The following is a 282076-nucleotide window of genomic DNA, read 5'->3' on the forward strand; positions in this document are numbered from 1 at the left end:
AAAGGAGTAGAATAACATTTCTTCTTTTAGAGACGGAAATATATATAACGCAGAATAATAACGTACACATGCATGAAGTGAAATGTGCATGAGAGGCACATGGTGCTCGTTCAAGTTCACTTTTTTCACACAGGTAAGACAATGTAGTGTGCAAGCGTGTAACCAAAAGGACATGATCACATGGATTTGGATGAGAGAGATTGTAAAGTGAGAAAATTATTATGGGTTAATTACAACTTTAATTTTTTGGATTTGTAATTTCTATTGCAATGTTAACCGGTTAACCCCTTTTCATACGTTCACTTTACAACTTCAAATTAACTCTACTTTTATAGAACATACAGGCAGGGACGGACATACGGGGCGAGTGGAGGACTCAGCCCCAACTTTTTTAAAAAAAAAATAATAGTAGTAAATTATTAAGTATAATTTAATTATTTAAAAAATTTATTTAATATTTAGTCTAGTATAAATAAGGATAAAATATATTTTTTGTTTTTGAAGTTTAACAAAAATTTTAAAAATATTTTTAAATTTTATTTTGTTTTAATTTTGTCCTAAAAATTTTTGATTTGTATCAAAAATATATCTTTGACGGCTAATTTTTCAAAAAATTTAAGACCGATTGAACAACAATTTCATAAGAACAACCTCTCAACACACGCAAATCAAACATAATTTTCATGCATTATTGTTAGATTGGTCTTAAATTTTTTAAAAATTTAGTCGTCAAAGATATATTTGATGCAAATTGAAAACTTTTGGGACAAAATTAAAACAAAATAAAGCGTAGAAGTATTTTTGAAACTTTTGTCAAACTTCATGAACAAAAAGTATATTTTATCCTATAAATAATAGTCTAGTCCAACCTAAATATTAATGATTTCTAATATCTAAAAAGTAAGTAACAATATTAAAAAAATATTAAAAAGATATTATTACTAATATTTTTTAATTAAATAACATTTTTTAAATCCCACAAAGTATATTTTTTTTCTTGTGATCGTCTTTTTTTATTCTTTTGGTATTAATTCTCTCTGTTTCAACTACTATAACTGAAAGATCTTTTTTAGCTATGAATATTGTAAAGAATTACTCAGAAATTCTATTATCAATGAATTTTATAATGCCAAGAATCGACTACTTCATTAGTAAAAAGTATATACATATTTTTTCACTTTAAAATATATTCTCTATCGATATATTTTTGTAATATATCTTATATTATATAATTTTTTGTATAATTTTTTAATATTATATATGTCATTGCCTCCTATAATAATATTTCTGAATCCGTCCCTACATACAGGAAGGTAGAGCACTGCCAACAGTAGAAGGCACCATAAACAATTCTTAAACTTGCAAGCAGTAGAAATTAATCTTATCAATTTCTGATGAAGTGATGATTGTTATGTACAAGAAGATCACAACAGCAAAGATAAACGAACTAGAATAAAACTAGCATAATGAAGGGATCAAGTCATTTCAGCAATTATGGACTTCACTATACTTTTTATGCACATAACAATATACACTACCATACACTACATACAGGACTAAGGATATTTCCAGAAGATACACATTCAGGAAAGAAAATTACTCCGTAATTATCAAGAGTTTAAATACCATGCAATATACACTACTTTACAAAGAGCGCCCAAGAGTGGAATAAAGTAGACTAAGGATAAAAGGAGCAAAGATTCTATATATACGCCTGAGACATAACAATAAATTTTTAGAAAATAAAATAGAAGAAAAAGGGAGAGGAACATCACTCAATCTTCTCTAGTACTTGCAACCTGGTTTTCCGCTTCCAACCTTTCATAGAGGCGACCAGGTTGACCAGTCCAACAATCTGGCTTTTACTATATACCTGCAAAGGATGGAATTCTTTATTAAAGTTCGTGTGAGAACTTTTAATGAAGCCACATAAATGGAATGTCCTTACCGGGTGTGCATGTGCCCATTGCACATATTCTTTATCAGGAAGGTAGTAAGCCTGGTTTGGAAGTGAAAGTGTAGATGTCCGTAAGAAAATTATATTTTGGCTGCCCCATAATGGAAGCGTCAAACAAGAAATATGTGACATTATCAAATAGTAAATGATAGGCGAAAGGAAATTTATTTTGACCTTATGACCAAGAGTATTTTGTGTATGAAAACACAAGTGGAGTGTGTAATGTTACCAGGTTGATGAGATCCTTATTATTGGTTCCTTTCTTCCTTACCTTGATATAAGTTTCAACCATTTGTAGCTTGGACTTCACATTCAACGACAAAAGATGTTGTAGCCCATTGATTAAAACCTGAAAGGAGAGCAAAAAAAATCCTAATATAACATAGGGCAACTGAAAGCTACAACTACGACGGGAAGAAGGATTTATCAATATATTGGTTTTGACGTTTTGTCTGCAATTAAGACTTACTCCATAACAATAGATTTGATTGACACTAAGATGTAGAAAAAATTTGTTGTCTTAAAAGCTCAAACTTTGAAAGTATTTCAGACATTGGTAAATTTTTCAATAAAAAAAATTACATAATATTCAACAGTGAAATAGGATCAAATTACGATATATCGCAGGGCCACAATTATTAGTCCATGTTGACTTGAAATTCAATTTGTTCAAAGCACTAAAAAGATATTAAGATAGGTGAATACTATGCAACTTAAAAATTTGGTGTTTAAATGCTAAAAAAAATTATATTTAATTTAAAAGTATAAAAATTAGTAAATTTTAAATATTTAAAATTTATTATAAAAAATAAATTAAACAAAAATTAAACACCAAATAATACACATCTTAAAATTGACCTTAAACATGTCTGAAAAATAATTAACTTGCAGATCTAATGACATTAGAGCTCGTCCTTCATCACTACATCTCTTCACCCGTAAAAGTCCTTCGACAAGCGTTTCTGCTAGGATTTCAAGTCCATAGTCCAATAGTTTGTCTTGAATCTACACATTCAAAGATCACGTTTATACTTGAAAGACTAGAGTAATTACTTTGGTTTTTTGGTTTCAAAAATTAAACAATAGTATGAAATTGTAACCGATATTTACTAATTTTTGCTTTGGGTTATCAGAACTTGTAACTGAATTATATGTATACATGTATATGTCATATGCAACATCGAGCAAGACCAATACCTCTTTACGAATTCCACCATGAGCAAGTCGTGCTGCATAATGCTTAAATTCTCCCAGCAATAAATCAACATACCTATAACAACAATTTAAATCAGAACTTCATGCAGAATGCAGCTCATTTATTATTAAATATAATAAAATCGGAAAGAAGTTGCAGCTATATGTTCTCTTTAAATAGTATACATTTTTTATGGGAGTAGATCTTCTCCAGTGAAAAAAAACTGGATAGTATTCAGTGTTTAATCTAACCATTGATTGTTCTCTCTCTTATTTATTTTTGGTCCCACTTATAGAATCAAAGGTGAGAGATCACACTGCATTTTGTCTAATGTTAAAAAAACTGGAAAGGATCCATTTCTCATTTTTTACCTATATAGTTGTTGTTTCATAGCACCAAGAGAGCTAAATATTAAGTTGAAAAAGTATAGGTAATTAATAACATTTTTGAACAATGTGTAAACAATGTGAATTATAGGGTTAAAAGAGTAAATTTAATGAGTAGCATTAAATTAGGGTGTAATATACTTGTATTTGATTGGTGGTTGTTCATGTTGTTCAAGATAATCATTGTTCCCCTAACACTCTCCTATTAAGTTATACCACGTCGTCTCAGACACAAAGGCCAAGATGAACAATGAGGTAAAATACTGTAGGAACTAATATCAGGTATGGATAAAGTAATAGAAAATGCTAGTGATTTTCTAGGATTAAGGCAATACCAAAAAAGATATCACACTCCTCTCGGTGTGTGTATTATTTACTGATACTGAGAAACATGTATACTGCTGAATATTCGAGAGACTTAACCCTTTCCTAGGCTAGTTTTATTGCCATTGAATATATATTAAGATGATCCAGAAATACAAACCCATTATGCTCTAGACCTAACTCTTTCACTTCCCATTTAGAATTGGCGATGCGTTCGATGTACCTGTAAAATGTCGACAAAAAATATAGAAATTTGTAACTTTAAAAAAACCAAAACTATATAATAATAAATTTCTAAAGTCATACAATATATAAAATTGAAAGTTCTCAATGGTGAAGAGACCAAATTAATTAGGACCAGTGGGTATTTTAAGGAAACACAAGAACGACAATCTGCATTGAACACCAAACACAAGCCTTTGCTAAGAGAATTCTGTGCTCTTTAAACATCACAGAAGATTGCCATTGTGCATATGGTGTGTTTTGCACTTTGGCTGTGTTCTTGTTACTATCTCTTGGATAATAAGATTTCTAAACTGAGTAGGGCTAAACTGATTCGATATGAGTAGGAGTCATTTTAGTAATTTTAGCATTGTGGTATTGTCCCCTTCCTAATCTGACTTACGATTAAGAGACTTTCTAGTCAAACATTATAAGGATATCATTTTTCTTAAGGACGCAACTTATAAGCTAAATTCCTTAGGTGCTTGAATTGCTTTCTCTAATAATAATATAACCAGTTTATTAATTTTTAATCACCTCATCCTTTGTTTTCTCAAAAAATAGCAAAAGTCGTGTTTATTGGAGAACAACACCACATATATCCAAAGAACATCAAATTGATCCTTTTATTAAACAATAGTTTAAGCATCATATAACTTTTCTCTTCAACTGATATTTCTAACAGACTGCCCACATTGTTATCATGGAGATTAATTTGAAACTTAAGAAATATTGTTTGATTCATAGCCACAGCCAAGAGTTCAAGTCATATTTACCCATTAACATGAAGAAGGAGTCTTGCTGTTGTCCTATGAACATGCTCTATAAGATCTGGAACAGCATCCACCTAAGGAAATCCTTAGATATCATTATCATATATATTGAGCAATTTTATATTAAGTATTAAAGGATGAATCAACTAGAGTTAAACAGGTAGATAAAATAAAAATCCTAACGATCCAATCCAAGCATGCTTTTTCGCTGGAAGTAGAGACCTCAGTAAATATGTTTAGTGTGCCTTAAAATTTAAGGCTTCAACAAAAGTATTTTAATTTAGTCTAATCTCTCAGACCTCAGGGATGATATTCCACATACCAGATGCACATAGAAATCCTCAAGTACAGTTGTATTACTCTGCAAAAGCATTGATCGGAGATGAGCTCTGGATCTATTCAGTGTCCGAGCAACAAGAGACAGAGCGTCAACAGCTACACACCTTTCCTGCGACATAATAATCTAGTTGAAGAACTAGATTATTTATATGATACAAAATGATGAACTCAAATGCATACCGTGAGACCCAATGAATTCCCTGAAGAATGACCAAAATTCATGCCAGGAGGACTTGTAGGGGTCAACTCTGCATGTACAAATGGTGAACCTAGAGACGTGGGTGATGACTGGGGTTTCATCATCCACATGTCACAGTCTTGCTTTATTCTGGACAAGGCTGTCTTCAGCCGATCTGCAAGTCCCAGTTATATTCAACCACTAGAAATGAATAAATACAGGATTCTTCTATTGCCAATGTTTGAGAATGTAATACCCTACTGACTATATCACTTACGATTATGAGAACAGGGTGAACTTTTTCCACTTGAACTACTATTCAGCTGACCAAAAGTTTCATATATAAAATGGAAAAAAATCTCAAAGGACTGGCATATTCCCTGCAGCAGTATACTGAATCAGGAAAAAGAATTCAGAGGAAAAATTAAAACCATAATGATGGCTTATATTTGAAAATAGCAAATCTTGGCAGCGGTCCCGGCCTTTGGGCCCCAAGAAAGGGTAAACAAGTGCTTTGACGGTAGAATAGAGCTTACCTTAAAGAATTCAACATTTATTACTTCTATTTTCTGCATAAGCCTTGCATATTTATCCATACACCTAACATGTTTAAAGCATCAAATAACTCAATAAACCCATTCAAAAAGTGGCAGAGACAAAATATAGTACATGATAATAGCTGATTTTGTTCATGCAAAACGGAAAACAACTCACCTTAGCAAACATAGCGAAGATCCGGTGTGTGCTGTATTCTCATCATCATTACAATGGGAAGCATAACCTCTTTTAAGATTCAGTTTTGAAATTCGACTAGGTAGTTGGCTGTCTTCATCAATAAAGTCAGCAAGAAGATCCTCATTTTCATCTTCAGAAACAGAATCATCACCCTTCATTTGCACTGAATCATTTTTCTTAGGCTGGACTTTATCACCCCCGAAGTTGTTTCTTGAGCCCCCATCAATAATATCACCATGAATCATTCCATTGGGTTGGGAGTAACCATGACCTTCTTTAGGGGTTGATGATGTTAGCAAAAATGGGTTTCCCCTTCTAATCCAATCAGAAAACCCACTTTTCCTAGCTCTACTGTGTGTGAAGTTTACTGATTTATCCAAATCAATTGCACTGGTATTAGTTGATTTGGTATTAGTTAAAGAAATCAATGGTGCACCATCACCAGTAAGTCCAGCAAAACTGACAAGTTGCACTGTATCTGGAGGTAATTTTAACCAAGAATCTTTCTCCAAAACCACTTTAAGTGCCTAAAAATAGTAACAAACCTACAAAATTAATCATTATGTATGATTTTGGATTGCATATAGAGCCATGATTTGCAGATCTCAAACTAGTACCTAGTACTTATCTCTAATATCATACAAGGCTCAAAGGAAATCGCAATTAACCACTATGATAAGAAACAATTACGAAGAAGGAGAAGCGCTTAGTTCACTTACATGTACATTTTGTTTATGAAAAGTTATAAAATAGTTTTCACAGACAAGCTTCAACTTCTGCCTGAATTCAACTGCTTCAATTCCACAAAAGGCTTCCCCAGCCAATATGAAGACAGTGAGGTCTTCATAATTTTTCAGGAACTGATGAATACTAGCAGAAGCAGCAGCAGAAGAAGAAATCAATACTGACACACGACTAGTAGTAAGATGCCATAGATTCTTGCATCCTCTTTGAAGAGTTTGTGAAACAAATGCTGTTGCATCTTTGCGAAGATGATACCATGGGGAATCAATGCTTGATTCTATGTTGTCCTCCTTTCTAGAAGCCTCAGCAACTGGATCATGAGAACCACTTGATGGTGAACCATCATTTACATTATTTTCAGCTAGTGAGGTAACTGTTGCAGATTCCTCCCTATAAGACGAGCCACACATTACATCCCCAGGACTGAACACAGAATTGTTGCTGGCTCTTACATCTGAAACAACTTCCTGAGCCTCACCTGGACTGCTGGAAATGTCATTGTTGCACGTATTTGAAGTTTGGTCTACTGAATCCTGCAGGTAAAATTGACCAAACGTAATTAGAATGAATAGCATATATCAAAAAACTAAATTCTTGTTATACTGCACTCAGCGTGAATAGCTTTATTCCTAGTCTTAAGATTAGATGCATATTGGTGTTTAAATTCTAGTTATACATGTAATCTACCATTGAGTAGTACTTTGCTCGACCAAATGCAAATCAAACCTAGGTTTCCTCGAACTTCCTTATGATTGGGTTTCATTTCATAAGTAACATGTTCCTTTTATGCAGTAGCTATATGGGCATCAAATGGAACATATTCTGATTATAAAGAATTGAGGAATACTCTCGAACCATTTACAGGAAACTATTTTATAAAAGAGCTATTGAGCTTTTACTGAAAATTTTAAAATTTCCCCCCTGGTAGTGTCAAATAGTATAATTGATGCGCAAAGGCAATCCTACCTAATATGTATAAGACGTTATTGTCACTTTAATAGGGACATAAAGATTGAACTCCTAACTGCTTGGGTCATAGATGCTTTAATTCAATGTAAATAAATGATAACACACACACACACACGAAAAAAAAGAGCATCGGCTGCTGATAGGAGGCCAAGAATAAATACTGACCTAATTCCAGCCTATATGAATATATGTATGCAGAGAAGAAAGTAATATCTCGTTAGAAGAAACCCAAGTTTACCTTTCTTTCTAGCTGAAAATCCATAATTTCGTGGTATGAACACATAATTTCAAATAGAATAGCCAATGTTCTTAATAAGCACTGTCTAAACTTAGATTCAGGTATGTGAAGGCATAGATCGCTGTAAGTGAGCCTGGAATCAAATAACATTCATGAAGCACAACAAAAGTATTGTAATTGGTGACTACAAGATGGTAACTAAGCATGTGAAGGGAATTGAAAAGTACCTACTATTTTGTGAAGGAAACTCTTCCTCCTGCAAGAGAGACCAACATTATAATTAAACAAGTTCTCTGCCAATTTGGATGAAGGGAAAAGAAATTATAATCCTTTAAATCAAGCAGTAAAAACTTGTGCTTATCCATCTCTTTCAACAATACCGATTTCCGTTGTTTTCTTTTCACTCATTAAGAATATATTGTACTCTTAAGACTCATGAATCAGACTGCAATGTCACGGATTATTTACTGCAATTAACTGATAATAACATATACAAGAAACAGAGAGAATCAGGTAGACAGATCTTTAGCTAGTCGCTAACAAGAAAAGTTAAATAATTCAGAATTAAAATACATCAGGAGCCTCTTAGAGTTGCTTAACCCATCCATCCCAAAATATCACAAGCTAGTACCCATATTGCCCCTATCCCAAAAGGGAAAACAATAAATCATGTTTCCTGTTTTACTTTTGCCTTCGTAAAATTTCTAAAACAGAAAACATTAAAACTGAAAACACAAACCAAACAGGTAGAAACCCAGATGATCCTACAGAGGAAGTCAGGAAGAACATATTGTCATACCTCTTGCACAATAAATTTTAACACAGAGTTGGTTTCTGAAATAACTTCTTGCATGAAGAAACTTTGTATCTTTTCAGCAAGGCCAGTTGTATCTCCCATTAATGCATATGCATCGATTACCTGTATCAACTCAGCTTGTATTACATTCCGATTTGATAATATACCAGTAGTCCAATAGAAAATCTCAGCATACACAGCACATCCATTGGGGTCAAATGTTGATAGCGGTTTGTTATATATAAACGAGCCATGTTCTGACTTTAAATTGAACCAGAGATGGATATTATTGTCATAATGAAAACATGCTAATAAAAACATGCGTGAGCAAACATGTGATGATGAAACAAACAGATGTTTTTCAGAATGTCTTGCTAAATGAACCTGGGTAAGTCATAAAAACACGTTTTGGCAACCAATTCTTTTTTGAAAATATGATAATGTGATGATAGTTTATTTAGTCAAAGCTAGTCCAAATTAGAAGAACCTATTGGCGCGTGATTGACTACAGTAGTTCAACTGTATATGGATTTATGTTACAAAACTAACGTTCAACCTCCATACATAATTTTTAATGTTGCCAAATTTGCCATTGAAGGAAAAGTACAACAAAGCAAGTCCAAAGGCTCATCACAAAACTGTCTGCTTGCTACTAGCTCCATGAAAATAGAACAACAATCAATTTCCTGCGAAAGGAAATAAAAATACAAAACATAAAATCTGCACACTCACTGTTATATAACCATCTTGCTTGAACTCCTGGCATATTTCCAATAAAAGACCATCCAGCTTCTGTAGAGTTATTCCTAGCCAAACCTAAGTAATCATATGATTGAGGAAATCAAGCAGTTAAACATATCTTATATTGTCATCGGGGATTTGTGTTTTGACACAAGTGCAAAAGAATGGATTTTATTACATAAGTTACTCGGATGTAAAGAAAATATTAGAAGACAGCTGTATTCGTAAATAGTAATTTGTTATTCACCTCCACACCCTGACTCATCTCTTGTATTACTGAGAGCTCTGACAAGCTATCTAAGACTTGCAAATACTCAGAAAACACTTGAAATGCCTGCATAATTATCAATGTAAAAAAATTGTACGTTTTGGAACCTAGGTTTCATTCAAAATAAACAGCAAAAACAAATAGAACGCCATACACAGCAGCAAAACAAATAGAGAAGAACACCTTGCAGTAACTCCCTTCCTCAACGAGGGATTCAAGTGTTGATTTCATAACAAATGCACGATGAAGTTCAGTCAAGATTGGAAGCAGGTCCTGTGAATGTAGAAGCACGTATCATAAAGTTACTGCCAAATATCATTCAAAGTTTACACGATCATGAAGAAAGGGAAATCAAATCACAATGACACAAGAAAAAATTGGTAGCGTTTGGCGCTTATCTATGGAGAGCGAGAGAGAGAGAGAGAGACCAGAAGAGCTTGTTTCTTTTTTGAATAAGAATTCACAATCAGATCCCTTGAAACCTCATTGACAGATGATGTCAAGTGTCTTCTTCCATTCTAAAAAAAAAAAAAACTATTAAAAATAATCCAGTGAACCATAAAAATCTTGTAACAGTAGGAGTTGTCAAAAACCTTCTGAAGCTTATATTACCATGCTGATGACATTAGCAATCCTCAAGTCTCTTTCTAATTCCCTGACCAAATTCATCCCCTTCACTGGCCAAAAGTAAATATATGAACCTTTGGTAAACTAAATGAAATGAGTCAAATGACCCATAAAAGGCAGCTAGAAGGTTCCATATACAGAGCTTCCCAAATTTCTAAATAAACTTGGAACAAAGGGGTTCACTATTTTAGTATAACGTATTATTGTATTCTTCCAATATAGTGATTTATGAATATAGAACCATGAACTGTAGTTTTGGATTAGCAAATGGGTAATCACAATAATTGGAAACCATGAATTTTGATAGTAAAGAAGAGGTGGATGCTAAAGGCATAACATTATCTACTAGCACAAAATAGTTGGTGAGAACTAATCCTTGAACTTACCCATTACTTCATGATGCTCCATAACATGACGTGATAAATGCTCCGCTACTCTATCCAATTGTGTCAATCTAAGGGCAGCCTACATTAAAAATCACAGACTAAGGCATCTTATCAAAAGAGTTGATGCTGTGCACCAGAATTGATATTGCATACTATCATCAACTGTGGGTTTAAGAAGGACTGTTCAAAGTAGAAGTAATACAAAGGAGTGATTTCCTCAAAACAGTTAGAATGCATTCCACAAACAGTAAGTGTCAGTAGGAGGAACTATACCTGTTTTTCAAAATATATCTTCTCGTTTTCGTTTGCTGAAAGATGCTCCAAAACATGCCTAACTGGATCAAAGTCCTGCAGCAAGATATATTTATCAGAATTTTCTAGGATTTGCCAAGAATTCATTCACCTTACTAAAACAGTGATGAAATCCATATAATTTGTGTTCATTTCTATTAAAAATGAGAAGAAACTATTTGAAATGCTTGCATGTGGATGCAAGGAAGTACTGAGAAACTTAATATTTATTTACTTACAAGTTACAGACGTCGTTCATCTTCTTCTAATAATTATTAAGTATGTAAATAGATGTAAGTAAAAGCATAGCAATTTTAAATTTAAAATGCTCTACGTCCCTTCAACAGAAAGGAGGATGCAAGAAAATATCAGCACACAATCAAAACTAAAGAGACGCCATCACATAGCACCTCTTCATAGAATCCATCCTCCAGTTCCTCCACCACTTGATCATGAGGTCTTCTCCCATATATGGAACTCAACTCCTCGGAACTCGTTGAAAGACTATACCTCTGGTGAGGAGGCAATCTTGCAATAGCACGAGCAATTGCAGCTGCCGCAGCAGCTCGAGCAGGAATCTGCAGAACAACAAAGATTCATTTCACATTCATTAAAAGCACGAGCTAAAACTCCAAGTCGCACGGAGCAACAAATCAGAATATCAGATCACCGAAAATCATATAATCCGAAACTCGAAACGAACACGTCTCTAAAACGATTGAAAAACTCGCATCAATCGGACACATCACAAACAATGCATAACAGATTCAAACACGTTGTCTTAGCTAAACCGTAAAACAACAATCAACGATTCAACTCCATGGATTCAGATAGGAATTAACTGAAACTAGAAATGGCGCATTTGAATCTTCTTTCATTTTTATTTACCTCGGGGCGATCGGAGAGGGGAAGCAGCTGGCTGCGCGATGTGGTGGATATGACGGAGTTCAAGATCCTCTCTCCAACCTTGGACAAATCCATTGATGACGATGGTGCTAGTCCTTCCTGGAATAACGAGAAAGGAAGCAATAAGAAAACCCTAGAGGTCACGCTCAATTCGCCATTGGAGTGGTTGAAGATAAATAACGGATTTCCGAGAACGCTTTCAAATGGAAGAAACATCTATTTATACTCTCTCTTTGGCGCGCGCGATCGAGCGGGAGGCTCAACTCCAGTCACCTCGACTGACAGGTAACAGTTTCATTATTGATTTCAATTCAGAGTGAAGCTATGCAATTAGATCTGATTAGTGAGTGTTAATTAATTAATTTTGATTTGGTTGGAGGGTAATTGAAATTAGAGAATGAAAATTTTTTAAGCTGCAGTTCACGTTAGTTAGGATCGTCTCTTCTCTGCTCTGCTCTGCATGAAACAATACCGAAATTGATTATTGGTTACGATGTATCATGCATACAACATACAAGTCCCTTGCATAGAAATACAAATTGTGACGGTTAAACCAGCATAAAAAATTTGTTTAATTAGCAGAGTGCCACATCATCGATTTTGTACTTGTACTATTCTTATATAAGATATTTTATTGATTATTTAACTTTAACTTCACGGACATTGAAATTAAATAATTTTTTTATTCAAATATAATACTTTAAAATTTAAAGATCAAAATGAGATTACGCCTAAACGTAAGAATCAATTTAATAATTTATCCAAAATTAAATATGGAATTATATCAATAACATTTTTAGAATAATACTACATATTCAAATGTTTTTGACAATAGATAGTATTACTCTAAATCTTATTATTTAACTTAGTTAAACTTGATTTACAAAAAGATTTGGATATATAATATTATTCATATTTTTAATATAATTATATTAATTGTACATTAAAATAAATTATTAAAATTAGTCACTAATATAAAATATATATTAAAATACAAAATATACATTAAAAATAAGGTAAAGGTTTAATTACTCTGTTGATCCCTATAGTTTTGTGAAATTTTCAATTAGGTTCCTATATTTTTTTTTCTTTTAACTGGGTTCCTATACTAATTTTTTTTTTTCAATTAGGTCTCTTTTGGTAGTAATTGGCTTAATTGTATAAGGACCCTACTAAAAAAAATTGGTGTAGGGACTTAAATAAAAGGAAAAAAAAAAGTGTAGGGACTCAATTGAAAAAAAATTGGTGCAGGGACCCAATTAAAAAGAAAAAAAAGTATAAAGACTTAGTTAAAAATTTCGCAAAACTATAGGAACCAACAGAACAATTAAACCTAATAAACAACATATATATTTATAATGGCTGATTGTAGTGAACAAATATTATTTTTTATCAAAATATAAAGACGGTTTGGAGAAAATAAAATTGGAGATTCAATTTTAATTTAAAAATATTTTAAATTTTTTAAAAAATTTCAAAAACAAAAATTAAAAAGTTTGATTTTAATTTAAAAATATTTTAAATTTTGTTTAATTTATGAAAATAAAAAAAAGAGAATCTAATTTAATTTATTTTTTAAGATAAATCAAAAAGTTTGATTTCTAATTTTTTAAAAATTAATATATCATGTAAATTGATGGATATAATTTTTGCGCTCCATTATTTTCTCAAAAAAAATTAAAAACACTAATTTTTATATGACACATTCAAATGAAGATGTAAACATTTTTTATTAAAGATATTTATGTTAAAAGTATAATTTATTTGTTTAGTCACATCTAAAAAAAATATAATATTTTTTATAACATATAAAAAAGTTAAATTTTACAATTCATCAAATAATAATAATAAAACATCTTCACATATAAATAATTATAAAATCTTTATAGTAAGATCCACCTTTCTATATACTACATTTATGAATATGGTACAACTGAATCATCCTCTATTATCATACACACATGGACCATATTTAAAATAAAAATTGTCTACTATCTCTTTCCATCTATTTCACCACTAAGGCATATATTATTTGGAGTGATGTTAGGTAACTAAAGAATAATTATAATATAAAAATGTCATATAAATTTTTTTATTTTTTTGATAAATAAGTAATATATATCTTTTTATTACTTATCCTTTTTATCATTTATTATTTTGCTGTATGTTTGAAGTCATTAATGTTCTTTATAAAATCAATTTCAATTTCTCTCAAATCAAATTCCTAACATTTTTCAATCATATTATTATCCATTAAAATGCAATAATTCTCTACAAAAAATATGAAAATTAAATTAAAAATTTTTAACAACTTCTACTATATAATTTATATTTTACATATAGACTATTAAAAATAAAAAATAAAATATAAATATAAATAAAAATTAAAAAATAAATTTTTAAAAATAATTATTAACTCGTCATATTAAAATCAATAAATAAGCATACATATGAATATTAAATAAAAATATTAAAATAATTGAAATCATGACATATTAGTGCACATATGAGATAATTTGAAAAATATAATAAGACATATAGTTTAAAATTTGATAATATTAATTATAAAAATTTATTAATTATAGACATCATAGGTATGAAATTATGAATATTATGAGTAAAAATTATGGATGTTATTAACATTAAATAATTGATGTTATGTGTATAAATTTATGGATGTTATGAGTAAATTTATCAATTGAATAAATTAATTTAAAAATTTGATATTTTTTTAAATTCAATTATGATAAAATTTTAAAACATCTGTGTTAACTTTATAGTTACTTATATGCAATAACTGAAAAATGATATGTGTATGGGCATGCTACACATCCATGTAACCATATAACCAAGTTGGCCCAAGTCCAAATAGAGTCACGCGCATTAATAACGAGTGAAAACATGCGCTCGAAAATCCTTCATTACTTCGCACTCATTATGAAAAAACGTTACTTCTTACTCAACACGAAACTGTTCCTTTTCTTTAAATCTCTCTCAAAATCACTCAAACTTCAGTCACGTTCTCTGCGAAAACCACGACTGGAGAAGAATCACGAGAAGATTTGGCAAGGAACAACCATAAACAAACAAAAACAGCAACAGAGATTTGCCTTCCTCCTCCTCCTCATTCTCCTCCTTCTTTTCTGCGTTCCTTCTTCTTCACGTGTTTTCTCCTTATGTTCATTCTTTTGTTGTTATTGCTGCTGTATTTTTTTGTCTTTTCCTCTTTCTCTCCCTAGTGAAGAAGCAGTAGAAGGTGAGGAGGAAGAGTTTTAAATTGTGCAGAACAGAAATAAACTGAAATGGCCAACTCCACTGAACCGAACATCATTCATGTACTAAATAAAATGTCATAAACATTTAATCATAAAAGAAAAATATTTCTACATGCACAAGGACTCAATTGAGCACACTAACAATCAAGTAAATCAAAATGAGCAACTCCACTTAATTGAGCAACATTCATGTGCTGAATAAAACATTATAAACATTCAATCATCAAGAATAGCATTTTTTCATGCAAAAAAAGTCAACTGAATACATAATAATCAAGTGAACTGAAATGACCAACACCACTAAACCAAACAACAATCATGTGCTGAATAAAATGTGATAAACATTCAATCAGTAAGAAAAATATTTCTGGATGCACAAGGACTCAACTGAATACATTAACAATCAAGTGAATCAAAATGAGCAACTCTACTTAATTGAGCAAAATGTTGGTGTTGTTGGTGATGATTATAACGAAAGAAGAAGGAGGAGGAGGAGAAGAAGAATATGCGTGCGCGAAGAAGAAGAAGCAGAAGAAGAAGAACCTACGTGCGCGAATTTGAAAGAAGAAGGAGGAGGATGAAGAGGAGGAAAAATACTATTCTTGTTGATTGAAAGTTGATCACCTCATTCAATTGATTTGAAGTTGAATCATTCATTGTTTTCATTCAGAAGTGTAGATCAAAGAAGAAAACAAAGAAGAAGAAGAACGACGGAACTTATTACGTTGAATTCAATGCAGATCAATAATAAAGAATGCGAGCTAAGAAGAAAAATGCGAATAGAGGAGAACGACGAATTTTATTAGGTTGAAGAAGAAGAAAAACGAAAATGCGAGAAGAGAACAAGGTTTACGTCATATGAGACGCGTGTATAACAAATCCGTAAGGAAATTGGGGAGGCACGTCTGATTGAAGTTACTTGGATAGTTTGGATGAAAAAATTATATGGATGTAAAGCTTTTCCGATATTATTTAATATGTATTTTAGGATAATTTATAACTTATTATAACTAATCATATTAATGAATAATACTTTAAATCATTTTTAAAAATTTTTTATATAATTACATTAGAAGTGTCATAATATAATATTATTATAATTAATTTTAAGTTATAAAATATTTAAATTTTATCCCATTTAACCTACTTATATATCATACGACTATTATCATTATTACATAATGTTATAGTTCGTAATTCGCCTATAAAAAATATTTACACCAACAAATAAAGAGGAGTTTATCTATTTTAAAAAAAATTCTATTAGATAATTAGGTATAAAATAAAAATATTTATTATATTTTTAAAACAAATTTATGACAAAAATAATCTTATTACTTTTACTATTTATAGTTTTTTTTTAGTTTTTGTAATACTTTACATATAATTATTGTTACAATGGGTAACCGGAGATAGGTGGGTTGGACTTGTTAGATTGGCTCAATCGCTTGAAGGAGGGGACCCTCTGACTGGATTCACGTCTGGGCGCCTCCGTCCGACTTGTGTGTGTATGAGTGAATAGAGGGTGTTACCTGCAAAGATACTCCGATGCCTAAGTCAGCAAGTGTCTAAGCAAGTTTTTAGAGAGTATTGGAACTTTCTTTGATACCTAAGGGGTGTCAGTGTATTTATAGTGGTGAACCAATAACCACCGTTGAAGTAGTTTCACCTTTTAAGGAAGATAACCGTCTCTTTATCTTAGAGAAGTTGAGATATGACTCCTGGAAGTGAGTTGAGAGATTTTAGGGGCAATTACTTATTTAAATGGGTGTTATCTGCCAGCTAATCTTTACTTCCGACTTCCTTATAGCAAGTCGTGGTTAGATCCGACTTATTGAGAGAAGGTCGGTGTCGAATGGGGGCCAATTATTGGATTGGGCCTTTAGTTAATTCGGACCTGGGTCTTAGTGTTGGGGTAGGGTATGAACAGTGCCCCTATTCGAGTATAATCTATTTCCTTTAAGAGTTGGACTCGAGTATTTTAACTCAGGCTTGTAACCGACATGATGAGAAACCGATGAGATTCAAAATTTCTCAACAGTCGTGTCTAATCAAACGTCGCGTCCGTTAGGAGTTTGCGTATTTACACGCGGGAAGCAGTTACATTGGTAACGACGCACCTCTTTTAATGACCGCTTTGACTTTACCATTATGTCCCTGTCGTGTCTATAAATACTTTCCCTCTCTTTCTTTGTTTCGTTTTTGAAAACTTTTGCACCTACACTTTCCATTTGAAAGAATCTTCTTCTGTTCGAAAGAAACTTCCTATTTCTCCGAGTCACTGCTACCTCTACCCTTCTTCGTACAAATTTTATCAAATTATACTTATCATACAAAAAATTCTATCAAATTATAAATTACTAACTCAATAATTATTACATATTTAAAATTAAATTAAAGATTACAAATCAAGGTGCTACAACCATTTTTATACTATTTGTTAAAATAATAAAAAATATTGAGTATAACTGCCTTAAATATAATTACACTCCAAGTCAACAATGACACTAAAACACTATCTCAATTGAAGAATTTATATAGCCTCACATTTATATTAAAAGTCAAAGTAGATTATTTTAATCTTAAAAAAGACTCTTGACAATTACACTGCTACCAAGATATTTGTCTCAACAAAAAATAGTAAAACTCAACTCCTATTACAACAAATAAAACATATAATACTACAAAAATTTTATTTATGCAAACCATCATTTATATTCTTCAATTCATTGATTATAGGAACTAATTTTACCAACATTAATATCATCATATCTAAATGACATATCAATCAAGAGATTAAAGAAAAAGAAAAGTAAACTAATATCATCATATCTAAATGACATATCAATCAAGAGATTAAAGAAAAAGAAAAGTAAACGAATCTAAAATACATCTTCAGATGAAAAACATATTTACAAAAATAGAATAAAAAAAGATAATAGAAAATATATACAAGTTAATAATTCAAAAAAAAACATGTCTTTATAAGAACATATGAAAAAAAAAATAAGTCAAACAACCACTAAAACAAAAAAAAAAGACAAACACCATATAAAAAAATTATATCCGTCAATTAAAATAAATACAAAAATAAAAACAACAAATAAAAATGTAGCTTTATATATACAATTTTAATATAAATAATTTTTGTATTATAAAATATTTAAAAAAATACGTCTAATTTAATATAAATTTATATATATTTATATTATCATTAATTTAACAAGTCTCCCCCTGGTTATAATTTATTTAGAAAAGGTAGTATAGCCCTATATGAAGTCTTCAAGAAGTCACGTGTGTGGCGTGCATGCCAGTTACTTCATGAATAGCCCACTTCTATGCCTCTAAATGATAACAATGATGACGATGGACATCGAGGACGATCATTGTTGTTGTGATCATAATTTGACTAAGACAAAATAATGTAGGAATCAGAATCTAATTAAACAAGATAACAACACCTTTAAAAGGTATCGTGACCACGACCAGAAGAAATTTAATTGAGAATAAATAAGTACTCTATATATCCAAATCCATATTAAAAACCATAGTTCTATCTTGGAAGATATACAGGGAATGAAGCTCACGATTTATTACAAGATAGCATAATGCATTACATATATGGGGCATACTATGGAGTAGAAATGAAATTGTTTTTATATGTGTAGAAGGATAAATGTTAAAGCATCAGTAATTCACGCCGTTAGCTCTTGGATAAAAAAAATTAATTATAGCACACAATTATATATTGATTTCTTTTTTTTATGGAAATAATTATTGATTTCTTAGACTTACAATAAGTTAAGAAAGAGAGTCTGTGACTCTGCATCATAAAGACTATTTATTATTTGATTTATTGTTAATAATATGTGCATCACTAACTAAATTAGAATTAAGTCTACTAGATGAAACAAATTAAAAAAATAAATATTATTGTAGAGATTAACTTAAAAAGAAAAAAACAAAAAAAAAAGAAAGATATGAAAGACTAATTTATTTTTACTCTTTAAGTTATTACTATTAAAAAAGGAGAATGTATAGTTATAAGTAATTATTATATATTCGTTTACTGTGGTAAACAAATTTAATTTGTTTTTATAATTATATATTCTAAATACATTATTAATTATTTTATTATTTTACATGTTTTAAACTTTTAATTTACGATAGAATGGCTTTAATTTTGTCAACCAAAAATAAGAAAATAAAATTTGAATAAATACCAATACTTATTATAGATATAAAGATATATAAAAATCGAAATAAATAATTATTGCGGACCAGAATAAAAAAAAATATCGAAGGCTCATTAAAAAAATGGGTCCAGACTTCGTACAGGAATGATTTGAAAGATCCAAAACAAAAAATAATGGTATTTGTTAACAACAACATAATAAATAGGCAGTCAGTCAATATAGATTGATCCGAGTTTTTCTTTCTTTTACCACTTAGGAAGCCTGCAAGATGAAAGCCTTATACACGGTTTTAAATGAGAGAAAGAAGTGAGGAATCCTCTTTTCGACTGTCACTCTAAATTAAATAATTCTCTTTTCTTTTTGATAAATTACTATTATTAAAAATGTCTCTTTCTTTTTCTAAATATCAGTTTTTACTTTCTATCGTAGTTTTACCTATTTAATTAAGTAAATTAAGAATAATTTAATATATTTTTTAATTTATTATAATAAGTTAGGATCCTTTATATGAAATTTGATTTTAACAAAAAATTTAATTTATTTTTTAATAATGTTATTAAGGATAAAATATAGTTTTTATCCTAATATTTGTGATTTTTTTAAAAAATACTCTTATATTTAGTTGTATTTAATTTTGTTCTAAAATTTTTATTAAGGACAAAATTAAAAACTTTTAAGGATAGTGTTGACACAAATCGAAAACGTAGGGAATAAAATTGAACGAATCAAAAACGTTAAGAATAAAATTAAATAAAATAAAAAATTAGAGATAATTTAAAAAAATTATAGACATTAAGAATAAAAGTATATTTTATTCTAATATTAAATATTTGAAAATAAATAACAATTTACAATTAAAAAAGTATTGTTTGGTCCATAATATTTAAACTAAGTTCTAATTTTGTCCTTAATGTTTGAAATATTTTATTTTTGTTTAAAGCATTTTATGTCGTTCTAATTTAGTCTTTTGTTCAAAATTAAAAAATTTTCTTCAAAAAACAATGGAATACCTTTAATAATAGTAATTTATCAATTCAATTTATAAATTAAAACATGTAAAATATTAAAAGTATAAAAATAATTAGTAATATATTTAGAACATATATATAATTATAGAAACAAATTAAATTTGTTAACCACAATAAATGAATAGTAATTACCTATTACCTAAATTATACATTCTTTCGTTTTTAATAATAATGACTTTAAATTTTATAAAAAATATTTTGGTTAATATTAAAAAATATTATATTTATTTTATTTTTTTATTTTTTCATCTAATGAACTTAATCCTAATTTAATTAGTGATACACATATTTATTAACAAATAACAATAAATCAAATAATAAGTGGTCTCTATGACATAGAGTCACACACTCTCTCTCTTTTTGTGGGCCAACAAATTAACAATAGTGTACTGTAATTAATTCTTTCCCATTGAATTATTTATGCTTTGACACCTATCTTTTTATACATGTAAAAATAATTTTATTTTTACACCCTAGTATGCCCCTACATATATAGGTGCGTTTTATAGCTGTTTTTCTAAATATAAATATAGATGTATTTTGTAAAGTTGTGTATGAAATTTATGAAGAAAAGGAAATGAAGAACACTCGCAAAGCACGCTTGACAAGATCATCATGTGCATGCATTAAAAGGACTCAAAATTCTATATATTTGAAGGGAGAAAAAAAAAAACCTCAAAACCAAACCATATATGCGACCCTTTTTGTTGTTGTTGTAATTTGCAACTATGAAGCAAAAGCAGCACCCATTAATAATATTAGCTTTCAACATGCTTCTTTTCTTTATGATTTTTCTCGTATGCTCAACTTACTCGTTAACGATTCCAAGATTGAGTCCCATTGCTGAATGGGAAAAGACCACTGCTGATGATTATTCAGATGTGAAAACATTTTATTACAATCAAACTTTAGATCATTTCAACTATAATCCTCAAAGCTACCAAATATTTCAGCAAAGATATCTCATCAATTTCAGGTATTGGGGTGGGGCTAATTCTAATGCTCCAATATTTGCCTTGTTAGGTGCTGAAGAACCAATTGATAGTTCTCCCCGAGTCATTGGATTTTTAACAGATAATGCTGCTTCCTTTAGTGCTTTAATATTATACATAGAGGTATACTTTACTTTAATTTACAAATTCAATTTGCTTGGTTTAGTAAAGTTTTTTTTGTTCTGGAGAGATTAATTATGTGTATGTTTAGAGTTAAAAAAAAATGTATATATTTATTCTTGTAGTTTTTAAAAATTAAGGGTGCAAATAAAATATTTTTAAAATTAGTTTGCGATTATTAAAATTAAAAAATTTATTATTTATATTTATTATATTTTTTTAAATGTTAATAATTATTTACTAAATATTATAAAAAATTATTTTTAGATTAATTTAACGAATAATAAATTACTTTTTTACAAAACTGCATTTTCTTTAATTTAATTCATTCTTTAAATTTCTGTTCCATCACCAGCATCGATATTATGGAAAATCTATGCCATTTGGTTCTAGAAAAGAAGCAATGAAAAATGCAAGTACTATTGGATATTTCAATTCAGCTCAAGCACTAGCAGATTATGCACAAGTCATCATACATGTAAAAAAGACACTACACGCCAAAAATTCACCCGTCATCGTAATTGGAGGATCATACGGTGGAAGTGAGTTTAATTTCTCAATTATTCACTGGTTCTTTAATTATATAATATTTTGATAGAATTTAATTTGTTACTACGTAGTGCTTGCCACATGGTTTAGGCTCAAATATCCACACTTAGCCATTGGTGCCTTGGCTTCATCGGCTCCAATTCTCTACTTTGATCATATTACACCACAAGATGCCTACCACTCAATTGTGTCAAGGAATTTTCAAGTAATCTATATATATATATATATTATCGTTTTTTTTTTTGTATTTTTGAAAGAGTCATAAAAATAATGATTGACATGGATGCAGGAAGCTAGTAAGACATGCTATGAAACTATAAGAAAGTCTTGGGCTGAAATTAAAAGAGCAGCTTCTCAATCAAATGGTCTTTCCATTCTTAGTCAGAAATTCAACACTTGCGAGTATGAACTCTATTTTTATTTTGTATGCATTATCTTAATGGATTTTTAGTTTCTTTAATAAATTATAAAAAAATAGTTTTAATCTTTATCATCAATTTAATTTGTTAAATGCTAAATGTGATATGATTTTGAGCATTTAACCTGCTTATTAGGGTTAAACAAACTAACAATATAAATTTAAACAAAATATTATTATTATGTATTTGAATATTGACCGTAAAAAAATATTTTATAAAATCAATAATTAATATATGGTTACTGTTTCTAATTGCAGACCATTAAAGCAAATTGGTGGCTTAGTATACTATTTGGAACTAATGTATATATCTGCGGCACAATACGATCGTCCACCGGATTATCCAGTTAATGTGATTTGTGGCGGTATTGATGGAGCTTCTTCTAAAAGTTCAGATATTCTCAGCAAGATATATGCAGGTGTTGTGGCTTTGACCAAAAACAACACATGCAAAGTTTATGGCCCATTTCATGGATCTGAGACCAGTGATGGTTGGAGGTGGCAGGTAATAATAATTAATTGCAATTTAAACAAAGTTAAATTAAAGATGTTCGACTATTTTGTTTTGCTTGTACCTCTTAAATTATAACGTTTGAAGTTAGTCAAGCCAACTCATTAATCAATTTGAATTCAACTCGTTAATATTTTGATAAGTTGAACTCATAATGAGTTGGTAAGTCAAATTTAACTCTAAAATTAAGTTCATAAATTAAATGAGTCGAACTTATGTTTAAATAAACTCAACTTATTAGCTTATAAACTGATTCAATTATATATATTAATACTCATCTCTTATATGCATTTAATCTATATTTTTAATATTATATATACATATGAAATAGTAATATATATATATATATATATATATATATATTAATAATCTTAATTATTAAAATATTTATATTTATTTTTTATATAATTTTAATATAAAACATAAATAAAAAATTTATAATTATTGATAGATAAATAATATATAAAATCAATTTTTTAAAATATATGAGTTATAATTTATTGAGTATATCAAACTTAAATTTAAGAAATAAACTCAATTGTTAACGAATCAAGTCATGAGTTAAACTCAATTTCCGTGAGTTAAATCGACTTACTTTTAAGTTTTATCCCTATACCTTTAAACTAATTTTGTAATGGCATGTAATTAAGACTCATCACTCATAACAGACATGATGAATTATTGCAATAATATGTATACTGCGATAATATGGTATTTATTTTTCTAATAAATGTCATTTTAACAAGCACAAACTCCCGACCCTATTATTGATCTTAAAAAATGATATTTAATTAATATTTTGTTGTAAACTCAGACATGTAGTGAAATGGTGATACCCATCAGCATAGGAAACAATTCCTTATTAGAACCTTCCCCTTTTAATTATGAGAGCTTTGCGAGGGATTGCAAGAAAAAATTTGGTGTTGCCCCTCGACCCCATTGGGTCACTACTTATTATGGAGGCCATGTAAGTACATCTTTAATTTGTCACATCCATATTTATTTATATGTTATTTACTATCATATATTTCAAATTTAATATTTGTATGAACGTTAAAGATATAATAGATGTTACTAAGATGATGTATAGTAAAATCACTAAAGTGGTCTTAAAATCTTTTATATTAATAATGTTTTTAACATATATAGTGTATAATAGGGACCTAATAATAAGATTTTTTTTTGTGGCTAATTAATGACAGGATATCAAGTTAGTTCTTAAAAATTTTGGCAGCAACATCATTTTCTCAAATGGGTTAAGAGACCCTTATAGTAGTGGCGGGTAAGCATCTAAGCCATATAAATTACAAAATATTATTGATTATTCTAAAATATTAATAGTAAACATTTGTGTGAACATGTTATGTATTATTAATAATTTCAGGGTTCTTAACAACATATCAGATAGTCTTATTGCTGTCCACACAGCTAATGGTATGTTCCTACATTATATCAATAAAATAGTTTTTCATGGTCTTTTCGTTCTATGTCCCATCCTTTTATTTATTTGTCAATTTCAAATATTACCAATTTTTAGGATCTCATTGCTTGGATATGTTGGGTGCAAAGAAAACTGATCCAAACTGGTTGGTGGAACAACGGAAGACAGAGATTAAGATTATGAAAGGGTGGATCACTCAATACTATGCTGATCTTAAATAAGTGCATTCAAAGACATGAAAATTTCAAAGCAAACTATTAAAGTCATATATATGAATATGACTATATGAGGTCTTTATTTGTGAAACTCAAATAAAAGAGTTAGTTATACTCTACTGATTATCCATATTTTCGATAACACTTTTTGTCTACAGCTTTGGTTAGTTTTGGTTAATCCATTATTACTTTAGCTTTACGTTTGCTTTAATAATATTATTATTCTTATGAAATATTAATAATTATAAATTGGCAAGAACCATATACCAGAGAGATTCGTAAAAAGATTATCATTTAAGTTTAAATCACCATCAATTTTCTTTTTCTTACACCATATTTTGTGATAAATTCATCAATCAAATTAAAACTCTTACATCTAATAATATATTATCTCAAATAAAGAGAAAAAGACAATATAGTTCAAGAGTGATGTGTAATATCGGCAGGGATAACAATAATTTGAGTTTTTTTTGTGACTAAAGTAAACTAAACAAAGAAAAATAAAACAAACAAAATAAGGAACTGCTTAAATAGAGGGAGAGTCCGTTTAAGATTATTCTTAAACTCCTCTCAAGGTGAAAAAAACTCTACATGCGAAAGTTGTAATTTCATCGCCATCTTTGTTATAGTATCTGCCACCGTATTTGCATCTCTCATAATCAAACGAAAGTCAACACGTTAATTCCAATGCACGATATCTCTTATTTTGAGCACCAATGAATCAATAAACCCAAAACCATCTTGAGTAACAAGATTAAATGCTTCCACGCAATCCGTCTCACAGATAACATCTCGTTGACCCGCATCCCAAGCTAAGAGATATCCTCTCCAAATAGCAAACAATTCTCCTTGAAAAATACTATTACTCTCAATCATTCTCAAACACCTTCTTTGTCAACTCCCATTATAATCTCTAATAACACAAGCAAAACCAATACGATCACCCGAGCCAAAATAACTAGCATCACAATTAATCTTAAAAGTACCAATGGATGGGGATTCTAAACACCATTTAGAGTAGAGGGAAGGGACATACGTTGTAATTCAAAAATATTCATAAACTTCTTTTCTAAAATTAATGCCAGACAAATCACTTTTTCCGGTGGCCAAATTTCATGAGACAATAATTTGAGTTTAAGATTTAAGATTTGAAAAAAAGACAAAAATAAAATTATAACCTGAAATAAGGATAAAATTTATAAATATTAGTTAAACATTTCCTTTTTTTATAGTTTTGTGTTCTCCATTTGGAGTTAAAAAAAATAATATATTAACGAATTAAAAAATTAGGACGTTATACATTGAAGTATTTTTTCATTAAATTTAACACCAATAAAAACCACTCTCATTGAAAGAGTATCATTATATGCACTTTTTTTTCTTCTCCCCCGCACTTCTTCAAATACACGCATAAGTCATATTCTTTTTCTTTCAAATTTACGCATACCTCCTTCTCCTCCTCCTTCGCGCTCGCAGATTTTTCTTCTGCTCCTCCTCCTCCTCCTCCTCTTTCTTCTCTTCTTCTTCTCCTCTTTTGCTATCATCATCACCAACAACACAACATTTTGCTAATAGATTATTTTTTCAATCCAATTGAATGGAATGCAAGTGCTAAATTGAATGGACGCATATGTTCTGAATTGAATTGAATTGATAATCTCTAAATTGTAGGTATAGGTGTTTTAAATTTGATTTTATACAATGGATAATGTTTCGTTCATTTAGTATTATATAATTGTTTCACCTTAATAACGTGTTCGGTTTATTATGCAAAAAACTGTTTTAAATTTGATTTTATATAATGGATAATGTTCCTTTCATTTAGTACTATACAATCGTTTCACCTTAATAACGTGTTTGGTTCATTATGCAGAAAGCTGTTTTGAATTTGATTCGATATAATGAATAATATTTCATTCACTTAGTACTATACAATTGTTTTACCTTAATAACATGTTCGGTTCATTATGAATTGAATTGAATGGCGCACGTGTTCTGAATTGAATTGAATTGAATTGATAATTTCTAAATTGTAGACGCAAGTATTTTGAATTTGATTTTATATAACGATTAATGTTCCGTTCATTTAGTATTAATTTCACCTTATTAACGTGTTCGGTTCATTATGCAGAAAACTATTCTAAATTTGATTTTATATAATGGAAAATATTCCGTTCATTTAGTACTAATGGATAATATTATGTTCATTTAGTACTATACAATTGTTTCACCTTAATAACATGTTGAGTTCATTATGAATTGAACTGAATAGACGCATGTGTTCTGAATTGAATTGATAATCTCTAAGAGGAGGAGAAGAAAGAGAAAGAGAAGAAGAAGGAAAGAAGAAAAGCTTGCGTGTGCAAATTTGGAAGAAAAAGAATTTGCGTGAATTTGGAAGAAGAAGAAAAAGCGCCGTGATTTAAAAAGTTGTTACAACAACTTGGATAAGGATTTTACTTGGATATAGAGCTTTATTCTTAAAAAATTTTGTATAGTTATTTAGTTAAATTTATATTTTTAAATGAAATTTTAAATAATAAATTTAAAAATTAATTAGTTTTATTAATATGATAATAAATATCTATATAAAATCCTACTGCATGAAAATAAATTCAATCTATAATTAAAAATAACAAAACGAAAGAAAGAAGCAGTCACCAAAAAAAAAAACGAAAGAAAGAAGCGTGAATTATTTTTGGGCTCAGTAATAACAAGATGGATCCAATCCAAAAATCTAAAGCCCATAAGTAGCACTATAGCAGGTTATGTGGATATTTTTGGACATTTCTAGTGTTAAGCCCAAAACCTATCCGAACCCATAACCCAACCCGCCCAAACCCAAACCCATCTGATCGTCTCTCTCAAAGCGTTGAATTCTAGCACCAAGAGACAAGCTCCCATGGCCTCCAAAAGACGCAATTCACACTGATAAAAAAAAAAAAAAAGAGATGCTATACCAAACAAAAAATAACCCTAAAATCGTGTGAGTTGTTAGAATCAGATATAGAGAAGAAGCAAGGCCGAAAAAGAAAACAGAAGATTCATAGAAGGAGAGGAAGATCGGAGAGATGGAAAATCCATACTCGGTGAACAGCCCAAGGAGGACGCTGAGCTTCTCGAAGCAGCGCAGAGCAACCGTTTCCTTCTTTGATGACAAAGCCTGCGCCGGCGAGCATGGCCCTAAGCCTTCTGAAGTCTATGGCTTCGTCGGTTCCATCACCACCGTTGCCGCCGCAGGTTCCTCCAACCTTCTTCCCTTTTTGCCAATTTTGATTATTCAACTCTCTTTTTGTTATTTATGGTTGTTTTGTGAATAGTTATCTTCCTTGTGTGGGCTTATGTTCCTGAATCATGGCTACATTCTGTTGGCATTTATTACTATCCTAACAGGTTAGACAACTAGTCATTTTCATTACAAGAATTCTCAAGTCTTAATTTGAATTCTTGCATATTTATATTGAAATGTGTATTTGTATTCGCTAAGATAAAATGAGTACACACAACATTTACCAAAGCAAAAATGGCATTGGCTCTTGCTTTCTTAGATATTTGGGTAGAGAAATCAGCTCAAATATTTGTATTCACATTCTAAATTTATCTTGTATGACGTGATGATGAAATTGCTCATCAACTTATGCTATTTAGGTATTGGGCTCTGGCAGTACCAACTTACATGATGGTGACCATTGCACTGATGCTGTTATTCTACATTGGTCTTAACTTCATTTCAACACCTTCCCCTGCATCTATATACACAGTTTATGGTGAGTTTGATGCTGACTTATTTATGGTTGATTTTCCATAGGCATGTGATATTTATAGGTTACCTCCTAAGCTTCTTCAAAAGTGAAGGAACATTTTTAACAGTTTTCCTGCAATACATTTTTATTTTCAGCTAAAGCTTTAAATAATAAATTTGTTCAGATGAATGCAGTAGGGATCCTTTGAGTCCTGATTCTTCTATGGAAGGAGATGAGAAACCCATTGAACCTATATCAGATATCGGTTTGGACAAAATCAATGATATCATGTTCAATGCCACAACCTAACAACAAAACCTGTCAACAATCCAGTGCTGGCAATTCGATGTTATAGCTGTTAGTTTTGAAGATGATTGAGCTGATCTTGCAAAACAATGACTGGAATCAAGTTTAATATAGAGTTTATTCTTTTTTTTTTTTGTCTTATGCTTGCATTTTCTAAAGTTTTGATGTAAGCCTCGCTAACCGTCATCTGTGAGCGAATTGTAAGATGACCAAATTTTTTGTTGGGTGTTAATAATATATATACAGATTAAATTGAATTTCCATGAACTACAGAACTTATTTCATTCTCATAAAATTCATGCACTCCCATCACCTGATGAGTAATTCAGCAAACCATGAGAAAATTCAATCATTGTTAAACTTTATATAAAAGCAGTGAAGTTCCTAACTACAAAATGAAAAATGGCAAGCACCCAAGTGACACAACCTATGAAGAAGTATCGACAATGTAATGATCTCAGTTTATAAAAAGCAGCATTACAATCTAAGACCTATCCTTATAGGCTTAGAACAACACGAACTAGAAAATAGTAACAAAGTTTTGGGATAACTAATTGATAATTACTTCAAATTACGTAAGATGACCAAATTATTATGTACGGTTCAATGTGAAGCGAATCAAGGTACTGTAATTTTTTGGCATTCTGATTAATTCTCCAACTTACAAAAATGACATGTTGCATTTGTCACTATACAGAACTTAACAGATTTAATAATTTAAATAAAATTATTTTACGCTGTTATTTAATTAGATATTATTAATATCAAATAAAAAAAGAAAAAGAAAAAATAGATTGATTAATTTTTAAATAGTTACATGAATATAAGAATTTAAGAATTTTTTTTGAATAAATTAAAAAATATTATTTTCAAAAAAAAATATTTTAACTTTAAATAGAATGATATGTTTTTTTTATAATTTTAAACAAGTTTACTCCACTACACAGTGAACTTCACCTTGAATTTTTCTTACTCAAATTCTTAAATTTCACAAGGCAATAACAACTATTATTATCGGTCTCTAGAGTACATAAAAGTACACAAAGAATACATAAGAATAAATTGTTTTTTTTACATAATTATTTTTTTAATTTATAATAGAAAAGAATCATTGTTAAACATGATTTTCACCGAACTCATTCTTAAATAAAATACATTCGGAAAATTAAAGTTAATTTAATTTTATTTGGGAAATAATAAATTTTTTAATTTATAATAAAAAAACCAAAAATTTAATTATACACTTTCATTGAAATTAAACTCATTTTTTAGTAAAAACACAAAAAGGTGTGTTATAGTGAAATGAATCAAATGATTATTTCTGTACCAGTGAATTATTATTTTTTTTAAATAAATTGATAAAATAGTCTTAAAAATTCGACAATTTTCCCAATAATTTATCAGCCAAAAAAAATGCTAAATGATTGATTAGCATGAAATCTAATCTAACTGTGAATTTGTAATTGAACATATATTGTAATTTGGAATCTGTGTTAGAGAGGGAATTTAGCGAGTGAAAACTTTTGAGTCTACGAAAAAGAAACAAAGCTCCTCAAGAACAAAGTTACAAAGAGAGGCACAAGAAACAGAGAAGAAATATTGTAATTTGATATCGAAATCAAACAAGTTGGAAAGATGATAGGTTTGAAGCGATTGCTACCAAGATGTTCAACTCTCAGTCGCACTCTCACTCTCAATCTCAGAGATTCCGTCGTGGATTCCATTTCAGAGAAGAATCTCCATTACCCAATTCTTCTCCCTCGCCTCACCCCTAAACGATTCCTTGATATCCACCAGGTCATCCTTCATTCTATTTTTTCCTTTCTATCCTCATTGCAGCACCCTAAAAATGTGGCAAAAATCGTTTTTTCCTCCCTGGATTGAATTGCTTTATGTATTTGTGTGTAAAATTTTCCCCTTTTTGGCAGATGAGAAGTAAGGCAGCGCTTGAAAAGGAACGTGCTCGAATGTGAGTTCAATTTTTTATTTTTTGTGGGTGACATTTCACGGAGCGGATTTTAGTGTGATGAATTGTTAGTGATGATGCTGATGGGTTTTTTCTTGTGCAGTTTAGATGAAATGAGTAGGGGATATGTAGCTGATATGAATGAGTTCAAGCAACATGGTGGTAAGGTATTGCAATGATATTTATATATATATGATGTATGATGATAAGCTTGTTGCAATGTAATAATTTACAAAGAACTCTTTGATTTGCGCACTCCTTTGTTTTGATAGCATGTAGTGAGGTTCCACGCATCTGAAGTACAAACTCCTATCCCCCCCCATAGGTAAAGTTAGAATTTTCATTGCTTAGTTTGGGTTTGCAAATTCTTGTGTTCTGAAATCCAACTAAGGTTGCTTAGAAAGGGCACATGGGGCTCGCACTTGGCAGAGTCCAGTGAGGGTATATGTAGTTGGTGTTACCCTCCTTACTATTGTGCCAAAGCTAAATTCCTAAGTTGACATTGTCAGCTAACGTAAATCCTCGAAAGTGCATGTTGCTGAGTTTTTTCCATGTTGGTCCCTTGAACTTTGAAGTTCTAGCCAAAGTTTGAGATAGGTTAGAGATGAAGCATGTTTAGTGTCTATTAGATAAGAATAGGACAGATTCATCCATGGTTTGGGGTTTGTACAGATTGCTGTCGCTAATAAAGTGTTGATACCAGCAATGGTAGCTTTGAAGTTTCCTGATTTGGAAGTCAGCTTCTCAGATGGGAAAACAATGAAGCTTCCAATCCGTATTTCAGACAATGCAGATGCTGCTCACAAATCATCTGTCCCCAAGGCATCTTTGGTTTGTCTTTCATTCCGAGCAAGCTCCCAGGTAATGAATCATGGTAATAGCAATGATATGACTTCTATTATGGGGGGGCGTTTCCTTTTTTTTTTTTCCTGGGTTTGGTTTTGGCCTGATATTGCTGCAATTAAATTCCTTTATTCTTTTCAGGAAATGATCAATTCATGGAGTGCGCCCTTTGCAGAAGCATTTAGTAAATCAGAAGATGTTCATTTATATCAGGTAATTAACAGTTTGATTCAGGTTGTTTGCCATTGATCCTAACATATTAGGTATTTAGAAGGACACAGTTTAATATCCTCCTCCAAATGAACCTTTTTGTGGGGGTGGAAGTGGGGTGGGGTTTGGGGGGAGGAAGGGGAGTCCTAAGCCAGTGTTAGATTGGGCTTAGTTGGAATATAACATCATCTCATTACTCCCTTTGTTGGAAATCTTAATGGTTGCTCTTAGTATGGGATTTTTGAATGATCAAATACAATTTACAATTGAGGAATTGACAATTTTCTATCAGGTATCATTTATAGATTCGTGGCTATTATGCCGGAGTCCTATAAAGCGTTTCCTTCTCTGGACAATGAAAAAACCAAATCAGGAAAGCAATGATGCACTTCAGAAGCACATGGTCTTTAAATTTGGTGATCACTATTATTTCAGAAAAGAACTGCATATACTGAATCTTCTCACAGGGTACAGAGACTGAAACTTCTTTTCCGCATGTTCAATTCATGATTAGCCAATGAAATCACCACTTATGAATATTAATGTTATTGACATTTCAATTTTTGCCACCCAAAAAATAAAATAAAAATTACAGGTATATCTTTCTACTTGATAATTTTGGTAGAGTAAGGTGGCAAGGATTTGGATCAGCCACAAAGGATGAGTTGTCTTATCTTGTTTCTTGCACATCATCACTTCTTGAAGAGAAGTGAGGTATTAATATAAAGGCTATCCTCTTGCTGTTTCATTGCTTAGGCACTGCTGCAATAATGTCATAGTTTTTTTTTTTTTTTCATTGGTCTGAGATTAATCTTATATTATGTATTTGCAGTGTCCTTATGATATGATTAGCATGGCAATTTACATAGACTAGCTTTTCAGACATTTATGCAGCCATCACTGTTTTATGGGGGTAAACAAGAACACTGTAACCCAAGGAAGAAGCTGCATGAGAAATAACTTTTTCAATTTTGTTTTCTCTTTTGCTACATCTTAGAGTCTCAAATGTATCAGCATATTCAATAATAATACAGTTTTCCTTTGTATTGAACCAGTTTTGATCAGGTCATATATATCTATTGTGAGGCATAAATCTTTGGCTTTGTACTCTTATTAAGAGCAGCTTTTATCAAATTATACAACTTTAATTCAAAGAAGACACAATCATATTGTATAACTGTATCTGCGATTGAATAAGTAAAGTAATTCTGTCAATAAATTTACAATGTTGCAAAAAATAATACAAAAAATTTTAATGAACTGATTCTACATGTCTGATAGTATCCGACAGAATCACCTATAGCTAATTTGGACAAACCAACCTATAACAATGCATAAATGAAGCACAAAAAGCAACATTCAAAATAATAAATGTGGGTGTGGTTTTTGCCGATTGCCACAAATAAATATGTACCGGCAAGAGAATTTACATAGGAAAAAATACATCTTAATTCTATGCTCCCACAATATTTATATACGCTATAAGATCACTATGTAGCAAATCAGTGTTAAAGCTAAGAACCCTATGTTTATCAGCTTGTTAAGTCCTTCATGTGAAGAAGTGCTGCCACTTAGTTCTCCAGCATTCACATATTCACTTCTTCCAGTGCCAGTATTTGCAGACACATTAACTGACGAACCACCTATGTAAAAAAAAATTTAAGATTGAATATGCATTACAATAAGAAACAAGCTAACTTTATCATGGCATCCTATAATTCTCATTCTTTCCAGAAATTAATTAAAAGAAAAGTTTCAGGTAGTTAGCAATAAGGGTTTCATTTTAACTATAACCGCTAACAGATACATTATGCTTAGGCCTTGAGCTATGGCTACAAGACATTGTTGGCTTTAAGAACAATAAAATTTCTTGGTTGGAATGGAAAACGAACAACTTAGGAGCTTCAAGAAAAAATAATAAAAATAAAACATGAAATAAAATAAATTACAGTTATAGGGAGCCCATCCAAGGCGTTGACCAGCAAGATCATAAACAACGATTTTGTCTTTCAATACAAGGTCTGCAAAGAAAGGGAACCCAATGTTAAGCAATATTTTTTAAATTTGACATTTCGACAGGTTGATATTGCTGAACTCCAAAAGATACTGTAACTGAAACCCTAACCTTATACCAAAGAAAACACAAATATAATACATACCTCCTAGAATTGTAACATCTTGACCAGAGATTTTCTGAAAGCCAATACACCATACTGCTGCACCACCCTATAATATTCAAAGGTGTGAGTGAGATAACTATGAGTAGATAATAGAGAAAAAGAAGGACTATGAGTCAATGTCCTAAAATATTCTCTATATGCATATTTTAGTTGTAAAATGACATGTGATGAGAAGTAGAATGCCAAGTTTTCTCAAAATGCAGAAGGGAAGCAAAGGAAAGAAAAGAAACAAATTAATAGACCAGTCATGTAACTGATTCCTGCTTGAAATGGATGTATTTGAAAGTCAATTGAGACCTCAGGAAATCAAAAACTTAGAAATTTAAGGTTGAATACTCACACTAGAACTCTGCTGTATAAGATAGTCTTGTGGTTTTAAATCCATGGATGCACCTCCCGCAAAGTTCAGACTCACTTGAGGAAAAATATCAGACACACTAAACATAATATAAACAGAAAGAGTTAGAGAGAAAGAGCGCGGAGCTTATTTGTTTTCGAGTATTGAATATGCAACAGACATATAAGAAGAGAAAGAATATCTTTAAAATCCTAACCTGCCAGTGACTAAGTAACACTGGTTTCCCTTGGAATTAACACTGCTTACGGATTGTGGAATTGAAGACGTAATCTACATTAACAAAAATAGCATTTTTGCAATCAATGTTTATAAACCTCTAAGCAAGCAAATAAATGACAATATCTTCTATTGATCAATTAAAAGCTCTGTAATCTCCTTAACAAAACTCACCGCATTGACAAAGGGATCATAAGCTTCCTCAGCAAGATATGCCAAAGTTGTTCCAGAATCAACAATGGTACCTTTGTTGCTTGATGTTGCAAAAACTGATGAATCAATTTGTAACTTCTGGCCGTTGACAGAGATACTCTGCAGATTCAAATTGTAATGTGGCCTGAAATGTTTACAAAGGAAGCAATTAGTCCAAATGCTTTTCCCAAGGGACATTTTATCATGCCACTTTATTACAAATACCTTTCATCAATAACATGTTTAAATTATTCAATTTCATTCAAACTTTTGTATAGAATTTTGAAGACGCAATAATGGGTGCATATCATATTGTGTAGTTCATGGTAGAACACTAAATTGATGGGACAATTCATCTCCAACTTTTGGCATCCATTCCATGCTTGAAAGTATATATCTTTGCTTAGATGAACAATCAGAAGCCAAAACCAAAATATCAAAATAAATACTTGTTATCTCTTCAGTACAAGTTTTATTAAATTATCTTATTATCCCCCTAAGAAACAAAGCTTCATTGACTCACTAAATTTAATAAAGAATTTCACACCAGAAAATGTGTTTTTTACTTCACAACCTCTTATAAATAAAAATGTAGCATTTGTTTTTCTGTATAAAAGAACTTACTGTGATGCTACAAGTGAAGTATAAACAATGTTTGGCTCCACAATCTCACCAAGAACCAATATGCCGCCACCACTGCTATCTCCTTTCAGACAGTGAGAGAACACATTTGGAGCTACTCCTTGCGAGGAAAGTTGGGAGATAACAGACAAACCTTGTTGTCCGAATCCAAATATGCCAGCGACAGCTCTATCAGACTTTGTCAAGTCCCCGCTCTGCTCTGTGCTACATCTGCACCATAGAGACAACACAAGCAAAGTGGTTTCAAGGATTAAACCAATAAAGCATAGATAACACTAAATAGGGATGTCATACTGTTATTCAATTAATATTTCAAGTATTCAATCATCCCAGGGTTATGATATCTCACCCAAAAACAACAGATGCCGTGGAATTTGAAGATACAGATCCCTCAAAAATAGTGTTGAAATGCATCAAATCCGAAACATAGTAGCCCGATGTACCACTACCATCTCCATACTGGAAACTATAGGAGCACTGGTTACCCTGACTGGAACAGGTTGCATCTGATGATTGAACTCCAGTGTTGCACCTCTGATCCGAGCAAGAGATCATCGAAGACGTCGATGAACGCGATGCATCGAAGAAATTGAGTGGAATCTGCATCAAAACCCAGCAATCACACCACAATTTTAACAATTCCAGCACTATGCAAACATTTTAACATGATATTGAATTCAAAAATAGAGAACAATGAATTAATTACCTGAAGGCCACTTGTTTGGGGACAACCATTGCAAGAGGTGCAGCTAACCCAGAGAACATCACTGCCAGTGTCAATCTGCACATAGAAATCAACTGGAGGAGAACCCAACTGCACTTTTGTATAGTACAACCTGAAATTCAATGCCATTAATTTCAAAATTAGAAAAAACACGTAAAGTTTGATTCTTTGTTTGAACTACAGAATGAGAATTGCAGGAACCATAAAGAAGGGTATTAATTTATCAAAAAGGGGAAAGAACAGGGAACAAATTCCATTCTCCAAATCCCACAAAGCGTTTCAAAATTCAAACTGAATTGCAAAAAGAAATAAAAAGAGAAAAAAGTACCCGACTTGGAAGGGATCGAAGGTGCCTTGAACTTGGAAATCAATGACCCCATTATTAGTGGACTGAAGCATTCTTCTGTGCCTCAGCATGTCACGTGCTCTCAGCTGACTCAGCTCCACTCCATGATTCGTCGGAAACGCCCTCTCCAAGCTCAGCGTCGCCGGAGATCCACCAACCGCCGCCGTCGCCGCCCCTAACAAGAACACCACCACCCACGCCACAAAACCAGCCGCCATTCCTGTCGGTCCTTAGCTTGCTTTTGTTAGTTACTATATATAGCTATATACGTATGTGTATACGTGTACGTATCTATCTATATGTATAGCTATACATACATTCACAGCTATGTATATATAAGAATTTGAATGTAGAGACTAATGGGAGGGAGAGAAGAGCAGAAAAGGGTAAACGCTATGGATTAGGATCTTCTTGTTGGTGGTGTCGTCTTTTATCATCATCATATCATATCATATCATAATAATTCCAGAGAGAGAGAGAGGAAAGTTCCAAAGAGACAAGAAACAGCAGAAAAGGACAGAAGAAGAGAGGAGATGGAGGAGGAAGAAGAAGAAACAGAGAAATGAGTTTTGAGTTTTCAATTGTCAACAACGGATTACGTTAACACTTACCTTCCTCTGCTTCCCTCTCTTCTCTTTCATCACTTTTGTACTTTCGTTTCTCAATTATTACTTAATTTATATTAAATAAATTCAGTTTTATTAAATTTTTAATTATATTTTATATCTTTTAATTTATATTTTTATATTATTTTTAATATTATAATTAAGTCTTTTTTTTCATTAAAAACGTTAAAATTAACTAAATATTTTTTTAAAATACATGTGATCAAAGATCTAGTTAGATTTTTAATTATGAATAGTTTCAATTTTTTAAAAAATATTCAATTAACTCTAATATTTTTAGTTTTCTACACTAAAAATATCTAATTATAAAATTAAAAATAGTGTAAAAATTTAATTAAAAATTTGATAAAATAATTAAATCTAATTTAAATTTACTTTTTAATAAAAATTATAACACACATTAAATTAAAATATGTATAATTATACTATATAAATACAAAAAAACAATTATTACTTATTTGTATAAAAATATTTTTTTATTATTTTAATAATAAATTATTTTGTTAAAACTTAAAACATATATAAAAACTATTAAATACGGAATTTAATGACTAATTTTTAATACTTATAAATATTTTTTAATTTGTATTATTGTATCTATAAAAATAATTAATTACTTAAATATATAAATCTTATTTAATATGTAAAAAGTAGTTTTAAAGTTGAATTTTAAAAATAAAAAAATACAATAGATTCTATTTATTTTTATAATTTTTCAATTGAATCGGATTAACTTATTGATAATAATAAGATTTAAACGTGAATGAAATAAATTATTTGAATTAGCCATAATAATATGGCACAACTAGAATGTTACGTTTACTTTGATTATAATTTTTTCTTTTATTTATGTCCAAAAATAACAATATCGAGTACAAATAACTAAAATTGTTAGTAATTGTTAACGTAATTGTTAATTTGCACTCTTTTTTTTATTTGATTATTTTTAGGTGAAAACTCAGTTGATTTCATATGAAGTTGGTATTTGAAAATTGTTAGATAAAAATTTAATCAAATTAATTAAATTATCTAACGATTTTTAGATAGCAACTTCACATGAAATTGACTACACCTGAATTTTTACACTATTTTTAACATAGATTTAAATTTTCTAAAGTTTAAATTTTACTTTAGAGAATAAAATATGATTTTTACTATTTATTTCATAGATAAAACTAAAAATAAATATAAAAAAGTTATTTAAAAATAAAAAATCACACTTTATTCTCTAAAATAAAATTAAAACTTTATGATCTAAATCCTTTTATCATTGGGTTCGTTCGCATTTGGCGAACTACATGTTACGTAATCATGTGCGTTCTTCCCACGCGTTTTTCTCTCTCCTCTTTATTTTTATTTATTAATATCAATCAATAAAGAAAGATGAAAACAAAGATTGGTTGCCTTTATTCTTGTGGACTTTTCATTCTTTTGGTCAACAAACATTTAGTTATATGAATATTAACGTCAGGTTAAAAAAAAAAATTAAAAAATCCTCCCTAAATGCAAATCATGCATATGAATGTATATACGCTTTTTATTTTTGATACAGAGAAAAGAATGTAGTAATATAACATTATAGAAAAGAGAGATATTTTTTATATATGTAGTGTTAGCAGAAAATAGACCCTCTGATTTGAGTTTGAAAAAGAATAAAAAAATTAAAAATTTTAATCGGACAGTCTGATTTATAATTTCGAAAATAAAAAAATTAATGTTAAAATCGGATTGTTCGAGTTTCATTTTAACAAATTAAAAAAATAAAAATACAAATCGAACCCTCCGATTTGGTATTTATTTTCTTCTGCAAGCAAATTGGACATTCCAATTTGTAGTTTATTTTTTTCTTCAAACAAATCGGACCGTCCGATTTAAATAAAACACCATATAAAAAAAATCTAATCTTCCAATATCAATGTATTACACATATATTTAACTAATATAAAAAAAATTAGTTATATATATATATATATATATATATGATTATGAATGTCTACTAAGCAAAAAAAAAATTGGTAAAAATTTAAGTATAATTATTTTTATGTGTTTAACTAATAATTTTACATAAAAATAATTATGCAGCGAGGGTTTTTTTTAAAGCCAGGGATCTAATTTTTTATTAAAGAAATGAAATTATAATTATAATCCATGTAAAATATAATTGATATGTATGTTGACACTGTGATATATATGTATCTCTTTACACTTTTCTTTCTTTTTCTATTAAAAGCTTTTGTATTGAATAATATATATAATTCTATTTAATATTTATTAAGACGTGGAATTATATGTCACATTATTACTATCTGAGGGAGATCACATTAAACATGAATCGTTATTCCTTAACCATCACAATCTCTACCAAATTCAAGACTATGGATATTTATTCTGTTAAAGATATGAGGTAAAGACAAATTAACATAATTAATAAAATGAAAAATTATATAAGTATTTTTGTTAGTCTAAAATGAACCTAAATAATTTTGTGTAAATTAGTCATCAGATATGTCACTCTTCAATCATTCATAAAAATAACAAATAAAAAATATACGAATTGTTTGAGCTATTTTACACACACTCTTAATCTTCTATTACAATTTCTGTATACTACTTACACAAGAATAACTGTATGCTTGTTTTTACATTAATTATTATTATAAAAATTTATGTGAATACAAAAAAATTAGTCATTAATTCAGTTGTAATATATTTAGGTGTAAATATATTTATTGTTTAATTTATTTTAATATAAATAGAGAAGCTTATATTATGGTAGAAATTAAAATAAGCAAAAGCAGTACTTTGAGCTTTTTGCTTTGCTCCTCATCATGTCAATAGCTTTATCCAATTCCAATGCACAATTATTTCAAATTTCACCTTTAAAAAACTGTACTCCACCTAGAAGACCACCATATTTTGGCTTTTGCTTTCATTTTCAGACACATAATTAAAAACAGGAAGGAAAAAAGAAAAGAAAAGAAAAAAAAAACAGGATATAACAAATTGAATAATATCCATAAAGCCAATTTCTCTATTTACATAATTCCACTTGGCTAATAGACTTAGTTACCTTTTTTTTTCTCTTTTGCTTCATTATTGGCATAATGTTGAATGTGCTGAACTACCACATTTAATTTGTGGTTAGTAGGGATTCAATTGTCATTATTATTTTTTTTTTTTTTTGCAGAATAAGCTTTTTCTCTTTTTACTTTTTTTAAATGAAGAAACCTTAATTACCTAAGTCAGAGACAGAGAATTCATATCACAATTTGCACAAAGTACGGTTCCTACTTCATTTCCCATTGCATGCCTTTCATGTGATATTGCAATACAAATTTTCAATAGTAATATTAATCTTATATTTAAATGAATGTTTAATTGAAGCTTTAATGGTGAAAACTTAGGTGTAGTATTAAATAAAAATTTAATCAAATCAGTCAAATCATCTAATAACTTTTAATTATTAACTTCACTTAAAATCGATTGCACTTGATCAGTTTTCACCAACTTTAATACAATATTCAGAAAAGTCCTGTAGACTTTAATGTTATTTCAACTTTTAAATTAAAATAATATTTTATAGTAATTAAATAGTTTTAGCATATTATATTAATTATATATATAAGTTTTCTTCACAGTATCATCCAATTATCATAATAAATTATAACAAAAATAAAAATAAATATATTTCATAAAAATTTAGCTGACATATTTTTTTAAAGATATATATATTAAGAGTATAATATATTTTTATGTATTAATATGTTGAAAATGTTAAAAAAATTTTAAAAAAATTGTCACATATTTGTTTATATATAGTATTCTTCAAATATATGTTTGAGACTATTATTAACATCTAAAATAAAAACTAAGAGAGAAACTTCAGGTATTTTAAAGATACTAATATTTCAATAGTCTTAGTCATTAATTTTAATTATAAAAATATATATAATATATATTAATTAAAATAAATAATTAAAATTATTGAAACATCAGTAATTTTTTATAGTTGATTTGCTGTTTTTTAGAAATAATGTTGTTTAATTTTAGAATTATCAAACGGGTTAATCCAGTCTATTTAGATCCGATCTGTCCGAACTTATGCGCTAAATAAATTATTTGTTTAAATCTATTTTATTTATAGATTATAATTTTTCAGTTTAAATTGTTTATGATCAACACGATGCATTAAATAGATTGATCTGATTACTCTTTTATTTTAGTTTTTAAAAATATGCTGACAAAAAATATTATTTTAAGTTAAAAATCTTAAATGAATATTTTTTTAATTAAGAAATCAAATTTTTAGGTTAAAAAATATCTATAAAAAATAAATAATTTTTAATTCGTTATATTTTTTAAATTAATTGAACTCTTTAATTTAAAAATTAAATAAATTTAATTTTAAAGACAAAATTAATCCCATAAATTTAACCCATTTTAATGATCTACTCAATTTTTCGAACACTGAATTTGTAGGTTTGTACGAATATATCAATGGTTGTCTTAGGTTCAATCGGTCTGTTACTGTCTCCGGAAGAATGCTGTTGTTGTATTATCTGTCTTGGCATGAAACGCTATTAATATTAATTAATATTGTATTACTATTTGATTAATAGAAAAAAATATTCAACTTTCAAAAGGTTGATATTTTCTAGAAGATCAGATAGATGCATCATAGACCGGCATCAACTATTTTATTGTGTGTCAAAAGTCAAAACCATTGACGAAATAAATAAATTAAGTTTGATAAACTAATTAAAACTACCCTAAACATTTGACTTAGTGCAATTCATATCAAATTAAATCTACTTGTCAGAAACATAAAATTATTGATTTACGAAGATAGTGTGACAAAAAAAATGTAAAATTTGCACACACAAGTTATAAACAGAGACAAAAAAAATAGTGAATTTGTTGTCAAACTGAGGCAACATCCCTTATGATTTTATTTTAAACTCATAAGAATGTGAATCATCAGTCAAGTTATGTCGATGGTTCCAATTATTTTTTATTCAATAAATTAAGCAAGATCAGAGACCTTATAGTAATATAATGAATTGAATTGATGAGTGAGTTGGCAGCTTATTGAGTAAATAAAAATACATATATGACATAAACATATAAATTATAATAATTTCGACTACATTATTAACAATATTTTTGTCAATTTTTATTTATAATTATATTTAATAAAAATATTTTTATAAATATATCTAATAAAAATGTTTTTTTACGATTATATTTAATAAAAATATCTTTATAGATATATTTTTTAAATATATTTTTTTATACATATATTTAAAATATAATAATTAATTATTATTGTCATACAATAAATTAATATATTAATATCCCATACTTTTCTAAATTATAATAATTAAGTTGTGTTCCAGAAAATACCCAAGTCATCCCTCATACCAAGCTGATGTGTGGTTCGAATTCCATCCACACATTTGCATTCAATTCCTAATAATCGATTGACAAATAATGAATAAATTATCAATCTGACAAAGAATTATGTTAATCAAATATATTATGCATAGTTTGTCTAATGATTTTGCCAATTCAAAGTAGCTATTCTATCACAATAAACTAATAAAGTAATAAACACAGCATTTTAAGATCAAAATAAACAGAAAATAGAGTTTCATTAAGTAGTAATTTTAATTCATGAATTAAAATTTGTTTACTTTGCATTTTTATTTTTTATTTTTAAAACTTTGTGAAAGGAAAAGAAAATAAATCAACAAAATCTTATTTTTTATTTTTTTTAATATAAAAATTTTAAAATAGAAAATACTAAAAATACAAATAAAAATACAAACCAATTACAACTTTAATATTTTAAGTTCAATAAATATGTTAATAATTTTATAAGTTAGTTTTATAAAATTTAAATTAAAATTTGATAAACTTTATCATCTATATATTCATACACGTCTCTGTAACCATTGGAAATTAAAGTAAAGCACATTATTGATGAATCTTCAGCATTTCTTTGAACCTTTTGGGAATAGTAATTAAAGAAATAAACTCTATAGGAAGTTGGGTCTGTATAGACGGCTATATCTATATATCTATTAATATTTCTTTGTAAGACTCCAACACGTTTTTTGTTGTTGTTTTTATTCCCTATTTTCCTTGGTCCCTTCGAAAGTTTAAAGAATACAAATGTATATTCTTCGTTGCTTATACTATTAGTTTATGCTTTATATAGACATTGAAATCATCGTCAAGCTAAGGCATTACCGAATTTTTGGTCAACATGCACCATCTCAAAGGGAGCAAAACGCGCTTCATCCTATATATGTATTTATATGGATTTACTATCTTCATAATTTTCAAATATTACTGTTTTTGTGTAAATAACCTGAACGTAGTAGTAGTCTTGATTATAGGAGTTGACGTCAAATTTTAACCTTTAATATTGAGTTATAGGCTGAGATGATTCGAGTTCTTTGTCTAGAGAGATATCACGTCATGAAAAGTACGAACAAAAGAGGAATGTACCTGCAAAAGGTATTTCGATACTTAAGTTAGTACTGAAAAATCATTGTCCCGTTTGAGGATAAAATATCATATCTTTATAGGTGAGGTAAAAATGATCGATTACATTTTATTGATCATCTAAATTGAAGAGCAGTTATTAGGTTTTAATGAGTGATAATACCTGGTCGAACGTTTTTATTCTAGGATGTAGTCTGTTGAGTCTAAAACGTATAACGCCGAGTTATAATGTAAAGTGCCGAGTTATGACGTCGGATTTATAACGGCCGTATCACAGCCCCCAAGCTTAGTCTGAGAATACATTTTAATGAATCATAAGTCGGCCATTTAGTAAGATCATAACTCGGCCATTGGATTAGCCTTGGAACCCCCGATTTAAGATGCTTTATTAAAACAAGGAATAAAATCTTTTGAATTTCAGACATTATTTGAAGTTAACGTGTATTGGAAAGTGTAGTAGTATTTGTTATTGATTTTGCCTTTGAATTTTTTCAATGTAATTTTGAACCATTGATTTAATAGATGCAACAGTTAAGGTTTTTCATGGAACTGAATAGTTAATTTGAATAGTTGCTGAGATGATTTTGATAAAAATGAATTAGTTGGGAGAAAATATTGTGTTAGTTCACCTTTGTTTGGTGATTTGATTGAAGATTGAGTTTGATTACGCATGTGTAAACGATGCGACTTTGAATTGAAGAATGATCACGAATGAGCGTTAGTTCACCTTTGTTTGGTGAAATGATTGAACATTGAGTTTGTGCATGTGTAAACGATGCGGCTTTAAATTGAAGAATTATGGCGAATGAGATGTTTGGTGAATTGATTGAAGATTGAGTTTGATTGAGCATGTGTAAACGATGTGACTTTGAATTGAAGAATTATTGTAAATGAGCGTTAGTTCACCTTTTTTTGGTGAATTGATTAAACATTGAGTTTGATTGCGCATGTGTAAATGATGCGACTTTGAATTGAAGAATTATCGCGAATGAGCGTTAGTTCACCTTTGTTTGGTGAATTGATTGAACATTGAGTTTGCGCATGTGTAAACGATGCGACTTTGAATTGAAGAATTATGGCGAATGAGATGTTTGGTGAATTGATTGAAGATTGAGTTTGATTGCGCATGTGTAAACGATGCGCCTTTAAATTGAAGAATTATTGCGAATGAGTGTTAGTTCACCTTTTTTTGGTGAATTGATTGAAGATTGAGTTTGATTGCGCATGTGTAAACGATGCGACTTTGAATTGAAGAATTATCGCGAATGGATAAGTGTTTGTGCTTGTATGATATGTGATTGAATTTGTTGACTGTTGATAGTCATAGTTTGGAAGAAAGTTGATATAGATCTGATGATAGTTGATATAGATTTGACAATGACTGGTAATGATCGATATAAATCTGAAAACAGAGATAATAGATATATACTTGAAAATAGAAAAATAGATATAGATTAGCAAATAGAGATAACATATATAAATTGGCAAATAGAGATGATAGATATGGATAAGAAAATAGAGATGACATATATAGATCAGAAAAACAGATATAGATCGGTAAATAGATATAATAGATATAAATTGAAAAATAGAGATAACAGATATAGATCGGCAAATAGAGATAACAGATATAGATCGGCAAATAGACATAACAGATATAAATCGGCAAATAGATATAACAGATATAGATTGGCAAATAGGGATAACAAATTCAAATCGGAAAATAGAGATGATAGATATAGATTGAAAAAATAGAGATAACATATATAGATCGGCCAATAGACATAACAGATATAAATCGGAAAAATAAAGATAACAGATATAAATCAGAAAACAGAGATGACAGATATAGATCAGAAAAATAGATATAGATCGGCAAATAGATATAACAGATATAAATTGACAAATAGAGATAACAGATATAGATCGGCAAATAGATATAATAGATATAAATTGGCAAATAGAGATGATAGATATGGATCGAAAAATATATATAACAGATATAGATCGACAAATAGATATAACAGATATAGATCGACAAATAGAGGTAACAGATATAAATTGAAAAATAAAGATAACAAATATAAATCGGGAGATAGAGATAACAGATATAGATCGGCAAATAGAGGTAACAGATAAATTGAAAAGGTGTTTGCTACGGTACAATGATAAATTTATACGTACCGATACAATAAAAATAATAACAAATAACAAAACGCCATGTGGATTATATTATTTATATCAGCATTTATTGTTTTTTAAAAAAATATATATCATATCAATATTTTTACTCAAATATCCTTATAATTTAGGAAAAATAAAAAATACTTTTTTATTTAATTTTACAAAAAGACCCAAATACCCCTTTTTTTATGTTAGAACAAAATTTATCTCCTAAAATTAATCAAATCTTAAAATTGAGCTCATTTATATTTATAAATTTTAAACAATTTAAAAAATAAAACAATATCTGCTATCAATTTCGTGGATACTATTCCATAAACCCTAATTTCTACACATCTGAAAAACAAAAATTCAAAAGAACTGTTCTTCATCTTTCCTGGGTTTTCTTACATCTTTCTCAAAGAACGTCTCTCTCTCTCTTTCTCTCTCTCTCTCAATTCGCATACTGAAACTCTCTCTTCTCTCTCACACTAGCCCACTAGAGTCTCTCTCAGTCTCACTCGAGCCTCATCTCAGTCACACTCGCCGGCGTCTCCATGTGTTGCGGCCTTCCCTGGGCTCCTCGTTGCTGGCGACAGGAGCAACTCGTCGGATTGTCGTCGCTCGTCGTCTTCTGGTTTTGGACCTCGCCGTCGCCGTGGACCGTAGTCCGTTGGTGAGTCCCTGCATCGTCGCTTCCCCTATTCTGTCTTTTCCAGATTTCCCTTCTCCTTGTATTTTGAGATGATGTTGAATTGCTAATCAATTAATTTACTTTGTTTCTGATCTAAATGTTGCTGTAAATCATGAATGATGTAGGATTTTCTGAATTTGGTGCTAATAACATGAGCTAACTTTTGGGTTGATGAAAATCCTCACTGGGTTAAATTTGGAGCTAAATTTTTTGTTAATGAAAATTATCAATGAGTTGAATTTGTTGCTTTAATAATAAATTTGATTCTTAGTATTGATTGATTTGATTCTTACATAGGCAGTATTGGTCAAACTCCAAATTTGTCTGGAAAAGATATAGATGTTGACTTTGAGATCACTCCATGGACTAGATTTACTTGTTCGGTTATGTTTTGCTGTATGTTTCTATTCTGTTTTATCTTTTCATGTGCAATTGTGCATGCATTAGTTAATCTTTTTGCTGACTAGTATTCTAAGATTAGCTTTTAACAAATTAAGGTAGATAGCGCTAATGAGCCCTTATTTAATTGAGTGTTTTTAGAATACTTGCCAGTAAAATTATTGTAATAATTCTCTTAAAATTGTTCATTTTATAATAATCGAATCAAAGAAGTTGTACCAACTTGATCTTGAAGAAGAAACGAATTATCTTTTGGGAAAGAGGAAGAAGAAGAAGAAGAAGCCCTTTCCCAGTGGAGCCTCCACGGCACCTGCCAAATTTTCTGATGCTTTCACAGAATCCAATTGTAATACCGTATCTAATGCGTTTGTTTGTTGTGTTTCAGGTATTTTTAGGAATTCTTTGCACAAGAGGCGCACCACTGGTGGAAAGAAGAAGGTTTGAGGTTTGGAGGAAGAAGAGAAAGTCTGCTTTCACTCTCTTTTTCAATTCTCTGTGTTTTTCTTAATTTTTTTTCCGAAGTGCCTTAGTTTCTCTTAGTTTCAAAACCAAATCCCCCCAAATTTCTAGTTTCTCTTAGTTTCAAAACCAAATCCCCCCAAATTTCAACCCTTGTCTGAATTTCAACCCAAGTCCTTGGTCCATGTTCAATACCAAGATGATGGCACAGAACTTTGTAGTTGATTTGAATAAGCCCTTTGTTGATCGATGATTCTAATATTTACTTGGATCACTAATTTTACGTTATTGCTTTTGGATCATATTTACAGCTGTAGTAATTTTTGGAGACTGGTTTTGAATATTTTTTGACGTTATTACTTGAGATCCTATGTGTGTGGACATGCAGATGGCCTTCTATTTCTGTTGTGGTCAATGAGACTAAAGGCTATAACAAACAAATTAATAAAATTGTGTCAATTGCACATATATAAGAAATCATTGAAAATTTCCAAGCGCATATGATCTATTTTGGTTGCAGAGTTGGACGATGTCAGAATCTCTTTTATATCTAGGTCGAGCTAAGTTTGTGAAGTTTTCATTAGAAGTGCGAATTTCTCTTATACAAGTCTTTTTTTTCCCCTACAAAAATGCTTCCTAAATTGTATTTCTCTATTAAAAATTTTATGCCTGTTAATGAATGAAAGTCTTACTTTTGTGTCACTGAATGACAAGACCACCATTCCCAGGCACTACAAAAAACTCCTGGATTTACATCAACCTATAGTCAGATGGCGCATAACAGATGGCTCGAGTTAATTGTACCATTAAAGTAACGTAGATAATTATGGGATATAATTCCAGCATAATCTATCATATAGTTGTTTTAATCTGCTATCTGCATATAATACACGACATGTAAAATATTAATCTCAAAAGTTTGATGGCTGTGAGTTTGACTTATTTATATTTGGGAATAATTGTTGGCTCACATGCAATTTTTCAACAATAGGAGAAAAAAGATTATGTAGTAACTTACCGACTTCTTGGTATGCACATGGCACACATAGCTTTAACTTTGTATGTTTTTCAAAAGAGTACAAAAGCTCTATAGGCTAATTAGTTTTTTTTATCTACATGGGATCTCAAGTTGAGGTCTTAATTTATTCACATTTACTTTTTAGTTGTTTTTATGAAGGTTCATTCATTTGTGCTAAGTGATTTCAATTAGTTTATAGGTTTTTATTACCGCAGAACTAACTCTCAGTGCTTCTATTACACAAAAACAAAAATCACAAAATAGCAGGGAAACAAATTCAAAGAGCAAATGCAGAGGTAGTAATATATATTTATGGAAAACAATAATAAAAGACATACTTATCAATCACCATTAATTTACTTTGAATGCTTTTGTTTATAACTCTTTTTTTTAAATTTAATTTTGTAATTTACATTTTTGGATTAAATTCTTCTAAAATAAATTAAAATGTAAATTGAAAAATAAAAATTCAATCATCATTAAATTAAAATAGTAAAATTCATGCATGATATAAATTATAAAGCAGGACAAAGAATATTGATAGACTAAGAATAAATTCCAGAGAAAAATAAGGAGTACTTCAAGGATGTTCCAACATGAGTGTATCCAGTAACAATATTCTAGATGGCTGATCTATCATAAGAACAAGTCAAAGAAACTGGTTCGCATATATACATTCACAACAAACTGTTTTCTCCACATTCAACTAGTTGTTCCTTGTCGCTTCCTCCATTGATGATTGTTATGAAATATTGACGAATTTGGAGTCCCCAGCAGCAGATAAGTGAGCTGCTTCTTCACTTTTGTACACCAATTTTGTTGTTCTCTTAAATCAATTAGCTTTGTACACCTTAATATTGCCCTATGCAGTTGTTAGCAGTCCCAAACTTTGTGGCTAGGAACATATAAATAGCTATCAAATGGTTAATCTTTTTCTAGTTTCTCGTCCCAATCGCCCTTTGGACTCTCCAACAAATCACCTGAGTAAGACCCATCTGGTTGACCAATACATTCAAATTGCTGGATAGAAATTTCTCCTGGATGGTAAGAGAGAAACACTCAGAAAAGCCCTTGAAAAGATAAGAAAAAAGAAATAATTGATCAATTTATAAATTAAACCATATCTAGTTCTAAAGTCTTATGGACTTTTCAAAATCAAGTTTGCAAGATGTATGTACAAGATCAGGATCAATGTGTGCACAATGCATGTCACATTACAAATCCTTGCATCACAAACAATGCATACGAAAGTTAAGTATTTAACAGACAAATAGAAGGCCATGGCATAAATTTTAAACCTCATAGAATGAAATCATGTGTGAAGGAGACACCATATTGATGAAGGCATAACCCACATTACACTTGTTCTGCAAGAAGAAATAGACAATCAGCCAACCTGACCAAAAGACTCCATCATCTTTGGTTAAAAAAAGAAAAATTTGGATTCATATACCTTAAAATCAATTGGCAAGTGCATTAAGTCATAAGTGCCATGGTGATTCTCATCAATTGCAGCAAAAAGCATCTTTGATGTGTACCTTAAAGCAACCACAATGAGCAATTGTTAATAACTATTTGTATCAAATTATTAAAACAACAAAAACTTGACTAGGATAGGAAGCTTCTTTAATTGTTCTCACTTGTTAGGAATGCTTTTAATCATCAAAGTCGTCCTTGTATCTTCACCACAGAGGATTTCTTCAAGATCAAGTTGGCACAACTTCTTTGAATCAATTATTATAAAATGATTTTAAGAGAATTATTACAATGATTTTACCAACAAGTATTCTAAGAGCACTCATTTAAATAAGGTCTCATTAGCGCTATCTACCTTAATTTGTTAAAAGCTAATCTCAGAATACTAGTCAGCAAAAAGATTAACTAATGCATGCACAATAGCACATGAAAAGATAAAACAGAACAGAAACATACAGCAAAACATAACCAAATAAGTAAATCTAATCCAAGGAGTGATCTCAAAGTCAGCATCTATATCTTCACCAGACAAATTTGGAGCTTGACCAATACTGCCTATGTAAGAACAAATCAATCAATACTAAGAATCAAATTTATTATTAAAGCAACAAATTCAACTCATTGATAATTTTCATCAACAAAAAATTTAGCTCCAAATTTAACTCACTGATGATTTTCATCAACCCAAAAGTTAGCTCATGTTATTAGCACCAAATTCAGAAAATCCTACATCATTCATGATTTACAGCAACATTTAGATCAGAAACAAAGTAAATTAATTGATTAGCAATTCAACATCATCTCAAAATACAAGGAGAAGGGAAATCTGGAAAAGACAGAATAGGAGAAACGACGATGCAGGGACTCACCAACGGACTACGGTCCATGGCGACGGCGAGGTCCGAAACCAGAAGACGACGAGCGACGACTATCCGACGAGTTGCTCCTGTCGCCGGCAACGAGGAGCCCAGGGAAGGCCGCGACACATGGAGACGCCGGCGAGTGTGACTGAGATGAGGCTCGAGTGAGATTGAGAGAGACTCTAGTGGGCTAGTGTGAGAGAGAAGAGAGAGTTTCAGTATGCGAATTGAGAGAGAGAGAGAAAGAGAGAGAGAGACGTTCTTTGAGAAAGATGTAAGAAAATCCAGGGAAGATGAAGAACAGTTCTTTTGAATTTTTGTTTTTCAGATGTGTAGAAATTAGAGTTTATGGAATAATATCTACGAAATTGATAGCAGATGTTGTTTTATTTTTTAAATTATTTAAAATTAATATAAATTAGCTCAATTTTAAGATTTGATTAATTTTAGGAGATAAATTTTGTTCTAACATAAAAAAAGGGGTATTTGGGTCTTTTTGTAAAATTAAATAAAAAATTATTTTTTATTTTTGCTAAATTATAAGGATATTTTAGTAAAAATATTGATATAATATATATTTTTTTTTAAAAAAATAAATGCTGATGAGGATAATATAACCCACATGGCGTTTTATTATTTGTCTTTATTTTTATTGTATCGGTACGTATAAATTTATCATTGTACCGTAGCAAACACCAATTGAAAAATAGATATAATAGATATAAATAAGGAAATAGAGATAACAGATATAGATCGGCAAATAGAGATGACAGATATAGATTGAAAAAATAGAGATAACAGATATAGATCGGCCAATAGACATAACAGATATAAATCGGCAAATAGAGATAACTAATATAAATAAAAAAATAGAGATGATAGATATAGATCAGAAAAATATATACAGATCGGCAAATGGATATAACAGATATAGATTTGCAAATAGAGATAACAGATATAGATTGGCAGATAGAGATGATAGATATAGATCGGCCTTTTTCAGGCCTTAATGATCTATTATATGACCTTTGTTTACAAAGGTGCAAGTAAGTTTGAAGTTACTGGAAGGAAATACGGCCTATAGAAAGAAGGGTGTTTATTTCGAGACCTCGTGGTGGCGCCAATTGTTCTTGTGTGAATAACCTGGACGTAGCCTCGGCTACAGGAGTTGACGCCGAGTTTTAGCCTTTAATGCCGAGCTATAGGCTGAGATGATCTGAGCTCTTCGTCTAGAGAGATATCACGTCACGGAAAGTATGAACAAAGGAGGAGTGTACCTACAAAAGGCACTCTGATGCCTAAGTTAGTACTGAGAATTCAGTGTCCCGTCTGAGGATAAAATATCACACTTTTATAGGTGAGGTGAAGATGGTCGGTTACATTCTATTGATGATCTGAATTGAAGAGCAGTTATTAGGTTTTAATGAGTGATAATGCCTGGTCGGACATTTTTATTCTAAGATGTAGTCCGTTGAGTCTGAAACGTATAATGCCGAGTTATAACGTAAAGTACCAAGTTATTGTATATAATATCGAGTTATGACGTTAGATTTGTAATGGCTGTATCAATTGTCAATCCTAAAATTTTTTTATGGATGTATATTTTTCTTTTAATTCAATTTTTATCACTCGTTAATAAAGAGAATATTATTCTATCTCCAAAATAGTAGATAATATGGACATTTGTCTTCAATATGAAAAAAAAGTGCAACATATGGGATTGAAAAGATCAGAGATAGAATGTTAACACTGATGAGAGATTTTTTTGTTTTTCGGACAGGTGATGAGAGTTAAACTGTTTAGTTATAATAAACGTTCTTCACATATTTTTGTCAAATAGAGCAAGTCATAAAGCAAGAGGAGCCCAGGTAATTATAACTAGGTTTGTTAATGGGCTCATAACACAAGATGTCATTTTTTGGTACCAATATACATGTTCAAGTCCATCCAGCCTCATGACCTCCACATTTAAATGAAAACAAAAAACTGTCCAAAAATATATAAAAAAAAAAACAAAACGAAAGAAAATATATTGAGAATCGCTGGAGTAATTCAAGAGCAATTTAACCCTATAACATTGCATGGGTAAAAATAAAAAAACCTAGTTTCTTTAAAATCTATATTATTAAAAAAAAATTAAAATATCCTTATGTGCAAGATTGGTGTAAATAATAATATTTGAAAGGTTCAAGTAGCTTATTCTAGGGTGAGGCTAAAAAAGTAAAAGGTTAACTTTGTGTAAAATAATTTGACATGATAAAATTCTTCATTTTATAGAAAGATTATTATGAAAGCAAGGGTCCAACATTAGGACTTGCTTCATCTCTTCTAACTGTTTTAACTTTTATATTATAAAAGCCACCATTAAACTAGCTAGAAATCATTTCATCCTATAATAGAAGTATAGAACTACATCCAATAATTTTTGTTAAAGAAAATGTCAGGTCAATTCCTAAAAAACATATTTGTATTTCCTGGTCTTGTTAATAACAAGCATTTACCTTGACACAAATAATTAAGAACCCATTAAAAAAAATTTATAACCATAGAACACATGTATTTGTATTTATTATAATGATTCTTATTTTATTTTTAACAAATTAAGTTGTGAATTGTGATATAAGACTACACACCAATCACATTTCCTAACTTATTAATTACAAGGTTGATAGTCTAACAACCAGCAGGAGTTACCATCAAGTTACACAAATAAGTAAATAACAAATATTCAAATAATAATATAATTAGTTTATTTTAATTTTTTTTCTCTGACAAAAAATTCGTACATAATTTAATTGAATTCAATGCGAGTTAACCTTAGACCTAGAATATACTAGTCTATAGTGTTATAGTCTATGGTTGTCGCTATCACACATAACCCATTCATTTCACTTGGTTATTTTCCCGGCAACACCTCAGAAACCCTAATTTCCCAGTTTTGCACCGTTTCTCACTGAATTCAACGCTTTCCGTTCCCTCTAAAAATCAACTCTGACAATTCTCCACAAATCGAATCCTCCTTACTGAAAAGTTTCCTTTTTTCGTTTCCGGTGTAAGTTTTGCTGATATCGTCAGCTTGGGTGTGCGTGCGCTTTGTGGTTTTTTTTTTGGGTGTTTGTGGTTGAAGGTCCTTCAATGGCGGAGGACCGGAAGAATGAGGGAAGTGACTACAGTTCGGAGGAGGAAGGAACTGAGGATTACAGGCGCGGAGGGTACCATGCGGTTCGGATTGGGGATACATTCAAGAATGGATGTTATGTGGTTCAGAGCAAGCTTGGTTGGGGCCATTTTTCCACCGTGTGGCTCGCTTGGGACACTCAGAAATCGGTGCGTGCTTTTTTTTTTTTTTTTCATCAGGGAAAAAAGATAGATATAACAAGAAAAAAACAATTGATGGCTTGGAAGAAGCCGAGTTTTGTGTTTTAATTGGGTTATGGCTTTAAGAATGATTGGCATTGTTTCAACGGAAGAGGACTTTGTGGAAAGTTTAGGATTTCCTATTTTATCTGAATTTTTCTATGGGGAAAATTTTGCTAAAAGGATTTTATTCCAATTGTCATTGAAACAGTTTTCATCAGTGTTCTATGTTTGGCATTCTAAAGAAATATATAATTCTTAATTGTTAGATAAGATAGCTAGATTCTGCTTCTTAATGCTTTGTTTTGCTAGAGAAGTTGACAAAACTTTGTAATCAGTTGTTCATATTATATTGCCTTGTTGCTTTTTTTACTGCAATGTTGTTGATGTAGATTGTAATCTGTGGCTATGTTATTCTTCAATTTGGAACTATATGAATTGATGTGGGCGATTATTTGTCTTCAGAGATATGTCGCCCTAAAAATTCAGAAGAGTGCTCAGCACTACACTGAAGCAGCAATGGATGAAATAAAGATTCTCAAACAAATTGCAGATGGAGATCCACATGACAATAAATGTGTTGTGAAGCTTTTGGATCACTTCAAGCATTCAGGACCCAATGGCCAGCATGTCTGTATGGTTTTTGAATTCCTTGGGGACAATCTTCTCACTCTTATCAAGTATAGTGATTATCGAGGAGTTCCTCTTCCCATAGTTAAGGAAATCTGCTTCCATATTTTGGTGGGTTTGGATTACTTGCATCGTGAGCTTTCTATAATACACACTGATTTGAAGCCGGAGAATGTCTTGCTTCTGTCACCACTGGATCCATCTAAGGATCCTAGGAAATCAGGCATTCCACTTATTGCTCCAAATACGAAGGAGAAGATCAGCAATGGGACCATAAAAGACGAAAAAAGTTTGCATGCAGACTTGACCAAGAACCAGAAAAAGAAAATGCGGAAAAAGGCTAAAAAGGCAGCTCAAGCTTGTGTTGGGATGGAAAGTCCCGAGGAAGCCGAGGAGGATGGTAAAACACCTGAGCAAGATGAATGTAGTAAAGATGTGGAACTAAGTTTAGAATCCAGTGAAGTTAATGGTTCTGTGGGCAAAGATGAATCGACAAAGGCTTCTGAAACCAAGGATGATCCCCAAGGAAGCCGTGGTCAAAGGAAATCTGAAAGAAAGAAGTTACTTGCCTCTGCTGATCTTAAGTGCAAGCTGGTTGATTTTGGTAATGCGTGTTGGACTTATAAACAATTCACAAACGATATTCAGACGAGGCAGTATAGATGTCCTGAAGTTATTCTCGGATCAAAATACTCAACTCCAGCAGATCTATGGTCTTTTGCGTGCATTTGCTTTGAGCTTGCGACTGGTGATGTTCTTTTTGATCCTCACAGTGGTGACAACTATGACAGGGATGAGGTGATCATCTTTTTAGAATTGAATTTACTGATTGGCTTTTTTTCATATCATTAGCTTATGACTTTGAAAACTCTCTAACTTAAATCGATGGACTACTTTATTGATGTTTCAGAATTTTCTTTGCAGGATCATCTGGCCTTGATGATGGAGCTTCTCGGAATGATGCCTCGCAAGGTAAGCATGTCAACGTCCAAGTTGTTAATAATATAATTCAATTTGCATCATGACATAACCAAGAAAAAATATATATACAACATACCTAACTACCTACTATTGGTTGTTTCTACATGTCATTCAGTCATTTCATTATGGACACCACTTTCCTTGTCCTATTGCTGGTGGATATTTTTCTTTCTTAATGACATCTGATACCAGAGAATGAAACAATATGTTGGTTTATTGCATTTCTTTTTATATTTTAATTTTGATATTCTATAAGTGTGAAGCTATTTGTACCATCAACCAATTATACACACTACACACCTACAAACAATTTTTGTGATAATTATTGCAAGTGTGAAACCCTTTTAGTTATATGGCAATTTATGGTTGAGCTACATAGCAGAATATAAATGGAATTTTATTTTTAATTGTCAGTAAGTATCAATATTTTGTTTGTTCCCAACTGCTAAGAGCAAATATTTCCTTTAGATTGCATTAGGTGGTCGTTATTCGCGCGAGTTTTTCAATAGATATGGTGATTTGAGGCACATCCGTCAGTTGCGGTTCTGGCCTCTTAACAAAGTACTGATGGAGAAATATGATTTCAGCGAGCAAGATGCAAATGACATGGCTGGCTTCATTATTCCATTACTGGATTTTGTCCCTGACAAGAGGCCAACAGCAGCTCAGTGCCTTACTCATCCATGGTTGAGTACAAGACCTCAGACTCTCAAACCTTCGTCCACACCTGTGCAACCGGGGGAGAAAGATGGAGAGACATTGGAAAAGACAAAGGAAAAGGCTGAGCTGGAAGCTGTGGAAGTTGGCATTGGGAATATAGCTATTGATGGAGCTCCAAAGCCAGTTGAAATGTCCCAAACTATACAACAGTTGTCAAAATAAATAGAAATGCATCCTGTTTTTGTTTATTTGGAAATGCAATGAAGGGCCCTTTGATGAGTGATATTCATGGAACTGTTGTATTAGACCTTATATGAAGCAATGGGTCCCATATCAAATTTGGGGTGAGGTATTTTTTGAAGCTTTGAATTTCGGTAGCCCTTGATTGGATGAGGCATGGTGCATGGATGTCCTTTCTGATGTGCTGCAGTAATATTACCTTTTGAGGCCTTCCCTTATTCCAGAATGGCTCAGATAGCTTCCTTCACATTCAACATAAAATGTCTCGGGCTGTAAACACTAATGTCCTTTATTATTTATTTTTATTGAGTTCTCCCCAGAAACTTCTTCCTAGATTAGGTTTTTCTTTTTTCCTTTTGAAAATGTTACTTGTGAGGGGTTTGAATTGTATATCTGAATGAGTTATATCCGTTAATTCTTGATGTGTTCATATCAGAATTTGTTGATGAAGACTTTGCCCCCTAATACGTTTTTTTTTTGCCCCCTAATACGTTTTTTTTTTAACATTAAAATTCATACAAAAGCTTCATCGTATGCAGAGATATTATATATTTCGAAACTTTAGTTTCTTAGCTTGTTTTAAAGAGAACTCTGAAAAACTAACGGGTTGAGTTGTTTAGTGACTGCAATTATCCGAGTGACTTGGTGGATTTGAAAAACTAACGGGCTGGGTTCGGATTTGTTGGGGCTTCGTTCGAAATATCAGACTACCAGACTCGCAATTCCAAGATATTAGTTGGTTTTTCATTTTAAAAAAATATTATTTATACAAAAAAAATAATTAATAACTAAATTCATCTTTATTTGTGTATAAATATATTATTTAATTTATTTTTTATATGTATTTTATATTTCAATATATATTTTATACAAACAATTAATTTGATAAGTCCAATTAAATTAGTGTAATATAACAAAAATCAATTATAACTAGTATTATTTTAAATTTTATTATTTAACTTAGACTTGGTTCATAAAAAGATTTGGATGTGTAATATTACTCTCTTTTTTTGGAGTTAAACCCAGAGTGGTTCCTGAGATTCATAAAATGCACCGATTTAGTCCCTGACTTCTCAATTGCACTAATTACGTTCTCTAGATTGCAAAAAATGCATCAACATGGTCCCTGTCTAATTTTTCGTTTTCATAATTCTTGCCGGCGAGAGTGACATGGCGAATAATTGCCACACTGGAGGATGGAAAACGTCGTCGTATTGGGTTTTGGCGCTAAACCCATAACTAGACACTTCGTCTTCCTCATCTTCTGCGAACTGAAGGCGCCAAACCCTGGCATTCGAGAGTTCTGGCGAGGCTTTTCGGAGTGAAACAAGTTGGAGTTCAGAGGAACCTGGTCATCGTTGGCTTAAGATCGCTGAAGGAAGGAGCAAAGATTCTGCGTGAAATCCCATGTGACAGAGGTAGGCATGCAGTATATTAGATAGTGTTGTTTTGTTTTTCATAGTGGTAATGTATCCATCATTATGGATTTTACTTGGAAATTTGGTGTAGATTGATGAAAAACCATGGATGCTATGTTAGTAGTTAGGGTTTTTTGCACTTGGTGGTGTGGGTAGGGGTTATCGGAATGTTCTGTTTTCAAATTGAAAATATGGTCATTTCTATAATGACATAGTCACTGAAGTAGTTATTAGTAAGCAATTTTGGAATATAATCTGTTGTTGTTTGCTGATTTCATATGTTAGATAAAATGTATTTTTTCGTTACAGATAGAAAAGTTGCTGGATATCATGTTCTATCATGGTGGAACGTTTAAGAAGAATGTTGATGGAAGATTGGTTTATTTCGAACATGGAGTTTCGACGCCTAAACTGATGGAGGAGAAAGAAGCTGTTCTGTGTCTGGATTATGTTCCACAAGAGGAGTCTGGGGTTTAAACAACAAGAATACCCCTGAGAATACCTTAAATGAAATGCCAGATGACAAATCAATGTGAGATTCAATAATTTCTTTAGAATTTTCAGTTTCAAAATTCACTCACAATTTTATCCTTGCACTAAATATGGGTCAAATTTACCATATGAACAAAAGTAATGTTCAAACATTTTTTGATTAGGGTACCTGAAATTGCAATTGTGTTATATTCTTGTTGTACTGTTTGGAATTTGTGAAAATGAGTCTCAAAATCGCAATGAAGTGCGTGATAAATCAAGAAAATTTTTTAAACAAAATCTATTTGTTGATCTTCAATCAGGTCAAAGAGTTTCTCTCTGAAAGTGCTTGATTGAATATGAGTGATGAGAATGGAAGTGTAGAGAACGAAGTGTATAAGAAGTTGAAATCTCTAACTCTTGAGCCCATGAATAATACTCATTTGCGAATCGTACTGCTTGCATCTGGTGGACACTTTGCTAGTTGTGTCTTTGATGGTGATGCAGTTATGGCTCACACGACCTTTCACAGGTTAGGAAACAATCGGCTAAAATTTGAAGTAATAGTTTTTGCTTGACATGTTTGGCGGAGAAAATCTATTACAACAGACATGCACAATGCACATGCCATTTTAACTGTTCCCATACGCAATGTTGTACTTGGTTTTTATTTTTCCTGGATGTTGTGAATGAGTTATGCTTGAGTTAACTATCAGAAACCTAATGCTTCTTGCTAACCTGTGATGTTGGAAGCCAATATTTTAAAGCTTGCATTACCTTTCGTTTGTAGCACCCTCATTTATCACTCTTGGGAGACTTGATGCAATCTTAATTCCTTACCAAACACTAATGTTCATTTTGTGTTCTCAACTTCTAATGCATCAGTTATCAAATTGGAGTTTTCCAGATTTAATGCTCAATTATTGATTTATGATGTTGGCTTCTTGAAATTAGAATCTTTTAGAAGGATTTAGATGCATCATCCATTCTATATTTCCTTCTTGAGAACAAGAAAAATGTTTAAAGCTTTCCTTTAGGCATTGCGTTTCTCCAGTGCAAGGCATGGGAATGAATTCTTGTTTGGCTTAATTAGATGGAGGGTATCCGAAGATTTAGAGTTAAATTGAGTCCAAGAGAAAACTATTGGCAAACATTTAAAAAGATTTAGATTTTAATAATTTGATTTTGACATGATTTTCTATAGGCTCTTCACAAGACGTTTCCCACACCCACACCGATTTGGTACTTGCGAGCCTCTGTTCTGACTTGGCCTCCTTGTGGTTGATTGCATAGAACTTCTCTCTCCTTCATCTGCACGTCCAACCATCATCCAACCAGCAAAGCAACGGCTACGAGAATGAGCAGGGAAGAAGAAGAAGCAGATGATGAAGACCGAAGAAGTGGTGCGCTACTTCTGAGTTAGGGTTTAAAAAGGGATCAGGGACCAAATTGGGTCATAAACTTTCATTTGCCACATCATGCAACCGTTAGACACTCCAGCATGGCAATCATTCGCCACGTCACTCCTGCCAGCAAGAAATATGAACGGAAAATTCGAGAGGGACTACGTTGATGCATTTTTTGTAATTTGGAAGACGTAATTAGTGTTTGTTTGGGCGCCATTATTTTGATAAAAAAAGATCTTTTTCTATTGAAAAAAGATCTTTTTTTTTATTTTTTAGTGTGTTTGGCAAATTTCTAGTAGTAAAAGTAAAAGCACTAGAAAAATCAGAAAAACATCTTTTTTGAGAAGCTGTAATTTACATCTTTTTTTAAAAGATCTTTTTTCCTTAAAAAAAAAAAGATGTTTTTCATATAATAAATAAACAAAAAAGTACTTTTATATTGTTATACCCAAACATAATTGATAAATAAAAAGATCTTTTTACATGAGATACCCAAACATAAAATTACTTTTACTTTTTCATAAGATCTTTTAAAAAAAGATAACTCGAAAAAAGATCTTTTCTTAGAAGCTCACCCAAACAAACCCTTAGTGTAATTGGAAAGTCAGGGACTAACTCAGTGCATTTTGTGAATCTCAGGAACCACTTTGAAGTTTAACTCCTTTTTTGTGTACTAACAACATAATTATTCTATTTTCCCCAGATTTGGTTAGTAAATGATCACGATAATACACAGCATTCATTGTGAATATTAGTCGTACTTAATTTCCACATAAAAAAAAAAAGATTGGATCAATCCTGTACCGTGTTTGGACGTCATTTTTCTAATCTTGCCCAATCCAATATTCTACACACACCAGCACCCTAAAAAATTCCCAACTAAAATGCTTCTTGCTGGGGGAGTGTTCAACTTCCTGTCTTGATGCATATAGTGTGAATGTGTATTGTTTTAGCACGTACGGGCACGAGCAACAACCAGATGTAGGATCTCGATGGCTGATCGTCGATTATGACTATTATAACCACTCTGAAATCATTAAACAACAAAACAATGCTCGACTCCCTTCCTAAATAAGAATGGAAACGAATTCTTGCCGATTGATTGGTAATGACTAATGCCGATAATATTGCACACACTTTCCAATTCATTCTGGATGGTCCTCATGCACAATCACTGCATTCATTGAGTGCTTAGTTTTCTTCATGATCTGATATCACCTGAAAAAATAATTGCATTGGGAAGTCATTAGAAGCTTCATATATATGCAATATATTTGGGTTAAGGATGTTATATAGACAAATGGCTTAAATGTAACTTTTGGTCCATATAGATATACGTTGTTTTTATTTTAGAGTAGTACTACAGGGGCTAATAAGTTAAAAGGTAGTAGATATTATTACCTAATTTTTGAAGTTTCTTCCAATCAAAATATTTTCCTTGCCTTGAGGTAGAAATACATAAGGAAAAAAGCAACAACAGCACCGACAATTATTCCAGCTGTCGTCAGCCAAAATGCAAACTGCATACAAATTCAAAAATTTAGCTATGTTTGTAGGACTTTTTTGTTTCTTTGAGACCAAGTGACAATCATTTGCAAGAAGAATCAAGAAAAACATGCATGAAATATGATTTCGGAAAACAACATACCACATGCTCTTCAAGATATGACTTCAGGTTCATGCCAAATATACCTGAAATCATGAAAAATAATCAGTCTGATGCATTTGATATGTAATCTGCATGTTTATTTGTGATATTTCATTCAACCTCTAAATTGAGCAGCTGAAGATCCTAAATATTAACAGCCCTTGTCCTTGATAGGATAGAACATTAAAACAAAAGAATTTTGCTGTTATCATGGTAGTAAGTTATGAAGGCCAAATGCATGCTCATATGTTTTAGACTAACTTCAGAATTTTAACATAACAAAATTGTTAAACGATTTTATGAACAGTCTGCAACTGGATGTCAAGCTTTAATCAAACTGAAGTTTGCTGGAACTCTTGGTTAATTTTAATGCTTAATGTGAAATCATTTCAATTAACTGGTTTATGTGGTCTTGGGTGTGATTAGGTAAAATAAATGCTGGTTAGCACATGGACGGTTTTGGTAGAACTCACTGTACAAACTATATCAAACCATTGCCAAAAATCTGTACCTGCTACAAGTGCACCAACTGCCACACAGAATGTTCCTACTTGGAGAAGCAGTTCCACTCGGCTAACCTCAAGCCTTCGTGAGCTGTCAAATGCAATCAAATTTGTTGGAACAAATAGTGTCAGTAAAAGCAATGATTGCAAACTGCCTAATCCCCTGTGACAAGAGTGAATTGAGGGCCAAACCTCAAACTGACTGCTATAGAATCTTCCATTTCCCTTGCAGAATCAAGAAGCCTTTCAGCTTGACCATGACATGATTCACATCTGAAAGTACGGTTAGAAATAGAAATCAATATTTTCAATGAAATCAATAGTTATGAAGTAATTTGTTGAAATCATCAACTTTTAGGGAGTTTGAAAGCTTCATGAAACTTGTTTCCTAATGTAGATTCCTTTAAAATATTTGTAGCTAGATTACATAGTTTTATGGATATCCATGAGGTTGTAACATGCAATGGTAACCAACAGCTTAAGATATTGGTTTCAAATTGTTTACATGTAATGCACCAATTAGGATTGAGAATAACCTTTGAAGATAATTTTCAAGAAGCATCTCAATTTCCTCCTCCTCCTCTACATATCACAAAAAAAAAAAAAAAACAAGTAAATAAGAAGAAAGGCAAACGAGAAGTTATGTTATAGGTCAACAATAGAATGTAAGACCTATTTGAAGTCAGCAATAACAAAACTGCATCAAATAGCTTACCTTCGGCAATCTGCTTCTCTAAGGGTACAGAGCATTCGACCAAATTGTCTCCTTTTGTAACCGTGCAGTTTCTTCCCATAATACATATACGGCGTATTTCATGGGGATCTTCCAAAAGGTCGAGCAGCATCTGTCTAAGAGCGCCAGCCCGAGAACCTAACTCAACCTAGCAAATATGCATGAAGGAAATAAGCAACTATAGAGATGAAAAATGATAGCTTATTGGGGAGAAAAACTACAGATTAAATTTTACCAAAGTTTGTTTGCTAATACGAAGTTGCTCCAATATGTCACCCGTTAATCGATTTGGCAAGGCTTCAAGAAGAGCCTGCACCTGGAACAAGAGGGAGAGAAAGAAAGTTGAAAAAATATTATATTTCCAATCAAGGAGGGAATCCCGAGACTTAAAATGGTGGAAACTTATGGGTCTGCTATTAATCCCTACTACAGAAAACCAATATAATCGGAAAAGTATTTCAGTAAGACTTTCTAGCTTGAAGTATGCAATGCTGAACATATCATATAAAGCACCACAAAATGAGCTTTATATCACTTTTCAGATGTAGTGGAATGCATGCATGAAGTCGTTGGAACAGATCACACAAGAACTAATAGATAATGCAAGGAATTTATGCCAGTTCTGGTTCGGAAGTAGATTTTGAAATAACTCCCGTTAATGTATTTTATAAAAACAACCTATGATAATAAAACAGGAGGCAAAAGATAAGAAATATGATAATAATAAAAGCTGTAACCTAACAGACAAAAAGTACAAAATATACTCGAACATTTAAGTTTAGAAATACCAACTTATGATAATAAGAAGACAAGGAACAACAAAGAAACACATAAATGCAAGAACACATACACAAAACTCCAACATGAAAACTCAGTTACTCACTGTGTTCCCATACTCACTCGAGGTTCTAAGTCCATCAGTCTGCGCTCTAAACGCTGTATTCTTGAAAGCAATGCTGCTTCAACAGCCTGAAAGTTCCCCGGGTAGGGATTGGTCCAGATTCTTAAAATTAACATGTTTGAGAAAAATATGAATACAATTTATTAAATATCCCTCTGAAAAGGAAACTAAGAAATCTTCTAAGATTATAGGATATGAAATAGAGGATTTCCATCTATTTTGTAGTGGGTGTAAATTGCTTAGAGTTTAGTGGGAAGGCTCCATGTATGTGATTTGTCTAACAGTTTAGTGGATGGCATTTCACAGCCGCTTGTTTACAGTGCCACCACAAATGGATGCCTCAGTAACATAAAATAAATCAAAAGAAAACTCTTAGGAGACACAGTCACTGCTGAAGAGCCAAGAAATGGTTAGGTTCTCCTATCTGTATACTTCGTGTTTACAAACATCCACTACAGTACGAAACTTATTTTTACCTTTCCAAAAACTATGGCCATAAAGATCTACTGAGCTATAATTCTGAAATTTCTCCAACTGTTCAGTTTTGGTTTTTCTCCTTATCCTTTTCAGTACTATGTATGTAAGTATGTTAAATGAAAGTAGCAAATTTCAGACAAACCTCGAGTTCAAATGGCATTGATGGCCCTCCGTTACTGTTCTTGGGGTTCAACCTGGGCAACAATGACTCCAGAAAAGCTTGCCCTCCTTTACTGATAAATATCAGCAGAGGCAGAAGTTTGGTTTTAGTGCACTCAAATAACTTTATCCATGAAATGATGACAACGATGCAACCATAATATATTAATTTGGAATTAAGACATTACCGATTATAGTCAAATATAAGTACACAATCTTTCATTGCTATTGCTCGAAGGGAGCCCAGATTTAGAAGTATCGCATACTCACGAACCTAACACAAGACAAAGAACTGAAAATTAATTGATATAAAAGGCAACTTCAATAAGGCTACCATCCTGGATTATTTGATAGAAGCAGACAACGCGGCAAAGCCATGTAAACTTTACAAATTATAACATCATGGAGGACAGAGCACTCCATGACATCTTCATGAAACTTGAATGACTGCATAAACACACACCACGAAGTATTACTAAATAGCGAGGATGCAAACAAAAGAAACTGTACCAGCAAAGAGGGTACCGAATTCGTCAAAAACAAAGACGGATCCACACTTCGAATGTCCCGAGGACGAAGACCTGAACCATCATCAAACAGAACAAAGCGATCACAGCATCAGCGTGCAAATGCATCTTTGCAAAATAAGCAATGGGTGCAATGGTTGATTCAGAACAACTGTTATGCAAACTATAACTACGTTACAGAAAGAAGCTTAACATGAGTAAATGAACTGATATTTATTTTCCGCTAATTTCAGCCTTAGGCGTAAATTTATCCATTTAACTCACCACTTGACTTCAACAATTGTCTCCTATTGATTTTTCTTGTCGATACTGTTCCATCTGATCTCACTTCCACAACCTTCACAAAGCAACAAAACAGCAGAAGAATCACATGAGCAAAATGAAACCAAGAAAAAAATGAAAAAAAAGAGTAAAAAACTGCATAGAAGCTTCAACAAAATTCTAGAAGCTTCCAATAACGCCTGACATAGTAGTTTCAGAAGTTAACAGGGAGCTAATGATAAGAACGAACTTCGTAAACCGGTTCTCGAATTCCAAGCGAAAGAGAGTCGCCGGAGTAGCTAGTCGCGACTCTCGGAGACTCAAGACGGTCAGTTTCCGAAGCAGAGGTTTGGCTCCGGAGCTGACCGTTTCCGTCATCCTCAGAAGCAGCTTCGTCGGAATCAGTGACGACTGTTTCGGCGTCGCTCCATTGCTTCTCCTCTGTGGATCTGGCGAGGCATTTGACGACGTAAGGCGCCAGAACCTTCAGCTTCAGTGCCGGAGCCAAAACATTGCTCCGGTGCAGTAGATTCACGGAAGGAAGACACGGCGCGTCAAAAGCACGCGGGTCGGCGAGATCGGAGAAGGCGGCAAAGTTAGTTGGAGCGAGAAGAGGTTGTTGAGAACGGAACCGCAGTAGGAGCGGCCATCTCAAAGCCATGGTTTAGTTTAAGTGCGGTTATGGTTATGGCTATGGTTATAGTTATGGTGGTCGTGCATGCCGTGCAGGAACAGAGTAGTTGGAGCTTCTGCACTTCAATCGGAGTCTGTAACGATTAAAACGAAACGATGTAATAAATTATCTAGTCAGTTCTTTTCTTTTTATTATTTTAATATATTTCGAATTATATTTTATTCATATTCCAAATTTCAAAAACTGAAAAAGGACATAATTTATTTGTGGCTGGTATTTGCCGTTGGATTCAGGTGCAAGGTCCTTCTCGAGTTATCATTTTTATTTTTTTTCTGGAAAAAGAAAATAGCTGGGCCTTTTGGGCCAGAGGCCGGCCCAACAATGAACTTTAGAAGAATCATTGAAGAAGATACAAGCTGGTTTGGATGGTGGTATTGACGATGCTACTGAATTTCTGATTCGATTTGCCGGTAAATATTTGAAATTGGAGGGAACTGCAAGCAAGGGCGAAGCTGATGGCGGTTCCAACAGATCCTGCCATCGAAGAAGAGGAGGAGCACGGTGGTCCGACGCACCATCCTTCTGCTCCGCTGGATGAGGTTATCATCAACGCCTCTGATTGAGTTTTTATTTTTCTTCTCTTTTATTCCTCAATATTACAAAATATCATTCCAGTTACGTTTGAATCCATTCGATGAAATTAATTTTATTTCTTCAACTGTCTTGCACCAGTATACTGTGTTCTTGCTTTAGTTTGAAATGAAAATACAAAGAAGAAGGAGGAGTAGTAGTAGTAATACTGGAAATGAAACTAGGATTGTTGCAATAGCTGGTTAGGGTTCTTCATTTCTTACACGGCGATTGCTTTAAATTACTTTTGATGCAGTCTTTTGACATATCAACAACAGTTGATCCGAGTTATATAATCTCCTTGATAAGGAAGCTGCTGCCGTCGGGTTCTGCTTCTCAGAATGCACCTAAACGAAGTTTGAGTATTAGTAATGAAGAAGAAGGGGCTCCAGTGTCTGCTGCTAATGATAATGATCATGAGCACCTCAATTCATCCAGTTATAAATCTGAGAACATGGATGTTGATGATTCTGGTGAAGTGTTTTGCCAGCAAGGAGAATGTGATGGTACCAGTAATGCAGGTAAAGAGCAGGACTGGGAGGAATATGGTTGCGTTTTGTGGGATCTAGCTGCCAACACAACACATGCAGAACTTATGGTATGTATGCTGTCATCTATTGGTTTAATTCATGACATGTCCAAGTCTGGATTATGTTTATAATACTTTCTGCATTTCAACATTTTTTATGTTGTATGAATTGAGATGATGCAGTTTCTTTTATAATCTTATAGGTGGAGAATCTCATACTTGATGTGCTTTTAGCAAATCTCCTTGTTTGCAAGTCCCCACGTGTTACTGTAAGTGACTGTTAATATATGACATAATTAATGCATTTTTTTACATGGTTTGTGGAAAGTAAGATTATCAGGTAAGAAAGAATTATCTAATACATCTATCTATGGCTAATTTCATGTCACAGGAAATTAGCATAGGAATTATCGGAAACCTGGCCTGTCATGAAATTCCAATGAAGCGCATAGTTTCCACAAATGGATTGATTGAGATAATTGTGGACAAATTGTTTATGGATGATCCTCAATGCCTTTGTGAAATATGCCGGTATGTTGCAGTTTTACACAATTTGGTTTGACTTCAGCTTTGGTTGTCCAACTACTTTATAGTTTTATTTTCTTTTTGCTGATTAAATTTGCGTTATTTCTTTCTATTTCTGTATTGCCTTAGTTTTGTGGTTTTCATGTTATTTTCACTCTATGCTTTTACAGTGTATAACTTGTGTGTGAAAGAAACATGCTCCAAGTATATCAAATGTTTCTTTCCTATTCTTTTTTGATAAAAATACATATGTTTGTTCCGGCTGAACTAATTTTTCCTTGTTATTTTTAAGATAAACTCCGGCACAACAACCATGTGATTAGGTGGGAAATTACACTTTGATTTATTTTCTCGTGATTTGTTGCATACTTTAAATTAGGTATCATACTATAACTTTTATTTGTTCCAAAGCATGAAAAAGAAATCAATTTTTCAGTGAATTCTAATTCTTGATTTTCCAAACACTCAGGTTGTTGGCTGTGAGTCTTCAAAGTGGTGAATCTGTTGCATGGGCTGAGGCATTGCAATCTGAATATACACTGTGCCAAATATTATGGATTGCAGAAAATACGCTGAACCTTCAGCTTACAGAAAAGGTAATAAGCAGTCTGTATTAATACATGGTAATTTTGACTGATTTTTATGTTGTTTATGATTTTTGAGAGCATGTTATTGAGTACCTGCACAAGAAACTTAAAACATTTTGAGAGGAAACTATTTGTTTTATTCCTTTGCTTTTTTTAGCACTCTTTCTGAGTCAGAATGTAAGTTCATCTAATCAATAGCTAAAACTGTTCTACCGTTTGACAGAGCATTGGACTTATATTAGCAATATTAGAAAGTCAGCAGAAAGTTGTGGATGCTCTTCTTCCCCCTATTATGAAGCTTGGTTTGACAAGTATATTGATCAATCTCTTGGCCTTTGAGATGAGCAAACTAATGAATGAAAGAATACCTGAAAGGTACATCTATCCATAGCCCTTCATTCTGCAATGACAAAGCCATATGGTTCCTATTATCTTCTTATACTAACTATAAAAATAGCAGTGATAGGTGCTTAAAGTACTTTCACTTTTATTCTTCTCTCTTACATATTCAACATTATCCATCCAGCTATCTACTGGAAGTGATAGAACATTTCATTATCTTATGTTTCAGGTACACGATTCTTGATTTAATTCTTCGTGCACTCGAAGCACTTTCTGTTATAGATGATCATTCTCAGGAAATATGTTCAAGTAAAGAGCTTTTCCAGTTAATTTGTGATCTGATTAAGTTCCCAGATAAAGTGGAGGTATATTTTTTTGACTCGATTAAAACTTTCAGAACATTGCATTTTGCTCAACATACTTTATAACTGTTGATGGCTATAACCTGGTATTTGGTAGCCTATATATGTATGCATTTTTAATGGTCAGAATATGAATTTGTAGGTGATCCATGCTAGGGTGTGAGATATTGTTGGAGGAGTATGTTGGTCAGGAATAATCTTTTGTCCACAGAACTCATGTAAATACCTAGATTTTTTTTTTAATTTTCCAATACCTCACAAAGTTTTTCAAATAATCTTTTCTTGTTTCTGTTCCTTGTTTCCTTGATTACATCAGTTCATGGGTTTTCAAATATTAGCATGCTTAAAAAAAATTAAATAACACAATCCATGTACAAATACAAGCATATGAAAGGATTTAATAGTGGTATTGATGATAAATTAACAATTTTGTTCATATATGTCAGTCTAGATCAGTTGAGCAGAGGACTCAATAATGCAACCTACTTTTTTAAACAAACATCAATGTACCAAATTCACGTCAATGAATTTTGAGATATAGTGTCGCGGAAATCAAATTTCCTCTAAAGTGGTAACACCTGATTTTTTAAGTTAACATAGAATATCATCTAAATTGGCTGTAGCTGATGAAAGCAGAAGCCAATGTACTCTTGTCAGTTATAGCTCCTGCTGCTTTAATATGTGCAATCTATAGATTGCCAAGAAATGGAAATGATTTGGCTAACTTGAAATATATGGTGAATTGTTTATATCTTTTGTAGGTTGGGAACTGCTGCGTTACTGCTGCAATTCTTATTGCAAATATTTTGTCTGAAGTTGCTGATCATGCTTCTGAGATATCACAGGGTAAAACAGGTTTCCCTGTCTCATACTCATACATGAACTTCAACAATTTTTTTTTTCTTTCATGATTCTCAGTATTAATTATTAATGGCATTCTACTTTCCAGATTTTGGCCTATTGGCTGGTCTGCTTGACATATTTCCTTTTGCTTCGGATGATTTAGAAGCAAGAAATGCACTATGGAATGTAATTGCTAGAATAATGGTTAGAATTCAGGAAACTGAGATTAGTCCGTCAAGTTTATATCATTACGTTTCAGTTCTTGTGAACAAAACTGATATGATTGAAGACGAGCTTCTTAACCAACAATTGGTCAACTCTAGTCATGAACAGGAAGGCTTGTCTCCTGGCTCAACCGTGGATGCTAGAAACACATCGGTATCCTTCTCTTTTAGCTTGTTGAATTTATTATCTTTGATTAATGCTCCATTTGGATGACAAGAATCGGTTTGTAGGAAGTATCACAACTCTAGCATGTTCCATTTAATTCCATTGTATGTGATCATGATTATATAACTTGGAATCCATACTGTTCCTCCTGCACTAACTGGTTAGTATAAGCTAGTAATAGTTTATATTAAGTGATGACTTATGCAGTTTAAATGTTCGGTTGGAAGGTAAAAGTGAAGGGTAAAACTAGTGAGGGGTAAAATTTCATAGATGAATTTCGTGTATAATTTTAAAGAGTTGATACATGAAATTTACCAAATTTTCTACTCCTTGTACCAAAAAATGTCTTGGTTGAATCCTATGAAGTATGGACACTTCGCTGAGTTACCGTGTTCGTGTGTCGGATACATTTCGGACATGACACTCATCAGCGCTCGTCCGACACGCTTGTCTCAACCGTGTCTTAATAGAAAATAAAAAATTCTTTTCCAGACACATTTGGACACACCTAAATACCATCACGTGTGTTCAGCCTTATTTTTAATATATATTCTTGAAATGAGTTTAGAAATAGTATATATCATTATTTATTAAAATAAAAAAATATTTTAAATATTTTATATAATTAAAAGAGATATTAAATAAAAGTTAAAAAAATTAATTTATATTTTAATATTAATAAAATATTAAAATATTATTACAATTTATCTAATATATATATATATATATAGTGTTTCTATGTCTTATAAGAATTTCTTATAAGAATTTAAAATTTGTATATCTCCGTGTCCCGTGTCGTGTATGTACATCATAGGTTGAACCAATACTATGATCATTTAATTTGCAACCAGTGCCCCTTTTTTGTGCATGCATGTTTTGCCTTCATTAAGTTGTTTCTCTTTAACCTTTGCTATAGCTCAAGAAGATGATCAACATTTTGAATCAATGGACTGATGCTAAGGAGACTACTGAGAATAAGTTGGATGCGGATGATATTGTTGATGAAAAAGATGTGAAGAGATTGTTGGATTGTTGTCATAAATTCTACAAGTAGAATATTTTTATTTATTTATTTTTCATTTTACTCTTGTAAATTACTGTTGTCCAGAACCCAGACAGTTTTTGAAGAATATACATTTATCTGTGCTATTATACATGACAACGTGAGCAATCTTGACATTGTCGTCATCTACATTCTTATCTTCTCATAATGTTGTTTGTTGCCCAGTAGCATGATAACCGTATCTAAATCCTTTGAATAAAACAAGAGTTATGCTACCGTGAAGGTGTTTAATATAAAAGTTTTATTGACAACAAAAATGTTTGTAGTTTCCAAAAGCTTTTATAAGTTCTATTCTGGAACCCGTTAATTAAATAATTACTTGAATGATACCTGGCAAATTAAGCCCCACCAATATAGAAACTTGAAGCTTAAACGAATATAATACTTGATTGGTCTTATTAGATGAAAACGTAAGTTCAACTAACCTTCAACATATTAAACCACGTTTTACATGAGCCGAATACGTTCAACAACAGCAACCACTCTTAACTGGAGTTTTAAACGAAAGCCAAAAGTTCTCTTTTAGGATATGAGAGAGATCCCAGCAGCAATCAAATCATCAGCTAAAACCTTGTTTGCAGACTCCGATGGATGAAAACCATCCCAGAATACATACTCGGATGCATTGGCACATGTTCCTATGGAGTCCTTGTTGCACAGTATAGCTGTCTCTACCAACCCTGTTCCACAACAAGCCTTCCTTGCTTCAAAAAAACCTGTCAAATGTACGCAAGATATTCTGAGAATGCATTCAATTGTATGAAAAGTTCACATTATTTGATTATGTGTAAATACCATTTTCGGAAGGTTTAGTGACAAGTTCATAGAGAGGTTGGTAGATATCAAGGATGACCAATTTGAGGCCAGGAAGGTTTCTCAGCAAGCTCTCGGATGTGGAATTTAGCTTCGTGTTGAAGTTACGAGCATCGGTGTTCAGCCTCGCCACACATACATTGCTATCGGAGCCAAATAGAGTGATGGCGGCCGGCACGCAACCCATTGGAGGGAGTGTTGTCACACCTATCCTCCTTGCTCCAAGTGCATATAAATTCTGCCACAAGTAAGCATGGTTTGAAATTCATAAATAAGAACCAATTAAGTAAACTTGTTTAACATGTTGTAAGGTTGAGATATGAGGAAAACATGCCTGAATGAAATTGGCATAGTGTTGCATGAGAATTTCAGAGAACTGATCAGCAGTGTAAACCTTGTTAAGCAGAGGGTTTATGTAATAATTCTGAATGAAGTCACTGTTGCCAGCACTAACAAGATGTATAGCACCAGATATGGTTGATGAAGCATTTGATTGTCCTGCTACTTCCACCAATATATTCTGACATTCTTTGTAGTGTTCCAATTGCTGGCTCAATGGAATTGCATCCTGCATCCAAAGGGGGGAAAAAATACTAAATTTGAAACCACACACAGACACACACAAACGTAATAGGAGACTTATATGGAGTTTATAGGAGCCTATTTGCTTTCTCAAGTAAACGTTTTTTTTTTTTTCATGCTTCACATTAATATTAACAGCACAATAATAAAAAGTTGAGTTTGCAGTTAAAGAAACCTTAATGAAGTAAGAAATTCTTGTTCTGTAGAGAATGATAGAACTTCTTGTAGATAAAGTTGAAAATGATAAGTAGAAGTAAAGTAGAAAACTATAGTTATACAACATAATTATAGAATTACTTATTCTTAAAAACAAGCAAACTTGAAACTACTATTCTTTTTGCATGTTTTGTCTTTTAAAAACATCAATAAGCATCATGAACTTTATAAGTGTTTTTAAAGAAAAATTGGAAAAAAAAAAAAAGAGACCCTTTATCTTATGTCAAAGTATTTAAAGATACCCATAATTTGGCTGTGAAGTCATAGTAGCCAGAAGCAGCTGAGGCAAAGTTAGCACCATTCAAGATGTTATTTCCTTTGACCCTTAAGTTGAGGTAAGGGGGTGGATAAGATGTAAATCCAAGGTTTTCAGCTGCAATAATGAAATGGAACACAAAGATCAAATTCCATGTTGAAAAACAAGGTAATACTATATATTTTGATGTGTTAGATATAAATATATACCAGTGAAATCTGAGGCAAGTTTTCCATTGCAAAACCTGCCAGTTGACCTGTGATTCTTGAAGTCTCTTCCATAAGGTGGGAAGTTTGCTTTGACAATGGTGTGTAGTTGGTTGTTGTTTCCAACATCAACCACTGAGTCACCAAATATGAACAATGCTGGAACTAGAGGCTGTGCATTAGAGACATTCAGCACTACTACTACTAGTGCTAGAACAGGCAATAAGAAAGTCAAGTAATATCTTGAATGATGATTCTCCATGCAATCAATTTTCTCTTCAGCAATGAGCTTTTTCTTCTTCTTTTGAGAGAGTGAGAGAGAGGGATTGCAGTGTTGGGAACTGATGTTCTGTTGTGCTTTGAAGCTATAGGCTGCAGTTCCAAGAGTCTTATAAATGCTTCAACTTACTGAAATTTTGAGAGTTGCATTAGTTAAAAAATAAAATAAAAAGGTAAAATGTTTGTTAAACATTTATATTATCTTAATTTTGTGGAGATACCAACTATTTCATTTTATTATTTTTATATTGTGGTGTGGAGCTGAAAATTTAAAATATCACAGTTTAACCATGTATTTGTTAAAAAATGGAAAAGTTCTGCATCCATGTATTTTTTACATGGTTGTTAACCAAGTAATTTCCTCCACACGCGCGTCCCCTACCCCTCACTCGTTTGTCATACACGCGCTACAACCTAAAGCTTTACTCAACGTAAACATCCTCCTCTTTCTTCTTCTTTTTTGCTCACGTTCTTCCTTATTGATCTACATTGCCTTCGTCGTTCTCCTCTAGTCGCGTTCATCTTCTCGTTTTCTTATTTCGATCTAGTTACGTTGCATTTATCTTCTTCCTATTCTTCTTCATTTTCTTTTTCGATCTGCACTTCTGAATCAAAACAATAAATGACTCAATTTCAAATCAGGAGAGCGATTTGGATTACTCTTCTGAAACGAATCAAACTGACAAAGTTTGGATTATTCAATTTTGAATCGAATTGAATGGAATGCAATTGCTAATTTGAATTGAATTAAATGGACGGAGGTGTACTGAATTGAATTGAATTGAATTGATAATATGTAAATTGTAGGTAGAGTTATTTGAATTTGATTTTATATAATGGATTATGTTTCATTCACTCAGTACTATACAATTGTTTCACCATAAGTATTGTGTTCGATTCATTCTGCAAAAAGCTGTTTGAATTTGATTTTATATAATGGATTATGTTTCGTTCACTCAGTACTATACAATTGTATTGTGTTCGGTTCACCATGAGTACTGTATTCGGTTCACCATGAGTATTGTGTTCGGTTCATTCTGCACTATTCAAAACTCTTCTTCCTCACCTTCTACTGCTTCTTCACCAGAGAGAGAAAGAGAAAAAGACAAAAAAATACAACAGCAACAACAACAAAAGAATGACGATAAGGTTTCAGGGTTTAGGGTTTTAGGGTTTATGGGTTCTGGGTTCAGTGTACAAGGGTTCAGTGTATTTCAAACTTTTGGTTCGTCCCGTGTATTAATTTCGGTTCACCGTGTTCATGATTGAGGGTTTAGGGTTTAGGGGTCTAGGGTTTAGGGTTCAGGGTTCAGGGTTTTAGGGGTTTAGGGTTTACGATATGATTCAGGGTTTAGGGTTTAGCATTCAGGGTTCGTTCACTTAGTACTATACAATTGTATTGTGTTTGGTTCACCATGAGTACTATGTTCGGTTCATCATAAGTACTGTGTTCGGTTCACAATGAGTACTGTGTTCGGTTCATTCTGCACTATTTAAAACTCTTCTTTCTCACTTTTCTACTGCTTCTTCACCAGAGAAAGAAGGAGAAAAAGGCAAAAAAATACAACAGCAACAACAGCAAAAGAATGACGATAAGGAGAAAACACGTGAAGAAGAAAGAACGCGAAAAAAGAGGACAATGAGGAGAAGAAGGAACACAAAAAAAAGGCGAAAAAGAAGAAAACGCTCCGTGCGTAAACGAGTGTGAAAAGAAGAAGAAGCGCGGGAAAAGAAGAAAAAGCGTGGGAAGAAGAAGCGTTGGACAAGAACGATTTCGTGTGTGTTGGGCATGTGTATTTCACGTTTCATTTAATGTTATTCTGTTTTTTTAGTGTTTGGCCAACTTAGTTATATAATTACATAGATGTGTAACATCCCCGTTAAACAAAATAGTCATGATATGTGAACTGCAGGAATATGATAACACATCATTATGTTGTGTGAATGTCAATAGGAATTGAAATAGATCCACACCAAACTTCACTATTAACAGGCTAGGCCTGCAATAAAATTTATTGGTTTGAGTTTGTTATAGACTATTTGGCTTGTTGACAAACCTAAAACTTACTAAAACACCTAATAATTTTAAAAAGTTAAAAAATAATAAAATAATAAAATCAAAGATATTAAGTATATTTAAAAAATGTATATATGTAATTAAATAAATAAATAAGCTAGTAGATAAAAGTTTTTAAATAAAATAAATTATATAAATTTAAATTCTTATCATTATATTTTTTAATATAATAAAATTATATATTTATATATCTTAACAGGTTCAAACTTACTTGACAAGTCAAAAAATTATTTTATAAACCTAACCTATTATAAAATTTAAATTTTTAAAATAGTTTAAGTTTAAAGTTTAAACTTATTTTTTTGTTAGATCAGGATAAGTTAGGCCAAATATAGGCCAATTCACAGATTTCTAAGTTCTAACAGGCCGTCTAATCTTTTTTTCATTATTAATTGTCACTGCCTATATCTTTGTATTATATCTTTATTAATTGCTTTTTGTATTAAGATAAATTAAAATGAATGGTTATAAATACTTTTAAAATATGCAATATGTATTTAAGGAACTTACAATGATTTTTTCAAATTGAAAGAAAATGTGTTTATTGAAGATCTACGGTATTTTGTATTTTGTATTTAACACTAAGGCTGCGTTTGTTTCTGAGAACAGGACAGGACAAGACATTAAGAATAGGATAGAACAAGACACTGATGGACAGAGACACAAAATTTTGTGTTCTTGTATTCTGTTTGGTGATAAACTAGAACAAATTATGAGAATCTAATTTATTCTCATCTTTTTCATTCAAAAAATTTGAGATAAAAAATATAATAATAAAAAAATACAATTATGAAAAATTAACAAAAAATAATGAAAAAAGAATGAAAAATAAGTTGTGTCCCTTGTTAGTGTCTCTGTGTCCTTCCTGTCAGGATGGATACAAAATACACTAATTCAATGTCTCTGGACACACTGTCTCTGTCCATGTCTCCTCTGCCAAACATGATTTTGTGTCTCTGTGTCCATGTCTCAGTGTCCTGTCTCTGTAAACAAACGCAGCCTAACTTATTACTTTTAAATTCTGTTATAGTCTCATTACAGCATGCATGCTTGTAATTTGTTAACACGAAACTAAAGTTTACAAGTTGAGGTGACGGAAAAAATACATTAACAATGAGCTGTAGCCATTATGATGTCACTTTAGTTTATTTGAAAATTCATTCTCAAACGAAAGCATATAATAAGCATGTCTTGAACTACAAGGTATACCCATAATAATATGATCAAATAGAGCAATAAAAACTAAAAAGTAGCAACATATTTAGTATGGCTGAAAGTAATTTTCAATTTTTCATCAGCATGCTTTTTGTTCGGTTTTCTATATTTTCCAAAACCAAAATATTGAGTAAGTATTATATACTAGTAACAAAAGACGTTGGTTACTAACTAATAACTATAGTAAATTCTAAGTCCGTTGATGTCATGAGCTGTCCCAGCTTCTTATACAAGGTCCACTTTTGTGTACCATGCCAAATATACAAGTCTCTAAATACAACAAATTAAAATAACGTATAAAATATATAATAACTAATTTTTGTGTGTACAGAGTATTTGCTCTATCAGCGATATTAGATATATAGTAAAATTAGTTATTAATATAAAATATATATGTAAAATATAAAATATATATTAAAAATAAATTTTATATATATATATATATATATATATAATGTCTCAGTTTAATGGCTAATTTTAGTGAATATATAATAATTTTGTTGTGCTAGTATGTCTTAACTAAGGGTATACATGGTCCGATTCGAATCGAAGATCTGGTCCGGCTCCAAATACTTTAAGGACTAATTTAGTGTGATTTTATCGGGTGTAGGAACGGATAAGGGTCTCAAAAATAGACTCGATCATTATTTCGGGTCGGATCTGGGCCATAGCTCGAGTCACTCGAACTTGGCCCGGTGGCCTGGTCATCATACACAATTAATATTTTGTGTTATTAGTGATGGATGATGGCTATTCTTATGTGAAATTTAAATATTGTAAACATTAATATTTTGTGTTATTCGTCATTATAAGAGTATAAGTTAATGTTTTATGTTTAAAATGTATAAGACTTTAGACTAATGCATAATATTATGTTATTTGTATTGATTTAAATATTTGGTGTTATTAGACAATATTAATATGGAAAAGTATATAGAATTAACTCCTAATTATACAAAAATGGAACAACTTAATTAATTATAATTATATTAATTTTAAATTTTTTAAATTCAAAATTTAAAAAATTTAAAATTAATTAAGTAAACCTAATTAAAACCTATAAATATCTTTTTCTTTTCTCTTACATTAACCTACCTACCTCTAACAACTACACACAGATTCCTCTCCCTCACTGTCAGACCTTCTCCGTCTCTATCTTCATTTCTCACCCAAGACTCTACAACTTCTCAAACTAAAAATAACATAATAACACCACGTAAAAGAACTGTCACGGCATCAACGCGGTCAATTCCCATCATCGAAACCATGTGAAGGCGCTTATAAATACCAAAAATTGTACCAGTTGGAATTGATGCATCAATGTTTCGTGAACCATCAAGGGGATCTGTTACCACCACGTATATGGACCATTGTCACTTATCCAAATTGGTGCATCGCTTTCTTCCGAAGCCATAACAGCAACTTTTTCAGACTTTTGGAGTGATGACAAGATAATTTCATTCTGTAGTAATACATGATGAAAGTATTGATTAATAAACTAACTTCTTAATTCCTTGATACACTCTTAAAATCAGTCTCTGTCACTTGATATTGCTTCAGAAATTGTTTAAAAGAGTGGTAGAATACGGATTGTTATTCAATAATTACAAAAATATAAAAAAATATTTATTTAATATAAAAAAAATCTTAATTTTAAACAAAAGAAATATCCAATTATATTTTGCAAAAATAATTAGATATCTATAAAATTTAAAAAAAATTATAAAATTCTTAAAAAAATAGAGACATTCACATTTACAATACAAAAAAATTCAAAAAATATATAAAAGAACATCCATTTAGTATGAAAAAAAAAACATTCTAATACTTAGCAAAAGAAACATTCATATACATTAACTTATTTTTATTAAGATGAGTTTCGAAATCTAATCCATTAAAAAGTTGGTAGGAATTGGCTGAACCCTTCTTGGTTTTCTAGCGAACTTGTATTAGTATTGATTATGGTTATGTTTTAATTTTAGAGAATGGTTGGTTCTTGTTATATTTTTTTAAGTGAATTTTACTATGTGAATTGTGAAATAATTGTTGGAAATTATGTATTTTTACATGCTAAAGACCCGTTTTTACTCGATTTTCACCCGACTCGAAGGTGCGTAGATTTCATCGGGTTAGGATCTAAAAATTAGACCCGATCTATATTTCAAGTCAGATCTGAATTAAGTCAAACCTGATACGACCCGATCCATGTACACCCCTAATCTTAATTTTATTATCTATTCCGTACAAACAATTAAACCAACTGCTATTTTATAATCAACAATAATTTTAACATCAGCATTTTATATGTGAAGTTATTTAGTATTGTTAGTTGTCTGGTTGTATATAGTTGTTTTCATATATAGCTAGGTTCAGCAATTAAACTCTCTTAATTGCTTCGTTTGCTTATGGGCAACAGGTTATTGTTTCTTGTGACATAAGGTGATAAGCACATGACATCCAATATTTGGTGGATAAGTTAATTTTAATTTGTGAGTTTCTTTTTCAAATCTTTAAGCACCACTCTAAGTGTGTTGTTAGCCACTCTACAGTCTACACAGTAGCCCTCAAGTTTTTAGAACATTAGAGCTCATACTTGCAGGATGCAGTCCTAAATTTTGGGCAGCCACCTATGGGTGTGTTTGGCAAACACGTTGGAGAGGAGAGAAGTCCGTTTGAGCTTCTTGAAAGTTTTACTTTGATGTTTGGCAATTTTTATCTTTGTGAACGCAAAATTGATTCTGCCTCTGAATCCACGTTTAGGAGAAGCTCAAATTTGTAGCTTCTGCGTTTCACGTTTCACGTTTCATGTTTAGGAGAAGTTAAAATATTTCTTTTTTACCAACCCTACCTTTCATTTTCTTCTATAAGAATGATACTAGTAACTATTATCTTCACAGTCATTCTTTTGTAGTTCTTCCTACTTCTTCATAATTTTTTAGTTCCATTTTTTTCATCAAAATCGTTCAGATTTATTTCAATTACTAACAAATTGAATTTTTTTTATTTTTATTTGATTTTATTCATATGAATTTTATTTACGTTTTATGGTATTTTTTTGTTCATATGATATATGTTGTTGGTTTTATGGAATTTTTATTATTTCTTATCTGGTATAATTTTTTTCTATTCTTTGATGTACTCTATTTTTGTTTTGTATTAATTTCTTTTATTTTTTATTCTGAATTTGTAAAATTTGTAATTGTAATTGTAATTATTATATACTACGTTTATTATCAAAATTTTGAATAATATAAATTATGATCCTATAAAAAAAGGACAAAATAAATAAAAAATTAATTATAAGTAACAATAGAGTCATAAATAATAAAAATTTATAGTCTAAAATAATACTAAATTAAAGAGTTCTGACGATACTAAAAAAAATTATAGAATATTTTCTTTTTGTGTGACATTATAAATTTATAGTATTCTCTTTTATATTTTTATTTTTTATTGTATTTATTTTATTTATATGATAAATATTTTTTATATTATTTTTTATAGTATTCTGATTTTGCAGGTATATAAAATTGATGTCTAATCAATTTTGATATAAAAATTACCAAACATAAATCACGTTAACTCAAACTAACTTATCATCAAAATCAATTTTACAAAATCAATTTTATGCAAACTCTGATTTGCAAACTGTAATCCAAACACACACTACATCATTTAATTATGTCCATGCTTTCTATTTATTACCTCCCTTTTCTTATTGATAATGAATTAACGAGAGGCATTTGAAAAAATGTCGGTAAATAATTTCTAACAGTCAATTTTAAATAATTATTAATTTTATATTTTTTAAAAAATAAAATTTAAATAATTATTGATAAGTAATTAATATGAAATATGATAAAATTGTAAAAGAATAGAAAAAGAATAGATGAAAAAATTTTATTGATTGTTGATTGATTGAATTTGTACATTGAATTATGAAGGTAAAACTAAATATATATGTAAAAGTAAAAATAAGATAAGAAGATAACATAAAGTAAAGATAAGGTAAGATAAAAAAGATTAAAATTAGAACTGAATTTATGTATTCTGTTGAACTGAATTTGTGGGTCACAAGACTTCTTTATTGTTGTTATGGACTAATATAGAAGAACAATTTAAGTGTAATTCTCCACATACAAGTGATTTTCCATATAAGTCATACAAGTCATTTATAAACACGCCGTTTGACGTTTTTTTTTTGTCTCTTTTTCTTTTTCTTCTTTCTCCGTGCTTCCTCTTCCTCTTCCTCTTCTTCTTCTTCTTTCTCTGTGTCTCTTTTTCTTCTCTTCCTCCCTCTTTTTTTATTGACATTTCTTCTCCTCTTTTCGTTTTCTCTTTCTCCTTCATCAAAATCACCAGAAAAAACAAAAAAATATTATTCAAGGTACGTTTCTTGCCTTCTCTTTCTCCTTCTTCTTCTTCTTGCTACACGTTCTTCTTCCTCTCCCTGTTCTTCTTCTTCATTTACATGCTTTTCTCTTTGTTTTCTTTCTTCGTTATTCTCGGTTTCCATTATTTTTTGATATCAAGCTCTGAAATCGTTTTTGAAGAAGAAGAAGCAGCAGCAGAAGATGAGGAGAAAAAAGAGAAAGAGTTCTGAATTATGCATAAGGTGTACTTCAACGAATTTTGGGTGTATTTTTGTAATCCTTTGGGTGTATTAATTTCAAGAAGAAATATACTGTCTCTCCCTATATTGGGTGTATTTCTTAAATCTTTTGGGTGTATTTCTGTAATCGTTTGGTTTATTTCTGTAACTGTTTGGGTGTATTTCTGTAATCCTTTGGATGTATTTCTATAATCGTTTGGGTGTATTTTTGTAATCGTTCGGGTATATTTCTGAAGTTCCATCATCTTCAAAATAATTTCAAAGCTTGATTTTAGAAACCATGAAAATAAAAAAAAACAGAAGGAGATCGAAGGCAAAGAGAGAACGCTTTTCCATACAAATCATACAAGTCATTTATATTCACGCTTCTTCTTCTTCTTCTTCTCTTCTTCTTCTTCTTCTTCTTACGCGCGTGTTAGGCCCAACTTGTAAGACTTGTAAACAAAAATGACTTATATGTGTAGCACTCCTCAACAATTTAATAAAATACAATTTAAAAAGGTTTATTGATTTATTATTGACTAGATTTTTATTAATTACTTAATGGAATTATAGTCAAATTTTTTTTTTTTACATTCATAAATTAATATTTGTATTTACTTACATTAATTTATCATTATATAAAGAGGAATTAAAGCAACTATTTTGCATTATATATAGACAACTATTTCAATAAAAATGTTAAAAATATATTTTTATGATAATTTTTATTTAAAAAGTGTGATTTATTTGTTTAGCTACACTTTAAATAAAGATAACACTTTTATAATATATAAAAATCAAATCCTACAATTTATTATCTAATAATCAAAATAAAATATTTTCATATAATGACAATCATAAAATCTTCATTAGAGTAACTACCTTATATATATTAATCGTTTTTAAATATATCTAGAACGATTTGTAAGTAATTGAGCTTAGACAGCTTTACGTCAACTCTAAAAAAGGCAGGTAAGAAATATTTGTAAAGGACTTTAATATCAAAATCAGCAAAAAAATTTAAGTTATATGTAGAATATGTTAAAAAATATTCGAATTAAATTGGGTATTTATAGGAGACGGTGATAATTTGGTCATCACTCCTATAGATCACATTTGAAGTGAGTGAGTAATTTTTTTCCCCTTGTTGTATAGTTATTCCACAATGAGGTAGTTACTAATGTGAGAAAACTATCTAAAATAGTGGAATAACAAACCATTACTTAACGCACAAGTTGAGCACAAAGGTCGTGATACCCGTGTTTCAAGTAGGTTATGTAGGTTAACTCGTATAATTTTTTAGTTGATCTTTTTTGGTATGGATCGGTCTCATTAAGTCCATAGAAGAGGACTAGCCTATTTTAAACCATGATCTTGATTATTTGAGCTTTAGTATAAATATTACGTGTACATTAAAAATCAATTATTAAATTAATTATAATATAAAATATACATTAAAAATAAGTTATAAAATATTTATATTTATACACAAATAATACAGATTTAGTGGTTAATTTTCTATATGCACATAATATATACATATATATATATATATATATATATATATATATATATATATATATATATATATATATATATATATCTGGGTCGGGTCATATGGTTGGGGATGGGCTCTGATTTTTTCTGTGGTCTGCGCCATTCTGTTGGCCTGAATTCTGAACCAAAAAAAACTAAAGACTAGTGAGGTACAAGCCCAAAATAAATAAATAAATGAATTAGTTCTTTTTCTACTTCTTTGTACCGTTTGTGTTTGGGCTAGGCTCTTTTTATTTGCTTTTTGGATCTTTTTCTATACTCTTACAATGAAGTCTCCATGAACAAATCCAATTGGGTGAGTTTCGTTTTTTTTTTTGGGTCAGAAGTTGATTGTAATTAAACGAGCAAGAATTACTTTAATCAAACCCATTAGCATTTCCAACAATGCATGCAGGCCCTTCAAAATGAAGTATGAATCAATATTGGTGTGGCCCCAAGGAAACTGGGCTCCAGTACAATATACATAACAGACAAAATTTCCCATTCCCTTGCTGACCCAATTTTTACAATACTCTTCTCCATAGTTAGTTAGTTACTTTTCTTTTACCCAAACTAAGTTGACTTTAATTTTGATTAATTGATGGCATAAAAATTAAAGAATGTCATGATGGATGAACTCAAATTAAAATTAAAATTAATTGGTTAATTAACTTAGGTAATTATTAATTAATGGATGAGATTGAAAAAATATAATAAATATATTCAAATTATTAACTAATGGATGAGACTGAAAAAATGTAATGGATAGACACAAAAAAAAAAAAAATAATAAAAATAAATAAATAAATAAATAAAAGATAAAACAGAAAGAATGCGATAAATAAATAGATACAAATGAAGTTAATGGACGAGACTGAAAGAATACAAATGATCATGTGCGATGAGTGATATTTTAGAAATTAGTTATTAATTAATTACTGACGGATACTTTGCTTGAGTTATTGTGTTTGTATATTAAATACATTTTGGATACAATATTTATTGACACTCGTTCGACACGCGTATTTATTGTGTTCAACTGTGTCTTATTAAAAAATAAAAAATTTATTTCAGGACACACTTGGACACGCCTAAATATCATCACGTGTCAGCGTATTCAGTCTTATTCTTAACATATATTTTTGAAATAAATTTAGATATAGTATATATTATTATTTATTAAAATAAAAAATATTTTAAATACTTGATATAATTAAAATAAGACATTCAAGATAATTAAAAAAGTTCATTTATATTTTAATATCAATAAAATATCAAAATATCGTTACGATTTATTTAAAAAATTACTTTATATTTTATATGTATGCATGTCTCATGACTTATAAAATTTTAAAATTCGCGTGTTCCATGTCGTGTTGTGTCCCGTGTCCATGTCAGTATCCATGCATCATAGATTACTGTGCACAGAAATATATATATTTTTATATTTAATAAACTTTATTTATTATATTATTATAAACAAATTCAAATATTAATTTATTCAATAATTGACTTTTTTATTAGAATAAATTTAATTATTTTAATAACGGATTATTTAATTAAAAAATGGTTAAGTATGATTTTAGTCTCTATAATATAGGCAAAAAAATTTTTCGTCTTCAATCTTATTTTTGCATATAAAATTGTGCTTAAGATTCAGTTTAATTTAAAAAATTATCTTTCGAACCAAAATACCATTTCCCAACAAACCTTTTTTACGAAAATAATCAGTTTCGCTTCTTTTTTTTCTTCTTCATCACAACATTAGCAACAACAACAGTGAAATTAGAAGCAGAAACAATGTAATAAACAAAAAACACAAAAGTAGAAGAATCAACAATATAATTAATAAATCAATAAATATCAAAGAATCAGAAACAATAGAAGAATCAACAATGTAATAAAAAAATAATAACAGAAACCAATACTAAAGAATCAACAAATCTACATCTCAAATATTAAAGAATCAACAAAATAAACAAAAAATAATTGAAACTGTTACGTAGGTAACTTGAGGTAGGTGAATTGAGCTTGAAGGATTGGCCCAAACGATAGAGGAAGGTGGTCTCCGACTTGTTCGCGTTCGGGGGCGCCGACCGAGTTGTGTGTTTGAAGGAATGGGGGTGGTACCTACAAAGACACTTCGATGCCAAAGTTAGTAAGGGGTTAAGCAGGTTTACAGTGTATTAGAACTTGGTTTTACCTGAGTGTGTCAGTGTATTTATAGGTGATGATCCAATAACCACCGTTAGAGTAGTTTCACTTCTGAAGGTGGGAAACTGTCCCATTATCTTAGGATTGTTGAGATATCTCTTATAGAAATGGATGAGAGATTTTAGGAGGCAGTTACTTATTTGAAGAAGTGTTATCTGCCAGCTCATGCTGAACCCGACCTCTTTGGGGAGGGGATTATGTCAAATCTGACCTCTTCGAGGAGGTCGAGTACGTGGTAAAAGCCAACCTTTGGATTGGGCCTTTTTGGCTTACTTGAGCGTGTGCCATAATATTGGACCAGGACATGAACAGTGCCCCCTAATCGAGTCTGATCTCTTAGCCATGAGTTGGATTCGAGTATTTGATTGAACTCGGGTTTATCTAAGTCGGAAAACGACGTGATTTTAGTTTGAAACCGACGTGATTTTGAATTCCTCAACCGTTGCGTCTAATCAAATGTCGCGTCCGTTTAAGATTCTGTATTTACATGTGGGGGCAGTTACATTGGTAACGATGCGTTTCTTTAATGACCGCGTCGTTTTACTGTTATGCCCTTGGTCTGTTATAAATACTTTTTCCTCTTCTTTCTTTGCTTTCTTTTGTCTTCTCTTTGAAGTTTTCTCTCTGCTTTCTTACTTCTTTGTTCAAAAACTCCCTTTGGCCTTTCGTTCCCGGGTGCTTCACCGTTTTCTTTCGCCGAGACTACTTCTCTTTTGGTCCTACAAAGAAGGTTGGTTCTTCTTCATCTTCCTCTATCATTTGTTTAGTACTTTCTTTATTTCTGCTTGGTGTGCTTGTGTGTTTTGGGAAAATTTCATACTTTTACCGCTCCTTTGTTTGCAACGCGAGGCTTTAGGATTTTTGCATGTTCATTAGAAATCGTTTCTGTTGCCAACTGGTGATTATTTTTCTTATTTGCTTTCGGAAGAAACTGTATTATCTTTGGGAGCACTGTTTTTTGATGATTTTATTTTTATTTGTAGGTTTTTTTGCTTTTATATACACTCCCTTATTGCTGAAAAAATGTCTTCCCGTATCCCTGAGATCCTCTTGAGATGGGTAGATGATTCTGTGCACATGGTTTTGAAAACCGAATTGGACCGACCGGTTCAACTAGAAAAATTGGGAACCGGTCACTTAGCTGGTCCGGGTAACGTTAAAAACCATCTGGCAAAAAATCGGTAGAAGAACCGATCGAACCGACGGTTAACCAGTGAACCGGAATAATCGTCCAGTTTTTTTACGGTTTTTTTGTTTGAAATTAGAAAGGCTAAACGACGTTGTTTTGGCCTATTTAAAAAAAAAAGAAAACGGCAAAAGCAAAACGCGTAACCCTAAATCCCTAATAATCACAATCAGTTTCTAGTGGCAATTTCCCCTTTCCAGTTTCAGGAAACCATTCTTCACCCACAACAGTTCACCACCGAGCCACCCACAGCAGCGACGACGTTGAGGGCCGCAACCACCACCCCGTCCTGCATATGGCCGAGCCCTAAATCCCCTAATCAGTTTCCAGAAATCACCAAGCTCCAGAAATCACCCAAGCACAATTCACCACCCAGTCACACATAGCCATTAGCCCTCTTCGCAGTCGCATACCCACCAGCCCACCACCACCAATTGAGCAGCCACAGTAGTGACCACCGCAACCACCACCGTCGTTGCCTAGCTCGCCTCCTCCTTGGTCGTCGCCGACACCGCGTCCTCGCCGTTACTCGCATCTTCCTTGGTAATACTCTGTTCTTGATCTATTTGCTGCCTTTTGATTTTGATTTATGAGCTCGCCTCCTTCTGATTTTATGTGCTTGATTTTATGATTTCTTTGTCTGTGATTTTGATTTAGTTGCTGCCTTCTGATTTTATTTTCTGTGCTTGATTTTGTTTTTTTATTTGCTGCCTTCTGATTTTCATGTTCTGTGCTTGATTTTGTTGCTGCCTTCTAATTTTCATGTTCTGTTCATGATTTTGTTTACTGGCTTCATTATTTGTTTGTTTGCTGGCTTCATGATTCTGAGGTTATTTGTTCATGAATTTGTTTGCTGCTTTATTTGTTCAATTTTGATTTTGATTTTTCATTTTCTGAGGTTATTTGTTTGTTCGGTGGCTTCATGAATTTATAGTGAAGTATGACAATATTTTGCTCTCTGCTGGTCCATTTACCGTAATAAGATTGCAACATTTCCGTTTTGGATAGAAAAGGAATTTTATTAAAGAGAAGAGTAGATATCAATGAAATTAACGATTTGTTATAATGAATTCACAGCACAACTTACAGAAGTTGGAATTTTGGGCACTTTTGCAAATCTTCCAATTTTTTGTTGTTTAATTCAGTGTAGTTTTGGCCATCTAAATTAATGTTGCACACAGTTCTTCTAATTTAATCCTGCTTCCTGCATTTAGTAAAGAATGGCCTTCATTTCTGGACTACCAATGAGTTTGGTAGCTTCTTTTGTTTTTTTTTTTTGGAGTGTTTGTACATGTCAATGTAAGGTCTATTATAAGACTGAATATGATGGTATTTTAACACTTACTATTTTTTTTAAAAAAATTGCATGCAAGATAACGTTAGAGATATGGTTGATAATTTTCTTGAACTTGTTGTGAACAATCATCATGTCAACAGGGAGCGAGAACCAGTATCAATGTTACAGGCCTTTCAAATATCTTTGGTCAGAACAACCATTTCAAATATCTTTGCCTAATGTAGCTGATTCTTCAAATACAACTTCTTTTGATGGTACTTCTGATAATGGTGGCTTTGGATTACCTGTTTATGATGGAGATATTGAAACACTTAATGATAATTATGATTTTTGATGAGTTGCACCTTTGATTAGTTGAAAACTTGCTAGTAATTGTTTCTTTTGAATGTAGAACATTATGGGTTTGTCATTATGTGCGTTTTTTTTTTGTTTAGTTATAAACGTTGATGTTTGAAGTTGTTTGTGAACCTCTAATATTAAGTCATGGATAATTTATTATGTGAAATTTTAAATTTTATTAAGTTAGAAATTATTGAATTTATATATTTAAAATTATTTTCGGGTTTTTTAATAATTTTATTTAATATTTTATTAAACCGGTTGAACCCCGGTTGAACTCCGGTCGAACCAGTGAACCATTGAACCAGTAACCTCACTGATTTATTGACCAGTCCGGTTCTCGCAACCTTAGTGCTTATTGAGAAATCTTTAGTGGATATCGACTTCATAACCGAGCTTCGCACCTATCATAGGTTTTGTAGTCTTAAGGCTGATGAGCCCAAGTATGAATTAGTGGCCCCGGATCTTGAGGACCGGGTTTGCTGTGGGAGGGTTGTTGATTCTTATTCTCACTTTTTCTTCATGTACGACTGCCTTTTCATCCGTTTGGGGTTTTCCTTTCCTTTCTCTGATTTTAAAATGGACGTTTTGTCCTATTGCCGAGTTGTCCCTACCCAGTTTCATCCCAATTTTTGGGGTTTCATGAGGATCTACCAACTTGTCAGCCAAGAGCTTGGTTTCCCGACTTCTTAAAAAATCTTTTTCTATCTCTTCCACTTGACTAAACCTTTCAGTGCTTCCAATAAAGAAAACAAACAGCAGTGGGTGTCTTTCCGGGCTATTCAAGGTTGGAAAGTTTTTTGCATCTTTGATGAGTCCTTTCACGAATTCAAAAACTTTTTCTTCAAGGTCCAGGCCATAGAAGGCCATCATCCTTTTTTCTTGAATGAGAACAGCCAGCCCCAATTTCCTCTGTATTGGTCCGAGGTCTCCCCCGTAGATAAGTATGGCCTAGATGACTTGGATGAGGTAGAAGAAGCTGTTGTTGGGTTTTTTCGAGAGGCCTCGGGGGAGCTCCAAATCTGGACACTAAGAAATTTCTCATTAGCCCTCCGAGTTTCGTCCAAACTAAGCTAGGTAGCTTTTGTTTCTTTGTGGCTGCTCTTGTGATATCTTCTGATTAGTTTTTATCTGACCTGTATACTAATTGTTTTTGGTCTTCCTTCAAGAGATGGTGAAGAGTGGATCGAGTGCTACTTATCAAAAAGTCCAGGAAACAAAGAGGAAGGCTTGGACCCGAGCTGATGCCCAGAAGGTCGGAGCTTCAAAGTCTCTCCCCTCTCATGGATCTGGCTTGGGGACCTCCTCTTCGAGGCCGATCATGGTAAATCCTACTACTACCTCTTCTCTTCCTTCTCCTGCCTCTGTTCCCCCAGCTCATCCTTCTCTAGAACCTGAGAAGAAGAAGCGCAAGACCTCGGAATTCGGCTCCTCTATAGCTGGAGAGGCAGGGTTTGATGGTCACAAATTTGCAAAAAAACACATCATTTCCCATAATCAATTTTCTATGGATGATGCTTCCCTTCGAAATCATCTTCATGTTTTTATTCGAAGAGGGATTCGAGTTGCCGGGGTTTGTTCTTCTCTTCTTGATATTTTGGATAAGGCTCCCTTAAGTGCTTCTAGGAAATTCCTAGAGGATCTTGAGGGGAGGATTGTCTTATATCAGGAAGAGGAGAAGAGGCTATAGGGGGAGAATGCCTGGTTGCAGGAGGAACTTGCCCGACTCCAAGAGAGGGAGAAAAAAATTGATGGGCCAATGTGCCATGGCTGAGGGGTTGAAGGAGAAGGCGGACTAGAATTATGTTAGGATTTTTCTGAGAATCTTGATTTGCAGAAGCAGCTGGAGTTGAATCGGGAAACCTATCAGGATCTGGAGGATTCAATTGTTGAGAGTTCGGAGGAGGCCTTCACGATGTTCAAGGAACAAGTCGGGGTTATCGCTCCTGACTTGCACCTTTCACCCCTCCATCCTGACAAAATCGTCATTGATGGTGCAATTGTCTCTCCTCCTCGTCCTGAAACCGATTCAGAGATGAAGACTCGTGGGCAACGAATTGTTGAGTCTCCTCCCCTTGAGGTGGAGCAACAGGAAGGATTCTTGTCGAGCTCTTCTAAAGTTCCGACTTCTGCCGCCAAAAAGATCCCTTCAACCCTTCTGATTCCTGCAGCAGACCCGAGTTCCACTCCTCTCGATGACTCTAATCCTTTCCTTGGTTCCCAATGATTTTCAACTACTAGGGCCCGGCTTGTGGGCCCTTTTTAAACAATATATTTTTTTATATGTTTGTTTTGATGTGGTGATCCCTGACATTTGGCCCTAAATAGGGTCATTAACAACAACTGTTTGTTTTGCGGGTCCCTTTTTGGATAGACCCTTTAACAAAATATTTTTATTATGCATGCTTTGTTGGGTTTTTTATGCTTAAAAATAATTTTTGTTGGCTGATTTTTATAAGGCTTTTTGTGAAAAACCCTTTGTTGTTTTGATCTTTCTGATTTATTAAAACATTTTTTGTCATATGAAATGCTCTAAGTTAGAACTTTTCGAAAACTTTTTGTTGGGTAATTCTTCGTTTCTATCTTCGAGGGATTTTTGTATCTCTTTCTGTGTTCCATTATTTTGACTTTACATATTCAATTTTGCTTATTGAATTGTTTTCATAACTTAGGTTATTTTTGCGATGCATTTTTGTTTTTCTCGGGCTTTCCAACTTGTGAGTCGTTAGTGATATTATTCCCAAGTTATCATGACCATCTTTTGTAACCTCTTTACACTGACTTGTACCTTGTCATTTTATCTCACCGACCAGTCAGGTCGGTCATGGGTTTTTACGCTTTTTCGAGCTTAAATCGGTGCGTTTCGTAGAATAATTATACTAATGGAATTTATGAAAAGATAAAGTAAATGCTTATTAATTGATGGAGATAACTTTTACAAAAGTTGTTGTTAGCTACTAAGGGATTTAAAACTTTTAACCCTTAGTCCCCGCTTTGATGCCTTGTTAAAACCCCCTTCAGGAAAATCCTTTTTGGGAAAAAACCATGAAGTCGGAAAAAAGAGTACATCAGGGAGTTGAGTTCACTTCTAGCTATAATACCTCCTCATGTTGCAAGCATGCCTCGACCTGGGGAGCTCAGTACCCTCCAGGTCGGATACTTTGTAATACCCTTTTTCGAGTATTTCAATTTTCCTATATGGCCCCTTCCAATTGGCAGCGAGCTTTCCTTTACCTAACTTGTTTATGCCGATGTCATTCCTAATCAAGACCAAGTCGTCTGAGGTGAAGATTCTACGAATGACTTTCTTGTTGTATCTACTCGTCATTCTTTGCTTGAGCGCTGCTTCCCTTATCTGGGCCTGTTCTCAGACTTCAGGGAGTAGTTCGAGCTCTTTTTTATGTGCCATGAGATTGCCGACCTCATCATAGAATCTCACCATTGAACTTTGCTCGTTGTTTTCAACTGGTATCATGACTTCTATGTTATAAGCAAGTTGAAAGGGTGTTTCTCCAGTAGCTAATTGAGGTGTGGTTCGATAGGCTCACAACACTTGAGGGAGCTCCTCGACCCAAGCCCCCTTGCATCTTGAAGCCTTTTCTTCAACCCAGCTAGAATGACTTTATTGGCTGCCTCGACTTGCCCATTCGCTTGTGGGTGTTCAACCGAGGTGAAATGATGCTTGATCTTCGTACTGGCTACCAAGTTTCTAAATGTAGAGTCGGTGAACTGGGTTCCATTATCCATGGTGATGGAATGGGAAATTTCATACCTGGTAATGATATTTTTGTAGAGGAACTTCCGACTTCTCTGAGCTGTAATTGTGGCCAAGGGTTCTGCTTTAATCCACTTTGTGAAGTAGTCTACTCACACTATGAGGTATTTTACTTGTTCAGGCACTTGGGGAAAGGGTCCGAGTAGGTCCAATCCCCATTTCGCAAAAGGCCATGGAGAAGTTATGCTGATGAGCTCTTCGGGGGGAGCGACATGAAAGTTGGCATGGCTGACATTTTCTTACGAAGTCGGTAGCATCCTTTTGCAAGGTTAGCCAGTAAAACCTGGCTCGGATAACTTTTCTGGTTAGAGACCTTGCTCCGAGATTGTTTTCGCAAATGCCATTGTGTACCTCTTCCAGAACTTCTGTTGTCTTTGAGGTTGGGACGCACTTCGGCAATGGTGTGGATATTCCTCTTTTATAGAGGATATTTTTCACCAATATGTAACTTTGTGCTTCTTTCCGTATTTTCTTGGCTTCTTTTTCCTCCTTGGGTAGGATGTCGAATTTTATGTATTCAATTAATGGGGTCATCCACCTGAGGTCCAAGCCGGATACCTCTAAGACATCTTGCTTAGCCTCTATTTTCATGACGGGGGGCTCTTGGAGAATTTCTTGGATCAAGCTTCTGTTATTTCCTCCTGGCTTTGTACCTGCTAACTTGGAGAGGGCGTCTGCTCTGCTGTTAAGATCCTGAGTTATGTGTCTGACCTCGGTCTCCGAGAATCGCCTTAAGTACTCCAAAGTTTTGTCTAAGTACATTTTCATATTTGGATCTTTGGCCTATACTCTCCATTGATTTGAGAAGTCACCACTTGAGAGTCACTGAAGACCACTACTTTGGTTGCACTGACTTCTTCTGCTAGCTTCAACCCGGCAATCAAGGCTTCATATTCTGCTTGATTGTTGGAGGCTGGGAATTCAAATTTTAGGGAGACTTCTATTTGGGTTCCTTCTTGGTTGACCAGTATTATGCCTGCACCGCTTCCGACTTTATTGGAAGACCCGTCCACATACAACTCCCAAGTTGTGGAGGTCTCCTCTTGTTCTCCCGCCTATTCTACCATGAAGTCGGTCAGGCATTGGGTTTTAATTGCTATCCGAGTTTCATATTTTAAGTTGAACTCAGATAGTTCTATAGCCCATTGAACCATTCTATCCGCAATATCTATTTTGAGAATGATTTGCTTCATGGGCTGGTTCGTTCGAACTTTTATTGTATGAGCTTAAAATTAAGGCCGTAGCCTTCGAGATGCCACTATTAAGGCATACGCAAACTTCTCGAGTTTTTGATACCTTAACTCGGGGCCTTGTAGGACTTTACTAGTGAAGTATACAGGATGTTGTCTGACCTCATCCTCCTGTTTGAGTGCTGACGCTACAGCCTTTTCGGTTACAGACAAATACAGGACGAGTTCCTCCCCGATTTTAGGACAGGTCAGAATGGGAGGTTGGCTCAAGAACCTTTTGAACTCCTGGAAAGCTTCTTTGCATTCAGGAGTCCATTCGAACTAGCATCCTTTCCTTAGTAGAGAAAAAAGTGGTAGGGATCTCAACGCTGATCCTGCTAAAAATATGGAGAGAGTTGCGAGTCAGTCGTTTACCTGCTGGACCTCCCTTAAACAGGTCGGACTCTTCATTTTCAGGACTGCTCTACACTTATTGGGGTTAGCTTCAATCCCCTTTGTGTTAGCATAAACCCTAAAAATTTTCCGGCCTCTACTGTAAAGGTGCACTTTGCGGGATTCAATATTATCTCATACGCCCTTTTGGTGTTAAAGACTTGTGAGAGGTCGGTCAGGAGATCGGCCTCATCCTTAGTTTTTATTAACATGTCATCCACATATACTTCCATTAGACTCCCAAGGTGAGGTGCAAACACCTTGTCCATCAGCCTTTGATATGTAGCTCCTGCATTTTTCAACCCGAAGGGCATGACCACATAGCAATAATTTGCTCTAGGCGTGATGAAAGATGTCTTCTCCTGATCCGACTTGTACATCAGAATTTGATTATATCTTGAGTATGCATCCACAAACGAAAAGTATTGGTATTCCGAGCTAGAATCTACTAGGGTATCAATATTTGGAAGAAGATATGGGTTTTTTGGACACGCCTTATTCAAGTCGGTGTAGTCAACGCACATCCTCTACTTGCCGTTCTGCTTCTTGACTAGCACCATGTTTGCCAGCCAGGCGGGTACTTAACTTCTCTGATAAAGCCGGCCTCTAAAAGGGCTTGTATTTGTTCTTCGACCACTTGAGCCCATTTAGGACCGAGCTTCCGTCTTCTCTGTTGAACAGTGAGCTCGGGATCTATCCTGGGCATGTCGGAAGCTTTCCAAGCGAAGAGGTCGGAATTTTTTTGTAGGAGCCTTATCAGCTTCTGCTTCAAATCTCCTTTCAAGTTAGCTCCCATGTTAGTATTTTTTCCTTCCTCTTGCCCGATCTGAACTTCTTTGGTCTTCCCCCCGGGTTGTGGTTGCAACTCTTCTTAACTCGGATGCCTCCGAGCTCAATAGTGTTCACTTCCTTGCCTTCTGATCTCCCCTGATGGTTGCAATTTCCTCTGGTGTTGGAAATTTCATGCAAAGATGGGGGGTAGATACCACTGCTCTAAGCCGATTTAGGGTCGTTCTACCTATCAAGGCGTTATAGGCCGAGCCCACATCGACGACAATGAAATCGATGCTTAGAGTTTTGGATTTCATTCCCTTTCCAAAAGTTATATGCAAGGGTATAAAGCCTAGTGGTTTTATTGGTGCGTCCCCCAGTCCGAAGAGAGTGTCAGGGTATGCCCTTAACTCCTTTTCGTCCAATCCCAACTTGTCAAATGTTGGTTTGAATAGGATGTCTGCTGAGATCCCCTGATCCACCGTGATTCTGTGTAGATGAGCATTGGCGAGAATCATGGTAATTACCACCAGATCGTCATGTCCGAGGACAATACCTTGCTCGTCTTATTTGGTGAAACAGATGGTTGGGATGTCGGGTAGTTCGTTCCCGACCAAGTAAACTTCCTTCAGATGTCTTTTACGAGATGATTTTGTGAGTCCTCCTCCAACAAACCCTCCCGAGATCATATGTATATGTCATTCCGGGGTCCGTGGTGGAGGATCTCTCCGATCTTTCTCATCTCGTTTTCTTTTTCCATGATTGTCTGACCTTTTCATGAGATATCTGTCAAGCCGACATTCCCTGGCCAGCTTTTCTATCACATTCTTTAAGTCGTAACAATAATTGGTAAAGTTCCCATATAACTTATGATATTCACAATATTCGCTAGGACTCCTCCCTCTTTTTGTTCTTGATAGGCCGAGGAGGAGGCAGCTTTTCAATGTGGCAAATTTTCCTGTAAATATCTACTAGGAAAACTCGTAGAGGAGTGTAAGAATGATATCTTCTGAGCCTTTCCGACCCAATTTCTTCTTTCTTTTCTTGGGCTCCCTCTCCTTTTCCTTCAACGAGATAGGGTGCCCAAATTGCCAGCTCGGTTCTTGTAGTTTGGCGTTTTATTTCATATTGATGTACTTTTCTGCTCTTTCTTGTACATCGCTCAAAGAAGTCGAATGCTTTTTCGAGATAGACTGAGAGAAGGGGCCGTTTCGAAATCCATTTACTAGGCCCATGACCACTGCTTCTGTAGGCAGGTCTTGAATTTCTAGGCACGCCTTGTTGAACCTTTCCATGTAGTCTTTCAGCAGTTCTCCGATCTCCTGTTTTACTCCTAGGAGACTAGGCGCGTACTTGACTTTGTCCTTCTAGATTGAGAACCGCATAAGGAATTTACACGAGAGGTCGTCGAAGCTGGTGACCAACCTTGGGGGAAGGCTATCGAACCACTTCATCGCCACCTTTGTCAAAGTCATTGGAAAGGCTTTGCAGCGGGTAGCATCAGAGGCGTTGGCTAAATACATCCGACTTTTGAAGTTACTCAGGTTATGGTTTGGGTCGGTAGTCCCGTCGTACAGATCGATCCATGTCAGGGCTTTTGATGTTCCTTGGAACTTTTGCCCTCATGATGTCTTCACTGAACGGATCTTCTCCCCCCAATGGGGTATATTCTCGATCAATGCGAGAGCTCCTACCTCGGAGATTGGATTCTAATCTTACGAGCTTTTCTTCAAGCTCTTTTCGTCACTCGACTTCTTTCCTTAGGTTTCTCGCCGCTTCTCGATGTCGTTCCAGTTGTTCTAGCCGTCCTTGGTGGCCGTGGAGCAGCCCCATAAGATCGGCAGTGTGAGGCTGCCCCTCCTTCTCTGGATCGTGCACTTTAGAGGAGATTCTTCTTGAATCTTGAGCGCCTGAGGGGCCTTTTCTATGTTGTCTGTCCGCTCCTTGCAAAGAGATTATTGCTCTATCATTGTTAACCGCGTCTTGATGCTCTTACTCAAACTCTGATGCAGTATGTCCGTCCTCGTTCTGGTCGTCTGCCATTATGAGTTGATCTCCCAGGTCTCCGGCAACGGCGCCAATGTTAGTAGGTAATCTGAGGTGGGTGGATTGGGTTTGAAGGATTGGCCCAAACGTTAGAGGAAGGTGGTCTTCGACTTGTTCGCGTTCGAGAGCTATCGACCGAGTTGTGTGTTTGAAGGATTGGGGGTGGTACCTGCAAAGATACTTCGATGCCTATGTTAGCAAGGGGTTAAGCAGGTTTAGAGTGTATTGGAACTTGGTTTTACCTGAGTGTGTCAGTGTATTTATAGGTGATAATCCAATAACAACCGTTGGAGTTGTTCCACTTCTGAAGGTGGATAACTGTCCCTTTATCTTAGAATTGTTGAGATATCTCTTCTAGAAGTGGATGAGATATTTTAGGGGGCAGTTACTTATTTGAATAAGTATTATCTACAAGCTCATGCTGAACCCGACCTCTTTAGGGAGGGGATTATGTCGAACCCAACCTCTTCGAGGAGGTCGGGTAGGTGGTAAAGGCCAACCTTTGGATTGGGCTTTTTGGCTTACTTGGGCCTGTGTCATAATATTGGGTCAGGACATGAACAGAAAGCCTACGGAAAAATGGCAAGCATGCGAGGGAGCAGCAGCAAGCGGCAAGTGAGTAAGGAGCAGGAGCAGAAACGGCGACGCGACATGCAACATCCGTCTTCCCTTACCGACATGGTCGCCACCTTCTTCTTCCCCATTTTTCTTCTTCTTTTTCCCCTTCTTCTTCTCTGTGATTTTTCTTTCTCTCTCAACTTCAAACACTTTTTTGTCTTTTTTTTTCTTTTTTCATTTTATAATTTTTAAGGGTAATTTGATCTAAAATATTAAAATTTAAATAAAAGGACGATTTTAAAACCAAATTAAATCTTAAGGAATTAAGGACGATTTTGTATGTAAAAAAATTAAAAACGAAACTTTTTTTTCGATATATACTTTAGAAATCAAAATTGTGCTTTACCCTTAAAAAATATTTGAATTAATACGTGTATATATATATAATAATTATTATTATTATTATGTATATATGATTTTTAAAATATATAAAATTATTTTGTAACATTTTATAAAAATATATATTTTATTGATCCAACTATTAAATTCTAATAACCTGGCCTATAATAGAAATCATCTATATTAAATTTCACTAAAAATAATTTTTTGTTTATGTATATTTTATACAAATATTTTACGTTAATTTTCAGATATATAAAGGTAGAGTAAATAATTGGATTGACATGATTTTTTTAGAAAAAATATGTAAAATATACGCGAATTAAAATTTATTTAACTATATAACATTCATTGAATCTGAACACATATGAATTTAAACATATATAGTTAAGGAAATTATAGGGTACAGATCAAAGTTTGAAGATGTGTTTATGTGGTAACACTCAAATCACACATTCTAAAGTCACACTTTTTACTTAAAACCGTAACTCTTTACAGAGAAAAGCGTCACCTTATGGAAAAAAGTAAATTAGAAAATTTAAGAGAAGAAATAATTAAGTTATCAAAACTAATAGATCAAAAATTAATGATTTTAACTAATGTTAATTGTAATGACACCGAATTCCTAAAATCAATACAAAATGATTTTTCTCAAAATCTTTATTTTACTATAAGTTTTATTGAAGGAGTTCAAAAACCTGAAAAAACTTATTTTTCACACGGAATTTCTAAAAAATGTTACCATGGAAATGATTCTCCACATCTTTATCATACTTTTAACCCACAATTAAATTCTATAGTAGATATGCTTGAAGAAATATTAGTATCCATAAAATTTCAAAGAAATAAGGAAAAAGAGAATTCCAAAGAAGAAAAATTTCAAAATATAATCAACATAACAGATTTAAAAGTAAAACCACCATTGAAATTATGAATATTGAAGAAAAATTAGAAGAAGTAACAATGCTTTTTAAACAATTAAAAATGGCTCAAGAAAATAATATTATAGAACATGGATTTCAAATAGAAGAAGAATTAGTAAATTCCGAAAATATAGAAAATGAAGAACACATCCTAGATTATTCAAGTGACGAAGAATCAGCAATTCCAATACAAATAAAAAATGAAGTTGGAACATCTAAGGATAATCAATCTCAATTTAAATGGGAAACAGGTTTTGATAATTATGCTTTTAAAAAAGGATTTATAAATAAAGATTCAAAATATACAAAAATACCATCAAAATACGTTCCTAAAATCCAGGAAATGGAGGGAGAAAGAATGCTTGACTTAGACTGTAAAAAGAATGAAAAAGAAATTTTCGAAAATTGGTTGAATTCCTTTTTATTAGAAGCCTTTACTAATTCAAAACTTAGTGAATTGTCTGGAAGAGATATTTGGAATTACATAGGGTTTCATACTAAAGGAACCATAAGAGATTATATGACATCAATAGAAAATCAAATAATAGAAGAATTAGCAATAAAAACAACAGCTTATGATAAGATATTATATATAATGATGATTCTATATAAAGAATTTTTTGGAAAAAATATTATAGATCATAGACAAGAAGTCTATAATAAAGAATATCAAGAAGCAAAAAACCATTTAGCTAATATTCAGATATATGATCTATGTAATGTAGAGTCTTATATATGTGAATATAGAATACATTATTACAAATTAAAAGAAGAAGATAAAAATCATTATCTTAGTATGTATATAACAAAACTTCCATATCCTGCTAATGAATTTATAATGGGAAGATTTATAAGAGAAATAAATAGAGGGACAATTAAAAATAATTTTGGTGGAGCAACCGCTGCAATAAGAGAGGAAATGAAAGAACGTTGTATGCAAGAAGCAACTCAAAAAAGATTTGCAAATATAATTAGAATTTGCTGTCAGGATAATGAAGAGATACCCCAAAAATATGAGCTTAATAAAAATTCTCAGAGAAAAAGAAAATACCAATTTAGAAAAAGAAAATACTATCCAAACTGAAGAAAAAAGAGGTATTTTAGAACAAGAAATAATAATAAAAACAAAAGGCAAAAAAGTGACTATTGCCCAAATAAAAAAGAAAACTGTAAGTGTTGGTATTGCCAAGAAGAAGGACACTATGCAAATGAATGTCCGAAAAAGAAGGATAAAAAAGATCTTACTAAACAAATAGAAATTGCTAAGTCTTGTTTCATGGAACCTTTAGAGGAATCTGATGATAACTTAGACTATATTTTTGAATATGTCTCAGAAACAGACTCAGAGACTGAGTAATAATGCCACATTTATTACTATAAAAATAACAGAAAAATTTATAAATGCTTTTATAGATTCTGGAGCAACACAATGCTTTGCTAGTTCAAATATAAAACTTGATTGGAAAAATTAAAGAAACCATTAAGAGTTAGAATAGCTGACAAATCAATACATAAAATTGACTAAAAAGCAAAAATGGCTGAAATTTTTATTCAAAATTATAGGTTCATTATTCCATCTATATATATGTTAGATTCTGGAATGGATTTTATCGTAGGAAATAACTTTTTAAAGCTATATCATCCATTCATTCAAGAATTAACATATATAGTTTTAAAAGCTCCACACGATTCTTCAATAAATCAAAAATCAAAACGTATAAAAATACCAACTACTACTATAGATAAGATCTTAAAATTTAAAATATTTTCTATATTAGAAATATGTTATTTAAATTTATACTTTCAGACATTCCAAAAAATAATCTTGAAATAAAGATAGAGGAACTTTTGGAGGAAATTTGTGCTGAAAATCCTTTAGATATTAAAAATACAAATAACGAATTAGTAAGCATTAAATTAAAAGATCCTACAAAAGAGATAAATATTCCAAATAAAATTCCTTATTCTGCAAGAGATAGAGAAGAGTTCTCTTTAGAATGTAGAGATCTTTTGGAAAAAGGAATTATAAGATTAAGTAAAAGTCCTCATGCGGCTCCAGCCTTTTATGTCGAAAACAATAATGAAATTAAAAGTGGAAAACGAAGAATGGTTATTAACTATAAGAAGATGAATGAAGCAACTATTGGTGATGCTCATAAACTTCCAAGAAAAGATTCTATTTTAGAAAAAATCAAAGGAGCAACTTGGTTTTCATCTCTTGATGCAAAATCAGGATATTGGCAACTTCGTTTAGACGAAGAAACAAAGAAATTAACTGCTTTTACTTGCCCAACAAAAGAATCAACAAGTGTGTTACTCTATGAATGGAATGTATTACCATTCGGATTAAAACAAACCCCAGGTATTTATCAAAGATTTATGGAAGAAAATGTAAAAGAGTTAAATGAATTTGTTTTAGTATACATTGATGATATACTAATTTTTACAAAACAGGATAAAGAAGATCATCTTCAAAAATTATTAATAGTTTTAGAAAGATGTAATTAAAGAAAAAGGATTAGTTCTTAGCAAAAAGAAATCAAGAATAGCAAAACAAGAAATAGAGTTTCTTGGATTAATTCTATCCACTCAAGGAAAGCTAAAACTTCAACCAAATGTTCTAGAAAAGGTAAATTTATTTCCTAATAAAATAGAAGATAGAAAACAATTACAAAGATTTTTAGGGTGTATAAATTATATTTCTGATCAAGGATTCTTAAAGAATATAACAGAATACACTAAAAGCTTATTTCCAAAAATAAGTACTAAAAAAGTATGGAAATGGGATGAAAAAGATAGCATGCAAATTCAAAGAATCAAAGAATTATGTAAAAAACTTCCAGAACTTTATATTCTAGAAGAAAATGACTACTTAATAGTAGAAACAGATGCTTCAGACATAACCTGGTCAGGATGTCTAAAAGCTAAGAAAGCTATAAAAAGTTTGGGACAAGAAAAAGAATCACTAGATTCTAAATATTTCCCAAAGGAATTACTTTGCAGATATATTTCAGGGACTTTTACTCCAACAGAACAGAGATATACTACTCATGAAAAAGAAACTCTAGCAGCAATTAAATCTCTTAAGAAATGGAAAATTGATTTACTACCCAGAGAATTTACATTAAGGACAGATTCAAGCTACCTAACAGGTTTCATACGATATAATTTAAAAGTTGATTATAATCATAGACGATTGGTAAGATGGCAATTATTTTTGTTACAATATCCAATAAAAATTGAATATATTAAGGGTGACAAAAATGTTATTGTAGATACATTAACAAGAGAATGGAGTTCGTCTACAACGCATTAGATCAAGAAATTCAAAAATATGAACAAGAACTCGAAAAATGCAAGCATTGTCAGCAAATAAGGACACAAATCCAATCCCTCAAAAAGGCCATCGAAGCAATGAAATCAACACAACAACCAAAACCATCAGAGTTCAGCCAGCTAAGCGTGGTGGACAAATCAAGTGAAGAAAAAATTTCAGAAAATAAAACAATTGCTGAAATTATCAAAAAATCCACCCAAGATAAAAAATATTATGTAATTTATAATGGCCCCATGAAAGGAGTATATGATGCCTGGGAAAAAGCAGCACCATTTACACATCAATCAAGGATAATTCATAAAGGAGGGTTTTTAAGACTGGAAGAAGCAAAGGAATCCTTCAGGGAATATGAAGCTCTTCATCCAGAGCAAACCCTAAAAAGAGCAGATAAAGCTCCAATTCAAACCCAGAGAACAGGGATAATAAGAAACATTCCTACAAGGGCTGAAATCAAAGAAAAGAAAAGGGTCTGTAGATCAAATCTCAGAGAAACCCTTAACATAGTCCTGAATTGGACCGAAGAAAAAAGGGCAATCTTGGGATATTATCCTATTGCCAAAGAACAACTAACAAAGCTGGTTATATTTCCAGAGGCTTCCCCATCTGACACCTATCAGTTTTTTCAGTATGGATTGATTGATACAATTTTAATTTTTAATGATCTAAAAATTATCAGTGAATTTCCTGCAGGATTCGTTGATGCAGTAAAGAGATTTAAAAATATGATTGACAATGTAAATCCAAGGGATATATCCCTAGAATTTACAAACAGTAAACCTATTTTTAAAGAAGAAGAATGCTTGGTCCCAGCACACCAAGTAATATTCATGTCCGTCTTCCCAGAAAATTTTCAACCAATTGATCAGATTCAAGATTTAACAATTTACAGTCATGAAGGAAGGCTAGCCAGCACATTAGCAAGGGTCTTTGAAAGAACTCAAAAAATAACGAAGGAATCTCACACAAGGATTAATTATAAAAGTAGAAATACTCTGCTTGTGTCTAGTAAAAGAAATGAAATTGAAGAAAGAGAGATGAGACTCTTGGTGGAATTTGAATCAGCATTCTACAACTTATCTGGACTTTTAGAAAAACTCCCTGAAGGGATAAAGAGGAATCTCTGCTATTTAATAAAAGACAGAGAAGACCACAAGTGCCAGCTATGTGCCTCAGAGATATATGAAGAAAGCAATAATGAAACGGAATCAACCCACATGATAAAGGAAGAAGACAACGCATCTGAATGTCACATGATGAAAGAGGAGGACAGCACATCTGAAGCATCTCTTAACATTATTGCATAGTGACGTAAGCACTTAGGTCATAAAGCACCAACAATGTAGCTGGTGCAAGATAGCAAACAATGACGTAAGCAATGACGTCATAAGAAGGGTAAGGATGGGAATTGTCCATCAAACCCAACTATTATAAATAGGTTGCTTAGGCAATTGTAGAAGGCATCAAACAATAGAAAGCAGGAGGCTAAGAGTACTCATATGCTAGGAGAGCAAGGAGGAAGTGGCCGAGGCGATTCTATAGTTTGAAGAAGAATTCCCTTAGGAAAAACCAATTCTAAACTCCCCTCTGGAGTTAGTATCTACAATCTCCCCTCTGGAGATAAAAACATCTTATGTAAAATATACTAAATAAAGGAAGTTTTTCTCCAGAAAGGTACGCCTTTATCCTAATCTCTTAGTTATGAATTATTTAGAAAGTTTAGAATTAACAGAAGAATCTGATTATTATAGATTAACTGCTTTATTAGATAATGAAAAATAGGCTGTTCTAAAAACAGAATTAAATCTCAAATCAAATGAAAATTTTAATAAACAAAATCTTTTTAAAGAAGTTTTTAATAGAAAAAATATAATATACTATGGAAAAATTCAACTTGAAGCCCCTATAAAGATAAAATCCGCCAATGGAAAACTTGAAATAGCTTTGATAAATGATGAAAAATTGAGTAAACAGATTGAGAAAATTAAGGATCAACAAAAAAGATCTAAAATTGGATGGATTCATATTAGTACTATACAAGTCTTAATCAAATCTACATATATGAAAGGAATTAATTCACCAATAAGCTTAGCAATCTGTGACAAAAGAATTACTGATGACCCAATAGATCAAATAATTAGAATTGTTCATGGAAACTTGGCAAACGTAAATGTTAAATTTAATGCCCATCTTGGATATGCTATACCTTTATCAACTGAAAACCTTGGAAGATCTATAAGTTTGGCTTATAAATTTCATAGAAAGAATCTAATGGAACAAGATGATGAACCTTTTTCAATTACATATGCAATAAATTATGCTTTAACAAATAGCTATCATAGTATAATATTTAAAAACAGAAAAAGAATTTATGTTGATGAATTATTTCTGAAAATTGTAAAAACAGAAATACCAAAATATAAAGCTATTGAAAACCCAGTTCTATTATTAAAAGAACCATCAGAAAAATTAGTTTCATCGAATTTTCAAATAAGAGAATCTAAAATTAATAGCCCTTTAAGTTTATCCAAGTTAAAGATTAAAGAAGAAAATTCTGAAATAAAAGAATTAACAAAAAAGTCAAAAAATTAAATGAAACCCTAAACATTAAATTATGACAATAAATAAAGAAAAAATATATGTAACTTATCAAGACAAGAAACAAGAGCTCTTTGAAAGAGAAAATCAGTTGAATTATTTACAGTTTTCTGAAATAAATCAAAGAGCATTTGAAGCTCTAAAAATAATTTATGACAAGTTAAAAAGAGAAGTCGAAGAGCTAGAAAAATTAATAGAATCTCTAGAAAATAGTGATGAATCGATGATAGAATTTGCAGAAATTCTAAGATAAATAATGAAGCATACAAAGATTGAAAGACCAGAAAATAAAATAAAAAGGAAAGGGGCGAAAAAATTAAAAAGTAAAATAAAGGAGTATAAAAGGGAATTAAATAATCTTCAGATCGAAATTGAGGACCTTATAATAAAAATGATAGAAATAAGAATAAATATAAACAAGTTGGATTTAAACTTAAAAAATTTATAAATGCCTGGAAAACCATATTATGACTTAAAAGAATTAAAGCTGTTAAAAGAAAAAATAGAAAATGAAGTTGAAAAATTAAAAAGATATTTAGAAACAACAGAAAGTGTAGAAATAAAAGAAGTTTTTGAGGATTTAAGAAATTATATTAAAGAAAAAGACAAATAGATAAAAGATTTTATATACAATAATCCATGAAAAAAGAATATTATAAACTAAAACAAGATTGAAAAATCAGAATTATAAATACTAGTAATACGGTCAATACTTTTTATTATGAATTGGCAAATTATTCGAAGAGTTAATAGAAATTTCGAAAAAGAAATTAAAAGAAAAGACGACTTTAAAAATTGGTATCAGAACCAAGTTAACGATTAAGGGTAACACTTTTTCTTTAAGCAACACTTTTAATGACACGTTTTTTTAGCAAAAAAAGACAAAAATATGTACAGACACATCTGTACACTAAATGACCCCATATAGTTAGCTTATTAATTTTGGTCAAACCAAGTTGATCCCGACTAACTTGCAAATCTTTATTGCGAAAAATTAATTGAATATCTTTAAATTATAAATTTTATAACATTTCTTAATTACTATGGTCTTATATTTTATTTATTTATTTATTTATTTTTGCCTTTTTAGCATATGTATGTGGATATCTATATATTCTTATTTAAAACATTAAATGTAATTTGACTAAGAGACTAGTAATAATAATAATAATTTATCGATGATAGTAAATGCATATCAATCTTTCTAGAAAGGTGCGTGCAAACAACCATGTAATCACGAGTGAGGCAAATGTCCTCCATGCAAAATAGGAAAAAGAAAATTCAATAATAAATTGCTATAGCGACATGCATGATCCATATAACCTTTGACAAAAAACACAGCAAAACAAAACAAAAACAAAACCGGAGTGTGTGTTGTGTTGTGGCTTGTGACAGTTCAGAGAAACAGAAAAGAGAAGAAAGAAACAGGGAAAAAATATTTGAAAAAAAAAAAAGACAAAGAAAAAGAAAAAGAAAAGAGAATCACACAGCAAAGCAGGCAACCAAGTTAGCAGTTCAGCATTGCACTAGGAAACCAAAATCAAATTCTTTTTCCTTTTTTTTATTAATTTCACCGCCACAATAAATCATCAAAGAATAATAAATTATAATCACTTCATAAATAAACTAATTTGAGTAAAATACATCTTAAATATACAGTAAATTAATATTGTTTGGACAGATTATGAGTGTAATAAGAAATAAAAAACAAAATATTATTGATATATTAAAATTAATTATTAAAATAAATTATTATATATTTATAATTTAATTTATTTTTAATATATATTTTATTTTAATCAATTAATTTTTGATAATTAATTTTAATAAAATATAATTAAATAAAAAATTCCATAATAATAATAAAAATATACTTTTAATATATTAATAATATAAAAAAATGAGTAAAGTATCATTTTTGTCCCCAAAGTTTGGGGTAAATTCCAAAGTTGTCCCTAACATTTCAATCGTCCTATTTAAGTCCCTAACGTTTCAAAATTGACTTAATGCTGTCCTGCCGTTAAGGATCCGTTAACAGAATTGACGGCGGGACAAAATTGAGACGATTTTAAAACGTTTGGGACTTAGATAGGACAAAACATTAGGGATAAAAATAATACATAAAAATAAATTTTAATTTAATTTTATCTTTTAATAATATTATTTTTTTTACTGTATATAGTATTCAATTATTTTTTAATTACATTTAAATAAATTACACTTAATCACATTATTTTCATTTTAAATACATTTATATTTTTATAATTTTAAAGAATTTTGATGTATTAGATACAAAAGGTATAATTTATATTTTATTATATATATTATTTTTTTTCTACAAATTTATATACTAGTCATTCTACAAACATTTTATGATAACTAAAAATGTTTAAGAGTATAATTATAAAAAATTAATTTATTTAAATTAAAAATAATATAATTAAGTATAATTTACTTAGATAAAAAATAATTAAATCTTATGTATAGTAAAAAATTAATATTATTGAAGGATAAAATTAAAATTTATTTTTATGTATCATTTTTGTCCCCAACATTTTCGTCCTATTTAAATCTCTAACATTTCAAAATTACCTCAATTTTGTCCTGCTGTCAATTCTGTTAACAGATCTATTTAATTATAAATTTTTTTATAATTATTCATGTTATTAACATAAAAAAAATAATTACTTTGACTAAGGTGACAAGACCAAATTAAATGTACGTATTTAAATGTAAAAATTAAATTCTAATGATAATAACAAGACCAAATTGAATGCGTGTACTAAAACGCATTTAAACTAAATTCTAATGATGATAATAATAATAATAACAATAATGATAATCATTCAAATAACACACTATAAAAACACACAAGAACACCGATGACCGAACACAAATATAAACGAAAGACACTCTCTCACTAACACCATTTCCGACAGAACAAAAGAATCGTCGTTCTTCTTCTTCTTCTTGTTGTTGCTGCCGCTGCTGCCATGGCTTCCTCGAGAGTGGATCTAGATGGGAACCCAATAAAGCCCATAACGATTTGCATGATCGGTGCCGGAGGTTTCATAGGCTCCCACCTCTGCGAGAAGCTCATGACGGAGACGCCGCACACGGTGCTCGCTTTGGACGTTTACAACGACAAGATCAAGCACCTCTTGGAGCCTGAAACCAATCCATGGCATGGTAGAATCAACTTCCACCGCCTCAACATCAAGCACGATTCGAGGCTCGAAGGTCTTATCAAAATGGCAGATCTGGTTCGTTCTTATACCCATTTCATTTCTTCATTGAAGAAATATAGAAATAAACAAAAGCTTATTTTTTATGTATTGGGTATCTTTATTTGTTCTAAAAAATCCCTTTTTTTCCCCCCTTTTCAGACTATTAATTTGGCTGCTATATGCACTCCTGCGGATTACAACACGCGCCCTCTGGACACCATTTATAGCAACTTCATCGATGCACTACCAGTGGTACGTTTTTATGTGTTTTGATGTGATGTTTGAATCAAAGGTTGAATTTTTCTGGTTGTTACTTTGATGGGGTTGGGAGAGTTTGATTGATTGAAGTAAAGTGGTGATATGTGATGGGTTTGGGAGAATTTGACTGATTGATACGGATATGTTCATTGTTATAGTGTCAATCAAATGATTGATGTTTTTTATGTTTTGATTTTTCAGGTGAAGTACTGTTCTGAAAACAACAAGCGTCTCATTCATTTCTCGACTTGCGAAGTGTATGGGAAAACCATTGGGAGCTTTCTCCCTAAGGATAGCCCGCTTCGTAAGGTGAGCTCTCGTTTTCCTTTGGATTAAGTTGTTGTAGATCTTTGGATTAAGTTGTTGTAGATCTGTGCACGCAAATGATAGTTTCAATTTTTTTATTTTTACTTTTTTTTTTGAATTTTGTCGGTGCTTGTTCCATCCCACACGCCACCATGCATCTACTATATGAATCAGAATCACCATGTTTGATGAAGCTTCCTTTTCTATAGAAAGGATTTTGGTTGATGATTTAAGAGTTTTAAGCATGCATATGCACCGACATTTGTAAAGGAGTTTTACACGCAGTCATCATCATGTATTCTAGATAGTATACCAAAAACACATGCTTGCATTTTGTTATGACTTTTTTGTCTGTTTCTTTTCTGTTCTTGTGGCTACTTAATTTGCTTTAGAATTAGGAGCAAGGGGGAGATTTTGTTTGATAAGTTTCTTTCTTATAATGAGCTGTGCTAAGTTTTGTTATTTCCATTGTTTTGTTAGGATCCTGCATACTATGTACTTAAAGAAGATGAGTCTCCATGCATTTTTGGTTCCATTGAAAAACAGAGATGGTCTTATGCCTGTGCAAAGCAGTTGATTGAGAGGCTGATTTATGGTGAGTTGATCTCTTTTTTACCAAGCATGATTTATGAAACACTACGGCTTCTTATTATCCTTATGTTGGGATAGGGCTTGGTTGTTATTGTTGCATGCACGTTTATGCTGTTCTTATTTTTCAATCTTCTCTTTTGTGACATGCTTTCATTGACAGCTGAGGGTGCTGAAAATGGTTTGGAGTTCACAATTGTGCGACCCTTTAATTGGATTGGACCACGAATGGATTTCATTCCCGGCATTGATGGTCCAAGTGAAGGTGTTCCTCGTGTTCTGGCATGCTTTAGCAATGTATGAGTACTTCAATATGTACATAGAAATTTCACTAAGCTTATATACATGATTCAATTTTTTTATTTTGCTAATATCAATTTTCAATGTTGTGTTCATTCCTTTTGTGCAGAATCTCCTGAGGAAAGAGCCCCTAAAGCTTGTGGATGGTGGTCAATCCCAAAGGACCTTTGTTTATATTAAGGATGCTATTGAAGCTGTCTTGTTGATGATTGTACATTACCATATCCAATCTTTTATTTTTGGGACTCATCATTATTCATGTCACTTGGTCCACTAAATGTGAAATTCTTTTGAACAGGAAAATCCTGCTAGGGCTAATGGACACATCTTTAATGTTGGTAACCCAAACAATGAGGTTACAGTTAGGCAGCTTGGGGAAATGATGGTTAAGGTTAAAGGACTAAGTTTCATTGTTCAGTACTATTATTAGCGGTTTTCGGCATGTTTTCTTTGGAGTTCATTTTAGACTTCTTTTATCTGCAGGTTTACTCTAAGGTAAGTGGAGATCCACCTTTGGAAAATGCTACAGTTGATGTGAGCTCTAAAGAATTTTATGGTGAGGGATACGATGATAGCGACAAGCGAATTCCAGACATGACCATCATTAACAGACAGCTTGGTAGGCTTCCTAGTTTATTCACTTTGCTTCACTTTCAAGAGTTAATCAGTTTTAGGATCTATTTAATTTCAGAAAATGCTTTTGGGTTTTATGTCCTATTTTTAAAATCAAATACAAATTCCTAATTTTCAGTCTTTCGTGAAGAGAAAAGAGAAACAAGTGAAAACAATAAAGTTCTATTTTCACTCGGCTTAATTCACATAGTAGTGATAAACATAACTCTTTGCTAAACTAATCAAGCTCTTAATTACACTTTAATTTACCTTGTTATGTGCTGCTATTGCCTCTTTTTTTTAGGATGGAACCCAAAAACCTCACTTTGGGACTTGCTTGAATCCACACTGACCTATCAGCACAGGACCTATGCTGAAGCCATTAAGAAAGTCATTGCTAAACCTGTTGCAAGTTAAAGCTTTACAACATGTCATGGTTACATTGTGAAGAATGTTCAGTCCATCAGAGTGCCTTAACATCATCATATATATACATATAGTTTACAATTACATGGTGAATTTCCCCACTTTGGTTTTTTAGCCAACATAGTGCATGATAGCCCCATGTCCCCCTTTGTTGCATGTTTAGGAAATGTAGGAAGATATCAAGGACCAAGAACAAGAGCAAAGAGAGAGAGGAAAAGAGAAAAATCAAGAGGATATGTTGTTCTATGTAATTTGTGTTTTAGCCTTTTAGGGGTGTGTCAGTGTCTCTTATATATGTTTTCTTTGCAGATTCGGTTGTAATATTTGGTCATGTTTCTTTTAAGTTAAATCGTCATTAATTTAATTTATTTTTTCGATCACATTCTTGGCTAATCTTTCAAACATGCCTTTGAAGCATATCAAGATTTAAGTATATTGGACTAGCAAGTATTTGAAGTTTTAAACGCTGAAAACAAACTGTTTTAAGAAAGCTGAAAATTCAGTGAAGTTGATATTTGATAATCAGTAGATGATTTGGCATTTGACATGGTTGATTAAAATATTATTTAATAATTTTTAATTATTAATTTCATATGGATAATTTTTATAGAGTATATTGTGAGTTTTCACTTTTACAAAATTATTGGATAATTCTTATTAAATTTAGATAGTATATTGAACATACTTAAAAGTAAGGATAATTGTATAACGTGAGAGTGAAAAAGAATGTACAATCTATTTTAAAAAATTAATAAAAAATAAAATGATATATTCTTAAAATAAATATCTAATTATTCAATTTTTTTTATTATATTATATCCTTTTTTAAGTGTGATTTTTTATTTTTAATAATTTTTTTTCGTATTTATTTTTGGTCTCATCTATAAAATAAATAAATGATAAAAGAGAGTTTAGAGAATCTAAATCCAACATTGAAATATCATCTTTCTTTTAACACAAGATATCCAACATTGCAAAGTACTTTGGAATCATCATCACGGAGATGCTAAGGGTGTGTTTGTTTGAGAGGAATATGGGAGGAAGGAAATAGGAAAGAAAGAAATTGGAAGGAAAATAACTATTTTTCTTTGTTTGGTTGAATGGAAAAGTCAAAGGAAAAAAATGAATAGTGTAAAAAAATGGGTGGGACCCATTGAAAAAATTTTCCCTCCAATAATGGATGGAAAATGGAAGGAAAATATATTTTGTATCAATATTCTAATATTACCCTTTATTTTTTAATATATTTTAAAATATCTAAGGGTAAAATTGTCTTTTCATAATATTATATACTATTTCCTTCCTTCTCATTTTTCTTTCATCCAAACATATCTAAGAAAAATAAAATTCCACTCAATTTCTTTCCTTTCTCTTCTTTCCTTTCTATTTCTTTCCTTCCAACCAAACAAAGCCTAAAATAGTAAAATGTGTTGATAAATATTTTTTGTTGTAAGAAAATAAATAAGCAAAAGAAGAATTAAACACGCCTGTGGGACTCGAACCCACAATCGTCTGATTAGAAGTCAGACGCCTTATCCATTAGGCCACAGGCGCTTGGTGATGATATAAGGCAATTAATATTTTAATTTAATGTTTATTTAAAAAATTGCCATATATTTCTTTCCTCGTAAAATTTCAGCCATTCAACTTTGTCCCCACATTTATCCCCTTAATGAAATACTCTCTTAAAATAGTTAACGTGTCAATTTACTAGTAAATGAATGAGAGCCTATTTTGACAACCTTGTTTATATACTTGTATGGTATATCTATCTAACATAAAAGCATAAGTGATATTTATACAAACAAATGGAAAGAGACCTCTATCATTTTGCTATAATGGACACAAGCATTATCCAAAATGCAATTAATAACGGTGGGAGAGGAAGCTATTGAGGTATAATAGTGAAGAAGAGGTAAGATGAAGATATATATTATTATGTGTTGTGATGCCTTATAAATCACAATCTTGAATTCTTGATTCCTAACCACTTGGCTCCACCATTTCCAATTCAAAAATTTGTACTCATCCACGGAAATTGACTATGTAACTGCTCATCATGTTTGTATCTTCCCACTATGTATATTCCATTGCATTTGCATTTTTTGCATGCCTTGAATAGAATCAAACGTTGCCATTAGCCACTTGAAAGATGAAATTGACAAGCAAGCAATTATAATCCATTTCAACCGTATGAGCAATAATTAAATGGAATTCGTAGCTTCCAACTCATTATTGTAGCTATTTTAGAAAAGATGAACAAGGTGTGTCCATGTACTACATTTTGTAGCTAACTTTATTGTCATTCTAACATTAGAGGGGCATCCCATCTCTTCATTGTAGATATGCACTTTTGGAGAAGAGAAAGGACAACCAATTGAAACAAAAATTAAAATATAATATATCATATAATATTTTACATTTATATTTTTTATTTATTTTCTTTTAAAGTTTGAAAAATCTTGTATATATGTATATATTGAGTTCTTTGGTAACTTAAGAAAGAATGACTAAGGCGCAGTTTGGATAAACAACTTAATTAAGTTTTTTTTGAAAAAATAACTTAAACAATAAATGATTATATTAAAAGTAGCTTATAAATAAGTTATTTTGTGTTTGAATTTTTAGTTTTAAAAATGCTTATTTTATAAAAATATAGTAAAAAGTAGTAGTATTAGGAGAGAAATCAATTTTTTTAACTTTTCTATAAATTCATAAATAGTTTCTTAGAAAGCTGCAATTTGATTTTGAAAATTGCACCAGACATTAATACGACTACTTTTCATAAGTCAAAAACTAAAAAAAAAAAGTTACTTTTAAAGCTTCCCAAACAGGTCCTAAATGTGACTAAGTTTTGACTCTCCAATAGAATATTGACACATGACATATAGGGAATCTTTCAAAAGGAGTGCACGTGGGAGGAGAGAAATGGTGATGCGAGGTTTTATTTTTTGAACGAAAAAACTCAACACTACAGTGGAGCAAAGAATTCAAAACATGAAAAAAGGAAAAACAAATTCGATGTCATCTTCGACATAACTATCAACAACATGGATTATTTACCACACCATTCTGCAGCACAAGAGAAGGATTGAGCCATACAATCAATGCCTTCTGTAGTCTTGCTCTAAAATATAGCCTCATTCCATCGTAACCAAATATTCCATATAGTTGAGAATAACCCAATTAGCTAAAACTTACGCCTCTCTTTTCTCATCGACATTGATCTCCAATTCTCAAAGTGTTCTATGAAAGGAGGTTTTTTTATCGCAAATTTAAATTTTAAAAATTTTAAATTAGATTTTTTTAAAAAAATTTTGGTTGCATATGTAATTGGTCATCTATATATTTTTAAAATATTATGTGACAAAAAAAATTAGTCACTATATATTTATATAATTATATATAAATATATATTATGTCATTCAATTTATATATATATTTTATCATACTTTTAACATACATTTTATATGAATGATCAATTTTTTGTATGCAAGTAATATAATTAGGAAAAGTATGAGGAGCCAATGAAATATTTATACAATGTGTACAATGGAGGTTTATGGAGTATTAGAGATATAATTATTAGTATTACATTTTTCTATCAGTTGAAGCTTTTGGGATGAGTGGTATCATGACATGGTATTAAAACGCTAGATCTGAAAGGTCAAGAGTTCGATTAATTTTTCGAGAAGATGTTTATTATCCCTTGTACTCGGATGGTTATTCTAAATAGTATAAGAGATATTCATTTCATAACTCAATAACCATTGTACATATTGTACAAATAGTCCATTGTCTCCCTAGCGGAATCCAATTAATTAATGTTTTAATTGGACATATTTGTTCTAATTGAATTTCAAACTCAAACTTTTGTCACATGAAGGAAAGAATGACTGCTAATGTTAGATTCAATCCCTATTGGTATATTAAATGAATGAGCTGTCAACCCTTACTTGTTCACTTCAAGGAACATATTTTCTTCAATAAAAGTAGTAGCCCAAGAATTGAATGTGAAGATTGAAGAGTGATTAATTGGTGAAGTTGGATCTTAGGGTATACTCAAATGCATGATAATGAAGTGTCCTAACTCCTAACTCATATGCCACCTAAACATGGTAGCCACAAAAGAAGGCCCTCCTCACCATAGGCCATAGAATAGGATAATATTGTATATTAATCTTATTTTGTACCTTGAGTTAATACATATTCAATCTATTATCAAATAAAGCTTAGCTATCCACTAAAGATTACAAATAATACATCTATAACAAGAAAAAGAAGATAAAGGAATAAAAGATAGAAAGAAGAGCGGAGCATGAAAGGGATGGAGAGAGGGGGGCACTCACTCAAAATCAAATCAAATTACTACTATCAATGTGTCATTTATTGACAGCGTAATGTTCTTGTTGACCCCTTACTACGCTCCTCTCTACCCTCTCACATTTGTTCACTCATTCATATATCATCACTAGAATTAATTCTAGAAATTATTCACATTGATTTATTATGCACGAAAGTACATTTAATTTTAATATATCAAATATTTTTTTTGGATATTATTATCCCATAAGGTGTTGATATTCACGTTTAGAAAACGGTACTGATATTTGATTAAAATAATACTTATTAAATTTGAAATTATACATTGAATTTAACATGAATGCTTTGTTAATATAAACTTAATTAGGTGATTAATTAATTATATTTGACCACATTAAAGAACAAATTCTTATAAAACTTAAAAATTTATGCATATAACATGATTCACTAATAATATCCAATAAAAAATATTCTAAGACTTAAATTCAATATTCTTTAATTTTGCCAATTTGTTTATTTTTTAAAAAAGTCCACATTGGTTATTTGACATTAAATAGAGTCATGCAATTGTTATGACAATAATACTTAGTATTTTCATTTCTGTCTAATAAAAAATAGAAAAGGTATAAATAATAAATAAAAATATTAAATAATGTGAATAATTGATATGTAAAATATTTAATTTAATAAATATGCGGATAATTATGTTTATTATTTTTAATTAGATATTTTTTTTATTCGATTTATACATAATTAATAATGACTGAATATTTAATTCACTTGATGTAATTCTAATATTAAGATTTATAAAATAATTTAAAAATATAATATTTTTTATTTTTTTATTAGATCAATTTTAAAACCTATTGTTCACATTGTTTACAAAATTATTCTTTGCCTAACAAAATCCGTATAAAAGCCAAATAGTATTGGAACCTTAATTTACACACAAAACAACCGCTACTTGGTGTCGTGATCCCCGCGTCACTTTCAACTTCCACAAAAACTGTTTTGTTTATTCAAAGTTCGCTCCTTTCCTCAATTTCCTCCATTTCTATGAAGTACCCTCTCTTTGTACCATGGTGGGCATGCGGCATGCACTCTTAACACTTCTATGGGTTTTTTTTTGAGAGTTTTTATTTTTTCCCTGAGCTGTAAAGAGTAAAGACACATTGTTTGTGTTGTTGGCTTGTTGCCTTCACGTCCCTGTTTCTCTCTCTCTCTCTCTCTCTCTCTCTCTCTCTCTCTCTCTCTCTCTCTCTCTCTCTCCTGTTCTGTGGTGCTCTCTTCCTTCCTTGGCTACCAATATTCTTAACTTTTTGCTTTTTCCCTTTTTTTTTTTTATAATTTGGTACTTTGAAGTAAGAAGTAACGGTTAGGGGGAAAAATGTTGTTGGGTTGGTAGAGTTAGAAGAAGGAAAGGAAAAAAAAAAAAGAAAGGTTTTTGCTTCCTTCAGCCATGGCTCCAGCTGGGAAGCTTTCTGGGTTTCAAAGAGAAGGCGATGAATGGTATTGTTCCTCTCTAAAGTTTCTATTTTTTATTTTGAAGTTCATTTTTTAATAACTAGTACTACTGGAATTTATGGCCTTTATGAATTGCATGATCGTGTTGACAATCCTATCATGGGTTGAATTTGCTTTTTGATTTGGTTGTGCGGTGTGGAAATGATGAGTAAATGACATGTTCTGTTCACTACTGATTGTGGAGTCCATGTCATACATTCATTCCTTTTTGTGTGTGTAGTTTTCAAAATAGGTGTTTGATGTGATACTCTGTGGTTTTCTGGTTTTCTTAGGTTCTGCAATGCTGGACTTCCAAGTGATATTGCTGTTTCAATCGATGGAGTCACTTTCCATCTCCATAAGGTACATGCTTTCCTTTCTTTTCCTTTGAGAATTGATCTCTTCTATTCCATTAGTCTCTATCATAGATGAATTGTAACAGCTGTTGTTGTTGAGCCCCTCTTATTATTATTTTTTTTTTGTGGTTCTGGATTATCCTCATGTTTCTTCACTCTGGTCCAATTCCAATTCCAATCTAATTGGTGTGATCCTGCTTTGTGGCTCATGCTTTTTGCTGTTAATTCGTTCCACCTGTATTGTTTAAGTGCAAAATATGCGTCCCTCTTTAAGTAAAGGAGTCATATTAGGCTCACTAGGGAGATGCAACCTGTTGTGGAGAGCATACTTTTATGTCTTGAAATTTACTATGATATGACATTATGGATCTTCCTATACGAGAAAATAGAAAACCACTTGTGTGTTCCGAAAGTTTCTGGCTCTGTTGTGGTTGGTTTATTTGACATTCTAGGCCTTAGTATTGAGATTCATATAGCATAACTTGAGACAAGGCTTATTTTTATGCCATTTGTAATGTAAAGCAATTTCTTTTGTGCTGTTAAATTGGAGTTTGAGTAACATATACAATGGAACTGCAGTTTCCTCTTATATCGAAATGTGGCAAAATTGCTCGAGCGAATGAAGAGTCCCTGAACAAGGATGGGAAGACTATGAACATGGTGCTGGAAGAATTTCCTGGTGGTCCTGACACTTTCTTAATTGTAGCTAAATTCTGTTATGGCTTCCGTGTAGAACTGTCGGCCAGAAATGTAGTATTGGTCTATTGTGCTGCAGACTATCTTGAAATGACAGATGAATTCGGAGAAGATAACCTGTTGCCGAAATCAGAGTGTTTTTTCCATAAAAACATACTTCGCAACTGGAAAGATTGTATTTTGGCTCTTCAAAATTCCGAGCCTGCTCTACTAAGGGCTGAAAAGCTTCACTTAGTGAGTAAGTGTATGAATGCTCTATCTATGATGGTATGTACAGATCCAAGTTTGTTTGGTTGGCCTATGATGATGTATGGGAGTTTTCAGAGCCCCGGCGGAAGCATTCTGTGGAATGGTATAAATACTGGTGCTAGGATTCGGAGCTCAGAATCTGATTGGTGGTTTGAAGACATCTCTTATCTCAGTGTGAGTTTGTTTGAGAGGCTTATTAACACAATGCGGGCGAGAGGTATTAGGCCTGAAAACCTGGCAGGTGCCATAATGTACTATTCTAGAAAGTACTTGCCAGGGCTGGGTCGGTGGCGTGCCGGACAAGGTGGGAAAACTAGAAGCGTTGCGAGTTTTAGCTTGACACCTGCTACTGTTGATCAGAAGGCTTTGTTGGAAAGAATTGAGAAACTTCTTCCTGAAAAGAAGGGAAGATCCTTTTGTCAATTCCTACTGGGGCTTCTTCGCGTGGCTTTGATATTGAATGTTGATCAAGCATGCATAGATTCTTTAGAGAGGAGAATAGGGATGCAATTGGAACTGGCAACACTAGATAATCTTCTTATTCCTACGTACTCAGATTCTGATACATTATATAATACAGATTGTATTGATCGGATTGTCCACCATTTTGTGTCTAAAGAATCAAATTTAACTGGTTTTTCGCCTTCATCAACTGACCTACAAGAATCACCATCTGAATCGTTGAGGAAAGTTGCAAAGTTGATAGATAGCTATCTTGCAGAAATTGCTTCTGATGTTAACTTAAAACCTGGAAAGATACGCACTCTCGCAGAGGCCCTCCCCCAGCCATCAAGATCATTACATGATGGACTATACAGGGCACTCGACATTTATTTCAAGGTCTGATTCGCGAGCTGCACTTTTAACAAATATGCTTAATTGTAGCCGTAGATTATTAGTCCATCTTTGACAAATGCTTGTGATATTTTGCAGGCGCATCCTTGGCTATCCGATAAAGATAAGGAAGAACTATGCAACATCATTGACTACCAGAAACTCTCGATCCATGCTTGTGCTCATGCATCCCAAAATGATAGGTTACCCCTCAGAGTTGTTCTTCAAGTGTTGTTCTTTGAACAGCTGCATTTGCGAATGGCATTAGCCGGATGTCTCAGTACATTAGATGGTGAAAATCATGAAACTGCTCCGGCAGCTTGTGTTCCTGCAATTGCATTGGGAGAAATGGCAGGTGAAATAGTACAGAGGGATGGATGGGTGACTGTAGCGCGCGAAAACCAGGTTCTAAAGGTGGATATGGATAAGATGAGTTCTAGAGTTGGAGCGCTTGAGGAAGAATTCAGCAAAATAAAGCATGAAATGAAAACCACAGCAAAACCTCGCAATTCGCTTAGTTCTCCGCGATTCATTTCAAGAAAGCTTGGGTGTAAGCTTATTCCAAGACTCTCGGATGCTCAACCAGAATCCCTTAACCGGTGTAGATCCACTCCAAGAGCATCAACTGAAAAGGCACGTCTGTCTCATCGGTCGAGACATGCAGAAAGTGTTTCTTGAGCACCAAGAAACTGGATTTCCTATGTTTATAAATACAAAGATTGTGTTGTGTTGTGTTGTGTAGTGTGTGATATTTGACATTTTTTGTGCGAGGGAAAGGGAAGGAAAATGTTTTAACACATTGTGCATTGACAAAGTAGGGATATACATGAACATTTTCCATGTCTTTCCCTCGGGTAAAGTTGGTTGTACATTCATAGAAGCAATCTCACAAAGTTGTCTGGTTTGGTTTTTTGGTGGTATAGAAGAGAGTTCATGCATAATGTATTTATCCACACAGTGTGTTTCCTTTTCATTAAAAAAATAGAAAACATTTGTGAAGGTCATTAAAGAAAGAGTGACAGATTAGATATCAGAAATGGAATGAACATCATTTGAAACTTGAGAGTGACATTTAACAAGAGCTATTATTACTTGTGAATTGTCATGGTGGTTGTTGATACAGCATGGTTTCTTTCACAAATGACATAAGTTGTTGACATTTGTACTGTTTCACTTATTCAATATATGCTAATTCTTTATGATTTGTCAAGTCAAGACTTGTTGAAATTTGAAGCTCTCTGGTTGGTTGAATTGAAATTTATTGAATAGCAGGCAGTCCTTTAATATCCACTTTACTTTTTTCCTTATCTTCGATTTTATCTAAATGATAATATTTAAATTATTGTTTTAATCTCTAATATTTAGTTAAGTCTTAATCATTTAGTTAATGTCTAAAATATCATATTTTTGTTACAAAAGATTTCAAATGGGCTTAATATTATCATTTCGCTAAATCCTGGGAGACATATTTAACACCTTTAGTAACATGTATAATGACAATTCAATTAGTTAAACAATTATTGTCAATTTATTCATTATCAACTTACTTATTAAAGTCATTATCACTATGTTAGGCAGCCTCATCATCGACCTACTAGATTTTAATATCTTTTTAAATAAACAATATTAACTTTTTTTAATCTCTAAATTTAAATATTTTCATAGGCAAAATAATAGTAATATAATTTTACGAGAAGATTGATAGGCACCAACGTCGCTTTGGCCGAGTGGTTAAGGCGTGTGCCTGCTAAGTACATGGGGTTTCCCCGCGAGAGTTCGAATCTCTCAGGCGACGGTTCAATTTTTTCTTTCTCTTTATTTTATATTTTTCTTCCTGAATCTCTTGACTAGTTGACTCCTCCGTTGACTCATTGTTTTTTCTCAGCCCAATTTAAAAGCCCATTTCCGGTTTTTTCTTCCTTTCTCTTTCTTTCTGAAATCAACATTTCTTTCTCTGCTGCCGGGTGCCGGCCCTCACCTTCTTCGACCATGGCAGCACTTTCTTCAACCTTCGCCATCTCCAACAGCAACGACAACCAAACATGGCACCACTACATTCATTGCAACAAAATCCCTTCTTTCGAATGCAACAACACTCTTCCTATTCTCCGCAAAACCCTCTCTTTCAGGATCCACTGCACTGCCCCTGAGCCTCTCGGTTATTCAGTTGCTCCTTTGGAACGCACCACATTCGATGATCCTCCTAAGACCGAGATTGGCGGAGGTGATGGCGGTGATGGTGGAGGACGTGGCGGCGGCGGCGGCGGTGGTGATAGCGGTGGAGAAGCAGGAGGGAACGATGGAGATGAAGAGTTCGGGGCTCTGTTGAATTTCGAAGCGGTTATGAAGGAAGCGGAATCTCGTGGTGTGAAGCTTCCTTCGGATATGGTGGAGGCAGCGAAGACCACCGGCATTCGAGAAATGTTCCTCCAACGTTACTTGGATTTACAGGTAGGTTTCTTTCAAATTTTGAATTTTTAGGGAGGGAAATAAAAGAGTTGTTTCAGTGGCTAAGTTCGATTTTGGTGTTGTGTTGCAGGGTTCGGCTTGGCCACTATCGTTTATGATGAAGCACTGTTCTATTCTGAGAAACCGAATGCTTGCTGATCCTTCTTTTCTATTTAAAGTTGGAATAGAGGTTTGTTTCAAAATCAATGAAGTGTTACTTTTTCCCTCTTGATAATAGATGTAATGGGCTGGCTTACACAAAAGGAAAATGGTTATGATTATGATATGGAATTGAGAAATGGTGTTAGCTTTTATAAATTACAACTAATGTTGTTATTGATTTGTCAAGTGCAGGTTTTGATAGACACTTGTTGTGCAACCTATGCTGAGTATAAGCAAAGAGGCAAAGACTTTTGGGCTGAGAAAGAGTTGGTTGCTGCCGATGTTCTGGTTGGAGATGTTGTTGACATTGCTTTGGTGACTTTGTTAGCACCCTATGCTCGAATCGGGAAGCTTTCTGTGTCCAAAGGTTTGCTTGGACGCATTCAACATGCTTGTGCAGCTCTTCCCAGCAGGTTAGTGTCTGGTTGTGAGTATTTTAGTAAGCCTCAATTATTTTCCAGGCATCTCCACTATGGATTTATTGATATTTTCGTTGTGGTAACTGATTACTTTGGTATCAACTATGTGTACTACCTCTAAGAGCCAACTCGTTGGTGAATTTTCATATTTCTCTTGTACACTTTATTGCTAAACAACCAGATAAACAATTCTCAAAAGGAATGAAAAGTTGAAAATTTTGATTGATTCAATAGTGCTGTGATTTATGTTAGGTTTAGTTAACCATTTCTTCTGTGAAATATATATGGAGGCTGGTATGAATTAGTAAACAGTAATTCTAATTCAAGGTAAAAGTTGTCAATTCTGTTTTTTGGTAATCGATTTGTGACAATTGTAGTACAGCAAACAATGAATAAGGGTTTGTCCCTCCTTTATTCATGCCTAGCTTTTTCGTTTGGTTGACTTTTATAAACCTATGGAACTGAAATCTCATGCTTGCATGCAGTGTATTTGAAGCTCAAAGGCCGGGATGTAAATTCACTGTGATGCAGCGCGTTGCCACATACTTCTACAAGGTACCACATATTTGGAAGCTTTGCATGATAAATTACTCTTTAGTTGCATGAAAGAATCTAACCAGTAGAAGCAATCTTTGTTTGTATGTCATTTAATTCTTTGTTTCACTTAAGTTTAGTTTCTAGTAGCAGATCATTAGTTAATACTATGAGTTCCTGACATTCTGTATTCAGGGTGCATTGTACGGATCCGTTGGTTTTGGATGTGGTATTATCGGTCAAGGATTTGCAAATATGCTCATGAATGCTAAAAGGTATAAATGTCTACTCAGGATATTGTATAAAACATAAATGTTTTGTTGCATGCAGTTCACAAGTTCAATTCTTTTCTTTTGTAATTATAAAAAGCTTGAAATATGAATCTCTCTCTCTCTCTCTCTCTCTCTCTCTCTCTCTCTCTGAAATATCTGTTCCTGTAGATTATCAATGGGTTTTTCTTTATGTAAAACAGGAGCATTAGGAAATCTGAAGAGGACATACCTGTACCCCCACTTCTGCCAAGTGCTGCTCTTTGGGGTATGTCTTGTTCTATTTTTTCAGTTTCTCTGTCTATACTGTTTCACGTTTTCTTCCGAGGGTTCTGTTTTAGAATATGCATTCTGATTAATGCTCTTGATTAAGGATGGAGAATATAAGCAGTAGACTTTCTTGGTGTACATATAAGCAGAAGACTTAATTTCAAAATGGCAATGAAATTAGAGTTACACATTAAATGTTGTTTCAACATCTTTTATCTATTTAGCATTTGAATTTGGTAATTGTCTTGTTATTGTTGCATAAATTTCACATTTGAATCTAATGCATTTGCATTTGTTCATGGATGTGTCTTTGTTCTTAGTTTCTTACTATTGATGGAAGGGAGGAAAGCAAGGAAAGACAGGCTACCATTGCTTGTGCTAAATGACATAGAATGAAAAATTAAGAAAAAGGGTTGCTTGGGTGCACAATCATCCCTTGTCGGACAGGGTCTTGTAGAAAGACTACACCTAGATAGTGTAATGTCGGCAGCCTAACTGATCGATGCATCAGTAGCCGATTCTACAGCTTGACCTTGTGACCTTGAGGTCACACGGAGGCAATTCAACCTTTGCTTCAAGGTTTCCCTTCATATAGAATAAAAAAAATAGCCGAGAACAAAATACAATAGGCTCATAGTTATATTCCACACTACTATTATTTGTCATACTTATATAATTGCATTAGCTAGATAAGGTCAACATTAAGTTTTTACAAAACTAAGGCGTAGAGTTTAGCATAGTATTCTATAAATCCAATGATATCGAGTGTAATATTGCCTAATTTTTGGAGAGGTCATTGCAATTGTTACTTAACATTTGCTTAATTTGTTTCCCCTCTATCAGGTTTCTTCCTTGCCGTGTCATCCAACACGCGGTACCAAATCATTAATGGAATGGAGCAGCTTGTTGAAGCCTCTCCTTTGGCAAAGAAGGCCCCGGTAGTTGCAATGGCTTTCACGGTAGGTGTGAGATTTGGCAATAACATCTATGGCGGCATGCAGTTCGTAGATTGGGCCAAACGGAGTGGCATACAATGAGTGGCCCCTTAATTATCTCAAATTTCCACCCCATTTTTTTAAGGTTTTCTTGTCCGGCTGTCCCTGGCTGAAAGGATTCCCACTCAACTTGAGTAGTAATGAAGTTCCCTCAATGTTTTTCACTCTTGAATCTTTTGGGGCATCCCTTGATTGAAAGGGCAAGTCTTTCCCTAAAATCCAAACACTTAGAAAGTGTTTCTTGATGTCTTTCCCTAAAATCCAAACACTTAGAAAGTGTTTCTTGATTATCAAGAAACCAGAGTTCCTCTATGTAGAAATGCATAGCATATAGTTTTTAAGCTCTTTTGGTACACGGGGGAAAGGGAAGGAGAATGTTTATCAATAGTAGTAATACAGTGTATTTTTATTTCACAAGTTTGCATATGCGAACACTAGACTAGCATAATATAATATAACATTAGAGTGACAATGATTCATGGGTTTGTCTATGGTGGGGAAGCTAGTAGCTAAACCTTAAAAGACCAAATAAAAATATTCTATTGTAGTGCTCAAGATTAATTCCGTACACATAAATTTAATTTTTTTCTTAACAAATTATAATAATATATATTAATTGTTAATCATTTATAAAACTTTAATTTTACTTTTTTACCCTGAATTTTTTTTGTCAATATCTTTTTTGCTTATTCTATTATCCACTTTTACTCCCTTCTGTATAATGCAACTGGATAATAGAGAACTAAAGCTAGTGATTTTCTCCATTGAAACACACACACACAAAAAAATTAAAAAAATCAAGAACCAAAGCAAACAGTGGCTTTGATTCGTCAAAGTTGGTAGAATATTATGAAAATGGTTTGAATTGCTGTCTTGACGTGGGTACGAAGGAGTCAGTAAAAATCAAGACGTAGAGTTCATATACCTTGAGTAAGAGTTGCTGTGATGGCCATTATTGTTATCAAGAGACCTTTACTCCAATTGCTAAACTTAACTCTGTGAATTCTTTTATCTCTGGCTGTAAATTATAATTGATTTTTGTATTAATTAAATGTAAATAATGCTTTTTTGAATGGGGAGATTTACTCCAATTGCTAAACTTAACTCTGTGAATTCTTTTATCTCTGGCTGTAAATTATAATTGGTTTTTGTATTAATTAAATGTAAATAATGCTTTTTTGAATGGGGAGATAGAAGAAGTGTTTATAAAATTTTCATTTGAATTTGAGGTTGAATTAGGAAGGAATAAAGTATGCAAATTAAAAAAATTTCTCTATGGATTGAAACAATCTCCAAGAGCTTAATTTGAACGACTTAAAATGACAGTGAAGGAACTTGATTATACTCAAAGTCAGGCTGATTATACATTTTTCTGTAAACATACAGCAGCTAATAAAATTGTTATCTTAATTGTATATGTAGGTGATATTATTCTGATAGGTGATGATATTTTGGAACTAAAAGACTTAGTGCATGTTTGGGCGTCATTATTTTGTTAAAAAAAATCTTGTCAAATCATTTGAAATAAAAAAATTTGGCTCATTAAAATACTTCTTTAGAATTGAATCGCAAAGTCTAAGAAAGACATTTTTATGAACCAACGAAAGTATATCCTAAATCTTTTAAAAGATATGGGATTACTTAGTTGTAAAGTTGATGAAACATCTATACTAATTTAAACTTGAAGCCAGCTAAACTAAAAAATGTAATGGACAAAGGTAAATATCAGCGATTAGTGAAGAGGCTAATCTATTTATTCTATATATGCCCGGATATTGCCTTATGAGCATAATAAGTCAGTTTATACATTTATCTAGGCAAGAACACATAGACACTGTCTTTAGAATTCTAAGGTACTTGAAAGAGTCGTCTGAAAAAAGAATTAATCTACAAAAATCATAGAAATTTTCAGGTAGCAGTCTATACAGATGCAGATTGAGTTAGGAGTGTCATGGATAAAAAGTTAACATCTGACTACTGTACTTTTGTTAAAGAAAATCTAGTTAATTAAAAGAGTAAAAAATAAAATATTGTGACATGAATTAGTGCAGAAATTGAATTTAGAACAATTTATTAAATATATAAAGCACTATAGGTAGAAAAATTTTTACAAAAACTAAAGGTTCTCATTTCTCTACCAATAAAATTATATTGTGTCAATAAATCTGTCATTTTTATTATTCATAATCCAATTTTGTATGACAAAATTAAATATATTAAAGTTGATAAATATTTTATAAAAAAAAAGATTGAAAGAGAACAGATCTACTTCTCATATATTTTAATTACAGAATAATTAATTGATGTTCTAACTAAAAGATTATTTAAAAAAACCTTTGATAGCATAATAAATAAGTTTTTAATAAAAAATATCTTCAAATCAACTGGAAAAAAAATAGAGAAAAACCTAAATCAGCCCCTGACAATTACCTCGAAAGACAACGAGGTCCCTGACAAAAAAAATCCCAACTCGGCCCCTGGCAAAAAAAAACTCAACCCGGCCCCTGACAATTACCTCGAAAGGACAACGAGACCTCTGTGCCAAAAAAAAATTAATGTTATTTTTTTTAGCACAGAGACTAATCAGTCCCAAAAAAAGATTATCAGGAGCCGGATTGGGTGTTTTTTTTTGGAAACTTCGTTGTCCTTTCGAGATAATTGTCAGAGGCCGGATGGTATTCACTCAAAAAAATATGAGTAGATAAAATTAAAATCAAATTTTTTACTTCTTTCATGAATCTTTTCTCGGAATAGAATTAGCTATAATATTCTTTCCTCTTATTCTCTTTCACCGTTCTTCTTCACCTTTTAAGCCTCACATGGTGGTTAGAGCACTGAACTTCCTCTTCCATTCATGCCCTCCTTCTTTCCGCTTCTCCTCCTCCTTCTGTTGCTCCCCCGCCTTCCTTCCTCCGCAGCCTCTCTCCTTCGATTATGGCGGCCGCAGGATGCCGTTTTGCGTAGCACAAAAGGCGTCCGGGGACGTGTTTGGGAGCGTAATCGATGTGCCTCTTCATTTTCCGTCCATCCAAACACGCCCCATTTTGTTCATAATATGGTTGACCTTAACTCCGAACTGAAGCAACTTGTGAAACGTTGTCAACTGCATAAAGCAAGGCACATGTTTGATAAAATGCCTTACAGAGATGAGGTTTCATGGACCACGATAATAGCTGGTTATGTCAATTCTTCAGACCCGTTTGAAGCGTTGATCTTGTTCTTAAATTTATGGATCCAGCCTGGTCTTCAAAAAGACCAGTTTATGATTAGTGTTGCACTCAAGGCTTGTGCTCTTGGCATGAACATATATTTTGGAGAATCATTGCATGGATTTTCTGTGAAGTCAAGTTTGGTAGACTCGGTATTTGTCAGCAGTTCACTTGTGGACATGTACATGAAAGTAGGCAAAGTAGAGCAAGGTTGCAGAGTCTTCGAAGAAATGGAAACCCGAAACGTGGTATCGTGGACGTCCATTATTGCGGGGCTTGTTCATGGTGGTTATAGTATAGAGGGATTATTGTACTTCTCTGAAATGTGGAGATCAAAAGTGGGTTATGATTCATATGCATTCGCCATCGCTTTGAAAGCATCTGCTGATTCAAATTCCTTAGATTGTGGGAAAGCTATTCACACACAAACAATAAAACAAGGGTTTGATGAGAGCTTGTTTGTGATTAATACTCTTGCTTCCATGTATAATAAATGTGGAAAACCAGGTTATGTCATCAGATTGTTCAAAAAAATGAGGATGCCAGATGTAGTTTCATGGACAACCCTTATTACAACATATGTGCAGACGGGAGAAGAAGAGAATGCAGTGGATGCATTTAGAAGGATGAGAAAATCAGGGGTTAGTGCCAATCAATACACTTTTGCAGCAGTAATTTCTGCATGTGCGAATCTTGCTGTTAAAGAATGGGGCCAGCAGATACATGGCCATGTATTGCGTCTAGGTCTGGTGGATGCCTTGTCAGTGTCGAATTCTCTCATTACACTTTATTCGAAATGTGGGATGTTAACTTTGGCTTCAATGGTGTTTTGTAGTATGGCTAGAAAAGATATTATTTCTTGGAGCACTATAATTGCAGTTTATTCTCAAGCAGGTTATGCAAAAGAAGCTTTTGACTATCTATCATGGATGAGAAGGGAAGGGCCAAAACCGAATGAATTTGCTCTTGCTAGCTTGCTTAGTGTGAGTGGAAGCATGGCGCTTCTTGAGCCTGGGAAGCAGGTGCATGCTCGTGTCCTATGCATTGGCCTGGATCATGAAGCAATGGTTCATAGTGCACTAATTAGTATGTATTCAAAATGTGGGAGTCTAAAAGAAGCTTCTAAAGTATTTGATGGGACTAAAACTAATGACATTATATCATGGACAGCCATGATCAATGGGTATGCTGAACATGGATCCAGCCAAGAGGCAATTCGTTTATTCGAGAAGATTCCCAGTATTGGTTTAAAACCGGACTATGTGACTTTCATTGGGGTTTTGACAGCTTGTAGCCATGCTGGATCGGTTGATCAAGGTTTTCACTACTTTATGTCAATGACTGACGAGTACCGGATCAGTCCTTCAAAAGAGCACTATGGTTGCATGATTGATCTTCTATGCAGAGCGGGAAGATTGAGTGAAGCTGAGCTTATGATACGAAGCATGCCTTTTCATAGTGATGATGTTGTGTGGTCTACCTTACTTAGAGCATGTAGGGTTCATGGGGACGTTGACAGAGGAAGACGAACAGCAGAAAGAATACTTTCTTTGGATCCGAATTCTGCAGGAACTCACATCACCCTGGCTAACATATATGCTGCCAAGGGGAGATGGGAGGAAGTTGCACACATAAGGAAGCTAATGAAGTCAAAGGGGGTAATAAAAGAGCCTGGTTGGTCTTGGATAAATGTCAATGATCACTTGCATTCATTTGTTTCTGCGGATCAGTCTCATCCGCAGAGCGAAGATATCATAACCATTTTAAAACTACTAAGTTCAAGAAGAGGAGATTCTTTGCTGGAAACATGTTCAAGTGAAGATGTTGAAGATTAGCAACAGGCTAAATTATCTATCATTGTGCTTGTGCTACAATTACAATTTTTCCATTAGCATTCATTACATTACATAGATTTCAAATGATTGTTGGGAATTGGTTGCCTAACTGCAATCACTTGAACACTCAAAATCCAGCGTATACCAGGTTCGTATGGAATTTGAAACTGAGACATCATTTAAATGGCTTCAAAGATAATTTTTTAAGGGATGAAAGAAATTAATCAAGAGGTAATTTTTCATTGATGAAAACAGCATATGATTTCCATCTTCCTGTAAATATTAGTTTTGCTTCTTGTGAATTTATGCATTCTTTTTATTTGTACAGTACCCTTAGAGATCACTCGCTGTGAAATTTATTGTTGAATAACTTGGCTGGTGATTCATAATAAAAAAAATGTTCTATCCATGTGTTACCATTTGCAGGAACACGATCGATACTGGAATAAAGCTTTACTAGTTAACTTTGCCTCAAGACCCTTCTTTTTCTGGCACAGGTATGCATTCCCTCATGCATTATTGATAAAATTAGCTTTCTATTGTTGGCATGGAATAAGCTTATGCATATAACGTCAGAAGCCAATTTTTCTATTGATGCAATGAATCTAGAAATTAACTAACGTAATTCGAGATATGCAGGGGACTGAAGAGAATAGCAAAGTTGGCTTTTACACAAAACCACATTCACAATTTTGAACTAATATTCCAATTAAGAATTCTATGGTCTAAATTTTGTCTAATTTACTTTTTATAGTAAATTTTAAATATTTAAAAATTATTTACTTTTTAAATTAAATATTAATTTTTAACTTTTTTTTTTGGACAAATTAGATACCACCTTTTAGGTATCATAGCAATCACCTCCAATTTAATAAAAATTCTTTACGGAAACAGTGGGTTGCCTCTGGTATATATGAAGTTTGTGTGTTGTGGGTAAAAAACATAGTTCATCTAGGTTTATTTTGATGTGTACTAATTTTTTTGTTTTATTTTTTTCTTTTGCGGAAGGAGCTTTGGAGTAACGGTTGAGTTGTCTCTGTGTAACTTCAAGGTTACAGATTGATAATAGTGTTTTTCTGGATTATTTTTGTTTTGTATATTGGGTTGATAATAGTGTTTTTCCTGATTATGGATTGTTGGGATGTTAATCTCAAATACGGCACCGTTTAATTTGGGATACAGAAATTGGACTCTTCGATTTTTGAGAAGTATAAAAATCAGACTATTCGATTTTTAGAGTACAAAAATCGGACCCTCCGATTCTTCTTCAAAAAATTTAAAAATTTTGAGGTACAAAAATCAGACCCACTCGCTCATTGTCACTGCCTCATTGGCGCCGTGTCCTGCACCGTGCTCGTTCAATAGCGTCGCCACCTCCTGCTCCACCCTTGTTCATCATCGTCGTGACCTCCAAATCAGTCTTCTCATTTTTGCCGCCTCCAGTAGAATTGTCACCACCACCACCAGCATCGTCGCTGCCTCCAACAGCCTTTTCGCCGCTCATCGTTGCTGCTCCCGCAGCCTCGTCGCCACCGCCGCGTCATTCTTTTCTTCTGTTGTCACCACCTCTTGTTTGTCGCCACTTTCTGTACCAAATCCCTTTCTCGGATTAGTTTTTTGAGTTTCTTCAATATTTGAGGGTTTAGAGTTTGTTCATTTGTTTGAAATTACTAATCTTCTGAGTTTGTATTTCTGTTCAATTATTTGTGCAACTGTTGCTGAATTTTTATTTAAAAATTTAGGATTTGTTTGAATCCTCTAAAACTCTTTTTGGACTTTGAATTAAAATTCAATAATTTTTTTGTGCAACCAGGATTTAGATTTGAATTAGAAATTTAAAGATGGAATTTATTTAATTTTATGTCTTATTAAATAATTTAATAGATGAAATTATTATGGACTCTATTTTCAATTACCTGAGTAGTCATCAGCATTGCTAGAGGCTATACTGCTATTTTTAATTTTTCTGAGTTCTCTTTTTTGTTGTTAATTCTATATGTGTGAAATTGTTTGATATTAGGTGAAATAATTAATCTAGTATTAAATGTTTTTGCTGGACATGGCATGGGAACACAAGGTGATGTTATGATTAGGGGTGGCAAGCGGGGAAACCCGCCCCGCCCCGCCCCGCCCTGCCAGAAGCCCGTCCTTTGGCGGGCTGGCCCGCCCCACCCCGCCTAATTAGGCGGTCCTAGAATCCTAGCCCGTCCTGCCTAACTGCGGGCTGGTGGGCTGGCGGGCTAAGCCTGCCAAAGCTCCTCTTTTTTTTTTTTTTTTTTACTAATAACTACTAAGTAATATATATAATTTCACAACCATATTAATAAATTTATAATTTCTAATGGCATAAAAAATTATATTTTTTATATTCACAAACATTAAAGTCTTTGTAATTATAAATATCTAATAAATATAATTATAAACCAATTTTCATTCAAAATATAAGTATAAATATTCTCTCCAAAGCAAAATAAACATAATTCAAAACATAATTATAAATATTGTCTCCAAAATAACATAAACATAATTCAAAACACTCAATTTTTATCTTCATACTCTTGTAAGTTAGGTTGGGGGAAGTTAGGTTTTAGGAAAAAAATTGCAAAAATACTCTCTCACTAAAAAAAACCTTAGCCCGGCGGGGAAGCCGCCCCGCCCCGCCAAAGCCCGCCAAAACCCGCGGTTTAAGCGGTGCGGGTTAGGCGGGCTTTTGCTATTTGGCGGTCCCGATTTTCCAGCCCAGCCCGCCTTTTTTGGCGGGTTACGCGGGCCGGCCCGGCGGGTTTAGCCCGTTTGCCACCCCTAGTTATGATGCTTGGGGGAAAGGGCCAATAAAGAAGAACGAGAAAGGATGGGATGGATGGGATAGCTTTGTACCTTGTAACTATTTGGTTATATATATATATATATATATATATATATATATATATATATATATATATATATATATATATATATATATATATAAAAGCTCAAGTACAATTTTATTTTTTATGGTTTAGGTCGAAATTTTTTTATCTTTAACCTTTTTTTATATACAAAATTTGTCTCTATAGTTCAACATAATTTTTCACAGAATACTTCATTCATACATAATTGTAACTTAAATAAATTAGAAAATAAATAGTACTTATAATGTATTATACAAATAATAAAAATGTTAAAATAGTTTATCATTCAAATTTATTCTAAAATAAATATTATTGTAAAATAAATTAAACTATTTTTTATTTTATAATATTAAAAATTTATAATTATAATATATATATATATATATATATATTGTTTATAGTAACAATATTTGGATAAAATACTCTACATAAATTAAGGTACCAATTTGTCGCTTATTATTTTTTTTGTGAGAGAGGAGTGTATCTCACAATGATGTGAGAAGAGATGAGTTTTATTCTGCTATGGTTTGAACAAATTGGTGTCTCTGATTTGTTTCATTTTTTAAATCAACAATCATAAATCGGACGGTCCGATTTGTATTTTTGAAAATAAAAAAATTTTTAATGTTAAAATTGGACCGTCCAATTTTTATTTTAAAAAATAAAATAAATAAAAAATGTAAATCGGACCCTCCGATTTGTAGTTTTTTTTTTCTCCAAACAAATTGAACCCTCCGATTTGTAGTTTATTTTTTTCTTCAAACAAATCAGACCGTCCGATTTAAATAAAACACCATATAAAAAAAATACCTAATCTTCTAATATCAATGTATTACACATATATTTAATCAATATAAAAAAAATTAGCCCCAATTTGTAATTAGTGACATAAAATTACGATTAAATGATATCCATTCACATCATTTTTAGTTTCTTGGTATTGGTTCATTTGTGGCTTCATGCATCATGTCTCCATCAATCCCACATAAATAATCAACAACAACAAAGCCTTGTTTTATTATATAGGATTGGCTACATAAATCAAATAACATTATTGAGCTCTATCATATATCATGTTTATAGAGAGATCGTTTACTTGTAAATTTCGTTTGACCACCTCATGGATGGTCTTTTTAGATCTTCCTCTACCTTTCAACCCTTGACCATCTTCCATCTTATCTACCCTCCTGACTAGGTGTTCTGTCGGTTTTCTTCTCATATGTTCGAACCACCTGAGACGCGATTCTACCATCTTTTCCACAATAAATACTACTCTAACCCACTCTCTTATATCTTCATTCTTTATTCTATCCAACCGCATATAATCACTCATTCATCTCAACATCTTCATCTCTGCCACACTTAGTTTATGTTCGTGCTCCCCTTTGGCCGCCCAACACTCTGTACCATAAAGCATAGTCGGTCTGATAGTAGTGCGATAGAATTTACCTTTAAGTTTTAAAGACACTTTTTTGTCACATATAAAACCAGATGCACTCTGCCATTTTGACCAACCTGCTTAGATCTTATGATTTACATCATATTCAATCTCTTCATTATTCTATATGATGCACCCAAGATACTTAAAACTCTTAACTTTTTATAGGATGTTATCTCCAACTTCATCTATATATTAGAGTTTTCTCTTCGCAGGCCAAACTTACATTCTATATATTCCGTCTTGCTATGGTTTATGCACAGACCATATACTTCTAAAGCTTCTCTCCATAACTCCAACTTCTTATTTAGGTCTTCCTTTGACTCTTTCATAAGTACGATATCATCGGTAAAAAGCATGCATCATGATACATGCTCTTGGATATGTTCTGTGAGTACTTTCAAGACTAATGTGAAAAGGTATGGATTTAAGGATGATCTCTAGTGTAATCCTATACCAATAGAAAATTTTTCTGTCACACTACCTTGAGTCTTCACACTAGTTGTAGTCCTATCATACATGTCTTTAATTGCACGAATATATGTGATCCTTACTCTCTTCTTTTCTAAAACCTTTTATAAGACATCCTTTAGCATCCTATTGTACATTTTTTCCATATCAATAAACATCATATGTAAATCATTTTTATTACCACGATACCTTTTCATTATCCTTCTTAACAAGTATATTGTTTCAGTAGTAGATCTGTCTGATATAAAATAAAATTGGTTCTTGTTTCAGTTACTTGTGTCTTTCTACCAGAAATAATCAATAGAATAAATTATTTTTTTATTTAAGTTAAAAAAATTAAAATATATAGATAGATTTTCTTTTTGTAACAATATGATTTGATTTATTATTTGTTACAAATTGCATTAATTTGGAAAAATATTACAAATGGTTGAATACAATTATTTACTGCATCATTTTTATTTATTTATTTGATATTATCATTTTTATTATTTAATACCACTTTTTTCCTGTTATTGGCCAGCCTTTTTTTTATTTCCAGTCCCCCTTTTTTTTTTCAATCGCCTCCAATAGCCCATCTCACAAAAATTCCTTTTCTGGAGGCCAATTTTTATATGGGGCATCTAGTGTACAGATGCATTTGTAAAGATTTTTGTCTTTTATAGTTATTTGTTGATTTTAAAAGCATATCACTAAAAGTGTTGCTTAAAGAGAAAGTGTTACCCTTAATCGTTAACTTGGCTCTGATACCAATTTTTAAAATGTAATTTCTTTTTCAAAATTATTAACTCTTCATATTTTGCTTCGAATGAGTTTATAATTTGTATAGATTTGGTTGGTGGTACTTTATGATTTGTAATTTCATAATCAAAAGTATTGAGCATTTCTACTATTACTAATTCTGATTTCATTTTTACAGTTTTTCAATCTTGTTTTAGTTTATAATATTCTTTTTTGCTTTGATTATTGTATATAAAATCTTTTATCTGTTTGTCTTTTTCTTTAATATAATTTTTCAAATCCTCCAAAACTTCTTTTATTTCTACACTTTCTGTTGTTTCTAAATATCTTTTTAATTTTTCAACTTCATTTTTCATTTTTTCTTTCAACAGCTTTAATTCTTTTAAGTCATAATATGGTGTTCCAGGCATTTATAAATTTTTTAAGTTTAGCTCCAACTTGTTTATATTTGTTCTTATTTCTATCTTTTTATTATAAGGTCATTAATTTCGAACTGAAGATTATTTAATTCCCTTTTATACTCCTTTATTTTACTTTTTAATTTTTTCGCCCTTTTTCTTTTTATTTTGTTTTCTGGTCTTTCAATCTTTGTATACTTCATTATTTATCTTAGAATTTCTGCAAATTCTATCATCGATTCATCACTATTTTCTAGAGATTCTATTAATTTTTCTAACTCTTCAACTTCTCCTTTCAATTTGTCATAGATTATTTTTAGAGCTTTAAATGCTCTTTGATTTATTTCAGAAAACTGTAAATAATTCAATCGATTTTCTCTTTCAAAGAGCTCTTGTTTCTTAGCTTGATAGGTTACATATATTTTCTCTTTATTTATTGTCATAACTTAGTGTTTAGGGTTTCATTTAATTTTTCGACCTTTTTTGTTAATTCTTTTATTTCAGAATTTTCTTCTTTAATCTTTAACTTAGATAAACTTTTTTGGATTCTCTTATTTGGAAATTCGATGAAACTAATTTTCCTGATGGTTCTTTTAGTAAAAGAACTGGGTTTTCAATAGCTTTATATTTTGGTATTTCTGTTTTTACAATTTTCTGAAATAATTCATCGACATAAATTCTTTCTCTGTTTTTAAATATTATACTATGATGGCTATTTGTTAAAGCATAATTTATTGCATATGTAATTGAAAATAGTTCATCGTCTTGTTCCATTAGATTCTTTTTGTGAAATTTATAAGCCAAACTTATAGATCTTCCAAGATTTTCAGTTGATAAAGGTATAGCATATCCAAGATGGACATTGAATTTAACATTTACGTTTGCCAAGTTTCCATGAACAATTCTAATTATTTGATCTATTGGGTCATCAGTAATTCTTTTGTCACAGATTGCTAAGCTTATTGGTGAATTAATTCCTTTCATATATGTAGATTTGATTAAGTCTTGTATAGTACTAATATGAATCCATCCAATTTTAGATCTTTTTTGTTGATCCTTAATTTTCTCAATATGTTTACTCAATTCTTCATCATTTATCAAAGCTATTTCAAGTTCTCCATTAGCAGATTTTATCTTTATAGGGGTTTCAAGTTGAATTTTTCCATAGTATATTATATTTTTTCTATTAAAGACTTCTTTTAAAAGATTTTGTTTATTAAAATTTTCATTTGATTTGAGATTTAATTCCATTTTTAGAACAGCCTGTTTTTCATTATCTAATAAGGCAGATAATCTATAATAATCAAATTCTTCCGTTAATTCTAAACTTTCTAAATAATTCATAACTATGAGACTAAGATAAAGGCGTACCTTTCTGGAGAAAAACTTCCTTTATTTAGAATATTTTACATAAGATATTTTTATCTCCAGAGGGGAGATTGTAGATACTAACTCCAGAGGGGAGTTTAGAATTGGTTTTTCCTAAGGGAATTCTTCTTCAAACTATAGAATCGTCTCGGCCGCTTCCTACTTGCTCTCCTAGCATATGAGTACTCTTAGCCTTCTGCTTTCTATTGTTTGATGCCTTTTACAATTGCCTAAGCAACCTATTTATAATGGTTGGGTCTGATGGACAATTCCCATCCTTACCCTTCTTATGACGTCATTGCTTACGTCATTGTTTATTATCTTGCACCAACTACATTGTTGGTGCTCTATGATCTAAGCGCTTACGTTACTATGCAATAATGTTGAGAGATGCTTCAGATGTGCTGTCCTCCTCTTTCATTATGTGACCTTCAGATGCATTGTCTTCTTCCTTTATAATGTGGGTTGATTCCGTTTCATTATTGCTTTCTTCAGATAACTCTGAGACACATAGCTGGCACTTGTGGTCTTCTCTGTCTTTTATCAAATAGCAGAGATTCCTCTTTATCCCTTCGGGGAGCTTTTCTAAGAGTCCAGATAAGTTGTAGAATGCTGATTCAAAGTCTACTAAGAGTCTCATCTCTCTTTCTTCAATTTCATTTCTTTTACTGGACACAAGCAAAGTATTTCTGCTTTTGAGATTCTAGTGTGCTGGCTAGTCTTCCTTCATGAATGTAGATTGTTAAATCTTGAACTTGATCAATTGGTTGAAATTTTCCTGGGAAGACGGACATGAAGATTACTTGATGTGCTGGAACCAAGCATTCTTCTTCTTCATTAAAAATAGGTTGACTATTCGTAAATTTTAGGGATATATCCCTTGGATTTACATTGTCAATCATATTTTTAAATCTCTTTACTGCATCAACGAATCCTGCAGGAAACTCACTAATAATTTTTAAATCATTAAAAATTAAAATTGTATCAATTAATCCATACTAGAAAAACTGATAGGTGTCAGATGGGGAAGCATCTGGAAATATAACCAGCTTTGTTAGCTATTCTTTGGCAATAGGATAATATTCCAAGATTGCCCTTTTTTCTTCAGTCCAATTTAGGACTATGTTAAGGGTTTCTCTGAGATTTGATCTACAGACCCTTTTCTTTTCCTTGATTTCAAAGCCCTTGTAGGAATGTTTCTTATTATCCCTGTTCTCTGGGTTTGAATTGGAGCTTTATCTGCTCTTTTTAGGGTTTGCTCTGGATGAAGAGTTTCATATTTCCTGAAGGATTCTTTTGCTTCTTCCAGTGTTAAAAACCCTCCTTTATGAATTATCCTTGATTGATATGTAAATGGTGCTGCTTTTTTCCAGGCATCATATACTCCTTTCATGGGGCCATTATAAATTACATAATATTTTTTATCTTGGGTGGATTTTTTGATAATTTCAGCAATTGTTTTATTTTCTGGAATTTTTTCTTCACCTGATTTGTCCACCACGCTTAGCTGGCTGAACTCTGATGGTTTTGGTTGTTGTGTTGATTTCATTGCTTCGATGGCCTTCTTGAGGGATTGGATCTGTATCCTTATTTGCTGACAATGCTTGCACTTTTCGAGTTCTTGTTCGTATTTTTGAATTTCTTGATCTAATGCGTTGTAGACGAACTCCATTCTCTTGTTAATGTATCTGCAATAACATTTTTGTCACCCTTAATATATTCAATTTTTATTGGATATTGTAACAAAAATAATTGCCATCTTACCAATCGTCCATGATTATAATCAACTTTTAAATTATATCGTATAAAACCTGTTAGGTAACTTGAATCTGTCCTTAATGTAAATTCCTTGGGTAGTAAATCAATTTTCCATTTCTTTAAGAGATTTAATTGCTGCCAGAGTTTCCTTTTCATGAGTGGTATATCTCTGTTCTGTTGGAGTAAAAGTTCCTGAAATATACCTGCAAAGTAATTCCTTTGGGGGATATTTAGAATCTAGTGATTCTTTTTCTTGTTCCAAGCTTTTTATAGCTTTCTTAGCTTTTAGACATCCTGACCAGGTTATGTCTGAGGCATCTGTTTCTACTATTAAGTAGTCATTTTCTTCTGGAATATAAAGTTCTGGAAGTTTTTCACATAATTCTTTAATTTTTTGAATTTGCATACTATCTTTTTCATCCCATTTCCATTCTTTTTTAGTATTTATTTTTTGAAATAAGCTTTTAGTATATTCTGTTATATTCTTTAAGAATCCTTGATCAGAAATATAATTTATACACCCTAAAAATCTTTGTAATTGTTTTCTATCTTCTATTTTATTAGGAAATAAATTTACTTTTTCTAGAACATTTGGTTGAAGTTTTAGCTTTCCTTGAGTGGATAAAATTAATCCAAGAAACTCTATTTCTTGTTTTGCTATCCTTACTTTCTTTTTGCTAAGAACTAATCCTTTTTCTTTACATCTTTCTAAAACTATTAATAATTTTTGAAGATGATATTCTTTATCCTGTTTGGTAAAAATTAGTATATCATCAATGTACACTAAAACAAATTCATTTAACTCCTTTAGATTTTCTTCCATAAATCTTTGATAAATACCTGGGGCTTGTTTTAATCCGAATGGTAATACATTCCATTCATAGAGCAACACACTTGTTGATTCTTTTGTTGGGCAAGTAAAAGCAGTTAATTTCTTTGTTTCTTCGTCTAAACGAAGTTGCCAATATCCTGATTTTGCATCAAGAGATGAAAACCAAGTTGCTCCTTTGATTTTTTCTAAAATAGAATCTTTTCTTGGAAGTTTATGAGCATCACCAATAGTTGTTTCATTCATTTTCTTATAGTTTATTACCATTCTTCGTTTTCCCCTTTTAATTTCATTATTGTTTTCCACGTAAAAAGTTGGAGCCGCATGAAGACTTTTACTTAATCTTATAATTCCTTTTTCCAAAAGATCTTTACATTCTAGTGAGAACTCTTCTCTATCTCTTGCAGAATAAGGAATTTTATTTGGAACATTTATCTCTTTTGTGGGATCTTTTAATTTAATACTTACTAATTCGTTATTTGTATTTTTAATATCTAAAGGATTTTCAGCACAAATTTCATCCAAAAGTTCTTCTATCTTTATTTCAAGATTATTTTTTGGAATATTTATCTGAAAGTATAGATTTAAATAACATGTTTCTAATATAGAAAATATTTTAAATGTTAAGATCTTATCTATAGTAGTAGTTGGTATTTTTATACGTTTCAATTTTTGATTTATTGAAGAATCGTGTAGAGATTTTAAAACTATATATGTTAATTCTTGAATGAATGGATGATATAGTTTTAAAAAGTTATTTCCTATGATAAAATCCATTCCAGAATCTAACATATATATAGATGGAACAATGAACCTATAATTTTGAATAAAAATTTCAATCATCTCTGCTTTTTGGTCAATTTTATGTATTGATTTGTCAGCTATTCTAACTCTTAATGGTTTCTTTAATTTTTTCCAATTAAGTTTTATATTTGAACTAGCAAAGCATTGTGTTGCTCCAGAATCTATGAAAGCATTTATAAATTTTTCTGTTATTTTTATAGTAATAAATGTAGCATTATTACTCAGTCTCTGAGTCTGTTTCTGAGACATATTCAAAAATATGTCTAAGTTATCATCAGATTCTTCTAATGGTTCCATGAAACAAGACTTAGCAATTTCTATTTGTTTAGTAAGATCCTTTTTATCTTTCTTTTTCGGGCATTCATTTGCGTAGTGTCCTTCTTCTTGGCAATACCAACATTTACAATTTTCTTTTTTATTCGGGCAATAGTTATTTCTTTGTCTTTTGTTTTTATTGTTATTTTCTTTCCTAAAATATCTCTTTTTTCTCCAGTTTGGATAGTATTTTCTTCTTCTAAATTGATATTTTCTTTTTCTTTGAAAATTTTTATTAAGACCATATTTTTGAGGTATCTCTTCATTATCCTGACAGCAAATTCTAATTATATTTGCAAATCTTTTTTGAGTTGCTTCTTGCATACAACGTTCTTTTATTTCCTCTCTTATTGCAGAGGTTGCTCCACCAAAATTATTTTCAATTGTTCCTCTATTTATTTCTCTTATAAATCTTCCCATTATAAATTCATTAGCAGGATATGGAAGTTTTGTTATATACATACTGAGATAATGATTTTTGTCTTCTTCTTTTAATTTGTAATAATGTATTCTATATTCACATATATAAGACTCCACATTACATAAATCATATATCTGAATATTAGCTAAATGGTTTTTTGCTTCTTGATATTCTTTATTATGGACTTCTTGTCTATGATCTATAATATTTTTTCCAAAAAATTCTTTATATAGAATCATCATTATATATAATATCTTATCATAAGCTGTTGTTTTTGTTTCTAATTCTTCTATTATTTGGTTTTCTATTGATGTCATATAATCTCTTATAGTTCCTTTAGTATGAAATCCTATGTAATTCCAAATGTCTCTTCCAGACAATTCACTAAGTTTTGGATTAGTAAAGGCTTCTAATAAGAAGGAATTCAACTAGTTTTCAAAAATTTCTTTTTTGTTCTTTTTGCAGTCTAAATCGAGTATTCTTTCTCCTTTCATTTCCTGGATTTTAGGAACGTATTTTGATGGTATTTTTGTATATTTTGAATCTTTATTTATAAATCCTTTTTTAAAAGCATAATTATCAAAACCTGTTTCCCATTTAAATTGAGATTGATTATCCTTAGATGTTCCAGCTTCATTTTTTACTTGTATTGGAATTGCTGGTTCTTCGTCACTTGAATAATCTAGAATGTGTTCTTCATTTTCTATATTTTCAGCATTTACTAATTCTTCTTCTATTTGAAAGCCATGTTCCATAATATTATTTTATTGAGCCATTTTTAATTGTTTAAAAAGCATTGTGACTTCTTCTAATTTTTCTTCAATATTCATAATTTCAATGGTGGTTTTACTTTTAAGTCTGTTATGTTGATTATATTTTGAATTTTTTCTTCTTTGGGATTCTTTTTTTTCTTATTTCTTTGAAATTTTATAGATACTAATATTTCTTCAAGCATATCTACTATAGAATTTAATTGTGGGTTAAAAGTATGATGAAGATGTGGGGAATCATTTCCATGGTAGCATTTTTTAGAAATTCCATGTGAAAAATAAGTTTTTTCAGGTTTTTGAAGTCCTTCAATAAAACTTATAGTAAAATAAAGATTTTGAGAAAAATCATTTTGTATTGATTTTAAGAATTCAGTGTCATTACAATTAACATTGGTTAAAATTATTAATTTTTGATCTATTAGTTTTGATAATTTAATTATTTCTTCTCTTAAATCTTCTAATTTACTTTTTTCCATTAGGTGACACTTTTCTTTGTGAATAGTTACGGTTTTAAGTTAAAAGTGTGATTTTAGAATGTGTGGTTTATATTTTGCCACATAAACACATCTTTAAAACAACATCTTTACCATATATTTCTCCTTTTTATATTTGTCGCTGTAATTAATGTTGGTGTTTGCTACGGTACGATGATAAATTAATACGTACTGATACGTTTAAGATATGGACAAATAACAATAAGACATGTGGAATTTATTTTCCACATCAGCATTTAATTTTTTCTTTTTTAAATATATAGTATATCACCACTTTTACTAAAACACCCTTTTAATTAAATAAAAATAAAAAATATTTATTTATTTAATTTTATAAAAAGACTTAAACATCCTTTCTTTATTTGATTAGACAAAAATATCCTTTTAAATTAATCAAATTTTAGAATTTAATTAATCCTAATTTTATTGTTTCAAATAATTAAAACAATAAAACAAAAACATATTAAAAAAATAAAGAATCAAAATTATTCTTTTTCTGTGTTAAACATATTAAAAAAACAAAAAATTAAAATTGTTCTTCATCTGATTCAGAAACCTTCTCATTCCCGCCGCCGAAAGTTTCAATCTCCATCGTTTTGCTGGGATGCCCTAGCCAATTACCCAACCCAGCAACCTTGGCTCCACACGACGACTAAACGCGAACCCATCCCTCCCATCACCCTCGAGCTCCTCCTTCCTTTCTCCGTCATCGATCTCACTCCCTCACCTCCGTCCATCTCCCGCCGCCGTCGCCGAAACGAGCTTCGAAGCCACCGTCGGTATCGTGCAGCTCTGTTCCACCATCGTGCAGCTACTGTTTCAGCTTTGAAAGCACCATCGCGCAGCTCGGTTCCATCGTCGCCGGGCTCGCCTCCTTTTTCCGTCGAGCAGCTCTGTTCTATCGTCGCCCGCGCTATCTCTATTCCACCTGTCATCCCTTCGGTGTGCCCTTGTCCCCCTTTTGCTCAGGATCTAGGGCTTTGTTCTGTTCTAGGGCTTCTAGCTTCTAGTTATTTTTTTATAACAATTATTGAATAATTGTTGTTAGTTAATTTGTGAACTTGTTCTGGATTGAACATTCATATAGTACTACCTTCAACATTTCGCTCGGCTATGGCATTTTCTTGTATAGCTGTTATAAATTCAAACTTGAATCCTTCAATCAGGTACAAATATGAGAATAACATAGTGATGGATGTTTCCACTTCTGATGGGAGCTCTCCTTTACAGTATCAACTTTATGGCAATGGAAAGATTGGAGTTGATGTGCCTCCAGGAGGAAGTCAAAATCAGCTTCTTGAGAGACAGGTCTATATTCTGCCTTGAACTGCACAACTTAACTTCATAAGGGGAATTACTTAGCTAGTGTTCTATCTCTGTTTACAGAAAGCTCATGTTCAGCAATTTTTGGCTACCGAAGATGCATTAAACAAGGCTGCTGAGGCAAAGGACTTGTCCGAGAAACTTATGAAACGTCTGTATGGTGGCACTGATGTTCCATCACGCTCAATTGGTATTGGAAGCACGTCTCAGAATGTTGGAAGTCTTAGGCAACTTGAGGTCTTCTCTTCAAAACATAAAGTCCATTAGTTACATTTTTACCTAGATAGAAAGTGTTACAAAGTATCATGTGCGCGCACGCGCAAGACGCCCTCACACCCCCTCCTAAATATCTTTGTAATTAGGGAAGAATTGATTGCTTTTTAAGTTTTCAAGACATTTAACATATGTATTTTTACTTTAATTTATTATTTTGGAGAATGTTTAGGAATATTTTTTAGATACTACATCACTCATCTAGTATTTATTGTTGTGGTTATTATGACTTAAATTGGGTTTAGCAAAAATGTTCAATTCTATATTCTCCATTTAAAGCAGGAGAAATAAGAATTTACCACCTTATATGTTTCAGGTTTGATTGAATCCTTGGTTATTGCATTTTCATTTAAATTATTTAGGATCCCATTTTCATTAACTGATTAGATTTTCCTATTTAATTTAGGAATTTAAGCATTTAAATATTCCATTTCTTTATATGGTTCCTGTTTTCAGCTTGATGTTTGGGCCAAGGAAAGAGAAGTTGCTGGTTTAAAGGCAAGCCTAAATACCCTGACGTCTGAAATACAACGCCTGAATAAGTTGTGCGCTGAGAGGAAGGAAGCTGAAGATTCTCTGAAAAAAAAGTGGAAAAAGATTGAAGAGTTCGATGCTCGAAGATCAGAACTTGAGATTATATATACAGCATTACTTAATGCAAATAAGGTAAGATTCCACTATTTCCATCTTTCCTGTATAAGTGAAACTCTGGTATCTTTATTGTTCATCCTTGGGTGGTGCTGTTACCTTGTTAGAATCCTAAGATGATCACTTTTTCCAACTTAATTGGCCAATATTTGCATTGACTGTTGAGATGATCGATATTAGCGAAGTTTATGTACAGTGTTGGTACTTGGCATGGAATTCATATCCCTTGCTTCTGACACATTGTCTTTTTGCAGTGTATATTTTTCCCCGTTTCTATATTTTAGGGAAAGATAGTTCTTTGAATTTTTATTTTACCCCCTTGTTAATCACATATTGCAGGATGCTGCATTGTTTTGGGGTCAGCAACCATTAACTGCTAGGGAGTATGCTGCAAGCACTATGATTCCAGCATGTGCTGCTGTTGTTGAGACTTCAAATAGTGCAAAAGATCTTATCAAGAAGGAAGTGTCTACCTTTTGTCGGTGTCCTGATAATAGCCTCTACATGCTTCCTTCTTCCCCACAGGTTTATAATGTTTCAACAGAAATTTTTTCCCCCACTTGTTGGTTGATGCATGGTAATTTGATAGATGGAGTTTCTTTTTGATGTCCCATCTCGACATTTTGGTATTCAAAGTTCTGAGTTCATTGAAGTTTAAAACAAGGAACATGAATAAATAAAATCAAGAAAGCAACAAGAGTGATCAGATACACCTAACTTTTCTTAACACCTTTAGGAACATGACTCACTTAAAGATATGTTCATTATTCAGATAGGCTAAACTAGTTGAGGGGTAATTTTTAGGGTGGCCATACTAGAAGAGATAGAATTAGGTATGAGTGCACCTGAAAACACTTGCGGTTGCCCCTATTGTTGAGTAGATAGTGGAATCTCAGCTTGTAGATTCCTCTGTTGAACAAAGGAAACCGATAGAGGCCCTGGTAAGGAGAGTGAACCAGATAGATGAGAATAAAAAATTAGATGTAAAGGAAGACCTAGAAAAACTGTAAGTTGAATTATTAAAAAGAGCCTTTTGAAACAGTTTTGATAGGAAGAGAAGAGAAGAAGATGAAGAAGATCGAAACTTTTAGAGGCATGAACGATGAAGGTTTCTAATCTAGAACGACGAAGGTTTCTAAGCCTAGATGAAGAACAATTTTGATTTTTTATTTTTTTAATATGTTTAACACAGATGAAGAACAGTTTTGATTTTTGGTTTTTTTAATATGTTTTTGTTTTGCTGTTTTAATTATGTTGATGTAAGTTGAATTATTAAAAAGAGCCTTTTGAAATCACCCTAGGATGGAGCAGTTCTGAAATTCAAACAGTACAGGGAAAGGGAGGAGCTTTAAATCGCGACGGAGATGGCTGAATGGACAGAAAATGGCGGAACGATGGCTGAAAGGCCGCGGAACAGAGGCTGAACAGAGGCTCGAACACGCGGCGTAGAGGACTGAACAGAGGGCTAAGCAGCTCGAACAAGGGTTCGCCAAAAAGGGCAGAACAAGGGTTGGCCAAAAAACAGACGCAGAAGCTTGGCTAAAAAGGAGGCGGATGCGTGGCGAACAAGGGCGACGTTGCGCCGAAGCTGTTGCAGCGGCGGTGGCTGGACGTTGAGGAACGGCGACGAGAGATGGCTGTTTCGGTGCTTCCTCCAAGCTGCGTTCGAGTTCTCTTCTGTCTTCTCTGCGTTCTTTAGTGTGTTCGTTCAGAGGCCAGAGAGAGGGAAGAGAGGGAAGAGAGGGAAGTGAGGGAGTGAGGAGGAGCTCGGTGAGAGGAAGGAGGAGAGTGGCTGAGTGAGACTGTGAGAGAGGAGGGGCCAAGAAGGTGCTGCGCGTTTTGGTTACTGGTTAGGGTTCCTCTAACCAACGGCACCAATTTGAGCAAATTTTAGAAAACCGGTTGGGTCCCGGTTCGGTTCGACCGACCGGTTCTCGACCGGTTCGACGGTCCAACAACGGTTTCTGAATCTTTCGGTTTTGATATATGACCGATTCTTTTTTTATACCGGTACACGGTTCGACCAACCGGTTCGAACAGGTTTTCAGAATCTTGGTCCGAACTGCTTTTTCTTTCGGTTCATGATTTGATCGGTTCGACCAGTCAGTTCGAACTATTTTCAGAACTTGGCGTTTTTCCCTTATTCTAAAAATTCGGCCAGGTGACAGTTCGGTTCGACCGACCAGTTCTTGGCCGGTTCGACAGTTCAATTGCGGTTTTTGAGATTGGAGGTTTTAACATTTGTCTGAGTTGTTTTTTGTAGCGGTTCATGGTTCAATCGGTTCAACCGGCCGGTTCCAACCGATTTTCAGAAGATAGATTATAACAATTCTCTCATGTTGTTTTTATTTTAAAATGCTTAATATATTTTAGTATCAAATTTTCAATTAAGCTTACAACACAGAAGTGGTTCAAGGAATCAAAATGCTAGAGTGAAAATTAAGCTTCACCTAAATTCAACTATAATCGAACGAAAGACATAAATATTAATTTTCAACAAGAGTCCATAAAAAATATAGTGCATAATAATTTTTTAAGTAAAAGAGATGAAAATAACAAGTCTTAGTAGTTAATATAATCTAAACATGACTACATGACAATTACAATTATTTAATTTTTGTTTGACTCCTTTTGTTTATACTTATTGTAATTCCTGGTAGCAGATTCAATGAAATTACGCAGCATCAAGTTATGGGGCCTTAGAATCAAATCCAACGCAAGTCGCATCCTTGTACCATGATTAACCTGAAAAATATAAATATTTTAGGTTACCAACAAAACCATACACATTCGCAAATGAAATACCATTGTTTTTTTAGCAAAAAAAAAATTACATTTACTGTATAACTATACGTCTTCCTGTAGTTTGTCATCCAGGTTGCCACCCATACCCCACAATCATTACTATGTTAAATAAGACGCGGTTAGCTTATGCAGATAAAAATTTGAAAGAAAAAAACACAAATACAGATATTCCTTGCTTGTTCTCCTGTTTCTAGCATTTCCACAAATTCAAAATCAAGTATCCTTGGCCTGAATGGAGTGTTGTATTTATAGAACGAGTCATACTTGAGCATATCTTCCAGATATTTTGCCTATTCATATAGGAAAAAAATTAAATAAAGGACGATATTTGAAAAAAAAAGCAATAGTAATTAACTCAACAAAAACAACAATCAACAATTCTTCCTGTTAACAACAATCAACAATCAAAGAAATTAACCCAGAAAAACAAGAATACTCAAAGAAATTGAATGAAGGAGGAGGGGAAATAGTTGGATTGATGTATTTCTCATGCATTCCCTTGTTCTTCACTTGCTTTAGCACAGGGGGGCTAACAAGATTTGTAACGTGGGAGCCGCTAAATCTTGAAAGGGGCTGCTTCTTCTTATGGCTTGAAGATGATGTCTCAGTGCAACTTTGCAGCAACACTTGGTTTTTCTTTTGTTTCGTTGGAGTAGAAAGTGCTGCACTAGGCTGAGAAGCATTGGAAGAAAAATCAATGTTTGGTTCAAGAATGAAAATTGAATGAAGGAGGAGAGGAGCTTGAGTAGTGGGGATTGCGGCTGGCGGAGATGCGATGACGGCGCCGATAATGATGAGGATGCCTAGCTGCTATTCTGCTCTAATAGGGTTTTTACCTTTTAGGGTTGGGTTTGGTCCCCTTTTGGAGAAAGAAGGGAGAGGAAGTAGTAGCAGCATTTGGAGAAAGAAATAGGATGTCAAACACACTGGTATTTGCCAACTGTGTTTTCGGTACGAATTTGTTACCATTTTTATTTATTTTATCTTATTACTTAATTGGTGTCACTGACTTAGTCCCTAACTAAACCGATCAACCGAACCGAAAACTGAACAAACCGATAACCGAAAAACCGAAAAAAGCATATTTTGCTGTTTTTAGTTCGGTTAGGTTCGATTTTCGGTTCTGATAATAAAAACCCCAACCAAACCGGTCAGGTAAAAAACCAAAAAAAAAAAAAAACAAAACAACCCCCCCCCCCCCCCCCTCTCCCCCAAAAAATGAACGAAACCTAAACCTAAACCAGTAACCCCCATTCGGCCATTCCCCCAAGCCCCACTCCCAAACGAACCCTAGCCCCTCTCTCCCTACTCCCTAGGTCTCACAGCCTCGCTCTCTGCAACTCCCATCGCCGGTGAGAGACCTCCTCCCACCACCTCGCAGCCACCGCCACCTTCCTCCCAGCGCAGCCCTTCCACTGCTCCCACCCAGGACCTCCTCGCGGACAGAGCAGCCCAGCACTGCAGCACACAGCCAGCGCTCAGCAGGTCGGCACCACCCTTGCAAGTCGCACCCACCACCATCCTCAGTCCCTCGCAACTCGCAAATCGCACCCAGCAGGCCAGGACCAGCCACTCACCCAGGACCACCCAGCGGACACAGAGCACCGTATCAAGTCAGATATGGAGCCCGAGCCACCGAGTCAGGTATGTAACTTTACTGAAATTGCTGTTTTGTTTGTTTTGTTGAATTACTGAAACTGCTTCTGGTTTGTGTTGTTCTGTTGAATTGATGAAAGTTTGAGTCTTGTTTTGTTTTGCTGTTTTGTTGAATTACTGAATTACTAATTGCTGTCTTTTACTCATACTGTGTTTCTTTCATTATTAGAAAGTTGGGGAATAGATTCTGTATTCCAATGTCATTGCTGTTATTTTTTTCCCTTTGATTGCTTGTTATTCAGTAGTGGTTTAGAGAAGGAAGTTCATCCTCGAAGGTTACCTAATTCCTGACTTTAATCAAGAATTGATTCAGATATACCAAACCATTTCGTGGAATGCTTTCTTAATTTTTCCCTTTACCTCCTTGTTTAACTAAAAGGCTAATGTAATGATTGTTTTAAAAACTAAATGGCTGTTGATAAATCTTGAAAAAACCTTGATTTATGAAGAGTATTAGGAAGTTTAAAGTGACAGAAGATTGCTACTACCTAACATGAGTAATTTGCCGTGGTGGAGCTGGTGTTTCCATAAGTTCTTTTCTTATTGACTCGTTAGAATTTCCATTTCTGATAGTCAATAACAAAAGTAGAATTTCTATTCTGAAAATTTTGTCTCTGGTCTCAATTTTTCATATAGTTTCTTTTGGAATTTGTCTTCTCTCATATATCGTGCTAACTTAATTATACGTATTTAATGCTTTCATTGTAAAGATGTCATTATTAACTTGCTTGGGCATTTCTTGACAACCAATATGCGACTTGTGTAGATCTTTGGGATGATAAGCAGTTTTTTCAAGATCATCCTGGTGCAGTGCCTATCACCACAGTGCAGGTACTTCCTAGCTTTCATTGCTTCCATTACCAATATCCATTGCTATCGTTTTGTGTCTTATTTCATTGCCTTTTAGCCTTCAGTTGGTGTTCATAAGAGAGACCATGTGCTTACTTTATACATTAGTGATCTTATTTTCTCTCTTTGTTGAAGGGTGAGAAACTGAGAAAACTTATCGGTGCTCCAGTTTACATCGAATGTAGTTCAAAAACACAGCAGGTACATGTATGTTCTCTGCATCTATAAAAGTTCCAAAGGTTAGATAATATCACGTCCCTAACGATATCTGCCTTTGAATACAGAATGTGAAGGCTGTTTTTGATGCGGCCATCAAAGTAGTTCTCCAGCCTCCAAAGCAGAAGAAAAAGAAGAGAAAGGGTCAAAAAACCTGTTCCATATTGTGATCTTCTCAGTTCTAAATTGGTAGTTGGCAGAGGATGACATGACTGTAGCCATTTCTTGGTAGTCTTTGCCATTCTATATCTTTGCAGCATAACACATGATGGTGTTGGTGTTCCGGAAACATTACTGAACCAAATGTTCGGACGAGAGGGACAAGAATCCGAGGAGGGTATTAGTCTGCTCATCAGCAGAAAGTTGCTGAAGCTGATGTAATTAGGGTAATTTGGTTTGATGTATGTGATTTGATATTAGTTGTTGTTAATTTTGACGAATTGTTTAATTCTTAATGGAAGAAAAGAAACACAATTTGTTTAGAAGAGAAGGCAAGGGTGATGAGAAACCTGGATACCTCCCTGCTGATATAGTGTTCATAATTGAAGAAAAGAAACACAATTTGTTTAGAAGAGAAGGCAATAATGACTTAGAAATATGTATTGAGATTCCTCTAGTAGATGCACTCACAGGGTGCTCTTTACCAATTCCTATATTAGGGGGAGAACTTGACTTTGTCATTTGAGAATACTGTTGTATACCTTGGATATGTAAAGGTTATTGAAGGTCAAGGCATGCCAACCCTTAAAAACGATGGGAAAAGAGGTGACCTCCATGTCAAGTTTCTAGTTGACTTCCCCAAAGAATTGAGTGATGAACAACGGCAAGAAGCTTTTAGAATCCTAGAAAATTGTTGTTAATGATGACCATAGTTGTACATTTGTATATTTTGTATGCAGATATGAATGCATTTGCTATCAGTTAAAGACACAAATTTTCTGTTAATGATAGATATACAATTCATGACTCAATGTTGGCATTGGATTATTTCTCCATAAGAAATAGCTGATAATTACATATATTTGTGTATATAGTACCTATAACCAGTTAACCACTGTTTTATGAATATCTTACTAGACTTCGCTGTAAATTTCATTTTATTCTGCATTCAACTTCTAAAATAAAAAGTTGGTAAAATAAATAAAAAATCTAATTATTCTTGAATGAAAATGATAATTAATTTTTATTTTATTATTTTAAAAATTTTCCTTATATTAGAGAATCTTTTTCCTCCTACTTTATAAGTTCTTTATCTTTCTTGGGGGAACTATTCCATCCGCCTATAGCTTATTAGCTTTGAGGAAGACAGAACAGACATCAAACCTTCAATATTTAAGAAAGAAAAAAAAAGCTATAAAGAATATACATATACATTATATACACATTCTTTTTCGTTAGTTTTATTTTCATTTGGACCAAAGAGAGAGAAAGTTCAGTCACCTATATGATATGCCGTACAATATTCCTATATTAAGTATTAACAAGTACTTATGATCAAAATCTAATGTTCTACTGTCATTATCCTGATTCTCACGGTTTTCATCGTGAGGAGTTTCAGCGAAAACTTGTCCCTGGTCTCTAACATCTCTGAACATTGAAAAAAACGAGTTGAGACCCTCAGATGAAGCACCTCCTAAGATCCATAATAACATAGAACTGAATGAATTCATGGAACCGGGGTTCGGACCGCCTTCTGCTTGTCGAATATCAGCTTGCCCAGGAATCTGCACGGGGTTTAGGCTACAGAATAAAAGGCATTTCACAAGTTGAATTACATCAGTAGAATTTAAACCAGATTAGCTTCACCAAACTCTTATAAACTGATAAACAAAACCAGTCATTTACCATCCAAAGGAAATGCTCAAGAAGGGCTAGTTCGAATCTTAGAATGGAAATTAGTTTGACTTCATTATAATCTTTGTGATGTATAATAAGAAAAAAAGTTAAGTTCAATTCATTAACAATTAGCAATAATATCACTATATAAGTACATAGATCTATAAGAAAAATATCCAATCTCAGATCATTTGAACTCAATTAAAATCAGAATCAAAAGCAGAAATGCTATATAATACAAGTAGAAGCATATATCTTTGAACATGAATAAAAACAGAATCAATCAAAAAATTTCTAGTGCTGATGAATCTTTTTATAAGAAGGCTATTTTGAGTTATTACCATAACTAAGTAGAACTAAATGATAATACTGGCTAAAATCACATTCTATTGGTGAAAATTTTATAGTTCTTATACTGATTTGGCAAATCCTATAATAGATAAGGACTTAAGTGCAGCCACTACTACCGATATAATCCTACACAAGTTACAATGGGAACCAAGGAAAGTATTAATTAAATCAAAAGGGAGCTGCATACTTACACTGTCAACAACAATTACGTCAACTGAACCACTACGGATTAAGGTATCCACAAGACTAAGTGCTTGTTCACCACAATCTGGTTGTGAAAGCAACAAGTTTTCAGTATTCACACCAATGGATTCTGCAAGTGCCTTATTGAGAGCATGCTCAGCATCAACAAATACACAGTAGCCTGCATGAAATGAAGATATGAATGCAAGCATAAACTAACTACAAAATCCTTAACATAGATTCCTTACAAATACATCATAGTAGTAAACAGACAGCCCTTCTTACTTATCTTCGGTATTATGATGTTATTAATTGTGGTAACTTCATTTTTATGATCAAAATAGCATAAATTAAGCCTGAAATGTTGATATAGCCCACCAAGATACTTGTAGTACAAAATTTAAATTATACACATTATACCTCTTACTTCTCTCTCTGCCAAAAGGATAAGAGAAGTGGAAAACAGAACACAACCTGTTCACAGCTGGAAACTAGCTAGGTGCTAGCAACTACAAATTGTTGCTGCAGTGCAGAAACAGTGATTAATGAGGAAGTAGAGATATTTATCTAGTGATTTGCCACTTCCAAGTCATAATTGAGTTACAAGACACTGACACTGGGATAGGCATTCATTCGGTGTTACAACAGAGAAGAATACATCCACTGTATTATCACAATGTATACAGAAAATCAAAGGGAGGGAGATTAAAGCAAATGCCTCTTGTGATTGACAATAACATATTGACAAGTTGACAACTATAGGGGTTATGGTCACATTACAACCCCAAAAACAATATAGACATTATCATCAGGGGCAAAAATTAGCATCTATAGATAACCTCCTTGCTCCTGTGCCTCTGAAATCACATGTAAAGCAAGAGTTGTTTTCCCAGAAGCCTCTGGACCATATATTTCCATCATGTATCATCTACGTTTTGTACATTTTGTGACATATATTTAACGGCACCGGAGAGTTGGAAGTTGAAAACTGCAAGTAAACATCGTTAGCCACTCTGATCTGTTATTGACTTAATACAAATTTTGAACCTCTAATAAACCATTAGATATTTAAGCAAAATTCAAATATAGCATTAATATCCAGTTTAAGATAATTAGTAGTACAAGAATGGAACCAACTCTTTATTATATCCCCATTTACTAATTAAACCTGATGATGTTCACATTGAATAACACAGCCTATGGCCTTGCCTTGTTCTTTCTCCTGAGAAGAACAAACAGCACATCAAGTTTTAGTTTATCTGTGTTCATGATGTCTGGAAATTCTTTAACTTTCTCGGCAAAGCGTTCGAAAAGCTTATCAACTATTTTTGCTCCAAAGTGTTTCTCAATCGTCCCTTGCAGCGCAGCTCTGAACCATGAAACAAATATTTGCCCAATTGGCAATGACACCATGTTCTTGAATTCCAATATTTCCATCCACTCAATGCTGAAACATTCATCACATCCTCTAAGAATTTCCTTCACAGCCTTAACAGAAGGGTATATCAAAGGCACATTGAATGAATCCACTTTTTCTTCACTAATCACTCCCTGCATTAATGATAATTAATCAATCAATTTGTTTCACTCTTCATTAGTAATCAAATAATCATTCAATAAAAAATTAAAACACAAAACATTCAAATATTCAGTAATCAAATAATCATTGACCATGGCATAAATAAAAAACGCAGAAGAAGTTAGTAGTGAACTGACCGTCGAACTCTAAGGTTTTTTTCTTGGTTGAGCTTCTGCTCTTTGAACTCGAAGGAAGGAAACTGGAATGGAGATGGGTTTTTCTTCTGAGCAGTCTGAGAAGAGGGGGGCAGAATCGTGACGGAGACAGAGGCCAGGCGACGAACACAACTCAGAAGACGGTGGTGGGTTGGAAGAATTTGCGACGACCAGACGAAGACGATGGTGACTGAGCGCCCGACGGACGGCGGCAGGAGCGCGATGGAGCAGATGAATACCAGGAACTGACGCGCCGAGGTCGAGGAAGAAGAAGCTGCGATTCTTGAAGGAGGAAGAAACACGGACGACCAGACGACGATGGTAGTGCCTTAGAGCGACGGACGGCGGCAGTCCTTGCGGCGGTGGTGGAGAAGCTAGGGTTTCTGTTTCAATTTCCTTTATTGATTTGGGGAGTAGCTGTTAAGATAGAAGTATTCAAAGGGTATTTTTGTCTAATCAAATAAAGGAAGGATGTTTAAGTCTTTTTATAAAATTAAATAAATAAATATTTTTTATTTTTATTTAATTAAAAGGGTGTTTTAGTAAAAATGTGATATACTATATATTTAAAAAAGAAAAAATTAAATGCTGATGTGGAAAATAAATTCCACATGTTTTATTGTTATTTGTCCATATCTTAAACGTATCGACACGTATTAATTTATCATCATACCGTAGCAAACACCATTGATGTTTGTCGTGTTCCACATTCCTTCCTTAGTACACTGTTTTATAGGTTACCATACATGCCACATGTTAAAAGGTTATTTGCCAATCAACACATAATTATTCGTAGCCATTTAAAATCATACTACGAAAACGAAAGAACTCACCTAAATAAATACATTAAATGATTAAATACTTATTACAGTTTTTTTCTCCTGAAGCTTTGACCCAGCTTTGTGCAATGAACTTTCCTAATTTTCTGTTTATTCTGTTTATATTAAAGAATTCAGTTAAAAATAAAACATACAACGGTTGTTTATTTTTTGTAAGATTATGATATTGTTGAAAAAAATAAAAAGAATAGAAGGATTTTAATTAAAAAATATATATATTAAGGTATATATTATACAGTACAGAGGTTGAGATCATTTTGAAAGAAAAAAAATTATTAAAAAAAAAGGAAAGTAAGTTTGTGTGCGGTCGTCCCGTCCGTCAGCGTGACGGCAGCAACGACTCGAAAACATGGCAATGGCGGCACTTTCTTCACCCTTCGCTCTCTCCAACTCTCATTACTATAACAACAGGAACTACACATTCAAAGCCTCTTATTTGAAACAAAGAACTACATTACTCCCCGTTCTCCATCATCGTGATCGCACTTTCAGGATCCGATGCACCAGCGACACCGGCGCTGCATTGTTGTTGAATTTCGAAGCGGTTATGAAGGAATGCAATGCTCGTGGTGTCCAGCTTCCTCTGGATATGGTGGACGCCGCCAAGATCACCGGCATTCGCCAACTCTTCCTTCATCGTTACTTCCAACTACAGGTCATCATTCTTCGATCTTCTTTATTATTGTTATTCAAAATTCAATAATGGTTAAGCTGAAATCTCTTGTGCTATGGTTGCAGGATTCGAATCTGGTAATGTCGTTTCTTATGAAGCACATTCCTATGCTTAGAACCAGAATGTTAGCTGATCCTTCTTTTCTATTTAAACTTGGAACAGAGGTTTAATTTCCATTTCCATTTCCATTTTTATTTTTTCGCACGAAATAATTACTTCATATGTTCCTACCAATTTTTTTACCGGCTTTAATGATTTAGATCTTACTTTGAATCGTTCCGTGGTTGATTCTATATCTATGTGTTTTGAGGCGTTGAGAATTTCATTCTCATAAGATTTGAACTTAAGATCTTGTGTTGATAACTTCGGCTATATAGCATTTCTCATAAAATTTGAACTATAGACCTCTGTATTATGTTTTGAAGTGTCAAGAACTTGGCCATATAGCACTTCTTGTAAAATTTGAACTTAAGAACTCATGTTAATGTGTGCAGGTTTTTATAGACATCTTATGTACTTTGGTTGCGGAATATCTCCAAAGACGTGAGGATTTCTGGAATGAGATTCATCTGGTCATTGGTGATATTGTGGTTGGAATTATACCTCTGGTTATTGTGGTGACCAATTTATCACCCATAGCTAGATTTGGAAACTATTCTTATGACTCCCAAGGTTTGCTTGGAGGCATTCAGCATACTATTGCATCTCTTCCTGGCAGGTTATTATATTCTCTCTACTCAGAAGAGTGTCTACTTTATAAATATAAGATGATTGGTTTGTAAGTTTGTTTAAGAATTTTCTCTACTTCTATATATGCATGTGCAGTATTAATTAATCGTTTAAGATCATTAGATAAGTCAAAGTTATTTTCTACTAACTTGAACAGATTGATTTCGTGACATGTTTCTATTTTGTTAAATATTGTATAACATCACATGTCAAGGGATGATTAATAATGTGGTATCCCATGTGCTGTAAATCAATAACATAACACGCCATTAACACCACATATATTTCATGCTAAATGTTGATATGATTTAACGTGACATGACATACATTTGAATAACAGTAATTTCATGAACTAAATTCAAGTGTCTAATGTGCACCATTAATTTGTGTACTTGTTAGAGATCTAGCTGAATGTGAATCCCATTGTTGATAATGTTATGATACCAAATTTCTACTCGAATGCAGTGTATTCGAAGCTGAAAGGCCAGGATGTAAATTCACTCTGAAGCAGCGCATTGCCACATACTTCATCAAGGTGCCTTACATTTTTGGAGGGGAAAAAACTTTTTATACTGTAATTTTGTTTGTAGTAGCAGTTTATTTCTTTTGACACATTTTCTGTTCAGGGTGCATTGCAAGGAATCATGGCCTTTTTAAGTGCTCTTATTGGTCAAGGATTTTTAAATGTTATAATGATGAATTCCAAAAGGTATACATATGTAAATATGCTTACCCTGATATCTTATATATTAAATCTTTTGAATTCTTGTCACAGAATTTATAGAAATAATCAAATATGATTGCTTTTATTGTTGTATTATTATTATATTTTTGTTTCCGTTTACCTATATAAAGCAGTGATGTATTATTTTTATTTGCATTGGAACAGACACAAGCCCTGTCTCAAGAAAACTGCTGTTCTTTGGGGTATGTATTGCTCTCTCTTAATTTTGTGAATTTGAGTTTTTGATTGGTGTGTTTTATTCAGTTGATGAAGAGATGGAAAAGATAAGTACATATCATAATTCCAAAATGGCAATTGAAAAACTAAATAGAGCTTCATATTAGTGTTGTTTCCACTTTCCAACCTCTTTTATTCATTTATTATGAGAAGCTGTTGTTTCAGTTTTATTTTCATAGAAATATTTATATTTTGTTTAGCTTGCTAGTTGCTAGCAAGATGGTATGATTCAACATAACCTTTGGTTATTATCGATTTGGTAGACCAAGGGGATCATAAGCCAAATAAAACCATAATACTTTGACCCTTTTTTGTTTTGGTAAAGATTTTCCCATTTCTTGCATTTGTGTTCACCACCTTTGAATTAATTATTAACGATTTCATAACAAAAATATAAAAACACTCATAATACAAACTTATATTGAAAAAGAAAAAGAAAATCTTATATTGTGTTTGTGTGTTTTGTGTCTCTATTGCGTATAAAACACTTACAAAACACAACCTATATAATGTTATTTAGTCTGCTTAACTATTGGTTAGTTATTTTGCTCTCTTTTTACCAGGGATCTTTGCAGCTGTGTCATCTAACACTCGTTATCAAATCATTAATGGATTGGAACTCCTTTTTGAAGCATCTGTTATTGGAAAAAACCCAAACATTGCAAAGTTCTTCTCTTTCATTGTGAGATTTATTAACAACATCATTGGTGGTATGCAGTTTGTAGAATGGGCCAAATGGAGTGGTGTACATTGAGTGACCCCTTAACCATAATTATCTATACTTAACATTTGCACCTTTTTTTGCCTTTCATCTAAGGTTGGCTAAAAATTAAAAAGGATTAGCTAATTTGTGTCCTTAGTAATAGAAAATTTTATGCTTTACTTCAATAAATGCACAACAAATATATTGAGAATTTAAATTTTGCATAATTTTCTATAAAGATTTTTTTAATTTGTAAGGGCACATGTTAGCTAAACCCTTTTTTTGTTCACGTGCTTCATAGTTCACAAAATTGGGCATGGTCTAGGGTTATCAAATTCATATGTCTAGGTTATCAATCTAAGTATGGAAAATGTAAGATTGGTTTACAATCATTTAGGCCACTAAGTCCTTTTGTTTCTTTTTATTTTGTTAAGAATTCCATTTTGTTAGCTCAGTGCTCAGTTACATACTTTTAGGAGAAAACTAGTTGATGGTTAATAACAATATAACATTAATGCAGCATATATATAGTTTCATATGACCATTATTGTTCATATATATAGTGGAATCGTGTGCAGTATATATTGCGATTTTAGTGGACTGAAAGAATTTTGATCATAGAAGTTGCTTTCTTGTTCAATTCAATAATTGAACACACACACACAATCAAACACTGGTGTTTTCTAGTCCAAGTTTTAAAATTGCCCCCCCCCCCCCCCCTCCCTTTTTTTTTTTATCCAAACTATTTTTTTGGAGTTAAACCCTAAAATGGTCCCTTAGATTACCGTCATATACTAAAATCGTTTTTGAGATTCTAATTGCACCAATTACGTCCCTAAGATTGAAAAAAATGCACCATATTAGTCCCTGACCTATTTTCCATTAACGACGTGATGACATAGCATGATGACGTGGACTGTAAGTGACACGTGTCACTTCATGATTTGGCCACGTGTAATGGTATGATGATGTGGTGACCAGTGACATGTGTCGTGCTGACGTGGATGGTTGTGCCACGTGTCACAATGTTATTTGGCCACGTGTTTGTTTGTGCCACGTGTCACAATAGTATTCGTCCACGTGTTATTCATTATGTCATCATTGTATATGCACCAAATTAGTCCATCACTTTGCATTAAGTAACTCATTTTAGTCCTTGAAATTGAATGTCGTACATCAAACTAGTCCTTTTACCAATTTTTTTCTCATTTTTTTTAATTTAAAATTTTAATATCTTGGATACACTAATTTCAATTCTATTTTTTCATATATCGTTTAAATACAAGTGCTTTCATAAAAATGTTTAAGATTTTAGTTTTAATTATATAATTTTTTTAATAATTTAATATCGGTAAATTTTGTAATATATAAGTATGATATTATAAAAAAATAAGTATATGATTGATTAGACACATTTTTTCATAAAAAACATGTGTTTTTAACAAGAAATTAATAATTAAAATAAATATTTTTTTCTTATGAAATACATATTTTCGTTATGTGTAAATGAGTTAGATTGAAGGCACTTCAAGCACCCTCATTACCATCTTTGAACTCTGCAGTCTAGACGAAAGAGGTCGGAGATGGTAATGAGAGAAGCTTGAAATGCCTTCACGTCAACTCTAAGTCGGCAATTAGGATATTTGCAAGAGAAAAAATATTTTATAAAAATACTTTTATTTGAAGAACATGTGAAAAAATAGAATTGAAATTAATGTATTAAAAAATATTGAGAATTTTGAATTTAAAGAAAAAAATGAGAAAAAACTGGTTAAGGGATTAGTTTGATGTACAACATTCAATTTCAGGGACTAAAATTAGTTATTTAATGCAAAGTGAAGGACTAATTTGGTGCATATACAACGATGACATAATGGATGACACGTTAACGAATACTGTTGCGACACGTGACACAAATGGACACATGGCCAAATAACAGTGACACGTGGCTAAATAATGAAGTGACACGTGTCACTTACAGTCCACGTCATCATGCCATGTCATCATGTCGTTAATGGAAAATGAGTCCGGGATTAATATGTTGCACTTTTTTAAATTTCAGAGACGTAATTAAAATTTTAGGGACGATTTTAGTGCACGACGCTAATCTCAGAACCATTTTAGGGTTAACTCCCTTTTTTGGGTATTTTATTGCCCTTTATGTTGCTTAATTTATTTTATTTATATATACTATTGGCACTTAATTAAGGACTAATTAAAGTCAAGACATGGCTTTACATCATAAGGTAACAACATAATAAATAAAGACATAGCGGGAGGGGCCAGCATAGCTGTGAACAAAAATTTTATTAAGCTTGACAGCTCTGAAATTCTATTAATAACCTGTCGAATGTTGTTACGCGCACTAATGGAACGGTACGAGCGAGCTATGCTAATTGGAACAAATTCTTATAGAGAGCGAGGAGGATTAGTAAAATAATAAAATAAGACATTTATCAAATTTATACTTTTTATCGAATGAAATTTTATTATCTTGATTTAAAGATGAACACATTTTTACTTTTTTATTTTATTAATTTTTTTATTTCCGAAGAATTTAATCTATGCTAAGTGTTAAACGTTTTGATTTTTTTTATTAGTATTTTAAAAATTTCATGCTGCTACATAGGAACAAAATCTTTGTTTGAAAAGCTATTCACATTAGTCTTTCAATCAGAAGAAGTTTTCATTTACATTTCACACATATCGAAGTTTGGATAGTTGAATATTCTAAGTTGTTGTATGAGTTTTCTTTTTTTTTTTAAAAGAAAGAGGTATACCAAAACTAATAGATTATTTATTAAAGAAAATCTACTATTCCAATTATCTCAATTTTATTATTATCACAGAAATTTAACTAATAAAATGATAAATTAATGAACACATTTAAAAAATAAATATAATCAATTTATTCTATTACTTAAATTTTATCCCTTTAACTTCAAATTATTCTTAAATATTTTTCTTTAATTAAAAAGTGTTATTCTCTTTGTTAAATAAACAAATATCAACTCTTTAATTATAATATTTTTATTGAGTTTAATTTTGATGTATTGATAGTGTAATCATTTTATTGGATAACTATTTACATGGTTTAATATGAAAAATAGTTATTTTTACTGATATAATATTATGTAATAGGATACACTTATAAAACTATTTTATACTATTAATATGTCAAAATTAAATTTATAAATAATAATTTATAATTAAAATTTATGATGTTTTATTTTATTTTTGTTTTTTATTTTTAATAACAAATTAATTTTTAAAAAATATTGTATTTTTTACTTTTTGAAACACATTAACATACGCCTGTACTTATATTAACTAAATTGAGGCTTTAAATAGTAATTAATGAATTAATCATAGATTAGTAGTTACCAATTGGAGGTCCAAGCCCGGTGAAAGGTGAAAATTAACAGTAATATATGAGAAGGGAAAAACAATGGAGAAAAAGAACTAGAATGACGCAGTGGAACTGAAAATGGTAAATGGCAAAAAAATAAAGGCAAAATTTCCAGCAATGTGAAGACGGCTTTTAAATTTTTTTAATTATTATTTTTCTTGTGTCTTGAATTTTCTTCAGTCCACCTTCTCTCTCCCTCCTTCGTCTACTCCCTCCAAGTTTCTCTTTCTAGATCAAAAAACGTTTCGCTCCGTTCCGTTTCGTATCAGAGTTTACTCTCTTTCTCTCTCCTCTGCGCCTTTCTGCAATTCGATTGTGCTTTTTCTTTCTTTCTTGTGGAATTGAGGGATTCGGAGCTGGTCAATTCGACGAAGAAAGAAGCGGAATTATCAGAATCAGAATCTGAATCTGAGGGTGGATCTGAAGGGAAGAAGAGTGGGATCTGCGGTGGAAGATGGCGTTGTCGGGGATGAGAGGGCTTTCGGTTTTTATCAGCGACATCCGCAACTGCCAGAACAAGGAGCAGGAGCGCCTCCGCGTCGATAAGGAGCTCGGCAACATCCGAACCCGCTTCAAGAACGAGAAGGTTAGTTAGTTAGTTAGTTAGTTAGTTGGGCAGTTAGTTAGTTAGGGTTTCCCGTTTTCCAATCAAACCTAGTTTAGTTGCTGCCTTTGCTTCAATTGCCACTTTGCATTGCGAAGGCGAAATTCCGATTTTATTTATTTTCTTGTTTATTGTTGTCGCTATTGTTAATTTTAGCTGAGGATTCTTCTTTTCGTGGAGAGTTTGAGTATCTTGTGTTTCTTCTGTGGTTTTGATTCTAGTATTGGTTCTGAGGCAATGGCTACCTGGAAGTAGAAATGATGAGATTAATTGCTTGGTTGTAGCAGTGGTCAGTTATTCAGGGGTTTGTGCTTGAATGTGTCATGACTCATGAGTCATCAAGCTCAGAATTGATACATGTAGATATTAAGCGTGCTTTGGATTTTTCCAATATTCAAATGAATGTGATTTGGATGGAATAGGTCTGATGGTTTAGTGGGATTGAAAGAATTAAGGTTCTCAGTGTAGCTTGTCTTGTGGCTGACTGGTGAGTCTTTGAATAGAGCAGAGCAATTAGCCAATAATCTAAGACAAAATCCCAGGAGCCTGCAGAGTGTACAGTTAGAACTGTTCTTAATTGATCTTTCCTTTGGCTGCCTAATTCAGGTTTGGCATAGAAATGGCTGGGACCGTTTATTTTAATAGCTAGTGCATGGATACTAATTTTCCATGGTATTGAGCTAATTAATTTTTGGTGAGTCCATAACTAATATTTTATGTGTTGTTTGTTATCTATAACCATGAAAGCTAGTCTTGGTCTACCATGTATGTTTTCATTTTATTAATATGGGAGACTTTTATTTAAGCCAAATGGTAAATTGGATATCCTGCTTCTTTGAAATACTATATGCCACTTTCACTCTAATAGAAAGTCAATGCTTTTTAATGTTATCAATGGTGGATGGTGCGCATGGCACCGATGGCAGTAAGCTGCTTGTCAAGATTCCTTCATGGAATTATGGCAAATGGCATTGCTGCAAATAGAGGACATGTTGAAAAATGATCAAATATACTAAAATACCTGCCGAAGATAAGTAAAAAATTCCATGCCTGAGCTTGAACTTGCAAAATGTATAACAGCCTATCGACCCTACTATAAATGCTAGAGAAAAGGAGAGAGGGAGAGGGGAGGAGAAGAGAAAAAAGAAAAAAGGGGGGGGGGGGGGGAGGCAAGCATGAAAGCATGGCTTTAATTATTGTCATGATGTCCAAAGGTTATTACATGGATTATAGTTGGTTGTCCAAGGGTTTGATGATTGCTTGTAAGTTATGGTGGATTTAGTTACATCTTTGTGATGGTTTGGGAGACAATGGCGAGTATAAACATGATAAAGAAGAAAGGGTTATTAGTAATAAAGCATTGCACAACACTTTAGACATCAAGTTACCTGAGTAGCATTGGAGAAAAGACAAACATAGAGAACTGGAGAGAGGTGAGTATTTCATGACTTTGAGGTGTGAGGCATGGATTTGGATTTTTTTTTTTCCAAAAAACAAATTTTAGAGGGGCTCCCAAATGGGTTATATGCGTTATTCTCTACAATACTTGCATAATACAAATATAATATCTCTAATGCCTCTCCTGCATGAACTGACAAAAAGTATTCAGCCACTCAGCCTTTCCAACTCTAATACAAATGCAAAAAAAGGGGGTCGGGGTGCAAAATATAAATTGTTTTTGACATTTAAAAGGTCTTTTTTTTTTCAGGTAATGTTACTTATCACCTTATTTTTCTTGGCTTTTTTATTATAAAAGAAAACCTTCTTTGATAGTGTTAATATTACTATTGGCCCTTGTTGCTTCTCTAATCCACCCTATTTAAGGTCAATAGTAACACATCTGTTTAATTTTTAATCTTTTGGTTCTTTCTTTAGGCTTTGACTCCATATGAGAAAAAGAAATATGTTTGGAAAATGCTTTACATATACATGCTTGGCTATGATGTGGATTTTGGTCACATGGAAGCTGTTTCTCTCATATCTGCTCCAAAGTATCCCGAGAAGCAGGTATTTTATTCCTACCTTTATATGGCACTTTGCATTTCATAATGAGTAATCATATATTCGTTCTTTTTTTTCCCATTCTTTTGAAGCATCATTTCAGTTCATCATACATGTAGCTAGCAGAAAAAATATGTGGACAGTAATGAATGAATTCTAATGTTGTCACAACTAACTGCAGGTTGGGTACATTGTAACATCAAGTTTGCTGAATGAAAATCATGACTTTCTCAGGTTGGCAATAAATACCGTTCGCAATGATATTATTGGCCGCAATGAAACCTTCCAGTGCCTAGCATTGACTATGGTATGGTAATGGAAAAAACAGACAGCATTTCCTAGGATTTCTTTTTATGTACTCTTAGAATCAGGGTTTTGAAAACCAAATAGGTTATTGAATTGGTGAGGCCAAAAGTTTAAAGGTTCAACCTAGGTTAAACTTAATATAATAAAATAATATATATTTTTGGTATGGAAATGCTTTTTTTCAAAAAAAAAAATTGGGCTTTTTTTTAAAAAACTAATTAACTGTTAAAAAAACCGGACTGGTTTGCTGGTTTTTTTATTGCATTGCTCGCAACTCAGTTTTTTGCCTTGAACTGGACCACCGGTTCCCTATTGAATCGGCCAGTTCTATCTAGTTCTCAGAACCATGCTTAGAATATTTGCTTCGTTGCTTATTTCCAAATTTATCACATTTCCTTGTTCTAAATGCTGTTGGAGTATTCATTTTAGTTTTTTATTTTTTATATATAAATAAATCACATTCTTTGGAGTCTTTTCTATGTAACCATACTTAATAGTTATAGTATGTTATTTACTTTACATTTATAACATTTTTTCCCCATCTTGAGTCATTGCTACTATGCTACTTCCTGTCTTGTAGGTTGGAAATATTGGTGGGAGAGAGTTCGCTGAGTCCTTAGCACCTGACGTGCAGAAGTTGTTGGTAAGGCATTATGCATTATTGCATTGTTATCAAATACATGGCATGATGGGTAAAGATTGATTTGTACTGCAATTTGTGGTCTAGATATCTAGTAGCTGCAGACCGCTTGTGAGAAAGAAAGCTGCATTGTGTTTGTTACGCTTATACAGGAAAAATCCTGATGTTGTCAATGTTGATGGATGGTAAATCTGAATATTCACTTTGCTTATCACTTCCTTTTGTAGCTTCTATCCAAGCGTATCTTATTAGTCCCTATTGTCTTTTCTTTAAGGGCGGATCGGATGGCACAACTGTTGGATGAACGAGATCTTGGCGTTTTGACATCGTCTATGAGTCTTCTTGTTGCGTTAGTATCAAACAACCACGAGGCATATTGGAATTGTCTTCCCAAGTGCGTCAAAATTTTAGAGCGCCTTGCTAGGAACCAGGATATCCCACAAGAATACACTTATTATGGTATTCCATCTCCCTGGCTTCAGGTCTGTAAATTTCTTTCATCTATAATATTTGTGTCTTGGCTTTCGTTTTTGGAAGATTTTTGTGCTTTATTATTGTTATTTGGGATTAGGGCTAAAATTGTGTGCTATTCTTACAATTTGTCTTTATTGGCTATATTAAACTAAATGTTTATATCTTATTCAGAAAGTTTTCCTTCATTGTTGCCAAATGTTGCTTAATGTCAGGTAAAAACAATGAGGGCTCTTCAATACTTTCCAACAGTTGAAGATCCAAATACCAGAAGATCATTGTTTGAGGTTTGTCATATTTTGATAATTTATACAAACCTGTTATTTAGTTAATGAAGTTTAGTGAGCCTTGAATTCATATTTCAGGTGTTACAAAGGATACTAATGGGCACTGATGTTGTAAAAAATGTGAACAAAAATAATGCATCCCATGCTGTTCTTTTTGAAGCCCTTGCTCTGGTATGTTAATTGCATGTCACTATATATTGGAGATTTGTACAATGAATTTGGTGGCTAAACTTCAATTACTGGGGAATTTTCTCAGTGTTTTTTATATTCAAATTGCTTTGCTCAGGTGATGCACCTTGATGCTGAAAAGGAGATGATGACTCAATGTGTGTCTCTTCTTGGAAAATTTATTTCTGTCCGTGAACCAAACATTCGATATCTTGGCTTGGTAAGTTAGGGGACACTTGATTCATCCGCATTTTTATATATTTTGTTTTTAGTGTGGTGGTTGCTGCGATGATGTAGTGTCTCATTTCATGATATATATATGCTACTGTGGTGCAGGAGAATATGACCAGAATGTTGATGGTTACAGATGTGCAAGATATCATAAAAAAACATCAAGCTCAGATTATTACTTCTCTGAAGGATCCTGACATCAGGTTACATTTTATATCCTATGTGTTGAAATAATTAATCTTGTATCTCATTACTGGAACAATTTAGGTGCTGAATCCAGCCTGCACATTTCTGTTCTTGGGTGTCGCTATTAAGTTAGGTTATAAATTGTTTTTCCTGTCTTGCTAAATACAATTTAGTTGGGAAAGGCAATACTAACTAAACTTGCTTCTCTCTGAAAATTTAGAAGTGCCTTAAAATTCGAATTCGATTAGTTCTGCTGCCCTCAATGTCTAGTTTTGTTAACTCTAGTGTTTCTAACTACATTGATTTGCACACAGTATTCGGAGGCGTGCTCTCGATTTGCTATATGGCATGTGTGATATTTCAAATGCAAAGGATATAGTTGAAGAACTACTACAGGTATGGAGAGCTAGGTCCAGACTAATTCCTGCAATTTGGAAATATCATCATAGCCTTCCCCCTTCCCAACTCAGAGAAGGAGAAAAAAGAAAGGGTGGTGGGAGGACAGGAGGCAACTTTTCTATATGAAGCATAAAATGATCAATCTATTTTATATCTTTGCAGTATCTAAAAACAGCAGAGTTTGCAATGCGCGAGGAATTGTCACTTAAAGCAGCTATTCTTGCTGAGAAGTTTGCCCCAGATCTTTCATGGTATTTTTTTCAAGCCTGCTACAAGAGTGTGTTGCCAAAAAACTTGTATAATATGTACTCATGTCCTGCATCCCCTGTTACAGGTACGTAGATGTGATCCTTCAGTTAATTGACAAGGCCGGTGATTTTGTTAGTGACGACATTTGGTTCCGTGTCGTACAGTTTGTTACAAACAATGAAGACCTACAGGTGAGTTTGAATCTTCTATTAATATCGACTCTATATCTGCTTGTTAGTCAGCACATCATTCACAGGGAATGTTATGTCTTTGATCAGCCATATGCTGCAGCAAAAGCTCGAGAGTATCTTGACAAACCTGCCATACATGAAACAATGGTTAAGGTTTGTGTTCTTTACTACCATGATGATGTTTATTTGTTAATATATCATTCACTGACTGTGGTTTCTAATCTGTAGATTACAAACCTGACATCTGTCCATTTTAGAGGAAACAGTTGCATCTTTGTGAAATTAGTCCAATTTTGGTTGAATTTCATTCTGTTATGTAGTATGCATAATATCAATATGCATTTTTTTCTTCTGTCAACTCCTATATGTATACAAACATATGCAGGCATGTACATAAACAACTCTTAATTGCTTGAATCACTGTGAAATGACAAAAGTGTCTGATTTTATTCAGTTTCTTAATATCTGTTTTACATCTGGATACACTTCAACAGGTCAGCGCATATATACTTGGAGAGTTTGGGCACCTTATAGCTAGACGGCCTGGGTGCAGCCCAAAGGAATTGTTTAACCTTATACATGAGAAGCTTCCTACTGTATCGTAAGGGGAATCACAACTTACCTCTTAACTTATTACCTCTTATTAGCCTGGGTATCTTATGAGATGTACTTTATTTTCAGGACTTCTACTGTTTCTATCCTTCTATCAACATATGCTAAAATTTTGATGCACAGTCACCCACCAGACCCTGAACTACAGAATCAGATTTGGTCAATATTTAAGAAGTGAGAGTTACCTCTGCATTGTATTATTTTTTTTAATTGTCACTGTTCTATGGTTTTTCGTGATGCTATAGACTCGTCTAACCCATTTTCCTTCTTTTTAGATATGAAAGTTCAATTGAGGTCGAAATACAGCAACGAGCTGTGGAATATTATGCGTTGAGTAGAAAAGGTGAAGCCTTAATGGACATTTTGGCTGAAATGCCTAAATTCCCTGAACGACAGGTAGTTTTGCAATCTTGATTGAGAGAAATCTTGTTTGATTAGTGTAATACTTGCCTGATTAATACTCTTCGTAAAATTCAGTCTGCATTAATTAAAAAAGCGGAAGATACTGAGGTTGATACGGCAGAGCAAAGTGCCATAAAGTTGAGAGCCCAGCAGCAGGCTCAAACATCAAATGCTTTGGTTGTACAAGACCAACGTCCAGCTAATGGAGCTCCACCTCTGTCTGTTGGCCAACTTAATCTTGTAAAGATGCCCAGCATGAGCAGTAATGTGGTTAGTTTATTATCTCTTTCCACCAACATCCCTTTTTTGTGTATTTTCTAAAATACCACCATGACTTAATTAAATGGTTTATAGCATCATCCTTCTTATCCATAAAATGGTTTGTCGAATGACTTCTTAGTTTGACACTGAGGTCCTTTCTAAACAGGATGATTATCCAGCAGATCCAAGATTATCACAGGAAAATGGGGCTTTGGCTACAGTAAATTCTCAACCTCCCCCTGCAGATATTCTTAGTGATCTCTTGGGTCCGTTGGCCATCGAAGGCCCCCCAAGTAGCAGTGTACATCCTCAACCAAGCCCAACTTCAGAATTGGAAGGAACTGCGGTTGAATCCACAGCAATAGTACCTGCAGGGGTGCAGGCCAATTCAGTGCAGGTAACTTGCATTGTGATTTGAATACCAGAATAACTAATGAAGTCTTTTGCTTTACCCAATGTGTTATTGAAAAATTAATAATCCTTTGTACTTTTTTTATTTATCTTGTATTTTCTTTCACATATAGTGAGGATCATGATGAAGTACATCGTTAGACCAAAACTATTTTTTTATTAACACCAAGTTCACAAATGATAGACCTTATATCATGTCAGTTTTTAACTATATCATTGTCCATTTTCCAACATTAGTGAGATATTACTGCAAGACAGTATATGTGCCATGTAAAGTAATTTCGGAATTTCCACCTTTTTTGTCTGCAGCCAATTGGAAATATTTCTGAAAGATTTCAAGCTTTGTGCGTGAAGGATAGTGGTGTTCTATACGAGGATCCTTATATTCAGGTTCATATTTATTTTTTTGGCAATTTTGTTCTTTTCCTTTTTTTCTACGAAAAAAGAAAGACTATGTATACTTCCAGTTTACTTACGAATACCTGTATAGTACAAGCTCATATTCTTAGTGCCTTTAAATATGTATTTTCACAGATTGGTGTTAAGGCAGAATGGAGAGCTCATCATGGGCATATGGTTCTTTTCTTGGGAAACAAGAATACTGCTCCCCTTGTCTCTGTTCAAGCTATAATGTTACCTCCCACCCATTTGAAGATGGAGCTCTCACTAGTACCGGAAACTATACCTCCCCGGGCACAGGTGAGAAACTGTTATGTTATTGTTATCCTTTTGCTTTATTTCCCTTTTTTTAAAGTTAAATATAATTTTGTTTAATTTCTTACTCTGATGGTTGTATAGGTTCAATGCCCACTTGAAGTTATTAATCTCCGTCCAAGCAGAGATGTTTCTGTTCTCGACTTCTCCTACAAGTTTGGAAACGATATGGTACTCAACTCTAAACTTGTGTTCTATATTCCTGATTTTACAATCCATGATTTTCCGTTTCTGGAATTGATCTTGTTTGTAGGGTAAATAGAGTATTTAATGCTATTTCTAACATGCAACATTCATAAACCTTTATTATTCATTTATATGTCATTTTATAGGTCAACGTCAAACTTCGCCTTCCAGCTGTTCTGAATAAGTTTCTTCAGCCAATATCTATATCTGCTGAAGAGTTTTTCCCTCAATGGAGATCACTTCCTGGACCACCTTTGAAGCTTCAAGAAGTGGTATGTTATGCTGGGCTATAATTATATATGTGAAGTTTATATTTGCCAACTTGATTGTATTTTGGGGATGTGCAATTCCCAGTTGGATATCATTGGTATAGCTGCTTTATTCTTCTGGTCCATATGTTTACTTTTCATGTTGGTTTTGCAGGTCAGAGGTGTTAGACCACTTCCACTGATCGAGATGGCAAATTTATTCAATAGTTTCCATGTGACAGTTTGCCCAGGGCTTGTATGATTGTGAAGTCCCTCTTGTTACTCCTTTTTCCATTTTTTGTTTCCCAGAAATACTTTAACGTTACTAATTTATTTATAATTGTTTCTCCTATCTGTCTGCTTTAGGATCCAAATCCAAACAATCTTGTTGCGAGCACTACATTCTACTCAGAAAGTACAAGGGCAATGCTCTGTCTAGTAAGATGTTGAACCTTATATCTTGCATGCGAACTGTGAAGTCCCTGACAGTATATTCATGAATTTTAAATAACCTAAAATAAGGAGGGAAATGGTGGAAGCATTTTTCACCCACTTGAAGCTTACATGTTTCATTTATCAATCGTCTTATATTGGTTTTTAATAGATAATACCCATGCGGAGGGTATAAGGGACTTATATTTTGCCCCTTTCCCCCGTGAGCATATGGGCTTCTATTTTATTAAACGATGCTCAATTTTTGATTGGTTGTGCTATTTGAACACCAGTCATCAGTGATTAAATTTCAAGTAAACCAGTTTTAGTTGAAACTCTAGGAAGATAGTTGTTTTAACATTGCACGTAAATGACATGCAGATAAGAATCGAAACAGATCCTGCAGATAGAACCCAGCTGCGAATGACAGTTGCTTCCGGGGACCCTACAGTAACATTTGAGTATGTGATTCAGTTTCTTACTCACCGATGCTGTCAATAAACTCGATAGCTTTTACTTATCATTTCCATATTGGCTTGCAGGTTGAAGGAATTCATCAAGGAACAATTAATCATCATACCCACTGCAACACGAGTACTGACACAACCACCCCCTCCAACTCCTCCAGTGGTTCAACCCACCAGTGCTCCTGCCGCTCCAACAGATCCTGGGGCATTGCTGGCTGCTCTTCTATGACAACATAAATGCGATTCATTCATGAGATGTTCAGTACACAGTTGTAAACTAATTCTATACACAGCCTAACCCACCCACTCAGCGTCTCCTCAAGCCAGTGTGGGTTGGATAAACAATCATGATGCAAGGGCTGGCGGAATTGAGATTGAGCTTGTTTAACAGCGGAGTGTTGGAGCAGGGATTTCTATGTTGTTGGGCATTTTTGAGATTCTTTCTGCACAGAAGTGATTGTCCTTTTAAGTGAGATTTTATATATCATTTGGGCGAGGGTGTTTTTGTTTATTTTTCTCATTATATTTTTTCCCTTCCCAGTTTCCCTGGATTGTTGTGGTTTCACCTGATAGCTTGTAAGATATTGCCTCGGATTAGAACCACTTGTAACAGTTTGAATTTGTTATTCCAAAATCATAGTTGCAATAATAGCATGATGTGATTTAAGTAGCTTACTGTTGCTGAAGTGGGCGTGTATACTGTTTGAATCTTTTATCACGCGAGAAATTTGGTAAAATAAAAAAGTAATTATAATTACGTTTATATTAATATAGTAAGATATACATATAATATAAATTATAATTTTAATGGTGATTAAATTTTCATCTTATCAATTTTCACTATAAAAGATTTTTTTTTTGAAACCTTTTTGTATAGTTTCCCCAAAGCTTATAAAGAGCTCGTATATTTAAAAATGCTACAGTGCTGACAAAAATTGAATTGTGACAGATGTGATAGTAAGGTTGTTAAGTTCTGATGTGGTAATTAGTGTGACGTTAGTTGTAGGTAATGATGATTAAGCATTTGGGCTGGGTTTTTAATTGAAAAACATCGGGGTTGTTCGGAAGCGCGGGTTTGAGTTCTTTGAATGGGTATTTGGGCCGTGTGTTCCTTCATAAGTTCATATAAGAAGTAGCGTCCATGTTGTAACCAAGTTGGGTTGGTCTAATAGTTAGTTCACTAGTCTGCTTAAGCAAGTGTCGGGAGTTCGAATCCCGCCTTGTGCATGCAGTAACCCATTGGCCAGCGGCAAACCCTTAAATGGAGCTCAGTACTAAGGTTCAACTCAACGTATTACCCTTGGCCAAAAAAGAACCCATACGAATACCTATAAGCCAACACAAACTCCACAAAATGAGTTTTTCATAAATTACCTCAACCAGCCCAAGCCAACTGTCCAGTGTCGGCCCGGGGCACTGTAGTGATGGAAACCCCCTAGAGGCCTTTTTGAATCCAAAACCCCCTGACTCGGAAAATCCAATCTTCTCTGGCTCAGAATTGGATGTCATTATAGCTGAAGAAACAGCAGCGGTGCTAGAATGGGAGAAGAAAGAAGCTCCTGAAGGGGAAGCCATGAATATGGCTTAATGGGCCTTGATGCCTTAGATCCCTCCTTTTCCCGTTTAGTCGGGCATTAGGCCTTTTATCCTTAGTCCACCCAAATATGATCATTTTCTGTTGGAATGCCAGAGGGGCTGCTAGCCCAAAATTTTTTGGAGCTCTGAAGAATTATGTATATCAGTACAAGCCCGATATGGTTGCTATCTTAGAAACTAGATGTGAAGGAGTGGTGGCAGATAAATCAATTAAGCAAGCCGGGTTCAATGTCAAGATGGTGGTCGATACTCAAGGGTTTTCCGGGGGCATTTGATTGTTATGGAAAAACCCCAATCTTCAGGTCCAAGAGATAAGCAGGCATAATCAAGCATGTCCTAGTTCTGGAGGACGGGAAGAGGTGGGAGCTCACTATAGTATATGCGAATCCCCAAATCAATCTCTGTAGGGAGGTGCAGAGTTATATAAAAGATTTAACCTCCACAATCCAAAGCCCATGGCTAATCTGTGGTGATTTCAATAACATAAGTGATCCCAGTGAAAAAAGGGGGGAGCCTCGGCTAATATGAACCAAATTTGTCGCTTCAAAGAATGGGTGGATGCTTGTAACCTTGTTGACTTAGGTTATCATGTAACTCGATTCACTTGGAAAGGACCGATTTGACAAAAAGGATATAGAATCTTCAAGCGCCTGGACAGAGCTTACTGCAATGTGGAATGGAATCTCACCTACCATAATACTACAGTGGAAATCCTTCCTAGGATGAAGTCGGGCCACCATCCGATTTTAATCAGAACTTCTGCTACATCGCATACCCCCAAGGTTCAACCTTTTCGCTTTGAATTCATGTGGATGCAGCATGAGGATTTTAACTCCTTCTTGAGAGAGAATTGGCTATCGGATCTTCCCCTTAACCATTATATCCAATCCTTTGTTAGTAAAATAAAAAAATAGAATCACCAGGTGTTTGGACATATCTTCCAGCAAAAGAGCAAATTCTTGCCAGACTCAAGGGCATTCAAAATCCTCTCAGATATGGTAAAAGTGACTACCTTGATAATCTGGAAGCGAAGTTGAGTGAAGAACTGGAAACTATCCTGGAGAAAGAGCATGCTTTTTGGTTGCAAAAATCCAGGAAAAACTGGATAGTGGAAGGGGATCGCAACACTCGTTACTTCCATATGTGAACTATGATAAGAAGGCGCAGAAATAGAATCCTCAAGCTCAGGGGTTCTAATGGGGAGTGGATAGAAGATTATGATAACTTGAGGTCTCATGTTTGTCAGTATTTTCGCAATCTTTTCACTGAATCGATGATGTATAGAAGTGGTACCATCAATACAGATCATTTCTTTTCAGAATTGGAAGATAGAGACATCAGTAATTTGAGGGCCTTTGTAACTGAAGAAGAAATTGAAACGGCTCTCTTCTCAATGGGCTCTCTCAAAGCCCCTGAGGATGATGGCCTTCCAGCTGGTTTTTACAAGGAGAATTGGTTCATAGTAGGGAGAAGCCTCAAGGAGTTTGTTCGGAAGTGTTAGCATAGCCCGGAGTAGATTCAAGATATAAACAACACTCTGCTGGCCCTTATTCCAAAAATTGAACACCCTGAATTTGTATCCCAGTGCAGACCCATAGCCTTGTGCAATGTCTCTTACAAGGTCATAACAAAAATCATAGCAAACAGAATAAAGCCCCTACTTGATGGTCGGATATCCCCTGCCCAGACTAGCTTCATACCAGGGAGAAGGATTCAACATAATATAATAGTGGCGCAAGAAATTGTTCACTCTATAAGAAAAATCAAAGCCAGAAACGGGTACATGGCTATCAAAATTGATCTCGAAAAGGCCTACGATAAATTAAGTTGGTCCTTTATTGAAAAATCTCTCCAAGACTTTTCGTTGCCGCCTGAATCACTGACATCATTATGAGGTGTGTAAACACCTCTAGTTTTCAAATTTTGTGGAATGGTGAGCTCACAGAAAAGTTCCTCCCTTCTTGTGGTATTCGCCAAGGGAACCCTTTATCCCCTTATATTTTTGTTATCTATCTGGATTGGCTGTCTCATATGATTGAGGATATGGTCATGAATGGATATTGAAAACCGTTCAAAGTTGGGAGGAAAGGCCCAACAGTATCGCATCTCATGTTCGCTGATGACATAATGCTGTTTGTGGAAGCCTCTAATCAGCAGATGAAAAACATAATAAAATGCTTGAATACATTTAGTGAGGTCTCTGGATAGATTATAAATACTCAAAAGACTCAACTCTACTTCTTGAAGAAAGTGGGAGAAAGCATTAGAAAGGAAATCACTTCTTACTTGGAGTTTAGAGAAACCAGAGAAATTGGTAAATATCTTGGGGCTTATATCATAGATGGTCGTGGCAGGAGGAGAGGTTATAACCACATTTTAGAGAAAGTCAAAAGCAAACTCCAGGGCTGAAAACAGAAATGTCTGTCTATGGCTGGTAGGGTGGTGTTGGCACAGTCAACAATCAGTCCAGTGGCTTACTTCTCGATGCAGCACAACAGAATCCCCATATCTATCTGCAATGAAATAGAAAAGGCTCAACGAGATTTTATCTGGGGATCAGATGACTCTAATAAGAAGGCTCATCTTATAGGCAGGCAGACATTGTGCTTCCCAAAATCTATGGGTGGACTTGGAATGAAAAATTTAAATATCATGAATAGGGCTTTCTTAGATAAGATCTACTGGGAGCTAATCGAAAAGCTGAATGATCTTTGGGCATCCATAATCTGGGCCAAATATAACCCCAACAAAAACCCGCATCTAATTTCACGAGCGGCGAACTGCTCTAGTCTTTGGAAGAACCTTGCTCCAATGTGGTCGTTCATCAGAGAGAACACTATACACATAATTGGCAATTGTTTAAATACGCTATTTTGGAGGGATGTTTGGCTTGACATGGATCGGCCTCTCATGGAGCTTGTTCTGCCCAATAAGAATGTTGGAAACACTGAAGCTAAAGCTTGGGAATTTACCAATGATCATGGAGACTGGAACATTGGAAAACTCAAGTGCCTATTGCCTAATGATTGCATATTTCATATAGAATCTGCTCCCCCTCCTAGGAGTTCAGATCCTCCGGACACTCTGGCTTAGAAGGCGATGCCAAATGGAAGATTTTCTGTGAAATCAGCCTATCAACTCATATCCAAGACTTCCTAGTAGCAGGCTTCCCCGGAGCAGGCCTTGGTTTGGGACAAGATTTGGGCTTGGAAGGCCCTCAGCGCATTAAAATGTTTCTTTGGCAAGCAACCCACAATAGAATTATCACCAAGGAGAAGAGACATAAATGGTATGGATCAGACCCAAAGTGCCACCTCTGTTGTCACAGAATGGATGATACTTTACATGTTCTGAGGGATTGCGATGGAGCTCTGCCTATCTGGAAATAATTGATCAAACCAGGGAAACTACAGGCCTTTCTTCAACTCTCCTTGGTAGAGTGGATCAATGTCTGTCTATCCTCAAATTGGGGAATGCATTTGAACACTCAGTGGAGTGATGTCTTCCCAATAACATGTTGGAAGCTTTGGAATTGGCGGAACATGGAGATTTTTTCAACCCCCCTTCAAGAGACCTCCTTCGGGCATCTCATCATTCAAGATTATATGGTTTCTTTCCGTAAAGCCTTTGACAAAGGCAATCTAGGAATTCGAAGAAGAGGCAGTAGTGAGGGTCAGTTTAAATGGCAGGCTCCCATGAGGAATTTGATCAAGGTGAATACAGATGGTGTTGTCAAGAGTACCAATGACAAACCGGAATGTGGAGGATTACTTAGAAATAGCGATGGTTGCTGGATCATGGGATTTACCAGAAGTCTTGGCAATTACATAGCGTATCTAGCCGAGCTCTGGAGGCTGTACATTAGCATGGAAATGGCGTGGGCATTGGGGTTCAGGAAAGTGTGTTTTAAATGCGACTCCAAGGCAGTTATCATAGCCATCCAAGGTCATAAAGAGTGGCGAAATTCTAGCTCTGTTTTATACTCCCGCATCCATGAGTATATGAACAGGGATTGGGATATCCGAATTTCCCATATATATAGGGAAGCAAATGATTGTGCGGACTAGCTGGCTAATTTCAGCTTAGATCAGGAGGCCTACACCCAAGTGTGGAACACCCCCTACTGCTCTTGTGAGTATGCTGTCTTATGATGTTTCAGGTGTCCTTCAACCTAACTCTTTAGTTTCTTCTTAGTTTTTTTCTTGAGCCTTAGGTCCCGTTGTATAACAAAAAAAAAAAGAAGACATAGAGAATTGTAAATGTGGAAATTGAGCCCTGGAATTAAAAAAAAAATAATGGAAAGAAGGTATAATAAGAAGAATTGTAAATGTGTATAAGTGTGTGATGTAATATTCAGAATGAAAATTGTCCAATCTATCCAAATAAAAAAATAAGAATTAGGTCAAATTTGTAAAAATAGAATTATAGTAAATTTAATCTTGAAGTATAAACTGATAGAGCAATATAAACTCAGAAAAAAAAATGTTACTACCGTTGAAAGATAACAATGACTATACAGTTAAAAAACGTTTAATTTATTAAGAGTAAAGATTGAGACATAATTGTCATGGTATTCTTCATGGAATAGAAAATATGAAGGAAGCATGTAGGGACGAAAATGGATCGAGTTGGGCTGAACTTTAGCTTAGACGAATCTAACTCACGTTGTAAATAGAGGGTCTAAGCTTAAGATAGTTACCTCTCATATGTTTTTTCTTTTAGGGTCGAGCTCGGCTTAATTAAAATCTTTACTCCACGAGCCTATATCAAAAGCCTATTTGGTGAATTATAGCTCAAAATTATAAATTAAAAAAAATTTAAGTTAACATTAAATGCATTTTAAAATTTATAATTCATAATTTGTAAAGTATAATTTATTTATATATCATTAGTCATATATTATAAGTTCATAACCATATTTACAATTTATAATCATAAATATTTTATTTAAACAAAATAAAACTACAACGTAAGTTGTCTATCGTGGTTCCACCGTCAATCTTTCGTGCTCCAACAATAAAGTAACCCTAAAGATATACCTCCTCCTTCTTTAGTATCTTAATCCTTCAATGTTGACAACATTTTTACAACTCTTACAATAATAATAATAACAATAATAATAATAATAATAATAATAATAATAATAATAATTTATTATTATTATTATTATTATTATTATTATTATTGTTATTATTATTATATATTTGATAGTTTCTGGTTTAGATTTAAAAGGTTAAGGATTTAAATTTAGAATTAGGGATTAAAATTTATGAACAAATTAAAAGGTTTAGAGTTAGATTTTAAGGTTTAGTATTTTTTAAAAACACTAAATTAGTAGTCATGATTAAGTTCTTGGGATTTGTTGGTGTTGACTCGCAAGTTTTGGTAAAGGAATGGGTTTGGGTTGTTAATAGAACTTATGAGTTCATGGAATAATATAAAGAAAAGAGTTGGATTTAGTGAAAGTGTTATTTAGCCTCGGAAATAATTTCCTAAGCCAAATAACACCTTCTAAATTCAACTTTTTTTTTTATGTTATTCTAAGGACGACTCGTAAGGTTCATTAACAACCTAAACTCATTCTTTTATCAAAACTTGTGAGTTAACACCAAAAAAGTCCAAAAACTTAATCATAACCACTAATTTTACATAATTAAGAACCAAACAATCAACAAGACCTGCAGCATCTAAACCTAATGCAGTAGCTGTCTTATTCAATGGAACAATTTTTATATAAATTGTTGTCTGTCATTAGCCACGTCTCCTCAGCACATGCTGGAAAAAAAAATAAGCATCCGCATCGTAGTAATGTCCATAAAAAAATATTATACAACATAATGAAAGCATATTTAAAATTTAAGGTTTTGAGTTTAGGGTCATTCTTTATCTTTATTAGAGTCTAGACAAAGGTGATAGTTCTCCTGAAAATAGTGGTCAATTATTATTATTATTATTATTATTATTATTATTATTATTATTATTATTATTATTATTATTAGAGAAATGCTAAAAGACAATTAGATGTTATTGTTTTGGTCTATTAATTAGTTATTAATGTTTAAAAATATGGAATAAAATATGTTGTTGAATTATTAAACTAAAATAATTAAATTAAAAAATTGAATTGATGATTAAATGATTGTCAAAAATAATAATTTCTGATAACCTTTTTACATTATTATTATTGTTATTATTATTATTATGCATGGATCAATACTAGCTAAAAGATCCAATTGCAACAAAAAGATTAATAAAAAACTCTCAAATTAATACACTAGGTCACATAATTACTTTCCTACATTTTAATAAACATTCTGCCCACTCGATTTAGCAGATGTTTTTCCTATCACAACAAAATTAATAGACTCTTGTACTATTGTACAGTGTCTAACTCATTTCAGTAGCTGCTGACAAAAAATCATTCTGATACAGGGAAGCCAATAGATGGAGAAAGTGTAGTGTGGTATTAAGAATAAGTATGTATATCAGTAAGCAATTCACAGTATAGAAGTATGAGTAGGAAGGAATTGAAGAATATGACTAGCAGAAAGAAGAAAGGGTTAAGAAGGTGCAAAAATCCCTAGCCTTAGGACGCAACCAGCAACCAGTAGTAACCTAAGACAGGAATAAAGAGTGTACTGAGAATTTGAGAAGAATTAGAAAAGGGATAGAGTAGGGGAAAAGAGAACAGCTCTAGAAGAAGAAGAATTCATACCACAATTCCCTAATGATCATAATCCTCTAACCACTTGCTATTTGTTTTCTCCCTGGTGCTCTTCCTGCTGCCTAGAATAGGTGGACCAGCTGCCACCTGTCCATGGTTTGTTACAAAACTTCCTTCCAACCGTACCTGACTTTTGTTTATGTACTCCTTGGTTTTATTTATGTACTCCTCATTTGCTATGTTCGTATCATTACCCTCCCCATCAGCAACAACCTTGTCCTCAAGGTTGAATTCTGGAAATAACTTGTGAAAGTGATGAACATCTTCCCATGTTGTCTCTGTTAAATTGCCCTGTCCCCATTGCACCTGACATTGTGGTACTAGTCTATCACCCCTCATAATAGAACGTGTAGAAAGTATCCTGGAAGGCTCTAACACTGGCCCCACATTAGTAATGGTCAATGGGAGAGGGAAGTACTGGGAAGTACCCTCTCCCCGAAATCGTTTGAGAGCTGAAACATGGAAGACATTATGGATACGCGCTTCCGGAGGTAACTCCACTCTATAGGCCACATCATTGAGTTTCTTGCTGATCGGAAAAGGACCAAAATAACGCAACCCCAACTTCTGATGTTTACACAGTGCCACAGAGTGCTGGCGATACGGCTGTAACTTCACAAGCACCAAATCGCCCTCCTAAAATTCAATTTGTCTGTGATGTTTATTAGTAACATGTTTCATATACTGCTGGGAGCGTTCCAAATTAAACTTCAGCTGATCGAGTAAGTGATCACGGTCTTGAAGCCACTCTTGCAAGGAAGAATTATCAGTACTAGAGAGTTCATAACGAGCTAAAGTAGGAGGGTCCCTACCATAAAGAGCTTTGAAGGGAGTCATCTTGATACTGCTGTGCCACGAGGAGTTATACCAAAACTCGGCCCACGGCAAAAACTCCAACCAGCGCTTAGGATTCTCGAAACAAAAACAACGTAAATACATCTCCAGGGTTCGATTACAAACTTCACTCTGACCGTCAGTTTGGGGATGATAAGCTGAGCTCAATGCTAATTTAGTACCTTGGATACGAAATAGGTGCTGCCAAAATTTGCTGATAAATACCCGATCCCTATCCGATACAATAGATTTTGGGAAACCATGCAACTTAACCACATTGTTGATAAAAGTTTCTGCAACTGTCCTGCTATTAAAATCTTGTTTCAAGGGAAGGAAATGGGCGTACTTAGTCAAACGGTCGACCACCACCATGATAACTGAATAGCCAGATGAAACTGGCAGAGATACAATGAAATCCATTGCAATATCTTCCCATACCTGTGAAGGGATAGGTAATGGCTTGAGCAAACCGGCTGGTGCCTTGTTCTCTACCTTTGCTCGTTGACAAATGCAGCAAGATAAGACATACTACCTGATGTCCTTTTGCATATGAGGCCAATAGAAAATGGAACAAATGCATTCCACAGTCTTAGCAATTCTCGCATGACCACCAATCACACTATCGTGGTATTCATGGAGGATTTGCCTAATTAAAGTGCTTTTGGAAGGTACCACTAATCTGTTCTTCCACAACAAGAGGCCATTTTGACAAGAGTAATTCAAATCCTCAACCGAATTGGAGTTGCACTTTGCCAATAATACTCGGAGATCCTCATCCGCCACCAATTCTGCACGAAGTTGGTCTAGCCACTCTACTCTTGGCGCCGACCAAGCCCCAAAGGAGCTGCGAGAGAGTGCATCCGCTGCAACATTTTCAGTCCCCGCCTTGTAATGGATTTCAAAATCAAACCCGAGCAATTTATGAAGCCATTTATGTTGCTCTGGTGTATGAAGATCTTGTTCTAAGAGCGCTTTCAAGCTTTGGTGATCAGTGCGCAAAATAAATCTTTTGCCGAGCAAGTAATGGTGAAACTTAGCTAAGGCCTCAGTGATGGCGTAAAACTCTCTTATGTAAGCAGATTGCTTCTGTAAAGTAGGAGGTAGTTTCTTGGAAAAATAAGCAATGGGATGTTTTTGTTGAATTAAAACAGCCCCAACACCAGTACCTGAAGCGTCTGTCTCCACTTCAAAAGGAATACTAAAATTGGGCAATGCCAAGACTGGTTTGGTGCATATAGCATGCTGCAGCTGTCGAAAGGCTTGAGTAGCTTGCTCCGACCAATTAAACGAGTCTTTCTTAAGTAAATCAGTGAGAGGAGCTGCTAATGAGGCATACCCTTTAATAAATCGTCGATAATAACCAGTAAGGCCTAGAAACCCCCGAAGCTGCTTTACGCTTGCAAGTTGAGGCCATTCCATAATTGCTTGAACCTTAGCCGTTTCCATGTGAACCTCACCACCCCTGATTGTATGTCCCAAATAATCAACTTCTGGAGAGCCAAAAAGACATTTGGAAAGTTTAGCAAATAGAGACTCTTGCTGCAGCAGTTTTAAGACTCGCTCCAAATGCTCTAAATGTAAGTCGAAACCACTACTATAGACAAGTATATCATTGATGAGCGGATAATTTGTACGCTTTTTGGCATTGTTTTTAGTATGTTTTTAGTATGATCTAGTTAGTTTTTAGTATATTATTATTAGTTTTTAGTTAAAATTTACTTTTCTGGACTTTACTATGAGCTTGTGTGTTTTTCTGTGATTTCAGGTATTTTCTGGCTGAAATTGAGGGACCTGAGCAAAAATCTGATTCAGAGACTAAAAAGGACTGCAGATGCTGTTGGATTCTGACCTCCCTGCACTCGAAGCGAATTTTCTGGAGCTACAGAAGCCCAATTGGCGCACTCTCAACGGCGTTGGAAAGTAGACATCCTGGGCTTTCCAGCAATATATGATAGTCCATACTTTGCCCAAGATTTGATGGCCCAAACCGGCGTTCAAAGTCACCTTCAGAATTCCCAGCGTTAAACGCCGGAACTGGCACAAGAATGGGAGTTAAACGCCCAAACTGGCATAAAAGCTGGCGTTTAACTCCAAGAAGAGTCTCTACACGAAAATACTTCAATGCTCAGCCCAAGCACACACCAAGTGGGCCCGGAAGTGGATTTTTATGTCATTTACTCATCTCTGTACACCCTAGGCTACTAGTTCTCTATAAGTAGGACCTTTTACTATTGTATTTTTCATCTCTGGACATCTAGTTCTTAGATCATTGGGAGGCTGGCCATTCGGCCATGCCTAGACCTTGTTCTTATGTATTTTCAACGGTGGAGTTTCTACACACCATAGATTAAGGTGTGGAGCTCTGCTGTACCTCGAGTATTAATGCAATTACTATTGTTCTTCTATTCAATTCCGCTTGTTCTTGTTCTAAGATACCACTTGTTCTTCAACTTGATGAATGTGATGATCCGTGACACTCATCATCATTCTCACCTATGAATGTGTGCCTGACAACCACCTCCGTTCTACCTTAAATTGGGTGGATATCTCTTGGATTCCTGATACACGATGCATGGTTGATCGCCTGACAACCGAGTGCTCACCTGACAACCGAGCCAGCCATTCCGTGAGATCAGAGTCTTCGTGGTATAGGCTAGAACTGATGGCGGCATTCAAGAGAATCCGGAAGGTCTAACCTTGTCTGTGGTATTCTGAGTAGGATTCAATGATTGAATGACTGTGACGAGCTTCAAACTCCTGAAGGCGGGGCGTTAGTGACAAACGCAAAAGAATCACTGGATTCTATTCCGGCCTGATTGAGAACCGACAGATGGATAGCCGTGCCGTGACAGGATGCGTTGAACATTTCCACTGAGAGGATGGGAGGTAGCCACTGACAACGGTGAAACCCTTGCATAAGCTTGCCATGGAAAGGAGTAAGAAGGATTGGATGAAGACAGTAGAAAAGCAGAGAGACGGAAGGGACAAGCATCTTCATACGCTTATCTGAAATTCCTACCAATGAATTACATAAGTATCTCTATCTTTATCTTTAGGTTTCATTCGTATATCATCATTCATATCCATTTGAGTCTGCCTGACTAAGATTTACAAGGTGACCATAGCTTGCTTCATACCAACAATCTCTGTGGGATCGACCCTTACTCGCGTAAGGTTTATTACTTGGACGACCCAGTACACTTGCTGGTTAGTTGTGCGAAGTTGTAGTGATCACAATTTCGTGCACCAATCATAAAAAAAAACTAGTACAAATTTGTGCAAGTAAGGCTTGAATATATCATTCATAAGGCTCTGAAAAGTAGCAGGGGCATTGGTAAGGCCGAAGGGCATCACTAACCACTCATACAGCCCTTGATGTGTGCGAAACGCTGTCTTAAAGCAGTCCTCAGGTTTGACTAAGATTTGGTGGTAACCCGAGCGAAGATCCAGTTTCGAAAAAATAGTAGCCCCAAAGAGTTCATCCAACAACTCATCAACGGTAGGAATGGGAAAGCAATCTTTGACTGTGATTGCATTTAGTGCCCGATAATCAGTGCAAAAACGCCAAGTGCCATCCTTTTTCTTGACCAAAAGAATGGGAGAGGAAAAAGGGCTCTTGCTGGGTTGAATTATCCCCTCTTGCAGCATCTCAGACACCATTGTTTCAATTTGTGCTTTCAAGTTGTGAGGGTAATGATAAGGACGGGATTTAACTGGTACAGCCCCTTCAATTAAAGGAATGCCATGATCTTGGAAACGTCGGGGAGGAAGACCCAAAGGCTGCTCAAAAACAACATCATATTTCTGCATCAAACTAACCAAGGCAGGGTGAAGAGCTTCTGGTAACTGCAAGGGTGGCTTGACAATCCCATCCAATTGCTGAAGTTTAAGAGTAAACACGGCAGCCACTGCATCGGTGCTTACTAACCTTCGTATATGATGAAATTGAGCTTGAGATGAAGGTGGACTCTTATAACCCTGGACAGTGACAAATTCCCCTTTATGCCAGAAGCGAAGAAATGAAGAATTGTAGTCTACAATATGAGCCTTCAATGTTTGTAACCAAGTTGAACCAATCACCAACTCTCCCCCAGCCACATGGAGTACATAAACCTCTGGAATGCTAACAAGGCAACTTGATAGATTAACATCCAAACTAGTAATGCGACCCTCTACCGGCAAGACTTCAAAACTGCCCACTATCACCTTAAATCCCGATGCAGGTTCAATAGGTAGATTCAAAAATTTGGCTATGCGAGGTTGAATAAAACTATCCGAACTGCCACCATCAATCAGGGCCTGGACCTCTAGGCCATTGATGATGGCGTTAACACGGATCAAAGCAGGACCACTTGTACCATGCATAGCATTGTAAGATAAATGATGCTCAACTACCTGAGACTCTAAGGCCTCCAAACTGGGCTCAGATTCCGATGACTCTTGCATTCCTGTGTCCCCTCCATCTGCATCATCTAACACTAGCTGCAGTTGCATATACTGGCGATTCGGGCAACGGTGAGTAGCTGAAAATTTTTCATCGCACCAGTAACATAATCCCTTCTCCCGTTTGCTCTGAATCTCCGCCGGGGACAATTTCCGCACCGAGCTTTTCATCGGCGGTAAGGCAGGACGCTGGGGTGGAGTTGGAAGCAACGGCGGCAGAGTATTCCGCTGAATGGGCCTATTATTCGAAATTGCAGTTGTAGGAGTCGGCTGAGTACGGGGAGAGGCCGGACCATAAGTGCTTCTCGGTACTGAAGAAAATTTGTCCTCGTAAAGTCTAGCTAATGTGACCGCCCGCATCAGGGAGGGAGGGCACTGTGCCTTCACCTCTCGTCTAATATCAGATTTTAACCCACTAATAAAGCAATCCTTCAATCCTTCACCTCTCGTCTAATATCAGATTTTAACCCACTATATATTAGCTAAAACAACAAACTCGTTGTAATAGTCACTCACTGTACCCAATTGTTGCAATTTGAATAATAATTCCCGTGGCGATCCATACAGAGAAGGCCCGAATTCGAGTTCAATGGCACGCTTCAATTGATTCCATGAACGAAATCGAGCAGCGCGTTGTGACATTTGGAACCAAGGAATCGCAGCACCGGTCATGTGAATAGCCGCGATGCTGATTTGATCTTCCTCAGGCACACGGAAGTAGTCAAAATATTGATCCAGAGAAAAGATCCAACCAACGCATCAGAACCATCAAATTTAGGCAGATCGAAACCCACTCGCCGCGGTTGCATAAAGGGACGCTGGTGGAATTCGGATCCTGAGTTCGAACCATGGGAGAGCTCATGCAACTCAGATATGGGATGAGGCTGGGCATGGAGAAGCTGAGTAATAGATTGTTGCAGCGCGTCAATTTTCAGATTCGTCGCTTCTGACGATCGTGCGTGCTCAGTGCGAGTCTCCTCCGAAATGGATTCGAACATCTGAAAGAGTTTCTTGATGTCAGCTTCCATGCCTTTCATGCGGGTATTGTCAGCTACAGCCATGGGATGAAAGCACCAAATGATACAGGGAAGCCAATAGATGGAGAAAGTGTAGTGTGGTATTAAGAATAAGTATGTATATCAGTAAGCAATTCACAGTATAGAAGTATGAGTAGGAAGGAATTGAAGAATATGACTAGCAGAAAGAAGAAAGGGTTAAGAAGGTGCAAAAATTCCTAGCCTTAGGACGCAGCCAGCAACCCGTAATAACCTGAGACAGGAATAAAGAGTGTACTGAGAATTTGAGAAGAATTAGAAAAGGGATAGAGTAGGGGAAAAGAGAATAGCTCAAGAAGAAGAAGAATTCATACCACAATTCCCTAATGATCATAATCCTCTAACCACTTGCTATTTGTTTTCTCCCTGGTGCTCTTTCTGCTGTCTAGAATAGGTGGACCAGCTGCCACCTGTCCATGGTTTGTTGCAAAACTTCCTTCCAACCGTACCTGACTTTTGTTTATGTACTCCTTGGTTTTATTTATGTACTCCTCATTTGCTATGTTCGTATCACATTCAAGGACAGTAATACGAACGAAGTATGCATGGTCAACATGGAGAAGCCTAGTTTTGTAAAATTTTAAAAATACAAATTACGTTAAAGATTGAGTAAATGTAATGAAATATTGTATTAACCAAATGGGAAAAAAAATGAAAAGTAAACACGAAATCCTAGTTCAAATACGAAGTAGAAGAATTAACCACTAAGTTGCATATCTAACCATTAAGTCTTGACAATTTATTAATTTAACTAAGTTCATAAAATGTCACGCCGTTTATGTTAATTCGGTTTTGGTAAGAGTGGTTTTTTGGGATATCATCAATAGTATTTTTAATAGTGTAAGAATATTTTTAATGATAAAAAATTATTCACTTTTTTTTATAGTTAAATACTGGGCACAAAAGACAAAAGTTGTTGGCCTCTTGACTTTTTCTTTATTTAAGTATGTTTTTAATTCTATATTTAGTGGCCAGATAAAAGATAATTGTCAAAATGTTTTTGATATAGATCCCAGTTAAGATAAGCTCGTTTAACCTCATCTCTCTAGTTTGTATGATATTGCCAAATTTAAAGATGTTTCTCCGAGTCTCGTTCTAAAAAATTAAGGTCAAACTCATCAAATGTAACTTTTTGAACTTTTGAAAGGTGTATATCACTTTCTTTGTGATTAATTAAAGTAGAAGAATTATCCACAGGTGTTGATATTATAAAAGTTATATGTTCTTTTTCTTAAATATTAGTCTTCCTCTTAAAAAATGCATCGATTCTTTTATTTTTTATTATTATTTTATATAAAATTTGAATATATATCTTATAAAATATGTAAAAAAAAATTAAAAGAACAAATATTAAAATTTATAATATTTATTGAATTTTTTATCAATTTATATAAATATAATAATATTAATATTTATTAAAAATTTTATTATTTTTTATTATATAAAAATTAAATTAAATAAATAATAAAATATAAAATAATATTAAACTAAATAAATAAAAAATATTTAATTTTTTATATTTAAATTTATAGATAAAAATTAAAAAAATATTACTTATTAAATTTATTAAATATTTTAAATTATAATAAAATATTTAAGTCAATTAAATTATTTTTTATTTTTTAAAAAAATATTACTAATTTTTTTATAAAAAATTTGGAGGGCACTCGCGTCTGAACTAAGCTCGCCACATTGATCCTTCATCTCAATCATACGTCAGTGAGGGGAAAAATGAAAATGTTAAATTTGGTTTTTTTTTTCCTTTTTCAAGATTTAGGGAGATGAATCTGAAGCTGGAACAGGGAAGTTTGTGTGTTGAAGACGGATTTATTAAATGGAGTTCGTGGCGGGAATGAAAAAACTCGCGCGTGCATATCACGCGTGCTCCCGCCATTTTACGAAGCCTCTCTTTCCCGTCTTCGTCCCCGCCTCTTTTAGAATTTACGAAATTCAAAGATAACACTCGATTTCCCTTCTCCCTCTTCCTCATTCCCGCAAAATCTGGGACGCTAGGGTTAGGGTTAGGGTTTGTCTTCAAGCAGTTGGAGGAGGAGGAGGATGGGAAGCAAGGTCACAGTGACGGACCACCAATTGTCCACCGTCCGATCCATCGTTGGCTCCGAATTCACCGACATGGACATCATCAGAGCGCTCCATATGGCCAAAAATGACGTCACAGCCGCCATCAACATCATCTTCGACACTCACATTCCCTCCATCGTCAAACCTAAAACCACACCACCACCTACAAACAATCCCAAACCTTCTCCTCTCAATTCATCTCCTCATATGGATACTGCCACTCGCACTGTTGCTTCCCGCTCCAAGAACAATGGCGCTGCTGCTCGTGGAGGAGACGGCAGTAGCTGCTCCAAAGCGTCCGATGATTGGTGGTTTGCTGGTTCCGGCGAGATGTCAGGGCTGTCCACTTGTAAAGGGAGGACTATAAATTCTGGTGACGCAGTGGTTTTCAAGTTTCCTGCCAAGGCTGCCTCGGCTGGGCCTTCGCCGGGGAAGGTCTTCGGGAGGGGGCGGCTGGCAGCGGGGACTTGTTCGGAGATTGTTCGGTTCTCCACAGATCAAGCTGGGGAGGTAATGTGCAACTGTGGTAACTGGTAATGGTTAATTGTTCTTTGTGTGAAAGTGTGGGTTGAGTTGAATTTGTGTATTACATTGTTTGAATTAGATATTGGTGATTTTTGGTTTGGCAGATTGGTAGAATACCAAATGAATGGGCTCGGTGTCTGTTGCCTCTTGTGAGGGATGGTAAGGTTAGGATTGAGGGACGCTGTAAATTTGCACCTAATGTTTTGGGCATCATGGATACCATTATTTTGTCAGTCAGGTACTCTCAATGCAACATCCTGTTTCACAAGTTGAAATGTTAATCTTTTGGTTTGTTGATACTGTTTATGATGGGAAGTAACTTAATTTGCCCTTTTTTCGGTTGGGGCCCGGGATATTCCTTTCAGTGTATTTATCAATAGGTCAATGTTTGTTAAGCACCAGCAGATATCTCTCAAGGATGCCACTGGCAACTCTACAAATGAATCAGTTTTCCATCCTCTTCCTATCTTATTTCGGTTGCTAGGCCTGGAACCTTTTAAGAAGGTGGCTACTGAACCTATACTTTTCCTTTTTTGGGACCCACCTTTACGTAAATAGTATGTTCAGTTAAATACTTAAATTGCTTTCTTTTCTTTTTGGTTGCCATCTTGTGGAGTTAAATTTATGTTCTAAACAATGGTAACTTAGACTGAAATATTAACATGAACCGTCATCTGATTTTTAGGCAGAGTTAACTCCTGGTGATTTCTATTCCAACAAGCGTCCTATCGACCAGAAGGTGAGCTTCGGATATACTTGCATTCTGAGTTGTGACAATGTCTGATGGTCATAGTGTTGTACCTTCCTTTAACTGGACAGACATTCCTCTTCAGGTCCCTTTACAATTGATGAAGTCTGAGCATCCTTCTCAAAATTGCGACGAAAATAAAGAGGATTCCATTTCTGAAACTGATCTTGATAATATTGTTGGTGTGGGATCAAGCTCGGAGTTAGAGGTGCTGCATTCTCAGAGTAATGTGCACTGTTTTACTTATGCTATTGGTGTGATAACCATTAATCAGGAAGTATTTTGTGCAGGAAATGGATCCCCCAGGCAGTCTTCAGTGTGAGCTACGGCCCTATCAAAAGCAAGCTCTTTATTGGATGATCCAGATGGAGAAGGGGCGAACTGTAGACGGGACAGCAACAACCCTTCATCCATGTTGGGAAGCATATCACTTGGCTGACAAGTATGTGTGTTGTCATATTACAATATATATACATGGATAGATAAACCAGTTAATGGTTCTGATGATGTGCTTGTGCTTTTACACTTTAGGAGGGAGCTTACTATTTATTTGAATGCATTTTCTGGTGAAGCCACAACTGAATTTCCTAGCACCCTTCAAATGGCAAAAGGAGGGGTATGTTTCTTGATGAGTTAACCCTGTATAGTTTTGTTCACTTATGATGCAATGCTTATAAATTTTTATTGTGAATTTGTAGATTTTGGCAGATTCTATGGGTCTTGGAAAGACCATCATGGCCATATCACTTCTTCTTGCCCATTCAGGAAGAGGTGGATCATTAGACAGTCAATCCTTAGCTCAGACTGAGCTGTATACTGAAGATGGTGAAGTTAGTGATACGGTACACAATTTTTCAAACATTCCGACGAAGGCAACCAAATTTGCTGGTTTTGACAAACTGATGAAGGACAAGGATGCTCTAGCAAGTGGTGGCAACTTGATAATATGTCCCATGACTCTTCTTGGGCAATGGAAGGTATTTGCCTTGTCAGAAATATATATAGCTTTATTCATTACTGAATTTCATTTATTCAGCTGTGAGATTTATAGAATATATATTGTGAAATGCTTCCTTTCCTGTACTGAACATTTGGCAATTTCTTCAGGCAGAAATTGAAACTCATGTACAACCTGGGTCTCTGTCCCTATATGTTCATTATGGACAAAGTAGGCCAAAAGATGCAAAAAGTCTTTCTCAGTCTGATGTTGTTATTACTACATATGGAGTTTTAGCCTCTGAATTTTCCAGTGAGGTATTGAGAACCTGTTTGCTTGAATAGATGTCAACCTTTTTGCTTCAATTCTTAAACATGGTTAATCAATGCTTGATTCATCTTTCTATCTGTCTTATGTACAGAACGCCGAGGATAATGGTGGACTTTTTTCAGTTAGGTGGTTCAGAGTGGTTCTTGACGAAGCACATACTATAAAATCTTCTAAAAGTCAAATTTCTATTGCTGCCGCTGCTTTAATTGCTGATAACCGTTGGTGTCTTACTGGCACTCCTCTCCAGGTGAAATATTATGGCTTGCTCTTATCTGATGATTGCTATTTTTGGTATTGATGGATTAATTATCAATTGGCCAATCAGGGACAACAAATTTCACTCTGATTTCAAATTTTATAGATAACACTAAGTGCTGCATTTAATTGAATTTTGTTTTGCGGGCAATGCAATTCATGCACCTTCACTGAACAGATTTTTAGTAAAGTTTTTTAGGCTTGGACGACTTTTCCTCTAAGACATGACAAGAGATCGGAAGGCAGCACTTCATAAAAAACAACTTTTTCTTTTGTTGGTGTGTTGCTCTTGTGAGGGGGAACTGTTATCCTCCCTTTTATTATTCTTCTCTCTATCTTGATCAAATTCTTGTTTTATCAAGAAATAAAAAGAAAAAAGATGGTTATCATGTTGGCTGATCTTCAATTCATCACAAGTATCCTCGCGGCAAATGTTGTTTCTGTTCTTCCTGACATTGAATCACTGTTTTATCTACAGAACAACCTTGAAGATATTTACAGTCTTCTTCGATTTCTGCGAATAGAGCCTTGGGGTCATTGGGCCTGGTAAAAATATTCCCCCCCTTATTGTTGAATCTGTTTCCTCAAATTGAATCATATCCATTGTTCTTAAATTTTCCTTTTACTTTTTGATGTTCAATGCTAGGTTTTGATGTTTTATCATTTTTTTTCAAGATGGTTTCTAGGCTGAACTGTTGATTCCATCGCATAAAACAAGTATTTCCTTTTCTATATTGAAACAAATTACAATAGTAACAAAATTCTACATGCAATTTGATGTGTAACTCTTATGTAAACTTAAGTGGTCTGACACTCCTTTCACTTTGTATTTTGCTTTTCCAAGTTTTCCAACTTCTATTGTTGATGAAGATAGCATCCATTGGTCGAGAATTCTCCTGATGATTTGATTGGGTTTTATCAATTGTTGCATTTTCTTAAAACTTTAAATCTAGATGCATGCTTATATATTTTTGGAACTTACTACTACTTTGTTTGTTACTTTTATTGTTCACCCCTCAAGTGGGTATATATGGTTCGGCTTCTTGTCTGGAAGATTTATATTTGTATGATCCAGGTGGAACAAACTTGTTCAGAAGCCATTTGAAGGAGGTGATGCGAGAGGGTTGAAGTTAGTTCAGTCCATTTTGAAGTCAATCATGTTGAGGAGAACCAAGTATAGCACAGATCGAGAGGGCAAGTCAGTAATCGAGTTAAGGATTTGTGATATTTTAACATTCTAGTATATTTTGTTCACTAATCATTTGTTGCAGGCCTATCCTAGTTCTCCCTCCGGCTGATGTGCAGGTAATTTACTGTGAACAAACAGAAGCTGAGAAGGACTTTTATGAGGCCTTATTCAAAAGATCTAAGGTATTTTTTCGTTTTCTGATGTATGCGTGATATTTTTGTCTTGTTCTTTTAGTTCTGAAGAAATCTGATCAATTCAACCTGTTATGAAATCTGTGTAGGTCAGGTTTGACCAGTTTGTTGAGCAAGGGCGTGTTCTTCATAATTATGCTTCAATATTGGAGTTGCTTTTACGGCTTCGGCAATGTTGCGATCATCCTTATCTTGTAATGAGGTATGATGTCTTAAATTTATACTCCTTACACACTTGAAGGTTGCACGGGGATTCTGCTGCTGTGCAAATTGTTGGCATGTGGGCAGAACAGTTAGTCTTTAAGGAAGAGTAGTACTAATGTAATCAGATTTTCATAATTTCTAACATGTTCTGATTAATATGCTAATTTGGTTTTATTATTTTTTTTTTGGGTTGGTTTTCTATGTTTATGATAGAGAGACGCCTACTACTAACAGGTTTGGATTGTGTTGCAAAAGGAGAGGTAAGTAGAGGTCAAGTAGAAGTGTTTTAGGAGTTGTTAGGATATCCAGCTGGCTGATAGGTTGTTATAAATAGCTAGGATATAGTTAGTTTAGGGAGGATAGTTTTTCTGTTGTGAATTCTGTTAGAAATTGGAGAGAATCTCTCTCTGAGCTGGTAGTTCCCGCTGTGTAGAACCTTCTAGGGAGAGCTAATTGGTCATCCCGGTATATCAATAAAGCTTGATCATTCTGCTACTACTGGTCCTATCAACTGGTATCAAGAGCTTGACGATCCCGACGCTGAATGGTGCAATCGAGATCGAGGAAAATGGAGTCATGATTTGACACGATTGAATCGCGCATGGAGGAGATATTCCGATCGATGCAAGAGACGCTACAGCGCTTCGATTCTGGAATAGATGCGTTCGAAAATCGCGCGCCTAATCGGAATGAGCGTGGTTCACCGGGATCGCACCTGGCCGCAGGATCATCGGCCAGAAGCTGTGGCGCGCCGGAGCAATGGCGAAAGCTGGAACTTCCGATCTTCTGCGGAGACAACGCGGTGGTTTGGGTTGAACGCATGGAGCAATTCTTCTTGCTGCGCACAGTGCCAGAGGAGGAATGGCTCACGGTCGCCACCTTTGCAATGGAAGGAAGGGCATTCACGTGGTTCAGGTGGTGGGAGGCGACGGCGCTGGTGCTCCAGTGGCGGTTTTTCAGTGCGGCGCTGCTACGACATTTTCAACCGGAACGGCTATAGAGCCCTTATCAAGCGCTGCTGAAGCTGAAACAGACGAACGCGGTGCGGGACTACGTTGACCAGTTCGTGCTTCACGCGCGGCCCCTCCGTGGAATTGCGCCAGAATTGCTGATGGATCTCTTCTTGAATGGGCTGAAACCAGAAGTAGGGGAAGAATGTAAATTGTTCCCATATCAGTCAGTGGACGAGTTAATAGAACTGACACAGAAGGTTGAAAACCGCAACGCTGCCTTGCGAGGGGCATCGGGACGCGGTAAATCACTGGCTCCCAACTTCGCCGTTGCCAATTCAACCGCCACCAAAGCGGTGCACCCTGCTACAGCGTCCAACTCTGCAGCAACCAACAGCGTGGAGTCGACGACGGATCCCTTGTGACGGCGCGGATTGGGACATCTCAGCAACGAGGAATATAGAGCTAAGCGGGCCAAGGGGGAATGCTTCCTCTGTGACGAACCATACACTGCAGATCACAATTGCAAGAATAGAGAGTTCAAGCTTTTAATCATGGAGCCAGACTTTGAGTGGAACAGGGGAACAGGGACAATTGGAGCTCAAATTCATGAGCTTGAGTGGACATCACAAGTCAATCAAAGCCTGGGTAGAGGTAAATGGCCGCCGTGTACGCGTTCTCATAGATTGTGGAGCTTCGGACAACTTCGCGACACCAAGGATTATCACCGAGTTGGGCCTGAGAATTGACAACACCCCTAAGTTCCAGGTCAGGGTAGCAGACAGTACCAATACAATACAGGGGGACAGGGAAGGTGTTTGGGTGTCATGCTCCAATTCAAGGAAGTGGCAATCAAGGAAGACTTCTTCATCTTCCCAACTGACGAAGCGGAATTTGTCCTGGGACTGGCGTGGCTAGATAAGTTGGGAGACGTTCTCGCAAACTTCAAAAAATCACGCCTTCGATTTCAGAATGGGGACAGCATGGTTACATTGCAGGGGGACCCGGAGCTATGCTATGGAGGTATGCACCTTCAATTTGCAGTTTTGTCCATTCAAGAAGGGGGAGAAGGATTTATGGTCCAGCTGTGGCCCATGCCTTTGCAAGCGGCTACGGTATCGCAGGTGTCGCAGGTAATCGAATCAGTGTTAGCTTCTCATGCTAAGGTGTTTCAGACATTATCGGGGCTGCCACCACATCATTACCATGATCATGCCATTCCACTGATAGAAGGAGCTTCAGTTCCAAAGATAAGACCTTATCGTTACCCGCACCATCAGAAAGCAATAATTGAACTAATGGTACGAGAAATGCTGGCCTCAGGGATAATTCGGCCAAGCTCCAGTCCCTATGCGAGTCCGATATTGTTGGTGAAGAAAAAGGACGGCAGCTGGAGATTTTGTGTCGATTATAGGGCGTTAAATGGTATTACGGTGCCGGATAAATTTCCTATTCCCGTCATTGATGAGCTACTCGATGAATTGGCGGGAGCTGCAGTTTTCTCTAAGCTGGATTTAAAATCGAGGTACCACCAAATTCGGATGAGGGATCAAGACATCCACAAGACCGCCTTCCGCACTCATGAGGGCCATTATGAGTTTCTAGTCATGCCTTTCGGCTTGACCAACGCCCCTAGCTCCTTCCAAGCCTTGATGAATGACATTCTTAAGCCTCTATTGCGGAAATTTGTCGTAGTTTTTTTTTGATGATATCCTCATCTACAGTCAGGATATGGCTAGCCATGCCCTTCATCTCCAACAAGTTTTCCAGATTTTAGTGGAGAACCAGCTGGTGTTGAATGAGAAGAAATGCACATTCGCACTGAGCTCGGTGGAGTACTTGGGCCACATTATCTCGGCACAAGGGGTCTCGGCGGATCCTAACAAAACCACAACGATGCTAGAGTGGCCGGTGCCTACGGACCAGCGAGCTTTACGGGGATTCTTGGGCCTTACCGGCTATTATAGGCGGTTTGTGCAAGGATATGGGGTAATCGCCAAGCTGTTAACGGAGTTGACAAAGCGAAATGCGTTTGAATGGAATAACAAGGCACAAGAGGCTTTCGAGAGGTTGAAGAGGCTGATGGCAGACCTACCGACTCTAGCAGTTCCGGATTTCAATCAAGACTTTGTTTTGGAAACGGATGCATCGAGTGAGGGGTTGGGTGCGGTGCTGTCCCAGCAAGGCAGACCAATAGCATTCCTAAGCCAAGCACTATCTCCAAGGTCCCGACAAAAATCTGCATATGAGAGGGAGTTGATGGCCATTGTCTTCGCTGTCCAAAAGTGGCTGCATTACTTGTTGGGTTGCCATTTTATTGTTCTCACAGATCAGCGAAGTCTGAAGTTCCTCACGGACCAGCGACTCATGGACCCAACTTACTTGAAGTGGACCACTAAATTGTTAGGCTTGGATTTTGAGATCCGATACCGGCCAGGCCTTGAGAATAAGACAGCAGATGCGTTGTCACGGCAAATGATGGCAAGGGCGATTTCAGTAGTACATATGAACCTCTGGGAAACGGTGGAAGAGGAGGTGGCTCACGACCAAGAGCTACAAAGGATTGTGGTCGCCTTGCAGTAGGGGCTGGATGACTATCCGGGGTATTCCCTACACAAGGGTTGGCTGTTTTATCAAGGGAAAGCAGTGTTGCCTGCAAATTCTTCTCAGATCCCACTTTTGCTGGTTGAGTCCCATGACAGCGGGGCGGGTGGACATTCAGGCTTCTTTCGAACCTATAAGCGGCTGGCAGCAGCGGTTCATTGGCGCGGCATGAGGCAACGGATCAGGGATTATGTTGCGGGCTGCCACACTTGCCAGCAAAACAAGCATGCAGCGATGAAACCGGCGGGGCTGTTGCAGCCACTACTAGTCCCGGAGCGAGTTTGGGAGCACGTTTCGATGGATTTTGTGGCGGCATTGCCAAAATCCAAAGGCATGGACACTATCCTAGTAGTGGTCGATCGGTTAACTAAATATGCTCACTTTATCCCCTTAGCTCATCCATTTTCAGCCAAGGAGGTGGCACTAGCCTTTATTAAAGAGGTAGTTAAACTGCACGGGTTCCCCAAGTCAATCATATCAGATAGGGATAGGGTGTTCATGAGTAAGTTTTGGTCTGAACTGTTCCAAGCAGCAGGGACAAAATTGAATTACAGCACGGCATTTCATCCGCAAACCGATGGCCAAACCGAGGTGGTTAATTGCTGTTCGAGACTTATTTGCGGTGCTTTGTGGGGGGCTACCCAAAGAAATGGTTGGAGTGGCTACCATGGGCGGAGTTTTGGTTTAATACCTCCTACAATGCCTCAGCCCAAACAACTCCATTTCAAGCACTTTATGGGGTGCCGGCACCTATTCTTTTCCGGGGAGAGACATTTCCATCACATGTTGAGGAGGTGGCAGCATTGACCGCAGCCAGGGATGTGGTGTTGGCAGAGTTGAAGATACACTTGGTGCAGGCTCAGCAGCGGATGAAACAAGCAGCTGATAGGCATCGAAGAGATGTCGAGTTCAAGCCGGGTGAGTGGGTTTATCTGAAAATGCAACCTTATCGAATGCAGACACTGGCGCGGAGGGTCAATGAAAAGCTAAGCCCTCGGTACTATGGACCGTTTGAAGTGGTTGAGAGGATAGGGGCAGTGGCATACAGGTTAGCCATGCCTCAAGGGTGCAGACTTCACCCGGTCTTCCATGTTAGCAAGTTGAAAAAGGCTGTCCCGCCGCAGCAGCAGGTACAGACGCTTCCACCAGGGCTGGCTGAGGATGGTGAGCTGGTGATGCAGCCATCCCAGATTGTGGCATCGCGAACCGCAGAGGATGGGGCCTTGGAGTATTTGGTGCGCTGGGTGGGCCTATCTCCTTGTGAGGACAGCTGGGAGCGAGCAACTACATTGCGGGCCACCTTTCCGGAGCTCCACCTTGAGGACAAGGTGGTTGTCCGGGGGGGAGTATTGATTGAGAGCCGCCTACTACTAACAGGTTTGGACTGTGTTACAAAAGGAGAGGTAAGTAGAGGTCAAGTAGAAGTGTTTTAGGAGTTGTTAGGATATCCAGCTGGCTGATAGGTTGTTATAAATAGCTAGAATATAGTTAGTTTAGGGAGGATAGTTTTTCTGTTGTGAATTCTGTTAGAAATTGGAGAGAATCTCTCTCTCTCTCTCTGAGCTGGTAGTTCCAGCTGTGTAGAACCTTCTAGGGAGAGCTAATTGGCCATCCCGGTATATCAATAAAGCTTGATCATTCTGCTACTACTGGTCCTACCAGTTTCTAATTTTAAGGAAAAAATAAAGGAGTTTTCTCCATGATTTTAATGACTTTTAGTTTAAATGTTTTATATGGTAGTTATGTTTCTAAATTCAATTTGAGAAAATTATATTAAAATTTGGTAGTAGAAAATTATCATTATTATGCAATTACAATGATGAAATGCTGCATGATGGTTGCATCATAGAGGCTTAAAAGTGAAAATTAGCCAACAACTCACCATCAACTTTTTTGATGTTCTTGAAGCCTGAGTATTATATGAGAAAGGAGGTTTTGGTAGCTTTGAACAACGATGTTTTACTTCTATTTTTTCTTTGAAGTTTGTTTGTTGCAATGCAATTGAAAGGCTTTCTTGAGTTTATGTTTCCCTAGACCATGCAGCATTAAATTGTTGTCTGTGTACACTTTAACTTATTGTCATGGTGATCATTGATTCATTTAGCCGAGGTGATACTCAAGAATTTGCTGATCTAAACAAACTAGCTAAACGCTTCCTTCGAGGAACCCATAATAATTTAGAACGTGAAGTAAAAGATGCACCGTCACTGGCTTATGTTCAAGAAGTAGTTGAAGAGCTACGTAAAGGGGAGCAGGGTGAGTGTCCAATATGTCTTGAAGCCTTCGAAGATGCAGTGTTGACTCCTTGTGCTCACCGCCTATGCCGGGAATGCCTCTTGGCAAGTTGGCGCAATTCCACTTCTGGTTTATGTCCTGTTTGTAGGTACTTTCTCGCTAAAATATCAGTAGTTTTATTGCAGTAATTTCAAATGTATCTTACTTATAATGCATTCTCCTTGCAAAACTGCTACTTTTACAGAAAAACAGTTAGCCGGCAGGATCTTATTACTGCTCCTACTGATAGTCGGTTTCAGATTGATATTGAGAAGAACTGGATAGAGTCATGCAAGGTAACTGTTCTTTTGCATGAACTGGAAAGTCTTCGCGCATCAGGCTCCAAGAGCATTGTTTTTAGCCAATGGACTGCTTTTCTAGACCTTTTGCAGATTCCCTTTACACGGTAAGATTTGTTGCTGGTTTAATCATATATTTTAAGAAAGATGGCATTCTTGTGAAACAATCCGAGTCAAATGCTTCTAAAGAGCTATTCACGAAGTCTAAGCATGCTATTTCTTTATGATGTGTTGTAGTTACTTTTAAGCTGATGTCAGCTTTGATTATTGTTGTGATCTAATGTCATACTTCTGTTCCTTTTTGTATCATGCTTAATTTTATCCCATTATGGGTGTATTTATCTTTCTATTGATTGTTTTGACACAATTAAGTAATGAAAAATGATAAAGGTTTATTTATGATTTCCTATATTTCCAGGAATAACATTTCATTTGTTCGTCTTGATGGAACTTTAAATCAGCAGCAGCGGGAGAAAGTGATCAAACAATTCTCAGAAGATGATGAAATACTGGTCTCGACCTATTTTTTTCTTTTGCCTGTGACCTGAACAATGTAATGAAGTGGTTAAATGCATTGTCCTTTTTTTTCCTTTTAAACGGTTTGTTCCTATTTATTGCACCAGGTGTTGTTGATGTCACTAAAAGCTGGTGGAGTGGGTATAAACCTAACAGCTGCTTCAAATGCTTTTGTCATGGTACGTGCAAATCCACTTCTGTTGCCTAATGAGTCTTTGTCTAGCTTCAGGTATAAAACCAGATTTTAGATAAGATAAAGAAAGTATTAAGATGCCATTCAGATAGGGCGTCTAGTTGCACACAATTTTGTAGCTCATTAATTGTTCTGTTTTAGTATATATTTTAGATTTAGCAAACCAAATCACCCAATGAATGTGGAGCGATCAATCTTATATGGGAGTTAGCTAATTTAGCACGTATACTGGGTTTGGATTGAAGTTGCAATGGAATTTTATTTGTATGAACAATCAATCCAATGGATATATGAATTTTATTGCTATTTATTATAATTGATATTAAGAATGTAATTATTTTATAGTAATCTTGGGGAAAAATTATTTTGTAATTGAATAGGACCCATGGTGGAATCCGGCTGTAGAAGAACAAGCAGTCATGCGCATCCATCGTATTGGACAAACACAGAAGGTCGCCATTAAACGGTTTATTGTGAAGGTATGTTTGATTTGCAAATTTGAAAGTCATGAACATATATAACATGGATATGTTGTTATTTTTTTGTAATTGGGCCTCATTAATTGGTTTAGTGGGTTAAAGTAATCTGGTAATGAACTAGCATAAAGTTTGGCAGCAAAGCCATCAGTTGAGGTTGACCCATTAGTTTCAACTGACTGACTCGAGTGGTTACTTGTTCTTATGTATCACATTGCAGGGGACAGTTGAGGAGAGAATGGAGGTGGTGCAAGCGCGTAAACAACGAATGATTTCTGGTGCCCTGACTGATCAAGAGGTTCGAACTGCACGGATAGAGGAGCTGAAGATGCTTTTCACTTAGACCGCCAAGGTAGTGCAAGCATGTTTGTTTGCTGATATTGGTGTATCATGCACCATTAAGCATTCTGCATCCACAACTTTGTGTCTTCTTTTGAGGCCTCGTTAATTCATTAGCAATTTCCATAGGGAGGTCAAGCTAAGTGGGTGGGTGCAATGCTCAACATCCTGCAAATTAGGCGGACACCCTTTTGAGTTAATTATATTGGTATACTTTGGGCTGTGCCAGGTTTAGGACTTGGGAGAGTGATAGTGGTGGAAATGGAAGGAATGGAGTGGGGATTTTTTATAGGGTAATTCCTCCCAATAAATTGAAGGCTAGGGTAAAGTTAACAAGTTAGATTTTTAATGTAGTGGCTATTTGTCCAGGTATGTAGATATGTAGATTTCAATAGCTATTTAACTTTCACTTCCAAAGGGTTTTTGGGTTTTGGGCGACGGGAAAGGAGGTACTCAACTATTTCCTCCACGCAATACATTACAGTTAGGGTTGAAAAGTTATAAATTGATTGCATTTATAATCATGGACAATGTTGAGAATCCACTGTATATTACGTGTAATATTCTTGTGTAACTTCTACTGGTGAAAATGCAACCACTTGTATATTACACGCCTTGTGATCTTTTTATTTTTTTTTTCGCGCAAGTTATAATACTCATGGTCATAGGCATATGATTGTTCAGGTGGACAGTAGCTCCATTTTACATGTAAGTGTATAACATATGAGTTGCAAAAAAAAAAAAAAAAGGGTTGAAGTTCCTTTTCTCTTGTACTTTCATCTCCACTCCATGTTGCATGATGGGTTATTGATAGCAATCGATATGGGTATGGATAGAAGTTAAATCCCCAAGCGTCTTCATTTCTTATATATATTTTTTATCAAATTATATTATTATCATGGTTATATAATATATTCAATTGGATATTATAACTTTTTTTTATCGTTTTGCTAGTGATAACATGTGTATTAAATCATCTTTTTTTGACACAAAAAATAAATCATCTCTTTATTTAATATAAGAAAATTTATGTAAATTCTCTTTAAATATTTGCTTAAATGATATAATTAACAAGATTGCTCTAAATAGAACAACTGGTGATAATTTCATATATATATATATATATAGAATTATTTTTTTTTGGACAAAGGACTAGACTCTATTTTAGTAGTTATTTTTTACCATTGCTTATTCTTAAAAAAAAAAAAAGATGTTATTGTTATTTTTGTATATATATATAAACACAAGAAAATTGAGAGAGACATCAGAGTGTCAAGAAATTAAAGAATGCCGTAACAAGAACTGAATTGTGAAGCTCAAGTTAACGCTACAAAAAAAAGACTAAAAGCTAATCCTATCAGTTTGTACTTTGTAGTGCAACAGTGTAACTGTTTTATCAATCATGATTAACCAACTAAGTAATTAACAAACTGAAAGTGCAACTAAGTGATGACTTGTAACAAACTAACGGCAAATGAAGACACATACGTGCGTGCATGCCAATGCAAATGCATATATAAATTAGGCATCGGATTCATTTAATGTTCCCAAAATATTTGGATCATTAAATGGTTTATAATAAAACATATTTTTTAAATTTTTTATAATTGTTAAATAGTTTTTATTTAATGTTAATTATAAATTAATTTTTTATATATTATTTAATTATAAAATTTATTTTTTATTTTATAAATTATTATTTTATCATTCATATATCATGTTTATTAATAATAAAAAATAAATACAAAAACGAATTAGATATTTTATTAATTATAATAAACATTTCGACAATCCTAATTAATTAGAGTTTTATTTTTGATTCGTTACCTCCATAAACACCGGTGAAATCGTGTTTTTTGGTAATTCAATTGATTGAATTTCAATTTTTCCAAAATTCAATGAATTATAATTGATACACAATTGATTAAATTTTACAATGACACTGGGTTTTTTATTATTACTGTTAGTGTTACCTATTTGATGGGAATCTTCAACGCAATATGAGGTTTTCAAAACAATTTAACACAATCAATCGATTGAATTGTGAAACCTCGTATATAAAAACTTCAATTGATTGAGTAACACGAACTTTGGCGGTTGATTCGAAGGAGAAGATGAATTCGGGCCAATTTTTCGAGATTGCTTCGTACATATCCTGGACATCTTCTCCGGCGTTTTCTTGCACTTTGCAACCATTTCCGGGCATCCAAACAGCATCATGGCGCCGTCTCTAGTGATCTCAGCAAAGGAAATCTCCGCGATCCGTTTCTCCGGTGCGTTGGGTGCTGAGATGGAAACCTAAATGAATACTACTGGGATTATTCAAAGAAGCAATGATCCATGATATGGTCTGTTATTAACACTGAGTGCTGTGTTTATGGCAAGTGTGGAGTATTTGCAAGTTGCGACCCTAAAACTTCACCTATCTGCACTTCTTTGAGAGGGTATGTTCGCAGGAATGCAGAGGAGTGGAACAAACAAAACTGGAGCAGCGGCTTATATTTTATATTCAATCGATTAAATTATCAAGAAATATAATTTTACCGGTATTTATGTAATGAATCAAAAATAAAATTTTAATTAATTAAGATTGTCAAAATATTTATCATCATTAATGAAAAATTTAATTTGTTATTATATTTATTTTTTATTTTTAATAAATATAATAGATAAATAATAAAATAATAATTTATAAAAAAATATATTTTATAATTAAATAATATATAAAAAATTAATTTATAATTAAAATTAAATAAAAACTATCTAAAAATTATTAAAAAATTTTAAAAACATATTTTCTTATAAAACCATTTAACATCTAAACATCTTAAGATAATCGAATTCTGTGCCTATAAATTAACCATTCCATTTCCTCTATAAAAGTCCCTCTGGCATTAGAAAAAAGAAAACTTGAAGAGAGCACTATTCAAACTTCAACCTTTCAGCTTTTGCGAAGAAGAAGAAAAAAAAAAAATCCAAAGCCAGAGCATGCAGCACCAACAACAAACCGGAATTGACTTTTATTTACGAGTGAGAAGGAACATTTTATTATACAAATTGAAATGGTATATAGAGAATATAATTTTTTTATAGTTATTTTTTATTATTTTATTATTATTCAAAATGTGGGTGATATCTTTATTAATCTCTCTTTCATTTTATTAAAGAAAAAATCTATGAACTTACATTTTTATCATATAATTCACCGAATGAGAATCATCCAACCAATCAATTCATCTCATTAAATTCTTTTTTTCTAGGTAAGGTTATTTAAATTATACTTCAAATTTTTTATGTACTCCATGTAACAAACGAAATTTTTGTATACCCTATGCAATAAACAAAATTTTAAATTTTTATATAAATCCTAATAAGAAACCGTGAATGGAAGGAAGAGAACGAAATAAGCAACAGTATTAATAATGGGTAGTTAGAAAAAGATAATCGTGTTTAAAGTGGATAGTTTCAGGATGCACTTCTTATTAAGGCTACACATGGATCGGATCAGATATAGCATAAAATTCTATTTGATCCGCACTGCATTCATCGGATCGGATACGATATCCGTATTCTTTAGGTCGGATCGGATGCGGATCGGATCGGATCGAATCGAATATCGAGTATATCCGCATATTTCAAAAAAACTATTTTAAGATTCTGTTTGGTTGTTTTTACAAAAAAATGTTCAAAAAATTCATTTTTTATCTGTTTAAGCCTATTTATTCCTAAAATATTATCAATAATAATTCTCTTGAATAACAAAAGCAAAATAATAACACAAGATTTAAGTTTAATTATTCTAAGTTAAAGTACAATATAAAAAATTAAAAACAAAATATCATAAAATTCATAAAATAACACACTAAAATTCATATCATATTAGGGTTTACTTTCTTAAACTATGATATTTATATGTGATATGCAGATATGCGGATTTGCGGATCGAATCTGCGGATATCACTGCTGAATCCGCAATCCGATTCTACCATAGTGCGGATCGGATAATATCCGTAAAATTCGGATCGGATGTGGATAATTACCGCGAATATGCGGATATTATCCGATCCATGTGCAACCCTACTTCTTATTTCAATGGTTAGAAAAAGTAAATGTATTAACGTGCTTATTTTAAATGGACAATCCATCTTTGCTATTGTTTAAAATGAATTGCGTATCTTCTTTATTATTTAAAATTGTCCATCTTTTTTATTATTTGAAACGTTCTATTTTTAAGAATTTGATTCAATTTAAATTATTAATATTTTTTATTATTTTTAAAAATTATATTTAATTATTTATAAATACATATATTTCGTTCACATCGTAAATGAGATATGTGCAAAATTATTTCGTTTATAATGTGAATTGGTAAATACGCTATAAATGATTTATTTTAATAATTAAAATAATTAAATTATTTATTTAGATAAAAAACCTCCGGGTTATAAGGGTTAAGGAACATATTTAATAGACACTAATATCTTTCATAATTTGGTTCTGGGTATATCATGGAAAAGTTTTAGATTAAGAGATTGATTTGTTTGAAAATTGCAAATGTTGGAAATGGCCTCCCTTCTGAATCGCGCATGCATCTTGGGAACCGCTCCGTTTCCGATTCAGTGGCAAAATTTGTTTGATGGGTCACAAATTATACATATAATAGAATCAGAGAGCCCCTCTAACCGCTCTGTTTCGTTCTGTTGCTGCTGTGTTTTGCCATCTCCCAATGCCCTCTCTTAATTGCTTCAAAGTTTCAGGTAATGATTTACGATTTGACAACTATGCTTATTACATTAATGATTCAATCTAAGCTTTATATTATGTTTTTTTTATAAATCTCTTATGTTTGAAACTTGATATGCTAAAGGTGGCATCAAAGCACAAGAATTGGGGAAGCTTATCCCTTATGAGTTGACTGTGAGTCCTGGACAGGTACCATCCTATCACACTTTTAAATTTCTATTATATCAGTTAGGATTTAACTGAGGCTACATGTTAAAGGTCGTTAAAAGTTATCAATCTGTTAGAATCCAAGAGAAAAAACTGAAGAAAATATTATGTGTATTTAAAATTGTGTAGATACAAGATGGAAATTAGCTATTTATAGAGATATCTACAACGAAAATCATAAATATTTTTAACTATCAATTACTAACTACAATCTAACATCAGTAATATATGTTATTCTGATACAATCTAAAAACCAACTATGTTAGTATGTTAGAAGTATATAAAAATTTATTACTAAATCAACGATTTGTATAAAATACATATTAAAATACTAAATACAAATTAAAAATGAATAAACCAACATAATAAGTAGTCTTGGTTTAAATTTGGTGTAGGATGTGGCGAAGGCGATATGGGAGGCTTGGGGAGCAAGCAATCGGTTTGGTTGCATACTTTTTGCTTCTGGTAGTATAGCAAGAGCCATATTTGGTAGACCAAACTCAAATAGAATTCGTATATATGAGGTACAAAGCAACAATGACTTATTATGTTCATGTGTGTCATTGTCTCTTGTTGTTGTCTACTTATTTCATGCTTTTGTGCAATGTGCATGCAGGGGAGCTTTAAGATTCTGTCAATGTCTGGACATCATATGCTGCGAGACGATGGTTCTGAAACTTCGAGTTTGAGCATCACACTGGCTGCTTCTGATGGAACTGCTTTTACTGGTACCCTCATCAACACCTTGACAGCCAATGACACTGTTCAAGTAAGAATTCTTAGAGTATCTCTTAACTTATTTTTCATCTGTTCTTAGCGTTTGTAGTTTTTTTTTTAAATATTCTTAATATTATTTTTATTTAATTTTATTTTTTATATTTATATTTGTGTCAAAATTATCTTGGACATTAACTACATCTAAAATGTTAAGGATAAAATTTAAAATATTTAAAAAAAGTTTTGACACAAAATAAAAAAATCAGGGATAAAATTAAATAAATAAAAAATATTAAAAATAAAATTCAATAAAATTAAACATTAAAAATATTTTTTAAAAAGAATTACAAACATCTATCTATATAAAAATTGATACTCATATATTCTTACAACTAGAAAAATGACATCTCTTTTATCTTATTCTATTGTCACATAAATTCTTTTGCCAGGTTGTAATTTTTATACAATTTTAACTTTGTTTTTTTTTATTGTGTCTTCTCATCTAATGACCTTTATTAGCATATCTCTCAATTAATAATAAATTTAATATATTAGTAGGTTATTTTCTTACAAAATAACTATCATATTATTTATTTGTCATTAATTCTATTTATTAAAATACTACTCTTTTCTTATATATTTTATATTATAGATCAAATTATTTATATATTATATTTTTTTTTATAAATTTTGAATTTTCAAGATGATATTATAAGTTATAAAGTAATTAATATTCAATGATATTAAAAAAAATACTTAGATTTATCAAAACCAAATAAAAAAATATTGACTCTTTTTTCTTATACTTTATCAAAAAAATTTACTTAAATAAATATTTTAATATATATCCACTATAAATTGACAGAATTATATTTTATTATACTATAGAATTTATTATGATATCTTTTTTTTTAAGAGTAAAAAAATACTATTTAACCAAATACTTCAACATATATAAAATATAGATTAATAAAGTTAATTTTCATTATAGTATTATACTATAAAATTTATCACATTTGTTTTAAGAGCTATATATATATTATTTTATAACTAACTATAAAAATTCTTCGTCTATTATCATTTTAGTTATCTAAAAAATTTATAGCATTAGTTTTTTGCATATTTGTGCCGAGTCTAAATCTAGTTAGGAACAGCATGTATCCTTTACCCTTCTATGTATGCTAATTCTTGATTTTATTCTTTCTAATACATACGGTTAAAAATGGATAAGATTGTGTTCTCTATCTAACACCATACATTGTGTCCATTAGCTTCTTCTGGGGTACTCTGAGAAAAAAGAGGGAAAGAGCACCATGGAAGGTGAAGCTGCTCCAACAAATGCCACAGCATCATCAGAGAAGAATAGAATTAACCACTCTAACTCTGCAAGTGCAAATGATGATCCTTGCATAGAGTGTACTATGGATTATGAATTCTTTGATTCTGATGAACAATATGAGTCATAAGCAAATGTAGTTTCAGAATAATGTGATTAGTTTGATATGTAAAGGTTCACTGTGGTTTCAGGATAGCATACTATTGTTGCATGCATATATTGTTTGTTTTGTTTTTGGTAGAGAGAACATACAATTAAAATATAACCTAAAAATCCATCCATATAACATATAAGATTATTCATGTATTGTTTATCACATTTCTATGATAACATTGTCTAGATTTCATGCTACCAAAACCGATAATAACTAGAATTCTAGATTTTTTATATAGAATTTAATTTTGATGTACTGGCAGTGTAAAACAAATAACTACTACTTTTAGTGTAAAACATTTTACATTTTCAATGCATCAAAATTAAACTCTATATAAATAAAATTGAGGATTAAAAATCATTAAATTGCAAGATGACACAATCTTATATCACAAGTTAGCAAATAGCTGATAAGTTTTGGCATCAAGAACTATCTGCCTAACTGCTGCAACTGCTGCTATAGCTCCCACAATGGAGAAAACAACAGCAATACTCACATTCAGCCAGAAAATGGGAGTTTTCTTGGATGGCCGAAACGTCAAATTGAAGAAGACCGGTGGTAGAATGAAATCAAGTGGCATAAGACCAAAAGCTCCTATAAGAGAGTTTATGTCACCAAAGAAGGGAAGCATTGCTGCTATAACAGTTCCAATAGCTGTACTTAGTGACCTCAAAATCAATCTGGGGACTACATTGCGCTGCGAAAATTCCGGGCTTTTTGGGTCTGAAAATGCTTGTTCCAACACTTCATTTGTGGGCTGCAAGTACACCTGCACCAGAAATGTTAGCAATTTCAATGCTAAACCACAGTTATGCTAGTTCTCTTATTTGTATGTTAATTAATCATAAAAAGTAGCAAACTATATAGAATATTGCTTCAGTGCTACTTAGTACTTACCACTCCAACAGCTGCTAGTTGTGCAATTGTGAAAATGTTGGTCATGTAAATAAACCACTTTGGCACCAATGGCTTCCCATTACTGTCCATAAAATTGGTTAAAATGAGGCCTTCTGCTTGGTTTCCAAATGCCCAATAGCCAGAGATGGCTGCACCAAAGAAAGTTACTATAATCACAGCATAACAAATGCATAGTCCCTTGAACATTTTCCCTTTCACTGGTGGTGCTAATGTTGCCTGTGACCAAAGAAAATGCAAGCATAAACATACCACTTTGCATTGAATGAATTATCTGATGATGACTTGAGTAGTACTAAGATTTTCAACTTTTAAGGCACTGATCTAAGCTACTTTGAGACCTGGATCTCTGGGACTATTCCATTTCCATATGCTGTAGCAATGATGGACATGGCATTGAAGGCTCCGAAAATGCGACTCTCTGTGTTGCCTTTTATTGAATAATCCTTTTTGGGCCCTTTTGATGAGTATCCTGATTAGCCAGGAATTAAGGAAGTAAAGGGATAAGTTAATTGATTAAATGGAACCGTAGCTGATAATTAATTTGGGTGCTAAGGAGGGAAAGGAAAGTACCAATGTAAATGGAACCAGCAATAGCACATGCACTATAGGCCAAGCACAGAATCAAAGACACTAAATTAATGTGTCTCAATGAATGAAAAGATGGCATTTGAGCCAAAATCAGCATGAAACAGCCAAATACCACGATGAACTCATAAAGCTTCATAGAACCATTTGGGTTCGATAGTAGGTAAATCGTCTGCAATTAACACCTAATCATTTTAGTCACATTATAACAACATTCAAGTGATCTTTGTTTCACTACTACTCACTTTGGCATGTATAGTATATCATCTTTTCATCAGTTGATATGTGAGAAATGTAAACCAAACTCACCTTCATGCATTGTCCTCCAAGAAGGATACAAGCCACGACAACACAAAAGCATAGTGCAAATTGAATTGGCCCCACAAGAAACCGACCCCATGGTGGACCTATATCAAATTCAATAAAGTCAAGTTTTGTAATTCATCTTTAAAAATTTGTATTTTAATCTAACATGCCAAACCTTGTTAATATAACTCTATTCTAATTTTATGCAGGACTCAAATGAAGATAGTCCTTAACTGCTAGATCACTAGAGCAGGGAAGTTGTTTGGTACCTAAAATGTCGCGAGCCATGTCTCTAAATCGAAGCATGCGCCTACCTTGATTAGCATGGTGCTCAAGAACTAGAGATATCAAGTTGTAGTTATAGAAAGTAACAACAGCAGCAATAACCAAGAACAAGATCCCAGCCGTCCATCCGAGAAAAGTGAAAGCAAATGGAAGACTTAGGAGTGGTGGTGCCACTATTGATGTTGTCAAGTGATAACCACAGTGAACCCATGAACCTACAAATCAATCACATTCATGAATCACATCTTGCATTACAGGATATCCTTTTGTATCAACTCCTAAAGATTATTTTGCTTATATTGGTGAGCAAAAATTGTGTCAGTTTTTTGTTCATACTTAGTTATCAGTGTGAAGTAAGAATAAATTTGAAAGAATTTGACTAATAAGTCTGCTTCAATCCAACAATATTTTTATAAGAACTGTTGAATCTTGAAAAAGTCACCTATATATCACTCTATGTCCCTTTCTAGTTTATAATAATTATTAAAAATTTTCAATAACAAACAGGTCATAGGTAGAATAAATAATCTTACCCTTTTTTTTTTTTTGAAGTTTAAAAGTTCAATCACAGTTGAAAGTAGTCAAAGATACCACGTTTATTTTTAACTGAAATAAATTCTGTTTAGGACTTCCTATTAGAGCCGTGATCATAACAGGGGGAAAAAAAATGAAATAACACCCAATTTATATATTTTATATTTTTGATAAAAACAAACAAAACATGTCAAAATGAAATATGGTTACTATAAACTCCTAAAACTCTGGTTTGAGTCCTCTAGTGTCCATCCAAACATGTAAAAAGGGCACTTAAGAAAGGTATAAGTACAAAACAAAAGAGATTATTAGTTACCTTTAGATTTGAGGACAAAGAGAGCACCTGCATCAACATCTTTTTGGTGCTCATCAACTTGGTTACAATCATTTTGCTTCTCTGCTTCATGTGATATAGTGGTAGTTGCAACCAACATATTTCTTCTTCTTCTTCTCTCTCTCTCTCTCTCTCTCTCTCTCTCTCTCTCTCTATATATATATATATATATATATATATATATATATATAAGCAAAGGCGGCGAACGAAAAAGAGAAGATTGACTAATATTCATAGCAGGATATTTTCGTTTCAACTTTCTTGACTACTCGTGCATAAAATAAAAAATGGCCACTACAATTCACATTATCTTGAGTTTGCTGATTGCTGAAAAGTCAAGACCTCCTTAATTTTCAACTATATTAGATAATATAAGCTCCAAACTTTTGAATATTAATAGTGCTCAAATAAGTGATTTTTTATAAAAAAAGTATAGGTAGACAACCAGTTATGCTTTCTCTTCATCCATTGTTTTCATCTTGCGTAGTATTCTAGTTAAATTAGTGGCAAATGACAACATTTTATAGAGAAAATTCTAATTAGTTTAACTATTCGATGATATTTTACATGATCGCGTCATCATACATTCGCAAACAATCTATAATTTTTGGCATCAAGAACAATCTGTCTAACTGCTGCAACAGCTGCAATGGCTCCAACAGTTGAGAAAACAACAGCAATGGTAACATTGAGCCAGAAAATTGGGCTTCTCTTGGATGGTTTAAATGTCATGTTGAAGAATACCACTGGCAAAATGAAATCAAGTGGTATAAAACCAAATGCTCCAATCAGTGAGTTTATGTCACCAAAGAAAGGAAGCATTGCTGCTATTGTTGTTGCACTTGCTGTGGCTAGTGATCTTGAAACCAATCTTGGGACTACATTTCTTGGGGAGAATTCAGGGCTTCTTGGATCTCCAAATGCTTGCTCCAGAACTTCATTTGTGGGTTGCAGGTACACCTGCACCAAAAAATATGTTTCAATTTCAATGTTGAATAATAGTTGTAAACTAGGTACCATCCATCCACTGTTCAATAGAGTTCACGCTCGATTTAACAGTGAATAGATGGTACGTTAGCACGGAGTATATTATGATTACTTACCACACCAACAGCTGATAATTGCACTATTGTGAAAATATTGGTGACATAGATGAACCATCTTGGAAGCAAAGGGTTCCCATTGTCCACAAAGTTGGTTAAGATGAGGCTTGAAGCTTCATTTCCAAATGCCCAATAGCCAGATATGGCTACGGTAAAGAAAGTGAATATAAGCACAATATAACAAACACATAGTCCCTTGAACATCTTTCCTTTCACTGGTGCTGCTATTGTTGCCTGTGACCAAAAGAATAGTGTTAAGATGAATAGTTTCATGATGGATTGAATAGTATTAAGATGCTCAATGAGACCTGGATTTCAGGGATTATTCCATTTCCGTAAGTTGTGGCAATGATGGCAACAGCATTGAAGATTCCAAATACTCGATTTTCTGTATCACCTTTTATGGAATAATCTTTTTTTGGCCCTTTTGAAGAGTCTCCTGGTTAAGTAGGATCAGAATATGTTAGTGTGCTGAATAGATTTTCATTTTTATCGATAAAAGTTTGACAAATCTATCTATAAATGTTTAAAATATTGACAAATCTGTCACACAAAATAGTTTAAATTTATCAGTATCATAAATTTAGGACAGTAAAAATGATAGTTTCCTCTTAACTAAGGAGGGGAAGGAAAGTACCAATGTATATAGAACCAGCAGTAGCACATGCACTATAAGCCAAGCAAAGAATTAAGGAGACAAGATTAATGTGCCTCAATGAGTGAAAAGATGGGATTTGAGCCAAAATCAGCATTAGGCAGCCAAATATCACTACAAACTCATAAAGCTTCATATTACCACTTGGGTTTGCTAGCACGTAAATTGCCTGCATATATAGTTTTAGAGTTAGAACAAAAAATCAAGGTATAGAATATACTTGCATTTCAATTTTCCATTACTCTACTCACCTTCATGCATTGTCCACCAAGTAGAGTACAAGCCACCACAGCTCCATAGCACACTGCAAATTGTGTTGGTCCCACAAAATACCGACCCCACCGAGGACCTACCATAATTAAATGTTAATTAATAATTAATTAACTATAGTGATCACTTTTCTTTTTAATAACGATTCATTAGCTCAGGCCCAATTAATAGGCCCATTTGTAATGGGCCTACCAAATGACTCTTTTGTGTGTTTAACTGTTTACACATGTCAAGATTCATGAAATCTTTGCTTGTCAAGTGTTAACATCAAAGGACAATACTAATTGGTGATAATTTAATACAACTTGTTAGGAAAGAAGCCTTTAATGAAAGAAGACAATATCTGTATAGTCATTTAATATTTGTGGTACTAACAAGATAGGTACCTTCCATTTCAATATACACGTAGTACATGTTATAGCCAATATTTTTCAACGGTCAACTACTGTTCAATAATTGAATATTGAAGAAAACAATTAGTTAAATACACATAGCGAAGTATTTTATATTTTTAAAAAATTATTAAAACATTATAAATTTAAAATTTTTTAAAGTAACAATATAAAAAATGTATAGATAAATTTTTTTTTTTTTTAACAAAACATAGATAACCTTAACAAGAAATTTCAACACGAGTTTTGGACTTTTGGTTTTGGCTTTTGCTTCCGGCTATATCTCACTTAATTTGTCTCTTATAGCACAAAAGTCATTTTGATTTTTCTTAAAAAATTTGCATATATTCAACTAAGATTCTAAAGGTAAAGAAAGAATATAAAACTAGAGAAAATTATTTTCTGTCTAAATCATCCACCTACCAAATAAATCATTCATTTTTCATGAGGACAAAACAAAGACAATTTAGGAACAAATATGATGAAATATAAATACAGGAAAAACGTTTAGTACCTAAAATGTCGCTAGCCATGTCTCTAAATCGGAGCTGGCGTCTGCCATGCTGAGCATGGTGCTCAAGAACAAGAGATATCAAATTATATGAATAGAAAGTGGTTGCAGCTCCAATAACCAAACACAAGATCCCAGCCGTCCATCCAAGAAACGTGAAAGCAAATGGAAGACTTAGGAGTGGTGGTGCCACTATTGATGTTGTTAAGTGGTAACCACAATGCATCCATGAACCTACAAATTAATTAATTAATTAATTATATAGAGTTTAATTTTGATGCAATGTACAATCTTTCCCATAATCACACAATCATATCATTCTTTTGAATATTTATTTACGTAATCAATGTAAAAAAATAATTATTTTTACTAATATCAAAATGAAATCATACGTATATATATGTTTACTCAAATAAAAAGAATGTTACGTAATATTATCATTTTTTGTCAGCACTTGGTCAATAATAATTTGTACTAATATTTATCTCATATTTTTAAAATTTGCACACAAAAATTAGTGAAATTTATTTGTTAAAAGATAATTTAGTATTTATACTATTTGACCACAAATACTAAAAATGATTGTTCTTCATTTCTCGTCTAGCAGAAACAAATCGACTCCAAAAATTTCTTGTTAAATAATTAACATGATTCGGTAGAAACAAAGTATACAGAACTAAAAAGATGAAGAAAGCTTGACATAATTAAGAAGAATATATGTTTTTGGTACTACATACATACCTTTCGATTTGAGAACAAAGAGAGCTCCTGCATCCACATCTTTCTCTTGAAAAGCAAGATTATTGTTATAGTTGGGTTTCTCTGCTTCATGTACTGCTGTTGAGGTTGGAAGCAATGTGTCCATAGCTTCTTTCTCTCTATCTTTCTTTCCCTGCGAGAGTTTGTGTTGAAGGGCTCTAATACCGAATAAGTAAATGAGCAAAAAGTCTTCATATATATAATAATAATACACAAGAGCCAAATAGTGTACAGAACAATCAATTTGTTCCAACAACTATGCATTCATCACACGTTCTGCTGATATTTGTAGTCAACAATTTCTTTGTTTGACAGATGGTTACGCCTTATGACCGACTTGTACATAATAATAGCAGCAACAAATAGTATTATAATATAATATTATTACTATTACTATTACTATTTTATATATATATATATATATATATATATATATATATATATATATAATGTCCAGATTGTACATCACTCATAATGTCTTGGATCTGTTGTTTGTTGAAACTTAAAAGTCAGAGCGTACGTAGTTGTTCATTATTAGCATTATTTGTTCTTATATAGTTCTTACTCTACTCAATTTTTTTTTATGAAAACACATGCATTTATTATTAAATAAAATGTGACATTTACATGATATCTTTATACTCTAATAATTGAAGCAGGATGTAAGTGTTCCCTATTACACTGCCGTCTGCCAATTAATTAACTTAATTTCCACCAAAGATTATTTACTCAGGATCCATTATTTGTAGCACGATACTTTTAACCCGTAACAACAGATTATTACTCTAATAAGTACTAATAAAATTTGCCATCTTTTTATACATACAAATCTTTTTGGCAAACAAATTTAAACAAATTTGTTGGGCTTTTCTCTCCTTTGTGAGGTCCAAGTCCAACTTTTTTTTAGGAGTGTATTCTTGCATCCTAGTGTCACAACCCTAATTCAGTTTTTTGAGGTTTTTTGAGAGAGAGAGAATAGCCACCAAGTGAGAGAGAAGAGGGAAAAAACAGAATTCCCGTTTTTGCCCAAAACAGTAAATTTTAAATGGCAGTTTCTCAGTTGTTCACCGTTGGATCGACTTGAAATTTAAACTGCATGTTCCTATCATCTTGTTCTTCATTCTGGTCGGTGGAGATGTTGATTGGAGGTTTGTAGTAGGAGAAATTAGTTTCGCAAGAGAGAAATTAGGTTTCCCATTTTTACAGAGCAGCAATCTTGGAACGGCAGTTTCTCATTCTTTCACCGTTGGATCGACGTGAAATTTGAACTATAGATTCTTCATTCTGAACGGTGGAGATTTTAATTGGAGGTCTGCAGAGAGAGAAATTGGCTTCGACATCAGCTCTGTTTTTTGGGTATATTTCATCTTCTTGCCTATTACTTGTAAGCTTTGGTGCATTGATGTTTTGGCTGGTTATTTACACATTTTTGTGCTTTGTTTGAGACTCTCTTGTACCTCATTTGATTATAGTGGAGCTATTTCATTGGTCTGGATGACCCGTGGTTTTTACCTCTCACATTGAGAGGGTTTTCCACGTTAAAATCTCGGTGTGTTCTTATTATTGCTTTACTTGCTATATTTGCTTGTTATAGTTGCTGCCATATTGTGTTGTGAGTGCTTCCATATTGTTCTTGTGTTGGACATTTGTGTCGTTTCCGCTACTAGGCTTTTTCATACTGGCATCAGAGCTTGTTGGTATTTTTATGGGCTTGTGATTCTGTGAACAATGGAAGCTAATACTAATACTAGTAGGATGATCACTCTTAATGGTCCTAATTATGATTTGTGAAAGTCAAAGATGGAAGATTTGCTTTATGTAAAAAAATTTCATCAACCAGTTTTTGGTACAGAGAAGCCTAATGATAAATTTGATGATGATTGGACTTTGCTAGACAAGTCTGTGGATATATTAGGCAGTGGGTTGACGATAATGTGTTGAACCATATTATTGGAGAGACACATGCTCGGACCCTTTGGATTAAGCTTGAACAATTGTATGCTCGGAAAACTGGGAATAACAAGATGTTTTTGATCAAACAGTTGTTGGCTTTGAAGTATACAGATGGGACATCAATGATAGATCACTTGAATAATTTTCACGGAATTATGAATCAGTTATCTTCCATGGGTATCAAGTTTGATGAAGAGGTTCAAGGATTGTTACTTCTTGGCTCCTTACCAGACTCGTGGGAAATTCTCAGAATGTCATTGTCCAATTCTGCTCCTGATGGTGTAATCTCTATGGATCTTGCCAAGAGCAGTGTTTTGAATGAAGAGATGAGAAGAAAGTCACAAGGTACATCGACTACACATTCAGATGTTCTTGTTTCTGAGTCTAGGGGGAGAAGCAAAAGTCGAGGTCCTAAAGGTAGAGATCAAAGCAGAAGCAAGTCTCGAGGAAAGTATAAGAATATTGAGTATCATCATTGTGGTCAAAAGGGACATGTGAAGAGATTTTGTTGGAAGCTAAAGAAGGAGAAAGCCAAGGCAAGTAAAGACAAGAGCACAAATAAAGATGATGGTACCAAGGAAGACAAGGTTAATATAACTCATGATGATTTTCTTGTTGTTGAGGAGTTTGAATCTGTTAACCTTGTTACATCTAGAAGGGATTTGTTTACGTCCTATACTCCTGGTGATTTTGGTGATGTGAAAATGGCTCATCAAGGTGTTGCAAAATGTGCTGGTGTTGGACAAGTTTGCTTAGAAACCTCCAACGGTACCAAGTTGACTTTGAAGCGTGTAAAGCATGTTCCAGATATTCGATTAAACTTACTTTCTGTTGGTAAGTTGTGTGATGAAGACTTGGATAGCTCATTCTCTCGTGATAGTTGGAAGCATGTTCCATGGTTGTTGCTAGAGGTACAAGACACTCTACTCTTTATTTAACTCAAGCAAAGATTGTGAAAGATGTTGTTAATGCTGCTGAGTTTGTTGTTGAAACTGATTTATGGCATACGAGATTATGTCATATGAGTGAGAAAGGCATGAATATGTTATCCAAGAGGAATCTTTTGTCTGGTTGCAAGGTTGCTTTGCAAAAGTGCAATCATTGCTTTGCTGGAAAACAAAACAGGGTTTCTTTTAAGAGCCATCCACCTTCAAGGAAGCCGGAGATACTTGACTTAGTGCATTCTGATGTATGTGGGCCGATGAAGACAAGAACACTTGGAGGGTCTATCTATTTTGTAACCTTTATTGATGATCATTCTAAGAAATTATGGGTTTACACTTTGAAGATCAAAGATCAAGTTTTGAATGTGTTCAAGCAATTTCAAGCTTCTGTTGAAAGAGAAACTGGGAAGAATTTGAAATGTATTCGTACTGACAATGGTGGTGAGTACTCAGGTCCATTTGATGCTTATTGTAAAGAGCATGGTATAAGACATCAAAAGACTCCTCCAAAGACTCCTCAGTTGAATGGCTTGGCTGAAAGGATGAACAGAACACTGGTTGAAAGAGTTAGGTGCTTGTTGTCACAATCTGGATTGGCAAAATCCTTTTGGGGTGAAGCTTTGAGCACTGTTGTTCATGTCTTGAACCGGACACCATGTGTTCTCTTGTAATTTGAAGTGCCAGAGAAGGTATGGTCAGGTAAAGATGTTTCTTATGATCATTTAAGAGTCTTTGGATGTAAAGCTTTTGTTCATATTCCCAAAGATGAGAGATCTAAGCTTGATGTAAAGACTAGGTAGTGTATTTTTATTGGCTATGGCATGGATGAGTTTGGTTACAGGTCCTGTTAACAAGAAGGTGATTCGAAGTAGAGATGTTGTCTTTGTTGAAGACTAAACATTGAAGGATGTTGATCATGCGGAGAAGCCAATGGTTCAGCCTAGTGATGATTTTTCTGACTTGGATATTACTCCCTCTATGCCTATGGTAGAAGATGGTAGAGTTGAAGCTCAAAATAATGAGCATGATACAGGTGTAGGTGAAGATGGAACAGTTGATCCGATACTTGATGAAGTTGGTGATGATGATCAAGATGAAGAACCAACTTTGGAAATTCCTGTAAATGCTCTCAGAAGGTCTACAAGAGAGAGGAAGCCTTCGTCAAGGTATTCTCCACATGAGTTTGTTTTGTTGACTGATGGGGGAGAACCTGAATGCTTTGGAGAGGCTGTTGAAGATCAAAGCAAAGCTCAATGGCTTGAAGATATGCAAGAAGAAATGAAGTCCTTACTTGAGAATGATACCTATGAATTGGTGAAGCTACCGAAGGGTATGCGAGTTTTGAAGAACAAACGGGTATTCAGAATCAAGAATGAAGAACAAAATTCTAAGCCTCGGTATAAGGCTAGATTGGTTGTTAGAGGTTTTAGCCAGAGAATAGGTGTTGATTATGAGGAGATATTTTCTCCTGTTGTGAGGATGTCATCCATTCGTGCTGTGCTTGGATTAGTAGCGTCTCTTGATTTGGAGATTGAGCAAATGGATGTGAAGACGGCTTTTCTTCATGGTGATTTAGATAAGGAGATCTACATGGAGCAACCAGAGGGCTTTGTTGTTAAAGGAAAGGAAGATTTTGTGTGCAAGCTTAAGAAGAGTCTTTATGGGTTAAAGCAAGCTCCAAGACAGTGGTACAAGAAGTTTGAATCTGTTATGGGGAAGCATGGTTACCGTAAGACAACTTCAGATCATTGTGTATTTGTGCAAAAATTTTCTGATGATGATTTTATCATTCTTTTGCTTTATGTGGATGATATTTTGATTGTGGGCAAGAATGCTTTGAGGATTAATGAGTTGAAGAAACAGTTAAGCAAGTTCTTTGCTATGAAGGACTTGGGTCCTGCCAAACAGATTTTGGGCATGACTGTTACTCGTTATAGAGATTCCAAGAAGCTTTATTTGTCACAGGAAAAGTACATAAAGAAGGTGCTTCAAAGGTTTGGGATGAATGATGCCAACTGTGTTGCTAGTTCTTTTGCTCCTCATTTTAAGTTGAGTACCAAGCAGTGTCCAACCACTGATGAGGAGAAACAAGCAATGGATGAAATTCCTTATGCCTCAGCTGTTGGAAGCTTGATGTATGCTATGGTGTGTACTAGACCAGACATTGCTCATGCAGTTGGTACAGTGAGTCGTTTTCTCTCTAATCCAAGTAAAGAACATTGGAATGCTGTTAAATGGATTATGAAATATCTCAAAGGTACAACTAACTTGAGTTTGAGTTTTTGTGGTGAGAAACCTTTGCTAGGTAGCTTTACTGATGCAGACATGGTAGGAGATATTGATTCTCGAAAGTCTACTTCAGGTTATTTGGTCAAGTTTGTAGGGGGAGCTATTTCATGGCAGTCAAGGCTACAAAAGTGCATTGCACTTTCTACTATAGAGGTAGAGTTTATTGCAGTAACTGAAGCATGTAAAGAGTTGTTGTGGATGAAGAAGTTTCTTGCAGCACTTGGTTTCAAGCAAGACCGTTATGTGTTGTTGTGTGATAGCCAAAGTGCTATTCATCTTGCCAAGAATTCTACTTTTCATCCAAGATCTAAACACATTGATATTAGGTATCACTGGATACGGGATGTGTTAGATTCTAAGTTGTTGGAACTTGAGAAAGTTCACATTGATGACAATGGTGCTGATATGATGACAAAAGCATTGTCAAGAGAAAAGTTTGAAACATGTTGTTTGATCGCCGGAATTGCGAGGGCCTCCACCTAGTCGAGAAGGGGGAGATTTGTTGGGTTTTTCTCTCCTTTGTGAGGCCCAAGCCCAACTTTTTTTTAGGGATGTATTCTTGCATCCTAGTGTCACAACCCTAATTCAGTTTTTTGAGGTTTTTTGAGAGAGAGAGAATAGCCACCAAGTGAGAGAGAAGAGGAAAAAACAGAATTCCCGTTTTTGCCCAAAGCAGTAAATTTCAAATGGCAGTTTCTCAGTTGTTCACCGTTGGATCGGCTTGAAATTTAAACTGCATGTTCCTATCATCTTGTTCTTCATTCTGGTCGGTGGAGATGTTGATTAAAGGTTTGCAGTAGGAGAAATTGGCTTCGACATCAGCTCTATTTTTTGGGTATATTTCATCTTCTTGCCTATTACTTGTAAGCTTTGGTGCATTGATGTTTTGGCTGGTTATTTGCATATTTTTGTGCTTTGTTTGAGACTCTCTTGTACCTCATTTGATTATAGTGGAGCTATTTCATTGGTCTAGACGACCCGTGATTTTTACCTCTCACATTGAGAGGGTTTTCCACGTTAAAATCTTGGTGTGTTCTTGTTATTACTTTACTTGCTATATTTGCTTGTTATAGTTGCTGCCATATTGTATTGTGAGTGCTTCCATATTGTTCTTGTGTTGGACATTTGTGTCGTTTCCGCTGCTAGGCTCTTTCAAAGTTAACCCTAACTTAACAAAACTTACATACATAACGCGTGAGTAAAATCACACCGTTTTTTTTTCGCGTTCCTCCTCCATCATTTGTATCTCGCGTTACTCCTTCTCATCCTCCTTCTTCTTCTCCTTCTTCTTTGCGTACCTCCTACTTTTTTTTCGCGTTCCTTTTTCTTCACAAACATTTATTTCGCTATTTTTCTTCGCATTCCTCCTCCAACGGTTGAATCCCGCATTCCTCCTCCTCATTTTTCTTTGCGTTTCTCCTCTTTTTTTTTTCACATTCCTTTTTCTTTGAGTGTTTCATCCTCAACATTGTTCTTTTTATTGCTGTTGCGACTGTATTTTTTCCCTCATCCTCTTTATATTGATTTTGCAACATTATGTATTTTTTTCTTTATTTGATTTTTTTCCTGCGAAGAAGAATTATGAGAAAATGAAATAAGAAGTTGAAAAAGAAGGAGCAGAAGAAGATGAGGGGGAGGAAGAGGACGAGTTTTGAATTATGTAGAACTTCCCAGAATACAAATATACCGAAAAATTTCTAAAATACACCGAAAGTTTTTCAAAATACACATAAAATTTTAAAAATACACTAAAATGAGAATGGAACAGATTCATCACAATAATAATTCAGATTCAGAACTCTTATACCGAAATTTTGCTATAAATGCACAAAAATATTTCTTTTAATGTATTTTTTCTTTTTTTTTTTAAATTTTTTTTCTTTCTTTTAGTTGAATGAATATAGATTCATCATCTTTCAAGTAATTTTGCAGCATTATGTATTTTTTCTTCTTCTTTGTTTGATTTTTTTATTCCTGTTAAGAGAGTAAAACAAGAAGAAACTTGAGAAGGTAAGATAAGAAAGAAAAGATAAATAAATAAAAAAGATGATGATGATGATGATGATGATGATGATGATGAAGCAGCAGAAGATGAGGAGGGAGAGGAAGAGTTTTGAATTATGCAAAACTTATCAGAATATAAATACACCGAAAATTTTCAAAATACACTGAAAGATTTCCAAAATACACCGAAACGAGAATAGAATAGATTCATCACAATAATAATTCAGATTCAGAACTCTTACACAAAAATTTTGCTACAAATGTACAAGAACTGCAAAATTAAAGTTGAGTTATCCTCCCTCTTTTAGCCTTAAACACAACACACACACCAGCTGAAAGCAAAAGAGGGAGAAGAGAGAAGGAGCACTATTCATCATTATCTTCTCAAACTCATAACTTGAGCTACGGAGCTCCGATCGCCGCACCGTTTGTGACTACGCGATCCTCGCAAGGAGCTCTACAAAACCCACCTAATAAACTGGTAAGAAAATCACAAAATTCTTCTCAATTCTTCCTTCCAAAATTTTTAAATTTTAGGGCTTTGTATTGAATGAAAGTTTGTGATTTTGGGTGTTTAGGTACACTCTAGCACTTGGTTACTATTGGATTTTGCCCCGATCATCATTTGGTAAGGTGAGTAAATTCAAATCTCTTGCGGTTTTGTGGATTTAATGAACCCTAGGATGAATGGTTGCAAATTATGTGTATATAAATTGAGATTGTGATTGTTGGCAATTGATTGGAGCTTTGGAGTGATTGTTGATGCTTGTTGGAGTTGGTTGGTGACTTGGTTGTGGTTGAAAGCTTGATTTTGTACTCAATTGGGGTTTTGGTACATATTGGGAATCGGCCAAGGTATGATTTCGGTTTCATCTAAGTAATATATAATATTTCTGGACACTTAGGCTAGTGACCCATAGAATAAGATTGAATTAAATTGGTTGTTGTTGGAATTGATGTATGATGATGTATGATGATTTAATGACTTGGGTTGATGATGAATTAAAATGTTGATGTTGATATTATGGTATTGAAGATTGAGGTTGAGATTGATTACGATGATTGTTGATAATAGTGGAATGATATTTGATTAATGTGTTGGCTGAAATATGAATGTATTATTATGTATTTGATAATTGGGGATTGATGGTTGCATAACATGGAGTGGTGAATTGAGGCATGAAAAATGGTAAAAATATGATGTAGAATAGAGTTAATGTGGTTTTGGTAGGAAAATTGAAAAATTGATAATCTTGTGAATTTTGGTAAAAATTGGTTTTTTGTGAAATTTGACGGGTCATAATTTGTGTATCAGTTTTCAAAATTTGTTGAAATTTATTTAGAATTAAAGTTCATCGAAAGATCTTCAAATTGATATAAAGTTTGTAAAATTTGGATTTTTGTAGAAGAAGTTATGATCATTCAAAGTTTGGTGTCAAAATTTGAATTATGTGCATGCTGCAGAATTTGTGATTTCTAGTTTGTGTGCACACACACAGCCGGATATTACTGGAGATTTATTAAAGGATTTTTCTGGATTGCACTACCAATGACTAAGTTGACAAGGAAGGAGGTGCTGTTTGTGTGGACGTTGGAGAGTGAAGAAAGTTTTCAGACCTTGAAACGAAGGTTAACTTCAGCGCTTGTTTTGATTTTGCTGGAACCGCACTGAAGTATACTGTTTTGATTTTGCATGTTGATGCAACACCGAAACATGGTGGCTTACGCATCGCGTCAGCTGAGACCGCATGAGGTAAATTACCCAACTCATGACTTGGAATTAGTGGCGATTGTGTTTGCATTGAAGATTTGGAGACACCACTTGTACGGAGTGAGGTTTAGCGTCTTTTCTGATCATAAAAGTCTCAACTACATCTTTGATCAGAACGGGCTCAATATGCGTCAGAGGAGGTGGATAGAGCTTTTGAAAGATTACGATTTTGAACTAAGTTATCACCTTCGAAAGGCGAATTGGTGGCAGATGCGTTAAGTCAAAAGTCTTTGACAATAGCTTGTATGAGAATCAAGGAAGAGGAGTTAGTGGATAAGTTTGTGGATCTTAAGCTGGATATTGGTGAAGTTGCCAGAAGAGCTTGTTTGAATCAGTTGCAGATTTTAAGTACGTTTAAATCAGAGATACAGAGAGCTCAGCAAGATGAGCAAAAGCTTCAACAATTATTTCAACCAGTTGGTAAAGAGAGGTATGGAGAATTCACTAAGGATGGTGAATGATTCTGGAGATACAAGGGGAGAATTTGTATACCAGATGTCGGGAGTCTGAGACAAGAATTGTTGTCGGAAGCTCACAACAGTGAATTTTCTATTCATCCCGGAAGTACAAAAATGTATTATGACTTAAAGAAGATGTTCTGATGGCCTGGGATGAAAGGTGATGTAGCTACAGTTGTGTCTAAGTGCCTGACGTGTCATAAGGTAAAGATAAAGCATCAGAAACTGTCGAAAATGCTACAGCCACTTGAGATTCCTTAGTGAAAGTGGGAAGAAATTGTGATGGACTTTGTGACCGATTTACCTAGAACTAGGTCGAGATTTGATGCAGTTTGGGTGATCGTGGATCGCTTAACCAAGTCCGCTCATTTTCTGCCTATTCGAGTGAATTATTCAATGGAGGAGTTGGCGAGATTGTACATCAAGGAGATCGTAAAGTTGCACGGTGTGCCATCGAGCATAGTGTTGGACCGTGATCCCCAATTCACATCAAGATTTTAGGGAGCTTTCCAAAGGGCTTTTGGTACGAAGCTATGTCTCAGCACCGCATATCATCCACAAACGGAGGGACAGTTGGAAAGGACTATTCAGACGTTGGAAGATATGCTGAGGGCGTGTGTTTTGGATCAACCCGGAAGTTGGGACCGTTACATGCCATTGGTGGAGTTTGTGTACTACAATAGCTTTCATGCGAGTATTGGAATGGCTCCGTATGAGGCCCTATATAGACGAAAGTATCAATCTCCACTTTGTTGGTATGAGTCTGGCGAAGCAAGTGTATTGGATCCTGATTTGGTAGCAGAGACTACTGAGAAGATTAAGAAGATTCGGGAGAGAATTACAACGGCACAGGGTCGACAGAAAAGTTATGCGGATCAGAGAAGGAAACTGTTGAAATTTGAAGTGGGAGAGCACGTATTTCTGAGGGTTACACCGACAACCGGGATTGGAAGAGCGATTAAAACCAAGAAGCTGAATCTGAGGTTCATTAGACCGTTTGAGATTTTGAGGCGATTCGGGCCGGTGGTATATCAAGTAGCTTTGCCGCCTCACTTGTCTAACTTGCATGACGTATTCTATGTGTCACAACTCCGTAAGTACATGTCGGATGTGGCTCATGTGTTAGAGCCCGAGTCGGTCGAGTTGAGGGAGAACTTGACTTTTCAAGTAACGCCGGTGCGAATTGACGACACCAGTGTGAAAAAGTTACGCGAGAAAGAAGTTCAGTTGGTTAAAGTTGCTTGGAAGCGAGCAGGAGTTGAGGAGCATACTTGGGAATTGGAGTCCGAGATGTGGAAGGATTACCCCGAGTTATTCTCAGGTAATCACTCAATTTTGAGGACAAAATTTCTTATTTGGTGGGGAGAATATAAGAATCGAGACTAATTAATCATCTAATTAAATAATTAATATTGCCCAAAATAGTATCCAAAAATTTAGAATGAGAATTGAAGGATTTAAATATGATTTTCAGACTCAATAGATTTTTCTGAACCAGAAAATAGTAACGCCGGTGCGAATTGACGACACCAGTATGAAAAAGTTACGCGGGAAAGAAGTTCATTTGGTTAAAGTTGCTTGGAAGCGAGCAGGAGTTGAGGAGCATACTTGGGAATTGGAGTCCGAGATGCGGAAGGATTACCCCGAGTTATTCTCAGGTAATCACTCAATTTTGAGGGCAAAATTTCTTATTTGGTGGGGAGTATGTAAGAACTGAGATTAATTAATCGTCTAATTAAATAATTAATATTGCCTAAAATAGTATCCAAAAATTTAGAATGAGAATTGAATGATTTAAATATGACTTTTGGACTCAGTAGATTTTTCTGAGTTAGAAAATGTATTTTCTGCGAAAAACTGAGTAAAACCGCAAACCAACAGCCGAATCAGTCGAACCGGTTTAAGTCTGTTCGGTACTGTGCGAGAAAAATTAGAAACAGTCGAAAACCTTAGGAAAATATTTAAAGTTAAAAACCGGGTCTTAAATTTAAAGGTTTGGCCCAAAATTGGGCCAAACGGGCTAAAAATGCTAACGGGTTGGGCCAAGCCCAAGTTGGGTCCAAGCCCAACATATATATACTCTCATTAAAGGCCAATTCAGCACACAACACTTAAACACAACACACACACCAGTTGAAAACAAAAGAGGGAGAAGAGAGAAGAAGCACTATTCATCATCATCTTCTCAAGCTCATATCTTGAGCTACAGAGCTTCTATCGCTACACCGTTTGCGACCACCCGATCCTCGCAAAAAGCTCTACAAAAATCAATTAAGAAACTGGTAAGAAAATCACAAAATTCTTCTCAATTCTTCCTTCCAAAATTTCAAAATTTTAGGACTTTGTGTTGAGTGAAATTTTGTGATTTTGGGTGTTTAGGTACACTCTATCACTTGGTTACTATTGGGTTTTGCCCCGATCATCATTTGGTAAGGTGAGTAAATTCAAATCTCTTGTGGTTTTGTGGATTTGATGAACCCTAGGATGAATGGTTGCAAATTATGTATATAGATTGAGATTGTGATTGTTGGCAATTGATTGGAGCTTTGGAGTGATTGTTGATGCTTGTTGGAGTTGGTTGGTGACTTGGTTGTGGTTGGAAGCTTGATTTTGTGCTCAATTGGGGTTTTGGTACATATTGAGAATCGGCCAAGGTATAGTTTCAGTTTTCTCTATATAATATATAATATTTCTAGACACTTAGACTAGTGACCTATAGAATAGGATTGAATTAAATTGGTTGTTGGAATTATTGTATGACGATGTATGATGATTTGATGATTTGGGTTGATGATGAATTGAAATGTTGATGTTGATATTATGGTATTGAAGATTGATTATGATGATTGTTGGTAATGGTGGAATGATATTTGATTATTGTGTTGGTTGAAATATGAATGTATTATTATGTATTTGATAATTGGGGATTGATGGTTGCATATGGTGGAGTGGTGAATTGAGGCATGAAAAACTGTAAAAATATGATGTGGAATGGAGTTAATGTGGTTTTGGTAGGAAAATTGGAAAATTGAGAATCTTGTGAATTTTGGTAAAAACGGGTTTTTTGTGAACTTTAACAAGTTATAACTTATGCATCAGTTTTCAAAATTTGTTGAAGTTTGTTTAGAATTAAAGTTCATTAAAAGCTCTTCAAATTGATATAATGTTTGTAAAATTTGGATTTTTGTAGAAGAAGTTATGATCATTCAAAGTTTGGTGTCAAAATCTGAATTATGTGCATGCTGCAGAATTTGTGATTTCTGGTTTGTGTGCACACGCAGAGCCTTGTGTGTACGCACACACGGGGATGTGAGAGCGCTAGCACGATCTGTGCACACGCACAACCAACGAAGTTCTGCAAGCTATGCGCACGCACACGTTGGAAGGTGCATTCTGTTGAGGGCGTTCGCATACCTTGTGCGAGCAAACAGAATTGGAAAATTTACCACCTGTGCGTACGCACACCTCTATGCGTACGCACACATTTAAAAATCTCCTGGGCGTGCGCACGCACGCCCCTGTGCGTACGCACATGCCCTGTTTTTCAACTAAAATTCTATTTTGAACTTTTTCACCTTCCCAACAAGCTTGTACACTTCTATGACACCTATTTAAGATTCTTTGGCTCATTTTTGGGTATCAAAACATGGGAAATGTCCTAGGAGATTTAATTTGGTATTATCTTGAAAAGTTAGAAAACGGAGGCTTAGATTTCTGGTGTACTGAGGATGGGTTTGGTAGAGTGAGAAGGAAGAATAGTATATGAATTGAGAAATTGATGAACTAATGAGTTCAGAATGGAAATGTTGAATTGGCAGTGGTTGAGATGAGTCGAGGACTCAGAATGAAATGATGGATCCATGATATACTGAAAAATATTTTTTTGAAAACCACTGAATTACTGTTTTATACTGAGATTGTTGAGACGCTATGCGCCCGGTAAAGACGGCGGTTGGATCTTGCCTGTCGAGGTAGCGGCGGCGAAAAGGCGGTGGTTCGTCCCGCTTGCGTTGAGATGTGAGGTCCGTGGCAAGAGTATTCCGTTCTCATCCCTTCGGATCACTAGAGTGTGCAGGCACAAAATCTTTGACGGTGTTCCGAGCACCATATCTCGGGGGTTCCCAATTATGATTCCAAAGGGCGACATCTCCATGGAGATGTGTCGGGTTGGCAGTTGAACCGACAATGTGATATCACTGCCAATAGGACAGGCATTCATCATGTGCATTTTCTATTTCTTTGTTTGCTTTGCTGACTTGTAATTGCTTGCCTAATTGTATAACATGCCCAATCGCTTACTTGAATTACTTGCTATATATGCATATACTTGTGTTTTACTTGCATTGATATTAATTGTGTTTTCTACTGGGATTGAGGAGGCTCGGAAGGCGGTGGCGATGGGATCGCATAGAGGATAGGTTGGTGAAGGCTGTGGGACAGCGGAGAACTGTTAGATTAGAAAATTCCCTAAGTTAGATTATCTCTTTTTATTATGTTAAGGTTTTAAATTATGCTTTACTGTTTTAGTTATGCTTTAAGATGAATCTTGTGATGGATATGAAATTCTAAGATTGCCTCTGGTGTCCCGGGGTCTTATATCTTACATCACTCGACATTGTTACCATACTGAGAACCTCCGATTCTCATACCATATTCTGTTGTTGTTTTTCAGATGCAGGTCACAACCCACCTCGGTGAGTTGACTCGATGGTGACAGAGCGGAGGATCCTGGATGTATTTTGGAGCCTTTTTGCTTATTTTGTATATGTCTCTCACTTTTGTATTTACTTTTGCCTAGAGGCTTACTTTGAGAGAAAAACTTGTATAAGCTATTTTAACTTTCAGATTTCTGTATGGTCTGTATATAGCTAGACGGCTTAAACTCCGCGAGCCGTGGCTAGATCTTTATACTATTATACTCTTATCTTTTGTTACATTATATCTTATATTTTGTGCGTTAAGTTTGTAGCTTCGTGAGTATGTTTTGCGCTTTTCAAATCCTGTTTTTGAGCTATATCCTCCATCGGGCTTCTAGACTATATTAATTCTTTCTATATATTATATGTATGAGCTTAGAACTGTCGTAACCTTTGCTTTACGATGCGAGGTAAGGCTTAGGGTAATTAGGTGTTACACTTTTTCACCTCACCGACTAGCCTATTTTCTTGTGTCTCTCCGAGTCAAATGATCAAACACCATTGTCATCCGCTACTTACCTATTCTCATAGAGAAATCATATAGTTTCACTCTCTTTTGGAAGTTTCGTCTACGTTTTTTCATGACAGTTCCATCTGTGTTTCTCCGTGGCAGTTTCGTATGCATTTTCTTGTGGCAGTTCCGTCTGCGTTTCTTTACGGCAGTTTTACCTGTGTTTTGCCTATATTTCTTTGTGGCAGTTTCATCTGCATTTTCTTGTGACAACTTCGTCTGTATTTTCTTTCGGCAATTCTATCTGCGCTTTTTTCTGGCAATTTCGTCCAGCACCTTTCGGCAATTTTATTTGTGCCTTCCGGCAGTTCTGTCTGCACCCGTTCTATCAGTTTATCCAGTTTTTTTCTTTATTTTGTTGTTTTAATAAATTTCAAACTCATGTTGTCATTTGAGTTTGAGACTTTGAGGGAAGATGTTAAAAGATATTAGAATTAATTAGCATTCATTAGAATTATTTAGCATATCTGAATAATTATTATAGGATATTATGTCTTTATTATGTCGATTCTCTTACCACCTATAAATACATTTTTATATTATATTATTCTATACAATTTAAATACATATAAACTTTTTTTCACTACTCTCTTTTATCCTTTCTAACAAACTTGTATGAAGAGATTTTTTCTAAAATTTAATATCAATCATTTAGACTTAAAAAATGATAATCTTTTAAATTACGTAAATCTCATGTTTAGAATTTGACTTTTTAAAGACAACTATATTCAACAACTTTTGTAATAAATTTTTTTAATAGTATATGTACGCAACAAATTAGTTATTAAATTAGTTATTATATATTTATATATAAATATATATTATTTAATATATTTTTAATATATATTTTATATTTTAATATATATTTTATATATATAATTGATTTAGTGATTAATTTTGTATATAGGTAATATAGTTTTTTTCTTTGTTATTCATGATATCTTCCAACTTGATAAGTTAAGAATTAATTCGTCATGAATTTAAATTTTATTATTTAAAAATTGGTCAATAGATTATTGTATGTATAATATAGGCAAAATTTAAATTGCAATACTTATTTATATAGATAAATGAATTAATCATTCGATCAACCAAAATTAGTTGATATGGTTGTTCTTTTAAATTAAAGATCAACTGAGTTGTATACTATCTCTAACACTCAAACCAATAATTGGTGATGGAAAGGTAGGTGGAAAACTATCTAATTCTCGTTATTACTTCTCGATGACTTGACGCTTAGCTGAGAAACCGCTACTAATACTACAGGAATACAAGCCAACTAACTAGCAATAATAATTCTCATTATTAGTTTTTGAGTTTGCAATGTCAAATATCATTTTGACCAACTTTGTTCTTCCTATTTTTCCCCTTTTTAAATTTCACTTTGCATGGTCAAATAACAAGAATAGCTTGATCAAACTGACCATGAAAATTTCCATTCATACTTATTTTAAAAATTTCATCTAGTGTATATGTTATTAGAAAACTTTAGGGTATGCGAACATAAAGTAAAAGAGTACTACCGTATTTAAGAACTAAACTAGACAAACTCAAAGTTTAGGGATACAATACATTGTTAATTTTGATTATCAAAATAAAAACTAAAAAGCCTATATGCATAAAACTTGTTGTAGAATAAATAAAGACGATATATAAACTAAAAAGGTATAAATAAAAAACTTTAGTATAATAATCTCACTATATAGAAATAATTTATATATTTACTACTATTATATAGGAAAAGTATGAGAAACCAATGCTCCTATTATACCATACATACAATAGAGGTTTAATTGAAATTAAAATTAAATTATGAATAATGGGGATTTAATTAAAATTAAAATTGAATTATGGTTACAACCATTAATTATGAAGATTTGCTAATTTGAATGGTTAAAAAAATTAGAATTCAGTTAAAGGAAAACATAAACCATGATCATTTCTCTATGAACGGCGCCGACAGAACCAAAAACGCAACCCCTCTCGTCGACGTTACTATCTCATCTTCTCACTGGCTCGTGTGTTATCACCGAAAGTCGCTCCCGGAGACGTCGAGGTCTGCATCAGTGAACGCCCAGAAGCACATTCCCAGCGTGTGGCTCCTTCTAGCGGCACCGCATCAAGTCCACCTGCCCAGCCGGCCTGTGGTCTATTCGGTTTATTCACCATACAAGATAAAGGAGTTAATAGTGTCTCTCCTTTGATACGTCCATCACCGCGTGGTAGTTCGTAAATGGCGTTTAAGGTCGTGCAGTCTCTGTGTCATGTTCCTTCATCTATTCCTGACCACAATCCATCGAAACCACCGGAATAAGCTCTAGACCATTTTGTCGCCGACGGTCAGCAGTCTAATAAGGTGAGAATGGTTCGTTAAATTGTTCACCATGGATGCTTATTTATACAAGATTTAGATGTTCATCTTTGTATGAGGGATATGAGTGTGTTAATTACTCATGGAATATTAATATGCAAATTTAAACCAGCATGTATAAGCAATTTAATTGGTTCACTGGACAAGTAGCTAGTTTAGATGTAATCACCCATGATGTGCTTGATGCCTAGAGAATAATATTATTAGTTTATGATATTGTTAAATATAATAAAATAAAACTAACTGCATTATTATTGTTAAGACTTTTCCTGAAAATGTAAGCTAAATAGAATAATAAGAGTCATGCATGTTTAGATTCGAAATATATGTATGAGTATACATGATAGATGGCATATGCATTAAAAATGCCACTTTAGTGACATTGGATTCATAAACTCAGTAATGAAATAAGTGCATGTTGGTTGTATGTGCTGCTTTTTTATATCGATGGTACACAGTGTGATGTAGCACAGAGAAAAGTAGTAGTTAAAATACTTATATAATAGGTTAAATAAAATAAGAAATTTAGTTTCTATCAATAGGTGATACCGATGCATTTTTTTCCAAATTAATATGGGTAGGATGATGCGGTCCAGTTATATTTTTGTATCCTTATCTGTGGAGTTTGGAAAGGATTTTTGTGCATCTCATTTACTAGTGGATTATCTAAATAGTTTTCATGAATATGATTTTTGGTGTTTGTTTTCGTGATTATAGTCCATGTCAAGATTGGATGTTACTGAGGTTGGAAGTGAAGAGATGGATATTTGTTACGAGGTTTGGATTCTAGTTTCATCCTGTTTTATAATGCTTGGAACAGTAACCATCTTGATTTTACATTTGTTCGTTTATTTTGCGATTATAGGACATGCCGCTTTTGGATCTTTCGCAGGTTGGAAGTGAAGAGATGGATCCTGGTCACCAGGTTTGGACTCAAGTTTAATTTTTGGTAGTCTTGAACTGCATGGTTGATTTGAACATTAACGATTTTGTTTTTGTTTTTTTTAATAAATTTGATACTTAGGTACCGGATCACGATGGCCTTCGGGAAGATGAAATACCATGTGTTGAAATGCGGTTTGAGCAATTGCAAATGACTCATGAATTCTATGTGACATACGCAAAGAAAGTCGGGTTTGTGCTAAGATACGGACGACAACCTATGATAAGATCACAAATCAACCCATTAACCAAGCTATTCACTGTAATAGGGATAGGTTCTGTGTGTCTCGTGTCAAAGCGTCAACGTGGAAGAACAGAATCTCAACCGCTGGGTGCAAGGCAAGGATATACGTGAAGTTTGACAAGGAGACGCAAGAATGATTTTTCTTCAAGGTGGAGTTGAGTCACTCGCACCCATGTTCAGCGAGAAAGGCGGTGCACTGCCATGAGTATAGGAAGCTGACCATGCATGCAAAGTGCATGATCGAGAATAATGATGAGGATGGGATTCAACCAAACAAGACTTTCCTAGCATTGGCAAATGAGTATGGGGGCCCATCTAACCTGGGATACTCAGAAAAGGATTTACGAAACTATATTACAGCTAGGCTCCGAACCAGCAACGTCAACGTGGATGTCAGAGAGATGATAAACTATTTCATGAGAATGAAAGACATCAATCCAAACTTCTTCTACGCAGTGAATTTGGACGATGAGTGTAAATTTCGGAGAGTAGTATGGGTGGATGCAAGGTATAGGGCGTCGTACGAATATTATGGAGATGTTGTGTCACTTGATAGCACATACAGCACAAATAAGTATGGATTAGTTACTATGGGGTTAGTTTTCTTCTTTTTTTTCCTAGTTTGGTCGTGACTGATATTTGTTTTTTGTCGCTGTTTTTGCATGTAGGCATGGATTACTGTTTGCGTCGTTTGTCGGTGTTAACCACCATGGTAAGTCGACCATCTTTGGTTGTGCTCTTCTTGGAAATGAGAAAATCCCAAGTTATGAGTGGGTTTTCCTCCAATGGGTCAAGTGCATGGGAACTGCTCCACAGCGGATCATTACCGATCAATGAAAATCCATTTTTCGTGCAATAAAAAATGTGTTACCCGATACACGCCACCGATGGTGCATTTGGCACATTACGAAAAAGTTACCGCACAAGCTTGAAGGTTATCGCTGGTACAAAGAGTTGTATGATGAGTTCAATGATATTGTGTGGAACTCTCGGACCGAGAAGTCATTTGAGGATAACTGGTATGAATTCATGGACGAGCACAACTTACATAACAACGCATGGCTGTCAGGTCTGTTAGTGTACATTTATTTTTTGCTCATTAATTGAAATCTTTTTGGTAGGTGGCTTTATATGATTTAATAAGAAGTTTCTTTTTCTTTATGTAGACCTCTTTGATGATCGACGCATGTGGGTCCCAATATACTTCAAGGGTGAATTTTGGGCTGTCATGAGGAGCACGCAAAGGAGTGAGAGCATGCACTCATTCTACGGAAATTTCTTACACAGTCGGACTAGTTTGGTCTAATTTATTCACGAATATGACAATGTGCTTGGAATTAAGGAGCAAAGGGAATTGGAGGATGATGCAGTAGACTCGAGGGGGGTTATCCCTTGTGCAACGACCTCACCTATGGAGAGACAATTTCAGCAGGAGTACACTACCTGCATGTTTAGGGATGTTCAAATTAAGTTTTTCAAGAAGGCTAATTGTAGGGTCTTTGTTGTTGCTGAAGAGGGGCCAGTGGTATGCATGAAGGTTGAAAAGGAAAAACTAGTGAATGATACTATTCTTTGTGTTCCGTACGACGTCCACTTCGATCGATCCACACAGGAAGTTCATTGTGAGTGCAATCTATTTGAGAGTTCAGGAGTGTTATGCTGTCATTGTCTTGAAGTCTTCCATTCTTACAAGGTGTATAAAGTACCTAATCGATATGTTCTCCCTTGTTGGAGCAAGAACATAAAGCGCAAGCATATTTATGTCAAAAGTAGTCACGATGTCAGTCGGTCGGATGAGAGTCATGTTGCATTCAGGGGACTATGTGCACACTTCTACAATATTGCTCAGGATTTTGTAAACGATGATGAAGAAACAACCTTGCTTCATGCTGCTTTAGAAGAAACAAGAGCTAAGCTGACTGCTCACCGTGCCAAGAAGAGGTCCGAGAGTGTCTGAAATAATCGTATCCTTCTAGCAAGCAGCATGTGATCATCCTCATCAGAGTCCGGGACTACCAATGGTGCAGCATTGCTTACTAGGTTTTTTTCTCTTGGAATTGCTTTTTTGGTGCCGATTCTAGATCAGCTTCTGCGAATAGGCAACTTTCTCCTCGTACCAGGCCTATATTCGTGTGGTGTATATTCATACATATCGTCACTTGCACTAAGAATACTACAACTCTTCGTAATAGATATCGTCATTTGAATGAAAAACATGAGCATAAGCGAACATCAACAACACTACTAAAGTGAACATCCAAAACCCCTACTAAAGCGAACATCAACAACACCACTAAAGTGAACATCCAAAAGGGCTAAAAATACATGAACGTCCTTCGTGGAGCATCAAAGCTCTCAATTACTACCACATAAATCATCAATGAAAACTATTTTCACACAATCCATCATCTTGGCAGCCGCATAAATCAATTATTTCATACACGAAAAGCCATGGAAATAAATAAATCATAATTTATATTTCTAGTTCAGATCAGAACCTAAGTTGAGCATGTTAGCTGCATCTATTTAATTACCAAACTCAACCCAAATAAAAACTTAACAAAAATAACACACAACAAATATATTCAAACAAGCATTCAAAATAAAATCATGCCATACAACCACACCAATCATCAATGCAAACTACTTTCACACACTCAATCATCTTGGCAGCCGCATAAATCAATTATTTCATACATGAAAAGCCATGAAAATAAATAAATCATAAGTTATATATCTAGTTCAGATCAGAACCTAAGTCGAGCATGTTAACTGCATCTGTTTAATTACCAAACTCAACCGAACTAAGAACTTAACAAATATAAACACAACAAATGTGTTCAAACAAGCATTCAAGATAAAACCATACCATACAACCACACCAATCATCAATGCAAACTATTTTTACACACTCAATCATCTTGGCAGCCGCATAAATAAATTATTTCAAACATAATAAGCCATGAAAATAAATAAATCATAAGTTATATATCTAGTTCAGATCAGAACCTAAGTTGAGCATGTTAGCAGCATCTGTTTAATTACCAAACTCAACCGAACTAAGAACTTAACAGAAATAAGACACGACAAATGTATTCAAACAAGTATTCAAAATAAAACCATGTAAATAGATTCACGGTCACTAAAGTTAGCTCTCCAAAGTTTTCATTTATAAACACCATACATCAAAAGCAACCATGCAGTCACATACTGAAGTAACTTTCCAAAATTGTACACGCAAATTATATGATAAGAATCAACCATCCGCTTGGATAAGTAAGGATCCAATTAAATGAGTGCACAATATATCATAAAGAAAGCAGATCACCTTATCCGACTCCTTATAGCTTGGCTGAGATGTAGTACTGCCTTTGATAGATGGTAATTGGTCAGCATCCTTGCGGGGCTTTTTACTCCTTCCTTTCTTGTTAACTGCTTCACTAGGAGTCTGTTTTCTCCTTTTTTTTCTGTTTCCTTACATTGTTGACTATGCAACCCTGTATGTTCAACATGGGACAACAAATAGATGAAAAATATCAACGTGAACCTCCAATTGCATTTGTGTTCCACTGTACTGTTAAAAAGAGACTAATAGAGATTGAACCTATGAGATAACATGATCGGCCTTCTTATCAAGTTCATTAGTGGTCCATTCAACAATCCAAGGCTCGGGTACACGACATGCATGCAACGGACCATGCTTTAGACGGTGAAAGTACAAAACCTATACACAAGTAATTTGAATATTAGGACTTAAACATAAAGCCATAGATCGTTTTTAAATTTACGTAATTTATTTGCAATACCAGCAACACGAACATGCATCAGCCGCATGTTTCTCGGTTCTCATCTTGGAATTTCCTTATCGCATCCCGCAACCACTTTAGTATTTGATACGGCCAATGAAATCTTCTTGGGTTAGAGACGTCCAATATCGGAGGGAGGTGCCATGGAAAAATAGTCTGCTGACTTGTAGGTTTAAGAAATATCTTCAATACAATCATGATAATGTATCTTCTAAAGGTCATCCTCTATTGCTCGGTCTCCATCGGACAGGCAAAGAGAAAGTTCCCAACTGGTTTGTAGTTTTCTTCTGAAATTCTCTCTTTATTGCCAAATACAATTCATTTTTTTCTGCAATACCGGTATTGGGTCACCTGCGCGAAACAAAACAGTTTACCACAATCAGTGCGTGTCAACATGGGAAAAAGCAAAACCACGAATCGGGAGTTTTACATCTTACATAACTTACACTAACCTTGAGAAGGTATGCCGAATACATTGACGATAAGTTCGGCGGTAATGCGAATGTCCCCGGCGTCGACCCTTAGAGTGTTTGTCTCCACGTCATAGGCCCTAGCTAGTTGGAGCATGATGCTATGCTTCACATGCCATTGTGGTACCCGGCGCAGGAAGTCAAATCCAATGGCCTCAATCTCTGCTAACTTAACCTGCTCATTATGTCGTTCCAAATGGGTAAATAAATTGTTAATGTAGCAGGGTAAGCATCACGTCTCAACTAGTTTCTGTTGAGCAAAACAAAAAAGGATCAGCATATTTTCATAAAAAATAACCAACTAATTTCATTTATTCATGTAATCAATGGGATACCTTTTTACCTATCTGAGTGTGTCGTCGGCCGGTTTAGGGATTGGTTTGGTCGAGCACCGTAATAATTTACACACGCAATATTCAGCCGGCAATCTGACTCGTAAAGTCTTACAAAAGAAGCTGGTAAACTACAGCCAAATAACATAAATAATAGCATTATATTACACTGCAATTGATGTAAACTTAATCATTGGACGCTATATGGCACGACAATACCATACTTATGTATCCAGACAAATAAAAAAATATTGGACACAGATTATAGCATGTTTCATATAAAGATCAAACCTCACACTTTCCCTTTTGTCACCATCTATAAATGAGATAAAAAAGCTAACTCATGGAGACATAGCAGCAAATACATAATCCAACCATCCAATACCCTATCAAGGCGACCATTCAAATTGTACAAAAGAAGTTACTCACAACCCATGAGGAGGAGCACAACCATCAATTACAAATACACCAAAAACAACCACATATCATGCACGGTCTAACAAAACAAATTATCACAAGCTTCCTGCGTTAACATCATCTATCAACAACAATGGCAATATTAGAAACTAATGTAAAATACAATAAATAAACCCATAATCACATTTACTTTGCACAAAATAGTATACCACACAAGTTGCACCTCAAGTGTATCAAACCATTCCTTAGATCCATACAACATATAATGCCTTGTTAGAGTGTCTTAAATGCAATTTTGTCGTCTGGGTTTAAAAATCTAACGGTCCAGGCCTGTTAGAAAACTTATTTTAACTTTATTACAAACCAATAACAACAATTTCAGCTAATTCTTTGGTTGCAGTGGCAACAGGAACACAGCAATAATTAGAAATTGACGACACTAGAAAAAAATTGAAGAATAACCATCCAATATATTATTAAAGTAACCATCCAACAAATATCAACCCATTTTTAACAATGGTCAGCCAGTATATGTCACGTTGCATGCACATGGTCCACACGGAAAGGGACAAAAAAGATTTAAATTTGACTGCTATATAAACACGATCCCAAATATTTCTGACCTTTCCCGCGCCAAAATTAAATCAACAAGCATATCAAGATCATAAACTACCTACATACTCCACAGTCTGCGATAATAAACAGCAACCACTGCTTTTTCACCATGGGTCATCAGGGATTTAATCAACAAAATATATTTACATTCAAACATGCAACAACGATTACCAATCCAAAAATGAACAACAAAACCCACTTACATTGGATGGTTATGATTCTTCTAGAGATGATGTTCTTTGTGTTTCTGGTGAACTGTATGTTGACGAGCAGGTGGGTATTTTTTTCCTGGGTCGGCTGCTCCGCTGATAGGAGAGAAAAGCGCCCACGCGAGGAGAACTCTGATGCTGCTCGGTTCGTGGGTGAGGGCTCCTTGATTGCGTTCCTGGTCGGCGGCGTCGCGCCCAACGGCTCCGTTGCAGAGATGGCGGGATGTTAAGGACCAAGAGGGCGCCGTCCTTGATGCCAATGATGAGGATTAATGGGTTGCTGGGTGACCTTCCTCGGTTGCAAAAGGGTTTGGGTGTGTGCAAAGATTGGGAAGGTTTGGGTTCTGCGCCATTACTGGTGTGTGCAAAGATTGGGAGGGTTTGGGTGTGGGGGGTGGAAAAAATGGCGAAACAAAAGGGTTGGGTGATTTGGGAAAAAAGTGTAAATATGAGAAATTAGGTGGTATGTTAAACTAAACAGCCATAATAGGATTATGGTTATTAATGGGTTAATTCTTTTTATTAATATTAATTGGACTTAATACACAGTCCATTGTATACATTGTATACATATTTCATTGTCTCCCTAGCGGTGCTCTTATATATATTAAGAATACATAAAAGAAAGAGGAGAAAGATTTTGTATAAAGAGAGAGAAATTTATTATTCATGTGTGTTTTTGCATGAGTCTTAGCTTCCTATTTATATGCATACAAAAAGATAACTTTTTTAACTTTATTAAATACATTTTCTTTTAAAAATGTAAGCCACCCATATTAAATAATGGTCATCTATCTCATTTAATTTTATCACAACAAAACTTAAGTTTTCTATCTTTTATTAAAAGTTGGTCATCTTAAATAAAACGTGTTAAAATTATTAAATATTTTACAAGAAATTGCATATTTTGAAGTCGAAATATTTTTTCTAGCATATGTTTGGCCATTAAATCAATAATAATCGTCAATATAAAGTTATTAGTTTACAAAATTAGAATGATAGTAAGACAAACAAAATATAATTATATTTTTTATAATATAAAATATCAAAATTTATAAAAGTAAGTTTTTTATTTATTAAATATTATATTGTCTAAAATTAAAAATTTAATAATTCTTATAAATATGAAATAACTCTTATTTTTTGAGCTAACTTTTAAGATAAGTTAGGATCGCTTAATTTTTTATATGCTATCAGAGTAAAATTAAAAGTTATTATTAAATCACCCCATATTACAACAAATTTTTAAACGATCTTTATTTTTTAAACTAATTTTTAAAACAAATTATACCTACTTAATTTCTTATATCATCAATCACAATTTAAAAAAATAATCAATTTAGAAAGTAGCAGAAAGCTGCAAAGGTATCATTGAGACAAGTTGCAAGAATTCAACATGTTTGATTTTGACCCGGTTTGAATAACAGTTTAATTAAGTTATTTTTTAAAAAATAGTTTAAATAATAAATATTTATATTAAAAATAATTTATAAATAAATTATTTTGTATTTAATTTTTTAATTTTAAAAATATTTATTTTACAAAAAAAATTAAAAAAATTTTATTTAAAAAAAATTATTTTTTTAATTTTTTATAAATATTAAAATAAATTTTTTAAAAATTATAATTTAATTTTAAAAATTATACCAAATATTAGTATTATAATTTTTTATAAATTAAAAAATAATAATAATTTATGAATCTATGCAAAACGGGTCCTTTGTAATCTTCATTAAGAATAAGTAGTTATTCTAATACCGTAATTATCCTGACCCCACAGCCAAACAAGCCGTCAATCCACATATAAACAAAACAAAACTCCCCTCCAAAAAAAAAAAAAAATCGAAACGCGTTCTTCCTCCAAATCCGTCGTTTCAGGTTTTCTCAGAAACCCCTCCCCAAAAGAAACGCGCCGTTTCGTCTCAATTCAATTCTCTTCAAGCTCAGGTAAATTAACCTTCCCTCCAAGCATGTCCTTTTTCGATTCTAGAATTTATCTTCATCTTGAATGGGGCTTCTGATGTTTGTGAATGATGATCGTGTCGTACCTCAATAACCCCGTTGAAAGCTTACTATTTTCAGTCGGTTTTTAAAGTAAAGGTTTAAACTTGAAAAGCAAGTTCACTTTTAGTTGAGGGTGATGTGAAGCGGATAATCAGAATAATGGTAAATGAATGATGTCAAGATAATATATCTTTTCAATATTGATCAGTTTTATTCCGCTTCCCGTTAAATCATGTTGGGTGAGTAATTAACGTGAATAAGCAACCTTGTCACCTTGTATTGGAAGCTATTTGGTGGAAGCATAAAAATGTTTTTTATTGTAAATTGGGAATTTGGTCACTTGAATGTTGCAAATTTAGAGTGATGGTATGTTGTCTCTCATGTCAATGACAATCATGTTATATGATTCAAATTACATGAGCTAACAGATTTAGCAATTTCTGAAGGTTGCTAGTTGTGATAGTGTATTAATGTGAAAATGGTTGTAGCTTCTAGTGTAAATATGCTTATGTTGGTTTCCATTAGTTTATCTGAAGCATCGAATTTGTCTTCTATTGTTTTCATGATGTATTATGGATTTAATATGCTGTTTTTGCTTCTTGGGAATTCCATTTTGTTGGATGTTATGCAGCATATACTGGGTTGGAAGGATGCAATCAGAATCAGATAAATGGGGATGGAAGCATGTCAGTGTTTTTGGTGGGTTTGATAAGGGAAGTGGTACAAAAAGATGGAAATGCAATCACTGCAATATAAGATACAATGGATCCTATTCTCGTGTTAGAGCTCATCTGCTTGGTTTTTCTGGTGTTGGAGTCAAAAGCTGTCCGGCTATAGATAATTCTTTGAAAGAATCATTTCAAATGTTAGAAGAAGAGAGGGTTTCCCGGAAAAAGAAGAGAGCTTCTATAACTGGTAAGTATAGCAAGCGTATTCGTACTCCTCGACCTAGTCTCACATGTGTCACCAAAGAAGATGTAGATGAAATGCTAGCAAGATTCTTCTTTGCTGATGGATTAAACATGAAGATTATTAACTCGCCTTATTTTCGTGAGATGATAAAAGCAGTTGCAGCTTTCGGCCCAGGCTATGAACCCATGTCAATACATGAGTTGTCTGGTTCCTTTTTGAGTAAAGAAAAAGAAAGAATTGAGAAATATGTTGGTCTAGTTAGGGAATCTTGGCCGCATACAGGATGCACATTACTCTGCATTGGACGTTTACACAGTATGTCGGATAGTTTGCAGGTTAACATATTTGTATCTAGTCCAAGGGGACTCTCATTCTTGAAATCTGTAGATGTAGACAGTGTTGATGGAGCAGGAAACTCTGCTGTTAGTATTCTTAGAAACACAATTATGGATGTTGGACCTACAAATGTGGTTCAGATAATCTCATATCTTGGCCCTGCCAAAACTTATTCTGAATCCTATACCTTGGCCGAATTTCCTCATATATTTTGGTCTCCTTGCTCTGCACATTCTATCCGCATTTTGATGGAAGATATAGCTGAATTGGATTGGCTAAGACCTGTTGTTTTGTGTGCTAAAGAAATTGACAAGTGCATAATTTCATTTCAGAATTTCGCTCCTTCTGTCTACGGTGAAAACTTGAAAGGGTCTTCCGACTCACTGACCGCTAGAATCGCACCCTCCTGTTACATTGTCCAAAAGATTCTTGAACTAAAGAAAGAATTTCAAGAAGTGATTGTGACTGAAGAGTGGAAGCAATGGAAACTTAGTATTCAACAAGATATTGGAAGCATTGAATCAACCATATTGGAGGAAGATTTCTGGAGCAGGGGTCATATGATGTTGCAAATATGTGAACCTTTTGTCAGATTGTTTTCCACACTTGATATCAACCGGTGCATCATGGGAGATGTCCACGAGTGGCGTGTTCAGGCTATCGAGGCTGTAAAGAGTAGAGGAATAATAGATGCTGGTGCACTCAATCAGCTAGAAGGGTTGATAGATAACCGGTGGGATGTGCTGTTTTCACCCCTTCATTCTGCAGGTTATATATTGAATCCGAAATACTTCGGCCGAGGTCAGGCCAAGGACAAAACCATAATGAGGGGTTGGAAAACAACATTGGAGAGATATGAGTGTGAAAGCGCTAGTCGAAGAGTTCTGCGGGAGCAGCTCAGCTCTTATTGGCGACTCGAAGGATCATTAGGAGAGGAAGATGCAGTGGACTGTAGAGATAAAATGGATCCGGTTGCTTGGTGGGAGAACTTTGGTTTTGAGATGCCACACTTACAAACACTTGCCATAAAAGTGCTGAGTCAGGTTTCCAGTGTTGCAATGTGTGAAGAGAGTTGGCAACATAATGGTGGTAATCCATGCCAAGAAACAGATGCTGGGTTGGAAGACCTTGTATATGTAAAGAACAATCTAAGACTCCAAAGTCATAAAATGGATTCTCATGCTACACATCTTAAAGACATGGTACCAAGTTCCCCTACAGAATTGAAGAGACAGGCAGTGCTTTCTAGTTCTGACAGATTGTGTTAGCCTATGATGTTACTTCTTCTTGTCACATTTATGTGGAAGCCTTGTAAATAATGCATAGACTCTGAACTTTTTTTGTAGTAAAAATTTCTGTTTGTGCTGGAAGAGGAGCAGCGGGAGTTCTTATGTCTAACAATTTTAGAGTGGGAAATAGGAATATCTTAGCTGATATTCATTGTGGTAAGATATCTTAGGCGATTAATCTTTGTACAAATTATATGCAAGTAACACTAATAAGCTTAGGTTAGAATCCTCCTAGCATCTTTACGTAATTGAATCATTTTTCTCTAACTAGCATTATTGTCTACAATCTACCTGATATGCACTTTTTTCTGGGAACTTTAGGGCCTTAGGATCTTCAAGGCAAGAAGCAGGTGTTTTGGGCCCGGCCCAGCCCAGCAGCCCCCGAAAGCTTGAAGATGAATAAAAAAAGAAACGGGGCATTCCGAGAATTGAACTCGGGACCTCTCGCACCCTAAGCGAGAATCATACCACTAGACCAAATGCCCTTTTTTGGGCAATGACTTTATAAAGTTTATTACCATTAGTCAATATACTTTTTGATACTATCATGGACGCAAACGAATATGCATAAGAAGATTATATCTTATATAGAAATTACATTATTATTATTATCAATACTTATACCAGTATCATACTCTTGCGTTCATTGCTTCGAAATCCCATGAAATCGTTAAAATTGGTCACCATCATCACATTGATTGAAAGGGCATGAGAGACTATATACTAAGAAATTCTTTGACAGTTTTATGATAACTTTTTTGTCTCCTTGTCTTAGATCTATGGAATATGGATTATATTAGTGGAAGGTAAAGTGTCCCAAACATAAATGACCAGTGTGTACCCTACCTAGCTATATTTTACAAATATCACTGTTACGTATGACCTAACTATTCCTATAATATACAAATTTATATTTTATACAGACTCTTAATTACTCGAAGTCAATCCATAGGAAGGGCAAGTGGAATTATCAACAAAATGCATAGAAAAGTGGAATGATATTTAAAAAAAATTGAAAATGATCTTTTAAAAAGCAAGAAAATTAATAAGGTGAGAATTAGTTATTATTAATTTTGTAACATATAAATTTTATTATTTTAATTTAAAAGTAATTAAACTTTTTATATTTTACTTTATCAACCTTCTTAGACAAATTTGATTAGGAAAAAACACAAATCAGAGAATGATATTATACACAAATTTATATATATCTACACAAGAGGTTTCTCTTTTGCTTTTGAATAGCAAAAAGGGACAAAGTAAAGACGTAAAGAAAAAACTCAAAAAAGTAAATGGGTCTGAAGATAGTGACTATATTACTATAATAAGTTATAAACCCCCTAACTACTTTAATTATAGTAGTGAGGAATGACTACCCAATAATAGCATAATTTAAATTCCTTTAGTTGGTAGATATATAAGAATTACAAAACAATAACTAACACTTTTAATTAATTAATTTCGTAATGCAAGCGGATTCTAATTAATGATTTAATGTTACTACCCTATTAAGTCAGTTGTCACATTTTTTCTTCTTGGCCGACACATTGAATTGGTGATGATTTGTGGATTTATTTTATTTTATTTTATTTTATTTTGAATCGAGTATAGCTGGCAAGTGGAGCCATGGCAGAGACACCCAATTAAAATGAGGAGGGTAATTTTAGCGTTGCTCTTCTGGATTCACAAATAAAAACAATAATTAAGGAAATAATGTCGGAAGATATTCAATTTCTTTCCAGAGAAGGTTATTATTTTGAGGTTTAATTATTTTATGGATCTTTAATCTTTGTTTTATTAAATTTTTAATTATTTTTTATTAAATTTTTATATTATATTAATTTTTATAATTAAATTTTTGTTACATTAAAAATATTAAAATTAATAAAACATTCTATTAAATAAAATAAATATATCTAATATTTAACTAAATATTTTATATAATTTAACAGAATATTATGTTAATTTTAATATTTTTATCATAATTGAGATTTAATTATAAAATTTGATATAGCATAAAAATTTAATTAAAAAATATAAAAATTTAATTAAAAATTTGATAAAATTATAAAAATTATCAGAATAATTAAATTTTATTTAATTTATTTTATAATAATTTAATTAATTTACGTCCCAAAATCACACCCTACAACCACGAATTATATTGGCAAAGGATGAAAGTGACAAGACTTGATGTGCATATGATGTTCCTAAAGGACCCAACGTCTCTTAATAAGACCAAGTAGCATTTGTTTAACAATATATACTTAATAATAATTATTATCGAATTCGGGTAATTACAAATTGCATTGGTGATTATAATCACTAGTGTCTGCGCTGTCAATTTTTATTAGTGCTAGAAGTCTAGAAGATTGAGAACCATTTCCACCGACACTCTCATAAATGGTATCCAGGATGATTGATACACCAATTAGATTTAGAACCCACAAACTAAAGCTGCTCTTGGTGGGGTATTTTTATTTATATATATAAAATCACAAATTTCACATTTTTATTAATAAATTATTATAACATGTTGATTCAGCATGTATATCATATATTATTTATTACAATATTTTTTATGTTAATTAACTTTATTAATTTATACCGATACACAAATAAACAATGATAGAAGCAATACTAATAGGATTACAGGAAGCGATGCAATTTTTAATTGAAGAAGCCAACTTTAAAATAGAGGAGGTAACTGTGATGGTATCGTAAAAGAATATGGTAGATTAAATTAAAAGAAGTAATAAAACTAACAAAAGCCAAAGATTTTTAAGAAATAGAGTTATGAATAAGAGATATATTTTTAAGAATTTATCTATCATGTATAAAGCTGAAAAAGATCTTATCAAAAAAATTAGGAGCATTGTGTAATGTATATATAAGTGTTATTGTTTCTTATGGGAATATCAAAGAGGATAATTAATATCTATTAAAATGTTTTCTCTTCCTCAGGAGTTGAGTAGATTAAAACGATAGGGAAAAAAAACTACAACAAAAGTCATTTTTACCGCTAAATTTTGAACGACAATAATATAATAATTGTTATATATCTTATTTAATTTATATGTTTTGTGGTAATATATATTTATTAGTGTTATTATATATTATAATGAGAATTGTATATTTTTTGTGGTTATTAAAAAAGTTATTATTAATAATTGGATAATTATTGTTAAAGTCTTTTAATGATAAAGTATAAGATAACTAATGTTTATTGGATAAATATATTAGTGACTATTTTTATAAATAATTATTAAAAGTGATTTTTTTTAAGTAGTGACAAAAATTTATTTTCCCCACGGGTGTACAGTAAAAGCAAAGTAACCAATATTTGGTTGGCTTGTTCCCTTGTTTGATCAATTATTATTAATCATCACTTGAACTTCTTTCATTTAAGGGGTGGTATGATGATCCGCTCTCATTTCTATTTTTAGTTGAAGATATTAGAGATAGGATTCATATCTATTTAGCTTAGCTTATAAGAGGATCCTTTGATAGAATGAATCGTCAATCTTTTGAGAGAGGGCATAATGCATTATGCATACAAAATAATATATAGATTTATATTGAAGAGGTCGTTGGTTGGTTTAGTTAGCCATTGATGGCAGCCAGAAAAAGATTGGACTTTGGAGCGGTCTCTGCATACGTTATGATTTATATAAAGAATGAATCCAGGGTATATTCTATATCTATAATAATTATTTTGGGTGGTGGGTAAGTCCACTTATTTATTTTTGCTGAGATCACACTTTAGAGATTAACAAATTTGAGTAGTTGTTGAAAGTATATATATATATATATATATATATATATATATATATATATATATATATATATAGAGAGAGAGAGAGAGAGAGAGTCATTATAATATGATGATTATGGTATATATAGTGATTATAATATTTTAAAAAATATTATTAAATTTAAAATAATATTTTTTTGTTATTAAACAACACTTTTTAAAAAGTATTATTTAAAAAAATATAATCAAATTATAGAAAAAATATAACTTTAATTTTAATTTTAATTAATAACATTGACATAATTATCTTAACTACTTTAATAGACTTATAATTAATATAATAACAGATTTAATGTGACTAATTAGTGTTTGTGAGTTAGCTCAAATGACATATAATTTTTTTTATACTCAAATAAAAATCGTGGTTCGAATCTCATTCTTAATTTTAAAAAAAAAGTTAGTATTTGTGAGAAAATATCCAATAATTACATAAAATAACTTTAATTTCAGGCGATGCACGTGACAAATTCGGTCTAGATAGTAGATAGAGTTGTTAAAGAAAAGGTTTTTTAGAATCTTAGCTTTTTTTCCTTTTTTTTTTTTTTGCTGCTATATATGATTTTATCCACCGACAGTTACTATAGCTCATACTCATCATAGGCCTGTTATTTATGTTCCTTGAATCCTTGTCTATCTAAGAAAACAAATGGTCTTTGTCCAATTTTGATTATTGAGAGCGAAAGTTCTTGTTCCTTAGGTCAAGCATTAGAAGTTTAATCATAAATTATTTTAATGAGCAAAATTAATAGTAGTAAAATTATGGTTGGGGTTTTGGGAAGGTACAGCATAAATTGACATGTTCACACGATTATAAGATTGGCTGGTCCTAAATATAAATATATAAATGAAATTCCGGGGTTATCAAAGATTGTAGGGTTTATCTGTGTAAAATATAATCTAACAGTAGTGTAAGTGTGTAACACACGTTAAAAGTTATGTATTACATGTAAATATCTTGTAACACAGTTGACCAACTTATAATTTTTTTATTTTTTTTGTTATTAAAAATAGAGAGATTCGAACTTGAAAATACTATGCCACAGGGGTGCACATGGGCCGGGTGAAGTCGGGTTTGATGTGACCCAGACTCGACCCGAAATATACACCGGGCCTATTTATTAGACCCGAACCCGGTCCTAGACCCGATGAAACCAATACATTTTCAGGTCACAATTATACCGGGTGAAAACCGGGTAAAAACCGGGCCGTTAACATTACATTACGTTGATACCTTCTTGTAAACTAGCATGTAAAAATATTCAAATTTTCAAGGCTCCAACCATTAGTTAACATGGTAAAATTCACTTGGAAAAATATAACAAAAATCAACCATTCTTCAAAATTAAAGCATAACCACAATCAATACTAATATTGTCTAATAATACCAAATATTTAAATCAATACAAATAACACAATCTTATGTATTAGTCTAAAATCTTATGCATTCTAAACATAAAACATTAACTTATAGTCTTATAATGACTAATAACACAAAATATTAAGGTTTACAATGCTTAAATTCCACGTAAGAATAGTCATGATCCATCACTAATAACACAAAATATTAATTGTGTATGATGACCGGGCCATCGGATCGACTTCGGGTGACCCGAGCTATAGCCCGGACCCGACCCGAAATAATGACCGGGTCTATTTTTGAGACTCGTACCCGATCCTAAACCCGATGAAATCACTCCAAATTAGTTCCTAAAGTGTTCGGGACCGGGCCGGACCTTCGGGTCGGGCCGGGTCTGTGCACCCTAGTATGCCATTTGAGTTATAAGTCATTGACCAACTTATAATTTATTTACTATTAAATATGATGTAGAACATGATGTAAAAATCTTAAATCATGTTTATATTTTACTAAATGATAAATAAAATATGAGTTAAATAACTAATTTAATTTTTATATTAAGTCTAATTAAGTATTTTAGGCATATTTTTTATTTATATTATTTACGTGTTTAATTTTAATTTAAGTGCCGTTTTTATCCCTTTTTTAATTCAATTGAATTTGATTGTGAAAAATACTCGTAAATGTAGCATTATTAATTTATTATGCATACACATAAAGATACAGAACTCATATGAGTAAACATCTTTTCCAATCTGTTATTAACTTTAGGAACCTTTGTACATGAAACGCATGATCTCTATTATTATTCATATCTTCACCCACTTCTTTATTTGTTAGTTTCCTTTTCCATGTTTTTCCATTCATTTTCTAAAGTCAGTTGTGGCGGTGTGTGTATTATTTTAGGGTTTGATTTCTTTTTTCTCTTTCCTTTTCTTATATGTATTCTACTGTAGGTGAAAAAAAATTAGCCATCTTTAGTAAAATAAAGCAAGAAAAGGAAAAGGAGGGAAAAAAAAGTATGGTAGGTTCCTCATTAGTCAGCACTCATTGTGGTAGGTCATATATTTCTAACCTTTTCTCACATGATTAATGTGATAATCTCTTTAGAAGCTCAATAATAATAATAATAATAATAATAATAATAATAATAACAACAACAAAATTAAAATCCAATTGATCCAAAAACTGTATATCTTTAATTAAGCTCAACCAAAGTGTTTAAAGAAATTATTGATTAATTGAAGGAGAAACAAAAGGTTGAGACCAATAAGTCAATTCAAAAACAATAACAGGAGTAGTTTCTTAGTCTAATCTAATGAAAAACAGGGTCCAATTAATGATGAGAATAATTTGCATCTCCTGAGCAGAGTGATAATAACAATAATGGATTATTGGTTATAATTTTGTAAACTAGGGAGACAAGAATAATAGAGGCAAGAGCCAAGTTACGTAGTTTTCAATCACAAGCAGAACAAGAAGTTACTCGTTAATGTCCTAGTTTGGGGAAGGCTCATATTTACGGATTGTCTGGAGTGTTATTAAATTGTTAAAGAAAATGTTAATAAAAAATATTTGTTTATTTATAATGTGTTTAATAATTTTTAATAATAAAAATATTAGATAAATATATTTTTTTAATATTATAATTTATATTTTTAATCAAAAATATATTTTTTTATTTAATAACTAAATAAAAAAGTATTCTCATATTGTTGTATTTAAATATAATTATTAAATAAAAAATATATTTAGACATAAAATTATTTTTTTTAAATATCTTTAAAAAAAATCACTTAATAAAATTTTTTTTCATAAAAATGCACCGAAATAAATAAATAGTATCTTTTTTCTTCTCCTTTTTTTTCTTCTTAATCTACAAAACTTAGAAGAGAGTAAGAGACACAACATGTGAGGTTCAGGTTTTTGACATTTTGCAAAGTGAAACAGTAAATAATAAATTAATAATACAAGGGAATTTTGTAATTATAGATTTGTGTAGTGTCCTTTCTTGTTTATTGCACAAAAAGAACTATACAACAAATATAATATAGAGTGGTAATAATCATGAAAAGAGGTTAAGATTTGAAGTGTATAATAATGTACATGATTCCTAAATCAAAGGCTTGTTGCATTGTGTATGCAATTGCAACTTGCAAGGCAACTAACTAGATAGGCATCATTCCATTTCCATAGCGCTGAGTCTCATGCCATTTTTATATATAGCTCACATTATTACTACTTATCCCAAGTTCCAACGCCTAATCATTCAGTGTATAATATAGCAACTTCACTACATATAAGATACACTAACAAATAATTATTTATATTTTTGTTGTGTTTCTATCTGAAATTAGTCTAATTTTTAAAAAAAATTATAAATTTATAACTATATCTTTTAGTATGAAATTTTTAACTTTTAGTTTTTAAAAATTGAGACTAATGAAAAGGAAGAATAATGCAAGGTTATTAATTGGCTTATTGCCATCACCTCCTCGTTCGTAGTTGGTAAAGGTTAATTGTGTTCATAATCCAGAGAACTGTAGAGTTGACCACTATATGTGTGATTTTGTTTTTTAAGCATTGTACTTATCCAAAAGTTGAGAGATTAATTATAAATTATTTTATATAATCGTTCAACCACTTTTTTTTATAATTATTTATACAGTAATTATAAAAACTGATTATTTTTATTGATATAATAATACATAATTAAATATTTATTTAAAATTTATTTATAATGAATATTTATATGCATTTGTTTTTGTATGAAGTTAATAATTAAAAATTATTAGATAGTGATTTAGTCAAATTTATCAAATCATCTAAATAATTCTTAAATTTAAATATTAACTTCACATGAAAACAATTACATCTAAGTTTCTACCAACATATTAAAATTAAATTCTAATTATTTTATCATATATACAATTGAATCTAAAGTCATACGAATAGTTATATATGTACTTAAAAAGTTCAAATTACTTCTTCACAATTACAAAGTCAATCCCTTTGCCTATTGCATTTGAATTAGTATCCGCTAGTAATTAATGTCTCTTCACCACTTTCGTTGATTATCTAATTAGTTGAACTAATTAAGTCACTAACATGTTCGTGATTCATCACCCTTCTCTTACTTTGGCCTCAATTATAATTCCTACTTACAGTATCCTATTACAACTTGAATTATATAAGTGTGTAAAATTCATTACGGACATAAATGTAATAATATATTTTTTTTTTTGTGACTAATGTAATAATATATTTGAACACGTTACTTTTCTTGATTGTTTTCATCATCATCAAATTGATTCGAAATAATATGATATTGAAAACGTGCTGATTATTTATAATTCAATTATCAATTTTCTACATCTTAAGAGCAATGCATACATCGTGTGTGTAATCTTATGAATAAACTTTCTATTTACATGTTCTTTCACTCAACATTATGATAAAATTGAATGAAACGATTGTTAGTGATGGACCAATCTTATTACTTCATATCAAAATTAAACCTCTAATTTTATCCTTTACAATTTGAGATTTTGAACTAAAATACTCACAACTCTAATTTATTTTTAATAAAAACTCATATGCAGATTACAGTTATTTAATATAAAATTAATAGTTAAAAACTATTAAATAATTTAATATATTTAACTAAATTATTATTTAACACTTTTTAATTATCAACTTTATATTAAAACAACTCTACGTAACTCTTCACTTTTATTTTTTTATTAATAGGAAACAAAAATAGGATCCAAAATGTAGATGGCAAGTGTATTGGTATTTCACTATTTTTGAACATCCATTTAAATATTTAATCAATGAGTTTGTAACAAGGGTAAAGGAGGAAGTTATGAAAAATAGGATTGCCTGCTTTTCTCTGCCCATGTTGGCCTTTCTCTTAATTATTGAAAGCTTGAATAAATATATTCTTTATATTTATATAATATATAGAGATTATTCTATCAAAAATAAATAAATATGGAGATTAAACATTATTTCCGTGAACTCCAACATGGGTTCATCATAATACATCGCATTATTGAAAGACAAGAGTGTCCCTACTTTGGCTGTCTCATTTGTGTGTAAAATCGCTCAGATCATCAAAACGTGTCTCATTTTTCCCTTCACATATATATACACTAACACGCAAGTCTCTTTCAGGGGTCACCAACAATAAAATCTCATACAATTGGAATCCATCAGTGATTACTATAAGATTATATTAATACTTACTTTTTCTTTTGAGATCTTAATGATCCGTTACTAATTCGATGAATAATTTGAATATTCTTTTTTTTTTAAATAAAATGTAAAATGTTAATTTGAAACTGAGGATCTACCTATTTTACCACATTAGCGTAATGAAGAATTTTTAAAATTACACTTTATAGGAATAAAAATAAAGACCTATATATGCACTCATCTAGTGTATGTTATTGAATTTTGAATAATTTGATTGCCTCTTTTTCATATTTCATAAAAGGAACGACTAATTTTTTTTTTTTGTTGACTAAAGAAAAGACTAATTTGGTATTACTCAGATTTTATTTTATTTTAAAAAATTGTTAATTAACGAACATAAATTATTTTACTTAAGCTTTGAAATAAAATGAATATTCTCGTAAAATATGAAAATAGTACTGCAAATCATTTAATTATTTAATATATTTGATTAAATATATTTGACTAATTATCGTATCTCCCTATAAATAAAACAGTAAACCTGCATTATATTTATGAAGCTTTCCATTTGTGAATAAAAGATAGGTATGTTCTTCTCTACCGAACGGTAAATAAAAGATTTTGAAAAGAAAAAAAATCCAGTGTGTTAATGAGCATTATTTTTGTCAGTTTTCCACTTTTCGTTGGATGATATTTTATCCGTTTTTTACCTCATCTCCCTGGCAATGCAGCCAAAAGCCCAAAACAGAAGAGGAAAAAATCCCTATATAAAATGACTATAATACCCTTTGATACTATTATATCTCCAATCATAGGATACAGGAACAGACTGAAAAGTTAAAATTAACACCAAGGTAAGGAACAGTTAAGTTTAGCCATGGACCACAAGCTTTTTTTTTTTTTCCTTTTTTCCCTGGTGACCAAAAAGGCAACCACATCTGAATCCTGAAGAAATATAATCAAACGTCCGAAAAAGAATAAAAATAAAATATAATATAAAAAAATGCAGTAAATGCAAAATGTAATCACCAAAATCTAACTATAAAGTAACCCATTTCTCTCTCCATCTATTGCCCCTTCTCTCTCTCTCTCTCTCACACTGCTCTCAGAGTCTCACACACACCCTGTTCATGCCTCTGTTGGGTTGTGTTCTCAGATAGAAAGAAACCATAAAACACCCCAGCATTTCTTGGCTGAACCAACCACACTAGTGTGTGTGTGAGAGAGAGAAAGAGGGAAAAAAATAGTGAGTGCATTCTTAGTTTTTTGTTGTTAGTTTTTCCATATGTGGGGTGGAGGGAGATTTATGAATAAGTACCCTTCCTACTCTGCAAAATCCATAGCTTTTGAAAGCTCATAACCACTTCACTGCTTTCTTTATTGTCACTATTCTTAAGTGCCGATTGTAGCTAGTATCATTATGGATATGGAGGGAGCAGAAGGAGTGAAGGTATTCATACCAGAGTCAATCCAGGGTGTGAGTAACCACTTGGCGGGGCAGATTCAGATGATATGGGAGGTTGTGAAGGCGCCATTGATAGTACCACTGTTGAAGCTTTCCGTCTACATTTCCTTAGCAATGGCGCTCATGCTTTTCATCGAGAGGCTCTACATGGGCATTGTCATCATCCTCGTCAAGCTCTTCTGGAAGAAACCAGAAAAACGCTACAATTACGAGCCCATCCAAGACGATGTCGAGCTTGGCAGCTCTAACTTCCCAGTCGTCCTCATCCAAATCCCAATGTTCAACGAGAGAGAGGTTCATTCATTCATTCATTCATTCACTTCCATTCTCTAAAGTGACTTTATTATAAGAATTTTTCTTAGTTTTATGGCGTTCATTTCAGGTTTACAAGGTTTCCATTGGAGCAGCTTGTAATCTTTCTTGGCCTGCTGACCGTCTCGTGATCCAAGTCCTGGATGATTCTACGGATCCCGTGGTTAAGGTGCATATATTTTAATTGTGTAGTGAGGGATTAAGAAGTGAAATGAATTAACTAATTTGTGTTGATTTGTAGCAAATGGTGGAGATGGAATGTCAGAGATGGGCGAGCAAAGGGATAAACATAACGTACCAAATCAGAGAGAACAGAACGGGGTACAAAGCGGGTGCACTCAAAGAAGGTCTAAAACGTAGCTACGTCAAGCACTGTGAGTACGTGGCAATCTTCGATGCTGATTTCAGGCCTGAGCCTGATTTCCTCCGTAGAGCCGTTCCTTTCTTGATTGGCAACCCTGACATCGCTCTTGTTCAAGCTCGCTGGAGATTTGGTAATTATTTATTTATTTTATCCACCATCACCTAACCCCACTCCCTAACTATAATTAAATCACTACATCTATTATCAAATCCAGCTGTCGGTGACAACTAATCACTGCTTATCATTACGTCTTATTTATTTATTTTAGTTAAATAAGAGAAACTCAGTGCACAAACATCTCGTCTTAAAGCAAAGTATGAAAAAGAGTCGTACAAAAGGTATAATGTACTTCATAATAACTTGAACCTGTGATCTTGAGGTCGCAATTATTTATTTTAGTTAAATAATTAAATAAATTTACAGAGGCATTGGAGTAGTGAAGTTTTGTTAAGCTGAGAAGAAGGGTGGGACCACCCTAGCTATGACCATGGTTCTGAAGCTTGTTTTTGTTTGATGGCCCCCCTCTTTCCCCTCTCTTTTAAAAGACAAAATCTGCAATTATATATGCTACATACCCCTTCTACCACCCCCTAACTTAGCCATGCATCAAAATCAAGATCGTAATAAGGGAAAATCTGTGGTGGGGTGTGTAGTGTCATAGCGTATGAAGTGAACAACATTCAATTATGGTCACTGAATCATCAAATTTCTAATATAAGTAACGAAAAAACGTTGAAGGGGTGATGGTCACAGTCAATGGTGTCGTCGGTGGGATGTTTCTTTAACATGAGAGTGAAGATGGAGCCAAGTTTGTCAAATTATTTCAGGGTTGTTTGGTCAATATACTATATCAAATTTGGCCCCTTGAATAATAATAATAATAATAATAATAATAGCGCTTCCGTTCTTCCATGATTCCAAAGTTGCAAATCCATGAATTCAACGAGACCACTTCCCACGTGGTTTGGTTATAATTTAATATCGCTAGTATATAGTATTTTCCCAATCTATATTATGTATACGTTGTGGTTGTGGGTCTTACCATGTGCCTAATGGTGTGGACCTCGGTCCTTGGTTGCCGACACTTCCACTTCACTTATCCTTCTTTGCATCTAATTACGTGGCATCTTTTCTTATTATTATTCACTCACGTGACGACAAACACACTCACTCAATTTCTTTCATTTTCATATACTTTTAGGTTTCTATGGATTTGTTCTTTTCGCTTTTCTTTCTTTCAATTCCAAATAATAATAATAATAACAGTAGTGTAATAATTTTGATGAGGAATATCTATAAAATTAAAACTCAGAATTAATTAAGTATGGTTTGTGTGTGACAGTGAATGCTGACGAGTGTTTGCTGACAAGAATGCAAGAGATGTCCCTTGATTACCATTTCACAGTGGAGCAAGAAGTTGGATCAGCCACTCATGCTTTCTTTGGTTTCAATGGTACGTAGTAATTATAATTTGACCTTAATTAGATGTTGCTGCTATGCATGCAATTCCAAAACATTATAACATAAAGTTGCAAATTAAAATTGCAGGGACAGCAGGTATTTGGAGAATTGGTGCAATCAATGAAGCAGGAGGGTGGAAAGACAGAACAACAGTGGAGGACATGGATCTTGCTGTTCGTGCTAGTCTTAGGGGATGGAAATTTGTCTACCTTGGAGACCTCCAGGTACATATACACATTATACCCACTTTAATTTATTATATCAAAATCAAAGTAATTAATTAATTAATAATGTGGGAGTTAATAGACCAACTAATTAACTAACTAACTAGGCCAAAAGTGAGCTTCCAAGTACTCTGAGGGCCTTCAGGTTCCAGCAACACAGATGGTCTTGTGGTCCTGCTAATCTGTTCCGCAAAATGGTGATGGAGATTGTAAGGAACAAGGTGAGCTATAGGAATTAATTAATTATTATATTATTATATGATTAGTAGTGAACGAAGTGAGAATGAACAAGTTGGTGATCAGTGTTTTTTCTTCTACTTGATTTGCAGAAAGTGAGATTTTGGAAGAAAGTGTACGTTATATACAGCTTCTTCTTTGTTAGAAAGATCATAGCTCACATGGTCACATTCTTCTTCTACTGTGTTGTGCTTCCACTCACAATCTTGGTCCCTGAGGTTCATGTTCCAATCTGGGGTGCTGTTTATATCCCTTCCATCATCACCATCCTCAATTCAGTTGGAACACCAAGGTATCTATCTTTTTATTCTTTAATTAAACTAACCACCAGTTCCTAAAACATTAAAAAGCTAAGCTGGAAATTTAACAAACACATGGCATGCATGTATGCAGGTCAATTCACCTGTTGTTCTACTGGATCCTTTTTGAGAATGTGATGTCATTGCATCGAACAAAAGCAACATTCATAGGTCTGTTAGAAGCTGGGAGAGCCAATGAGTGGGTTGTTACTGAGAAACTTGGTGATTCTGTCAATAACAAGAACAAAGATGCTTCCAAGAACAAAGCCAATAATAATGCCATCAAAGCACCAGTCAAGAAACCAAGATCCAAGTTTTTCGAAAGGTCAGTTCAATTTCTACAATAAATTCATTTGCACCCTGGCTGGCATTATCATCATTCAGATGGCCCCCAAATTAATTAATGATTGTGTAGCACTTTTAATGTGCCTAATTTTGTAGCAATAATACTACTTAGGATTCTTTTGATAGGTAGAAGAACTGAACATGTCATGACAGTGAAGTACTTAGAAATTCTTCATTGTTCTAAATCCATTTTTTATGTTCTTCACTGTATTAATAAGTATCTTCCAGTTGCGCATGGTACAATATTTTAGAAGCAACACGTGATTGAAATTATTACAACCATGCTATGTTCACATAAAAAATTAGTTACTAAATCAGCCACGAACACAAAACACACATTGAAAATGAGTTAAATAACACATATATTTATACACAAATACATAATAGCTAATTTCATGACTAATTTTTCAATTGCACATAGCATTTTTGAAATGAATTATTCTTGATTATTGTTATTCTTGGCTAAACAGACTTAACACGTTGGAGCTTGGATTTGCTGCATTCCTCTTCTTCTGTGGATGCTATGACTTTGTGCATGGAAAGAACAACTACTTTGTGTACCTATTCCTTCAGACCATAACCTTCTCAATTGTTGGATTTGGCTACGTTGGTACCATTGTCTAAGCCAATGTCTCCAGTTACTTAAAGTTTCATCCGTGTCAGTGTCAATATCTTTGTAGTTTCCCTCCTCTCTGTAACATTATATAAAAGGGGCAGAATGATTTCTTGAAGCAACAAATTAAAGCTGTACCAAAAAATCTACAGCTACTTTAGAGCACAATCTCCATCATTTTCTTCATGTGGAGCAAGAGAAGTTCGTTCTTCCCAAGATTTCCTTGCCTTTCGGTGAAGAATTGAAGTTCCAAACAAATTCAAAGGCAAAGATCAGAGTGTGCCTTTTGAAATTGCCATCACAACAGGCTTAAGGACAAGCAAAAAGATTGTACCATTATATATGGTCTTAAATTTAGAGTCAGCAAGTTAGATAATGTTTTTTCTTTTGTTTGCATAGGTTGAATTGTTTTTGTGAGATTTTTACAGTTATTTATTTTTCTTGGTTCCTCTATTTTTTTTTTCTTTATCCATAGTTCAAGCCAAAATAAATGTATTGGATAAAACATGAACTTTATTTAATTCATGATGTTTGCGATTTTTGTTTCTTTCTCCTGAGGAATGATTTTTTGATGTTATATGTATTGATATATGGAGCAATACTAGTGAGAACATGGACTAGTAAATAGTCCAGAGTGGATGAATGCTTCATAATGATTCACCTTTACTAAGAGCAAAACTTGATTCTTATGTTGTAAGCAAACTTGATTTCCAAAACCTTAACATGTTCACATTTGACACCATCAATTTCCTTTTTTCATGTCATATTGATAGAGTGCTTGCAAATTACCTCACTATAAAGTGACTTACAGAGTGTGAAATGTTTTTAGTATTTTTTTTGTTTCGAATATTAATATGACATAAAAAATGAGCTATAATTAGTTATAGTATATTTGTATATAATAGTTCCAAAGAAATTAACTTAGGTTAGTTTATTAGTTAGTTCACTATTCTACTTAAATAAGTGTTGAGAGTTCGAATTCTGCTGGCTAGTGATAAATTGTTAACCAAAACTTAGATTCATAGATTAATTCTTGACTTGTTAGGTTGAAAAATATCATAAAAAACAAAAAATAATTCCAAAAGTTTTTCAAGTCATTAAATCAATTCATTTTGAATTTGCAATAAAGTGGGCCACCTTTTATTTTTTTTCTTATTTAATTATTCAACAAACGTAACATAAGGCTAAAAGCATGGGATGCCATAATTTCAGCTTTTGTTCACATCTTCAATGCCGTATAAAATAAAAACTGGTATAAACGGATAAGAGATCACATGCAATATTTTTTAGCATTTGGCCAAAGATCACATGCCCTTGAGCATATGCTGTTTGTTATACCCTCTCAGTACACACTATCAAACATAGGTTCTTACCATAAGCAAGACTTGTGCCTCAAGTATCCAATGTTATTAAGACAATTGTCTTAACCCAATTGGTTTAATTATAACCTCATTATAACAATTTTAAGGGGAATTTAGTTTGTATTTTTATTTTTAATATTTTATATATCAAAATTTTATAGAAATTAAATAAATATATTAGAGGTGAAAATGAAAACAAAATTTTATTGTTTTTACAATTTTTTTTCTTCACAAAATTTAAAAAATAAAAAATATTACAAATAAAAACAAAAAATAAAAGTACACACCAAACACACTCTTAACTTGTTAACAAACTTTTTAAGCATGATGTAACCCTTTAGGTGCTTAACCTAAAAGATTAAGAAAAAGTACCACCCTTTTGTAAACATTTTCATGTTTCATCTTATGCCTCGTGCCCAATCATGTGTAAACCCTGCCATGGCACGAAATATTAACTGTCATTTTGATTTCTTCAAGCCAAAGTGACATCATTTGTCATTTATGAGTTGTGAGTTGTGACAAATTTTCCCTAATTTTTTTTATCTCCCGATTAAAATACTTTAAGCACATGCATTCTAATCCTCCCTATGAATAAAATACTATTACTTTTGTTATTTTTATTCATGGTTACCAATTTTTTAGTACATTTCTAAATCAATACATTTTTAATATAAATATGTTCTTTACTTCAGATAAAATATACTAAAAAGTGACCATGCTAACAGATTAAAAAAATATTATTTATATGCAAAAAAATAACTAGTAAATTAATCATTATATATTTATATATAAATATATATTTGTTTAATTTATTTTTAATGTATTTTATATTTTAATGTATATTTATACATATAGTTGATTTTTTATATACATGTTCGTAGCTTACTAAAGAAAAATAAAGAGGCCATGAAGTTTAGGATACCCTTGGTTTGTATTTTCATTTTCTATTATCATTTTTAATGTTCTTTGTTTTCTATATTTTATGAAAAAAATAAAAATAGTAAAAACAATAAAATTTTATTTTCTGTTTTTATTTTTTTCACAAAATCTAAAAAACAAAAAACACTAAAAATAAAAACAAAAAATAAAAACACATTGTTAACCACTAGTCAACTAATATTTCTTCTTTACGCTGTAATATTTTATTTATTAGCAAAGTTGGGCTTCAACCTTGGTTCCATTGTTCCATGTCATCAAATTTCTTCAGATCTATTGCATTTAAAAAAAAATAAAAAAATTCTATTTAATACAACTCAGATCTCACATACATATAATAACGCTGTACAATATATTGATAAGAATTAAGTTATTAGCATTTAGACAATTATTGTAACACTGCCGTATTCTTGTGGCTCTAAATAGATTCCCCTGGATTTGGATATAATATACTACAAGTAATTGGAGGGAAAAAATTAAAATAAAATGACCAGTCAAGTTGAATTACCTTGTTGTACTAAATACTAATTAAGTATTATTACTCTCATTAAATTTGTAAGAAAGACAAAATGTAGATGTTAATTTCAGTGAAAAATTATAAAAATATTAGTAGCATTCTTTGTCTATTAGGCCTAATTCGAGCACAATAATATCCTTAGAAGATTCATGTTTTTTGGCATTGTTCCTTTATTAATTAAATAAAGGAATTGATTTTGGCAAGGAACCAAAAGAAGACTGACGATGATCCTTTGACATGATTTATTTCACGTGATGAGAAATGGAAAAAATTGGTAGAGTCATGTGGCAATTTTTATAGATTGATCAATGAGAAAATTGCCAGATTGCACATTTGACATGATATATACTTAAAATATATTCAATGCATGTTTCATGTTACAATCACTCATTCTTAATTTTTTTATATATTATAAATAAAAACAAATAATTACAAATAATTTTATATTATACTTTAAATATATTATTTTTCTAGAAACATGTAAGTATTTTTTATTGAACATATAGCACAAAAAAAAAAAAACCCAGAAAGTTACTAGTTATGTCCCAACATCAATGGCAGAGATCTGGTCAAGGTATTTATTGAGGGAACCTAGAGTTATAAAAAGTATGGCTAGTAATATTTACATTATTGAAGATAAAGTACATTGTATTGTGAAGTAGTTGTCTCCTTTACTCTTATTGTCTATTGTTTGGTAATTGTTCGAGATTGATTCTCCTGAGCTGTCTAATTGGCAGCTGTGTAAATAAAAGCTTAATTTATTTCCTGAAACCAAGTTCTTTAATTGAAGGGTGGAAGAAAAATGTTGGGATATATATGTATAAGTGAGTTGAAAAAAAAGTTATGTAGAATTTTGGTATTAAGAGATTGTTTGCGATTTTGTTTTTTAGAATATACGGAACAAAAAGTAAAGAAAATAGAAAAAGAGAAGAGTGGCGCTTTGATATATTTTAATTTGATCACAAAATGCAACATGATTTACGTTCAGTTTTATTATAATAATGGTAAATATTTTATTATAATCAAGATAGATTACAATCTCTAATTTTAAGAGATTCACACTCTTTTAAATTACCTAAATTATCCCAAACTTAATAAATGGTCTAGATACTAACTCAACTTAATTAAGGGAAATAAAGTGTATTCTAAGGCAACACACTTTTGAAATCAAAACATTCAAAAAAAGATTAAATGACTTTTATGTGAACAATTCTTTATACGTACTTTAAATGTTCGTAATATGAAGAGATCAAATATTATTTAAAAGTTATTAATTTATTTTGATATATTTTGACTTTTTGTTTATTTAGTTACTAGATTGGATTTTATGTTTGTGGGATTTAAGGTTTTTTTGTTTTAACCTAATAAGAGGTTATAAATACATCTTTAACTATTGTAATCGTAGTATTGAGTAGTTGCCCTGCTGCTAAGGTTATTTTCTTGCTCTGCTAGGGTTTGCAGAAAAATTCTAATTTTGCAAGTTTTGTTCGTAGAGTACCTAAAGGTAACCATGGCAGCTTCGGCTGCTAATCAGGATCACGACAAGTTTGTACATGATAAAGAGGAGGATCAGGTTTTTCACTTTGAGGATGAAGATATTAAGGAAGGAATAGAAAAATGCACAAAGAGCCTGGTGGGCAGACTCATGGCAGACAAACTATTCAATGCTGGAACTCTTGAATCGGTGCTATATGCTATATAGAGACAACCAAAGGGCTTTACGGTGATGGACCATAGAGGAAATCAATTCCAATTTTTGTTTGAAAAGGAAATTGACCTGGTTCAAATAGAGAAAAGGGAATCGTGGCTATTTAAAAATTATATTTTAAACCTATGAAGGTGGTCAGTAGAAATTGAGATTAATGAGAAGAAATTTACTTTGATTCTCACATGGGTGTAGATGTGGGGACTACTTGAGCAATGCAAGATGGCACGTTTAGAAAAAAAGGTGGGAGAGGCGATTAGAAAGGTCATAGATGCTGATGTGTTCACTATGAGAGAGAAAGAAGAAACAATTCTCAAAATTCAAATACTATTGGACATAACTAAGCCTTTGAGAAGGGTTTTAAGAATTGCAGGTAGAAATAACAGTCATAAAGATTTAGATCAAGTATGAGAGAATTAAAAACTTCTACCACTACTGTGGCTGTGTAGGGCATAAAATCAAAGCTTGCGGCCAATATGTGGAGGACTCGGTGAAGAGAAGTCAACAGGAGGAACAATGGGGACCTTGGCTGCGAGCTGAACAACTTGAGAGGAAAATTGAAAACCAAAAGAAACATCCGCACCCAAATTGGAGGAATAAGACTGGAGAAGGGAGAGAGAGATCAAACAAACCAACACCGGTGTGTCTAATCAAAGGTTTTGCCAACCTATTTGTCCAGGATAATAATTCACAAATGCGAGAAGAAGAAGATGAAGTACAGAGTAGAAAGAATGGTAATAGTACAGTGAAAAAAATGAAGGTGCATTAGAGGATCAACATATTTTTGGAGACAAGGAGAAGGTGGATGAAAATAGAGCTGAACAAATACAAAAAAACTGTTCGGATTATGTATTTTCTATTGGAGTAGGGGAGGAATCTGAAGGTAATAAGGGGGGTAAGAAGAAGAATATGAAATATATAGCAAGGAGGAAATATTCTTTCAAATCAATTTCGGGGGTTAAGCAACTATTTAAAGACGCTAAAGAAGGATCAAAAAATAAAAAATCATGCTCGGAAGAACAACATTTGGTTGAAAAGGGGGGAGGGTGTGGCCCATAATTTGCCACTCCAATAGACATGAAGATGGGAATGTGGAACTGTCACGGTTTGCAAAAATTCCTAACAATTTACAGCATCAAAAAGATTTTTAAATCTCATTCTTCCATAATTTTATTCTTATGCAAGACAAAGAACAATTTTCCGAGGATATAATTCTATGTTCTTAGTGGACCCGACTGGGTTGGCAGGTGATCTGGTGGTAGTGTGGAAAGATAATATTCAAGTTCAGATTCTCAGACATTTTTTATTCATTTCACAGATGATGCAACAAGTAAGGCAAAAATAAAAGGTTATTGGAGTGCACTTAAGTACGAAAGAGGCTAGAAGGATTGAGCAATATAAACAAGTGTTATAGCTTATGGAGATTGGTGGAGATAAGTTAGTTGTTATATGAGATTTCAATGCAATCAAAGCAAATCACGAGGGGGTGGTAGAGCAAAATTAAGTACTTTCATATAAAATTTCAATGATTTCATCAATAATGGAGGTTTAATTGATTTGAGTTATGAAAGGAATAAGTTCATGTGGAGTAATCGGTAATTCGGAGAAAATCTTGTTAAGGAGAGGCTGGATAGAGCCTTAGCAATCAGTGTTTGGAGAGATGATTGGCCGAATACTGTGGTCATGCACTTGAAGGTCACATGATCTGATCATAGACCGATTTTATTAAGTACAGAAAAGAAAGGGAGGAGGTTTAAAAGAAGATTCAGATTTCAAGAAAGATGGCGTGAAATGGGAGATGTTACTGCCATTGTGAAGGAGACTTGGAGAGAAGGAAAAAAGGGTTCACCAATGTTTCAGCTTGCAACTAAGCTAAAAAAATGCAGACATAAACTTGTGGATTAGCAAAAGTCTTCCTGCTCTAACTGTAAGGTCAGAATTCTTAATGTTAAAAAGAATTTGACTAAAGAGGTTGGAAAAAGAGAGCATGCCAATGGTATCGTAATCCAAAATCTAGAGGCTGAATTGGAGGAAATTCTGGACCAAGAGGAGAAATATTGGTGAGAAAAATCTAGAGTTAATTGGCTGAATTGGGGTGACCAAAACACTAAGTTCTTTCACTTCAAGTTCCAAGTAAGGAATAAAAGAAATAGAATACAGCATTTTGAGGACGAAGAAGAGAATACAGCAACAGAGATGGAATAAATAGCAGAAATAGCCCAGAAATATTTTGATACTTTCTTTACCTCAAGCAACTCGAAGGACCCAGCCGAAGAGATTCAGGATATTCCAAAGAAGATAGATGCAGTAACTAACCGGAAGCTAGTCAGACTAGTGATAGAAAAAGAGATCAAAGTGGCAGTTTTTTTTATCAACCCCTTCTCTACACCTAGGGATGATGGATTCACTGCTAAGTTCTATCAGGTTTATTGGGTTGTGACTAAAGAGGACGTTATCAAAGCAACTAGAAGTTTTTCCTCTAGAGGTAAACTACTTAAGGCTTTTAATCATACAAATATCTGCTTATTAATTCCTAAAATTTCAAATGCTAGGAATATGAAGTAGATTAGACCTATAAATCTTAGTAGTGTGTTTTATAAAATTACTTTTGTTATGAATAGATTGATCAGTGATACACAAAGTACTTTTGTTAAAGGAAGACTGATTAGTGACAACGTATTAATTGCATATGAATTCATGCATTTTCTAAAGAACAAGAAATATGGGAGTCATGATTTTGCTCTAAAGATCGATATGAGTAAAGCATATGATAGGGTGGAATGGTCTTTCATATGGTCTATAATGAGACAGTTGGGCTTTTGTAATAAATGGGTGGACTTGATTAAGGAGTGTGTGACAACATTTTCTTATTCTATTACTGTGGATGGTCAACCTTATGGTTTCTTTAAACCATATAGAGGGGTGCGGCAAGGCGACCCCCTCTCTCCCAACCTTTCTATTTTGTGCAGAGGGACTTTTTCATCTGCTCCACAGAGGAGAACAGAGACAAAATTTTTTTGGATTGAGACTTAATCACTGGTGTTCCAAAATCAATCACTTATTTTTTACAGATGACTCAATACTGTTTAGTAAGACTACCAAAGAGGATTGTCAGAAACTAATTCAGATTTTACCGAGTTATGAGAGATTAGTAGTCAGAAGGTCACCTTGGATAAATCATCAGTGTTCTTTAGTAGAAATACACCAGTGTATACGCGAGATTTCCTAGCTAACATACTCCAAGTTCCTCATACTGTCAATCAATACAAATATTTAGGACTCCCATCAGACATCCAAATGTCTAAAGGGCAACATTTAATTACATAAAAGATAAAATTACGCAAAAGTTTCAACACTGGAAAAGGGCTTTACCTTCATCAAGTGGCAAGGAGGTGTTAATAAAAGCCATTGCAACTACTGTACCAATTTACACCTTAAACTGTTTTAAGTTGCCAAAAACGCTGCTCGAAGAAATTCAGAGGGCGATTCTGTAATTCTGGTGGGAACAAAAGGGAAGCAAAAGGAGGATGTAGTGGATAAGTTGGAGAATTACTTGTAGGCCGGAAGAATAAGGGGGATTGAATTTCAATGATCTAAAAGCCTTCAACCTTGCTATGTTAGCTAAGCAAGGGTGGAGACTATTGACTAGACCTAATTTCCTGATTTTTAAGTTTTATAAAAGTAAATACTACAGATTTTCTAGTCTTCTACAGATTGAGACAGGAACCAAACCCTCATGGGGTTGGAAGAGCATGTTGGAGGGTCGAAAAATTTCTGGAAAAAGGTATTCTTTGGAGAATAAGACGAGACAGCATAATGAGTATTACATAGGATTCATAGGTAAAAGAGTTTACTGTCATAACACCTATAACTAATGCAAGTACAAAATACACTCCACAATGGATTGCAGAACTAATGCTATCAAACAGACAATAGAATCAAACAAAAATAAAAGAACATTTCAATCCAGCAATAGCAGAGGCAATTATTAACACAGAAATTGTAAAAGAAGACTACATTATCTGAATGAAGGAGAAGAAGGGAAACTATTCAATCTCATCTGGTTATAAAATTACATTTCAAGTTTATCATCTTCTAGTGGAATTTTTTCCTATCCAGTGCCAAAAAAAAATTCATATGGTCAGGAATATGAAGTCTTAAAAGCCAACCCAAGATAAAAAAAATTCTTATGGAAGCTAATGCATAACGGATTACCAGTCAAATTAAAGCTCCACACTCGAATCTCCCAAGTTAACCCTATCTGCCCACGATGTAACTCAGCAGAGGAATCGACTTCACATTGTTTGTGAGTTTGTCTAGATTCAGCAGAAGCTTGGAAGCTATTGGGTATTCATCCTCTAACAGTTACCGATGAGCCTTGGTGGTTGTGGAAAGAATTACAAAATCAGAACAAAGGATGAAGACACTTAAAGGAGATAAAGAAACTTGTAGCTAACGTGGCATGGCAGATTTGAAAATTCAGAAATGAGCAAGTTTTGAAAATAAGCGGAAGTTGCCGGTAAAAGTTGTTCACGCTGCGCGAAAGCTCATGGAGGAGTGCACGACCCGTTGCCTTTTCATTTCCCCTTCTTGAAGATGACCTTACCAGTTTCATTCATTACTACACAGTTGTTTAATTTATTGGTGAAACTTTTTTATGTGGGCAATTATTATGTGTGATGTCTGGTTTTGGACCAGCTTTATTCAAGGAATAAAAATAATTATCTTTGAAAAAAATCGTAGTATTGAGGGATTAGAAGTGTTAAAGCATTTTTTTTTGTTTCGTGATGAAACTATGGTGTGAACAAGTGAGGTTGAGTGAGTCCCTCTCTTGTTGCATGAAAAATTGGGTAGAAAGTTGATGAGTCCCTTCTATTCAATTCCCAAACTATGATATAGACAAGTTAGGTTGAGGTGTCCCTTTCTTGTTCTATCAAGAAATTGGATAAAAAGTAGAGCGATTCTCTTTGTATTCAATTTCAACCTATTTTTTTTTATTTCTATTTCAATTTTAATATATATTTCTTATTCAATTTCAATTCATATCATTTTGTTTATTATTTTTTTGTATCATTTGGTATCAAAACTCAAGTATTGGATAATCCTTATTAATTTATGTATGTTGTTCTTGTATCCAAAAAAAAAGTCAAGTGTCTCTCACGTCCTTCTTTATGTTCTTATCTTTCTTGTTTGTATTTTATTATTATCTTATCGTACTTTTACATTTAAAAAAAAATAAAAAGTAGCATACAGTGCAAAAAAAAATTAAAAAAATACAAAAAATACAAAAAAATTATTTTCTTTATATTTGTTCCTTTTCATATACTAATTTTTTAGTCACAAGATTCAAGAACGAATCTTTTTTGAAAAGGGGGAGAATGATACGTACTTTACATGTTCGTGATATGAAAAGATCAAATATTATTTAAAAGATATTAGTTTATTTTGATATATTTTTATTTTTATTATTTAGTTACTAGATTGGCTTTTATTTTGTGAGCTTTAAGGTTTTCTTTATTTTAACCTAAATAAGAGGTTATAAATATTTCTTTAGCTATTGTAGTTGTAATATTGAGTGATTAGAGGTGTCAAAGTACTTTTTTGTTTTGTTTTGTAATGAAACCACGGTGTGAATAAATGAGATTGAGTGAGTCTCTCTTTTGTTGCACGAAAAATTAGGTAGAAGGTTGAGGAATCCCTTCGATTCAATTTCCAAACTATGATATGGACAAGTTAGGTTGAAAATTCTCTTTCTTGTTGCATCAAAAAATTGGATAAAAAATTGAATGATTCTCTTTGTATTCAAGTTTAATCTATCTTTTTTGTTTTTATTTCCATTTTGATGTATCTTTCTTATTAATTTCAATTCATGTTACTTTATTTATTTGTTTTCTTATCAACTTTCTTTATCTTTTATATCTCTCAATATAAATTTAGATCTAGACAATAAAAAAGTATGAATACAATCAAAAACAAAGAAAATAAAGATATTTATATGATTTGAAAATATGCACGAAAATAATTACTTCTACCTTGAATGAAATTTTCTTTTAACATTAGAATCAATCCTAATTTGATCCTAATTTAGAATCAATCCTAATTTGATCAAACTAGTCATTTACACATTAATGGTTGTAGCCATTAGCATTGAAGAGGAAATCCTTCCCTCTTTGGTTATATCCGATGTGCAACAACTTTTTCTCTATATATGAACCGATTTTTGCTTATAAATAATCAATCATGAGCTCTTTTGTTTGAATAATAGATTGTTTGATTGTGATCTTTATTTCTCAATCTATTAATACCTACAATGTTTATAAAAAAATAAGTACATTAGGATATTATTAATTATGTTTGTCATTACAAAAAACCAAATCAATTTTTGACTCAACATAAACCATTCTTAAAGCCTAATAATTACATCTTGATAAGTTTAATGGTATATGAAAATGTAATAAAAAGTAAATAAAATGATGTGATTTTGATGAAAGCTTGGCTAAATTTAAGGCTATATATGTAGTTACAACAATCTCATATATCATAGACATTGAAGGCAGAGAAATAGAAGTGGAAACAAATGTATAGTGTGGGATAACAAAATATATTGGACCACATGGGTCCTACTGGCCTCAAAGTATATTTCATTGTGGGACACAAAAAAACATTGTGGCGTGCTTATCATATGAATTGGTTAGAACGAAAGAGAGCGATAGCACATTGCAATTGTGGGTATTGCTATAAACTAATAAACACCCCTTCAATGTCCTACGCACAAAATATAATATTGTTTCATTTTTCAGGTATATATGACTTTAAAGTCTATCTGTTGGACAGATATAATTGCACATGGTAAAAAATTGCACTAATAAGATATGTATTCTTCAAATGAATTTACAAATTCTTTTATATAAGTGAGGCTCCCAAAACATATCAAACATGCATACGGGAAAATAAAAAGAAAATGTAGAGGGAGAGGAAAATGGTTTGATGAGCAGAATTGACAAAGCAAATACACTTAGGCTTTAAAAAACTATAAAGTGCTGGCTGTGGGGTTCGAACCCACGCGCACTTATGTGCAGAAGATCTTAAGTCTTCCCCCTTAACCTCTCGGGCAAACCAGCTTGTTGGTTTATTAATTTCTAATTTATTTTATCAATATAATATTATACCAAAAACCCTTGCTCTAATATAAAATATCTCTCATTCTCTACAGTCTACACACACCACAAGCCACGGTGAAATAAAAAGCCTCAATGTCCGCAATAAACTCGATAGAACATTTCATAGACCGTTAGCCCATTGGTTAGTTAGTTATATCTCATTCATGTGTAGTTTAATTTAATTTGGTTATTTGTTTTAACTCCTGATCGAACGTTTTAATAGCAAGAAACAATGTAATAAATTTGTTCCCTTTTAGTTGGCGGTGGTCTACTTAATTTGATAACGCCCTATTCCATTTGTGTTTAAGCATTGCGCCTTGCTCATTGCTCATTTAAGCTTTTTTTTTGCTGGTTATTTTGCTCATTACTGTTGTAATCCAAATTTACTAGTAAAAAGAGTCAATAGTAGTAGTAGTAGTTGTTATGACCTTTCACAGCCCCAATTATATTTGCAAGATTAAATAAAGTAAAATTGGGTTAAAGTTTCTTTTTAGGCGATCAGTTTGAATTAGAATTAAAATATATAAACAAATTCGAGATTGCATAGGAGTCCATTGTGTTATGCCAGTACCCCGTGGGGAGAAAATATAGTGTTATTTTTCTATTAGTATATTGGGTTTGAAAGCCCTCATTTGTAAACTCAAAGAATATAGGAACGGAACATTTGATACCAAAAAACAAAGAAACGAAACATTAAATTAGTTATATAAATACCCCAAAAAAATCGTTATATAAATTTAATTTATTAGGGTAAACTTCGTACAATGATAAGCAACTCATTATCTAGCAGTTGAAATCGTCGTCTACACATTTCAGCTCTGGCAGATTTACATTACTCATTATTTGGTACTGAGCAATTACATATCTAATTACAGAAGCTGAATCGTACGTTGGGTTCAGATTAAATTGAACAGAAAGGAAAAACGCGTGTGGATTATATCAGCTTAGTTCATTTTAAGGTCTTACTAATATGGATCCAAAGATCAAATTTTAATATATATATATATATAGATATATATATATATGACTAAAGCTCTGACTATAAATATGATGCACACTGGTTAAAAAATAGTGAAAAAATAAAGATTCTCTCGTAGATAATTAAATAACTAAGTACCTGTCATTCAATTTTTATTAGTTTCAGATAAATTATAAACTCTTCATTCTCCACACAAAAACTTCAACATAAAGTTATCCAACAAGTATATATACACATTTAAAACGTATTGAATACATTGAAAATTTAAAATGTTTTTCATTATTATACATTATATTGTTAGCATATTTTAGTTAAATCCTTCAATAAATTATGAAATCAAGAAATATTATAAGATAATTTTTTCCCATCAACGATAATGTGCCTACGTTAAGCAAGACTGTTTAATCATATTGGCATAAAATATAGAAAAAGAAATCAAAATATGAAGCAGAAAACCATCTAAAGAAATTAATTGTGACGCCCAGCAATGTCAAAACAAAACTTTCAAACATGCGAACCCCATAATAACTTACTAGGTCAAAATGTGACCAACGATACCTAAAGTTCTTACATTACGAAACTAATATATCCGGCAAAAATACCAAATGAATCAGCTTAAGATCCAATATCACTGACCATGCTTAGCCTTGCTATGTTGTTGGAGACCAGTTTCAGAATTGAAATTCCTGGATAAAACAATGAAAACCAATTAACAATTTACTCCTTTAAACAAAACTACAATTTCAAATTATTGCAAGGGTTAAGAGAACATACTTGTTGCAACTTTTGCAGAGGAATTGTCCACCAGACTTGGGAGTGTCCTTGCCATCACTGTTTGGAGTCTTTCCACCCTTCTTTGCTGGGTGAGGAGTTGCTGTATGGCCACCTTTCTTAGCATCTACATCAAAATTTAACGAACACTTTTTGTTTTATCAGAAATCCAGAATATGGAAAATGTACGACTAAAGAACAAACTATAATCCTAAGCAAATTTCAATTGGGCAACTCAAAACACCAAACTATGCATTGCAAACACACTAGGAAACATTTTATAAATAAACCAATTATCCAACAAATATCAATCAATATTATATATACAAGTCTCACCGGTCTTTTCAGGGGTAGCATTTTTTGCTTTCTTGTTAGAAATAGGAGTTTTTGTCGCGGATTCATTTTGCCTCTTCTTTCCTTGGTCCACCTTCAAATTAAAAAAAAAAATATATCATTTCGTGAACGAATTATTACAAGGATGCAAATTATACAAAGAATACAGAATATATGATTACCTTCTTGGGTGGGGTATCTTCCTCATCATCATCTTCATCACTTTCACCCTCCTCATCACTCTCGCCATCCTCCATCTAGAACAACCAATGGCATAATTGTTGCAATGACAATATTGAAACCAAGGAAATAAAAAAAAGGACCATCTATTCATTCAAGGTGAATAATAATGTTTTACCTATATGTAAAAATACTCTCAAAAGGAGAACAAAACTAACATGATAGTGATTAATAGCAGTTCACGAAAAAATTACGGATTACAGAATGTGCATCTTATGATTATTTTAAACAATCCTAAATACCTCTTCATCTGAACTGTCAATTTCATCATCCTCATCAGATTCATCGTCTGAATCCTCTGTTTTCTTTGGTTCAACTACCTTTACTTGTTTTGATGCACCAGCCTGAGCATCAGGTTTTTTAGATTGAGAAACCTTTACTTCCTCAACTTTTACTTCAGTTTTTCCTAGAACAAGTATTATAAATTAATTAATTATCCATGTAACATTAATAAACAGAAAAATATTTGGCAGATTGAGAGGAAGAATATACCATTTTGTGCAACTGGCAATGGATGATCCTCATCACTACTATCGTCTGCACAAGTCAGACAAAATACAACAAATTTCAGCAGACACTCCAATTCAAATGTTACATGCGATAAGTTTAAGTGACAGTTTGAACCTAACCTGAAAAATCATCCTCCTCAGTGATAGAAGGAAACAAATCATAAGTTAAGGAAAAATAAAAGATTGAGCAAAAATATACGGAAACTAAGGTTGCATGTTTAGATTCTATTAAATAGATACACGCATTCAAAGTTGTGTAAAACATTATGGGTAAAAAAGACCAGCAATTTCAAATATAATAATTTAGGAGCATAAAGGATATTCATCAGCGACAGGTGTCTTGTATCCACAAAAGTGGACACTGGCGTTCTTGGAAGTGTGGGAAAGCTCAAACTCCTTCTCAACAACCAAATCAAGAGCAATTTGAGGAAACTTCTCCTTGTTAAGGGTTCCCACAACAAATTTCTGTTCTCCAACTTTCAAATAAACAACCACAGGCTCACTGGATTTGTCCTTCTTGGACTCACCAAGAGCAACCTATAGAGAAAACCACAATAAACCGATCATAAGCCTTTTCAAACACATAACAAACGTAGAAAAACCGAACCAAGCAATCAGAACCCTAACCTGAGAAAGGTGTATGCAGACATCAGATTCCTTGTTGTCTACTTTAACAATCTCACCAACCTTAACCTCAGCACCTGAATTAAAAAAAAAGCTAACAAATAATCATACCACGGTCCAATCAAGAAACCCTAACACAAGCATTCTCACAAATTGCATAAAGTTCAACACAATAAAAGCTATAGAAACTGAAATATATGTACGGCATATAAAGGGAAAAGCAACACTTAAAATCAGATTATTTTCAGCTAAAAATAACGAATGATAACTAGCATTCAGAAATCATTTCTAGTGAGGGAAATTATATGTGTGAAGAACAGAGCATGTTACCCCAAAACTCCATTGAATGAAGAGAGAGGAAGAATCGCAATAGGGTTTTAGGAGCAAAAGTGAGAGAGAAAGAGACGGAGCTGGGAGAGAATGACTACTTCTACTACCGAAAGAGAAAGAAGGTTCGAAGGGTTTTGTGACTATATATATAGCAAGGTTTTGAGTATACTAGGGTTTTTCTGATTTCTGATCGAATTTCAATCTTCTCTGGTTCTCCCCTCTCAATTCGTTTTTCTTGTTTCTTGTTTCTTTTTTGGTGCAGTTTTATTGGGCCTATTCTACGTTTGCGATAGTTTACAAATATGGCCATTTTGGGCCTACTATGTTATCTTAAAATGACCATCGGAGGCTTTAAGGTTCTGCCTGCTTTACGGTCCAGACCCAAGAAAAAAAACCACTTGATCAACAGAGAGTATAAATAAAAAGATTGTCAATTACCTAAATTCTAAATTGCTATGTGACTGGACAAGAGCAACATGATTCGGGGCGAAATGCCAATAAATCCCAACAGTTGAGACAATTAATTCAATTGGAAGTTGAATGCTGGAATGTATAAGGAAGATCAGAGTAGGAGGTGGAGAGGATCAGAAAAAGAGGATTAGTAAGCTAGAATTTTTCATATGAGAAGATATGAAAAATTAAAAACAACAAATTTTTTCAATAACAGAAAGTGAATCCTAGTTGGATAATCAACAGGACAAGAGCACTAGAGATAATTTATTACAGAAAATAGAAGTCAATAGAAAAGTGAATGTTGATGCTGCCTTTAGAAAGGTCAATGGAACATGTGCAAAAGTTGAGGTGATTAGAGATAGTAAAAGAAGGATTGTATTAGGATTCTCAAAAAAAATTCAAGTCAACTCAAGTACTGTGGCAGAAGCCCAAGCAATAAGGCAAGCACTAATTATAGTCAACAATCTACAAATAAAAAAATTCTAATAGAATCAAACAACTTAAAGCTCATTCAAACAATTAAATCCAAGACAACCATAGGAGAAGCATTGGCTATCATCCAAGATATTCAAATTCTAATGGAGAATTTACCTGAAAAAGAAATGACTTGGACTCCCAGAAAAGGAAATCGTCTAGCTCATGCAGTGGCAAAAGTAGCAGAATAAAATTCGAGCCGGAGTACTCAACCACCTGCAGACATACAAAGTATCATTAGAAGTGAGGTTCAAATATGAAGTAAGAATTCGAAAGACCAATAGAAAAAATCAAAATAGGTAAAATGAAGAGGTTTGAACCAGGGTCTGCATGCAACCCAAGGCGATGCAGTTACACGGGTAGATGTTCCAGGTTTTAGTGTCAACCGGATCTTTACGGTGGGGTTGAAATTGAAACCAGGGATATGAAATGAGATGGTGTTGCGGTAAGACGAGACAGATGAGGTATCAGCTGCAGTCAAAGCGATAGCGACCTAAGGAAGTCGTGAATTGGAGCTACTGGGCGATGGACGACATCGACAACGAGGTCCCGGCTGGTGCTAAGGAGGCAAGACGGTTTGGATGGCGGCCCAGAGACAAATAGTCTTCAGTGGCGTCATTAGCGCTCAGGGTTCAGATCACCGCACCGAGTTGCTGAGGAGAGGAAGCTGCAACATAGCCTGGAATGCAACCTCTCTCTCACACACACACAAAGGGTGGGGAGCATGGATTGGTTCCGGGTCGGTTAGGGGCATGGGTCCTTTGTTCTGGACATGGGCTGAACTGTTGGTCCAGGTCTTTGTCTCACTTAAAGATCTCGGGTTTAAGTCTTACTAGTTGTAATCGATTGAGAAAATTTGCTAACTGTCGCTGCAACTTCTGGTAAGATAACATAGTGTTTTTGTTCTTTATAATGTTAACAATTAATTTATTTTCACCTCAAGGTTAAGCGTACAAGAGTAAAGGTAAAATGTTATCAAAATATTATAATATTTGGATCGCTTAAACTTCTTCTTTTGGTACCAGATCACTTGACAAGCAGACAAATGTAGAGGTTGTGAGGGTGAAATATTGAATTAGTTTAATTTTTTTTGGGTCAAATTAGTTTAATGTTATTATGGGCAGTTCCTATAAATTACAAAGGATTGGACTAATGATATAGATACATTCATAGAATACTTAAATTATTGATATAAGTGCTTTTGAAGTTTCGGTTGAATGAACTTTAAAGGTGTGTTTGGATAGTATATGATTGACACTGGAGTTAAGTCTCAATGTAGTCTCTGAAGTTACACTCGAGCCTCATAATAGTCCCTGGACTTAAAAGTTCCCCAAATTCATCCCTGAACTTGCACTTCGGAACTCAAATTTGTCCTTCCGGCAATTTATGGCCACCTGGCGCAATCGAAAAGCAGAGCTGGCAGCGTTCGGGACACGTGGGCGTTATAGAAACGACGCCGTTTTGGCTGTGGCACCAAAATGATATGAAACGACGTGGTTTCATGCTGAAAGCCTCTCTCCCTCAACGTTACACTAACGTATTGTCTCCCTCCTCTCAAAACATAAAACAAACACAACACAAAGTGAGGTTTCTTCTTCTCCGATACGGTCACCAATGGCGCATGTGCGATTGCATTAGCCGCACCGATTTCAGTCGAAAACTCAGGCTCTGGAGCATCGCTATTGTCATCTCCTTCATACACAGAGTTGGGAAGGCTGGTTTCTCTGACACAAGTAAGCCAAAAATGAAAAAATATGTGGTTTCTCTGTTTTTTATATTGTTGTTAATTTAACATTCACCAAAGTTCAGGCCTTTTTTTTCGATTGTAATCTATGGGTATGAACGCCTCTGTTTTGTGCTCTGTACTAGGGTTTGATCAGAACTAGGTTTGTTAGTGGTTTGGCCAACAAAATTATAGACTGAGAGTGTTTATTGTGTTTTGATGATATAGAAACTTGTTTTTTATGTGTTAGGGTTTACTGCAGTTAGTTGTGGAGTTTTCAAATTGATAATGTGTTTCAGGACAATGACTCTGATCAATGAACCTTTTTTTTAAATTGCAGATGGGTGATCCGTTGATTACCATCATATTTCACCATGGAGGGCCGTTTATCATAGAGGCTGATGGAAGTATGTCTTACAACGGTGAAGAGATTTGTGAGTTGCCGGACATTGATACAGACACACTAGATGTATTTTTGCAAGGTTAGCCAAACTTGGTGGCTGGTTCCTAATAGGCCTTTGCAAACTAGTTTAAGAGCAATAATAGATGATAAGGAGCTCATGGAGATGTGTTACCTGGCTTAGCAGAACAAGGGGGTTATTCATGTGTGCTACGAATATGGGGTATCTAAACCTGTGTATATTGAGGAAGCAGAACCAGTGGGCATCTAAAAGCAAGGAGTTAATGCTGATACTAACCATTTTTTCCACCCCAAAACACACCACTAATGCCACAACTAAACCAGTTCCCACCACAACACCATGCACTCCAACTTCTGAACCAAAAAATGCTACTGATACAACAAAACCAAAGGAGCCACCTTTTTCAATTTCTGCTGGTAACCGAAACATACCAAAAAAAATTTCCCCCCAACCCACTGCAAGTCTTGGACCTAAGCCCAACCCACCACAAAAAACAATGGCCCAACCCAGTAAAACCAAGCCCAAAATCCCACAAAAAATGGCCCAACCCACTGCAATTCCGAAACCTTGGTCCAAAAGGAAAGAAACCAAGAAGGCTAAATCAAAGAGAGGCTATAAGAATGTAAAAATAGCAGCAGCATGTGGAAAGAGGCCATTGACAAGAGCTGCTGTTACTGGAAATATTGCAAGAAAAATTCGTAAGGGAAAATAGCCCAAAACAGCCTTTGTTGCTTTGTCTAGTTCAGAGGAATCCTCAGACAGCCATGACAGTGATGATAGTGCAGAGGATGAACCATATAGGCTTGGTGGTGATGAGGTGTCCAATGAAGAATACTTGCCTTTGGATAAATCAGTAGCAAAGACTAATGTAAAACTGAGAAGTAGGACATACAAGAAACTTACAAAAGTAAAGAAGGCTGTTATGGTTGAAGATGATGGTCCTGTTTGTGCAGACTTAGATTCTGAGGATGATGAAATCATTTCTAGACCAATTCCATAGTTTGGATCATCAGTTGCTCCTTATCATGATGTGCAGGATGATGCTTATAATGATTCTGATGATGGAGACTCATGGCACTCGGAAGAAATGAAGACTCCTCCGAAGTCTGAGGATGAGTTAGAGGAAGTTGATTCAAATGCGTCTTCCCTGCGTTTAGAGCAGGGGGAGGTTTGGAGATCTTAGGCTTGAGGTTGGAATGACATTCACTACAAAAATGGAGTTCAAAGAGATGGAGTTCAAAGAGGCTTTGCGTGAATATTGTATACAAGAGGGTAGAAGGATTTGGTTTAAGAAGAACGATAACGTAAGGATGAGAGCTATGTGTAAGGATGAGAGTTGTGGCTGGCTTGTGTATGCTTCTAATAATACTGAGAACAATTGCTGGCAAGACGTTCATGGATGACCACACCTGTGCAAGAGAGACCAAAAATAGACTAGCTAATAGGAAGTGGCTAGCCTGTAAATTAGTGAAGAAGCTAAGAAAATATCTGAATCTGAGACACTCCGAGGCTACACAATATTTTAAGACTAAATGTGATTTGGATCTAAACAAGTCTTCACTGACCAGGGCCTTAGGAGATGCTAGATCTGTTGTGTACGGTGATGCAGCTGCCCAATATGGCATGGTGAGGGATTATGTGCTGACACTGCTGAAGAGCAATCCAGGCTCCACTGTCACAGTTGGTGTTATACCTCAGCCCAACCATGATGATGATCCAATATTTGAGAAGATGTATGTTTGTTTGGAGGGATGTAAAAAAGGATTTCTGGCTGGTTGCAGATCCCTCATAGGCTTGGATGGAGCTTTTCTGAAGACCCGGCATGGTGGTCAGATCCTGTTTGCTATTGACCAAGATGCAAACAACCATATATATGTGATTGCCTATGCAATTGTCCCTGTTGAGAACACTGAGACCTGGAGATGGTTCTTAGAATTACTTCATCAAGACTTGGGGGATTATAAGAAGAACAAGCTGTGTTTTATCTCAGATATGCAGAAGGTATGGAATATTTGTTGTCTTTATTGGTTGTTACTTATTAGTTATTACCTATTGGGTGTGCTTCAACATGTTGTTTATAAACTTGGCTGCTGTCTATACATGCTGAATTATTTCTGGGTTGATAATATGCTGCATAATGTTCTGTTTGTATGTAACAGTGCTGTTTAGAGACTAGTCTGATATCTCTTACATAAATCTAGGGACTAGTTTGATGTCACTTTTACAAGTGTAGGGACTATTTTGGTGCCCGAAAGCAAGTATCTGACCCCCTTTTTTGGCATCTGAAACAGGGCCTTATAAATGCAGTTAAGGAGGTTTTTCCAGATGTCCATCACAGATTCTGTGTTTGGCATTTGTGGAAGAACTTCAATAAGCAATGGAAGGATCTCCATCTTGGAGGGCTACTATGGGATTGTGCAAGGTGTACTAGCCAAGATGGATTTCTTGAAATCATCAAAAAGATTGAAAGGGTTAATAAGGAAGCCTGGGAGTATTTGAACATGTGGCCTAGAGACTCTTGGAGATGGGCATTCTTCAGTAATGCACCTAAAATAGACAACATCTGCAACAATGCCTGTGAAGTCTTCAACTCTAGGATCAAAGATGCTAGAACTAAGCCTGTTATCACACTCTTGGAATAAGTCAGAATGTATGCAATGAGGTCGATAGCTAGGAACAAGGTGAAGCTAAATTTGAACACTGGAGTTCTACCTCCTATACAAGAATACAGCACAGCAGGTTAGAAAAGATACGGAAGGAATAAAAAATTTGGGTCCCGATGTGGTCTAGTGACGCAGACTATGAGAAGTTCGAAGTTCATGGCTGGCCGACCAACATGGTTGTGGACTTGGAGAAGAGGCTCTGCACATGTGGTTTTTGGCAATTGAGTGGTAATATTTTTTAAATTCATTGTTTTAGTCTTATTATCATTATCAGCCTTTGTTGTGGGATTGCTGTTGTTGTCTTTGTTGTTGTGTGAATGCTGTTTAGGGATGCCATGTGTGCATGCGTGTGCTGCACTAGCAAGGGTTGGTAAGAGACCGGAGGAGTTTTGTCATCAGTGGTTGACCATGGAAGCATATAATAACACATATGCCTTCCATATCAATTCAATTCCAGGTCAAGCACAATGGAAAAGTCACCATATAACAGACCACAAGCACCAAAATTTAGAAACAAGCCAGGACCACTTAAGAAAAAAAGAAGAAAATATGCAGATGAGGATCCAAGTGGGAGTAAGAAGTTGAAGACCAAGATGAAAAGAATTTATAAAAAAGGTCGATGTCGTTGTTGTGGCGAAGCAGGACACACCAAAAAGAACTGTCCAAAGAAAGCTGCTGCTGAATAGGCTGTTGCACCTACAGAGGCTGCCGCTGCACAACTCACTGCTGCTAATGGTGGTGAAGGTCATGCCAACTCTGCTGCCCCTGTCCCACAAGCCCCAGCTGAAATCAATGTTGACCAAAGTGAACCACCCTTGGAAGCAACTGATGACTCTCAACAGGTTCGCAAACTTAGATGACTTTTAATTTATTATACTCACATCCTTACCTAGTTTACTAACTATCTTACATGTTTTCGTTGATAGGTTTTACCCTCACCGGATAGGCCGCCAAAGCTCCTTCTAAAAAGAAAGTTCGCCAAGCATCATGAAAAAATAGCTTCAGGGAGTAGCAATCTACCAGCAACCACCCCACCTGCTGCTACCCCACCAAGAAGCAGTCATACAGCAAGGAATCCCCCACCTAACCCTATGCAAGGTGCAACACAGGGGACTGCTACAAGGTTTGCAAACTTAATGAAGTTTGTGCCCAACCCTGGATTCAAGGCACACAGACACAAAAAATGAAAATTAGGATGATTATGTTTAGGGACACATGCTGTTTTTGTGTATCTATTTTGCTGAAGTTGTTTACCATGTATGCTTTCTTAAACGTTATCCTAGTATTGAGGATTTTAGTATTTGAATTTTATCAGGTCAATATGTTAACAATTTTGATATACTTGGTGTTTTAGCTCTATAATTCCTTTTTTGAATGAAACATTACCAATATGAATTATGACTTTATTGAATTGAGTTTTGTCAGCCTTTTGGTTATATTTTATCATCTGTTACAGACTTAAGAGTAATTCAAATCCTGTCCATTTCCATTTCATTGAACAGAAGTGCAGGAACAAAAGTATGCATATAATCAAACACTTTAATTTGCATTTCTTTCAAACAAAACGACAGGAACAAGTACATGAACAACATATGCATATAACATGCATGTCATTTGTTTTTTGCTAGATACACTTGATCCTGTTGTCTATCCAACTTCAATACAAAAACACCAACTACAATTAGCAGCATGAACACAAAAATCAAAATCCCTCCCATTTTTAGAACCCTAATTTCAGCCTCTAATTTACCAAATTTCCAAGCAATCTTCATCTTCTATTGTTCATCATTAACTGAATGTCTTGTTCTATTATCACATGCTATGACATCTTCTTCCAAAACTTTATCAACCCACAAAAATAATTCACACCATTTTTTACCCACAATCTGCACAGCCAAGAAAACTGAATCAGCAAAATTTATATCCATAAATACAACAATCAACAACAACAATACTTACATTATAGTTTGGGCAACCCAGGAATGATCTCCCTGGATTAGAATCCGTTCCTGACCACCGCAGCACTGGTCTCGACCCGCAGGCACACCATTCTGGCAAACGAGCTTCTCTGTTTCTGTTCATTCTCCTCATGATGCTTCCAAATGATCGTGGGTTGTTCGAGCTCCCAGCTGCATTGGTCGCGCTTGCCATAACTATCGGGCTTCAAAGATGGAGAAAACAAGAACACAGAACCGAAGAGAAGAGAACATAGTGAGCACTGTGGGCTTCAAATTTGGGGATTAGGGTCTTAACTTGAATTGAGGGACCAAATTGATTCGGGAGAGTTTACTCTGCCACATCAGCTAGCCGTTGTAACGCCCACGTGTCACGAACGCAGCCAGCTCTGCTTTCCAGTTGTGCCAGGTGGCCATAAATTGCCGGAATGACAAGTTTGAGTCCCAGAGTGCAAATTCAGGGATAAATTTGGGGAACTTTTAAGTTCAGGGACAACTATGAGACTCGAGTGCAACTTCAGGGACTACATTGAGGCTTAACTCATTGACACTGGTATGTGGACAAAGAGATACATGTTCAATGTTTGGTTTGTGCCTAATTTCAATATTTGTATACACAAATAATAAAATGTTAGACATCGTGTCCTAACATAATTAAGGACATTGTGTCCTTTCTTGAAGATGGTACACAGAAAGGTTAAACACGGTGTCAACGTAGACACTATTTATTTTTCTAAAAAATATCCCTATTTTTTCATCCAAAATCACACAATTGCCACTGGTTAACCCTAAACATATTTATTTCGTTTATACAGCAGCTGCGTGTGTAGATTTGCACTACTCCTAGACTGCATTAGAGAGAGACGACGAGATGGCCTTCCTTCTTCCTCCATCGCACCGATGAGGTTAGTCCGAGACTTGCAAGAACGAGCTTAATCCTCCATTCCTTTTCTTCCTCATTATTCTGAATCTCTTTGATAAAGGTTTGTCCCTGTAACAACCCGAGTTTTTTTGAAAATTAATATTAAATTATTTATGATTTATTAAATTTTTTAATTTTATTTAAAAAAATTATTTTTTTAAAAGTAATTAAATTAAATTTTATGATATTTTGAGTTCAAAATCCATTAAGATTTTTAAATTATTTTTATTATAATAAAATATCTCAAAAAAGATTAAAAAATTATTATTATTATTATTATTGTCGTCGTCGAAGCCTCTAAGAAACAAAAGAAAAGAAAATGTACTTATGCATGTATATACATATATTTAAAACATGTCACGTTTCTTTTATATATATACACACCTAATCATGATTATCACAAAACACATTCTCTCTTTCTCTTGACCGAATCACTCTTGGATAGAAAAAAAAGAAAGAGAAGAACTGAGAGAGAAAGGAAACATGAGCAACTATGGAACTTCCGAACTTTCGGCTTCGATTTCTTAAGATCCGTAACTCCAATAAAAAAATTTAATCCGATAAAAGTGTTTGTATCCTCTTTTTCTACGCGTTGGCGTTACTTTTGTCCGATAGAAATTGACGGTGACATAGCTCTTTCTCGCTTTGAGTTCGGCCAATTAGAGTTTTAGGAGGTACAGGTGATTATTGACGTTTTCTTCCTCAGTTACTTGGTCAGAAAGCTTCTCCAAAATTTTTGTTGATTTTGATTTCGTACGGAGATGGGGGTTTCATTTTAAAATTAACAGTTTTTAATTTAAAAATGTCTAAAAACTTATTGAGTAATTACAAATAATTTATAGTGTTTTGTATGTCTAATTGATGATAATTGGTTGTGTTGTGATTGTGAATGTTGATAAATTTGGTGTTGCTTGTTAAATTGAATTATAAATAGAGTTTGAATTGAGATTGTGATTGATATTCAAATTTATGATTGTGGAAGTGAAAGATAATTGATTCTGGTGTTGGTATGATGGTGATTAAGTGTGATGAAAGGTTGGTAAACTGTCGAGAAATTATAAAAGTGAGGGAGCTCGTAAGGATGATGAAGTCAAATTTTAAGGGGTGGTTCTGTCCGTTATAAATTTATATTAAGAAGTGACTTGAGTTTTGAAACCGTTAGAAAGAGTTTGAGAAAATATCAGTTTGATGTATTAGTAATTATCGGTTTGATTCAATAGCAAAAGAATTGAAAGGCTGAATTTTATTAAAATAGAAAGTGGCTTAACTTCAAAAAAAGCGTTTTAATTACTAAAAATTATTTGCTATCTGAAAAGATTGAGAAATGGTTTGGTTGGAACTCTTGAAAGGTGGCAAAGCCCAAATTTTAGAGGAAATGCTGCAAAAAATTTTATAAAACTCTGAGGCTTTGTTTAAATCATTATTCAAAAGAAAATTTGATTTAAGACTCATACTACTTTGTTTTCAATTTATCCAGTAAAGCACTATATTTTAAGTTTAATCCATTAATAAGGAATTCTTGTTTTAAGTTATAATTTGAGTTCGGTTTATTACCAAAAAGAGTTTTTATTAAATGTTAAGAATTTTGACTACTTAAAAACTAATCGATTTAAGGTTATGATAGATGAATGAATATGTGGTTTTGGTGATGCGGAGGCATGTGTAATTAAGCGGTGATGCGGAGGTACGTTTAATAATGTAGGTGATGTGGAGGTATGTGTATGTAATTGGTGATGTGGAGCCATAATAAAGAAAAAGAGAATGGGCTTTGTGCTAAAGTGCTAATGCGAAAGTGCCCGCCTGGTTGATAGCCTAAGATTGCTAATGCAGGAATGTCTGCCTAACTTATAGCATATTGTATGTTGAATGGGCCTTGTGCCAAATTGCTAATGCGAAAGTGTCCGTCTAACTGATAGCCTAAGATTGCTAATGCGGGAATGTTCGCTTAATTGATAACCTGTCTCTTACTGTGATGCCAAGATATCCTAATTGACATGGGTTCGCCCATGATAATAATTGTGCCTAATTGACATGGTAAAGAGACCATATTTGGGATTCGCCCCGAGTAATAAATGTCGGGTTGCGGGTAGACAACCGACGCATGAGTTCATGACCTGCTTAGGACAGACATGCATCATATTATTTGCGCATTTGCTTTTGGTTGTGTTTTGCTTGTTGTATTTTCTCTGTGATTGTTGGTTGTCTTATTCTGTCTTGCTTGTGTATTCAATTGGGTCTCTGGTGCTACTAATTTATGTATTAAAGTGATTAAGAATCAATGTTGTAAATGAGATTTGTTTTAAGTTCAGAAATTTTAAAGAAAGCAACGAATTGTCTAAAGTAAAATTAAAAAGTATTTTCAAAGGCTTGATACAAGAATAGTTTTACTGAGTAAAGTCAATTATTCACATTTTGTTCATTACTTTTATGGCAGTTACTTTCTATACTGAGAACATGTGAGGACGATGTTCTCACCCCCTACAGATTTTCCTTCCAGCAACAAGTTCAGGAATCCTTGGCGCGGAGTCGCGACTGAACATCAGAGTTTTATGTAAATATGTATCCGTATTTTCTGTAGTTGGTTTAGTCTTAGACTTTCCCTTCGCCATTGATTGTCTTTGATTTTTAGAGGGCAAGACTTGTATTTGAGAGTCATGGAATAAGTTTATATATATATTGCTATATGAGCAAATTTATTTTTGTGATTAAGAGATTTAAAGTAAAGACCTTTCATTTTCTTGATTAAAAATTCTGATTCATATTCTCAAAGGCTCAATATTAAATAAAGATAGTATAAAATAAAAAGATTTAGAGGTAAGTAGCGCTTGAACTTTTAGTACGATCATGAGGTACTAAAAATTAGAGTGTTACAGTCCCCTTTTTCTGCTTCTCCTTAGATGCGATTTCGTAGCTATGTTAATCTTGTGCTAAGATGAAATGCATCATTTTTTCTGCTTCACCCTATGTTGAAAATCTATGTTCGATCTTTCTATAGTTAAAGCAATTGGTGTATTCCTTTCAATAAGATGAAATGCATCATTTATGTATACCTTGTTTAAATGCTACTGTGTTGAGATGCTACTATTCTGTCCTCTTTATTAACAATGAAGAGATACATGTGCACATAGA

At 33.7% G+C, this 282076-nt stretch overlaps 28 protein-coding genes, 1 long non-coding RNA gene and 4 other non-coding genes across 42 annotated transcripts; 21 read left to right on the top strand and 12 right to left on the bottom strand.

Moving 5' to 3' along the window:
* Positions 1-1361: 1361 nt before the first annotated feature.
* LOC112706846 (uncharacterized) lies at positions 1362-12415 on the bottom strand. Of its 2 annotated transcripts, XM_029288452.2 has the most exons (26): positions 12302-12378; positions 12058-12174; positions 11580-11747; positions 11152-11226; positions 10879-10957; positions 10478-10542; positions 10294-10383; positions 10049-10138; positions 9845-9931; positions 9589-9672; positions 8860-8979; positions 8288-8316; positions 8061-8193; positions 6829-7386; positions 6089-6636; positions 5911-5974; positions 5652-5754; positions 5377-5549; positions 5180-5305; positions 4861-4931; positions 4023-4085; positions 3155-3227; positions 2816-2962; positions 2229-2306; positions 1949-1999; positions 1362-1873 (listed from the first exon to the last, which is right to left on the bottom strand). In XM_029288452.2, exons 2-26 carry the CDS (start codon positions 12148-12150, stop codon positions 1772-1774), a joined length of 3270 nt encoding a protein of 1089 aa, XP_029144285.1. In that variant the 5' UTR covers positions 12151-12174; positions 12302-12378; the 3' UTR covers positions 1362-1771. The 2 variants fall into 2 exon arrangements, with proteins under 2 accessions (XP_029144285.1, XP_025614148.1); XM_025758363.3 differs by having other exon boundaries at positions 12058-12415.
* Positions 12416-21133: 8718 nt separating this feature from the next.
* On the top strand, positions 21134-24939 carry LOC112706847 (uncharacterized). Its single transcript, XM_025758364.3, has 9 exons — positions 21134-21689; positions 22042-22228; positions 22307-22440; positions 22525-22637; positions 22912-23158; positions 23979-24131; positions 24367-24446; positions 24549-24598; positions 24702-24939. Exons 1-9 carry the CDS (start codon positions 21303-21305, stop codon positions 24824-24826), a joined length of 1476 nt encoding a protein of 491 aa, XP_025614149.1. The 5' UTR covers positions 21134-21302; the 3' UTR covers positions 24827-24939.
* Positions 24940-27681: 2742 nt separating this feature from the next.
* On the top strand, positions 27682-29136 carry LOC112706848 (phosphatidylinositol N-acetylglucosaminyltransferase subunit P). The gene is made up of 4 exons (XM_025758365.3): positions 27682-28060; positions 28141-28213; positions 28469-28587; positions 28748-29136. Exons 1-4 carry the CDS (start codon positions 27892-27894, stop codon positions 28870-28872), a joined length of 486 nt encoding a protein of 161 aa, XP_025614150.1. The 5' UTR covers positions 27682-27891; the 3' UTR covers positions 28873-29136.
* A 1192-nt stretch (positions 29137-30328) lies between these two features.
* Positions 30329-32939, top strand: LOC112706850 (uncharacterized). The gene is made up of 8 exons (XM_025758367.3): positions 30329-30666; positions 30798-30838; positions 30939-31002; positions 31508-31696; positions 31820-31891; positions 32181-32356; positions 32484-32602; positions 32721-32939. The coding sequence occupies exons 1-7, from the start codon at positions 30505-30507 to the stop codon at positions 32599-32601; spliced, it is 822 nt and encodes a 273-aa protein (XP_025614152.1). The 5' UTR covers positions 30329-30504; the 3' UTR covers position 32602; positions 32721-32939.
* A 118-nt stretch (positions 32940-33057) lies between these two features.
* LOC112706849 (aspartic proteinase 36) lies at positions 33058-37220 on the bottom strand. The gene is made up of 10 exons (XM_025758366.3): positions 36529-37220; positions 36183-36312; positions 35826-36076; positions 35459-35686; positions 34817-34979; positions 34623-34696; positions 34409-34505; positions 34048-34114; positions 33838-33909; positions 33058-33531 (listed from the first exon to the last, which is right to left on the bottom strand). Exons 1-10 carry the CDS (start codon positions 36762-36764, stop codon positions 33368-33370), a joined length of 1482 nt encoding a protein of 493 aa, XP_025614151.1. The 5' UTR covers positions 36765-37220; the 3' UTR covers positions 33058-33367.
* A 16350-nt stretch (positions 37221-53570) lies between these two features.
* On the top strand, positions 53571-57069 carry LOC112706851 (uncharacterized). The gene is made up of 4 exons (XM_025758368.3): positions 53571-54078; positions 54574-55536; positions 55663-55710; positions 56188-57069. Exons 1-4 carry the CDS (start codon positions 53887-53889, stop codon positions 56599-56601), a joined length of 1617 nt encoding a protein of 538 aa, XP_025614153.1. The 5' UTR covers positions 53571-53886; the 3' UTR covers positions 56602-57069.
* Positions 57070-57845: 776 nt separating this feature from the next.
* On the top strand, positions 57846-60253 carry LOC112706852 (uncharacterized). Its single transcript, XR_003155886.3, has 4 exons — positions 57846-58037; positions 58347-58569; positions 58832-59040; positions 59713-60253. It is a non-coding gene; the product is annotated as an uncharacterized lncRNA (long non-coding RNA).
* A 450-nt stretch (positions 60254-60703) lies between these two features.
* Positions 60704-65970, bottom strand: LOC112706854 (magnesium transporter MRS2-11, chloroplastic). Of its 2 annotated transcripts, none has more exons than XR_011864746.1 (14): positions 65374-65970; positions 65127-65199; positions 64846-64916; positions 64524-64609; positions 64319-64409; positions 63699-63767; positions 63034-63114; positions 62781-62946; positions 62602-62647; positions 62258-62338; positions 62036-62156; positions 61563-61606; positions 61316-61434; positions 60704-61132 (listed from the first exon to the last, which is right to left on the bottom strand). XR_011864746.1 is itself a non-coding variant. In XM_025758370.3 (14 exons), exons 1-13 carry the CDS (start codon positions 65782-65784, stop codon positions 61339-61341), a joined length of 1398 nt encoding a protein of 465 aa, XP_025614155.1. In that variant the 5' UTR covers positions 65785-65970; the 3' UTR covers positions 60704-61132; positions 61316-61338. The 2 variants fall into 2 exon arrangements, 1 of the variants encoding a protein (XP_025614155.1); XM_025758370.3 differs by having other exon boundaries at positions 62074-62156.
* A 96-nt stretch (positions 65971-66066) lies between these two features.
* On the top strand, positions 66067-71157 carry LOC112706853 (uncharacterized). Of its 2 annotated transcripts, none has more exons than XM_025758369.3 (10): positions 66067-66356; positions 66644-66985; positions 67120-67185; positions 67308-67447; positions 67911-68037; positions 68252-68403; positions 68600-68735; positions 69494-69578; positions 69682-69953; positions 70882-71157. In XM_025758369.3, the coding sequence occupies exons 1-10, from the start codon at positions 66273-66275 to the stop codon at positions 71017-71019; spliced, it is 1542 nt and encodes a 513-aa protein (XP_025614154.1). In that variant the 5' UTR covers positions 66067-66272; the 3' UTR covers positions 71020-71157. The 2 variants fall into 2 exon arrangements, with proteins under 2 accessions (XP_025614154.1, XP_029144288.1); XM_029288455.2 differs by having other exon boundaries at positions 66094-66356; positions 69739-69953.
* A 239-nt stretch (positions 71158-71396) lies between these two features.
* On the bottom strand, positions 71397-73488 carry LOC112706855 (GDSL esterase/lipase At5g22810). Its single transcript, XM_025758371.3, has 5 exons — positions 73105-73488; positions 72882-73012; positions 72176-72409; positions 71824-72079; positions 71397-71744 (listed from the first exon to the last, which is right to left on the bottom strand). The coding sequence occupies exons 1-5, from the start codon at positions 73361-73363 to the stop codon at positions 71551-71553; spliced, it is 1074 nt and encodes a 357-aa protein (XP_025614156.1). The 5' UTR covers positions 73364-73488; the 3' UTR covers positions 71397-71550.
* A 33186-nt stretch (positions 73489-106674) lies between these two features.
* On the top strand, positions 106675-109961 carry LOC112706856 (UDP-D-apiose/UDP-D-xylose synthase 2). The gene is made up of 9 exons (XM_025758372.2): positions 106675-107127; positions 107251-107343; positions 107551-107658; positions 108136-108250; positions 108407-108540; positions 108653-108754; positions 108842-108934; positions 109027-109162; positions 109460-109961. Exons 1-9 carry the CDS (start codon positions 106858-106860, stop codon positions 109570-109572), a joined length of 1164 nt encoding a protein of 387 aa, XP_025614157.1. The 5' UTR covers positions 106675-106857; the 3' UTR covers positions 109573-109961.
* Positions 109962-111062: 1101 nt separating this feature from the next.
* TRNAR-UCU (transfer RNA arginine (anticodon UCU)) lies at positions 111063-111136 on the bottom strand. Its single transcript has one exon. It is a non-coding gene; the product is annotated as a tRNA-Arg (tRNA).
* A 3712-nt stretch (positions 111137-114848) lies between these two features.
* Positions 114849-118752, top strand: LOC112706857 (BTB/POZ domain-containing protein At3g44820). Its single transcript, XM_025758373.3, has 4 exons — positions 114849-115413; positions 115701-115770; positions 116343-117548; positions 117642-118752. Exons 1-4 carry the CDS (start codon positions 115364-115366, stop codon positions 118218-118220), a joined length of 1905 nt encoding a protein of 634 aa, XP_025614158.1. The 5' UTR covers positions 114849-115363; the 3' UTR covers positions 118221-118752.
* Positions 118753-119255: 503 nt separating this feature from the next.
* On the top strand, positions 119256-119337 carry TRNAS-GCU (transfer RNA serine (anticodon GCU)). Its single transcript has one exon. It is a non-coding gene; the product is annotated as a tRNA-Ser (tRNA).
* A 62-nt stretch (positions 119338-119399) lies between these two features.
* On the top strand, positions 119400-123194 carry LOC112706858 (protein RETICULATA-RELATED 1, chloroplastic). The gene is made up of 7 exons (XM_025758374.3): positions 119400-119993; positions 120082-120180; positions 120345-120565; positions 121057-121126; positions 121301-121380; positions 121578-121642; positions 122488-123194. Exons 1-7 carry the CDS (start codon positions 119532-119534, stop codon positions 122679-122681), a joined length of 1191 nt encoding a protein of 396 aa, XP_025614159.1. The 5' UTR covers positions 119400-119531; the 3' UTR covers positions 122682-123194.
* A 2184-nt stretch (positions 123195-125378) lies between these two features.
* Positions 125379-129465, top strand: LOC112706859 (putative pentatricopeptide repeat-containing protein At3g47840). Of its 3 annotated transcripts, none has more exons than XM_025758376.2 (3): positions 125379-127914; positions 128110-128180; positions 128692-129465. In XM_025758376.2, exon 1 carries the CDS (start codon positions 125494-125496, stop codon positions 127681-127683), a length of 2190 nt encoding a protein of 729 aa, XP_025614161.1. In that variant the 5' UTR covers positions 125379-125493; the 3' UTR covers positions 127684-127914; positions 128110-128180; positions 128692-129465. The 3 variants fall into 3 exon arrangements, with proteins under 3 accessions (XP_025614161.1, XP_025614162.1, XP_025614160.1); XM_025758377.2 differs by having other exon boundaries at positions 125379-127831; positions 128692-128864; XM_025758375.2 differs by having other exon boundaries at positions 128110-129465.
* Positions 129466-140511: 11046 nt separating this feature from the next.
* Positions 140512-146340, top strand: LOC112705206 (AUGMIN subunit 5). Its single transcript, XM_029288724.2, has 7 exons — positions 140512-140529; positions 140934-141323; positions 141612-141689; positions 141768-141941; positions 142434-142643; positions 142965-143150; positions 143927-146340. The coding sequence occupies exons 1-7, from the start codon at positions 140512-140514 to the stop codon at positions 143975-143977; spliced, it is 1107 nt and encodes a 368-aa protein (XP_029144557.1). The 3' UTR covers positions 143978-146340.
* Positions 146341-149503: 3163 nt separating this feature from the next.
* On the bottom strand, positions 149504-152663 carry LOC112706860 (DNA repair protein recA homolog 3, mitochondrial). 2 transcript variants are annotated; one of them, XM_025758379.3, is made up of 5 exons: positions 152238-152663; positions 151731-152072; positions 151361-151509; positions 150530-150702; positions 149504-149891 (listed from the first exon to the last, which is right to left on the bottom strand). In XM_025758379.3, the coding sequence occupies exons 3-5, from the start codon at positions 151440-151442 to the stop codon at positions 149859-149861; spliced, it is 288 nt and encodes a 95-aa protein (XP_025614164.1). In that variant the 5' UTR covers positions 151443-151509; positions 151731-152072; positions 152238-152663; the 3' UTR covers positions 149504-149858. The 2 variants fall into 2 exon arrangements, with proteins under 2 accessions (XP_025614164.1, XP_025614165.1); XM_025758380.2 differs by lacking the exon at positions 151731-152072 and having other exon boundaries at positions 152238-152361.
* Positions 152664-153353: 690 nt separating this feature from the next.
* Positions 153354-156704, top strand: LOC112706861 (protein RETICULATA-RELATED 1, chloroplastic). Its single transcript, XM_025758381.2, has 7 exons — positions 153354-153749; positions 153833-153931; positions 154262-154485; positions 154962-155031; positions 155123-155205; positions 155386-155423; positions 156021-156704. Exons 1-7 carry the CDS (start codon positions 153444-153446, stop codon positions 156209-156211), a joined length of 1011 nt encoding a protein of 336 aa, XP_025614166.1. The 5' UTR covers positions 153354-153443; the 3' UTR covers positions 156212-156704.
* A 2920-nt stretch (positions 156705-159624) lies between these two features.
* On the top strand, positions 159625-169705 carry LOC112706862 (AP-2 complex subunit alpha-1). Of its 2 annotated transcripts, none has more exons than XR_003155893.3 (27): positions 159625-160155; positions 162049-162180; positions 162356-162481; positions 163061-163123; positions 163208-163305; positions 163395-163602; positions 163807-163878; positions 163957-164049; positions 164165-164266; positions 164383-164480; positions 164778-164859; positions 165025-165113; positions 165197-165302; positions 165390-165455; positions 165797-165903; positions 165984-166088; positions 166190-166310; positions 166392-166586; positions 166744-166974; positions 167298-167378; positions 167523-167687; positions 167787-167873; positions 168035-168160; positions 168312-168400; positions 168503-168574; positions 168950-169029; positions 169111-169705. XR_003155893.3 is itself a non-coding variant. In XM_025758382.3 (27 exons), the coding sequence occupies exons 1-27, from the start codon at positions 160024-160026 to the stop codon at positions 169262-169264; spliced, it is 3072 nt and encodes a 1023-aa protein (XP_025614167.1). In that variant the 5' UTR covers positions 159625-160023; the 3' UTR covers positions 169265-169705. The 2 variants fall into 2 exon arrangements, 1 of the variants encoding a protein (XP_025614167.1); XM_025758382.3 differs by having other exon boundaries at positions 168312-168392.
* A 7650-nt stretch (positions 169706-177355) lies between these two features.
* On the bottom strand, positions 177356-183693 carry LOC112705208 (uncharacterized). The gene is made up of 6 exons (XM_025756053.1): positions 183385-183693; positions 183149-183334; positions 181548-183082; positions 178862-179780; positions 178415-178681; positions 177356-177991 (listed from the first exon to the last, which is right to left on the bottom strand). The coding sequence occupies exons 1-6, from the start codon at positions 183691-183693 to the stop codon at positions 177356-177358; spliced, it is 3852 nt and encodes a 1283-aa protein (XP_025611838.1).
* Positions 183694-185348: 1655 nt separating this feature from the next.
* Positions 185349-198572, top strand: LOC112706863 (DNA repair protein RAD5A). Of its 2 annotated transcripts, none has more exons than XR_011864747.1 (20): positions 185349-186279; positions 186399-186532; positions 186660-186798; positions 186980-187033; positions 187128-187250; positions 187333-187484; positions 187574-187658; positions 187741-188019; positions 188150-188296; positions 188401-188556; positions 189043-189110; positions 189640-189762; positions 189836-189935; positions 190034-190146; positions 195807-196081; positions 196182-196382; positions 196694-196787; positions 196899-196970; positions 197365-197463; positions 197681-198572. XR_011864747.1 is itself a non-coding variant. In XM_025758383.3 (20 exons), exons 1-20 carry the CDS (start codon positions 185746-185748, stop codon positions 197801-197803), a joined length of 3075 nt encoding a protein of 1024 aa, XP_025614168.1. In that variant the 5' UTR covers positions 185349-185745; the 3' UTR covers positions 197804-198572. The 2 variants fall into 2 exon arrangements, 1 of the variants encoding a protein (XP_025614168.1); XM_025758383.3 differs by having other exon boundaries at positions 195807-196085.
* Positions 198573-200139: 1567 nt separating this feature from the next.
* Positions 200140-201899, top strand: LOC112705209 (putative inactive G-type lectin S-receptor-like serine/threonine-protein kinase SRK). Its single transcript, XM_025756054.1, has 2 exons — positions 200140-200243; positions 201725-201899. The coding sequence occupies exons 1-2, from the start codon at positions 200140-200142 to the stop codon at positions 201897-201899; spliced, it is 279 nt and encodes a 92-aa protein (XP_025611839.1).
* A 393-nt stretch (positions 201900-202292) lies between these two features.
* LOC112706866 (AT-hook motif nuclear-localized protein 14-like) lies at positions 202293-204992 on the top strand. Its single transcript, XM_025758387.3, has 5 exons — positions 202293-202556; positions 202667-202731; positions 203145-203273; positions 203366-203518; positions 204738-204992. Exons 1-5 carry the CDS (start codon positions 202526-202528, stop codon positions 204930-204932), a joined length of 573 nt encoding a protein of 190 aa, XP_025614172.1. The 5' UTR covers positions 202293-202525; the 3' UTR covers positions 204933-204992.
* A 64-nt stretch (positions 204993-205056) lies between these two features.
* Positions 205057-208081, bottom strand: LOC112706864 (GABA transporter 1). The gene is made up of 7 exons (XM_025758385.3): positions 207901-208081; positions 207035-207265; positions 206769-206866; positions 206445-206631; positions 206213-206343; positions 205854-206090; positions 205057-205725 (listed from the first exon to the last, which is right to left on the bottom strand). Exons 1-7 carry the CDS (start codon positions 208016-208018, stop codon positions 205345-205347), a joined length of 1383 nt encoding a protein of 460 aa, XP_025614170.1. The 5' UTR covers positions 208019-208081; the 3' UTR covers positions 205057-205344.
* A 337-nt stretch (positions 208082-208418) lies between these two features.
* Positions 208419-211929, bottom strand: LOC112706865 (GABA transporter 1). The gene is made up of 7 exons (XM_025758386.3): positions 211591-211929; positions 210853-211083; positions 209928-210025; positions 209659-209845; positions 209330-209460; positions 209022-209255; positions 208419-208878 (listed from the first exon to the last, which is right to left on the bottom strand). Exons 1-7 carry the CDS (start codon positions 211712-211714, stop codon positions 208498-208500), a joined length of 1386 nt encoding a protein of 461 aa, XP_025614171.1. The 5' UTR covers positions 211715-211929; the 3' UTR covers positions 208419-208497.
* Positions 211930-230013: 18084 nt separating this feature from the next.
* LOC112705210 (protein FAR1-RELATED SEQUENCE 5-like) lies at positions 230014-231749 on the top strand. The gene is made up of 5 exons (XM_025756056.1): positions 230014-230366; positions 230461-230504; positions 230727-230861; positions 230959-231017; positions 231135-231749. The coding sequence occupies exons 1-5, from the start codon at positions 230014-230016 to the stop codon at positions 231747-231749; spliced, it is 1206 nt and encodes a 401-aa protein (XP_025611841.1).
* Positions 231750-237432: 5683 nt separating this feature from the next.
* LOC112706868 (uncharacterized) lies at positions 237433-240449 on the top strand. Its single transcript, XM_025758388.3, has 2 exons — positions 237433-237588; positions 238277-240449. Exon 2 carries the CDS (start codon positions 238296-238298, stop codon positions 240159-240161), a length of 1866 nt encoding a protein of 621 aa, XP_025614173.1. The 5' UTR covers positions 237433-237588; positions 238277-238295; the 3' UTR covers positions 240162-240449.
* Positions 240450-240595: 146 nt separating this feature from the next.
* Positions 240596-240667, bottom strand: TRNAP-AGG (transfer RNA proline (anticodon AGG)). Its single transcript has one exon. It is a non-coding gene; the product is annotated as a tRNA-Pro (tRNA).
* A 9713-nt stretch (positions 240668-250380) lies between these two features.
* On the top strand, positions 250381-255417 carry LOC112706869 (glucomannan 4-beta-mannosyltransferase 2). The gene is made up of 9 exons (XM_025758390.3): positions 250381-251309; positions 251398-251496; positions 251569-251821; positions 253034-253144; positions 253240-253376; positions 253484-253597; positions 253706-253905; positions 254007-254237; positions 254728-255417. Exons 1-9 carry the CDS (start codon positions 250971-250973, stop codon positions 254879-254881), a joined length of 1638 nt encoding a protein of 545 aa, XP_025614175.1. The 5' UTR covers positions 250381-250970; the 3' UTR covers positions 254882-255417.
* An 11010-nt stretch (positions 255418-266427) lies between these two features.
* Positions 266428-266510, bottom strand: TRNAL-UAA (transfer RNA leucine (anticodon UAA)). Its single transcript has one exon. It is a non-coding gene; the product is annotated as a tRNA-Leu (tRNA).
* A 1461-nt stretch (positions 266511-267971) lies between these two features.
* LOC112706870 (histone deacetylase HDT1) lies at positions 267972-270595 on the bottom strand. 2 transcript variants are annotated; one of them, XM_025758391.3, is made up of 10 exons: positions 270336-270584; positions 270009-270082; positions 269704-269918; positions 269502-269521; positions 269365-269409; positions 269115-269278; positions 268815-268889; positions 268636-268726; positions 268303-268426; positions 267972-268214 (listed from the first exon to the last, which is right to left on the bottom strand). In XM_025758391.3, the coding sequence occupies exons 1-10, from the start codon at positions 270346-270348 to the stop codon at positions 268157-268159; spliced, it is 879 nt and encodes a 292-aa protein (XP_025614176.1). In that variant the 5' UTR covers positions 270349-270584; the 3' UTR covers positions 267972-268156. The 2 variants fall into 2 exon arrangements, with proteins under 2 accessions (XP_025614176.1, XP_072057144.1); XM_072201043.1 differs by lacking the exon at positions 269502-269521 and having other exon boundaries at positions 269693-269918; positions 270336-270595.
* Positions 270596-274736: 4141 nt separating this feature from the next.
* Positions 274737-276049, top strand: LOC140174698 (uncharacterized). The gene is made up of 3 exons (XM_072200193.1): positions 274737-275332; positions 275450-275555; positions 275699-276049. Exons 1-3 carry the CDS (start codon positions 274737-274739, stop codon positions 276047-276049), a joined length of 1053 nt encoding a protein of 350 aa, XP_072056294.1.
* Positions 276050-282076: the final 6027 nt, after the last annotated feature.

Source organism: Arachis hypogaea, chromosome 8, assembly GCF_003086295.3.
Source record: "Arachis hypogaea cultivar Tifrunner chromosome 8, arahy.Tifrunner.gnm2.J5K5, whole genome shotgun sequence".
In the NCBI taxonomy this organism is placed as follows: Eukaryota; Viridiplantae; Streptophyta; class Magnoliopsida; order Fabales; family Fabaceae; genus Arachis; species Arachis hypogaea.

Coding starts and splice junctions, on each gene's coding strand:
- LOC112706868 (XM_025758388.3), top strand. CDS start 238,296: ATGCAATCAGAATCAGATAAATGGGGATGGAAGCATGTCAGTGTTTTT.
- LOC112705210 (XM_025756056.1), top strand. CDS start 230,014: ATGCATGCAAAGTGCATGATCGAGAATAATGATGAGGATGGGATTCAA. Junction 230,505..230,726: donor TGTCGGTGTTAACCACCATG/GTAAGTCGACCA, acceptor ACAAGCTTGAAG/GTTATCGCTGGTACAAAGAG. Junction 231,018..231,134: donor TCAAGGGTGAATTTTGGGCT/GTCATGAGGAGC, acceptor CTTGGAATTAAG/GAGCAAAGGGAATTGGAGGA.
- LOC112705209 (XM_025756054.1), top strand. CDS start 200,140: ATGATATGGTCTGTTATTAACACTGAGTGCTGTGTTTATGGCAAGTGT. Junction 200,244..201,724: donor ATCTGCACTTCTTTGAGAGG/GTATGTTCGCAG, acceptor TGTGATATGCAG/ATATGCGGATTTGCGGATCG.
- LOC112706854 (XM_025758370.3), bottom strand. CDS start 65,784: ATGGCTTTGAGATGGCCGCTCCTACTGCGGTTCCGTTCTCAACAACCT. Junction 64,610..64,845: donor ATTCGGTACCCTCTTTGCTG/GTACAGTTTCTT, acceptor GTCTTGTGTTAG/GTTCGTGAGTATGCGATACT. Junction 62,157..62,257: donor TCTATAGCAGTCAGTTTGAG/GTTTGGCCCTCA, acceptor TGCATTTGACAG/CTCACGAAGGCTTGAGGTTA.
- LOC112705208 (XM_025756053.1), bottom strand. CDS start 183,693: ATGGCTGTAGCTGACAATACCCGCATGAAAGGCATGGAAGCTGACATC. Junction 183,083..183,148: donor AATTGCAACAATTGGGTACA/GTGAGTGACTAT, acceptor ATCTGATATTAG/ACGAGAGGTGAAGGATTGAA. Junction 178,682..178,861: donor TGTGGAAGAACAGATTAGTG/GTACCTTCCAAA, acceptor CAACGAGCAAAG/GTAGAGAACAAGGCACCAGC.
- LOC112706870 (XM_025758391.3), bottom strand. Junction 269,522..269,703: donor AAGACACCTGTCGCTGATGA/ATATCCTTTATG, acceptor TCCTTCTATCAC/TGAGGAGGATGATTTTTCAG. Junction 268,727..268,814: donor AAGATACCCCACCCAAGAAG/GTAATCATATAT, acceptor TTTAATTTGAAG/GTGGACCAAGGAAAGAAGAG.
- LOC112706848 (XM_025758365.3), top strand. CDS start 27,892: ATGGAAAATCCATACTCGGTGAACAGCCCAAGGAGGACGCTGAGCTTC. Junction 28,061..28,140: donor CACCACCGTTGCCGCCGCAG/GTTCCTCCAACC, acceptor TTTTGTGAATAG/TTATCTTCCTTGTGTGGGCT. Junction 28,588..28,747: donor ATCTATATACACAGTTTATG/GTGAGTTTGATG, acceptor AAATTTGTTCAG/ATGAATGCAGTAGGGATCCT.
- LOC112706853 (XM_025758369.3), top strand. CDS start 66,273: ATGGCGGTTCCAACAGATCCTGCCATCGAAGAAGAGGAGGAGCACGGT. Junction 68,404..68,599: donor AATGAAAGAATACCTGAAAG/GTACATCTATCC, acceptor CTTATGTTTCAG/GTACACGATTCTTGATTTAA. Junction 69,954..70,881: donor TGGATGCTAGAAACACATCG/GTATCCTTCTCT, acceptor CCTTTGCTATAG/CTCAAGAAGATGATCAACAT.
- LOC112706856 (XM_025758372.2), top strand. CDS start 106,858: ATGGCTTCCTCGAGAGTGGATCTAGATGGGAACCCAATAAAGCCCATA. Junction 107,128..107,250: donor TTATCAAAATGGCAGATCTG/GTTCGTTCTTAT, acceptor CCCCCTTTTCAG/ACTATTAATTTGGCTGCTAT. Junction 107,344..107,550: donor TCATCGATGCACTACCAGTG/GTACGTTTTTAT, acceptor TTGATTTTTCAG/GTGAAGTACTGTTCTGAAAA.
- LOC112706851 (XM_025758368.3), top strand. CDS start 53,887: ATGGCGGAGGACCGGAAGAATGAGGGAAGTGACTACAGTTCGGAGGAG. Junction 55,537..55,662: donor ACAACTATGACAGGGATGAG/GTGATCATCTTT, acceptor TTTTCTTTGCAG/GATCATCTGGCCTTGATGAT. Junction 55,711..56,187: donor TCGGAATGATGCCTCGCAAG/GTAAGCATGTCA, acceptor TATTTCCTTTAG/ATTGCATTAGGTGGTCGTTA.
- LOC112706864 (XM_025758385.3), bottom strand. CDS start 208,018: ATGTTGGTTGCAACTACCACTATATCACATGAAGCAGAGAAGCAAAAT. Junction 206,867..207,034: donor CATGGCTCGCGACATTTTAG/GTACCAAACAAC, acceptor AATTTGATATAG/GTCCACCATGGGGTCGGTTT. Junction 206,091..206,212: donor GAATAGTCCCAGAGATCCAG/GTCTCAAAGTAG, acceptor CTTTGGTCACAG/GCAACATTAGCACCACCAGT.
- LOC112706862 (XM_025758382.3), top strand. CDS start 160,024: ATGGCGTTGTCGGGGATGAGAGGGCTTTCGGTTTTTATCAGCGACATC. Junction 165,904..165,983: donor GAGAAGCTTCCTACTGTATC/GTAAGGGGAATC, acceptor CTTTATTTTCAG/GACTTCTACTGTTTCTATCC. Junction 168,393..168,502: donor TGACAGTTTGCCCAGGGCTT/GTATGATTGTGA, acceptor TGTCTGCTTTAG/GATCCAAATCCAAACAATCT.
- LOC112706855 (XM_025758371.3), bottom strand. CDS start 73,363: ATGGAGAATCATCATTCAAGATATTACTTGACTTTCTTATTGCCTGTT. Junction 73,013..73,104: donor ACTTGCCTCAGATTTCACTG/GTATATATTTAT, acceptor TCATTATTGCAG/CTGAAAACCTTGGATTTACA. Junction 72,410..72,881: donor ACTTCACAGCCAAATTATGG/GTATCTTTAAAT, acceptor CTTTGGATGCAG/GATGCAATTCCATTGAGCCA.
- LOC112706865 (XM_025758386.3), bottom strand. CDS start 211,714: ATGGACACATTGCTTCCAACCTCAACAGCAGTACATGAAGCAGAGAAA. Junction 210,026..210,852: donor CATGGCTAGCGACATTTTAG/GTACTAAACGTT, acceptor TAATTATGGTAG/GTCCTCGGTGGGGTCGGTAT. Junction 209,461..209,658: donor TGCTGGTTCTATATACATTG/GTACTTTCCTTC, acceptor CTACTTAACCAG/GAGACTCTTCAAAAGGGCCA.
- LOC112706861 (XM_025758381.2), top strand. CDS start 153,444: ATGGCAATGGCGGCACTTTCTTCACCCTTCGCTCTCTCCAACTCTCAT. Junction 155,032..155,122: donor TTGCCACATACTTCATCAAG/GTGCCTTACATT, acceptor TTTTCTGTTCAG/GGTGCATTGCAAGGAATCAT. Junction 155,424..156,020: donor GAAAACTGCTGTTCTTTGGG/GTATGTATTGCT, acceptor TCTTTTTACCAG/GGATCTTTGCAGCTGTGTCA.
- LOC112706857 (XM_025758373.3), top strand. CDS start 115,364: ATGGCTCCAGCTGGGAAGCTTTCTGGGTTTCAAAGAGAAGGCGATGAA. Junction 115,414..115,700: donor CAAAGAGAAGGCGATGAATG/GTATTGTTCCTC, acceptor TGGTTTTCTTAG/GTTCTGCAATGCTGGACTTC. Junction 117,549..117,641: donor CACTCGACATTTATTTCAAG/GTCTGATTCGCG, acceptor GATATTTTGCAG/GCGCATCCTTGGCTATCCGA.
- LOC112705206 (XM_029288724.2), top strand. Junction 142,644..142,964: donor CATTACTTAATGCAAATAAG/GTAAGATTCCAC, acceptor CACATATTGCAG/GATGCTGCATTGTTTTGGGG. Junction 143,151..143,926: donor TGCTTCCTTCTTCCCCACAG/GTTTATAATGTT, acceptor AAATCACCCTAG/GATGGAGCAGTTCTGAAATT.
- LOC112706866 (XM_025758387.3), top strand. CDS start 202,526: ATGCCCTCTCTTAATTGCTTCAAAGTTTCAG. Junction 202,557..202,666: donor TAATTGCTTCAAAGTTTCAG/GTAATGATTTAC, acceptor GATATGCTAAAG/GTGGCATCAAAGCACAAGAA. Junction 202,732..203,144: donor TGACTGTGAGTCCTGGACAG/GTACCATCCTAT, acceptor AATTTGGTGTAG/GATGTGGCGAAGGCGATATG.
- LOC112706847 (XM_025758364.3), top strand. CDS start 21,303: ATGAAGCAAAAGCAGCACCCATTAATAATATTAGCTTTCAACATGCTT. Junction 22,229..22,306: donor TGGAGGATCATACGGTGGAA/GTGAGTTTAATT, acceptor GTTACTACGTAG/TGCTTGCCACATGGTTTAGG. Junction 24,599..24,701: donor TGCTGTCCACACAGCTAATG/GTATGTTCCTAC, acceptor ACCAATTTTTAG/GATCTCATTGCTTGGATATG.
- LOC112706849 (XM_025758366.3), bottom strand. CDS start 36,764: ATGGCGGCTGGTTTTGTGGCGTGGGTGGTGGTGTTCTTGTTAGGGGCG. Junction 35,687..35,825: donor ACGGCATCTGTTGTTTTTGG/GTGAGATATCAT, acceptor TCTATGGTGCAG/ATGTAGCACAGAGCAGAGCG. Junction 33,910..34,047: donor AGATGTTACAATTCTAGGAG/GTATGTATTATA, acceptor CTTTCTTTGCAG/ACCTTGTATTGAAAGACAAA.
- LOC112706846 (XM_025758363.3), bottom strand. CDS start 12,291: ATGTTTCTTCCATTTGAAAGCGTTCTCGGAAATCCGTTATTTATCTTC. Junction 11,748..12,057: donor CCCTCTCCGATCGCCCCGAG/GTAAATAAAAAT, acceptor GTTGTTCTGCAG/ATTCCTGCTCGAGCTGCTGC. Junction 2,000..2,228: donor TGGTTGAAACTTATATCAAG/GTAAGGAAGAAA, acceptor CTTCCAAACCAG/GCTTACTACCTTCCTGATAA.
- LOC140174698 (XM_072200193.1), top strand. CDS start 274,737: ATGAGAGTTGTGGCTGGCTTGTGTATGCTTCTAATAATACTGAGAACA. Junction 275,333..275,449: donor AACACTGAGACCTGGAGATG/GTTCTTAGAATT, acceptor GTTACTTATTAG/TTATTACCTATTGGGTGTGC. Junction 275,556..275,698: donor TGCTGCATAATGTTCTGTTT/GTATGTAACAGT, acceptor CATCTGAAACAG/GGCCTTATAAATGCAGTTAA.
- LOC112706863 (XM_025758383.3), top strand. CDS start 185,746: ATGGGAAGCAAGGTCACAGTGACGGACCACCAATTGTCCACCGTCCGA. Junction 187,251..187,332: donor GATCAAGCTCGGAGTTAGAG/GTGCTGCATTCT, acceptor TATTTTGTGCAG/GAAATGGATCCCCCAGGCAG. Junction 189,936..190,033: donor CCTTATTCAAAAGATCTAAG/GTATTTTTTCGT, acceptor AAATCTGTGTAG/GTCAGGTTTGACCAGTTTGT.
- LOC112706869 (XM_025758390.3), top strand. CDS start 250,971: ATGGATATGGAGGGAGCAGAAGGAGTGAAGGTATTCATACCAGAGTCA. Junction 251,310..251,397: donor CAATGTTCAACGAGAGAGAG/GTTCATTCATTC, acceptor CGTTCATTTCAG/GTTTACAAGGTTTCCATTGG. Junction 253,598..253,705: donor TGGAGATTGTAAGGAACAAG/GTGAGCTATAGG, acceptor CTTGATTTGCAG/AAAGTGAGATTTTGGAAGAA.
- LOC112706859 (XM_025758375.2), top strand. CDS start 125,494: ATGCCCTCCTTCTTTCCGCTTCTCCTCCTCCTTCTGTTGCTCCCCCGC.
- LOC112706860 (XM_025758379.3), bottom strand. CDS start 151,442: ATGATGGAAATATATGGTCCAGAGGCTTCTGGGAAAACAACTCTTGCT. Junction 150,703..151,360: donor AGAGGCACAGGAGCAAGGAG/GTTATCTATAGA, acceptor CATTTCATGCAG/GCTACTGTGTATTTGTTGAT. Junction 149,892..150,529: donor ACGTAATTGTTGTTGACAGT/GTAAGTATGCAG, acceptor TTTATTCTGTAG/CCTAAACCCCGTGCAGATTC.
- LOC112706850 (XM_025758367.3), top strand. CDS start 30,505: ATGATAGGTTTGAAGCGATTGCTACCAAGATGTTCAACTCTCAGTCGC. Junction 31,003..31,507: donor TCAAGCAACATGGTGGTAAG/GTATTGCAATGA, acceptor GGGTTTGTACAG/ATTGCTGTCGCTAATAAAGT. Junction 32,357..32,483: donor ATACTGAATCTTCTCACAGG/GTACAGAGACTG, acceptor TAAAAATTACAG/GTATATCTTTCTACTTGATA.
- LOC112706858 (XM_025758374.3), top strand. CDS start 119,532: ATGGCAGCACTTTCTTCAACCTTCGCCATCTCCAACAGCAACGACAAC. Junction 120,566..121,056: donor TGTGCAGCTCTTCCCAGCAG/GTTAGTGTCTGG, acceptor GCTTGCATGCAG/TGTATTTGAAGCTCAAAGGC. Junction 121,381..121,577: donor ATGCTCATGAATGCTAAAAG/GTATAAATGTCT, acceptor TATGTAAAACAG/GAGCATTAGGAAATCTGAAG.